This window comes from Mixophyes fleayi, chromosome 2 (assembly GCF_038048845.1).
Source record: "Mixophyes fleayi isolate aMixFle1 chromosome 2, aMixFle1.hap1, whole genome shotgun sequence".
NCBI lineage: Eukaryota > Metazoa > Chordata > Amphibia > Anura > Limnodynastidae > Mixophyes > Mixophyes fleayi.
In genome coordinates, this window is record NC_134403.1 from 372362884 (window position 1) to 372651241 (window position 288358).

Sequence of the window (288358 nt, forward strand, 5' to 3'; positions counted from 1 at the left end):
GATCGCCTTAATAAAGATGAGAGCCAACTGAGAGGCAGTAGAGAGACCAGCCAGAGGAAAAAAGTGTACCATTTTGGAAAATGTGTCGACAATGACTCAAATGGTATTAAAGCAACCGCTGAAAGGGAGATCCGTAATAAAATCCATCAATATACTAAGCCATGGAGCATCAGGAAAGGGAAGAGGATGGAAGAGTCCCAGAGGAGCATGTCAGGGATTCTTGTGCTGAACACACACCACACAAGCCGAGATGAACTTGCGAACATCAGAATAAAAAGTGGGCCACCAATATCTCCAGCATAGAATGGCATAGATCTTTTTAAATCTGGCGTGGCAGGCTAAATTAGACGAGTGCGACCATTGTAAGGCTTTGAGCAGTAAATGCGGGTTCCAAGAAAGTGCAACCATGGAGCGAAGTCTTAGCTGTAGTTTTGGTCAAGGCCACAATATTGGTGGGATCTACAATGGGTCGTGGCTCAGACAGAGAGAGGAGATCAGAATTATCGAAAGAAGGGGATAAGGCATCGGCCCGGAAATTCTTGGATTCAGGGCGGTAGGTAAGAATGAGATTAAAGCATGAGAAAAAGGATGCCCACCGAGCCAGGGATTTAGACACTGGGTGTCCCATAAGATGAGATTATTATGGTCGATATAAACAGTGACCGGGTGAAAGGCACCCTCAAGGAGAAGATGCCATTCTTCTAAAGCCAATTTAATGGCTAGGAGCTCCTTGTCTCCGATCTCATAATGTTTCTCTTTGGAAGGGAATCTTCTGGAGAAGAATCCACAAGGTTGCGGGATGCTGGAAGTGGACTTTTGCTGAGGAGAAGGCCCTTTTAAGGATATGAAGGCTGCCGCAGCCTCAGGCGACCAGTTCTTGGGGTTGGCTGATTTCCCGGGTGAGGGCAGTAATGGGGGCAATAATAGTGAAAAATACTTTAATGAACTGCCGATAATAATTGGCAAAGCCCACAAACCTTTGGATGGCTTTGATGCATTGGGGTTGCAACCAGCTGTAGATTGCTGCAACCATCTTGGGGTCCATTTGTAACCCGGAATCAGATACCATGAACCCCAGAAATGGAACTTGAGAAACCTCAAAGATTCATTTTTCCAACTTGCGATATAACCGATAGCTGCGGAGACAAGAAGGTACCTCCGTGACATGAACATGGTGGGAAGGAAGATCCTGAGAAAATATTAGAATGTCATCGAGGTAACCACCACCGCAACATACAAGAGGTCCCGAAAAAATCTTGTTGACAAACAATTGAAAAACTGCTGGGGCATTACAAAGACCAAAAGGCATTACAAGATACTCATAATGCCTAGCTCGGGTGTTAAACGCGGTTTTCCACTCATCCCCTTCTCGGATAGGGATTAGGTAGTAGGCCCCACAAAGATCAAATTTAGAGAAGATTTGAGCGCCACTAATCCTGTCAAATAGTTCAGAGATGAGGTAATGGATAGCGGTTTTTGATGGTAATCTTGTTCAGTTGGCGGTAATCTATACAAGGACTGACAGAACAGTCTTTCTTTACAAAGAATAATCTATCACCAGCAGGTGAGGAAGATGAACCCCACGCTGAAGGTCCTCAATAATGTACTGAGACATTGTTTGAGTCTCTGGGAGAGAAAGGGGATAGATTCTTAAACTGTTTACCAGGAATCAATTCAATCAGACAGTCCAAAGAGCGGTGAGGAGGAAGAACCTCAGACTCGGTCTAGCTGAAGACATCACTGAACACATTGTAGAGAGCGAGAGGAGAGGGCTCCGATGAAATGATGTGGCAGGTGGTCTGAGAATCTGTAAGATGGATCAAAGTGAGGCATCACTTGTGACACTGAAGACACCAAGAAATTACTTGAGCCCAACGTCGGTCAAACTGGGGGGTATGGATTCGTGGACCAGGATGGGTTAACTGACTGGGCCAAAGCCAAAAACTGGATCCACTCTTGATGCAAAGCTCCTACCGACAGCCACACAGGTGAGGTGACACTGGAGATAGTTGCTGACACAGTTGCCATCCACAGCGGTGAGAGAAAGCAGCGGTGGCAAGATCTGGATAGGCAGATGGAGCTGCGAGGCAAGAGTGGTCGAGATAAAGTTTCCAGCAGAGCCAGAATGCACAAAGGATGAAGTCAGGTAAGGTACGTTAGGAGAGTCCAGCAGAAATGACATCAGAAACTTTAGGAGTTAGGAGATGAACAGGGAGTGGCATTTCCGAGAACGGACTCCCTCTTACTGACTAGGAGGGAGTGTTTCCCGGTCTCTTAAGCCAGAATTCAGGAGGTGCCCATAATCACCAGAATAAAGGCACAGTCTATCTTTGAAACTTCTCTCGTTCCTCAGGAGATAAACAGGGGCGACCGGATTCTGGAAGTGAGGAGCCAGCAGAGGACCTTTCCTGAGTTCTCTCCCTGAAACAGAGGTCTATTCTGATGAACAGGGAGATGAGGGAGTCCAAATCAGCAGAAAGTTCCCTGGAGATGAGCTCAACCTTAATGCTGTCTGTTAGACCCTGCCAAAAGGTAGCAACTAATGCCTCATTATTCCATCTCAGTTCCAATCCCAGGGTTTGAAACTGCACCTCATTTTGGCCAACAGGTAAGGAACCATGGCAGAGATTCTAGAGGCTTGAAGTGCCAGAGGAGACACGCCCGGGCTCATCAAATCTTTTTCGAAAAGTCTCCATAAAGGAGGCAGCGTTTTCGAGGAGAGGATCATTACACTCCCAAAGTGGGGAGGCCCTGGCGAGGGCTTGACCACTGGGCAGGGAGACGATGAAGGCGACCTTGGTTCTCCCTGAGTCAAAGGCACCAGGATTACATTCAAATTGAATGGTGCACTGGTTCAAAAAACCCCTGCACTTCTTAGGATCGCCAACATACTTCTCGGGTGATGGAATGCGTAGCACGAAGCGAGAAGTGGAAGTAAAGGTGGTGGAGGCCCGGGTTGTCACAGCGGTGATGGTTGTAACAGACTGGGCAGCCTCCAAGGAACCCTGCAGAGAATTAAGACTGAAGACAACTCCATGAACACATTGCAGTTGCTGAGCCTGTTCCGCCTCCTTTTGCTCATGGTGCAGGAGGAGATCACAGGCAGAAATTTCACCTGTTCCATCCGTAGATATGGCCAAAGCATACTGTCACAGCCTGTATAAATAGGAGATTACTTGCTGATATTGACTCAACTCATCAGGGAGGTGCAGAGTCTAACATGCCTCCGGTCTTCACCAAGGACACCTGCAAGGGAGTTTTGACTCCGCTGCAGTAGATGTGCAGGTCTCGGCCCTCCAAGTGAGTTACCAGCAAAGCAACTAGATGGTATAGGATGGTCAGGCAATCTGGGTCTAACTGTGTAGACAGGTAAGTACACAGGAGAAATCCAAAGGAGTAGTCAGACAAGCCGAGTCAGACAAGCCGAGTCAGACAAGCAGAGTTGATAATGTGCGGACGAAGGAGTGCTGAAGGGTGATCCAGAAGTATGGTCAGGCAGCCAAATTCAGACACAGAAATTAAATAATGAAGCCAGCAGGGATATCCAGAAGCCAAGTCAGAGGGAAGCCAAGATTGAGCACAGGAGTCAGTCAGGAAGCTGGACAGCAACACTAGGGAACCATGGAACATGGAGGCCCAATACTCCATATACTTTGGCACCCTAATGGTGCCAGAGTTGACTATAAATAGAGTAGTGAGGGCCACGTAATTACCGGCAGCAGTAACGTAGGCAGCCGACGCCGGGCCCAGGAGTAGTATTTTCCTGTTGCCTAGCAATAGGACGTTTATGCATGGAGACCTCTCCCAGGAAGCTGGAGACAATGCATCTGATTGCAGCCGCATCATAGGAGGCAGACACCCGTCCCTGTGTAGTGTACTCTCTCTTAGTAAATTTTGCAGGTTGTGTGTTTATACCTGTATTGGTTACAGTAATTTTTTTCCCACAGTTTTTCCCTGCATGTTGATGCTTGAACAGAGAAACATTCTGTTGAACAGAAAAATACGATCAATCTTCTAGTGCAGAGTGTATGTGAGGAACACTATTTCAAGCAGGAATAAAGAAAGAAAAGCAAATGTTCATCAGCTCAGAGCTTAAACTAGCTGAGGCTAGACTGGATAATGCAATTGTCAACTGTGGAAATTTAAGTAGTATAGGTTTATGGTGCGTACAAAAATATTTTGGAGACTAAACACTGAGAAGTAAACAGTGTTTAATGTCTCAGTATCCTTGGGGTAAGAGAAATAACATAAAATGGCTCGTAAGGTCAGATGCAATCAAAAAATTGGGCCAGATATTCCAACAAAATGGTAGGAGTCACAAACCGAGCTCAGGGTGGACGGCAGACAAGGATAAACAGTAACAGACAGAGGTCGAAGCTGGTGGCAGGCAAGAGTAGTCAAATAAAAACAGGGTCAGTATCAAGCAGACTTCAAACAAACCCCTAATGCTATTACCAGCAGTTAGTGAATGATGCTGACAGCCTAATAAATCCACCAGTAACCATTCCAACAACGGATCAGTCACAGTGCTGTTCGGTCTAATACCTGTTTCGTATAAGTGTCAAGGCAACCAGTGTAAGCAGTTAAACAAGCTGAGACACAGTGGAACACCTAAGCCTGACATTCCTATTCCAGCCTCTGTCCATAATCCTGACATGAATGAACAAATCAGTGGAGTGGAAGTTTTAAAGCAGCAGAAGGTCACCTGGCCCTTAGTTGCATAGATTAGGGAGCGACAAGTAGAAATTTATTCACAGAACTTCACCACCATCACAAAGACAATCCATTTGCAGATAGAAGTAGTGTCACAGTTAAAGGAATTGGTCATGGTCTAATAATGTTCTTAGCTTGGGAGGCAAAGGCCTCGCCATCAAGTTACAAGGTGAAAGTTTATTATCATGGATGGTAGAGTGGTAGCCAGAGCCGAAGCAGGTGAATATCTGTATTTTCTTAACACCGACACTTAGTACCAGGTGTAACAAAGCACACATGGGCATGATAATTGTATCCGCATGTGGCACAAATGCTTTGGGCACAGACACCCAGAAAGCATACAAGAACTCCAAAAGTGGGACCTGACTTATAATTGCTGGACAAGCTGATAGAATGAGTTTTTAAGGTGCGATTGTTGTATAAAAGCTAAAGCCACAAGAGCAACAATTCCAAAAATAAGCAAACATAGCTCCACCAAACCACTCAATCATATACACAGTGACATGTGTGGTCCTATGAAATTACCTACACCAGGAGGCAACAGACATGACTTTTTAAGATATACAGTCTAATGAAGTATTGTGCAATTATTTAACAATGACAAGTGTGACAGGATGGACCACCTTCGCCACTCTGTCGTATTGCTGGGGGCCAGCTGGGCTTGCCTTGCCACCGCTCCCTTTCTTTATCTCAATTTCCCCCATCTAAATGCAGTAGGGTAGGAGGGGCTCTGCTGCCACCACTAGGCTCCTTCACCGGAGTCTAGAACTTCCTTTTGGGTATCTGTTACTGCTACTATTCTGCCTTCAGATCAGAGTTGCTGTGGATGGTTTTCCCTGGCCTATCACACTGACCAGTGCTGCAGGGTATCGGGCAGAGCATTGGTATTAGATGCTGGGTCAGAACCTCGGAACAGCTGGATAATGGATTAGATTGGTCTAATTTGTAGATCACAGGAATTACAGCAAGTAAGTAGGCGTCAAAGTAGGATCCTTAAGCAGTGTTGTTTGGTAGCTCAAGAAGTCCTTACAAGGACATTTACACATTAGTGTGAGGTACTAGCGATCTCTAGAAGTTGCAGATGGAACAATACAATACATGGTCAAACAGGGCTCTATTTATACAGTTTTGGAAACATAACCTGGCAGGTGGTAATCCAGCCCCTTTCCTACCTGGCGCCACAAGTCTGAGATTTTTATATCAGATATTTAGCATCAGGATGTAATATTCTCTAGACTTGAGATAACGCAATTTTAAACTTTAACAAAAATTACATCAATCTGTGACTTCAGAAATCACTTGCTGTTTACATTGTTCAGAGGTTTCCTAGCTCTCTAAGAAACAGGATGAAAAAGCTACACAGAATAGAAAGGTAACGACCCCCTGCTGTGCATTCAGACTAAAAGGATATGTTGGTCAATCTGAGATGAAAAGACTCAGTATGGGATTAGCATTTCTTGCGTTGGGTAGTTACAAAAACAAATTTCCTCCTACATGGCATACAGCCTCAGAAATCAATGCATTTCCAGAACATTGGCAATGATATACATTGGCGCACTGCACCATTAATTAAAATAAATGTATATTTTAAGTTATCTATAAGTGATCTAGTCACACTCCACCCCCCTTGTCCATGCAGGCCACCGGTTGGCCATAGCCCCATGATTTGGCTCCTGGTCCTGCAGTTTTCTTGGGGTTACCAGCGGTGACCTGGGGAATCCGGCTCTTCGTGTCGAGACATCTGCAATGCTGTGTTGTAGCCACTTTAAAGGGTTGTGGTCAGTCACCACTGATATGCCATCCATACAAGTAAGTTTGAATTTTTATACTGCCCAAAGAATGGACAAACATTCTTTTTCAATAGAGGCATACCCCACCTCCTGATCTAGCAGTTTCATGCTCAAATAGGCCACAGGGTGCTCCTACACACCTGGCTAAGTACTGCTCCCAGTCCATACTGTGAGGCGTCAGTTTGCACAATAAAGTCATAATTAAGCGACAACAGCACTGGAGCTTGCAACAGGGCTTCCCTTAATGACGGAAATGTCAGCTCAGAAGTAGGCATTTAGTCCACTTTGTTGGGGAGTTTTATCTTAGTGAGATCTGTCAGGGGCTTTGCTACAGTACTAAAGTCTGGGACAAAATGTCTTTAGTACCCTGTAGTCCCTAAAAGGCAAGTACTTGTTTCTGGGTTGTGGGCAGGGGCCAGTCATGTATTGCCTCTACCTTTGCTGGTTCAGGCATAACCCTACCTCCCTCCATACAAAGCCTCAGGTACTGAGCCTCTACATCCCCATTTAACATTTGTCTGCTCTGATGGTCAGAACTGCTCACTGAATCTTTTCCAACAACCGCCCTACATGGTTCAGATGGTCATACGAGGATTTACTGAAATAGCAATGTCATCCAAGTAAGTCTGAGCAAAGTATTTGCAACCTTCCAGCAGGTAATCACCCACATGGTGTAAGGTGGCTGGCCCGTTCTTCATCCTAATCGGAATGGGAACCACGTATCCCCACACAGCGTGTCTGCTACCATTTCCGCCATCATACCTTTTCCGCAGTGATAGCTTAATCCACCACTGTGAGGATGTACCTCTTCCTTGATCTACTTTGCACAGGTAGTGAACCTATAATGTCCCCAGCCACTCGCTGGAAAGGTTCCCTAATTATTGGCAAGGACCTGAGGGGAGCACAAGCACTGGGGCGCCCAAGCCGCTGACACACATCACAGGACATTCCAGGCCAGAAAAAGTTCTGTGTCAGGCAGGCGCTTCAGTGTTTGGTGTATAGCCATAGGGATTTTGTGGGAAACTGACATCAGCGAAAGCTGAGTGGGACAGCCAGTTGAATTTGTTCCTGGACTGGTCTATCCCTATCTACCTTCCTAACCACACGGTACAGCAACCCAGGTCACACTCGCTGCTTCCGTCCCTGAAAAGCCATTGCCAGCTTGGTGCCTCATGTCTTCCAGTGAGGAATCAGAGAGCTGAGCTGCCCTGAACTTTTTCCTGTAGCCCTTACTATTGTTTAAGTTGGGACATTCTGCAGGGGGGGTCTATGTTGGGGTTACTAGGGTCAGTCAAAGTGGGGTCAGCTAAACGGAAGTCACTGTGGTCAGTTATACGCATCACTGGAGGGCAGAAGAATCCCCGGGCACCCTCACAAGATCAGGTTGACTGAAGACAATATTCTCTGCACTGTAAGGGAATATAGTCTTTTGAGAGGCAAAGAGCTGTCTGGTTACTGAAGATCTAGCAGCTGGAGTCCTCTTTTCCTCTGGGCTAGCTGATGCTGTGGTTGCTTGTGGTGGCTTTTGTCTAGCAGCTGTTGTCTTTTCCTCTTGGTTGGGTTGTGCAGGTGTAGCTCCTAAAGACTGTAGTCTGTCAGTTTGACTCCAGGTAATGGAGTTGAGAAATGCGGTCACAATTCCACCCCCAACATCGCTGCCCAAAATTACATCCATTGGAAGGCCATCCATAACGACATTTCGCAACCCCTGGCCATCTCCCCAGTCCAGATACACCCTTGCAACAGGAACTTTTCTTTTCCAGTCCATCTGCCACAGTCCGTGCAACCCAGCAATACTGCAGCAGGATCAATAAGATGGGGGCTCACTCCAGTGGTCTCGGATAACTCCCAGGAACAGGGCGGAGCGGTCACTGGCTAAAAGTATCTGGATGGTTGGATTCTTGCTTTTGGGGTTGAGTAGAAGAGGGGTGTCCCCCTACCTGTACAGTCCTTGGAGGTTGGCTGTTAACCTGGCACTTCTGCCAGTGTGGCCTAACAATCACTTATTGATCTGTCATCTAGACGGCTTCTTCCAAGGTGGCTAGATTCCTGTCTTGGCACATTTAGTCTGTTACCTCCTCCATTATCTGGGCACCAGCCCTGTGCGCCCACTTCCTGGCAGACTCCTGTAGCAAGTTGGCAAAGTCCTCATGGATGATGTGGAGGTTCTTGGCAAGGTCCCGGAACTTTTGCTGATTGGTGTTCCATTTAGGAACGGCACTTTTTACTATATCATAGTCCGTACAGTCCTCTCAGGGAACTCCACAGTAAGCCTTGATTGCAAGTCCTTGCAGTGTGGACACCAAATGCTTCACCCATTTCACTCTGAATACAGTGTGTAGCCTGCAGGTCCTTTCAAATACTTGCTGGTGCTCATCAATATTCCAACACTGTCCTCAAATTTAGGGCAAGGTAGAGATGATAATCCAGATTCGCTCTGGGGCCACTTACCTCCTGGACTGCAGGGCTGGCGCCCTTCCCTCTCGGTGCCATGCCTCAATGACATGTGCCCGCTCTGCTGCAGTTGCCTTGTCCCTTAAGTACGCCAGCTGGGTCCTTAGCGCAGCTGCCCTGTGCTTATCATAGGACAGAGGGGCTGCTCTGTGTAATGCCATTACACAGAGTCTCAAGGTGCGCCTTGGACATATTGGTGTATGCAGACATCTTGTGCATTCTTCTGGCTGCAGTTATTCCTCCCCTGAATAACTCAGTTCTCCTAACTGGTGCAGAAAAAGTCGCCTGGGGTTATCCACCACTTGCCACCAGAAATCTGTGACAACATGGACCTCCTATGCCATCCTCTCATGTTGCTGGGTACTGGGTGGACTTGCCTTGCCACCGTCCACTTTCAACAAGTAACAGATTCCAGTTTTGTTTGGAATTCAAGTTACTATAAAATATAGAACAATGTTGGACCTCTGGAGCTATAGGGGGAGTTTGCTAGATAACAGGATCTCTGCATTAGAAGCTATGTCTAACTTTTCATTTTACTTGGCCACAGCTGAGGTTCATATACCTTTATTTCCATTTCTGAGCCCCCTTGCCTACAACACTGAACTGTGTTTTATATGATTTAAAGCACCTCTTTAATAAAGTGCTCCTCCACCAGTTGCCCCTGCACTCCCTGAACCAGCAGGCGTGCGTCACAAGGTACAGCTGCAGACAAGGCAATATGTCGCCAGGGGACATGGTTGAGTGGTGACATGCCTGTTTCGCCCTCCCCTGCTACATGAGAGACAGGCACACCTCCAGTGATGTCTGCCGAGGTCCGAAAGACTCGGGCTATTACCCAGAGGGTGTGACATGGGACTCGAGGTTGTAACAATCTTCAGTTTCCCGTGATTATTGTATGACATATAATTGAAAAAGAGTAGTAGAGTAGAGCACTGACACGGGTTCACAAAAGGGGACAAGGTAAGTGACCGCATGACTGCAAGAGAAACTAGAGTGAGGTCTTGTCTACAAAATAAGAGTCGGCTGAGGGACTGTTAGGACTGTAGGAACCAGGAGAGAGAGGTAGGTGCAAATGTGTAACTTACTTAAGAGGTGGGTGTGTTCTAAAGTGGACAACTTCTTTAATATGATATACATTTGTGTCAGTAAAATGGTGGTTGTATGATTACAATGAATGTCTCAAGAAGAGAAATCACGTCAAGAGAAATGACTTGGTGGACACACAAGAATACAATGCCAGATGGTGTTCACCACGCTTCCTACAAGGCAAAAATAGGACTTTTGAAGGTAAGAACTATGTTGCTTTACACTAATAATACGGGTTAATATACCATCTGACAGCCCAACTTTAAAGTTTTCTTAGTAACTTACCACTAAAACGTTTGTCCCTCCGAAAGATCATCAGTTAGAGCAGGCCTGTCCAACCTGCGGCCCTCCAGGTGTTGTGAAACTACAAGCCCCAGCATGCTTTGCCAGTAGACAACCTGTTGATAGCTGGAAGGGCATGCTGGGACTTGTAGTTTCACAACATCTGGAGGGCCGCAGGTTGGACAGGCCTGGGTTAGAGCTTGTGGTGCAGATGCCTCCTAACAGGTGTATTTATGTGTTTCTGCAGGTCTGTATAAGATGCATCTGCCTATATACAACTTCACTGTACTTGGACAACATTAGAAACCCCCCTCCGTCCCCCATCCCGGCTCTCGTAAGTGCCAGAATCGCTCAAGTCTGCAAAGGCGTATATGCATGAGTCCACTTTCTAGGCACGGTACAATTTCAGGAAAGATGTGCCACGTGAACTGACACTCATAAGGCTCTGTGTGTCCATCTGTGACCCAAAATCTACTCACCTGATTTTCAATAGATTTGCAGGATTAATATCTTAATGAAAAACAGCAAAGAGGTATAGAGAGGATACAGTGGATAATTACTGTAATTCCATAGCTTTACCACAATCAAATAATATTTACAGACTTTAAATCCTGAAAGTTAATCATTAAACGTTTTCTTATATATAGAACTTTCCCACAACGACAATTGATCCTGTTGGCTTACACGGTACATGTTTCTGTATCAGTGAATAGTTTTGACTCTTTTTACCTTGTAGTAGAAAATTCCAATGCTTCCAGTGACCAGAAGAAGGATTCCAAAACCCATGAAAATCCAGATATAATGTTCACGTGTCCATGGAAAGCCCTTTGCTGGGGAAATATAAAATAATATATAATAAATGCCAAAGAGATAAAATGAGCATCAGGCTGTAAGGGGGAGAGTCAGGGAGGGCGCAGATAATTCATGGAGAAGACAAAAGTAGAACTGGACTAAATCTGGGCACACACACCGCAATGTCATCGCTGACACCTGCAAGTGGCCCCTTTATCGCAATATGTGCAGCCCCAATATGAGTGCAAATCCTCATAATATTCTGATTGTTGTGAACATTACAGTGATCAGATTAGCTAATAACCTGGGTACATACAAACAAGCAGGAGATAAAGATTATTTCTGAGAACCTTATTTATTTAATCTGCTTGTCTGTTATGTACCCAGTTTATTAACCAATCAGAAAATTGATATGTACAGATCATTTCAGATCATGAGTGATGAATAATCTTATGGGAGGCAGTGATGTTCCAGGTTAGACGTGTGAGGGGAGATGTTCCAGGTTAGATATGTAAGAGTGATGATGTCCCAGGTTAGAGGTGTGAGGGGAGATGTTCCAGGTTAGACATGTGAGGGGAGATGTTCCAGGTTAGATATGTAAGAGAGACGATGTCCCAGGTTAGAGGTGTGAGGGGAGATGTTCCAGGTTAGACGTGTGAGGGGAGATGTTCCAGGTTAGATATGTAAGAGAGACGATGTCCCAGGTTAGATATGTAAGAGTGATGATGTCCCAGGTTAGAGGTGTGAGGGGAGATGTTCCAGGTTAGATATGTAAGAGAGACGATGTCCCAGGTTAGAGGTGTGAGGGGAGATGTTCCAGGTTAGACGTGTGAGGGGAGATGTTCCAGGTTAGATATGTAAGAGAGACGATGTCCCAGGTTAGAGGTGTGAGGGGAGATGTTCCAGGTTAGACATGTGAGGGGAGATGTTCCAGGTTAGATATGTAAGAGAGACGATGTCCCAGGTTAGAGGTGTGAGGGGAGATGTTCCAGGTTAGACGTGTGAGGGGAGATGTTCCAGGTTAGATATGTAAGAGAGACGATGTCCCAGGTTAGATATGTAAGAGTGATGATGTCCCAGGTTAGAGGTGTGAGGGGAGATGTTCCAGGTTAGATATGTAAGAGAGACGATGTCCCAGGTTAGAGGTGTGAGGGGAGATGTTCCAGGTTAGACGTGTGAGGGGAGATGTTCCAGGTTAGATATGTAAGAGAGACGATGTCCCAGGTTAGAGGTGTGAGGGGAGATGTTCCAGGTTAGACGTGTGAGGGGAGATGTTCCAGGTTAGATATGTAAGAGAGACGATGTTCCAGGTTAGAGGTGTGAAGGGGGATGTTGCTATAGGCAACATCTCCACTTTTTCAAACCCGCAGTTTAGTAAATATAGCCCTAGGTGTGAGAGGTAAGATGTTCCAGGTTAATGTCATGAGAAGGGAGACTCGCCAAACAGCACAGAATGTTTATTAGAGCCCAAGAGTTCTAAATAACACAGAGAGACAGTTTCCAATGAGAGCACATGAGCGGAAAACAAGTTCTTACCACGTGGCGATCGCCAGTACTGTCATCAGTAATAAATCTCTCCCTGCAGGCTCTTGGCCTCTTGAAAGATGGAGCTTGATAACCGAACAGAGAAACACCAAAAGTTGTAGCTGTTTTCAAAGAAGGAGTTAGAGGATTTGCTAATGAAATAGAGTCATAGAGTCAAGTTTATTATCTCTCGGGTACACGGACCATCCGGTCAATGTAGATCAGAAGGTATGGGTAATACACTAGCACATATACTTTATAGGCAATAAGCTTGGCATCCCTGCACAGAGGGGCGTTTAGATTAGAGATGCTCACTGACCCCCGTGTTTTGGTTTTGGTTTTGGATCTGGATTACCGTCGTGTTTTGATTTTGCCAAACCGTGATTGCATATTTTGGTTTTGGTTTTATTTGGTTTTGTTTTGCATTTTTGCAAAAAATAATTTTTTTCTGATCTAAAATAACCTAATTTAGTGCTCCACTAGTTTCTTGGATAAGTGAGGTAATTCTAAAGCTAATAAATTATGAAAAAAACTGTTTAATCCCTGGTAGGCCGTCCTTAATGCGAGCACTTGCCTGCAAATTATACAGACAAGCCTGGTTGTCTACCTCCTCCATCTTTGATTATTGGCAATGTAGCCATTGTCTTTGGGTGTACATTACACCCTCCACTTGTAGTTGAATAGAAAAAAAGCAGCCTGCATAAACTGTGGAATTAGAAAGTAAAAATAAATGGACCACGGTAGTTTGGTGGCTATCTATGTCCCCCCCGCCCTCCACTTGTAGTTGAATAGAAAAAAAGCAGCCTGCATAGACTATGGAATTAGAAAGTAAAAATAAATGGACCACGGTAGTTTGGTGGCTATCTATGTCCCCCCCGCCCTCCACTTGTAGTTGAATAGAAAAAAAGCAGCCTGCATAGACTGTAGAATTAGAAAGTAAAAATAAATGGACCAAGGTAGTTTGGTGTCTGTCTGCATCAGACCCCCTCTCCACTAGGAGTAAAATAGAAAACTATTCAGCCGTTATAGAGTCTAGAATATAAATAGAAATTGAGAAAGGCAATTTGGTATCTGTCTGCGTCATAATCATCAACATCATCATCATCATTAGTGCACTCGTCGCCTACACAAATCTCCCCCTTATCCTCTTCTAATTCCAAAGTGACATCCTCGTGCTGTTCAGGCACCCATCAGCAGAACTGCTGAAAGGACCCTTCTTTATGGGTACACTAACAGAATGCTCACGATTAGACATCCCACTGTTGGATGGACTCTCCACAGGGATTGGTGTCATTTCTGATTCAGAGCAAACATTATCCTCTAATGCTTTAATGTTATCTTGCAGCTCGGCTTTGACGTGTAACAATAGTTGTGCACCACTTGTAGGCTCGGTAACATTTTTGGATCTGCCACTAATAGAGAAAGGTGAAGGCCTCATTCTCTCTTTGCCACTGCGAGTATAGAATGGCATGTTGGCAATTTTTTTTTTATCAGCACTTAACTTTTCCTCAGTTACACTTCTTTTTCGCTTCAACAGGGTAAATTTTTTTTGGGGGTGTGTTTTTTAGACTGATTTCAAAAGACTGTGTAGCTTCACATCGCCTTGCCCAGATGACGTACTGGGAACACTACCATCAGGACTGGTGACCGAACCTGGTTGCTCATTCTGCTCATATGTGGACTGCTTTGAATCCATTCTGAGCCCAAAGCACTTGTAGTGCTACAAATTGTTTTAGATACTGCTGACAAATATGACTTTTGACAGCCAGAAATATTAATGCAAAAAAATAGGAGACACCCCAAAAGCACTTGGAATGCTAAATATTATATTTTTAGTCTGCTGACAAATAGGACTTTTGACAGGCAGAAATATTAATGCAAAAGAATGGGGGACACCCCAAAAGCACTTGTAGTGCCAAATATTGAAAAAAAAAAAAAGACTCCTCTATCCTCCTCTCTTCTCTATCAATTTTTATCAGAATTGTAATCAGAATGGTATTCTCTGTCCCTGCTCTAATCAGCCTGTGACTACACCCTGCTCTCTCCCTCTGTCAAATGGCGATGGATTGCTGTGGAGGCAGGTATTTATAATTTTCAAGTATCGCGAGAACCGAGCCCCGAGATCCGACGACGTCACAATGACGTTCGGCCTAGTTTTGGAATCCGAGCTGGCGGGAGAGTACCGAGCCTACTCGGCTCGGTACTCGGATAGGCAAAGTTCGGGTGTGTTCGGTTCTCGAGGAACCGAGCCCACCCATCTCTAGTTTAGATTGACATTTATAATGATTGAATAACTATTAGTTACGTGCGCCTCCACATTAGAGAATGTGCCTCCCTGACCACAAGTAGAGGCAAACTAATGTGGTGGTGCGCGTAATGAGGCTGTCGGATTGCTTGACTCCAGGAGTACTGGTCTTCTCTGCGCTATATTTGGTACCAGTATGGTGACAATGGGGGAGCCCCGGAGCCACCATTTTGTCCCAAGGGGTGAACTGGGCAAAAACAGAGGAAGGCCACTGTATGCTGTTGAGAAAGGACACAAGTTTTCTAAAGACAAATTGCAGTTGTGCCAGCATGTTACAGACACCTTATTACCAAAAGAATAGAAGCTGTACAAGTGGTACAACTTCCCAAAAACAAGAAGCAGGCGAGAATTTTCTTCGTTATTATTCGGTATTATCGTCAATGGATTCCAAATTTTTTACAGACAGCATCCCCACTGTTTGAGCTCACAAAGAGCACAGCACCACATCCAGTCATACACACTACAGAAACAAAGGAATGTTTTTCTGCACTGAAACAAGTACTATCCAGTTCACCTGCATTGGGTATCCCAACAAATGACAAACTATTTTCTTTTTTCACATATGAGCAGTTAGGACATGCATCAAGCATGCTTACACAGATACATGGTGACAAAGGCCTGTAGAATACTACAGGCCCCCCCTAGATCCGGTAGCTCCGGCTCTACCAGTATGTTTCAGAGCTGTAGCAGCAGCTGCACTGGTACATGACAAATCTTAAGACATTGTCCTTGGACATGCTAACATGTAAATTAACACAACACATTTCTACTGTTAGGCTTACAACATGGGAACTCAGTATACTGGTTCCTTCTAACATCATTTTGCAAAGATGTACAGTCCTTAATCCTGCTACACACCTGACTATCCCTGAGGATGTTGAGCTGTTGGTAGCTCTTGAGGACTGGGTTTGGGCACATCTGGAGTAGAGGGTTTGCACCATAAAATCCATGCACACCTAGGCCTGGATTGCTGCATCCACCAACTTCAGAGGCAGTGGAGCATTGTGAGCTGCAGGAGCATTAGAAGGAGGAATAGTATGTAGACCAGTGCTTCATTTCTGATGGTGCTTTCAATGGTAATTCACAAGTACATGTGACTGTGTGTGACTACTGAAACCTTTTTGCATGAGTACTGGTATCATTTCTGATTGGGAAAAAAAGCAGTGTGTAAGACATTATTTAATTAGTAATATGATATTTCAAGAACCCCAGATATTTGTAAAATCAAACATATAAAACTAAGGTAACTTGCTTGTGTCTAATAATGTCAGAATAATATGAATTGCTCATTTAAATTTTAGCATGAGAGGTGATAATCATTGTTCTCATTAATTGAAAAATATTGTTTAAAAAATTAGATTATTACAGGTTTAAGCAATTAACTCTAAAGAAATAAAAGACATATATATTGCTGTCATCATGGGACAGGATAATAGAATGTATGCTAATTTTCCAGACAAATTTAAGAAAATGACATATATGAGCATAAAATGCCTTAATTTGGTGTGTTATTATAAAGTAATTTTAATACATTAAAATAATAATGCAAACTGTTCAGGATGTGCTTTTCAAAAAAGGTTTTGATTTTAAGAAGACATTTTGCATAATGTATGCAAAAGATACACAGCTGCTGAATGGAGTATCACATTCAGACACCAAAGGCAAAATAAGCCACATTTGTGCATTTATCTCCAATAATCTTTAGGTTCTTAGTGCCCATTTTGAAGAAAATATAAATGCACATCTACTGGTAACAGCACTCAAATGCATAATTACACTAACGAGGAAAAAATTATTTGCAGGGGTAGATATCTATCTGAACATAGTCACCTTGTCACGTTTAATGACCCTACCTAGTTTATAGACTGTGCTCTTGCATTGTAAAAACTACTTCACCTATGATACAGAACATTTATATGTTCATGTATTACATGTATTATGTTTCACAGAACAGCTAGCCAGAGAACTTGCCAAAGTGGTGGAGCCAGGGGCGGACCTAGATTTTTTGGGAGGAGGGTTATTTAGAACCCTGCCCTCTTTTTCACTTCTAGCAGTAGTGTGCTTCCTGCAGCATTTGCCCCGATTGCCCCCTCTGAATCTGCCACTGGGTGGAGCTATCCTCCAACGTGGAAATGGAGGAGTAGGAGGCACCATCTGGCACAGTTCAAGAGGAGGAGGAGGTGGTGGAGTTGGTTGCTACATGGGGTTGATGGAGGTGGATAAGGAACCAGCTGTGGACCCCAGCAAGGTAATTATTGTACATTTACCATACATGCCAACTGTCCTGAGTCAAGGCCCATAAAAGGGGCATGACTTATGAAACTGGGCGGAGTTTTGTCTCAAATCCGGCATTTCTGGCCAGGAAGTGGGCGTTTCTGGAAGGGGCTTTTTGTGGATCTGCACAGGGATTATTTTACCCCGGTTATTTACTATAGTAGTCAGATGTGGTATGAAGGTAACTATGTACTTGAAGACAAATTAGGTAAATAATAAGAGTGTTTATGTTTCACTGCAGAGAAAATGTTGAATTTTATATTTATATTAAATTATATTTTCATGGTCTCAGGTCCTAAAAATAATCAACGCAGGTTCTGTTTTGTTTCCAAATCAAAGTCCAAATGCAAACGATTACTGAACCGCTTCTCAAACTATTTATAGATAGATATTATATACTAATATAGGTATAGACTCTGCTTATCAAACATTAGTAGGACACATGAGGAAGTGAAACCCCCCAAAATAGAACTGAAAATAATAATTATTATAAATGTAGAACCTAAAACACATCAATATCAGTAATTTGATATCAGTAATTTGTTTCTGCTGCACCGACACAAATTGTACCTTGTTTTTTTGAGAATTTGAATATTTAAAATTTGTAGAAAATACCACTAGCCTCCTGTCGCGGAAAAGTAAAAATACCCATTTTTTAAAAAAATTGCAAAAAAGTGAACCAAAAGCAAATGTGTCTATTTTTTTTTTTCTAAACACCACCAAGAAATACTTTGTGGTTTTTGACTTGGCACCAATCCACCTTTTTAAAACAGCAGAAAACAGGATTCTATACATTCGTTTTCATAATAAAACCTGCACTTGAAAATGATGATGCATTTTTTTTGCTAGTTTGCAATGGTCTTGAATGAAATGCATAAAAATTGTAGGAATAATAATAAAGATAGACAATGTACCCCATCAAATGAAGGTATCCCTGTGTTTATGGAAGCCAGGATGGGGGAGATTTGGGCATTATAAACCCTCATCTCTGCACTTCTTAACACTTTCTGTAGTACAAGGTGTTATTGTCTGGTGGTCACTAGACAGTAGCCAATAAGGAGGAACCATATTTGAAAGAGGGGACTCCCCTCCATTGTTGGCGCCCCTTAATGTATTGAAGCCAGGATGGGGGAGATCTACTATTTGTCGGGTTATACTCACACACAATCTAAAATGTGTGTCTTAAGTACAGGGCTCTATTTTTGTACAAACCTGTTGAATAAGTGATTTGATTTGAAGGCGGCATTATATAATTCCCTAGACAACTAAGGTTGAAAGATTATATTGACCAACATAAAGTACCTTGCACCAATATGAGATGCTCTTGAGGTAAAAATATTTCTGATCCACCCTCACAGAATTTAGTGATACCTTTTTATCAATGTAATAAAAGTATTGATACCTTTATAAGTTTAATAATACATTTTACAAACTGAGGATTAATTTCTGTTACCTTACACTCTGTGAAAAGGATGCATCATGTTAATTATTATATTGTAATTCATGCGGAAGAGTAGTTCCCCCAAAAACCAGGGGATTATTTAAGTAAGATTGATATTAGGAGACAACTTTCTGATACCAGCTGTTACAAATCTCTTAGATTTTACCCTAAAATGATTTATAAAAGAAAGATTCATAGGTATATAATAGGTGGATACAGGATGTGGCAGACCAATCATATCTGCCCGTGGATCTTTATGTCAACCTTTGTCTCATCACAATGATTTCTTCTTGCAGATTGTTCTCCAGCATTCTCCATCATTTGTGACACTACAGCTTTTGTTACTTGTTTGTCTTAATGTTTCTCTGTTTCTGAAATTTTTATAGTCACACTTGTTGTTTCTCGTTTGTACATTAGCACATTAGCATTCCCCATGTAGATGGTACTGACGCAGTTAGACAATCTGCCATCTCCAATCTACATTATTATGGTCCGCCTATTGACTATTTGATTTTATTAATTGATGTTATTCTTCACAAGAATATTTTTTAATTTGCAGTTACAGGGCACTGCAATGGGGTTAAACATGGCCCCATCATACCCTAATCTTTTCATGTATCAGTATGAGTAGGCCTACGTTGACTGAATCTCGTTCTTGTGGTTTATTTTTTTCTATGAACAATACATTGATGATGAACAGACACTGATTGCTTTAGTAGATAAACACAGTTCTTTGAACAAAAACATACAGTACACTTTATCATATTATTTATCTGCCATCAATTTTTTGGATGGCGGCATCACATGTTCTAATTTGGGTATCTCTATTACTATCAACTGAAAACAAACTAATAAGAACACATTGCTGATGACTAATAGATTTAATCCCAAAAAAAAGTTTTTCCCGTTTCACAACTCTTACGGATATAATCTCACCTACGGGCCTAATGATCGTAATCTGTCAAGTTTTTTATATCATTTTTTTAACTATTAAATATGGGATGAACTTTATTTATTTGCAGTATTCTCCATAGCAACCAATTTGAGTGGTCTACCTGTTATCGGCTGTTTCTTGGTAACGATGGATGTGTAGGTCTGCCCTATGATGTCATTCTGTATCATAATTTGCATATAAACTCTGTGTACTAGGTACTTTTTGTGGCAGCCCTTGATTAAGGTGAAAAGTGGTCAACAAAACAGCCGTCAGGCACTTTGTACTGCAGATTGGTTTACTTCCTTCTATGATGGAATAAGTTTTTTTTTATTTACTCCATAGATATATATGAGTGCAGGATTGGTTACCTAATATGTCAAGTAATGAACATGCTCTTATATCTGCTATTTGCTCCCATTGGAGCAGTGCTAGTGATGTGACAAATTTAGGAACTGATTCACTAAAGGGTGAAAATGGGTGTTTTTGCTGGAAAACTGGGCAAAGACTGGCGATAATCAGCCCCATGCTTTTGCACAGAGAATCCTACTTATTAAGTATCACAGCGGTGCTTGTTGTGATCTTAGAATAAAGCATTTATCTTGTTTACATTCTTTTTATTTCGAAAAAAATCAGTTTAGAAATGTAAAAAATATATACACATACCGTATACATTTTAATACTAGGGGCTAGATTTACTAAACTGCAGGTTTGAAAAAGTGGATATGTTGCCTATAGCAACCAATCAGATTCTAGTTGTCATTTATTTAGTATATTCTACAAAATGACAGCTAGAATCTGATTGGTTACTAAAGGCAACATCTCCACTTTTTCAAACTCGCAGTTTAGTAAATATATCCCCCAAATCTGTTTTTGCTATTGGAACTGAAAGCTCAAATCTGAAAAATGAGCGTATTTGCCTAGGTAAGGGGACTAATGATAAACAGGCCTCTATATTACTGTGACTGCAGATAGCCCCCATTCCCAGTGTCACTGCCAGTTGTGGTTGAGATTGGAGTGTGGGGGGGAAAGGACATGAATTATTTTAATCTTTAAGAGAGTGGGGGTGTTCTTGGGGCTAGTGAAAGATATGCGAGCACCCCCACCCCCACTCAGCATATGTCACTCATTCAGTATTTTAGGTGCCCCCAAACCATAGCCGTCTGCCTAGTTTCACCTAACGGTAGAACAGGATGAGGGTGATCTGCCCTGTGTAATAACTTGTAGTCTTCTGCCTTTATATGAGGATGGAACGCCATGATGACATCTAAGATCTTTATAAATTTCAGTAAGGGACATACTAAACTACTTATAAATATCTGCCGCGGGTTCAGCTGGACACCATTGGTGGACAACCATAAACATTCAGACTAGAAACGGATACTGACATCCAGGGGAAGAGAAGTGGCACTGTGCAGTTAGACAGTAATAAGAACATTTAGGACACATGTTCAAAACCCATGGAAATAAGTATCTATTTCCCTTCCCATGAACATTTCTTCTCTCCATACATTATACATTAAAGAGTAACGTAATAAAATTACATGTATATTTATACTGACCTAAAACCTGAAGATAGATTTTTCCAACATATTTTCCATGCGGGAAGGTGTTGTAGATACAGCAGTACAGTCCGGTGTCATTCCCGTTCACGTTTGATATTGTAATTCCGTAATCTTTGGCCAAGGACATCCGGTGTGAGAATTCCTTGACTACTTGTCCTTTAATTTTGTAGTTATTTACATGAAACCCAATATGCACCTCGTTGCAGAAGTTCCAATTCACCTGTGTGACCTTGGTGTCCTCAAGAAGGAGCTCACACCTCAGGGTGACGTCGTTTCCAGCCGTAGTTGTAATATCGTGAGTCCTAAGGGGTGCTCCAGTCAGGACTCCTACATAGTGGAACAAAGAACACTCGTAACTCTGTCAGTTAAAGACATACCCTCTGCTGGTTCCTGAGTATTCCAGGACACAACTTCATACACACAGTAAGTGTGTGTGTGTGTGTGTGTTCCCTGGTTAAATAGAAGCGTGAGGTGCTACCCTATTACTTAAGCAAAATATAGCGCATATTCTCTACCTATATTTCAAAACCAGCCAACCAAATGATATTAAATCATATTTAAATCAATAAAAACAATAAATATTGATTTACTTGATACATAAAAGTTATTGTATGTGTAGGGGGAGAATTTGGGCGTGTCCTAGCTCAGCTGTAAATCACAGTGTAAAGATAAAGCTGCTCAGTATTTGTGTGATACATGTAACAGCAGTCAGCACTCTTCCTGCATGTAAATAGAATAATAATTGCTTTTGCCCCCCTTGTATTGCAACATGCAGGACCGCCATCAAAGGGGCACGGCCGTTACGGCTGTGAGGAGCCTGGACAGACCCCCCTAGTCTGTCCGGGCCCCCTATCCTGGCCGCCTGTCTTCTGTCAGGTTTCTTGGCAGCTCCCAGACAGTGATAGGCTGGGAGTGTGCACCGCGGTGACATCATCACTGCGCGGTCTGTCCAAGTCTATCACTGTCTGGGAGCCGCAGCATCACAGAGGCAAGGTAAGTGAAGTAGAGTGATTATATGGGGAAGGGGTGGGGTGGAGTATGACAGAGCGTGTATTGTGATGGGGGAGGGGGACATGTACAGAGATGGGGGGTGGGGCACATGTACAACAATGGGGGAGGGGACATGTACGGTGATGGGGGAGGTGGGCATGTACAGAGATGGGGGGTGAGACATGTACGGAGATGGGGAAGAGGGACATGTACAACAATGGGGGAGGGGCATGTACAGCGATGGGGGAGTGGGACATGTACGGAGATGGGGGAGGGGGACATGTACGGTGATGGGGGAGGGGGACATGTACGGAGATGGGGGAGGGGGACATGTACGGTGATGGGGGAGGGGACATGTACGGAGATGGGGAAGAGGGACATGTACGGAGATGGGGGAGGGGGACATGTACGGTGATGGGGGAGGGGGACATGTACGGAGATGGGGAAGAGGGTCATGTACGGAGATGGGGAAGAGGGACATGTACGGACATGGGGGAGGGGGACATGTACGGACATGGGGAAGGGGGACATGTACGGAGATGGGGGAGGGGGACATGTACGGAGATGGGGGAGGGGGACATGTACGGAGATGGGGAGGGGGACATGTACGGTGATGGGGGAGGGGGACATGTACAGAGATGGGGAAGAGGGACATGTACGGTGATGGGGGAGGGGGACATGTACAGTGATGGGGAGGGGGACATGTACGGTGATGGGGGAGGGGGACATGTACGGAGATGGGGGAGGGGGACATGTACGGAGATGGGGGAGGAGGACATGTACGGAGATGGGGGAGGGGGACATGTACAGAGATGGGGAAGAGGGTCATGTACGGAGATGGGGAAGAGGGACATGTACGGAGATGGGGAAGAGGGACATGTACGGACATGGGGAAGGGGGACATGTACGGACATGGGGGAGGGGGACATGTACGGACATGGGGGAGGGGGACATGTACGGACATGGGGGAGGGGGACATGTACGGACATGGGGGAGGGGGACATGTACGGACATGGGGAAGAGGGACATGTACGGAGATGGGGAAGAGGGTCATGTACGGAGATGGGGAAGAGGGACATGTACGGTGATGGGGAAGAGGGACATGTACGGTGATGGGGAAGAGGGACATGTACGGTGAAGGGGAAGAGGGTCATGTACGGAGATGGGGAAGAGGGACATGTACGGTGATGGGGAAGAGGGACATGTACGGAGATGGGGAGAGGGACATGTACGGAGATGGGGAGAGGGACATGTACGGAGATGGGGAAGAGGGACATGTACAGTGATGGGGGAGGGGGACATGTACGGTGATGGGGAGGGGGACATGTACGGTGATGGGGGAGGGGGACATGTACGGAGAGGGGAAAGAGGGTCATGTACGGAGATGGGGAGAGGGACATGTAGGGAGATGGGGAGAGGGACATGTACAGAGATGGGGAGAGGGACATGTACGGAGATGGGGAAGAGGGACATGTACAGTGATGGGGAAGAGGGACATGTACGGACATGGGGAAGGGGGACATGTACGGACATGGGGGAGGGGGACATGTACGGACATGGGGGAGGGGGACATGTACGGACATGGGGGAGGGGGACATGTACGGACATGGGGAAGAGGGACATGTACGGAGATGGGGAAGAGGGTCATGTACGGAGATGGGGAAGAGGGACATGTACGGTGATGGGGAAGAGGGACATGTACGGTGATGGGGAAGAGGGACATGTACGGTGAAGGGGAAGAGGGTCATGTACGGAGATGGGGAAGAGGGACATGTACGGTGATGGGGAAGAGGGACATGTACGGAGATGGGGAGAGGGACATGTACGGAGATGGGGAGAGGGACATGTACGGAGATGGGGAAGAGGGACATGTACAGTGATGGGGGAGGGGGACATGTACGGTGATGGGGGAGGGGGACATATACGGAGAGGGGAAAGAGGGTCATGTACGGAGATGGGGAGAGGGACATGTAGGGAGATGGGGAGAGGGACATGTACAGAGATGGGGAGAGGGACATGTACGGAGATGGGGAGAGGGACATGTACGGAGATGGGGAGAGGGACATGTACAGAGATGGGGAAGAGGGACATGTACGGTGATGGGGGAGCGGGACATGTACGGAGATGGGAAAGAGGGTCATGTACGGAGATGGGGAGAGGGACATGTACGGAGATGGGGAGAGGGACATGTACGGAGATGGGGGAGGGGGACATGTACGGTGATGGGGGAGGGGGACATGTACGGTGATGGGGGAGGGGGACATGTACGGAGATGGGGAAGAGGGACATGTATGGAGATGGGGGAGGGGGACATGTATGGACATGGGGAAGAGGGACATGTACGGAGATGGGGAAGAGGGACATGTACGGAGATGGGGAAGAGACATGTACGGTGATGGGGGAGGGGGACATGTACGGTGATGGGGGAGGGGGACATGTACGGTGATGGGGGAGGGGGACATGTACGGAGATGGGGGAGGGGGACATGTATGGAGATGGGGAAGAGGGACATGTACGGAGATGGGGGAGGGGGACATGTACGGTGATGGGGGAGGGGGACATGTACGGAGATGGGGAAGAGGGTCATGTACGGAGATGGGGGAGGGGGACATGTACGGTGATGGGGGAGGGGGACATGTACGGAGATGGGGAAGAGGGTCATGTACGGAGATGGGGAAGAGGAACATGTACGGACATGGGGGTGGGGGACATGTACGGACATGGGGAAGAGGGACATGTACGGAGATGGGGAGGGGGACATGTACGGTAATGGGGGAGGGGGACATGTACGGAGATGGGGGAGGGGGACATGTACGGAGATGGGGAAGAGGGACATGTACGGAGATGGGGGAGGGGGACATGTATGGACATGGGGAAGGGGTACATGTACGGACATGGGGGAGGGGGACATGTACAGAGAGGGGAAAGAGGGTCATGTACGGAGATGGGGAGAGGGACATGTAGGGAGATGGAGAGAGGGACATGTACAGAGATGGGGAGAGGGACATGTACGAGATGGGGAGAGGGACATGTACGGAGATGGGGAGAGGGACATGTACAGAGATGGGGAAGAGGGACATGTACGTTGATGGGGGAGCGGGACATGTACGGAGATGGGAAAGAGGGTCATGTACGGAGATGGGGAGAGGGACATGTACGGAGATGGGGAGAGGGACATGTACAGAGATGGGGAGAGGGACATGTACGGAGATGGGGGAGGGGGACATGTACGGTGATGGGGAAGGGGGACATGTACGGAGATGGGGAAGAGGGACATGTACGGAGATGGGGGAGGGGGACATGTACGGACATGGGGAAGGGGGACATGTACGGAGATGGGGAAGAGGGACATGTACGGAGATGGGGAAGAGACATGTACGGTGATGGGGAAGAGACATGTACGGTGATGGGGAAGAGACATGTACTGTGATGGGGAAGAGACATGTACTGTGATGGGGGAGGGGGACATGTACGGTGATGGGGGAGGGGGACATGTACGGTGATGGGGGAGGGGGACATGTACGGTGATGGGGGAGGGGGACATGTACGGTGATGGGGGAGGGGGACATGTACGGAGATGGGGAAGAGGGACATATACGGAGATGGGGGAGGGGGACATGTACGGTGATGGGGGAGGGGGACATGTACGGAGATGGGGAAAAGGGTCATGTACGGAGATGGGGAAGAGGGACATGTACGGACATGGGGGAGGGGGACATGTACGGACATGGGGAAGAGGGACATGTACGGAGATGGGGGAGGGGGACATGTACGGTGATGGGGGAGGGGGACATGTACGGAGTTTGGGGAGGGGGACATGTACGGTGATGGGGGAGGGGGACATGTACGGAGATGGGGGAGGGGGACATGTACGGAGATGGGGGAGGGGGACATGTACGGAGATGGGGAAGAGGGACATGTACGGAGATGGGGGAGGGGGACATGTACGGAGATGGGGGAGGGGGACATGTACAGAGATGGGGAAGAGGGTCATGTACGGAGATGGGGAAGAGGGACATGTACGGAGATGGTGGAGGGGGACATGTACGGACATGGGGAAGGGGGACATGTACGGACATGGGGAGGGGGACATGTACGGACATGGGGGAGGGGGACATGTACGGACATGGGGGAGGGGGACATGTACGGACATGGGGAAGAGGGACATGTACGGAGATGGGGAAGAGGGTCATGTACGAAGATGGGGAGAGGGACATGTACGGAGATGGGGAAGAGGGACATGTACGGTGATGGGGAAGAGGGACATGTACGGTGATGGGGAAGAGGGACATGTACGGAGATGGGGAAGAGGGACATGTACGGTGAAGGGGAAGAGGGTCATGTACGGAGATGGGGAAGAGGGACATGTACGGTGATGGGGAAGAGGGACATGTACGGAGATGGGGAGAGGGACATGTACGGAGATGGGGAGAGGGACATGTACGGAGATGGGGAAGAGGGACATGTACGGTGATGGGGAAGGGGGACATGTACGGTGATGGGGGAGGGGGACATGTACGGTGATGGGGGAGGGTGACATGTACGGAGAGGAAAAGAGGGTCATGTACGGAGATGGGGAGAGGGACATGTAGGGAGATGGGGAGAGGGACATGTAGGGAGATGGGGAGAGGGACATGTACAGAGATGGGGAGAGGGACATGTACGGAGATGGGGAGAGGGACATGTACGGAGATGGGGGAGAGGGACATGTACAGAGATGGGGAAGAGGGACATGTACGGTGATGGGGGAGCGGGACATGTACGGAGATGGGAAAGAGGGTCATGTACGGAGATGGGGAGAGGGACATGTACGGAGATGGGGAGAGGGACATGTACGGAGATGGGGAGAGGGACATGTACGGAGATGGGGAGAGGGACATGTACGGAGATGGGGAAGAGGGACATGTATGGAGATGGGGAAGAGGGACATGTACGGTGATGGGGGAGGGGGACATGTACGGAGATTGGAAAGAGGGTCATGTACGGAGATGGGGAGAGGGACATGTATAGTGATGGGGAGAGGGACATGTGCGGAGATGGGGAGAGGGACACGTACGGAGATGGTGAGAGGGACATGTACGATGATGGGGGAGGGGGACATGTACGGAGATGGGGAAGAGGGTCATGTACGGAGATGGGGAAGAGGGTCATGTACGGAGATGGGGAAGAGGGACATGTACGGAGATGGGGAAGAGGGACATGTGCGGAGATGGGGAAGAGGGTCATGTACGGAGATGGGGAAGAGGGTCATGTACTGAGATGGGTAAGAGGGACATGTACGGAGATGGGGAGAGGGACATGTACGGAGATGGGGAAGAGGGACATGGACGGTGATGGAGGAGGGAGACATGTACTGAGATGGTGGAGGGGGACATGTACGGAGATGGGGAAGAGGGACATGTACTGAGATGGGGGGAGGGGGGACATGTATGGGGGGAGGGGGGGCATGTATGGTAATGGGGGGGCCCTGCCAGATTAATTAGTGCTGGGCCCCATAGTTTCTCATGGCAGCCCTGGCAACATGAATTGTCCAGGCGTAAATTTATATCGTAGCTGGATTTGTTCCTGATTCCCTATGTCCTGGCTGAAACATCCACTGCACATTGGTGCCTACCCCATTCTTACAGGAGATTACAGTGAACAGTATATTTTTCTACATGTTAGTTACAGTTTCTTGTTGGTAATTAGTACAGAAACTGTGAATAAGACATAATGAAAAATATTTAAATACCTACTTTATAACAACCTCAGCCTCCTCATCCTACAAGTTGTATTTTACATGCCCTGTACAGTGACTTCTATATAGACTGAAACATTTTATTATTGTTTTTTTTGTTTTAAAAAAAATCTGCAAATAGCGAGTAAAGTAAATGTCCAATCTATGGGCCTGAAACGGTGACTTTGTGCGTTCAAACCGCAAAATACTTGTTATTCAGATACTTCTTTTTCAGCCGTATCTATTGCTCCAACTACAGGTTGGGTGTAAGTGCTGATTACTAGAGATGACGGCTGTGTATACAGCTAGAACATGTGTTTGTATCAGGAGCAACTGTAAGAATGTATTTTATGTACAGTAGACATTAATAACATTCTAATGAATGTTTATAATGGGAAAAACTTGAAAAAAACAAAAACTTTTTAATGGTTTATCATTAATGACTATATTATTAACAGGTGACATTAATTGAATAGATTTATTTTCTGTGCGTTCTTGTGTGATTCTATATTCCACACAAAGCTGGACGTACCCTGCAGTGTCTCATGTAGCAGAGCAGACTTACACCCGTATACTTATCTTTACATCCACTCTTTGTTGAATTTGGGCGCAAATATACCTGATTTACGCAGAGTTTACAAGCAACGCTCATTGCGCTCAGTATGCCTTAATAAATTGGGCCCTATATCTACTGAAGCTGTATGAAATATATAATCCGGCATCGTGGAATATAATTTGGGTGAAGAGTAAGGTGCTTCCCTGCACCTCACCCACATGATCAGCTGTTGCCACCTTGTTCACTGAATGATGAACACATGGGCAATGGCAGAAGTCCAACAAGTTGCTCCTGATTACAAACACATGTTGTAGCTGCATACACAGCCGTCATCACTATCACTTACACCTGACCTATAGCTGGTGCCAATGATACGATGGAGGTTCTCGGCCTCAGCAGACCCTTACTGTCCTCCCCTTCCCCACCCCGTTCTGCCATTCAAATCGTAGGCAGTCTGTGGTGTCATTTATGTGCGAACATGAACTGCGTTATTTGGCGCAAGTTTCGGTTTTGCCTTGTGCAGTGCAAAAATATGCAAAATACGCCACATAAATGGATTTACGTCCCTTAATGAATCAGACCCATAATGTCACAAAGTCTTCCTGCCCCCGGAATCATTTACAAAGAGCCCAGAGAGACTAATCAGACGGGTGCTTCAAATATCAAGTAGGTGCTATGTAAATAAAAGGTTAATATTAACAGTGTTGAATCCACCTGTGAATCTTACCTGTGAGGTGTAGGAGACAAGAGAGCAGCAGACTGAGGTGGGCTTGGTGCATATTCATCGTGATGTACTATGGAGGACATCACCTCAGCATCAGGTACTCATTGAACAAGCTACAGACAGCAGCGATTGTGAAAGGAGAATTAACAGAAGCTCTGTCCAGTCCACAGAGTAAAGGAAACTATATAACCTCAAGCGCATCACTGTGGGGGCGAGGACGATGTACTGAGACTTAGTGTGAACTAGAAAACACCACGACCTGAATGTCTATAGAATCTGATAACTGCAGACGGTGTTATTCAAACCTACGTAAGAAAAACCTTCTGGGTCCTATAGATGAGAGAAGAGACAAAACTGGGTAAATCTGAGTCACAGGGCAGCAAATGCAGCAACTGAACTCTACACACACATTATAGAGACACAACATCTATAGTACAAAACACTGCACAGAACGTCACACACAAGATGTGTTTATTTCATATTATACAAGAACATGTGTGTGCGTTGTGAAGATTTATAAAAGATTATCAGAACTCTCCTGCAATAAGTTTAACATCACCTAACTTGTTTCACATTGCAAGAATGTTACCACCCTACGTTTTAGCAAAATAACCAAGTTAGACCAATATTTTCTCTCTGAAAATACTTACCCATGTTAAACTGTTGCAACATTATTAACTGCTCAGTATCACTTCTCTAATCCTCCAGGCTGGATTATATATTTAATTCCTCTTTTAATATTTAATTCCCTATTTTGGATGATCAACCCCACAAAAACATGTTTTCTAACCATGGTTACCAACTATTTATTCTTCACCTACGGGAGATTCCAGAGGGGAGATGAATTGGCTGTATGGGTGGGAGCAAAGCACCACAAATCTCATAATTTTAACACAGTGGCGAAATGGCGCCATTGCATCATTTTTCCGCGGGGGTGGGGCTAAAATGACACAAATTGCATCATAGGGGCCCCATTCCGCCCACTTCAGTGTGAGCGGCCTTCTTTCCCGGGAGTCCGGGGGACTTACCTGGAATTCGGGAGTGTCCCAGACATTCTGGAATAGTGTGCAAGTATATTTGTAACCCACCCATAAGTATACCCCAGCCCCTCTCTATATGATAAGTTGGGCTGGGGTTATACAACAACGCTGGGCTGACCATGCCGGAATGTCTGTCTCTTGTTCTGGCCTGGAGGATTTATGGTCTTTAAACTGCAGGAAACAACAAGACGAGTTGGTGTCACAGAGTTATTGAGTGTATGGGGCACAGAGCGTCTGATTTTATGATACTCTTTAGGATTTTTCAGTCCTGAGAGTATTCTTGAAATATCCAACACCAAAAATGTGGGGGTAGATTTATCAAACCTTCTAAACAAAGATGGGAGTGTTTCCCAGAGCAACCAATCAGATTCTAGCTATCTAGCTATCAAGTTCTAGAATGTAGTAGTCAACTGTTAGTATCTGATTAGTTACTATGGATACATCTCCACTTTTCCTTAAACAATGTGCTGCTGATCATGTCCTATGATCCAGTCCTGTGTGCTCACCCCCCTCCCCCAGGCTAGAATTTGCCATCCGCCTCTGTCATACAGTACTGTAAATTATATGTAATTAGCAGTCACTGAGGAGTTCTGGCCACTGACTTTTATACACAATTATAAGGTGACTTCTGTGATCATTTATACGGGAGGCATTATATCCTATAATACACAAGTTTTCTTCATCATCACTGAAGTGATGACATCAGAACACACTGATTATAAGTGATATTATTTACACATATTATCTACTGAAGTTTATACATATAACATTGCTTCTACATTATCTTTTATCACATCAAACAGTGTTACATTATAACAGATTCTACAGTATAATTGATATATGTTGGTCTGTGGTGTGAACAGCTTTTCCTGCACACTGTATTGTACTCATACAGTTTGTCAGAAGTGTCCTTAGCATCCTAACGGGGTGCAAAGTCCTGGCCACGACCTCTAGTTGTTTGTTATGTAGTAATAATAATAATAATAATAATAATATATTTGTGGGCGCACGTTTTACTATGAAACCAACTCGCTTCACCCCGATTTATAGTGGTGAAAAAATTCAATTACATTTCAAGAACGCTCCTGATATTTAATAGCCTTTGCATACACATAAACAACTGACCACTAGTTGGGGGAAAATCATGGCGGTGTTGGTGGTCCTCAAGATTCCCAGGTGGACAATTTGTTCCACCAGCAGCTTTTCTGAAAGTAACGCGCTGCTTCCGTAACAATGAAGTCAGCCGTCCCTTAGACACGCTATTTAAAATTTTTCTTAGACAAATAAAAGGTACCTAACGGTGCTTTATTACAAAAAAACGTGTCCTACACAGTTTGCTGCACTTTGATTCGGTGAAAATAACATCATCATCATCACCACTTATTTATATAGCGCCACTGATTCTGCAGCGCTGTACAGAGAACTCACTCACATCAGTCCCTGCCCCATTGGAGCTTACAGTCTAAATTCCCTAACATACACACACACAGAGAGACAGACGTAGAAGTAACATTCACTGAAATGTCAGGGAAATAGTTAAACATCCTTATCCCCCCTCCCCCACTCGCCAACGCCACATTCTCAGTTTCATTAGACAGAAAGTGGAATATGAGAAATGTTCTCTACCACAAATTTCTGTCACTCGCTCTATAGAGTCGGACAATACTCCAGGTATCGGTTTTACTTCCCCTTCAGTGTGTTCAGCGCTGATAAGATCAGCTCCAAACTCTCCTAATGAATCACAGAGTCAGCAGCACCAGTGTCATGTGGAAAGTTTATTCACTATATAAACAGGCAGCTTCTAGGTCAAATGGTATAACTACCATAGGGGCAGGGAGCTGCCCTGAGCCCACAGCCAAAGTCCCGTGGGTATATGTGAGTTTTTCATCATGGGGTGGGAACTGATGGCACCTACAAACTTTTGCTAAGCGACTCACAAATGTCTAGTTACGCCCCTATCTTGGTCCTAGCTGGACCTTTGTGGAGCCAGACAGTTACCCCAGAGGTACTGTTACTTTTTCTTCATTTTACTGGTCTTTAGCAGCTGGGACTAGTTGGTTAGGATACGAGTGACGATCACCACACATCCCGGTGCAAAGCTCTGCGGTGAGAACTCCCGCCTGCTGCAGTCACATGACCCAATGAGCCAGAGGAGGAACTAGCGAGCTGTGGGCCCCGGTGGAGGGAAGCGAGGAGGAGGGAACCAGGGCCCACAGCTCGCCAGTTTTCAGTGCAGCGGGCCCCATTATCTCCATGAGCCCTGGTCCACAGTACCTGCTGCACCAAAGGTAGTTCCGCCACTGTAGTGAGCGCTGAGTGCAACAGACTGCGCGCTCTTCCTCCTTCACTTGTTCGCTAATAAGCCTGACTCCATTCTACTGGTCACATCTGGGGTACAACTAACCTGGACCTAAGCCCCCAGCTGCTCAGACTTAGTACTGTCCCTGAACGGAAGCCTCAATGTCCACTTACTATAGAAAGATAAACTTGATAGTAGACAATACCAGTAAACCAGCAAATGCAGATGAGCTGCACCAGGTAAGTTTAGTCGGTAGTGTCACAACCACTTTGTTCCCGTACCCCAAGTTTTCATAAATCTCATCAGCAGCGCAGCTGAGCTCTGGTCGCTAATACCTCCTGCTCACAACAATACTAATATATCCCTGGACATGATCAAGTTACAACTGTACCAGACACTGGAAATTGCATAAGACAAGTCGTACTGTGCAATTCTCAGTACAACCACAGGAACTTTATCAATGACAGAGGAGCAAATGTTTTTACAGCCAGGACTGTCCCAGACATTGGTTATGGTTGGCTACTATAAAGCACTAATGTGTATTAAAGCTGATGCAGTGTAAAGTACACCTGTCACCTACACGCAGCGGTGGCCGCCATGTTTGTGGACTGAACCTATATTCCCAGGAATGTAGCTATCCACCAGGAAAGCTGTATTACGACCTACAGTGATGAACATATTTGTTTACCAGGTTAATATGGTTGTGGAAGGGGTGTGTAAGCTGGAGGACCAATCAGAAGCCGCAATGTCCTCCCTCTCACACACCTGGTCCAGTGAGATGAACCTTAAAGCCCTGGAGCAGCCCCCGAGGATCCAGGGAGGGGAGGAGCTAATGAGCTGCAGATGGTTAAAGATTTATTCACTAAATGTAACACTTTAAAGAATGTTTGGTCAATCATTTTGTTACACTGAGAAACGCGCTGTAGTATAAATGAAAAAATAATATATTTTCCGAAAAATGGAAAATACGACGATATGTAAACACTATTAAAAAACAATTGTCCGTTTTTGCAGAGATATTTTCACCACCAAACCAGTAGTGAAACCTGATTGGTTCTGCTGCTAGAGAAACGGACCAATCCAGACTCATTTTGCTAATTTATTTAGTCTTTACTGTAATATATAATTTTATTTATTTCACTGAATCCTTTATTCGTTTCATACTTTCTATCTACTTGTTCATTCATTTTCTTTATTTAATTTTCTTCATTTATCAATCCTTCCAATCCTGCAATTATAACATGAAAATCTATTTGTCATTTTATACATATATTACTATTTTCTTTACTTGTTTATTCATGCAATTATACATTAATTCATGCACACATGTAACATCTATTGTCATTTGATCTTAAGTGATTGTTAATTGTATCCCCCATCTATGCTCTGACACATATGGATTTCCTGTATATTATTAGCAAAGAACATCAGTTCTATCTAATTATCTGCAATATGTCTCTATTTATAGAGTCCCAACAGTTCTGACCCTCGTATACAAGTGTCATCGGCTCTTTTACACCCTCCCCACTCTCTGGTCTCGCATTTCCCTCTTCTCTACCACTTTATCCATCATTTCTCTTATCTCTCTAATTTCTCACTGATCTCCTCCCGTACTTCTCGCCTTGTTTCCCTTCTCTTCTTTCTCATCATCTTTTATTTCTTTCCCTTATCCTCCACTTACTAGTTATACCACTAATATGGGTGTAACTAACTTATAGTTAACGCTTTTTTTGTAAGAAAAAAGGTGCCGCAACTCACCTATTTCTGCTCCCCTCATTTTTTGTAGCCCTCTCTTTCTGTCCCCCTCCTTTTTCTGTAGTCCTCTCTTTCTGTCCCCCTCCTTTTTCTGTAGTCCTCTCTTTCTGTCCCCCTCCTTTTTCTGTAGTCCTCTCTTTCTGTCCCCCTCCTTTTTCTGTAGTCCTCTCTTTCTGCCCCCCTCGTTTTTCTGTAGTCCTCTCTTTCTGTCCCCCTCATTTTTCTGTAGTCCTCTCTTTCTGTCCCCCTCCTTTTTCTGTAGTCCTCTCTTTCTGTCCCCCTCCTTTTTCTGTAGTCCTCTCTTTCTGTCCCCCTCGTTTTTCTGTAGTCCTCTCTTTCTGTCCCCCTCGTTTTTCTGTAGTCCTCTCTTTCTGTCCCCCTCGTTTTTCTGTAGTCCTCTCTTTCTGTCCCCCTCGTTTTTCTGTAGTCCTCTCTTTCTGTCCCCCTCGTTTTTCTGTAGTCCTCTCTTTCTGTCCCCCTCGTTTTTCTGTAGTCCTCTCTTTCTGCCCCCCTCGTTTTTCTGTAGTCCTCTCTTTCTGTCCCCCTTGTTTTTCTGTAGTCCTCTCTTTCTGTCCCCCTTGTTTTTCTGTAGTCCTCTCTTTCTGTCCCCCTTGTTTTTCTGTAGTCCTCTCTTTCTGTCCCCCTTGTTTTTCTGTAGTCCTCTCTTTCTGTCCCCCTTGTTTTTCTGTAGTCCTCTCTTTCTGTCCCCCTCTCTTTCTGCGTCCCTTCCTCCATTTTCTGTACTTACCTTCTCTGCTTGTTTGATTGATCCCAGCTCCTCTCACTGGCAGCGTTGTGACGCCACGAGCCAGAAGCCAGCACAGGACACACACTAAGATGCGCTGCTGCACTGTAGCAGCACCGCAAAGAGAACAAAAATGATAGAAGTCGCAAACATCAAATGTTCAAAAGTTAATTTTAAAACTTGGAAAATCTGTCAAAAAAAGGAGCCGAAACTCGCTTTAGGTGCGTTCTATGACAACAAAAGCACTGATTATAGACATAGATTATAAGCTTGTGAGCAGCCTTCTCACCTCTTTGTCTGTTTTACCCAGTTTGTTTATTAGTTTATTATGTTTGTCCCCAATTGTAAAGCGCTACGGAATATGTTGGCGCTATATAAATAAATGATGATGATGATATTTCTCCAGATCTCAGAATTTTATTCTCATGTCTCCTGATAACCAACACAACCCATCTCCACAACCGCACTCACATTCCTTCAAAACAACTAATCAGACCCATCCCTCTACCTCAACGCTCTCCCCATAGAGCGGACCTGAAGAATTACACTTACAGTAATGTACGCCAGCCTGAGCTGTATGTATCTGTATGTATCTGAACTGGCGTACATTACCGCATGGGTAATTGCATTTTCTGAACTTGCTAAATTGCGGTACAGAGCAGTCCCCATACACATTTAAGGGGATTGCTCTGGATTCCAAAGCAAAATGCAAAGCAGCAGATAGCTATGATATCTATGATATGTGCATCTGTCCCCCCAATTTAATGGGGGGAATTGAATGTTAAAAAACAATAATAAATAGACCCCAATAAGTGGCAGACAACATGTTTGTAGCATGTACACTTATCTCCTCCAAATACACCAAAATGCATTAGTGGTTCTACCAGCTGATCCCACTGTGCCTTGTAAGGGGATGAGGGGCACTGTGCACCTGAAATCATGGTGCCAATGTCACCACTAAGAGAGGCCGAGGAGAATTATGGGCCGTGCCAGTACTGAAGGAGGAAGCTGCTAATAGTGTTCAAATAGAAAGTTACAACAACTTTATTTTGTTTATTGTGGAGTCATTTGTTTTAATTTTTTTAACATTTCATTTTGACCTTTGTCTGATTAAATTCTGTTGTTTTTTTTTTATAACTTCTCGACACTCTGCATTTATTTTTGGAAACTCACACACTACTTTTTCCATATTGCGCCCGTGTCAGAGATAACGACGTTCTGCTGCTTTACATTTAATGATGCGCTGAGAATGAGGATAATGACTCTAGATGTGGCTGTGTTCAGCCGATCTCCTCCTCACTGTCAGGAGGCCCCATAATACTGACAGCGCTTCGACTTGGTGTTGCGCCCCTGCTTCCTCAGCTCGTTTACGTTCATTGTCTGTGGAAAGTATCAGAGAATGAGACGGTGAGTAATTCGCTCCAGGCAGCTCTGTCACACTACAGTCACATTGTGTACAGATAGATGGTGTCGTGTTGGAAAATCTGCTTAAAATTGGTACTAGGTTTAATTTCAGCCATTTACATCAAGTAGGGTACAGCAGCCGCAAGAAACCTTCTGCACTGTCCCACAGTAACCAAATGTTTACATCATTCAGACAGTTCGCAAAATTCATGTATCTGTGTCTAATTATATTTGTAATTAATGCATGGACTGGACACATAAAAGATCACTTTAGCAGAGTTGGCCAATTAAACATATAATATGTGACTAAGGGGTCTATTTATGACCAAACTTAAATTGCTCACGTTCATTTTAATTTTTTATCACAATGATAAGAAATTATTTAATGTAGCAATTTATTAAAACTGATTAGCTGGGACAGTGAATGATTTATAGCACAGTGATCACAATCACTTTACTTACAAGGCGCTGTGGTCTGGTAAAATCTGCGATGGGGAGGAGCCCGACGCTGGAAAGATCTGAAGAACTATCTCCTGCGACACTCTACCCATAGGTTATAACGGCTAGCGCCATCGTCAGATCGCGTTACCTGCCAAGGTCAAGCTCCTTACTTCAGAGCTTGATAATTAGGGCAAAATTGCACATACAGGGACTGGATTTGTGATTGAAGATGCTGGAACCTCAGCAGATGTTGAAGATATCTGGTGCAGTCCTCCATTAATAAATAGCCTTGTTACTTGTTAAACTGCAGTTGTCAGGGAATTATAGGCTGATAAAAAGGCCCCTAAGAATCCCGGCTTAGACACAGGTGTCTGCATATTACAGTGTGTCACGTGTAAACATGCATCTTAATATGGCAGGGTGCTGAAGGTTGTACGTGTACCATGTGACCACATCCCTCACCCACTTCAAATGAATGCGATGTTTGTAGAACTCTATTAATAAACTATTAATGTGAATTGGGAAGACAGTTGGTTACATCAGATAAAATCTAGTATGGAATTTGGACAGATGGTTGATTTACATTTTATTTGGCACTGTGAGGATACCGGGTTTAACGGAACCCTCTGTGCCGCACTGCTGGCCTACCTGGTACCTATCCAAAGTTCAAAATCACCCAGGCAAATATCCGAAATATAATGAATAAGTTTATTTAACATAATGATAGCACCAAACAGCAATAAGCATATTAAATAATACCCTGCAACAAATAACATTACAGTCTGGCACAGACAACATACAGGGTATAATGAAAACACCTCCCCAGTTTCCTAGCCACTCTCAGGGGTACCGTCTATCCCAACTCCTCCTGGCCACCAGCAAGGCAGCGGTCCTGAGTCACTGTCACTCTGCTTTTGGCAGGCACACAGCTCCCCAAGACCTGGAAAGGCAGATCAGTACAAAGGCAGTACTCAGGGGAGGGCTGGCAAGTTTCATCCCAGAGGGCAAGACTCAGCAGCCTATATTAAAGGAAGTAAAATGCAGGTGGCCAAGTGACCCAGCCCAAGGTAGCCCACTATGGGACCTGCCCGGGGGACAGATGCCCCTCCCCCTCCAGCGCAGCCTGCCCCTGGCAGTACTCCACTGATCCATTGTCCCTTGCCTGCCAGGGCAGAGACTGAGGCCTCAGCGCCAGCCTGACTTCAGCTATCACTCGGTAGTGAATGCTCATCTGCTGTTTTCTGGAGCTCGTTGTAAAGGCAGAAATGACCTTCTCAGGAGTTTCAGGACCTGCCTGATTGGTCCTTTCCGGTGTTTACCTTTTCACAGATAGCAGATGATTTGCTCTTGATACAATTAGGGACAGGTATTGTTCTTTGGCTGCACAGTAGAGTTTGTTTAAACAGGAGAAATCACAATCCAGACACATTACATTTAAATACACAATGCAGTCCTCTGTAATTAAACATAGAGCTCTGTCTGTGGACCTTTTCCCCATCTTAACACATGAGACCTCCTGGTGTGATGTACATTTGTAAGCACCTGCGGGGAATAGGACAGACGCACACAGAAGAACTTACCTTACAAATGATGGTCGCCTCCTGTCCGCTTCCAATACACCCCAGCCGCAGTTCGATCCCAGCAGATCAGCAACCGAACCTCTGTTATCTCCAACCACTTCCCTCTACAGAAGAAACAGGAATTACGGCTCTGCCTACCAGGAAAGGGCTGTCCGAGATTACGACAATGAGCGTAGACACTCTAGTCAAGCTCGCTTGCCGCCACCTCGCTTTGCTCTTGCCAAGGAGCGGGGCTACAGGCACTTGAGACCAGGAACAGTCCCGCCTCAAGCACCTCGCACACCTCTCGTGAGGGCCTAACCGAAAGAGGGAATTGAGCGTTATACTCACTGGGGCACTCCCACTTCCGGTCCCTGCTTTCCTGCTCCTCCCGACACCTGCGGATGACAAGTAACACACAGCCTCCCTCTGCTCTATCAGTGAGGCTAAGATGTACACCCACAACACTAAACTTACTACAACAGGCGATCCGACACTAACAACTCTCTAATGGCCGGCAACGCAACTAGAATAAACAACTATAACACTAACTGGGTGTGGTGTACTAACGGGACCTACTCACTGTACTCTACGGGAAACACCAACCGGTGTTCACGATCTATTCCAGAGGGCTGTTCCTAACACCCTCATCCAGGTCGTACCAAGAAGACTGTCTTCTTGCTATGGGGTCACCCACAGAGTCCTAAGGACCGGCTGCACAAGGCCCGAAAGAGGCTCACTGGAACAGCACACCAACCTGAGAGACGACTGCCGCACGGAACAGGCGATCGTCTCCGCAATAAGCCGGCCGACTGCCTCCACTCAGGCGGAACACGTATCCCACTCCGGAACCGCCAGAGAACCTGCACGGAACATAGGACTGGGACACTCAACCAGAACCACGGGCCGCCCCTGGAACTCAATTGAGTTGTGCTGCACTGCCAGTGAGGTACTCGAATGCCACCTCTGGAAACCAGCGTAATCCCAGGGACCTACGGGACGGGAAAACTATGTGTGTTCTTTCCCTGGCTATGTGTAAGCTGGTAACTACACTTATCTCCACAGTACAGGAAAACAACAAGTACAAGAGCCTACCTTTAATGGGGGCCTGACGTCTTGCATCTGGAAAGGAATGCACAGCACACCAAAATACAATATACAAGCAATATTTGCCGCACAGACAGAATAATACAGTACTACAGTATATGGCAAGCTAATCACACAAGTACACAGCTGCTAGCTAACCAGACAGTTACTACAGCACCAACAGGAGCCTTCTGCTTTACTGTTACCTTCCTTCTCTCAGTGTACTCAACTCACACGCAGGACCGCACCTACTCTGCTGAGGGCTCTCACGCCACTGACTACACCACCAGGGCCTTATGCCCTACACCATGGGCCTCTCTGCCCAGCTGACGACAGAGCCTGTGCTTTGATTATGGGCCTTAGCCCCCTCTTTACCTTGGGCTCTGAGCCCACTGACTAGGGCCTTGTGCCCTTCTGCTTATGGCCTCTAGGCCTCTAACTAGGGCCTTGTGCCCTGCCTCCCAGAGGCACTAGCCCCTGCTTAATGAGGCCTGGTGGCCTTCCTCGCTATGGCCTCTAGACCACTATCTAACTACAAGGGCCTTGTGCCCTTAATACACTATGGGCTTATAGCCCCCTCTCTGACTAACTAGGGCCTTGTGCCCTTTTAACACTAGGGGCTATCAGCCCACTAACTGCAAGGGCCTATTGCCCAGCTCCCTGGGCCTTGTGCCCCTAACTTGTACCACGGGCCTAGCGCCCGACTGTGCCCACGGGCCTTGTGCCCGAATGAACGCTGATTATACTTACCTGCTCTGCGCAGGATACTCAACTTGCCCCGCAGTCTTCTTCCGCCGGGTCTTCCAGACCCTCCAGCCGGCGGCGCCTCTTCTCCGCTTTGGCGCAGATCCTCCAGCCGCTCTAAGAGCGGGGGCGCTCTCAGCCCTGACAAGGCACCCTGCCACTTCCGGTGTCTTCGGTTTCTTGATCCGCCGCTCTGGCGGTTTATATAAGTTATCTAAGAGCGGGGGCGCTCTCAGCCCTGACAAGGGCTCCCCGCTGACATCTCCGGCAGTGAGTGACAGTGGCAGGTGAGCTCCTTGCTCTGACAAGGGCACCCTGCCACTTCCGGTGTCTTCGGTTTCTTGATCCGCCGCTCTGGCGGTTTATATACTCGCCGGCGCAGCGTCATCACTGGGCGCTGGCCGCGAGCGCTGATTGGCTCGGCGCCAATCTTTCAAACGGCCGGAGGTGAGCCGCGATTGGCTCACCTATCCAGTCACTGATTAGCCAGTGGAAAAGGGTGAGCCCTGATTGGCTCATCCTTCTTCTGCCGACAGGACATGCGGAGAAGAAGATATACTGGATCGGTGAGTAGAATGCTGGATCGGTGAGTAGAATTTCTTCTTTTCTTTCTTCATGGGCACAGCAGCCAGGGCCATCTTCCGTCCCTCCAGGGACACGGCAGCAGCGGGCATCTTCGCCCTCTTCACGGGCACCTGATCCAGGGCTCCCGGGGACACCTCTACACATTCATACAGGACTGGTGGACAATAATCCTTTTGCCTAGACTGAAACAATGGACTAGTCTGCAAGATAACAAAAACATGTGAATGAGTTCTCTGTACAGCGCTGCGGAATCAGTGGCGCTATATAAATAAATGATGATGATGATAATGATGCTGCAGACATTTTAACTACTTACAAATAGAATATATACAAGTTTAAATATGACTAACAAATATAGGGAATTGGAGGACTAGAAAACATATATGTTTTTATAGTCCACAGTTTGTGAGAAGCGAGGTGCAGACTGGTTGAGGTGATATTAATACCTCATTTCATCACAGTCACATTATCGAGTACTTTGTGTCGATTAGTGGAAATACATTTCAAATAAATCCATTATGGTTCCATGTGGTAACACAGCAAAATGTGAGAAAATCAAACGGGATTGAAGACCTGCTATAGCCAGTGCAGCAAAATTAGACAGAAAAAAAGCAGATGCTTCTGTTGTTCTAATACATAACTATAAGGAGCCTAGAAATGTCCATCCAGTGTTGTCAGGAGGAAGAATCCCGGTATTAATGATACTTACCGGGGGAACTAGAGAATTCTTCTGTGCCAGCTGAGCGGTTGTAGAGACAGAGCAGTAGATACTGCATCAGGGAAGCCTGTAGTAATCCATACCCTGTGGGTACGGTGACAGAATCAGGGTATCAGGGGCTGGACTATGTACAGTGGGAATCTGTGAGCACAACCAAAGAGAGAGGTGACAATTGTGATTGATGGGATTAGCACAGAGGTACACTTGACGTCCTTCATTTGATTTTGCCATTCAGTGGATTAGGCATTCGGGGCAAGCGGCTTGACCCGTGAAAACAGGTTGATTCCCAGAACATCCTGAATGTTTTCACTTTTTGGAGTGAATGATTTCTGTTGACAAACGCTTGCCCTTAGTTTGTATAATATTGTGTGCCTATTTCAAAGCTTTTAACTGTTTTTAGAGTGAGTAGTAAGGGAGGAGATAGGGGTCAGTTTGGTCAATCTCTATCTCTATGATAGACATCTTGTTTAGGGGTCCAAGGAACTCTTTGGTATATGCGGTCTTGCTAAGCTTACTCAAGCACCTGCAGGGTCATTTTGGGCCATTAGTGCTGCTTAAGACAAAACATCCAATTTCACCTATAAAGTTCTTGGCCATAGTGTATGTACAACACATGGGGTCTTTCTACATCAGCTGCAATCTCTGCTAGGAATGCAACATTTTGCAAAAGGGATCATCCCCATGAAATGGATCTTAAGACTCTGGTAGGCTAATAGAACAGTTGGTGTGTGAGCCCCACATCACTTTATTATGGTAACAGAGGAAAGGAGGGAAGAATTAAAGATATGTGATGACTTTTTCTGCATTTACACTGGGGGAGGGGGTCAGTACGACAAGCCGAGGTTGTTGATAATGGCAGACTATACTTGTTCATAGAAGTACAGGAGCAGTAGGCTGACTGGTGGGACAGAGAGTTAGTAACAGTCACTGGCAGGCAGCACATGGAAGAGTATAATAAAAAAAAGCAAAGAAAAATAGGTTCTGGGCGCATGAAATGGATGTGTAACAATGCAAAATAGTTTATTCCGTATACAATATAAACAAACATACACATGTTCTGGCCAGAGCTAACAACAAATGTATAAATATATCTTCCAACTCGGAATAGCAATTCAAAAATAATGGAGTAAGCACAGTGGCTTATAATGATGTCAAAGAACTTGTGATTTCTGATAAATTAGATCGATCCAGTATGGTTTAAGGCAAAGTCATAATCTCTGTCATTTATATGATCAAGAGGACAATGGCTCACAGTATTACCAAGGAACTCATGATTTCAAATATAATAGATCAATCTTGAATGGTTTAAAACAAAGCCACATGCTAAAAACATAGATAGAGATAAAAAAAACAGTCAGGGGTGACTCATGATGGCAATCATGAGAGCAAATGGTAGAGAGCAATTGTAATGATGGAGATATGATAATTTGTGTTTCAAATGACTGATGCTGATCTGACATAGCATAAAGATCAAGTCCAACGGTGTAATGAATGTTCAATACTGTAATTTCACAGCATCAGTGACACAATGGTGGTACTTTTCAAACACATGGAGGTCCGAGCAGATAAATGCACATGATAGTCCAAGAAACAATAATAATGAAATGTTTTTGCGTTAACGCACGTTTTGGTGTGGCAGTAATACAAGCTATCTGCTCTCTTACTCCTACAATCCGGGTACTGTTTCCTCCCCAGATGGCGGGTGGTTGATATTCGTGGTCCCGTACTCAGAGTGTGGTTGGGTGATGGCGCATGCGCGCTCCATTCAGGTGATAGGTAAACAATAACTAAATGGAGAATTGAAAAGTACTCCTACAAAATAACATACTAAATGCACACTGAAGGAGATAGGTAAATGGTAACATATTGAATGAATGAGGGATGTACGAGTGGACAGTAACTGGGTGAAAGTATTGGACATATTATTAAACATAGACAGGATGAGTCTAAAGCTGATAAAGAAGATGTTTGAGCATAATACGTCTAAAGAAAATAAATGTGTGATAGTCCAAGAGACCCCGACATATTATAATGGGGGTAAAGGATGTTTTAAAAATGAAAAAAAAAAATATAAACATGGCGAGGGATGTGTAATAAAATGGACACAAGAGTTTTAGGAATTCTAGAAGTAGCCCAAATCAAAATCTACATTCAATCCCCCCTGTAGTTAGGGTTTTGAAGTTAAAAATCCACCTAGCCTCCTCTTTTGAGATAAGTGCAACAAAGTCCCCCCTCTCCATGGTTTATGGACCTTGTAGATCCCCAAGAATTTAAGAGTTGATAGGTCATGATTGTGGCACTTAAGGTAGTGGTCGGATACACTGTGACTTTCTGATTGGGTTTTAATGTTTTGTAGATGTTCTGAGATCCTCACATGCAATTTACAGATTGTACGTCCGACATATTGTTGACCACTTGAACATTCCAACAGGTATACGACCCCCATGGTGTTGCACTTTATTTTACCTCTGATTTTGTGGGTCTCGTCTGTGACATTAGAACTGAAGCTCTTGATGGATTTTGTTCCACTTTGATTGGTAAGTCTGCAGGCCTGGCATCTAGTGCAGAAGTAAAATCCCTCACTCTTCTCTTTTAACCAGGTTTCTTGCTGGCTCTTTCTAACTGTAGGAATACAGCATTTAACCAGCTTGGTATTAAGAGAGTCTGACTTTCTGTAAATCATCTTGGGACTTTTAGGAAGAATGCCCTTTAAGGAGCCATCCATCAGAAGTATGTGCCAGTGTTTCCGAATGATTTTCTCTAGTTCTTTGTGGTTAGAACTATATTTGGTGATGAAGGCAGATTGCAAATGCTCATTCGTGTCTTTCTTAATCTTTGCTATGAGTAGAGTTTCTCTATCGGTCTCTCTAACTTCCTCAAATGCTTTTTCTATTGTGTCTCTATCATAATTTCTTTCTAGAAATCTTTCTCTTAGGATTCTAGATTGTTCATCATAGAGAGCAAGATTGGAGCATTTACACCTAATCCGAGTAAACTGCCCCTTTGGGATGTTGGTAAGCCATCTCTTAAGGTGATTGTTTGAGGATGGAATAAAGGAATTTCAGTCTACTGGTTTGAGGAAGTTTTTTATTTGGATCTGGTTGACTACAATAGATATGTCTAGGTCCAGAAACTGGACCCTTACTTCACTGATCTGTGCAGTGAACTTAAGATTTAGATAATTAGTATTGAGGTAATTGAGGAATTCCAAAAGTGTATTCCTAGTCCCGGTCCATAGACAAAGCACATCATCTATGTTCTGGAACCATCCCAGAATGAATTGGGTGTATGGGTTGTTTTGCCAAATAGGGTGGTTTTCCCAATGGGCCATGAACAGGTTAGCGTAATTGGGGGCGCAAATTTGGCGCCCATCGCAGTCCCGCGAACCTATTCACAGTATTCCCTATTTAACCAAAAATATTTGTGATGTAGTATAAACTCAATTCCTTTCATTATAAATTGAATCTGTTCGGTGGTGGTGTCCGTCTCTGCAGTGAGGATGTTTTGTACATGGAATGATACTCTGCTCTATGTATTTATTCAAGGTGGTGGATTCCAACCAATATTTTATCTGTAGGGTCAACAGTGCTTACTTAGACACTTAATGCTGCAGAACCCATCATTCCTGTTCACTGGAGACCCCCATCTCCTCCGATTCTGCGGAAGTGGCTGACAAGGATTTACTTCTACACGTCTATGGATGATATCTCCATGTGAAGCCAGGATCGATATGCTGAATTTACAGCTACCTGTTTTCGATTGATGGAGTTATGGACTCTGCTTCAATGGCAAACTGATGTTCTCCTAGTAGTTGTTAGCCTGACTCATTCCTCTGTCCCAGTGGCTGACAGTATACCACTGGATAATGCTACAGGACTTGGAAACACTGCTGCAAAGGCACATTAAGACTAAGAAAGTGTGTGCTCCGTGGACCTTTCATGTCAACAGGTTAACTGCTGTCCTTTCCAGTGTCGGAAATTTGATCGCATCCGCTCTTGGGATGGTGGGGTAGTCCTCTCAAATAAGGATTGTCATTCAATTGGGAGGTATAGATGAAGCTCCTTTTGCTAATATTCCAGGGAATTATGGTCCCCAAAAGTGCTTTAAACTTGACATGTGTACAGGTCTAAGGCCTTGCTGGAAACCTCTGATCCCCACAAACACCAATGACCATAATCTAGGAGACAACAATCTGAAACCCTCAGGTCATACTTGAACTTTTTACTGGATGTAGTGATGAGGCCATTTTCAACCTTAACATCCAGCTCATGGGCATGATTTTACAAAAAAATTAAACCTGCTCAGCACTTAATGTATATGCCTGAGTGTCACCTATCTAGCCACTAAGAATGCCTGATCCAACATACTCCAACAACTTATTCTAAGGTAAACAGGACTCTATTTCCACCAAGGTGATATGTATTCCCAGGAATCCAAGGAAGCTCAAACACGTAGTGAACGCCATTGTTTTATTCAGAGTCAACAACACCCACTCTGATGTCCAGAGGAGGTGTCCATAGAAATAAAAAATGTCTGAGCAGACACAGAAAAAAATCATCCATGTAGTGAAGTATGAAACAAATTCTAGCAGAAGAGCATCACCAGGACCCCTCAATTCCGGACCTTAAGCCACTGCACCCCTGCAACCGCAGTAGTTCCGCCACTGGTCAGTTAATGTCCACTAGTTAAGGTGAAGTTTAAAGGCAACAAATACACTTCACCTGCACTAAACTGGCCACCAAAATTCAACCAAACATCCCTGCAATTCCTATTAATGAACACTCATGTCTAGACCCGGAATTAGCTACACTAGTCCCTGCCCTAGAGAGAGAAACTTCATGGGAGAACAAAGAAGAGGGGGTGGGGCAGGGGAGACATAGGACAGACAAGAATTGGGGGTGTGGCACAGAGTGTCAGACAATTGATAAGGGGTCAAGAAAGACAAAACAGACAAAAAGACAAAGAGCTGGTAGATGGAGACAAGGAAACAGGAAATACATGGAGGAAAACAAGAGAAACATAATGGAGGCATGAATCATACAATGAGAAGAGGTCCCACGCCTCTTAGAAAGGACGACAGTGTGGTTCAGCCGGATAAAGGCGATATAGGTGTGATGTATTTTTGTTTGTGTGGTCAATGCTTTGAGTGATGTGGTATAAGGTGTTGCTGCTGTGAATCTGAAAGCAGCCTCAGCTCAGATTGGCACGAGAGCATGTTGGTGGGACTATGGCCCTGGCTGGGGTACCTTTGTCTTATACATTCCTAATGACTTCAGCTATATAGATTAATAGAGGGAGTTTCAAGTCCACAGTTCAGCAGTTAGATGCTGGGCTCAGCTACACAAAACACCAAATGCAGAGTATTATTAGGACATACTTAACCAACAAAACTATGAGAAAGTAAAATAAAATTACATATTTATTCAGCCCCTCATCCCAAATGATCTGTGTGTAGGCGATGCTGAAATAGGTTTTCTAGAATCCCAAAAAGTCAACACATATTACCTTTTGAGATAATAGAAAATGAAAAATGAGTTAAAGCAGCATAGAGCCAGGGAAGAAACCATGTCTCCTGTTTAACAAACAGTACAGGGATAGCAGACATTGCAAACAAGACCAAACTAACTAAGTGACGTTGTCTGCCGCTCATTAAGAGGTAGGTGTATTTGCGCTCTAAATGTAACTAGGAAAAGGTGCACATAAAAAAAGCATATTTACGCGCATATGATCAGTCGAACGCATCTCAAGATTCATCCAGCTCTAAATCAGCATTGGCATCTGGCCTACGCCTGACGTACAAGTGTCTATACTTACACCCCACCATAGAATAGAGATAGCACAGCCGCTTGACAGTGTTAGTAGTAAATGCTCAAGTTGCATTTCACGATCTGTACACAATATATTAATATAATGATGTCATACACAGAAGACAGAATAGGCTCTGGACAGTAATTAATAAATGCAAAAGTCGCATCTTCAATGTAAAAATGTAATTAAATACAATCACAAAATACAAATGAAAGGAAATTGAAACATCTGGTTTTCCCCTTTAAAAATCAAATAAGAAACTTCTCTCCTGCAGTAGTTCAGCTGTGACTTCATATAATATATTGGTGGCGCTAATGATTTAAGTACTTGCAGCTGGAGGGGTCAATGCGCAATCTGCCAATCAGAAGAGTCTAGATAGAGCTGCTGAACGTCATCATTCTAATCACGTATTGTGGCATCAGCCGTCCAGCACCCGCAAGAAAAATGCCTTCAGTCAGGCGTATCTGCAGATGCGCGCTCATGCCGTTGGTGCGCATTACGCAGTACGGATGTGTGAATCTAACACACGTACCCCACACATAGGCCCATCCCTAAATTAGCTTCATAACGTCTACAAGTTGCATCAAACCACAAAGCTGATGAAACCACTTAATATACATTGGAGAAACGCGTAGGTTAAGTAAAATATTTGATGATTTTTATTGTTTGAACACTGCTCTCTCTTTTTTACGATTAAGGATTAAGAAATTGCCTTTGTAATGAAAACCGCATTGTCGTGTACTATGGGCACAGCATGACAGCCGTTATCACGGAGGGCTAATGATTCATAGGAGCCAGATTAACGCCGTCCTACACCAATAAGTGTTTGAAGAATTGCACCTATACTTTTCGTCTGCAGGCTGTCAGCGGTATACATGAGAACCTAACGATCTACATAACCAGTAAGTGGAGAACCTTGAGAGAATTTAACACTCATGTACTTTTCAGTCATTGTGAAAATGCCATATAGGTGTCTCTTTATATATATATATCTTTCTTCTGCCATGAGAAAATAGAGCATTGCTGCTGAAAGTTGGATTCCAAAAGGCTGGCGCTGTTCAGCTAAGAGCGACCCCGGAAGGCTCAGGCTGGCAAATTACGGGCGATGGAAGTGTAGTTAGAAGAAAAAATAACTGGCTGTAATATTTAGACTGAGTTTTTAACACAATTGGTTTTGTTTGAAAAGATAGAGGCACAAACAAGCTGTGACTGATTTACATATTGGATTTATTCTACATAGGCGGCTGAACTTTATTATTCATTATATATTATAATATTTATTACTTTGTTCAAGGAATACCCAGCTGCAGATGTTCTCATAGAGTATGTAATCTGAAGATATCAGGTCATGATAATGGTTACTATGGAAGTTGATGTGTGCACCATCAACGTGCTATTTTATATATATATTTGCTCACGAAATTCTTTGGTAGGAGCTGCAGTAGGATTTTATACCTTGTATAGCTATATAACCTGGTAGGGGTTTGATAACAATTGTAGAATCTAAAGCAACTGTTTTTAGCGCATGAATGTTATGTATATTTGAGATAAAGCTGTAGAATAGCCTGAGGAGAGCTGCACCCCCCCCCCCCCCCAACAAAAACACCTCATGCACAGGTCTGCAAATGTCCCCCAACCTCTGGAAGCCTCTCTCAGCCTATCTGCCTGCTCATGTTTACTCTTTACTTTCCTCAAGAGACAAAACTAGTGCTAGTAACAGTAAACATTAATTCTCTAAACCACACAATTTATACAATTTACTTTAAATTCATTAATTAATAGCGTATGTATAAAACATACGCTATATGTAAAAATGTGGATGATTTTAAAGAATGTGAAGTGAAAATGGCAGCATATGCGGGGTGTCAAAGGTATTTTTGGATGAAGCCAATATATTAGCATGAAATATATTTACATTGTTTTATCTTATTTTTTATTTTTTTTAGTTTTATTATTTTATTTGATGTGGTATTTTTGATGCTGCCAAATGCTGGAGAGAGATGTGAGCAGCAATTGAAAAGTTAATTCTAAAAACAGATGTTCCTAATCAGTATTGTGGACAAAGATATAACAAACTTCTGAAAACCCCATCATAGTCTTGGGAGCTCAAATGGACTATGAAACGACTATTTATTACTTCAACCAATTGTAATATAGCATTTGAATTGTAATGCAACCTACTGCTTTGTCTACAGAATACAGAATTTCAGATTGGAAATTTGAAGATAATAACACAGTGCAAGCTTTTATTTTGTTAATCTTTATACTTTTTATTAAAGTTCTTACGTACAGAAATTTATTTATTGCTTTTTCAGTGGGTACAAGTTTTTCATCATCTGATGGGATGAGCTTCATCTAGGTCTCCCCCACATAAAAATGAGATTTGGGTGTAAATTTATCAAGCTGCGGATTTGAAAAAGTGGCAATGTTGCCTATAGCAACCAATTATCATTTATTTAGTACATTCTACAAAATGACAAAGAGAATGATTGCTATAGGCAATGGTTCCTCTTTATCAAACCCGCAGCTTGTTAAATTTACCCCTTTGTGTGTCTCGTGTTAGGGATGCAGCAAGCTGTGGCATTCTCCTGAATGAAAGTGTGTGTACTGTGTTAGGAAAGCCAGAAACTACAAAGCTCTCCTGAATGAGAGTATATTTACATTGCTAGGGAAGTGGCAAGGTGTACCATCATCATCATCATCAGCAGCTATATAATTCCACAGCGCTGTACAGAGAACTCATTCACATCATTCACTGCCCCATTGGAGCTTACAGTCTAAATTCCCTAACACATACATACCGAGAGATACTAGAGTCAATTTAATAGCAGCCAATTAACCTACTAGTATGTTTTTGGATTGTTGGAGGAAAACGGAGCACCTGGAGGAAACCCACACAAACACGGGGAGAACATACAAACTCCTCACAGATCAGACCATGGTCGGGAATCAAACTCATGACCCCAGTGCTATAAGGCAGAAGTGCTAACCACTGAGCCACCATTCTGCACTCTTAAATGAGAGTGTCTGGTGTTAGGGAGGTGGCAAGCTATGTTTGTGAAGAAAGCAGACATTTGTTGTTATACTGTTGACGTCCGGCAATAGGTTTCAATATGTCTATGGTGGGATGGTTATATTGCCAAGACTGGCCTGTTGTATTGCTTCAATGAAGCCAGGTGAATAACGAGTGGCAAGATGGGGAAGGTCAGAAACATTCAGGTGGTATATCGGATAAAAGCTCACTTAAAGCATAGAAGGGGTTAATGTGATATGGATTACACATATTACCATGCTGGTGGCATTGTCCTGACCTTAGTTCTCTGTCATGCGGTCTTTTGTTGTGGCTATATTCAGGGACGCCAAGAGGAATTTAGGGCCCCAGTAAAGCAACTTTCTGGGTCCCCCCGCGCCGTCAAAGGGGGTGTGACCACATAATTATGGGGGGCGTAGCCAACATGGGCTGTGGCTGCCCCTCTTTACACATGACATTATGGGGGAATTCAATTATCCGCAAAGTGCCTTCGTAATGTCCGTGAGACATTTTGGGGGTGGATATTTCTACCATAATTGCCGGCAGTGTGCGTGGATGATGTCCATGCGCCACATCGCCGGCAATTAAATTCACCCCATTATGTTTTAAAATGGTGTTATTTTCACCTACCTGTTATTGCAGCTTTCACAACGCCATCCGTTAGATGGAAAAAAAAGTTTTTGAAGTACCAGAGGGGCTCCCCAGGCAGGCCCGGGCACTGGTAATTTGTACCCATCCCCCCCCCTCTCTGTGCCGCTGGATACATCCAGACCTAGCGGAACCAACCAAGTACGGGGGGGGGGGGGCATGCCACCCAGCCCATGTCACCTGGAGGAGGTAAGGATGGTTTGCTCAGTAAGGACACTATACCATTCCTAAGATGTCCACAGATAGGGGCTGTTAGTTCCCATGGGGTAATAGAGCCTGTCCTGAGAGACAGTGTTTATTGTGGGGAAACACTGAGACCAGAGCTAATACTCAGATCGGAATAATCTAACCATTGGATTATACCTGGCTCCACTGTTGGGACTTTATACCATATTGGACATTAACACCTGTACTGGACTTATTACCCGGCTATTGTTCCTGTTTTACTGCCTTACTCTAAAATAAAATAAAATAAAATAGAGAGAGAGAGAGAGAGAGAGAGATTAGGGCAGCTGAATAGCTCTCCTGAATGTGTGTGCGTGATGGGTGTTAGGGCAGCTAACTTGACAGGGGCTGCTGTATAGACCAAAAATAAACCCTTTTTTTTGACTGTACCACACGGGGCAGCTGCTTAATATCCAAAACGAGAAAACAAATAATTCAACTCAGCCCAATTACCATTCTCTGTAGCGAGCAGGGAATCTTCTTTCTGATATAGTCCTGTTTCATGCTCTGCAATTAGTAACCACTGCATCCTACTCATGAGAAGAGACCCTGCTAATAAAGACGCATTGCAGACAATTGTCCCAGGAGATAGAATGAGTGTGATAGATAGATGCCCCACACTGGTGTCAGGAGGGTCACATGTCGTGTCGGCCCTGTATGTGGATGTATATCCCCAATCAATGTCACACACAGTACCCTCCATAACACACTGCATAGAGGAATAATCATCTGAAATCAGCTTTAATACACTGTGGCTTTTCCAGCCTGATAAGTTGGCATGTGAGACATTTCATTTTGTGAGCCCGGCGTAGGCTGTCTGCACTTTGGCAACAATTCCAATTACAGAAATTATTGCAATTGCATATTGCACAATTCAATATACGTGAAAAATGCTGCCTCATAATTGCCGCTTTCAAATAGAATGTCCCCAGGGTCTGCGGAGTTACCTAAGCGTGCAATTGTCTCTGCCAGAGAGAAGGCTTCGCTGCATTATCATATTATGATCACAGCAGAGCCTCTATATTAATAACTCTGCAACGTGATAGCATCAATTACCAGAAAACTTGTTTTTATCCAATTTGTTAGAGCTCATTTAGTCTATAGCACAGAGACGTAACCAAACAGATGATGGAGGGACATTAGTCTGCTGAGATCTAGATTATACCAAGAACTTCTTATAAATGGGAAACTACAGCTAAAATCTAAACGTCTACTCACTGAAACGTCAATCTGCGCCTCCTAGCTTAATATGAGGAAGAATAAAACTTGTCATGTCCTGTACTATTAGAAATATCGGTTCCTTTATTAAACACAAAGGAGGTAGTGTAAATGTTTGTTGATTGTTTACCAGTAGACATAAAAAGGGAAGTTTACAAAGCTGGAGGAAAGCAGGCTCATATCACAATTATAATTAAATAAATAATTAAAATGACACATGCAGCATGTCCACATATATTGTGGTTAGTAATAAGGGATTTTTGTACTTTTCTCTAAGTTCATCTGGGGGACACTGCTGCCATGGGCTGTAGGATGGGATAAAGGAGCTAGCACTTAAATAGTTAACATTTAATCTCCTTGATGGAAGCCCCTCCCCTCCGAAACTCCTGGTATACTTCCAGTTCAACTTTAAAAGCACCAAGAAGGTTAACAGCAGACACCCAACAACAATACAGCAATCAAATCAGAACACTGAGCCTAAGGGGGGGAACACAGTGTTCTCCCCAGATGAACTCAGAGAGAAGGATTCAACGATAAGTCCAAAAATACCATTCTATCTACCATTCATCTGGTGAACACTGCTACCGTGGGAAATTTCAAAGCCGCCCCTAAGGGAGTTCAGCCAAACCTGAACGCAGAACTTTCTGCCTGAAACTCGCATCCCTTGATGCAAAAACCTGAAAACGATGAAAACTTTGCACATGAATGCACAGAGGACCAGCTAGCCGCCTTGCAAAGCTGTTCCGTTGATGCCCCATGCTAGAAGCACTCACCGACCTAGTGGAGTGTGTGGAGACAGGCACAGGAGCCGTTAGTCCAGATGTGGAATAGACCTACAAAACGGCAGATCTAATCCTTCTAGCAATAGTCAGCTTAGAAGCAGGCCAGACTCTTATTTGCTCATCATATTAAACCAGCAAAGAGTCCGAGTGATAAACACTGGACATTCTCTCCAAGTAGATACGAAGAGCTTGCACAACATCCAACAGAGATAGGCCCTTCTGGTCAGCAGAAGAGTTTGATGGCCAAAACACAGGAAGGACAATCTACTGGATCAGATGAAACTCAACACCACCTTTGGATGAAATGAAGGTACAGTGCATAAGACTGCCCAGTCCTCATCGATGATCAGGAAGGGGGGACTGGCAGGAAAGAGCTCCCAAGTCAGAGACCCATCTAGCTGAGGCAATGGCTAGAAGGAAAATTAGTTTCCAGGTCAATCACCTCAAATCAATGGACTCTAATGGCTCAAACAGACACGCAGAAGAGCAGACAGAAGCAGTTTGAGATCCCACTGCACAACGGGTCACATCAGGGGGCTGGATATGCAGCCTGCACAGGCAGAATGAATGCCAAACACCTCTGAAAATAAACAGCTATGAGACCTGCACTTTGAATGAACTCAACCTGAGTCCCACATCCAATCCACCCTGTAGGATGGATAGAAACCTAGAAAGATGGAATTCCAAAGTATGGAAACGCCCAACATTCACACCATATGAGTAGGTCTTCAGCACCATGTGGTAGTTCCTTCCTTTACAAAACTGGTTTCCAGGCTCTCACCATGGTGTGCACTTGGATGAGAAACCCCATGCCCTCAGGATCCTGGCTTCTATAGCCATGCCATTAAAGCCAGACGAGAAAAGTCTGGATGAAGAAAGGGACCATACTGCCAGAGGTCATCGCGTATGGGAAGACACCTACATGGACCTGCCGATATCTGTAACACGTTGGCTTACTTAGACCTGTGTGGCCAATTCAGAGCCACCAGGATGACCAGCAAACTCTCCCACTTGATTTTCTTCAGGATCCGGGGGAACATTTGTAGTGGAGGGAAGATGTACTCCAAGCTGAATCCCTACTGTAGAGTCATGGTGTCCACAGCGAAAGCCATTGGATCCCTGGTTCTTGCACAGAACCTGGGTACACTGAAATTATGGCGAGAGGCCATGAAGTCGATGTACGGCAGACCACACCCTCAGAAACAACATATCAAAGAATTCTGGGTAAAGCGACCATTCTCCCTGGAGGACTTGATGCCTCTCAATTCTCCACCCCAGTGAGGAGGTGAAATCGATGAGACAAGTCCTCAGAGATTTGATAGACCTGACCAATCCTCTCCCACTTCAAACTCTATTTTGTGTTGCCTTCTCTACAGACGTAATCTCTGCATGAGTCAATCACCAGCTGATGCATCTAGACTGCATGCAGATTGGTGATGATGTCACAGCTACAGATACTGCTTAGTGCTGCAATCAGATGCTTATTACCAGTGGACTATGGGAATTGTAGTTTACAGCGCTGTGTAGTGATTGTGACAGTAATGAGCCGCCCTTTCCCCGGTAGAATTACATTTAGAAAAGATACAAAGCCAGAAATCTGCTACTGGGCTCCAAAGCCGTATCTACTAAAAGGTAAGTCTGAGTCACACTAATAAAACAAAAACAGACTTTTCATGTGCAAACATTAAATAATATCTATATTCAAAGTAGATCTTAGTAAGGCGCTTCACTCGGGTGTGCAGCCGTGTAAATACCCCAGAGTCTCCACCAAAAATTCCACAATTATACACGATAATACACAAAATGGTTCATACAATGGCGCTTCCGTCTTAGAATCACAGAGAATCTCTGAATAAGAGAAATGTGCCCCTCAATCTTCTCATCATTTGCAGTACATGATATAAATAGAAAAAAGAAGAACAAACATGGCATAATAACATTAAACACCAAATAAAGTCCACCACCACTATGGGGCATATGTTGATCCTCAAAAGGTAGTGATGGTGAAAACTTCCAATATAGCACCCGTGATCCTTCCTTCAATCTTTCTCCCCCTTAATCCAGGAAATTCAATATGCGCATGTGTACAGTCAAACACTGCTGCAGCTCAGATCTATTGTAAACAGCATTGTCACCTGGGCACTCGGTAAACGGGACACCCGCCAACGCGTTTCAACCCACGACCCTGGGTCTTTCTCGGACACATGCGCTTTTATGAAGAACATTCTGGTACGGGGCTACACATATTTGACTCTGTTTTTAGTTTGTTCTTATCAGTAATAAATAATATTGTGGGATAATGCACCATTGCGGTTGCCTTGCCTTTTTTTCTTTGTATGTCCATGCATTGGAAGTGGAGTGAGGAATCTGATATACTGAAGTACTGTTAAGGGAACAGAGAAATACCCTACAGGCGCATATTGAATTTCCTGAATGTAAGCATATACCCTAAGGGGGAGAAAGATTGAAGGAAGGATCACGGGTGCTATATTGGAAGTTTTCACCATCACTACCTTTTGAGGATCAACATATGCCCCATAGTGTTGGTGGACTTTATTTGGTGTTTAATGTTATTATGCCATGTTCGTTCTTCTTTTTTCTATTTATATCATGTACTGCAAATGATGAGAAGATTGAGGGGCACATTTCTCTTATTCAAAGATTCTCTGTGACTCTAAGAGGGAAGCGCCAGTGTATGTACCATTTTGTGTATTATTAAATAATATCTGTAATAAAAAGGTAATTATAGGGTCACCCTCCAAAATGAGAAACTTATTTTTTTGAGAACTGTGCTAAGATAAAAGCAGCTTCATATTTGCAGATTGTAACCACTGCAACTACAAGTCTCAGCATACACCAAAAATTACACAGTTCGCTTATCTCTGATTCAAACTCTGAATCTTAAGACATGGAAACAGCACAATGTACGAGGACACTTTTACAATCGCCTATTTGTGGTTACCTGTTCTCTGTATCTGCTGCGTAGGTCTGACAGCCACAGATCCGTAATAACAGCACAACCTGTAGCAGAAAACCACACAACACTTTGTTATACAGACTAAACACTCAGTGGCCTCATTTTAAAACATTTCTGGTTTGCGAGTTACGTCTGATCCCAATTAATGAAATAAGCAGAGAGTTATTCAAAAAGCCAAATCAAACCTCCATAAATAATTAAAAGCATTGAAAAAGGTTAACTCTACTCAAAAATGAGGTTGGCCAATTAAAATCACTATGCTGGTTACCACATCTTACAGGGATAACTCCCAATACTTGAAAAAGGACTTCTGCCTGAAATCTACTGCCTAAACCACAGGAACATGTAGTTGCTAAGGGCTGACCGTACATAGCAACCTCTGTAACCATAGAAACAATCAGTGTTGCCCACAGTTTCCAGGGTTATAGATGCTGCTAAAGAGGGTCAATCATTAACAACCAAATGTCAAATGACAGCATCTTGTTTTAATTGGACAACATATATTTTTGGTGAGCAGCTAGTGAAAAATAAATAATAATTTAACAATGACTTCGCTTACACTTGCTGCAGTTTCCAATATTAGACATGATCTCTGTTTTCTGCAAAGATATGTCCAGTAATAGCCAAAATCAACAATGCAACTTTTTTGTTTTGTTTTTTAAAATAAACTAAGAGCTACAGGACCATTATATCTATGCTTAATAATCTGATCTGTTAATGACGAAATTTGGTGGTCGTATTGGTGTCTAAATTAATTGGACCTCAAATCCAAGAGGGTTCAGAACGTAGATATAGTTTATCACGTCTCCTGCTCTGTGGCTGATGGGCCCTATGCAGGGTACAGGATACACTCATACAGTGGGTGAAATATGTATTGAACACATCAGTCTTACCGGTGTTAGGGCCGGGGGGTGAGCCGTGCGGCCGCCCCCCGGATGCAATATATTCTAATTTCACATTTCACCGGCGGCCGCATCACAATATATACGTGATACGGCCGCCGCAGCGCACAGGTGGCCGCATCACGTGACACGCGATGCGGCCGCCTGTGCGCCCCCCGTGCTGACATCTGCCAGCCCGCGCCTGCATAGATGTCCGTAAATTAAGTTGGATGTAAAAATGTGAAATGACACAGAGAAAAAGTATTGAACACACTTCCTGAAATTTTTTTAATAATTTGTACAAAAGCCTTTGTTGGTAATGACAGCTTAAAGACGCCTCCTGTATGGAGATACTAGTCACATGCATTGCTCAGGTGTGATTTTGCTCCATTCTTCAGTGCAAATAATCTTTAAATCTTGAAGGTTCCGTGGGCGTCTTCTCTGAACTCAGATCTTTAGTTCTTTCCAAAGATTTTCAATTGGATTCAAGTCAGGAGATTGTCTGGGCCATTGTAGCAGCTTTATTTTCTTTCTCTGAAACCAATTGAGAGTGTCCTTGGCTGTGTGTTTGGGATCATTGTCTTGGTGAAATGTCCGCCCTCGTTTCGTCTTCAGCCTCCTGGTAGATGGCAGCAGATTTTTATCAAGGATGTCTCAGTACATTTATCCATTCATCCTTCCTTCAATCATATGCAGTATGCCAGTACCGTGTGCAGAATAACAGCCCCACATCATGATGTTCCCACCTCCAAACCTCACTGTTGGTATAGTGTTTTTGGGATGATGGGCAGCGCCATTTCTCCTACAAACATGGTGTGTATTATAATATCCAGAGTTCAATTTTGCTCTCATCTGACCACACTATATTCTCCCAGTATTTCACAGACTTGTCCAAATATTGTGCAGCAAACTTTAAACGAGCTTCAACATGTTTTTTTCTTCAGTAAAGGAGTCTTGCGTGGTGAGCGTACATAGAGGACATGGCGGTTGAGTACATTACTTATTGTTTTCTTTGAAACCATTGTACCTGCTAATTCCAGGTCTTTCTGAAGCTCTCCACAAGTGGTCCTTGGTTCTTGGACAACTCGTCTGATCATTTTTTTCACTCCTCTGTCAGAAATCTTGTGAGTTTCACCTGGTTGTGGCCGGTTTATGGTGAAATGATGTTCTTTCCACTTCCGGATTATGGCCCCAGCAGAGCTCAGTGGAACATTCAGCAGTTTAGAGATCCTTCTGTAACCAGTGCCATCAGTATGTTTTGCAACAATAAAGTAGCGAAGGTCTTGAGAGAGCTCTTTGCTTTTACCCATCATGAGATGTTTCTTGTGTGACACCTTAGTAATGAGACACCTTTTATAGGCCATCAGTTGTGTCTGAACCAGCTGGCAGGATTGCTTTCTAATTACTGATAGACTTCAGCTGGTGTCTTGGCTTTCCATGTCTTTATGCACCTCCCTTTCTTAATGTGCTCAATACTTTTTTCCTGTGTCATATCACATTATTACACAAAACTTAAATTATGGACATCTATGGTCTGATTTCTTTGCATGAGTGGATTGCACGGGTTGTTGCTGACATTTGGTGTAAATTTCATTACAATAGCCACATTAAATATATATTTACTGAGAAAAATGTTGGTGTGTTCAATACTTATTTCACCCACTGTATGGACTATTGCAAACTGCCCCGGCTTCCACATAGAATAACTAGAAATTTATAATATATCCAACACAAAATACCATAGTTTCCATGGCAAAATACGCAGAGACTGTGAGGGATTCACACAAATATTACTATGATATCCCAGAGCAAGACAAGCGTGTCCTGGTGACAGCGTTGTAGGCTCTAGAGACTGACAATGGTGCAAATGGCCGGAGACATCCAGGATTCCGGAACTAATACCTTGACTTACAGCACCAACATCAGCGCCCTTTATTTTATATCCCCAATTCAGGATCAAAATTCCCAACAGACTGAAAGCAAAAGAAATACAAAACAGAATGACCAAGACCAAGTTTTACGAAGTGTTGACTTTTAATGTATTTGTACAGCAATTAAAATGGTGAATAAAAGCTACAGACGGACGGTTTGTCATCAGCTCAGGACGTCTGTCTCCGGATCATCTGCTTCAGGACTTCGAGTTTCCCGTCTCTCAGAGCTTCCCGTACAGAGCGAAAGAAGCTGAAGTATTGCTGGAAGTTGTGTATCATGAGCAGAATGCCGGCTAGTAACTCTTTAGACGCCAGGAGGTGGTGGACGTAGGCGCGGGTGTGATTGCGGCAACAATAACAAGTACAGCCCGGGAGCAGCGGTCTGAAGTCTTCACGGAACCTGAGACAGTGTTAAATGTACACAAATCGGGACAAGATGAATATACAGACAAGAGAACAGCAAGGTCTTACTTTTCATAACTCTCTTTACTTAGAAAGTCAGGGAGCTGCGAGCAAAAAGCCAGCGTTGAAACTACCATAATAACGGTAATTAAGTGCATTATTACCATAATAAAGCGCAGGCCGTGTTACTTTTACCCGTAACGCGGCCAAATGAATTCCCCCCATACCTTCTATACAAATCATGTATGAAAGAGCTACGAATAACATGCATAAAATATGTATGTAAAAGTCTGAGGAACTTCTAAGCACTGAAAATATTTGAAGCAAAACATTCTGATTGTGGGGAAGACATTCCCCTACACACAGCATACTTCCTGTCAGTAACCTCAGTGAAGAACATTGCAGACAGCCTCTGCCAATATAATTGTTTAGCCTGTTCCTGTTTTGGCTAGGTTTAAATTACCTTTTTATCCCTTTAGCTTCATGGAAATAAAAGGGGAGAATGCATAAGGGGTGGATCAAAAGTCTGAAGTAGCCAATATCATCCTGCACCCAGCTGCATGCACATGTTAGTACAATGTGAAATATTACAGGATCTGCAAAGGTGTAATATATATATATATATATTTTTTTTTTTGTATTCTAGGTTTATTGGCCGCTTAACAAATACAGATTACAGGGCTGATTTGCCAACATTGCATTTAGGTTACAAATGTGCACTGAAACACAGCAACCAATCAGCAATAAGCTTTTATCAGTTTAGTGCATGTTATATTATGAAAGTGAGCATCTGATTGGTCATTATTGGCTCAGTGCAAATGTTGCATCTATATGTGATTTTAGTAAAGGAGCTTGAGAACAAAGCTTCTCCATCACTACATAATTGTTCTCAGTAATTGCCCCAATCTGAGACAGTATCACATGCTTACATTTAGTGACAGCCTCTGACGATTATAACTAATTTCTTTGATCTTGTTCCTTTCCCGGCCACATAACATTTTCCTCGGAGCTGGAGACACTGCGGGTGGGCGGGAGGGAACCCTGCGCCACATCTGTGCGAGTGCCCGTTGCTTCTGCCTATGTGGACCATGGTTCACCACCTCCTATTTAACGATAAAAACACACGTATCCCGACTCCCTCCTACTGCCTGACACCACAACTATTCCGAGACTTCCTTAGTGCACAATCTACGTCCTCAATGTTAGAAATAATATGGTACGTTCCCAGGATGGAGCACAATAGGAGCTGCATCATCCTTCTAACCCACCAGACATCCCACATAAGGACGTACAGACCTTTCCTCCTTCAGGCAGATCTCGTAGGAGGTTATTTTGGATCGATCGATCTCTGGATCCTCTTTCTTTATCTCTTCTTCCCCATTCCGGTCATCATTGTCGATTTCATCCTTGTCTAGAACTGGAGGAATTGGTCACATGTCACTCTTGTGCAGACAGCTAGCACTCAGTATATGGGTAAAGGGAAACACAGGTGGCCGAGCATGCTGGGACTTATAGTTACACAACAGCTGGGAGGCCGTAGCTTGTCCACATTTGATCTACAGAGTAATCATAGTTTTGGGCATTACTTCAAGAACTTTTCCAAGTATGGCAAATGTGTATTTGATACTGTACTATTATCATATTATAAATATGTATTAGGCACTGCAGTATTATTATACTGTAATTAGTAACTGCACAATTATAATATAGTACAATAGAATATATGATACATCTTTCCTGAGACATTTTACAAGGGAATTACGTTTTATGTTATAAACATATTTGAAGGAGACAAACGGCTTCATAAAACACTTTTTTGGTAAACTGGGCGACACGTAAGTGGCCCGAGGGCCGCGACTTAGACGGCCAAACACTGAAGAGCTTTATATATTTACACACGTCCAGTGATATGAAAAACATGTAGATCTTGTTGTCTAAATGGAGTCCCTCTTTTCCCTCACAAATACCATAAGACACTGGGGCACGGTCAGGACTCTGATGTCCACCTGCGGTCTCAGGATCTGGCTGGAAGTGGTGATCGAACGACAGAGCGCAACCTCGTTCCGTCACCTCGTACGGAAAACTGCTGTCAAACAGATCCACGCCACACTCTATGCAGTCTAGAACCTCGTCCGGCCGGCCCACGCCATGTATGAGTCTGCGGAACATGAGGGAGAGGGTCAGGAACGTGGATGTATAATGCCCCATCTGTAAATCTATACACCTAGAACCTCGTCCGGCCCACGCCATGTATGAGTCTGCGGAACATGAGGGAGAGGGTCAGGAACGTGGATGTATAACGCCGCATCTGTAAATCTATACACCTAGAACCTCGTCTGGCCCACTCCATGTATGAGTCTGTAGAACATGAGGGAGAGGGTCAGGAACGTGGATGTATAACGCCCCATCTGTAAATCTATACACCTAGAACCTCGTCCGGCCCACTCCATGTATGAGTCTGCAGAACATGAGGGAGAGGGTCAGGAACGTGGATGTATAATGCCCCATCTGTAAATCTATACACCTAGAACCTCGTCCGGCCCACGCCATGTATGAGTCTGCGGAACATGAGGGAGAGGGTCAGGAACGTGGATGTATAACGCCCCATCTGTAAATCTATACACCTAGAACCTCGTCCGGCCCACTCCATGTATGAGTCTGCAGAACATGAGGGAGAGGGTCAGGAACGTGGATGTATAACGCCCCGACACAACTCGGGCAGAAGAAACTGATTGTTTAAAAAGATGCAAAGGTTTTGTCTTCTTAATAATAAAAATATAAATCTTAGAGCTTTAAAATATGGTGTATGTAGCATATGTTATAAGAGCTTTATATGATTGAATGCGTGGGACAGAGGCGCCAAACCTCAGTCCTCCAGAGCCATCAAGAGGTCATGTTTTCAGGATTTCTTTAATTAAGCACAGGTGAGTTAATCTGTTTGGCTGGGTCAGTAATAATCCCACCTCTTTTCTACAGACAGGAATCATGAAAACATGGCCTGTTGGTCGCTCTTGAGGTCTGGGTTTGAGCACCTCTGGCGTAGGGTATGTTATTAGAGCTTTATAATATGGTGTGATTAGAGAATGAGTCTCTCTGTGTAATATGCATCCTGTCCGGAGACTTCATGTGGTTGCAGAGCCCCCATGAGCAACAGTGCACACAGGGTGAGGTAAGAACCGCTCACTGACCGGGGCTTGTCTTCCGGTAGCTCTGCAGTGACCGATGAGATGATCTGCAGCTTGGTCTCCCGGCTCATGCTAATCTCCTGAAATCCATCCAAGAGGAAACCACCCACAGGTCTCTTAGACGTCTCTCGTGCGGATCTCAGCCTCTCTTCCAGGAGGTCTCCTCCTTCAATGGCCCCAATCACAACCTTCTGCTTCAGGTCCTGTATGTGGAGATGGAACAAAGCCCAACAATACAAACATTGTAATGTCTAAGTAGTCACCTGACACTATGACCGTCATAGACTATTATTATATCTCTGGGAGGGGTTTATGTCACGTTATTTAGTAACCGGAGTGCATACAAACTCTGGACAGAGAGTTCAGACCAAAGGCCCCAGTACAAGACAGTAACACAACCACTGCACTCACCTCGTTCTCGGCGAGCAGCTGGAGACATTCGTCTAAATACCCCAGAGAGCGGTCTACGGACTTCTTGGCCCTCTTCCTGGTGAAGCCCTGGGGCATCACCTCCCCGTCAGACAGGCACTGGAACCAGTCCACCTTCAGAGCTTTCTGCAATGACATGAACTTCTGGGGCGTCACCTCCAGTCGGCCCCCTGAACCCCACATGGACACGGTCTGCAGATCCCACCATGGAACAAACAGAATATATGGAAGTGTAAATAAATGAACTATTGGCTAAATAATCACAATACGGGAACACACCACAAACCACTACATATCTATACAACCTATCACACGTTACTCAAGTAAAGGTTGGAAATTGTATTAAACAGATTATATATTTTACAGATGCTAAATCTCTATAAAGAAATTAAAAATCCCAAATCTGATGACAGAAAAACTGAGCATGAGCCAGAAATCAAGAAACTAAAAGGAGCCCCGGAATCTGGCCGGAGGGATGTGCAGCCCGATTACGGGGGTGCAAATTATTCAGCTGTCTAGTTCTGCGGAGTACGGTCATCTCCAAGGATTTCCCATCACCCAATGCTGTACGTGTTACTGATCAGCTGAACAAAGCCTCTGACCAGTATATACATTAAATAAATACACATCACCATCTCTGCCCAACACATCTCCCAGAAAGGTTTAGATCTGTTCAGATTTCTAAGCAGAGTTTCCCTATAACGTTGTCCTGGCCTTGAAGTTGTCCTCACCCCAGAGGGGGAGAACTCATTCATCTTACACAGTCATTCACACTCATCAGTCTGCCTTTATGTCCCTGATACCGTTCACCATGTGAGCTTCTAATATGGAAATGTGGCTTGTGGAGTTTCTATACATTTATCCAGGTCTTGTTCTCTGTTGAGTGATTGATGTTTAATGAAAGTCTCTGATAATTCGCAGGACTCTCATTTTTTAACTCCGAAGAGAGGTGTCTATGTTGTCCCCTTTACCCCATTTCTATTCTAACAAGGTTATCTCCTTATACACAGATTATTTATTTCATCTGACTTTTTAATCGAGCCTTTGCGGTATTTGGGAGAAGTCCTCTTCTGTTGGCCCTGCGGATTCAGGGACCTGTAGTGTAACAGATCCATCACCTACATGTGCGGCTCCGATATCCTGGTATTGTCTCTTCTTCTGACTGGTTCTATTTCTGAATCTTCCACCAGAGCCACAGGTTCAGCTACTAAGCCGCTCCTTGGTCCCCTTCTTCCTTTATCCCTCATGAGTAGGACAACATTAAGATAAATGTTCTCTGTAAATAAATACCCCAATGAAGATTTTCCAAACCTGGTTTAAACTACTTAGAAAGTTGACCCTACAAAACATCTAGGACTCTTCTGCATTAAAGTTTTACCCTCAACTTTCAGCTCATCATGGCGGACAAGTTGCCGGGTTTGCTCATTTATTTTCTCAGTGGTTTAATCATTCTATGACCATCATCCTTCCAGAAAGCCCAGTGTTAGGTGGCCGTGGTCAGGATCCCTCCTGGGAACATGGAAAAGCAGACAATATTTTCTCCACATACAAAAAATAATTTGTTCCCGACTCTACACGAGGGCGCACGTCTCTCCACGAGAGGGCGCACGTCTCTCCACGAGAGGGCGCACGTCTCTCCACGAGAGGGCGCACGTCTCTCCACGAGAGGGCGCACGTCTCTCCACGAGAGGGCGCACGTCTCCACAAGCCTCATTAATATCTTATCAGTCTGCCAAATATCACTTATGGTGCAGTCCAATCATTCTGAGATACATTGCGCGTCCGATGTTTATTATTAGGGCAATAAGGAGATTACCAGCATGATTCAAAGTAAAACACGGGCGTAACTTGTGACTGAATACGGTGTACATATGCACACACCCGCGTGCAACTTTTTCAGACTTGAAGATGTGTCCATTTAACACACAACTCATACCCTTCCGTCCAACCTACTAACATGTACATAAAGCTTTTATTTCGTGTGGTACAAATGTAATTGCTCTGAAGGTATCTTTACTACAACACGTTCAGCAAATCCTAATCTTTGGCCAAGTGACGAACCGTCTGCGAATCATTCAGTAACCCCTAATTACAAGCAGTTCGCTAATTTGGGAATTCATCGTCATCATCACCCGCTACCGACACCTGCCCCAGATCACCCACAAATAAAACTTATTTTCCAGCCGCATCGGTGACTACGTCCCAGTCCAAATCTGCACTCAAATGCTTGAACGCGCCTGTACTGTACGTTGCCTATGTCAGAGCAACTGGCCACTGCCCCGTCACATCTCTTCAGGCTTAAAGAGTTGTAAGTGCCAAAAAGTTGCAGGTCTGAGTAGCCGACAGTTTCATACATTCACTGTCTGAGCGGAGAAACTCAAAGATACGCTGTGCAAACGGGCGCACGTCTCTCTGTGACACCGATCCAATGTGCCTCTGTCCCCACAAACAGCTGTCCCTCTGCTTACTCATCGTGTCATATGGGGTTAGTGCTTCCTATATATTCCTCCTCTGTATTATCTTATCTTAATGTCTGCCCAATATTGTAATGACCGTAAAACAGAAATCAGATTTAGGGACAAGTTACATTTTCTGCTGCTTCCACTATACATCGTCCAGATGTTCCTGGATGGACCCGATGTCTCCAGACTCCGCGGTCATGATGTTCCCCATCACAGGACAGGACGGAGAGGTTATAAAGGTTGGAGCCCCTGGGTGGATCTCCTCCGGGTCAGGACTATTGGGAACTAATTTCTGTACATTGCTATTTATTTCTCCCACACTTAATCTGTTACTATTAAAGATGAATTAAAGTTTATTTTATGATCTCCATGTTCAGATGTTTCATTCAACCAACACAACGTAACTTCCAAGGCCGCAGACACACGGTTGGTCTGCAGTCACCAGGGTCGGATTTTACCTTGTTTGTGTTGTATCCGGATGGGCTCGGGGTGACTGGGTCATTCACTGAGCAATAAAGGACAGTGTCTGATAACCCTACATGAGACAAAGACAAACAGCAGCTGTTAACGGGGCCATTTCCTGTCACAAATGATCACAACAGTCAAACAGATGTCGTAAGTGTCACCAAACAGGACGAGAACCCACAAACCAGCCTCACACTTGTCTAGTTCATGGTTAACAGAAGAGAGCGGATGGAAAACACACAAACAAGTACAAATAGGCCAAAACACTCATATAATGAGATAAAAAGTGTTATTGTAAAGTATTTCCACAATTCCATCTAGAGAAAAAAAAAATGACGTTTTCCATCTTGAAAATGTTTCCTGTTCCCTTCAGAAAAGATGAACCGAGAGATCAATCTGTTACCCTGATGTGTGGGAATGTTAATGTAACTGGGTAAGTGAAGGTGTCACAGAGAAAGGTGGGACTGGATTGTGAAAGACAGGGACAATGGAATGTAAGAGGTGTGGCTGGTGGATGGGGATGTTGGGTTCATACAGACTCTTAGAAGGTAACTCTGGCCTATTACCCAGCGGCATCTTCCCATTCCCACACCCAAGGTACCTGCACACGACTCTATTACACTTTCTGCCTCCCACCCTCCAATTTCACATTAGGGGTTGATTTAAAACCACTGATTTGGATATTTTGTCTGATAGCGTTAGGTCTTAATAAGTGAAATGTTGCGAACCTCTCTCTCTGCATTAGTTACGCTGCCGACAGTCCTCTACTTTGCTGCATCATTCAAAGGAGCTGTATACGTCAGTTTAACACCCCCCTATACTATCATCATCATTATTTATATAGCGCCAACATATTCCGTAGCGCTTTACAATTGGGGACAAACACAGTAAACTAATAAACAAACTGGGTAAAACAGACAAAGAGGTGAGAAGGCTGCTCACAAGCTTACAATCTATGGGATACATATCACAATCGCGTTTTCTGCGAGTGCTTTAATCTCAGCGATTAGTACCCCAGACCAATACTGTTACATAGAAATAAACGTTTCCTTAGCTGGGTTTCCATATTGGCGATATTGTAGCGCAGATCAATGGTGAACGCGTTCTGCGGCATTTCCACGAAGGAAGAGAAATATGGAATTTTTCAAATACAAAAACCGCTGCAAGGAAACTCTCAGTATCTCACCGCGAGCAAAACAAAGTCAGATGTGGCTGCTGAGACTAGATGCTATCACCTCCTCTGGGTCCATTGCTGCTTATGTGACCGTGTAATACAACAATTGTAAGTTCTAGTGTTCTCACTGCCTCCTCCTCTTTCCCTTCATTAGTTTTGTTTGCTTTTTTTAAAAAAAATAATTTTCTTAACATTGTTTAATACTTTTTCCGCACTGTGCCAGTCACACCCCCTGACACAATAACCGCTCCAATATTATACTAGAGGCACTTTGTGCCTCATACCTCAGTGATGTCAGCAGTTTCTAGTGAATCGACTGTCGTGGATATTGGTCCAGCCCAGTCTATAGCTCCGCAGTCTGCAGACGGGTATAGTTACTTTCCTGTAACACCCAGTAGTATTACCTGTCTAGCAGCGTACACGCTGTACCTCCTCGCATGTTTACTCACCTGCAAACTTCCCAACTCCCTCTTTATATTCCTCCAGGACCTCCTGGTGTTCAGCTCTGTAACAAACACACAAGAGTCTCAGTGTAACAATCCAGCAGGGTTCAGTTACCCCCGTTCCCGACATTCAGCCCTGTAATGTGTTTTTAGAAATCCTGTCTGATTATTACAGAGATCTAATCACATAAAACACATGTAGCACACGGACAAAAAACAGGTCACCTCTCTTATTTACAACCAACGGACGTCTGTGATTTCACTATTACTTTATACAATGACTTCCTACCAGTTATATTTTCATAATTAAGATCTACATTCTCCTCTCCAAATCGCACAGCACTGAATTGTAACAAGTAGAACGTCGGATCTTTGCTTCAGACAGAGGAAATGTTTTGTGGCAATTACTATTATTATGTAGGACATTTGAGTGATATAGAAGTTAATTAAACACAGAATAGTTACTCTCAGCCTCACAGGGGGTATTGTAAAAGATTGGATGAACCTGAAAATGGCCATTTTATGTTGTATGCTACTAAAAGTCTTATTTAGGATGTAAATGTCTTCTTTTTAGTCCTTAAAAAAATTAAACGACCACATTATGTGTATTCTATAAAAACGGGATATTTAATTTTCGTGTTAAAAAAAAAAAAATCCATGCCCACGTTTTAGTCATTAGCACAAGAGACGGCAGAAAACCAGCGATATATCACTATACAAAAGGGAATAGGATGACACGATAAGGCCAAATTTCTACCCTCTCCTGTTATAAAATATCCCCCATAGACATTATTTATATAATGCACAGGGAGCAGGTACGGGGGCCTTTCAGAGCCGTCTACAATTCTGCCTGATACTCTTCAGCCATTCAATAGGTGGTTAAGGCTATTAATGCTCTGAGTGGCTTCAGGTTAGTTAAAGTTCTGTTCCTTCAATAGGAACTTAAACACAGACACGCGCAAGATAAATCTACAACAATAAGTACTGACAGATACACGGCTAATGCTGAGCACAAATTACATCAGATCATTATAAGTCTGATTAATTTGGTCAGAAGGTGACAAGGTGACCACAGATCACTGGGCAGCACGGTGGCCTCTACATTTCCAGTTTGGCCACTGCATATAGCTTTTCGTAGGCACAGATGTTATAGATATTGGCTACAGTGGCCTAGAACAGCACCAACTTTCCCATGGGCAGCACGGTGACTCAGTGGTTAGCACTTCTGCCTCACAGCACTGGGGTCATGAGTTCAATTCCCGACTATGGTCTTATCTGTGTGGAGTTTGTATGTTGTCCCTGTGTTTGCATGGGTTTCCTCCGGGTGCTCCGGTTTCCTCCCACACTCCAAAAACATACTAGTAGGTTAATTGGCTGCTATCAAAATTGACCCTAATCTCTCTGTTTGTGTCTGTGTGTGTGTATATTAGGGGATTTAGACTGTAAGCCCCAATGGGGCAGGGACTGAGGTGAGTGAGTTCTCTGTACAGCGCTGCGGAATCAGTGGCGCTATATAAATAAGTGGTGATGATGATGATGATCCACCTGTGTATTCGTCTTTACTCGTTCTGTGCTGGAAGTAATCAGGTGTAAGTGGTACAGACAGCAGATGGTTGGGTAACGTTAGGGACAATGCTTACAGGGTGGCGAGCGTGACATGAGCCACGGGTGGGACGCCTTCGATGGTCTGCAGGGTATCGTGGGTAAGATGTGGAGGTGATGCAGTCTTTGTGTACAGGAGGCATCCTGGAACCTCCAATTTCTTCTCCCCATTCTGACCCAAACTGGTAACGACCCCGAGGCGGGCTCGACTCGTCACTTTACTGATCGTCAGCTTCATCATCATAGAGTCACACGGACTACACCACAGTCTGGAAAATAAAAGAACAAAATCATGGTTTGAAACCTATTCAGCTACTGATTACTCCGGCAGCCCATACACATAGGGAGAACCCTAAAATAAAACATTTACTTTATAACTAAACATTAGAGGCATCAATTCATACATGTGACAGTGATATCATCATCATCATCAGTTATTTATATAGCGCCAACATATTCCGTAGCGCTTTACAATTGGGGACAAACGTAATAAACTAATAAACAAACTGGGTAAAACAGACAAAGAGGTGAGAAGGCCGCTGCTCGCAAGCTTACAATCTATGGGACAATGGGAGATTGACACATGAGGTTAAGTATACATTTTGCATCTTGGCCCAGCCAGACTGCAAAGGTAGGGTGACTCATAAGCTAAATGATCCTGTCACACAATAATGTTGGTCCGGGGGTAGTTGTCTTGTGTGAAATTGTGTAACAGGCTAAAGGTAGTGAGGTTAAGATGGTGGTTGAGGAATATTATACGCTTGTCTGAATAGGTAGGTTTTCAGAGAACGCTTGAAAGTTTGTAGAACAGAGGAGAGTCTTATTGTGCGAGGGAGAGAGTTCCATAGAGTGGGTGCAGCCCGAAAAAAGTCCTGTAACCGGGAATGGGAGGATGTAATGAGGGTGGATGAGAGACGAAGATCTTTTGCAGAACGGAGTTGCCGAGTTGGGAGATATTTTGAGACAAGAGAGGAGATGTATGTTGGTGCAGCCTTGTTGATGGCCTTGTAGGTTAGTAAAAGTATTTTATATTGGATTCGGTAGAAGACAGGCAGCCAGTGTAGAGACATACAGAGTGATTCAACAGAGGAATAGCTATTTGCAAGAAAAATCAGTCTTGCCGAAGCATGCAAAATAGATTTTAGGGGTTTGAGTCTGTTTTTGGGAAGACCAGTAAGGAGGGAATTGCAATAGTCAATGCGGGAGATGATTAGTGCATGAATTAAGGTTTTAGCAGTGTCTTGTGTGAGATATGTGCGGATTCTGGAAATGTTCTTTAGATGTATGTAACATGATTTAGATATAGAGTCAATGTGGGGAACAAAGGATAGGCGTGAATCAAGGATTACACCTAGGCAGCGAGCTTGTGGGGTGGGATTTATGGTCATGTTATCAACAGAGATAGAAATGTCAGGTATGCTCTTGTTGGCGGGTGGGAATATTATTAACTCTGTTTTAGAAAGATTAAGTTTGAGTTGACGAGAGGACATCCAAGATGAAATGGCAGAAAGACAGTCAATTACACGGGACAACACAGATGTCGAGATATCAGGAGAGGATAGATAGATTTGGGTATCATCCGCATAGAGATGATACTGAAAGCCAAAGGAACTTATTAGATTTCCAAGAGAAGCGGTATAGATAGAGAACAGCAGAGGACCTAGCACCGAGCCTTGTGGTACTCCAACTGATAGGGGAAGCGGAGCAGATGTGGCTCCAGAGAAATTAACAGTGAAAGAGCGATTAGAGAGGTAAGATGAGAACCAGGATAGAACTGTGTCTTGAAGACCTAGGGATTGCAGCGTTTGTATGAGAAGAGAGTGGTCAACTGTGTCAAATGCAGCCGAGAGATCAAGGAGAATTAGGAGAGAGTAATGGCGTTCAGTCTTAGCAGTGATCAGATCATTAACAACCTTGGTCAGCGCAGTCTCTGTGGCGTGTTGAGAACGAAAGCCTGACTGAAGAGGATCCAACAGGTTGTTTGCGGAAAGAAAGCGTGTGAGGCGAGTGTAGGCAAGTCTCTCTAGAAGCTTGGAGGGGCAAGGGAGCTGAGAGATGGGACGGTAATTTGAGAGAGAGTTTGGGTCGGAGTTTTGTTTTTTTAGAATAGGAGTAATCACTGCATGCTTGTATAGTGATGGAAAGATGCCAGTAGAGAGTGAGAGATTACAGATTTGAGTTAGAGGTGAAATGAGCACAGAAGACAGGGATCTACCAATTTGCGAGGGAATAGGATCAAGAGGACAGGAGGTAGAGTAGGAAGATAAGAAGAGCGTAGAAATTTCCTCTTCATTTGTGGGGTCAAATGAAGAGAGGGTGTCAGAGGGTAGTGGGAAGGAAATGAGCTGATGGCTTGTTGAGGAAGAGGATACCATTTCTAGTCTGATCTTATCAATCTTGTCCTTGAAGTAGGTAGCAAGATCCTGAGCACTGATAGTAGATGGAGGGTTCGGGGTGGGAGGATTGAGAAGATGATTAAATGTATTGAAAAGGCGTTTGGGGTTAGAAGCCTGAGCATAGATAAGAGATTGAAAGTATGTTTGTTTTGCAGTGTCCAGAGCATTTCGATAGGAGTGGTAGACAGAAGTATATGTGAAGAAGTCATTAGAGCTTCGAGATTTACGCCAGTGACGTTCTGCTTTACGGGACAGTTTTTGAAGATTTCGTGTTGCTTTGGTGTGCCACGGTTGACATCGAAGTCGACGTGTAGTATGAAGTGTCGCTGGAGCCACTTGATCAAGGGCCGTTGCTAAGGTTAGGTGAAAATGAGGTACTGCCATCTCAGGGGATGAGAATGTAGAGATAGGGGAGAGAAGGTGTTGGAGAGAGGTGGAAAACTGTTGAAGATTAATAGAATTCAGATTTCTACGAGTATGAGGAGGCTTGGTTGAGTTAGACAGTAGAGAGGTTAGAGCAGTGGGGGTGAGAGTGTAGCTGATAAGGTGATGATCCGAGAGGGGGAAGGGTGTATTAATAAAGTTAGAAACTGAGCATAGTCTAGAGAAAACAAGATCAAGGCAGTGGCCATCCTTATGAGTAGATGATTCAATCCACTGGGAGAGGTCAAGTGAGGATGTTAGAGAGAGTAGTTTGGAAGCAGCTTTGGAAGGTGGGTTATCAATGGGGATGTTGAAGTCACCCATGATGATGGTGGGGATGTCTGAAGATAAGAAGTGAGGGAGCCATGCAGAGAAATCCTCAATAAATTGTTGGTGTGCTCCAGGGGGACGATAGATCACCGCAACACGTAGGGAGAATGGATTAAAAATGCGAATAGCATGTACTTCAAAAGATGTGAACGTGAGTGATGGGACATTTGGTAGAACTGTGTATGTGCACTGTGGGGAGAGAAGTAGTCCAACCCCCCCCCCTCCTTGTCTGCCTTCAGGTCTGGAGGTGTGGGTGAGATGGAGGCCACCATGTGAAAGTGCTGCAGGTGAGGCAGTGTCTGATTGCATGAGCCATGTTTCTGTTATTGCCAGAAGGTTGAGGTTTTTTGAGAGGAAGAGATCATGAACGGAGGTAAGTTTGTTACAAACAGATCGTGCATTCCAAAGGGCACATTTAAAGGACTTTGGAAGAGAGGGGAGACAGGTGATGTGTTTGAGGTTTGCTATAGAACGGTAGTGTTCTGATGTATGTGTGTGTGAGGAGTGTGGGGGACCTGGATTAGGTGATATATCACCAGCTAATAGAAGCAGAGTGAGCGAAAGATAGGCAAGGGGATTGTAAGATGTGTGGCCTTTTATTTTCTGGCGACAGGTGGAGGCTGTACTTGTTAGAGATAATAAATAGGACAACAGTTCATGGGTGTTAAATAGAGGTGAGTGGAGTAATGCAGGTGCAATATGAACAAATTTGTGTGTTGGTGGAGGGGTGAAAGATGACACAGTCCTAAAGATCATGCCATGAAATGAGACTAAGAAAAGCAATTTGTGAAACATTGTGAAAAAAGGGGTAAAAGCAAAAAGCAAGGATATTTTAAGAATTACCTCTTAGCAGTATTCCATATAAATAGACAAGTAGTGCAGAAATAGGCTGTGGCAGATGTTGCTTATTGCTGGGAGTTAAATCAAGTCAAATGTAGTCCAATGTTTGTCTAACTGTGCATTTTCGTCCACTTTGTGAGAAAATCCCACTTAGTGCAGAAATCACACACGTCTAACCCCACATACGTCTCCCCATAGAATGAAGCTAAGATGTAGTCAGTCTAATTTAGGAATACACTACAGATGTGCTAATTGGTCAGCTAATCAAAGGAAAAGAAAACATTTGTGGGAAAGGATAGAGGAGGCCAGATACCTATCATAAATTAGGCAGCAATAAAAGACTGTGCCAACCTAAGTTTAAACAGATAACAGCTTCCTATAACATACTTAAACACAGATTGCAGGGATGAAATTCACAGAATAATGATCAGAGTAGTAGTAGCAGCATGGATGAACATACTTAAACACAGATTGCAGGGATGAAATTCACAGAATAATGATCAGAGTAGTAGTAGCAGCATGGATGAACATACTTAAACACAGATTGCAGGGATGAAATTCACAGAATAATGATCAGAGTAGTAGTAGCAGCATGGATGAACATACTTAAACACAGATTGCAGGGATGAAATTCACAGAATAATGATCAGAGTAGTAGTAGCAGCATGGATGAACATACTTAAACACAGATTGCAGGGATGAAATTCACAGAATAATGATCAGAGTAGTAGTAGCAGCATGGATGAACATACTTAAACACAGATTGCAGGGATGAAATTCACAGAATAATGATCAGAGTAGTAGTAGCAGCATGGATGAACATACTTAAACACAGATTGCAGGGATGAAATTCACAGAATAATGATCAGAGTAGTAGTAGCAGCATGGATGAACATATATATGCAGAGTTCTACTGATCTGACTGGGGGCTGCCATAATGACCTCCCTCAAAGTGGTCGTACGGTTGCTGTATACAGGGCAGAGGTACCTGTGATAATGTCTTTTAACAGTTTATTGGAAGGTTATATAACTACTGTGAACTTCTTAGGAATTGGTTGTTAGACAACCAGAGCGGATCATTGTTAGAGCTGGGAACTGTGCTGACTGCTGATTGCTCCCAGATCCCAAGAACATTTAGTTTACACTAATCTAATGCGCAGTCCTGGGTCATAACCATGAGAACAGTAGCTCAGACAAAGAGTAAAGCTGGGTACACACTACAGAAATTTTGACCCACTTTTTATGCCGAGCAATTTTACATGAGATCGATGGTCCGATCGCTCGGTCCATGGACTGCATACACACTTGTTTAGGACGATAAAGGGAAGAGCGGACGTACCGTTACCGACTTTTTACAGCCATGTTGTCGTGAGCAGTGATTTAAATTCCGTACACACTGCAGCGAAATTTGCGGGGAAATGTACGAGATACCGAAGACATTAGCATAAAGGGACAGAGCTTTAGCTATAGTTAACTCCCTTCATTTCTATAAAATAGAAGTTTAGCAGTTAAATGTTTTTCTAAATGTAATGTATATTACTAAAGTGGAATGCAATGAATATTCCCTAATAATAAATAAATAATAAAACCCCTTCGTATGTAATGGAATGCTCCATTCTCGACGTGCATCATCGCTGATTGGACCACAGCAGAAACAAACGCCTATGTCTGAGTGTATAAAATGACAGAGGAACCTGTTTGACGTCGAGGAGCGTCAGAAGATGGAGACAGAGAAAGTGACAGTGGGGGTTGCGGGTGAGGAGAAGATGTCAGTGGGGGTCGTGGGTGAGAAGGTGTCAGTGGGGGTTGCAGCTATGGAGACGGAGATAGAGTCAGAGATGGTGCTGGAAAGGCCAAAAAATGTTGGAAAAGTTAAGGTGGGGGATGGAGATACTCAAGAAGAGCAAAAAGCAAATCCAACGAGCCCAAGAGCGGTGGAGATGATGGTAAAAGTACTGGACCAGGACGACATTAAAAAAGGTCAGTAGCAGATGTAGTGTATCTGTATTGTAGATGTAGATGTAGTAGATGTATTGTCACATAAAGCAGTAGAAAATGCTAATTTATAACCTAATTTTTTATGTCAGAACGAAGATTTAACGGTGAGAAGGCCTGTTTATACCACTGATACCACTAATGTTAGCAAACAAGGAGAAATTGAACAAGAAAAATATACTAAAGAAGTTCTACACGAAGGTATTTCAGTGAACATGTGTAGACATGTAAATGCTTTGGGCACATACCTGTACAGTTATAATAACCAAAATGGTGTCTGTTTTCCAGAATGCTCGGAGGTTAAGCCCGTTACTATTGCGATTTCGCCACAGGGACCAAAATATAGATATAAACTGATCTCGAGCAGTGTGAAAGGTGAGAAAATGAGAGTATTTATGAGGTAGATTGTAAATTACATATATAGAATTTAAAAGATAAACATTTTTATTTCCTTGTTTCGTAGATAAAGAAATCAAAGGGAATGAAAACCACATCAAGACCTGTTCTGCCACAAACCAGTAGCACCTTTACAAATAATACTCTGCAGTATTCATCTCTCTGATTGGTATGGGCGCGCTCACTTCTCATGCGGATCTATCTGACAGCTGTCTGTGTTACAATTTTTGCACCTTTTTCTTGCAATAAAAATGTTGCTTGAACACTGTGTGGTTTATTCTTGGTAATTCACAATTATAGGTTACTAAAGGTTATTATAAATTTAATAGGTTATAAAGGTATAAGTGTATAAAGAGTAAATATGAATACATAGACGCAAAGGGTAATAACACACGTGCTTTACACAAGTGTAATGGTCTGCAGCCAGACAGGTGCAATATACATCGATACAAAACACAGTGATGTGCGGATTCCGCACCACGTGGGACTGGGATTGACATAAAAATTAACATACACACGCCCCCCAGGTCGAGGAAGTATTGGAGGATTGTCGTGGATCAGTCGGAAGTTCATACACACTGCACAGTGGTAACGAGATTGGAACGAAAATATTAAACGGTACGACCAACCAAATGAGGCAAGAATCGTCCATTTTGGCAGACTTTCGACCATCGTGTAACTGCACACATTGACCCGACTTTTGAACGGGCGGTCGTATGTCGGCTGTTTGAGCCGATTATTGGGCGAAAACAGTGTAGTGTGTACCCAGCTTTAGACAATGCCAAATCAGCAATCTCTTGTCAGACATCACTAATAGATCCATGTAAACTGGATTTATTAGTAGCTGGTGTGAGACAGAAAAGTCTGCTAGAGTCTACTCTAACTTTTCCATGGTTAAAAATAAAATAAAGTATAAGAATACATTTATTTTCTTATAAAGAATAAGAATAAAGTTGAAAAACTTAATAAAACAAAAATACTGAACACACCGGCGGCATCTGAACACCGACACCCATCACATACCTGCTCTGGGGCCCCATATATGTCACCCATCTCATTCCAGCTCAGGGGCCCCATAGATGTCACCCATCTCATTCCAGCTCAGGGGCCCCATAAATGACACCCATCACATACCTGCTCAGGGGCCCCATAGATGTCACCCATCTCATTCCAGCTCAGGGGCCCCATAGATGTCACCCATCTCATTCCAGCTCAGGGGCCCCATAAATGACACCCATCACATACCTGCTCAGGGGCCCCATAGATGTCACCCATCACATACCTGCTCAGGGGCCCCATAGATGTCACCCATCTCATTCCAGCTCAGGGGCCCCATAGATGACACCCATCTCATTCCAGCTCAGGGGCCCCATAGATGACACCCATCATATACCTGCTCAGGGGCCCCATAGATGTCACCCATCTCATTCCAGCTCAGGGGCCCCATAGATGACACCCATCTCATTCCAGCTCAGGGGCCCCATAGATGACACCCATCACATACCTGCTCAGGGGCCCCATAGATGTCACCCATCTCATTCCAGCTCAGGGGCCCCATAAATGACACCCATCACATACCTGCTCAGGGGCCCCATAGATGTCACCTATCACATATCTGCTCAGGGGCCCCATAGATGTCACCCATCACATACCTGCTCAGGGGCCCCATAGATGTCACCCATCACATACCTGCTCAGGGGTCCCATAGATGTCACCCATCACATACCTGCTCAGGGGCCCCTATAGATGACACCCATCACATACCAGCTCAGGGGCCCCATGGATGTCACCCATCACATACCTGCTCAGGGGCCCCATAAATGACACCCATCACATACCTGCTCAGGGGCCCCATAGATGTCACCCATCACATACCAGCTCAGGGGCCCCATAGATGTCACCCATCTCATTCCAGCTCAGGGCCCCATGGATTACTTACTGACTTACTTGCATACACCATTACTTACATGTGCACAGGTGATGTCAGTCGCTTACTTTTCCACGTCACCTATCTCTCCAATCAGCGCTGTTGACATCATCAGCCGTCGCCGGCCTTCCTTAATCACGTGACAACAACACAAGCTCTGCGGGCAGTAACCATGGGAACGGAGGACGCTTCCGTTGTTTTCCGGTGCATTGTGGGAGTTGTAGTCTTGTTCATGCGTCAGCCCCGTCCGTGGACGGAGAAATAAACCCTCTAGGACTACAGCTCCCGGCAGGCAGCGCGGCTCCGGCTCTCCGCTGTTACCTGAGCCGGGAGAGAGGATGCTGCCCAGAGCGGCCGAGACACACAGGCCGGACCTGTACCGCTGGCGGAGGGCGAGCAAGGGGCCGGCTACTAAGGTGGGGACTGGATATGTGTCCTTATAATGTAGGGACAGCTCAGCCACAGCCCCTCATGGTCCACACTGACCTGGTCTTACTGACATTTACTGACAGCTGTGACTTTCTGCCTGCTGGGGGTTATCCTAATAAGCAGAGAGTACTGCATGTGTCATAATTATTAGTGTCCCCTCAGCTCCCTGTGTCACATTTATTACTGTCCCCTCAGCTCTATGTGTGTCACATTCATTAGTGTCCCCTTAGCTCCCTTTGTCACATTTTTTAGTGTCCCCTCATCTCTCTGTATATCACATTTATTAGTGTCCCCTCATCTCCCTATGTGTCACATTCATTAGTGTCCCCTCATCTCCCTATGTGTCACATTCATTAGTGTCCCCTCATCTCCCTATGTGTCACATTCATTAGTGTCCCCTCAGCTCCCCGTGTGTCACATTCATTAGTGTCCCCTCAGCTCCCTGTGTGTCACATTCATTAGTGTCCCCTCAGCTCCCTGTGTCACATTCATTAGTGTCCCCTCAGCTCACCGTGTGTCACATTCATTAGTGTCCCCTCATCTCCCTATGTGTCACATTCATTAGTGTCCCCTCAGCTCCCCGTGTGTCACATTCATTAGTGTCCCCTCAGCTCCCTGTGTGTCACATTCATTAGTGTCCCCTCAGCTCCCTGTGTCACATTCATTAGTGTCCCCTCAGCTCCCTGTGTGTCACATTCATTAGTGTCCCCTCAGCTCCCTGTGTGTCACATTCATTAGTGTCCCCTCAGCTCCCTGTGTGTCACATTCATTAGTGTCCCCTCAGCTCCCTGTGTGTCACATTCATTAGTGTCCCCTCAGCTCCCTGTGTGTCACATTCATTAGTGTCCCCAATGCTCCCTATGTGTCACATTCATTAGTGTCCCCTCAGCTCCCTGTGTGTCACATTCATTAGTGTCCCCTCAACTCCCTGTGTCACATTCATTAGTGTCCCCTCAGCTCCCTGTGTCACATTCATTAGTGTCCCCCCAGCTCCCCATGTGTCACATTCATTAGTGTCCCCTCAGCTCCCCATGTGTCACATTCATTAGTGTCCCCTCAACTCCCCATGTGTCACATTTATTAGTGTCCCCTCAGCGCCCCATGTGTCACATTCATTAGTGTCCCCTCAACTCCCTGTGTCACATTCATTAGTGTCCCCTCAACTCCCCATGTGTCACATTTATTAGTGTTCCCTCAGCTCCCCATGTGTCACATTCATTAGTGTCCCCTCAACTCCCTGTGTTACATTCATTAGTGTCCCCTCAGCTCCCCATGTGTCACATTCATTAGTGTCCCCTCAGCTCCCCATGTGTCACATTCATTAGTGTCCCCTCAGCTCCCCATGTGTCACATTAATTAGTGTCCTCTCAGCTCCCTGTGTGTCACATTCATTAGTGTCCCCTCAGCTCCCTGTGTGTCACATTCATTAGTGTCCCCTCAGCTCCCTGTGTCACATTCATTAGTGTCCCCTCAGCTCACCGTGTGTCACATTCATTAGTGTCCCCTCATCTCCCTATGTGTCACATTCATTAGTGTCCCCTCAGCTCCCCGTGTGTCACATTCATTAGTGTCCCCTCAGCTCCCTGTGTGTCACATTCATTAGTGTCCCCTCAGCTCCCTGTGTCACATTCATTAGTGTCCCCTCAGCTCCCTGTGTGTCACATTCATTAGTGTCCCCTCAGCTCCCTGTGTGTCACATTCATTAGTGTCCCCTCAGCTCCCTGTGTGTCACATTCATTAGTGTCCCCTCAGCTCCCTGTGTGTCACATTCATTAGTGTCCCCAATGCTCCCTATGTGTCACATTCATTAGTGTCCCCTCAGCTCCCTGTGTGTCACATTCATTAGTGTCCCCTCAACTCCCTGTGTCACATTCATTAGTGTCCCCTCAGCTCCCTGTGTCACATTCATTAGTGTCCCCCCAGCTCCCCATGTGTCACATTCATTAGTGTCCCCTCAGCTCCCCATGTGTCACATTCATTAGTGTCCCCTCAACTCCCCATGTGTCACATTTATTAGTGTCCCCTCAGCGCCCCATGTGTCACATTCATTAGTGTCCCCTCAACTCCCTGTGTCACATTCATTAGTGTCCCCTCAACTCCCCATGTGTCACATTTATTAGTGTCCCCTCAGCTCCCCATGTGTCACATTCATTAGTGTCCCCTCAACTCCCTGTGTTACATTCATTAGTGTCCCCTCAGCTCCCCATGTGTCACATTCATTAGTGTCCCCTCAGCTCCCCATGTGTCACATTCATTAGTGTCCCCTCAGCTCCCCATGTGTCACATTAATTAGTGTCCTCTCAGCTCCCTGTGTGTCACATTCATTAGTGTCCCCTCAGCTCCCCATGTGTCACATTCATTAGTGTCCCCTCAGCTCCCTGTGTGTCACATTCATTAGTGTCCCCTATATCTAAAGGGTCACATAGATGCCCCATAAAGATGAGGAATGTTGGCTCAGTGGGTTCATCATTGGAGGGAGATCACGTCACAGGAGATAACTGTAGTGTCCATTATACGTGTAATGTACATATACTCGTCACATACGTGTGTGATACAATATTCATGATTAGAAGCTGTGTACATTCATGTCATGTCTTTATTTGCAGCCAGCGTTTGACTACGATAATGTGGAGCACTGGATTAAGGTCTGTCCCTAAACTCATAGTTTTCTTTCTTGTTAGTTTATATGACAGCGCTGATCAGTACCACAGTGTGCTCTGTGCTGCTCCTGGACCTGGTCTGTGTTATACTCGCAGCCTGTGATGTCGTTCTCTGCTTCCAAGTATTACCTTATATAATATTATTCCAACACAGCACAGCCCGATATATGTAACTAAAAAAATCGGTATAATGTTAGATAATACAGGGAACACATGTACTGGTCAAAGCTTCATGTCCTCTGTTTGTAGAGACGATGAGCAGACGTTGGGGGTTGTGTCTGTCACCCCGTCACCTGCCCTGCCCACATATGTCAGATCCAGCCATCACTTCTGTCCCCAAACTGTCGTTGTATCACAGATGATTAATACAAGCCTCACACATGCAGATTTGGTTTAGTGATCAGTATGCCTGAAAAAAAATCAGATTGGAATTGGTCATATTTAAAAATATATGTAATATATTGGGCAGCGCCGTGGCTCAGTGGTTAGTTGGTTCTTTATACTGAAGGCAACTGTACATATTCTCTATTACCCCACCACACATTGTAGAACCATTACTCTGTTCCATCCATATAAAGATCTGGGGGTAAATGTATCAAGCTGAGAGTTTTCCGGCGGGTTTGAAAAACCAATCAGATTCTAGCTATCATTTATTTAGTACATTCTACAAAATGACAGCTAGAATCTGATTGGTTGCTATAGGCAACATCTCCACTTTTCAAACTCACCGGCAAACTCTCAGCTTGATACATTTACCCCCTGGACTGGTTCCAGCCAATATATGAAGACGTTCACTAAATGCAGAACATGGGTAATAAATACATTGTTTATTTATTTACTTATAACTGCAGACTGCGAGGGGTGAGGGTTGGGCCACTCTGAGGGGGAAGACAATATCGGTGAAGCGTAAAGGTGATGTCATTTATTAACGTAATATTTATTTTATTTAAATCAAATATTTTTATTAAAATTTTAATAATAACAATACAAAAAAAAGAAATACATGACACAGTTCCATAGAGATTTGCAATCCACAATATTGTAAAACCATATTCACAACTCATACTAACCCTTCTAACAGTAACATCCAAATGCAGCACATTAATGATTGTATAAAGTGACTGGTTATTAGGTTACTTCTGGGTCTCCAGACTTCTTCCATACAGGGTATATAGCAATATTAGTTATAGCCACAAGGATACATATATGTGGGCAGTCGGCCAGTGTTGTCTGAAATACTTATAAAGATTTAGAAGGAGCAATCCCCAGAACCGACCAAGGATTAAGTGTTAGTCAGATAAATCCGCAGCCAATGAACGAACCATAAAACTAATATTTTACTTGTGTTTTATAAACCTAAAGACATGAGATAGGAAGTGACTGTTGTATTGTTCTGGGAGGACAGCGCCATCTGGTGGATACTCTGTGACAGGGCTTCAAAACTCTTGCTGTGGAACTGTGTCCAATCACTACATCTCCTGTGGTCTGTAAATGATAGAAAAGTATCCTAATAATATTATTATTGTTATATAGATGATATTGGGATGCCACGTATATTATTACCAGGTGCTTCAATGCGCTGGTGGCTCCTGGCCTTTATTGATGGTGTTTGACTCTATCGGCTCTTTTGTTGCCCCTCATCCCTTGCAATAGAGCTCAGTAGCCCCAACCTTCACTTCTTACCAGTATAAAATAAATATATTTGTCCTACAGTAACCAAAATGAATTGTTATATTTGAAGCATGGTAATATTACACCAATAGATAATATCTCCAATAATGGAGATCTATATCAGGGTAAGGAGTCTTGGTCAGGATTGAATACAATTAGAGATACCATTATCTTCATATAATATAGAGATAAAATAACTCTGTGGTAACATTATCTATTTTTGTCCTTTAATTTGCAGAGGGTGGAACAGGCCTCCGAGTTTGCTGTGTCTGAAGTGTTTTCCCCTAAGAAGCTGCCGCGCCGCGTGCAGAGAGCTCAGAATCCGGTGCTGGATCTGGAATCTACCGATCAGCTCCACGACCACGATGACGCTTATACTGAAGGTACGTCCGATCCGAGTACAATATCTCACCATATCTGTAATACCAGACCCTGGTAATTAGCTGTAGAACATTCGTCTGTGTCCATATACCAGTCAGAGTGACGGCTTTCCCTGTAAAAGGGAAACTCACCTGCACTTGTGGAATTGTAGGTACACAGGAAACATTACAAAAGTCCAACCTGCATCCACTTTCGAACCAGACCCTCCATCCATTCAAATGTTTACATTTTTTTTCTTTAAAATACTGTTCAGCTTTTCCTTATTTATGGCTTAATAAACCTGGAGCGTGAAACTGCTGGAGGCCTGGGCCTCCCAAACATATTAAAGTATTATCAAGCAACACATATGCCCAGTGTATTCTCTGACACTCACCCCCCTTCACAGAGTATGGATCGAGTCAGATTTACTACAATTATACTCTCTATATTTCTTGCTCTGGATACTACCCCAACACAGGACAAGACGCCTGGCTCAACTTCCCACTGCGCGTTTTTCTGTTTCCATTTGGGACCAAGTGACTAAGTCCTACAAATTACGATCTGAATACCCGCTACTAGTCCCACTCTGGAACAATAGAGCATAAAGCGTTTCACCACTGGACCTCTCACAACTTACTTTCTGAATGGGACCTGGCCCCAATGAGGTTTTTTCCTACATTTTCAGATTTACAAACCCTATTAGATCATCATCATCATTTATTTATATAGCGCCACTGATTCCGTAGCGCTGTACAGAGAACTCACTCACATCAGTCCCTGCCGCATTGGGGCTTACAGTCTAAATTCCCTAATATACACGCACACAGACACACACACAAACAGACACACAGACTGTATTTGTGGATAAGTAGGAGCTCGACAGCACAAAGCAGCATCTGCTCTGAGCTTTTATTACATGACCCTGTGTGCTCCGGCTGTATCACACCTAACACGCTCTGAAACTGTATAATATCTCTCCGTAGCCCAGGACCTGCTGAGCGAGTGGCTGAGTAATAAGCTGAAGCTGGAGCTGGCGAGTGAAGACGACGATGAGCCGGAAGAAGACGCCTCAAAGCCAACAACAGCGCCCCCTCCTGAGTTCATCAAGTACAACAGGTTTGATGGTAGGATCCCCGAGAGTATATCTCCAGCTATTTCCCGGGGAGGAGGGGTGTGTGTGTGGTTCTGAACAAATCTTCCCATCCCCTCCTTACAGATCCCCCTGGCTGGATGACACAGGTCGGTTGAGTTGACCACACATCACTGCTGATATTGCAGCATTAAGCCCAGTATCACTGCATTTGTGGCCCCAAACTGAGGTCAAGACCAAATAATAACCTCAGTGAATATTTTCAGGCTGAAGCCTCCTCTCATTTGTCCCCCATCCCACAGAGGTGCACAGAACAATGAGCGGAGATTTCTTACCCTAATAGGCGGCATTATGCCTATCTGAACATCATGGAGCCGTTCAGAGGCGCCTGGCGCTGACCTGAATCTTCCACATGTTGCAGATAATAACCCTGCAGTGCGACCTCTGTCATCTCACACTAGATCACGGCACAGTGGTGACATAGATTAGGTGCCACTCTGGTTTATCCTAGACTAGGACCACTGTTCTTCTCTTCCCAGACCTCTATCACTATCTGGAGCAGGAAACGGAGAACGCGAAGGCTCAGGATTTCATGCAGCAGCTTCTCCAGAAGGAAGTGGTGGATTCTGGGATATTGGAGAACCTCAGGAGCGAGCAGAGCAGCAGAACCGCGAAGCAGAGAGACCCCAGGGTCACCATGGAAGTGAGACACCAACAGGTGGGGTGAATAATCGCCCTGACAGGGGCAGTTCTGGCTGGTTCCTCATAGAGCGTAGTTATTACACGAATACAACGGATACAACGTGTGCTGGTAAATCCCGGCTCCGGCTGATACCACACACGCTGCAATATAGGCGCATTGTCTGATATCCGTTCAGCCACCGTAGGGTGAATTGTTACATGTTCACGTAATGAAGTCACGGTTGGAAATAATTTGCATAAATAAAAACAAATGCTTTAATTTATGGGTTTTTAAATACAAGAGATATTTCATAAAAGGGGAAATTTAACACATTTTGATTATCTATCTCGTATCTCTCTGTCTATCTGTCACCGACCCTGTTTAGATTGTAAGCTCTTCTGACCAGGGTCCATTCTCCTGTGTGGTCCACACACATTACTGTGACATTCTGTTTGTACATCTACATTTCTAGGATCAGCTCTGCACAGTATTGTGTAGTAATAATAATAATAATTCATATGAACGTTAAATGTATAAATATGGGGACTCTATAATATATATAATTTCTGTAGACTGTTTCAGCTATTTTCTATAAATGTAAAGAAGAATTATCTAGGACTGATGGAATTTTATTTTAATCTATATAAGAAATTAAGACAAGTTTGATGCAATTCGTTGGTAAAAATCAAGTCTCTAATTCTAACATTTTACAGATGAGATAGAAAACAATTTACTAACGAACCCTCTTCCTCTCCTGTGCTCTCTGTATCTGTATTGCAGATAGAATCTCTATAAACTGTCTATGTACATAGGTAGGTACTCTGATCCAAGGGCTTGCTGGAACCTGTAGTTCATCATTTGATATGTTGCTTTCCTCATACAAATGATCTCCCTTCTATCACTTCGCTCGGTCTCTGTAACTTCTTTTTTCTTTACTAGTATTCTCTTATTTAATATCTAGAGTAACTGAGACAAACTGCTATCTCCTATGTCCTTATTGTAACCACTGATGCGATCAATAGTAGATTGTTAAATATCCTTTATACAGAATTACGGATCTCGCCCAGAACAACTAAACAATCCATCATCCGTTCCACCGATCTAGAAACGTCTCTGGCCCAGCGTTAGCTCAAACCATACGATGACTTAAATGTCCCATTTGTCTACCACTCGGAAGGTCATTTTTGGATAGATTTATATTTACACACGGCAGAGGCAGCCAAGGTGTGGGGGAAACACACAGCAGGATTTGGTGCAGTGGTTCCTAGTGATTTGATTGGCTGAGCTGTGGTCCAGCCCACACAGCGGCTGCCTCCTATAACCGTTACACTGCCGTATAGGCTGTTATTAAGTTGTCTCTGCGTTGCCAGGTGAAGGAGAACCGGGCTCGGCGGCAGATGGAGATGGAGAAGCTGCGGCAACAGACGGCTCTGAAGAAGTCTGCGCTGTCTCAGGCCCAGAAGGTGGTGCAGGAGGAGAGCCGGCAGAAAGCCTTAAAGGCCAAGAAAGAAGACGAGGAAATCCAGAGAGAGGTGGTGAAACTCCGCAAAGAGATGAATGAGCGCAAGAGAACCATGGAGGAAGCCAGGAATATGTAAGTGAGAGGAGTGATAACCGTTCACCATACTGAATAGCTGGGGGTAAATGTATCATACTCCAGGTTCTTCAAGTCGCCGGAAATCGGCGAGATGACAGCTAAAATTTAAAGTGGCGCTGCCTTGTAAAGGCGAGTTTCCCTCTACCAGGCAGCGCCGCTTTAAATTTTAGCTGTCATCTCGCCGATTTCCGGTGACTTGAAGAAACCGGAGTATGATACATTTACCCCCTGGTGTGCGATGCGGTTATACAATTGTAAGTGTATAAACTGTGGCCGGAGGGATGTACAGGGGATGTTATTGTCAAACAAGTTCATTGTCTGAGATCAGATATACTCTGTGCTGCTGGCACCCTGCTCCTTCTACTATATAACTCTCAGTCTGTGGCTTCCTGCTGCCTCCATTCCCCTCCTCACATCATGTCACTGCCCCTGTCACATGCAGCCCTGTCCTCACTAACACATCACTCATCTCCTGATATACTCTGTGCTGCTGGAGACCCTGCTCCTTCCACTATATAACTCTCAGTCTGTGGCTTCCTGCTGCCTCCATTCCCCTCCTCACATCATGTCACTGCCCCTGTCACATGCAGCCCTGTCCTCACTAACACATCACTCATCTCCTGATATACTCTGTGCTGCTGGCACCCTGCTCCTTCCACTATATAACTCTGTCTGTGGCTTCCTGCTGTCTCCATTCCCCTCCTCACATCATGTCACTGCCCCTGTCACATACAGCCCTGTCCTCACTAATACATCACTCATCTCCTGATATACTCTGTGCTGCTGGGGGACCCTACTCCTTCTACTATATAACTCTCAGTCTGTGGCTTCCTGCTGCCTCCATTCCCCCCCTCACATCATGTCACTGCTCCTGTCACATGCAGCCCTGTCCTCGCTAACACATCACTCATCTCCTGATATACTCTGTGCTGCTGGGGACCATGCTCCTTCCACTATATAACTCTGTCTATGACTACAGCCCTTTATATAGTTGGTCTGATCATCATTTAGTCAGAGGAAATAGATCAGAAAGAAGCTGTCACAATGTGCATATTCCCTTCTCTTCATCTCCACTGTTTGTGTGTCCAGTTCTGGTTTGTCCTTTCCCCCTGAATCTCCTCATTTACTGCTTGTTCTTAGAGAGAGGAAGAGACAGGAGCTGGAGAATAAGAGGACACTGGAGAGAATCCAGACACAACGAGACTGCCAGGAACAGGACCTGGAGAGGAGAAGACTCGAGAAACGAGCCAAGATCCAGGAACTGCTCAGCCAGGTGTACGCCGAAAACCACAGGGTGAGATTGTGCTCGCGCTGGGTGTGTGCTCAGCATCCTGGGAATCTTCAATCTATACAGTTTGTTGTTTTGTTATTACAGTTTGGTAATATTCACTTTTATTTATTATTTTTTTGTTTCTTTACTTTTTTATAAATGAGATTAAAGAGAAGTGTTTGGCCATTATACACACATTATCTATTTCCATTTGAAATTATCATTTTCATCTAGAAATGTTATTTTATTTGGCATGCTGACGAATTGGGTTATCCACTGATCACATTGGCCGACCAAACTATTTGGGGACAATAGAACGCAGTGGTTCATCCTGATCGCTAAACAACTCCCTCTTGGCCATCTGGCCAAAACGTGGACTTCCTGAGTGTGGCCATGGTGGTAGATTAGACTACACATCGGCATCACACGTACGGCTACCTTGTCCTTCTCTCTATGGTACTTGGTTGTTTTCTACCTTCTGATCTTCCCATCGTAATGTCCCGACACTGATCTGAGCTTTTGATCTCCTCTGCATGTTCCTGGTCTCACAGTGCCTCCAAAACTACTTCTCTGTCTGGTATAAGCTGGTCTTAGAGCGCAGGGTGAAGATGGGCAAGGCCCGAGCTCTGGCGGACTGGAAGCATCAACAGAGAACATTCCGTGCGTGGAAGCACCATGTATGGACCAAAAAGTTGGACCGAGAGACCCAACAGATGGAGATGGACTTGAGGGATCAGAACAGGTAACGGTGGCAATAATGTACTTAGCACCCATGTAACTGGATAGCGTAAGACTGCACCGATCTCAGTAATGTAACCAGTGATTCCCTCTGTCTGACGTTTGCCCACCTTCGTCTTTACAACACTCATATGTCTAACATGACCTGTGTCCTTCTACCACCCGTCTCCTATATCCAGAAAACAGCAGGTCGCGGTAGAGTGTTACCAGAAGCGGCTCTTGCGGCACTGCCTGATAGAGTGGCAGCTCTTCTGTAGAGCAGAGAAGGAGAAGAGAGAACTGGGAGCCCGGAAAGAGGAGACTAAGAGGAAGATGGCGGCTCTGCTGGACGCGGCCTCAACTCTCGGGAGCCACAAACAGAGCGCTGAGAACCGGATGGAGCCGAGTGTTGGCGGCAGTGAAACCACAAAGAAAGAGGTATCTCCTCCTGTGTTATATTCAGCGTCTTCAGCCCCAGTGAGAGGGATTGTGTACAGCCGTCTTACATAGTATATAATATAATGTCTTCTATTGATGCAGGTGGATGAGAGCAGAAGTGTAGTCAGCAACTCTAGGACCCCCACCATCCTTCTCAAGAACACCCCGGAGAAGTTATCAGCGGTTCCCAATCAGCCATGGCAGGTGACACGACGACACGCGGCTCTCACATCCCATGACTTGGAGCAGCTCCTTCTGCAGACCTCCAATACCCCCCCCAGATCCGCCCACCAGAGGGAAGCTCCTGCCACTGGGGAGAACTTTGAGAACCGACATCTCTTCCAGAAGAAGATGATTGAAGAGCAGCGGAGGCAGCTGGAGGAGCAGAAACAGATGATCCTGGGCCTGATGGAGAACCAGAGACTGATGATCTCCAGGCAGGAGGCCAAGAGAGCCACCTGTGTGACGGCAGAACTGTCTGGCCAGGTCCTTCCTCCCAAGGTGACCCACAGGACAGGAGGTGACCCATCTCCGAAGGATCCCTCTCCCCGGAACCCCGAGACACCCCTTAGGTATGATTAATATACATCTTACCCTCTCTTATTACATGGTGATAATCACAGAATGTGACATGAACTGTAGGATGAGTGCGCGGCACGGTCACAGCTGTAACCATTTATAAGTGTCCACTAGAGAAGTAAAGATATTGTCATTATCGTTACAAGCTTACCTGTCACCCCCCCCCCCCCACATGCAGCCTGTCTCTACTATACTGTCACACTATGGCTGTCGACGCCCAACTCCGTGAGACAGGAAGGTAGACGTCGGCTCACTGTGAAACTATTCCAGTGATTTACGCAGAAACCAGCACAATTTACTAGGTTTATACATTATATACAAACTGTACAACCACCGAGCCCCCGGGATTCACAACGGGAACATCAGAAATTAATACAACAAGTTTCAAGTTTTTTGAGCTCTATTTTTCATTTATATTTTGATTTTTCAGTTCTCTCTTGTAAGAACGGCCTTATATAATAACACGGTGCGATGTGTAGGAATATTCTGTGATTAGTAGCATCTGCTTAGATGGTGGTTTTAACTTCCAGATTTGTTTTGCTGGAAGTTACTTAATGTTTCAGTCTACCCAGGCAAATTGTATTTGTTTATTAGGGGGCAGACACCCCATTGTCCTGACTGATTGGTCTCAGGCACACGGGATGTGATGGTAACTACAGGGGTTAGGATTAGATCCATGTCTGAATGATGTGATAGTAACGCCTTGTGTGAGACCTGATTCAGTTACATTAAACAAGGCCTTGGATCTGCCGCCCTGGAGGAGATCACTAGTGATCGTTCCCTCTTACACTGTGAGTGCACTCCTGGCCCCTTTGCTGCACTCATGGCGGTAACAGACAGCCAGGAGATGGCGAGTTTCCAGGAGCGCGGTCTCCACATCTCCATGATGATGTCCTAAACCACTCTCTGGTACGGCACCACCAGATGGGATGTTTCTAAACTATATTTTGACTTAACAAGTGATTTACACCGTAATGATCACAATAATACATTATATACGTTATAGGTCACTACACGTTCCTGCACCGTGTTATTAAATCGCCCCATTGTCTCTATACCGAATAAATATTCATGTTTCTTTACAAATGTGACTTCTTGATGAATAAATTAGAGGTACTCTCATGTCTGAGAGATGCTTTGTTTAAAAAGATAAAGGGTTGTAGTCTGGAAGTTCCTATCATAGCAGTGCGTGTTCCTGCCTCAAGGTGGCAGCACAAGACTGGATGTGAGTATCATGTGATTGCCTCACATCCAGTCATGTGACGCCCTCTGCTGTCAGGTACAGGAATATTATATGTCAGATAATGACGTTTATTAACGCAGAATAATTTATGGTCGGTTGTTTTTCATCCCTCCCCTCCGAGGCACTATCCCTATCTAACGCTGGTCAGTAGAGATGAGCAAATCTGTTCAGTGGAATATTCTCCTCCATCCGCATTTGGCCGTGAAACTCTTGTGCGTTTCACGGCCAAATGCGGATTTGGGCCATCGTCCCAGCTCTGTTTATAAAGATACAAATCACATCGTGGAATTCTATTCTATGGATCTGCAAAACATAAACTGGAAAATAGTCACAGATCTGCAGGGCGGATAAAGGTGCCGTCAGTGTACATATAGAGACTGTGCATTGTATGTACGAGGCCGGCTCTGGGACAGAGCACTGGATCAGTAATAGGCAGGAGATATATAGATATTACTGTACAGGTCTCTTACAGTCTTGTGCTCTTGTATTGTGTTTCCATAGTTTACCATTTCCTTCTGAACACCCGAACACGAGCCCTGCGCAGACCACAGTGTCCACTGCCAGGAGATCCAGCGGAGCCTCCACCCCTCATCCTGCAGTCAGAGGTACAGACCAGACCTGGAGAGGCAGTGACGCAGACATGTAGGGCGAGGGCGGCCGGTGGAGCAGACATGTAGGGCGAGGGTGGCCGGTGGAGCAGACATGTAGGGCGAGGGCGGCCGGTGACGCAGACATGTAGGGCGAGGGTGGCCGGTGGAGCAGACATGTAGGGCGAGGGCGGCCGGTGGAGCAGACATGTAGGGCGAGGGTGGCCGGTGGAGCAGACATGTAGGGCGAGGGTGGCCGGTGACGCAGACATGTAGGGCGAGGGCGGCCGGTGACGCAGACATGTAGGGCGAGGGCGGCCGGTGGAGCAGACATGTAGGGCGAGGGCGGCCGGTGACGCAGACATGTAGGGCGAGGGCGGCCGGTGACGCAGACATGTAGGGCGAGGGCGGCCGGTGACGCAGACATGTAGGGCGAGGGCGGCCGGTGGAGCAGACATGTAGGGCGAGGGTGGCCGGTGACGCAGACATGTAGGGCGAGGGCGGCCGGTGGAGCAGACATGTAGGGCGAGGGCGGCCGGTGGAGCAGACATGTAGGGCGAGGGCGGCCGGTGACGCAGACATGTAGGGCGAGGGCGGCCGGTGACGCAGACATGTAGGGCGAGGGCGGCCGGTGGAGCAGACATGTAGGGCGAGGGCGGCCGGTGACGCAGACATGTAGGGCGAGGGCGGCCGGTGACGCAGACATGTAGGGCGAGGGCGGCCGGTGACGCAGACATGTAGGGCGAGGGCGGCCGGTGGAGCAGACATGTAGGGCGAGGGTGGCCGGTGACGCAGACATGTAGGGCGAGGGCGGCCGGTGACGCAGACATGTAGGGCGAGGGCGGCAGGTGGAGCAGACATGTAGGGCGAGGGCGGCCGGTGACGCAGACATGTAGGGCGAGGGCGGCCGGTGGAGCAGACATGTAGGGCGAGGGCGGCCGGTGACGCAGACATGTAGGGCGAGGGCGGCCGGTGACGCAGACATGTAGGGCGAGGGTGGCCGGTGGAGCAGACATGTAGGGCGGCCGGTGGAGCAGACATGTAGGGCGGCCGGTGACGCAGACGTTTAGGGCGAGGGCGGCCGGTGGAGCAGACGTTTAGGGCGAGGGCGGCCGGTGGAGCAGACATGTAGGGCGAGGGCGGCCGGTGGAGCAGACATGTAGGGCGAGGGCGGCCGGTGACGCAGACATGTAGGGCGAGGGTGGCCGGTGACGCAGACATGTAGGGCGAGGGCGGCCGGTGGAGCAGACATGTAGGGCGAGGGCGGCCGGTGGAGCAGACATGTAGGGCGAGGGCGGCCGGTGACGCAGACATGTAGGGCAAGGGCGGCCGGTGACGCAGACATGTAGGGCGAGGGCGGCCGGTGACGCAGACATGTAGGGCGAGGGCGGCCGGTGGAGCAGACATGTAGGGCGAGGGCGGCCGGTGACGCAGACATGTAGGGCGAGGGCGGCCGGTGACGCAGACATGTAGGGCGAGGGCGGCCGGTGGAGCAGACATGTAGGGCGAGGGCGGCCGGTGACGCAGACATGTAGGGCGAGGGCGGCCGGTGGAGCAGACATGTAGGGCGAGGGCGGCCGGTGGAGCAGACATGTAGGGCGAGGGTGGCCGGTGGAGCAGACATGTAGGGCGAGGGCGGCCGGTGACGCAGACATGTAGGGCGAGGGCGGCCGGTGACGCAGACGTTTAGGGCGAGGGCGGCCGGTGACGCAGACGTTTAGGGCGAGGGCGGCCGGTGACGCAGACCTGTAGGGCGAGGGCGGCCGGTGGAGCAGACGTGTAGGGCGAGGGCGGCCGGTGACGCAGACGTTTAGGGCGAGGGCGGCCGGTGACGCAGACGTGTAGGGCGAGGGCGGCAGGTGACGCAGACGTGTAGGGCGAGGGCGGCCGGTGACGCAGACGTTTAGGGCGAGGGCGGCCGGTGGAGCAGACATGTAGGGCGAGGGCGGCCGGTGGAGCAGACGTTTAGGGCGAGGGCGGCCGGTGGAGCAGACGTGTAGGGCGAGGGCGGCCGGTGACGCAGACGTTTAGGGCGAGGGCGGCCGGTGGAGCAGACATGTAGGGCGAGGGCGGCCGGTGGAGCAGACATGTAGGGCGAGGGCGGCCGGTGACGCAGACATGTAGGGCGAGGGCGGCCGGTGACGCAGACATGTAGGGCGAGGGCGGCCGGTGACGCAGACATGTAGGGCGAGGGCGGCCGGTGACGCAGACATGTAGGGCGAGGGCGGCCGGTGGAGCAGACATGTAGGGCGAGGGCGGCCGGTGACGCAGACATGTAGGGCGAGGGCGGCCGGTGACGCAGACGTTTAGGGCGAGGGCGGCCGGTGACGCAGACGTTTAGGGCGAGGGCGGCCGGTGACGCAGACGTTTAGGGCGAGGGCGGCCGGTGACGCAGACGTTTAGGGCGAGGGCGGCAGGTGACGCAGACGTGTAGGGCGAGGGCGGCCGGTGACGCAGACGTTTAGGGCGAGGGCGGCCGGTGACGCAGACGTTTAGGGCGAGGGCGGCCGGTGACGCAGACGTTTAGGGCGAGGGCGGCCGGTGACGCAGACGTTTAGGGCGAGGGCGGCCGGTGACGCAGACGTTTAGGGCGAGGGCGGCCGGTGACGCAGACGTTTAGGGCGAGGGCGGCCGGTGACGCAGACGTGTAGGGCGAGGGCGGCCGGTGACGCAGACGTGTAGGGCGAGGGCGGCCGGTGACGCAGACGTTTAGGGCGAGGGCGGCCGGTGACGCAGACGTTTAGAGCGAGGGCGGCAGGTGACGCAGACGTTTAGGGCGAGGGCGGCAGGTGACGCAGACATGTAGGGCGAGGGCGGCCGGTGACGCAGACATGTAGGGCGAGGGCGGCCGGTGGAGCAGACATGTAGGGCGAGGGCGGCCGGTGACGCAGACATGTAGGGCGAGGGCGGCCGGTGACGCAGACGTTTAGGGCGAGGGCGGCCGGTGACGCAGACGTTTAGGGCGAGGGCGGCCGGTGACGCAGACGTTTAGGGCGAGGGCGGCCGGTGACGCAGACGTTTAGGGCGAGGGCGGCAGGTGACGCAGACGTGTAGGGCGAGGGCGGCCGGTGACGCAGACGTTTAGGGCGAGGGCGGCCGGTGACGCAGACGTTTAGGGCGAGGGCGGCCGGTGACGCAGACGTTTAGGGCGAGGGCGGCCGGTGACGCAGACGTTTAGGGCGAGGGCGGCCGGTGACGCAGACGTTTAGGGCGAGGGCGGCCGGTGACGCAGACCTGTAGGGCGAGGGCGGCCGGTGGAGCAGACGTGTAGGGCGAGGGCGGCCGGTGACGCAGACGTTTAGGGCGAGGGCGGCCGGTGACGCAGACGTGTAGGGCGAGGGCGGCAGGTGACGCAGACGTGTAGGGCGAGGGCGGCCGGTGACGCAGACGTGTAGGGCGAGGGCGGCCGGTGACGCAGACGTGTAGGGCGAGGGCGGCCGGTGACGCAGACGTGTAGGGCGAGGGCGGCCGGTGACGCAGACGTGTAGGGCGAGGGCGGCCGGTGACGCAGACGTGTAGGGCGAGGGCGGCCGGTGACGCAGACGTTTAGGGCGAGGGCGGCCGGTGACGCAGACGTTTAGGGCGAGGGCGGCAGGTGACGCAGACGTTTAGGGCGAGGGCGGCAGGTGACGCAGACGTTTAGGGCGAGGGCGGCAGGTGACGCAGACGTGTAGGGCGAGGGCGGCCGGTGACGCAGACGTTTAGGGCGAGGGCGGCCGGTGACGCAGACGTTTAGGGCGAGGGCGGCCGGTGACGCAGACGTGTAGGGCGAGGGCGGCAGGTGACGCAGACGTGTAGGGCGAGGGCGGCCGGTGGAGCAGACGTGTAGGGCGAGGGCGGCAGGTGACGCAGACGTGTAGGGCGAGGGCGGCCGGTGACGCAGACGTGTAGGGCGAGGGCGGCCGGTGGAGCAGACGTGTAGGGCGAGGGCGGCCGGTGACGCAGACGTTTAGGGCGAGGGCGGCCGGTGACGCAGACGTGTAGGGCGAGGGCGGCAGGTGACGCAGACGTGTAGGGCGAGGGCGGCCGGTGACGCAGACGTTTAGGGCGAGGGCGGCCGGTGACGCAGACGTGTAGGGCGAGGGCGGCAGGTGACGCAGACGTGTAGGGCGAGGGCGGCAGGTGACGCAGACGTGTAGGGCGAGGGCGGCCGGTGGAGCAGACATGTAGGGCGGCCGGTGACGCAGACGTTTAGGGCGAGGGCGGCCGGTGGAGCAGACGTTTAGGGCGAGGGCGGCCGGTGGAGCAGACATGTAGGGCGAGGGCGGCCGGTGGAGCAGACGTTTAGGGCGAGGGCGGCAGGTGACGCAGACGTGTAGGGCGAGGGCGGCCGGTGACGCAGACGTTTAGGGCGAGGGCGGCCGGTGACGCAGACGTTTAGGGCGAGGGCGGCCGGTGACGCAGACGTTTAGGGCGAGGGCGGCCGGTGACGCAGACGTTTAGGGCGAGGGCGGCCGGTGACGCAGACGTTTAGGGCGAGGGCGGCCGGTGACGCAGACCTGTAGGGCGAGGGCGGCCGGTGGAGCAGACGTGTAGGGCGAGGGCGGCCGGTGACGCAGACGTTTAGGGCGAGGGCGGCAGGTGACGCAGACGTGTAGGGCGAGGGCGGCAGGTGACGCAGACGTGTAGGGCGAGGGCGGCCGGTGACGCAGACGTGTAGGGCGAGGGCGGCCGGTGACGCAGACGTGTAGGGCGAGGGCGGCCGGTGACGCAGACGTGTAGGGCGAGGGCGGCCGGTGACGCAGACGTGTAGGGCGAGGGCGGCCGGTGACGCAGACGTTTAGGGCGAGGGCGGCCGGTGACGCAGACGTTTAGGGCGAGGGCGGCAGGTGACGCAGACGTTTAGGGCGAGGGCGGCAGGTGACGCAGACGTTTAGGGCGAGGGCGGCAGGTGACGCAGACGTGTAGGGCGAGGGCGGCAGGTGACGCAGACGTGTAGGGCGAGGGCGGCCGGTGACGCAGACGTTTAGGGCGAGGGCGGCCGGTGACGCAGACGTGTAGGGCGAGGGCGGCCGGTGGAGCAGACGTGTAGGGCGAGGGCGGCCGGTGACGCAGACATGTAGGGCGAGGGCGGCCGGTGGAGCAGACATGTAGGGCGAGGGCGGACGGTGACGCAGACATGTAGGGCGAGGGCGGCCGGTGGAGCAGACATGTAGGGCGAGGGCGGCCGGTGACGCAGACGTGTAGGGCGAGGGCGGCCGGTGGAGCAGACATGTAGGGCGAGGGCGGACGGTGACGCAGACGTGTAGGGCGAGGGCGGCCGGTGACGCAGACGTGTAGGGCGAGGGCGGCCGGTGGCGCAGACATGTAGGGCGAGGGCGGCCGGTGACGCAGACGTTTAGGGCAGTAGTCCCGCTGTGTTTGTGACATTTCTACACTGTGCAGTTTAAGGGCTCTGACACATTCATGTCTCCCATCGCAGCCATGGAGGAGAGGGCCGTGCAGCGTGCGGAACGGAAGCGATTACTGGAGGAGACGAGAAGGAGACGGGAGGAAGAGAGATTGGTGAGGCTGAGCCAGTTATATGCCGACTGTGTCATACAGCAATTTATAATCCAGACCTTGCTAAATACACCTCAGTGTCTGAGCTTTGCTAATAATGTGACTCCCGTGTTGTTCCCCACAGGCCCAGCTGAGGGCAGCAGAGAGCCAGAGGCTGGAGATGGAGGCGGCTGAGAAGGAGAATCAGCTGGAGAGGAAGAGAGAGGAGCGGAGGCTGCAGAGAGAGGTGCCAGGAGTCTAACATGTTACATACATGTCACTTAATGTGTTCACAGATTCTGGAAAATCAGGATAATTGTGTTATCTCGGGAATTGACAAAGGGCTCAGTATAATTGTAGAGTGAACTCAGAGCTTTAAAGGACATGACTGTAAAATATGCTGTTCAGGGTAACTCTGTTAATGTGAAGTAGTATTACCACTGACACATACCTGCCAGCATTCCGGACCGGAAAATCAGGAAAACATACAAGAAACATAATGCATTAAAACCGACCCGTTTACAAAAACCAACAATCTCATTCCCTTCCAATACGATGAGGTCCTTTCAGCATAACAAAAATTTGGACAGTCTTGCAAATTTTGGAACTGTTGGCTGGTATGCAGTATTACACTGCCGTGTGTGTGTGTGTATGATATTAGTAAAAAATCTTTAAAAATGCAGTAATTTAATAAGCTATGACATCACTGGCCCCGTCCTGTAGATGAATCCACCAATCCACACACTGCATTTCTACAAAGCAATTCTACAAAGCTCTGCTCCCCAATCATCAGCTGCTGCAGTAACAGAGCACAATGGGCTTATACCATAGTACAAAGACTTTGTTATTTCGTGTATATTATTCAGTTCAGTAATATTTAACTTTTGAAATATATCAATGTCAGATAGTGGCTCTATGTGTTCTGTACATAGACAATATCACCCGATACATCAATAAGATGAGGTGTCGCACACACAGTGTTCTGTACAGATGGTTCTGGCTCACAGAGACCGTTATTCCAGTCCAGGGTCCTCTTGTCATTATTATTGCTGGATAAATGTACGACTGACGTGTCGCAGACCTGTCTGAGCGATGTGACCCCTCTGGTTCCAGAAAGAAGAGGAGAAGCAGCTGAGGCTGGAGAGGGACAGAGACCTGAATGAACAGGCGATGCGGAACCGCGGGAAGAGGCTGCTGAGATTCTGGGGGCTCGGACCCTGGAAGAAGCTGGTGGCGCAGACCAGACATGATATGGAGGTAACTAGACGATGTGATTAGTTCGACACATTAATAAACACTCTCATTACTCCGCTAAATAAGATACTGTAACCACGGCAGCGTCACCCAGGACATCCGATTATAATGTATCTTATTGTAGAATAGAGGAAACACCCACTTACACTTCACTTGGTAGCAAAACTCCAGTTTACAGTCACATTATGTATTTTACCTTCATACATGAACATTTCCATCTCCCAATATCTGCAATGTAATAATCTTCAGTCACTGCAGGTTTAGGAGTCTCTGCGGCTGTTACTGAACTACAAGTCCCAGCAAGTTCTTCCACCCAGAGCATCAAATCCAGCGTTATATATAAATGTTTGTCACTGCAGTGACTGATAGTCCGTTACACGTGCTCAATATATAGAGACGCTAAATCCTCCTTCATGTTAGATATTGGAGGAACGGACATTAGGCAGAAAGTGTCAGATTAATACAGATATTACTGGTAACGTCACCCAGGCTGTTCTCTCCGTCTGTAGCGGGCAGCATCTCATCACCGCTGTGCCCTCCTGAGGGGCAGCCTGCTGGGCTGGTTACAGGCAGCGAGACAGACGGCAGCGGAGAGGAACCAGCGGGCAGAAGACCTGGCAGCCACTTTAGTCTTACGCAGGACCTTCCGCCAATGGATGAAGGTGAGTTTAGTGTCATTGAGAGAGAAACTCACAGTTCCTGCACATATAGAATTACACGCGTGTTCTTTATTCATCACGTCTCCCTTATTTTTTATTGCTGTGACCAGAAAGCGGCAGGAGATTCTTACTTCTTACTTCACTGACTGTCGATATCCTCACACAACAGAGACTAGTTCAGTAGATACCTGGATCCTGATACATAACATCCAGGGATAACGTATCTGCATATTGTCACATAACATCAGTATTATAAGACCTGTCTATTGCTCATACACACAGGGCTGCGGCCGTAGATCCCGGGACAGATAATAAATAATAAGGCATGTTAGTGTCAGTAGCTGATGGGGAGTACTGGCATTGGATTGCTGTTTGGAGGCTTTTGGGGTTCCTCCTGGTAAGTTAGCCTGCAATTTAAACCACATATATGTCGTACCTACCAACTTTAGAAAGTTGGTTTCCGGGAGCTTGCTGGGGGAGGTGGGCGTGATGGGGGACGGGGCTCCAAAATGCGCGTAATTTTGTACCCGCCCCCGTGACGTAATGACGCAAAGGCGTCATTTGACAGCGGGGGGGGGGGGGCAAACGCTGCGATTCACCGGGAATCGCGGCATTTGGGACCTAATTCTGCCCACTTTACTAAGAAGTGGGCAGATCCGGGAGATTGCCACACTCTCCCGGGAGTCCGTGAGACTCTCGCAAAATGCGGGAGTCTCACGGACATTCTGTGAGAGTTAGCAAGTATGATATATGTATGGCCCAAGTATATGGGACTGTTTAGAGTTAGGACCACCCTATTAGTAAAAGCGCCGTGGAGTGGCGGATGGCTTTAACATACATTTGCAAATGTGTGCAACTAAGACTTTTGCATTTTTATAGAAATGGCAGCTCCTTTGCTGGCTATAGCAGTGTGCTGGGGGATCTCTCTGTGTGCTTGTTACCAGCTTTCTCATAGGTGCTTCATTATAGTCAGTCGTGTTGTATAGTATTTTATATTTTGCTTTTCCAGTGTTATTCTGGATAATTGCTGACCCAGCAAAATCGATTAACTCACCTGTAAATGATTACAGAGATCCTGAAAACATGACCTGTCGGTGGTGCGTGAGGATTGCAGTTGAGAATCCTGGACTAGAGTATAGTTAGGTTGTTTCTTCAGCCTGTTCCGTCAGTGCTGTCCATTTATTCCCATTTGTTAACCCTTGATGACAGCTGTCAGTGTATTTGCTTTTTCACTGCATAATTAATTAATTCTTGGCCATAGACTTCCAATAGAACAGCGCCCCCAGTGGTCAATACTATTCCTGTAATTGTTATTTTTTTATTCTATAGATTTTTCAAGCAAAACAAAACACAGACGTCTGATTTCCCCGGTGTCAGAATATTGTTTGTCTTGATTACTGGAATGAATCCTTTCATAATATGAATATTAATAGGGGCTTGGAATTGGCAGCTATATACTATATATACCAAATGTCTTCCTGCCCAGTAAGATATGAATAGTACTATTCAGAGGTATATACTGTATGTGTCTATATCAGTGCCCATAGCTGCTAACTGTACTATTATATCCTGTTATTACAGTACAAGGACTACCTGTTCATCCAGGAGGAGAGGGCGGACCGCCGCTACAAGGCCAATCTTCAGAGAAAGACGTTCACCGCGTGGCTGGATCTGGTGCAGGAGGCAAAACTGGAAATGTGGGAAAAGCAGAGGACGGCGGCAGCGCATAACCAGAGGTCAGCACAGATGGGGTTAATTATGTCATCATCATGTACAGGTCTGGGGGTTCAGATCACCTAACATGTCACATTCATCCTCTAATATAATGTAATGTTCATGGCATTGTCAATGTTACCTTAAGGTTTATGACACTTCTGTGGAACTAAACGTTGTCCATTAAAAGGCTTTAAGGGAAATTTAGGGAAGTTCACTGGAAGCTCCTGTGTCTGGGACAGCTCTGTGTTTATTGGTGTAATTGTACCTTATAAATGAATTACTACATTACGTAGCAAGTTGTATATATGACCTTTGTTCCATACCACAATGTGGCCGCATTAGTGTGAAAGGAACCTCACGTGTCTACTCTGTGCTGCTGGAGGACCCTGCTGCTTCCACTATATAACTTTGTCTGTAGCCTCCTGCTGCCTCCATTCCCCTCCTCACATCATGTCACTGCCCCTGTCACATACAGCCCTGTCCTCACTAATACATCACTCATCTCCTGATATACTCTGTGCTGCTGGGGGATCCTGCTCCTTCCACTATATAACTCTGTCTGTGGCTTCCTGCTGTCTCCATTCCCCTCCTCACATCATGTCACTGCCCCTGTCACATACAGCCCTGTCCTCACTAATACATCACTCATCTCCTGATATACTCTGTGCTGCTGGGGGATCCTGCTCCTTCCACTATATAACTCTCAGTCTGTGGCTTCCTGCTGCCTCCATTCCCCTCCTCACATCATGTCACTGCCTCTGTCACATGCAGCCCTGTCCTCACTGACACATCACTCATCTCCTGATATACTCTGTGCTGCTGGAGGACCCTGCTCCTTCCACTATATAACTCTCAGTCTGTGGCTTCCTGCTGCCTCCATTCCCCTCCTCACATCATGTCACTGCCTCTGTCACATGCAGCCCTGTCCTCACTAACACATCACTCTTCTCCTGATATATTCTGTGTTGCTGGGGGACCCCGTTCCTTCTACTACATAACTCTCAGTCTGTTACTTCCTGCTGCCTCCATTCCCCTCCTCACATCATGTCATTGCCCCTGTCACATGCAGCCCTGTCCTCACTAATATTCAAGAGTAGACAGGTTATTGTCACCCAGGTCATTAAGCTCCTGAAATACTCTGGACTACTGTGCGCCCTCCAATGAATTGATTGGTTACAAAATTATACATCCCCAGCAACACACACACACACACGAACTTTGAATTCAATAAATTTAAATTAAATGTGTCCTCAGGCACAAGTCTGCTATTTAAAACAGTGAACAAGTTTTATTACAATGTAGTTCCTCATGCAGAATACACTACATGTAGATACTGACTGCGAATATATAGTACATATACAAACAGTAATATTCTCCTTTGTTATGAGTTGTATATTTATTATCTTCCAGGCGAATCCTCCTGACTGTGCTCAGAACGTGGAGACGGTTCCCAAAATATATGAGTGAATTGAGGTTAAAGGAGGAGAGACGTGAACTGCTCCGAAAGAGAGTGGCGGAAATTCTCCCCGACTTCAAGCTGAGCCTGGAGAGCTGACAGTCACGGATACGGGTTCCATAACGAGGGGCGATGACATCCGTCACTGCCTGACTCTGGGTACCGGGTGCACTGACGAGATGCCTTGATAACAGCTGAAGCAATCCGCCCGTTATAATGCACTAAATTAAGTTTTTCTCAAAATACGATTTTTTTTATTTGGTTTGTGAAATAATGTTCAGCTTTGCTCTTTATTTAATTAGTAAAACACTTGTTTGGATTATATTTACTGTTCTCTCTTATGTTGTTCCTCCAGTTCTGTATATTACACAGTTAGGAAGACAAATTTCCACCACATCCAGCCTTTCACAGTCCTATTATCCAGAGAACCAAGAACCAACCCCAATTTTTAATAAAACCATGCTGACACTGATCAAATTTTCTACAGTAGATTTCAGAATCACATCCCTCGCAGTGTATTACAGATTGGTGTAACATCTACTCTTTGACAACCGTGTAGCAGTGGCCCAGTTATTAATTACTTAACTTAGCTCCCTTAGCCCACATGGGTGGAAACCATCTGATTCAGTCAGAATCATTCTTATTCTTGTGTAGCAGTAACAGTACAGCCTCCTGTGTTGGGTAATACAGAGAGATGTGACTGTAGGTTGCAGGGATCATTGGTGATATTGCTGTTTATAGAGAGACTTAGTGACAGCAATAGGAAAAATTACATCTGCAGTCATGAATACAGGATCAAGTAAATAAAACATTGGCAGATCAGTGAATATGTAAATAATGCATCACCCAGATACAAGAGTAACCACATTTTATTCAGCTTGACAAAGGCACAAGGATAAGGGTCCTGATTGTAAATCAGTCACAGTTATAACATCATAACGGAACAGTTTTCTGTCTTATAGGATCCTATCTACAGCCATTTTCTGGGCTGAACCAATATAACATAACATATCAATAGAGTGGGAGCAGCCAGTTGTTCCTCAGGGATGTCCCTGGTAAATATTGATTCAGCCCAAAACATGACTGCGGTCACCCCGGATGGGGAACAGGAACTTTAAATGATATTTTCCTCTTAATATTGAAGAAGTGCTGACATTATAATTATAGTGCCCCTGACTGTATTCAAATGTACAGAGTAACTAAATATGGCTTAAATATACACATTACTACTACCTGAGAACTGGCATGTTACTTAAATAGTTATATATATAGTACAGGAAAATATATATAATCATTCACTGCCCCAAGCATGGTAAAGTTGTATCACCTACATAAACAGTAAGATATGCAGTTGGCTACAGTGTGTATCCGACAGCTGGTGTAACCGGAGCACATTGCTTCCGCACTCTTTATTTATAGAAAGGAATTCTGCTTCCAGGTCATAATATTAACATAGCAGCTGCTTCCTCTCCCAAGTCCAATAAATATTAAAGAGAATCTCTACCCATATTTTATGTTCTATTTATTCCACATCCATCCCCATCAGCAAAAACATAATTTGCTAGTAAGTGTCTGGGAAACAGCATACATCCAAATCGTCTTATATGAAATAGCTATTACATAATAACAGTCAGACATACAGGTAACTGGTCAGACGCTCATCAGAATGGTATTTATAAGGATAATGCAATGATCAGGGGGGAGGATTTTTCCCCAAGTTACACTGGATTTTCTGTTATAGGTCATGTAAGCGCTACTTCAGATTTAACTACACCTTAAAGCCTGTATTGTAAGCGGACAGTGGAATCCTTCTGGTTAGTTCCTGCTCCGGGCTCCCGCCTCCTCTCCGGGCTCCCCCCTCGCCCCCCCTCCCCGGGCCGCTCCGGGCTCCCCCCACGCCCCCCCTCCCCGGGCCGCTCCGGGCTCCCCCCCCACCCCCCCCCCCCTCCCTGGGCCGCTCCAGGCTCCCCCCACGCCCCCCCTCCCCGGGCCGCTCCGGGCTCCCCCCCCCTCCCCAGGCCGCTCCAGGCTCCCCCCACGCCCCCCTCCCCGGGCCGCTACGGGCTCCCGCCTCGCCCCCCTCCCCGGGCCGCTACGGGCTCCCGCCTCGCCCCCCTCCCCGGGCCGCTCCGGGCTCCCGCCTCGCCCCCCTCCCCGGGCCGCTCCGGGCTCCCACAGGACTTGTGAGCGTAATGGATCTGGCCACCACCACTATTATTTATTTATAAGGTGCCACAGATTCTGTAGCGCCAGATACAGAAGCAAGTCACAAATAGGTGAGGTTATACATATAAGTAGCACAGATGAGTGTCAGTAATGCTATAGGGACTCACACAGGGTGCAGCAAAAGACGTGAGAGTCAAAGGGAGTAAGAGGTAGACAGATGTGAGACAATAGGTAGAGAGGACCCTGCCCGTGAGAGCTTACATTCTAGAGGGAGGGGTGGTGAGAGCCAGTAGGATCCACTGGGATGAAACGGCGATGGCAGACGAGGAAGAGGAGGTGGAAGGATAGGAGAGCTTGAAAAGGCGAGATTAGAGTGAGCGTTTGAAGGTTGGGGAGAGTCAAGTGAGGTGGGGTAGAAGGTTCCAAAGCTTGGGGGCAGTACTGCAGAAGTCTTAGTAGAAGGTAATGAGAGGTGAATTGAGGCGACTGGACCAGGATTTTGGTTGCTTCCTGAGAGAGGAAGGGACATATTTTCGTGATGTTACGCAGGAGGAAGTGGCAGGATTTGGTGAGGGACTAGATATGAGGGGTAAAGCTGAGGGCTGAGTCAAGGGTGACTCCAAGGCAGCGGTCTTGGGTGACAGGAGAGAGAGTGATGTTGTCAACCAAGAGGGAGATACTGGGAGGGATAGTAACATTAGCAGAGGAAAGATGATGAGCTCAGATTTGGAGATGTTGTGTTTGAGGAAGCGCTGTGACATCCTGGTATTTACAGCAGAGAGAGAGCAAAGCGGGGGAGGTCAGAGAAGAAAAGATAGATTTGTGTGTCATCAGTGTAGAGGTAAAGGCCAAATGCTTGAATAAGTTTGCAGAGTAGTGTAGAGAGAAGAGCGGACACATAACTGACACGTTGCCAGTGTGAGATTGTCATTATAATATTATTATCATAATATCAATTATATCATTATAATAGTGAAGTGCAGCTGTTTTTCTAACTGTTGCTTTGTGTATTGTGTTTTGCATGTATTTGTATCCTTCTCTGTTTCTATACATCACCCTATATACGCAGAGGACACAGTACAGGCAACCTGGGGGACAGACACTGGGAGCCGGGGGTCACAGTACAGGCAACCTGGGGGGACAGACACTGGGAGCCGGGGGTCACAGTCCAGGCAACCTGGGGGGACAGACACTGGGAGCCGGGGGTCACAGTACAGGCAACCTGGGGGGGACAGACACTGGGAGCCGGGGGTCACAGTACAGGCAACCTGGGGGGACAGACACTGGGAGCCGGGGGTCACAGTACAGGCAACCTGGGGGGGACAGACACTGGGAGCCGGGGGTCACAGTACAGGCAACCTGGGGGGAGGTCACTGTACAGCAGGCCTGGGGCACTTTATGGGCACTGTAACATCTGTGAACATTACACGATGCCTCCTGTAATCATTAGATTAATGTATATATTAGATTACCAGGTTTAGCTTCTTCTAAAACGCATCAATTTGTTTCTAAAAAAGTGCAAAACGCTGCAGAACTCTGTTTAATACCGGCCAAAGACTATTAGGGTGAATAGGAAAGACAAGGTTACTAACTATTCAAACTCACTCGATACGGATCAGTTAAAGCCTCATAAGTAGATAGGTTATGGGGGGAAAGGGGGGGGGGGGGGGGCATCAAACAGAAAACTATGCACTTTATCAAGTAAAAGGCAGACTAAGGTGCTGATATTGCAAGAGCCGGCTCGAGGCTCCAGCTAACGGTGGATCTGGGGTGTAGGCGAGTGACCTCTATATTCCATGAGAAGGTGACTTATATTAAGGAAGGGGATGACCCAAAGTAGGTAACCCTTTATTATATGATTTATGTCATACTAGAAGATGTGTCAATGTTATACTCAGCATCATTTTCTGATAGTCTGAGTATTATGTGGGTATTGGAGATGATTGGACCATTTACAGATCTCTATTCCCGAGGTCCAGTAAAACGCTGCTCTGTGAAGTCTACAATTAAAAAGACAATTTCTAAGGTTTTACTCTACAACCTGTACAGTTCCCATAGAGGTAAAGTGGTGTCCAGTCTACCTGGCTAAGGGATGATGGTCTGTCGTGAAGAAGGCACTGAGGCGGTGGTGTGCGGCCATCACACAACGTCCGAGAGGTTTTCTTCTGCGCGGTCACCGTCCAGAGACAGGAAATGGAGCCAGTTCTGGAGAAGTCCTTTGTTAAAGGTCCCAGTGTCCACGGCCAGTCCGGCGAGTACCCAGCGGCCGGTCTTCTCCCGCAGGGCGATCCGAGCCTCCCGCTCTGTGACGTTATAGCTGATGTTAAGTAGTTGTACCAGCAGGACGTAGCCCATCCCGGCTGTGACGATGGCGCAGTACCACACGCAGGTGAAGGCAAACGAAGTGCTGAGTAATTGGACAGGGGAGCGTTAGACTTCTACCTGTACAGCGGAGCCAACATACTGATCACAGCGCTAAACATTAATTCTATGGATAACACAGTAACACTTTCTATCTAACGAACATTTAAGGTCACAAGATCACTGTGCTACAACTGGAGCTCTTAACCACTAAACCAGCTCATCCTTCAAGTGTTCACCTACTTACTATACACACTCATCATTGTCCTAACCTACGATCCATCACCGTACACCGAGTTACCTGTAGTTGGCGTAGACTCCTGGGCAGTAGAATAAGGCACTGAGGATATTTTGTCCAGAGCAGACAGCACTGAGTGTCAGTATTATCCCGTATATGGAGGTGAACTGGAAAACCAGAAGCAGCAGGATGAAGAATTTGTGGTTCTGAGCTCCGATGCAATTGTTAATCCTACAAAATCCAATGTAAAAATGTGTTTAATTATAGTAGTAAGAGATTGTCATGTAAGTTGTTATTATGTAACCTGTGTCTCCCATAGATCTTTTAGAGGCGCTAACTGTTCTATCTCCACCCTAGCGGAGGCTACTGCTGGCGCTTACCACACACAGTGATGGTCCAGTCGTTGTACACAGCTCCCGCAGATCCGGCAGTGTCCGCTCCGTGGAAGTCTCACTACGTGGCAAACTTTACACCAGTTTTTATCGGTGAGGAGATAATCATTTTCCCTCTGGACCCCGTGAAGACCTCTGGGGAAATCCTTGTCCGCAACCATCCACGAGTTATTTCCAAAATCCCTTTTACCCTCTGACTTCACCCTGGTGATATTTGTGCTTCTATTCAGGTAGCCGGGGTCCCTTTTCGCCTTCACCAAGAACAGAAGAGTCATCAGAAGCCCCCACGTGATGGTAAGTAAGTGCCCCCATCCTATGTGACCTTTTAGAAAGACTTCATGCACAAAGTTATAGTACATGTACCCCAAGGAGAAGAGGGCCAGGCTGAGGAAGAGCAGGGTCTTCCCTTTACGCCTGTGCGTCAGCCTATAATACCAGATCACCAGCAGCGGCAGAGAGCTCAGAGTAACCACTGTCAGGAACACATGATGAGCCGCAAGATAGAGAGAGACCGGCAGCAGAAACAGTGGCAGTAAAATGCTGACATCGAGCTTCCTGGCACCGCGAATCCATGGCACACGGCAGCGATCTGAAGCCGTCTCTATGACCCTCGCCAAGACCTCCGGCTGCAGCGATTTACAGGTGATCCACCTGGAAAACAGAACATGAGATCGGTCATAACACAAAGTCGCAGCACGGCGCTGGCAAAGCACCAGCTGAAGCTTCCATAAATCTCTGGTTCTGAGACCAACAGTTTTCTTGTCCGATTTGGACTCTTAGAAACTGTCCTGAAAGTAGATTTTATGAACTAGAGCACATAGCAGTTTACTGACCTCCTTCATGATAACATGCTAGTGACACGCATGTCCACTCACCCGTCACACGCCTCGTCCAGGTCCTCACAATCACACAGACAGGCAGCCAGGTGACTCTTCTCACCATTCTGGTTTATGTATTCACAGCAGCAGAGGCCGTCATCAATGTCACCCCCAGCCCTGGGAGTCCTCTTCTTCCTGACTCCGTTCATGTTCTCATCCTTCGCTATAGGAGACCGGCATCAATGAGCAACACTTCACCCGACACACACATCATAAGGGCGCTTGTTCCCAGGTGATAACTGCAGAGAGGACGACCAGGGTGAGAGATCAGGTCACCTGCACACAGCGGAGGCAGCCATCTTCATGAGGACGCGGCTTATTGGTTCTCTAGGAATCCATGACATTACTGAGGCCCTCAATGGCAGCGTGCTCATGAGGCGTGGGGTTCCTGGGGAACAGATAGGCTGCTTTCTCATAAACACAGGGTCAGATGACAAAATGGCTGCCTCCCATACTTACCACACATGTTGGTCCCAGCACCCACCACATTTTATATAACAACTTTATTCACAACTTACGCAGCATGACCGAGTCCCACATTGTAATGAGCTGAAAGCAATATGCAGAGGACACACTAAATATAGACAAGATATTTTTATGACTCCTCGGGTACAAATGTCCCTTGGGTGTAATGTTGGGTTGGGCGGAGAATGAAGTATTTTTATACTTTAATACATTCATTTTGTGCTATACAATTATTTGCTTCTACTGTAATTTTAGTCATTTTCTTATGTAAAGATGTGGGGGCTGGGTCATTAGGGGAAGTAAGGCAAAAAAAAGAAAACTTCTCCAGAACAAACCATGATACAATGCAAGGGGTGCAAATTAGTTTATTGTTTTGCACATTAGTTAATTATTGTCTGTTTTTTAATGTAGCACAAATACTTGATAGCTTTATTTTTACACTGAAATGTAAAGTTGATCTAGGACATGTCCTACCCCAACTATACATCTGTCCACACATTTTAAATTTACCTCCCCCCTCCAATGCAACATGGTTTTGCCCAGGTACAGTTATTCCTTTTTTATGCTTTACTCTCCTTAATGCATCAGTCACCTCACCCGGCAGGTGGTCTATCTGGCAGACAGTAGTGTATGGTGGAGGCATGAGGCACAGAGTGTCACATGGTACAGAGACATCATCAGTCACCTCACCCTGCAGGTGGTCTATCTGGCAGACAGTAGTGTATGGTGGAGGCATGAGGCACCAAGTGTCACATGGTACAGACAAGTCATCAGTCACCTCACCCGGCAGGTGGTCTATCTGGCAGACAGTAGTGTATGGTGGAGGCATGAGGCACCGAGTGTCACATGGTACAGAGACGTCATCAGTCACCTCACCCGGCAGGTGGTCTATCTGGCAGACAGTAGTGTATGGTGGAGGCATGAGGCACCGAGTGTCACATGGTACAGAGACGTCATCAGTCACCTCACCCGGCAGGTGGTCTATCTGGCAGACAGTAGTGTATGGTGGAGGCATGAGGCACCGAGTGTCACATGGTACAGACAAGTCATCAGTCACCTCACCCGGCAGGTGGTCTATCTGGCAGACAGTGTATGGTGGAGGTATGAGGCACCGAGTGTCACATGGTACAGAGAAGTCATCAGTTAAATGTTAATTGGGTGAAAACTGTAAAAACTATAATTATAAATATATGAGACTCAGCCTGTGGTGGGATCTATAGGGATGAATTATATGAATACGTTAAACAACAAAATGTATCAGACAAAGTAACAATATTACAGTAACAGGATCCAGTTATATTATATCACTGATAACACTGAGCCGGAGACTGGAGATAAAGAGCCTCATTGTGCCCCAGGGTCACCTAAACACCCCGCTCTCCCTGTCCTAGGGTCACCTGAACACCCCGCTCCCCCTGTCCTAGGGTCACCTAAACACCCCGCTCCCCCTGTCCTAGGGTCACCTAAACACCCCGCTCCCCCTGTCCTAGGGTCACCTAAACACCCCGCTCCCCCTGTCCTAGGGTCACCTGAACACCCCGCTCCCCCTGTCCTAGGGTCACCTAAACACCCCGCTCTCCCTGTCCTCCGGTCACCTGAACACCCCACTCCCCCTGTCCTCGGGTCACCTGAACACCCCACTCTCCCTGTCCTCGGGTCACCTGAACACCCCACTCCCCCTGTCCTCGGGTCACCTGAACACCCCACTCCCCCTGTCCCCGGGTCACCTGAACACCCCACTCCCCCTGTCCTCGGGTCACCTGAACACCCCACTCTCCCTGTCCTCCGGTCACCTGAACACCCCGCTCTCCCTGTCCTCGGGTCACCTGAACACCCCACTCCCCCTGTCCTCGGGTCACCTGAACACCCCACTCCCCCTGTCCCCGGGTCACCTGAACACCACACTCCACCTGTCCTCCGGTCACCCGCACACCCCCGCTCTCCCAATCCTCGGGTCACCCGCACACCCCGGTCTCCGGTACCTGCTCCGGTGCCTCCGGCGGTGTCTCTGTAACTGGCAGCAACTGGTGGGCGTGTCAGAACTTCCTTATTCAGCTCCGCCCCCTGGTCACGTGTGCGAGGTACATTAACCCTCTGCTGGCTGGAACTTTTCCTGTCTCATAACTAAATTATACTGTATCAGTCCCCTGATTATATTACTCTATAATAATACTCTATATATATATATACTGAGTATGTCCTGTATTATATTACTCTATAATAATACTCTATATTATAGTGTTCCCAGTACTGAGTATGTCCTGTATTATATTACTGCCAGTACTGAGTATTTCACCTATTACATTAGTCCCAGGAGAATGTTCCCCATTATATTACTCCCAGCAGAGTAACTCTTTCCATTATCTCTCTTTCTATTACTCTCTTGTTGTTTGAATTTCTGCAGATTATCTGTCCATCATCATCTTCCGCAGCATCAGACCACTGGATACAGATACATAAATACAGCATAACAAATACATCATAATAAGTTTATCAACAAGATAATAACAGTGTGGTACCAAACCCAAGTGTGAGTAATGCTCGAACAAACACAGACAGCACAAAAACATGTGTTAGTTCTTTCTGAGTATTGTGTGAGTGTACTGTGCGAGTACTGTGTTAGTTCTGTCTGAGCACGGTATGAGTATGGTGTGAGTACGGTATGAGTATGGTGTGAGTACGGTGTGAGTACGGTGTGAGTACTGTGTGAGTACGGTGCTAGTTCTGTGTGAGTATGGTGTGAGTACGGTATGAGTACGGTGTTAGTTCTGTGTGAGTACAGTGTGAGTACTGTGTGAGTACGGTGTTAGTTCTGTGTGAGTACGGTGTGAGTACGGTATGAGTACGGTATGAGTATGGTGTGAGTACGGTATGAGTACGGTGTTCATTCTGTGTGAGTACAGTGTGAGTACTGTGTGAGTACGGTGTTAGTTCTGTGTGAGTACGGTGTGAGTACGGTATGAGTACGGTGTTAGTTCTGTGTGAGTATGGTGTGAGTACTGTGTTAGTTCTGTGTGAGTACCGTGTTAGTACTGTTTGAGTCCTGTGTGAGTACGGTATGAGTATTGTGTGAGTACTGTGTGAGTAGACCAGAAGCGCATTGGTCACAGAGAGAGTTCCGCCTTGGACATCACAGGGTAATGGGGGTAGACATGAGACATGGGGTAGTGAGGACCCTGCCGGGAGAGCTTATATCAGTCTCTGCAGAATATTATGTTTACATCACTCCCCGCAAGGTACCATATTACTCATATCACCTTCTACGTCCTGTCCTCAGAATCAGTGTCCCACAATAAGTGGAGGTTCACAGTGGATTGGATATCACACACTATATAATGGCAAGGATACATTAGCGACACATTGTATTTGGGATCTCTGGATCCACAGACCTTAAACCTCCATCCTCACCTGCCTGGGAATGTGCCTATACCCATGTAAATATGTTATTATTTCCATACACTCTTCCTGTTAATCACCCGCATGATTTTCATACATTTCTTAGGAGCCGATTCTTCTCCAGTCCTGAATCCTTCACATACAACCCACCCCGAGGTCTCTGTACAAGGAGGTATAACATCCCCATCACAACACACATGTGCTGTATATATGGATGAACAGAGCCGTAACTTAGAATTCTAGTGCCTGGTGCGAGAAAGAGAAATGCCGCCCCCCTAGCCCTCAATTTTAACCAAATTAACCTAAAATATTCCTAAATTGCGCCCCCCTTCAGCGATCGCACCTGTAGCACAGCCCTAGTTATGGCCCTGTGTATGAATTATTACCTGTACCTATGTAATAATGTTACAACATATTTTCAATAACTGACACAACTTCAGAGTCAGGCAGAGCCTCAGGGTCTCCTCAGGTGGACACTGCCCCCAGGTGCAGAGTCTAAAGGAAAGAGAGGTGTTCACCAGGGTTCGCCTCAAGGGAATATGGACTTTGCGCCGGTCTAACCGCAGGTCGCGGTCCTGTAGGGGGCGATGAGCGAGACCAGACGGAGATCCTAGATGCTAAGAGCGAGGCTATGACTAGTGTCCGGCAGGGTGCACAGCTGGTGGGAGGGGGACTGACTGCCAGGACTACAGGTAAGGAGACCAGATGGTTCACTAAGAGGAGGAGTCTGCAGAGTGGGGTGCGCTGGGGTCCTGAGGAGCAGGATCAGAGAGGAGGCGCAATGGTCTGCAGGGAGTCAACGGAGTCCTGAATAAGAAGGAGGTGAGTCAGATATACACTGGAGAGCAAAGGTCTGTAGGTTAGTGAGACGCTGAGGTTCTGATGAGCCCTGGAGCCGGATCAGAGTGGAGGCGCAACAGTCTGCAGCGAAGATAAGGTAACAAACAGGAGCCAGAGGAGGAAACCCAACAGGTCTGCTCAGGTCGCTGCAGGTCTCCCAGGCAGAGTGTGTGGATGAAGGAGGGCACAGTGTGTGGAGATGAAGGAGGGCCCAGAGTGTGTGGAGATGAAGGAGGGCGCAGAGTGTGTGGAGATGAAGGAGGGCACAGAGTGTGTGGAGATGAAGGAGGGCACGGTGTGTGTGGAGATGAAGGAGGGCCCAGAGTGTGTGGAGATGAAGGAGGGCACGGTGTGTGTGTGGAGATAAAGGAGGGCCCAGAGTGTGTGGAGATAAAGGAGGGCCCAGAGTGTGTGGAGATGAAGGAGGGCCCAGAGTGTGTGTGGATGAAGGAGGGCGCAGAGTGTGTGTGGATGAAGGAGGGCGCAGAGTGTGTGGAGATGAAGGGGGCACAGAGTGTGTGGATGAAGGAGGGAGCACAGAGTGTGTGGAGATGAAGGGGGCACAGAGTGTGTGGATGAAGGAGGGAGCACAGAGTGTGTGGAGATGAAGGAGGGAGCACAGAGTGTGTGGAGATGAAGGAGGGCCCAGAGTGTGTGGAGATGAAGGAGGGCCCAGAGTGTGTGGATGAAGGAGGGCACAGAGTGTGTGGATGAAGGGGGCGCAGAGTGTGTGGATGAAGGAGGGCGCAGAGTGTGTGGATGAAGGAGGGCACAGTGTGTGGATGAAGGGGGGCGCAGAGTGTGTGGATGAAGGGGGGCACAGAGTGTGTGGATGAAGGAGGGCGCAGAGTGTGTGGAGATGAAGGAGGGCGCAGAGTGTGTGGAGATGAAGGAGGGCGCAGAGTGTGTGGATGAAGGAGGGCACAGAGTGTGTGGATGAAGGAGGGCACAGTGTGTGGATGAAGGGGGGCGCAGAGTGTGTGGATGAAGGGGGGCACAGAGTGTGTGGATGAAGGAGGGCGCAGAGTGTGTGGAGATGAAGGAGGGCGCAGAGTGTGTGGAGATGAAGGAGGGCGCAGAGTGTGTGGATGAAGGAGGGCGCAGAGTGTGTGGATGAAGGAGGGCGCAGAGTGTGTGGATGAAGGAAGGCGCAGAGTGTGTGGATGAAGGAGGGCCTAGAGTGTGTGGATGAAGGAAGGCACAGAGTGTGTGGAGATGAAGGGGGGCACAGAGTGTGTGGATGAAGGAGGGCACAGAGTGTGTGGAGATGAAGGAGGGCGCAGAGTGTGTGGATGAAGGAGGGCCCAGAGTGTGTGGATGAAGGAGGGCCTAGAGTGTGTGGATGAAGGAAGGCGCAGAGTGTGTGGATGAAGGAGGGCGCAGAGTGTGTGGATGAAGGAGGGCCTAGAGTGTGTGGATGAAGGAAGGCACAGAGTGTGTGGAGATGAAGGGGGGCACAGAGTGTGTGGATGAAGGAGGGCGCAGAGTGTGTGGATGAAGGAAGGCGCAGAGTGTGTGGATGAAGGAAGGCGCAGAGTGTGTGGAGATGAAGGAGGGCCTAGAGTGTGTGGATGAAGGAGGGCACAGAGTGTGTGGAGATGAAGGGGGGCACAGAGTGTGTGGATGAAGGAGGGCGCAGAGTGTGTGGATGAAGGAAGGCGCAGAGTGTGTGGATGAAGGAAGGCGCAGAGTGTGTGGAGATGAAGGAGGGCCTAGAGTGTGTGGATGAAGGAGGGCACAGAGTGTGTGGAGATGAAGGGGGGCACAGAGTGTGTGGATGAAGGAGGGCGCAGAGTGTGTGGAGATGAAGGAGGGCGCAGAGTGTGTGGATGAAGGAGGGCCCAGAGTGTGTGGATGAAGGAGGGCCCAGAGTGTGTGGATGAAGGAGAGCACAGAGTGTGTGGATGAAGGAGGGCACAGAGTGTGTGGATGAAGGAGGGCCCAGAGTGTGTGGAGATGAAGGAGGGCACAGAGTGTGTGGATGAAGGAAGGCGCAGAGTGTGTGGATGAAGGAGGGCCTAGAGTGTGTGGATGAAGGAAGGCACAGAGTGTGTGGAGATGAAGGGGGGCACAGAGTGTGTGGATGAAGGAGGGCGCAGAGTGTGTGGATGAAGGAAGGCGCAGAGTGTGTGGATGAAGGAAGGCGCAGAGTGTGTGGAGATGAAGGAGGGCCTAGAGTGTGTGGATGAAGGAGGGCACAGAGTGTGTGGAGATGAAGGGGGGCACAGAGTGTGTGGATGAAGGAGGGCGCAGAGTGTGTGGATGAAGGAAGGCGCAGAGTGTGTGGATGAAGGAGGGCCCAGAGTGTGTGGATGAAGGAAGGCGCAGAGTGTGTGGATGAAGGAGGGCCCAGAGTGTGTGGATGAAGGAAAGCCTAGAGTGTGTGGAGATGAAGGAGGGCGCAGAGTGTGTGGATGAAGGAGGGCACAGAGTGTGTGGAGATGAAGGAGGGCGCAGAGTGTGTGGATGAAGGAGGGCCCAGAGTGTGTGGATGAAGGAAAGCCTAGAGTGTGTGGAGATGAAGGAGGGCGCAGAGTGTGTGGATGAAGGAGGGCACAGAGTGTGTGGAGATGAAGGAGGGCGCAGAGTGTGTGGATGAAGGAGGGCCTAGAGTGTGTGGATGAAGGAGGGCACAGAGTGTGTGGAGATGAAGGAGGGCACAGTGTGTGTGGAGATGAAGGAGGGCACAGAGTGTGTGGAGATGAAGGAGGGCCTAGAGTGTGTGGAGATGAAGGAGGGCACAGAGTGTGTGGATGAAGGAGGGCGCAGAGTGTGTGGATGAAGGAGGGCCCAGAGTGTGTGGATGAAGGAAGGCGCAGAGTGTGTGGATGAAGGAGAGCACAGAGTGTGTGGATGAAGGAGGGCACAGAGTGTGTGGATGAAGGAGAGCACAGAGTGTGTGGATGAAGGAGGGCCCAGAGTGTGTGGAGATGAAGGAGGGCGCAGAGTGTGTGGATGAAGGAGGGCGCAGAGTGTGTGGATGAAGGAGGGCACAGAGTGTGTGGATGAAGGAAAGCCTAGAGTGTGTGGATGAAGGAAGGCGCAGAGTGTGTGGATGAAGGAGGGCCCAGAGTGTGTGGATGAAGGAGGGCCCAGAGTGTGTGGAGATGAAGGAGGGCACAGAGTGTGTGGATGAAGGAGGGCCCAGAGTGTTTGGAGATGAAGGAGGGCACAGAGTGTGTGGAGATGAAGGAGGGCACAGAGTGTGTGGATGAAGGAGGGCCCAGAGTGTTTGGAGATGAAGGAGGGCACAGAGTGTGTGGAGATGAAGGAGGGCACAGTGTGTGTGGAGATGAAGGAGGGCACAGAGTGTGTGGATGAAGGAGGGCCCAGAGTGTGTGGATGAAGGAGGGCGCAGAGTGTGTGGATGAAGGAGGGCCTAGAGTGTGTGGATGAAGGAAGGCGCAGAGTGTGTGGAGATGAAGGAGGCACAGAGTGTGTGGATGAAGGAGGGCCCAGAGTGTTTGGAGATGAAGGAGGGCACAGAGTGTGTGGAGATGAAGGAGGGCACAGAGTGTGTGGATGAAGGAGGGCCCAGAGTGTTTGGAGATGAAGGAGGGCACAGAGTGTGTGGAGATGAAGGAGGGCACAGTGTGTGTGGAGATGAAGGAGGGCACAGAGTGTGTGGATGAAGGAGGGCGCAGAGTGTGTGGAGATGAAGGAGGGCCCAGAGTGTGTGGAGATGAAGGAGGGCCTAGAGTGTGTGGAGATGAAGGAGGGCACAGAGTGTGTGGAGATGAAGGAGGGCGCAGAGTGTGTGGAGATGAAGGAGGACACAGAGTGTGTGGATGAAGGAGGGCGCAGAGTGTGTGGATGAAGGAAGGCGCAGAGTGTGTGGATGAAGGAGGGCCCAGAGTGTGTGGAGATGAAGGAGGGCGCAGAGTGTGTGGATGAAGGAGGGCGCAGAGTGTGTGGATGAAGGAAAGCCTAGAGTGTGTGGATGAAGGAAGGCGCAGAGTGTGTGGATGAAGGAGGGCACAGAGTGTGTGGAGATGAAGGAGGGCACAGAGTGTGTGGAGATGAAGGAGGGCCTAGAGTGTGTGGAGATGAAGGAGGGCACAGAGTGTGTGGAGATGAAGGAGGGCGCAGAGTGTGTGGATGAAGGAGGGCCCAGAGTGTGTGGATGAAGGAGGGCACAGAGTGTGTGGAGATGAAGGAGGGCGCAGAGTGTGTGGATGAAGGAGGGCGCAGAGTGTGTGGATGAAGGAAAGCCTAGAGTGTGTGGATGAAGGAAGGCGCAGAGTGTGTGGATGAAGGAGGGCCCAGAGTGTGTGGATGAAGGAGGGCCCAGAGTGTTTGGAGATGAAGGAGGGCACAGAGTGTGTGGAGATGAAGGAGGGCACAGAGTGTGTGGATGAAGGAGGGCCCAGAGTGTTTGGAGATGAAGGAGGGCACAGAGTGTGTGGAGATGAAGGAGGGCACAGTGTGTGTGGAGATGAAGGAGGGCACAGAGTGTGTGGATGAAGGAGGGCGCAGAGTGTGTGGAGATGAAGGAGGGCCCAGAGTGTGTGGAGATGAAGGAGGGCCTAGAGTGTGTGGAGATGAAGGAGGGCACAGAGTGTGTGGAGATGAAGGAGGGCGCAGAGTGTGTGGAGATGAAGGAGGACACAGAGTGTGTGGATGAAGGAGGGCCCAGAGTGTGTGGAGATGAAGGAGGGCACAGAGTGTGTGGAGATGAAGGAGGGCACAGAGTGTGTGGAGATGAAGGAGGGCGCAGAGTGTGTGGAGATGAAGGAGGGCACAGAGTGTGTGGAGATGAAGGAGGGCACAGAGTGCGTGGATGAAGGAGGGCACAGAGTGTGTGGATGAAGGAGGGCCTAGAGTGTGTGGATGAAGGAGGGCCTAGAGTGTGTGGATGAAGGAGGGCCCAGAGTGTGTGGATGAAGGAGGGCCCAGAGTGTTTGGAGATGAAGGAGGGCACAGAGTGTGTGGAGATGAAGGAGGGCACAGTGTGTGTGGAGATGAAGGAGGGCACAGAGTGTGTGGAGATGAAGGAGGGCACAGAGTGTGTGGATGAAGGAGGGTGCAGAGTGTGTGGAGATGAAGGAGGGCCCAGAGTGTGTGGAGATGAAGGAGGGCCTAGAGTGTGTGGAGATGAAGGAGGGAGCACAGAGTGTGTGGAGATGAAGGAGGGCACAGAGTGTGTGGAGATGAAGGAGGGCGCAGAGTGTGTGGAGATGAAGGGGGGCGCAGAGTGAGGATGAAGGAGGGCGCAGAGTGTGTGGATAAAGGAGGGCCCAGAGTGTGTGGAGATGAAGGAGGGCACAGAGTGTGTGGATGCAGGAGGGCCCAGAGTGTGTGGAGATGAAGGAGGGCGCAGAGTGTGTGGATGAAAGAGGGCGCAGAGTGTGTGGATGAAGGAGGGCACAGAGTGTGTGGAGATGAAGGAGGGCGCAGAGTGTGTGGAGATGAAGGATGGCCCAGAGTGTGTGGAGATGAAGGAGGGCGCAAAGTGTGTGGAGATGAAGGAGGGCGCAGAGTGTGTGGAGATGAAGGAGGGCGCAAAGTGTGTGGAGAAGAAGGGAGCACAGAGTGTGTGGAGAAGAAGGGAGCACAAAGTGTGTGGATGAAGGAGGGCGCAGAGTGTGTGGAGATGAAGGAGGGCGCAGAGTGTGTGGAGATGAAGGAGGGCGCAGAGTGTGTGGAGATGAAGGAGGGCCCAGAGTGTGTGGAGATGAAGGAGGGCGCAAAGTGTGTGGAGATGAAGGAGGGCGCAGAGTGTGTGGAGATGAAGGAGGGCGCAAAGTGTGTGGAGAAGAAGGGAGCACAGAGTGTGTGGAGAAGAAGGGAGCACAGAGTGTGTGGATGAAGGAGGGCGCAGAGTGTGTGGAGATGAAGGAGGGCGCAGAGTGTGTGGAGATGAAGGAGGGCGCAGAGTGTGTGGAGATGAAGGAGGGCGCAGAGTGTGTGGAGATGAAGGAGGGCGCAGAGGGTGAGGATTTTTGTACATGTTGTTTTATTTTGTTTCATCTTATTCCTCTTCGTATTAGCTGTAAATTATTCTTTGACAGAAATATAATTGAAAAAAAATATATAAAAATATTCTTTTCCCTTGGATTTATGGGTATTATTTTTGCAAACAACTTACCGAGTATTTCTGTCCTGACCTAAATACTTATTACATTATTTTGACCCAACTTCTTATAAAACGGGACTGCTCGGTAAGTATTTTGGAGGGGTGCCTTGAAAAAATTATGGAGACTCTAAGGGTGCCGCGTACTGGCTTAGGGTGTAAGCTTATCTGGCCAGGGCCATCTATACCTTCTGTTTCACGTCATTGTATACAAAGCATTTGTATCATGATCTCCTCAACATACATCGCTACGTACTATGTCAGCGCTTTATAAGTTAAAAAACTATCAGACAGAGCAAGGGCATTCTGAAGTTTGTAGTTCTACAACAGCCGAGATCCACAGGATGATTACCACTGACTTACTATTTTATTATAAAATTGCACAACCTCACTCCTCCGTTTCTCACTATTCTGCTAGCCACGATGGCACATCTCCCATCTAATACATTGCCCTGTTAACTCAGCTTTCTATAGATCAGAGCGCAGTGTAAATATCTGTTATTCACTGTGCGCAGTTTGTGGAAACCTACTTAGTATAACATCTTTCTCCGCTGAGGGATAGGATTCCCATACGGTTTCTGTATATTTATTTCTGTATTTAAGAATAACGGCAAAGAACCACTTCTGTATACCAGATATAACGCCATCCCCACATCTATATACTACTGAGTAGCACTCACTGCAGAAACCCTTAAAGTCGTTCCGTTAATGTATAATAGTTGTCCTCTGCTAGAGAACAACGATTTCTCCATCTACCACAATCCACCTACAATAATCTGTTCTCCCCTCATTCCCGAAACCACCCAACGAAGAGTTAAAATAAAAACAAAACAAGTCATCGATTTCACCTCATGAATTTATTGAACATTCCCTTCCACACTTGGAATCCATCAATGTTTCTAGAGACAGAAGAGTATAATATATATATATATATATATATATATATATATATATATATATATATATATATATATATATATTCTTAATGGAGGCAAAAGTCAATAGATGAAAGTTTTCCAACTGTTTTACTGTCCACCTCCATCATTTATATAGTTGTTGTACATTATCCACGAGGTGGGGATCATTGGTTATTGCATTAGTGCGTTCAGCGGTCAGACTCCAGATGTCCCTGAGGAACATTATGGGAAGGTCCCGTCTGTTGTGTAATGAGAAGTTACTGACGATAGCGCAGGTCCCAGTGCTGACCAGTGATCCCAGTCAGACTTTCCACTTAGTGTACGACGGCCCGTGAGACTGCAGCAAGAGATAATTAAGTGCAGGATAATAGCAGATTGGTCTATTATAGAGATTTAAATCAGAGACTCATTAAACATCACAGTTTTCTAGGGAAGTCAGTAAACACAATAGCAGCAATATTCAAAATTCCCATCCAAGTCCCAGCATGTATCACTCCATCACTGACCCAATCCTCACCCTGTCCGTCACCGCACCTGCTCCTACCTCTAATATTAGGAATAACAGTGGAGGGGGCAGAAGAGGGTGGAGAGACCCTCCCTAGTGACCAGGAGACCCAATCCTCAACAGCTACCAACAGTTCATGTTTTCAGGATTTCTTTACTCATGCACAGGGGAGTTGATCTATATTTTTCTGGGTCAGTAATTATCCCCCATGTTTCAACAGACAAAAATCCTGAAAACATGACCTGTTGGAAGCTCTTGAGGGTTGGAGTTGAGTAACATTGTTTCATATGTGTAGAACCAGAGGAAAAGAAAGTATGTCAAGAGGCACTCCGGGGTATTAAAATTGAAATAACATTTTATTGGTATGCATTAAAATAATATATCTAACAACTAGCGAAATATATTAAAAACATGTGCTGTGTGAAAATAAAAATGCAGATCTAGCTGCAAATCGCTGTGTTGTCACGCTATTGAAGTATAGTAAATACAAAAATTCTATATTATATATTATAGTATTAAATTATACTGCTGATTAGGTACAGTTGTTGTATAGTTATTGGTCAATTAAATTGTTCACTAGTGAACAAGGTTGCTTATCTTAACGAATTTATAGATACTATAATCTATCACCTTGTTTCATCATAATAAAAACATATATGTTATCAAATACCATTATATCTGATACTATTGACCAATAACTATACAACAACTGTACCTAATCAGCAGTATAATTTAATACTATAATATATAATATAGAATTTTTGTATTTACTATACTTCAATAGCGTGACAACACAGCGATTTGCAGCTAGATCTGCATTTTTATTTTCACACAGCACATGTTTTTAATATATTTCGCTAGTTGTTAGATATATTATTTTAATGCATACCAATAAAATGTTATTTCAATTTTAATATCCCGGAGTGCCTCTTGACATACTTTCTTTTCCTCTGGTTCTACACATTAATTACAAGTATAAGGGAGCACCCTCCAGCTATGATAGGAAAGTTACACTGGACTATATCATAAGTAAGATTGGGGGTTTAATACTATTTATCTATTAACCCACTTAGTGCGGTCATTCTACTTCTAGTACCTATTGTTTCATATGTAACAGGTTTCCTCCAATGTAATTGAGCAGGTTCACAGTGTGAGAAGCAGCTTTGCAAATGCAAAGAACCGGTTATTAAGTGTGAAGCGCGCTGCGCGTTCAGGAGATCGGCGCATACACCCCCTGCTGGGGACGGCTCCTGCTGACTTACAGCCAGGATCACAGGCGATCATGAATTATAGCTTATAGATTTCTCCTGAGCTAACTAGTCACACAGACGTAACGCAGCCATTACAAAGGGATCAACATGAACTGGTTTAATAGTGTCCTGGTTATGTTATTGGGAACGGTCACAGCAGGATGTGTTCTAGATAGATCATCAAGATGTACTTATTACAGTAACAAGATCTGGCCTGAGGGACACCATGTAGATGCCCTTGTATGATATCCACCATGTAACATACATGATACATTCATCTGGTGCAAAAGTTACCAACGAGAAATCTAGTAACAACATCCAAAACACACAACTAATAATATATATCAGATTGCTGGGTCTATGAATCCAGATGGATATTCTCCAGTATATCCTATTAACGGAGGATCCGTAAAGAAACAAACGACAATATACACAAGTGTAAAGTGATTTAGAGATGTTTTCACATTACTATTAGACAACTTCTGTACTTCAGGTAATAATATCTTGTGTTGTCCGTTTGCTGACACTGCGCTCCGAGCCGAGAGATTGGATTCACCGAGATAACGTCCGCTGGCAAGAAAACAGAAATGTTCATTTTGAACACGTTATTTCCTCAGTAGAAGTGAAGATGTTCAGCTGCAGAAATGTATGGAAACCTTTCTATTCCTACCAGGAGAGAGATTCCCAAACTGATCACAGACAACCTCCCCGTCTCACCTAAATATACACAGATCTGCTGAGCCCAAACTAATAGTACAAGTGGGATTAGGTTTTTTACCAGGGGCCATTATCGGAAGTACGGGAAGATTTCTATGACCTCAGCAACCTCCAGAAAACAAATAATGAGCGTCGCAAATTCAATGGCCATCATTGCCTCCGGATGTGTAATGTAAGAGGTATCTAACAGTATAATTATAGATGCCCCTTATATAATTAAATAAATATTCTTACTATATACATCCACAATATCAAACCCCATCAGTGAGGACCAGATGAACAGTACAGAAATGTGTAGTGACCGGAAATAACATTATGTATAACAGGAGTCTGCGGATATATATCAGAGGTGGTCACAGGATATATATCAGGTGTCTCATATGTGGCCCTTGAACATATTACAGTCTATCATCACTGTGTGATGCATCATTCAAATATCATCAACAAAGAGTCACATTTTGGTGATAGCAGCCATTCAGGCGCCTCCAGTCGTCAACAAATAGAAAACCTGACGCGTTTTGCTAAATCACCATGTTAAACCCTTATCACACATTCTCTGTAACTGAACCTACTGCGAGATGACTGGTGTTAAATACTCAGTGCAAACACAGCAAAACAAAACTACAATTAATAACCCAACTTCAGACACATTCCCTTCTATTATGACCAGGCTACTGCTGGGTTTCTGATAAGGGGAAAGGGCACATTGGAGCAGTTCATATTCACAAGGAAACGTCACAGTTTTACAAGTAAAAGATTTGGTGTATAGACTAGTACACAGCACACGGCTTAGACACATTTTCTATGAACTAGAATCATCATAAGAAACACAAGGAGGCAGCCTGAGTAATACAGCACAGGCTTTATAATGGAAGGTTAAAACATTGTACGGCTGGGAATAATCCTATAGGGCAGGAAATTCCTAGGAGTTGGACAGCTATGACTTCTGACGATTCATTAATGGCGCCGGATTTTCAGGCATTTGCTATACATCTCGATAGGTGTGGCTCACTCCCGTCTCCATAAAATGACTCTACACCTGTCTTACTGCATCCAACGTTCACACAACATAAAACATATCTGTTGGGTACAGATTAAACAGTGGGTAAAGATGGGATACTGCACCCCCTGCTGGGCAGTACGGATATTACAAGTTCTCGATTTGTATTAAACCACCCAAGTCTGTGGACTCCTGGGGAACTCAGTGACAGTAAATATCCTTCTAATTGTCCCATATTTCACCAAGCACAGGAAATATGGTTATACTATAGATTATGCGATGTATGATCTTGGCATTAAGGCTTTCACTCAGTATTGTTCCATAATGCGTGTGATTCCTATACACCTTAGTAAGAAGTACAACAGAATAAGTAACAATTACAGTACGGTAACAGTAGAAATAAATGTTATTTTTGTGAAGCCTCCTTAATTCAGAGTCGCTGTACAGAAGGAGAAGCTGACCTGGAAAATGTAGGTATCCTTATAAAATTGCTGTAAAAAAGTCTGCGAGATACTTTTACATTGTACAGAAAATGTGTCCTTTAATTTAAATAACAAATGCCTAGTAAACTTTGTCAAAACAAAATCCCATATATATATACATACACATTCAAGAGTCAGATTCCATGAGAATAAAAAGGTACATTATAACAATGTATCACCCCTGAGATTGCTCAGTAACCCCCCACCACACATATTCAGGTGAGGGGAACGTGTGCTACCATTTTATTAAAAATAAGGTCCGGCGTAAATCCTGAGCTTTTATGTGACAGAAATCTGAAAAATTTAAATAGATGAACATAGTATAAAGTGATTATACAAAACAAAAAGAAAAACATTAAAAATGTTAAATACGTTTAAGGCTGAAAATGAACAGACACAAATCTAGCAGCGTCGTAGAAAATCCAGCCGACAACTGCGCTGTAAACTCCAGAATGTTCTTTGCTGTGGTTATAAAAAGGCCTCTATACGACCAGGTAGGAGCGTCCACAGGTTGTGTTGTCAGACATCTGCGATCATTCCACGGGCAGCCGCTGGCCCCCGCCACGCTGGCTAACTCCCAGAAGCCCCTTCTTCTCCCCTTGACTTGTTTATGAGATCAAAACTCTTCTGGAGGATGAGGAGGGAGCTCTTCAGCTGGGGATAAAACACAAGGTGGAGCAAAGTTATATTACACTACAAAACATATTAAATATTAGAATTATTGTTATTTTACTGATTATTTAGTGAAGTGTAGATCTAACCAGTAATTCATAAAGACACACGGAGCTGCAGAGAGAAGTGAAAAGAGCAGGAGGACATCAGGACCAAGGTGGCAGCGTGTGATTGGAGGAGGGGCCACTGGTAGCTGCATCTCACATCCAATCACATGAAACCCTACTCCTTGGGAGCCAGAAGAAAACACCTCATGCCTCCATTTAAACCTCCCCTGCATCCAAAATGTTGTATCATCATCACCTGAATGCTTTGCACTCTGGTCACTGGGAAATAACAATGACTGGAGTCTTCCATAAAATGTGCAATTATTACAGCGTGTTCTGGTATCTGTCAGTTCCTAGTAGTGCAGATAGGTGGCGCTGTGTGCTCAGGATGATAACACCGCTGTAATGTAGTGTGTTCTGGTATCTAGTGTCTGTTCCTTGTAGTGCAGATAGGTGGCGCTGTGTGCTCAGGGAGATAACACCGCTGTAATGTAGTGTGTTCTGGTATCTAGTGTCAGTTCCTTGTAGTGCAGATAGGTGGCGCTGTGTGCTCAGGGAGATAACACCGCTGTAATGTAGTGTGTTCTGGTATCTAGTGTCAGTTCCTAGTAGCGCAGATAGGTGGCGCTGTGTGCTCAGGGAGATAACACCCCTGTAATGTAGTGTGTTCTGGTATCTAGTGTCTGTTCCTAGTAGTGCAGATAGGTGGCGCTGTGTGCTCAGGGAGATAACATCCCTGTAATGTAGTGTGTTCTGGTATCTAGTGTCAGTTCCTAGTAGCACAGTTAGGTGGCGCTGTGTGCTCAGGGAGATAACATCCCTGTAATGTAGTGTGTTCTGGTATCTAGTGTCTGTTCCTAGTAGTGCAGATAGGTGGCGCTGTGTGCACAGGGAGATAACATCCCTGTAATGTAGTGTGTTCTGGTATCTAGTGTCAGTTCCTAGTAGCGCAGATAGGTGGCGCTGTGTGCTCAGGATGATAACACCCCTGTAATGTAGTGTGTTCTGGTATCTAGTGTCAGTTCCTAGTAGCGCAGATAGGTGGCGCTGTGTGCTCAGGGAGATAACACTGTAATGCGGCTGTGAGAGTCTATGCAGCTGTGATGTGATGTGATATCTGTGGGCTGCTCTGTGGAAGAAACCATCTGTTCTGGGGGCAAGGGGAGGATGAAGTGTCCCATGTCTAATACTGAAAAATCAGACAATGTTAGAGAAACGATACGGGCTCTAGCACCTGGGGGCCACTATTCTAAGTCTGAAAACTCGGGGCCCTATTCATTAAGGACTGCAATTTTACTACAACAGCCTGAATGCACGTACAAGCAGATTTGAAGAAACGCTTCCATGTGAATACAGATCTACGCACACTCTGGCTATACAAACAACACACTGCAGGATACACACTAAGGATATGTACAATATAAAGTCACCTCATTGCGCAATATATCCGATACATTAACAACAGTTATACTATAATCATTAATAAAAATAAACATTTTTATCATTTTTTTTTTCCATGAAATACATTTATCAGGGTGTTATTAACCTACTGTACATAAAATGCATGTTTTAGTTTAATCGCTGCTCAGAGATGGGATCGGGCCAATGTGCATGTGCTGTACTTACTGTCAGTCTGCCCATTCCTGCCCTTCAAGTCACAGGCTGTCGGAGGTATCATTTGTGTATGACCATGAATTGCAGGTACCTGTGTCCACTAGCGTAAGGCTCGTTGTCGAGCATGTGCAGAGCGGTTTTATACAAATTATAGCACTTAAAGGGACTCATGTTCCTGAATGGATCACCCTTCTGTACGGTCCAGAATCATCTGTGCAGGCTGCACATTCCATGTAGTCAGTGAAGACTGTCATATTCCTGCTGTCCATACAAGTACAAAGTATTAGGATCAGACTTCCTGTAGCATTATACTGCCAGCGCATTCTATTCTAATATCTTCCTCACTCCGCAGCTGAACAGAGGGGATTATAAAGGACAATCGCCCCTGTACCCAGGACCCTGATTATGATCTGCCAGTGAGAGATGAGTGAGAGGCTGCTCTGCACACGCTCTAACCGTGTACAGGACACGTGTGTGCAGTGTAGTATGAAACGCTCCCACTTCCTCCTGCTAATTAGAGGGCTCCTGTGCGTCACCTGTTCCAGTGTAGTGATGGAGTCCCGCAGGACACCTTTCAATCGTGGTCCGGGACCCTTGTTACCCCGAGATTCACCTCCTCCGGCTGCATCGCTGGGATGTAACCTGGAGAATGGAAGATGAGACAATGAGAAAGAGATAAAGTGGGAGCAGTATTGTAGCACAGAACAGGGGGAGCACGATATATAAAGAGTCACAGAACACAAGTACGGGGCGGAAATCCTGATCTCACAAATGTGAGGTCACATAAGGACAAGAGGGGGGTGGAGGGATTTATATTGAACTGGAAGTAAATGTTTGAGGGCAGTGTCAGATGTTCGGGACGGACAAGAGAAGACGCTGCAAATTTGAGTCTCAAATTATTGGTTATTGGCGAGTTAATAAGTCAGAGAAGACACGCGAGATAAAACATCCGCACCTGTCAGACCGCTCGTGCTGGACGTGGTAGAAGGACTGAGCCGCATTCTCGATCTTCGACAACTTGACAAACAGAGTGATGTTCATCAGGACGAGCAGGACCAGCCTGAGGGGAGAAGACCAATGATTATCTGTTACTTATTATGTACACAAGAGCTGACACAATGTGTCATTACTTTATATTGGGGGGTGCATTGGAGATGGAGGTCATTTAATTTGTAACGTAGGGGAAGAGTGGGGGCTGCAAAATACCACAGGGCGGCATGAAATATAAATCCAGGGGCCACCTATAACCTAGATAACTGGACTCTTAGCTGCATTGTAACCATTTGTTGTTCACTTACATTATAGTTTAAAATTTTATAATATATCTATATATATCTATATCTACCGCCACTTCCAAATTTCCAGTTCGGCCACTGCATATAGATTTTCGTAGGCACAGATATTATAGATATTGGCTACAGTGGCCTAGAACAGCACCAACTTTCCCATGGGCAGATCATGGAACATAAAGCAGATCGCTGCCTCCTCAATGTTAGGCTGGTTACACACTGCAGGTTTTTCACCAGATTATCATGCTAATCACACGATAAACGACCAGTCGGTCCATTAGTGTGCACACTCCCACAATCATGTTTTATTGTACCAAGGTACATCGTATTTTTTATTTCATTTTATAAACAGACTAAAAATCTCTATAACCGATAAAACTAAGTGTTTCCAGTTCTGCAGTGTGTACGCCCTCAGGACCGGCAGTGTCCATAGATCTCTATGCAGTGTGTATGCACTCAGGACCGGCAGTGTCCATAGATCTCTATGCAGTGTGTACGCCCTCAGGACCGGCAGTGTCCATAGATCTCTATGCAGTGTGTATGCCCTCAGGACCGGCAGTGTCCATAGATCTCTATGCAGTGTGTATGCCCTCAGGACCGGCAGTGTCCATAGATCTCTATGCAGTGTGTATGCCCTCAGGACCGGCAGTGTCCATAGATCTCTATGCAGTGTGTACGTACTCAGGACCGGCAGTGTCCATAGATCTCTATGCAGTGTGTATGTACTCAGGACCAGCAGTGTCCATAGATCTCTATGCAGTGTGTACGCCCTCAGGACCGGCAGTGTCCATAGATCTCTATGCAGTGTGTCTGCACTCAGGACCGGCAGTGTCCATAGATCTCTATGCAGTGTGTATGCACTCAGGACCGGCAGTGTCCATAGATCTCTATGCAGTGTGTATGTACTCAGGACCAGCAGTGTCCATAGATCTCTATGCAGTGTGTATGCACTCAGGACCGGCAGTGTCCATAGATCTCTATGCAGTGTGTATGCACTCAGGACCGGCAGTGTCCATAGATCTCTATGCAGTGTGTATGTACTCAGGACCGGCAGTGTCCATAGATCTCTATGCAGTGTGTACGTACTCAGGACCGGCAGTGTCCATAGATCTCTATGCAGTGTGTACGCACTCAGGACCGGCAGTGTCCATAGATCTCTATGCAGTGTGTACGCTCTCAGGACCAGCAGTGTCCATAGATCTCTATACAGTGTGTACGCACTCAGGACCAGCAGTGTCCATAGATCTCTATGCAGTGTGTACGCACTCAGGACCGGCAGTGTCCATAGATCTCTATGCAGTGTGTATGCACTCAGGACCGGCAGTGTCCATAGATCTCTATGCAGTGTGTATGCACTCAGGACCGGCAGTGTCCATAGATCTCTATGCAGTGTGTATGCACTCAGGACCGGCAGTGTCCATAGATCTCTATGCAGTGTGTACGCCCTCAGGACCGGCAGTGTCCATAGATCTCTATGCAGTGTGTACGCCCTCAGGACCGGCAGTGTCCATAGATCTCTATGCAGTGTGTATGCCCTCAGGACCGGCAGTGTCCATAGATCTCTATGCAGTGTGTATGCCCTCAGGACCGGCAGTGTCCATAGATCTCTATGCAGTGTGTATGCCCTCAGGACCGGCAGTGTCCATAGATCTCTATGCAGTGTGTATGCCCTCAGGACCGGCAGTGTCCATAGATCTCTATGCAGTGTGTATGCCCTCAGGACCGGCAGTGTCCATAGATCTCTATGGAGTTTACAGAGTCAGGATCTTCTCAGCCGATGGTTATGACGGATGAAGATCACAGATCGGAAGGTAAATCGTGTAACACGTGTGTAGTGTGTACACAGGAATCGGCTGCTGATCGGGAGTCAGGAGTAAAATCGTTACTGATATCGGGAGAAGTTTCCGTAGTGTGCACCTCATCAGTATTCACTCTGGAATTATGTATTTGCGGAGCTCGGCGATGTCCCAGTGTTATTAGGGAAGCGTAGACACATTATGACTACAACTTCCCTCCCTTACCTAATGTAAACCACTAAAAAACAAATGGCACACAGCAAGACACATCGCTATACAGACAGCAATGTTGTTGTACAATGATAAAAACATTAATAATATGTTTCATATATAAAATAAAATGATACCATCCCTTTGAATACAAGGGTGAAGGAAGATTAGGATGAAGGCCCCAGCACAGGTTATAAAGCTACAGCGGTGATTTGATAACTAGGAAACAGTGTGATAAGATTGCTGACAGCAGCGATACGAGACAGTCACATGTCCTATCAGCCAATCACCATCGGTCTCGGAGGAAGGACCCAAATCTTATCTATATTCTCTCACTATTAGTACAAAGCCCATGTGCTCTATAATACAATTAGCTCCTGATAAGATGTCTAATCTACAGTCTGTGCACAGCGCGACTCCAAGCAACAGGGACACTTAAGGTCATTAAACATAACCAGCTCCCGATTATTACGGATCATTAGGCTATAAAAGGTTCTCCCTTCATTTCACTAACATATAACATACACTGTTCTATCTATGGTAAGAAATGGGCGGATGTGAGTTTGTCTTACAGCGGTTTTAGGACACCAAGTGAAACTACATTTACCAGCTGTTGCATTTGTAGTTCCACAAGGTGCCCTGTTCTCCGAGTACAAAGACACACAATACATTCTGGGTAAGAATATACTATAGTAGAACAGGAGGATTTCCATGAGAACAAACTTCATCCATAAAACACTCTGCTGGAAGGACAGACACGGGCAATACTCACAAAATACTCATTATGACAATAATAATTGCATTTCTCCTGCCAGCGTCTCTTCTTTTTCCTGAAAAACACAAACAAACGTGAAACCAATTTGTAACATTCACGTAATGATGTAATTATATATAGAGATCTGCAGCTTCCTCCGTTAATATATAGACATGGGAGATGATGATGATGATCATCATCATCATATTCCTGCGGCCTAACCTGCCCAGCACACAAGAAGGGCCTGATTTTGAGTTAGGAGCAAAGAAAGGAACAAATTTGCACCTGGGCAAAACCATGTTGCATTAGAGGGGGAGGTAAAACTAAAGCGTGGGGACAGATTTATAGTTGGGGTAGGGGCATGTCCTAGATCAACTTTCGTTTCAGTGTAAAAACAAAGCTATCAAGTATGTGTGTGCTACATGAACAAATAGCCAGTATCCTCCTTGCGTGCAAAAAAATAAGCCAATTTGTACCCGTTGCATTGTACCATGGTTTGTCCAGGTGCAAAGTTGCTCCTTTTCTATGTTCCTAACTCACAATCAGGCCCAAAGAGTCCACACAAATGGGACTAGATATAGTAAGTTGGTCCCACCTCTTTAACACACAAATTTGGACTATATATTTGTTATTTCAAGCAGGGCTGGGTGCACCAAGCTGTACAGTCATATGGGGTTGGTCAAGTAGTTTTAAATTCAGACGTTTCTAAGAATCATTAACCGAAAACCAGGAAAATGTTGTTGTAAAACAGCGACACAGTTCTATAAAACTATATAAACGTGTATTATGAGGAAACAGACAAGAGTTACAAATCCGCTTGTGAACGTTTGTATAAATGTTGCATGTACAGGTATTTTTATGCCGTACAATAAAGTTGTATTTCCTCCCGCGCGTTCAGCGACTGGGTCATAGGGGAGACTAGGAGCGGGGTCTACCTGTGTGTTCGTGCCTCATATCCAGCCCCGTGTCTCCAGAATCGCGCTGTGAGCCGCGCTTACTCAGGTGATCTCCGCCGCTGCGGCTGTGAGGCCGCCTCCTCCTCCTGAGGCCACCGGATTTGTTGTTATCCTGCAAGGCGCTACTTGTGGTTTCCTCCGCCAGAAGATCCGACTCTGCAACACCCAGGAAAATGTGACATTGGCCCTGTGACTACAGATAACTATACAGCATGCCTAGTGTGTAATAATGAGAGATTATAACATAGATAATACACAACAGATCTAATAATACTGCTGAAAAGTTGCCCTAAAACCAATGCAACCAATAAACTTAATGCAACAATAACTTAAATTAATGGCCTATTGCAAGAGAGACAATGAAAACAAGCGTCCGATTGGTTACTTTGGTTTTAGTGCAGAAATTGCAGCAATTAAAATAAATCTCACAGAAGCATTAATAAGACCTATGTATTTATATAATCATCCTTCATTAATCGAGGGTGACAATACATTATGCAGCTCGGTACAACAGCGGGATCATGTTACAGACGACACGCACAATGACGTATTAAAATGAATGTAGAGGTGGTCCTAACCCGAAGAGCTTACAATCTAAGACAGCCCTGGTCAACTTGTGACTCTCCAGGTGTTGTGAAACTACAAGTCTCAGCATGGTCTTCAGCTATTGGCTGGTTATCTACTGGCAAAGCATGCTGGGACTTGTAGTTTCATAACACCTGGAGAGCCACATGTTGGCCAACACTGATCTAGGAGGTAATGTTCGTATTATGTAAGTGATAGAACACGCTTTGCATGTGTTACCCACTAATCCACCTATGGAGTCTCATTATAAGGACCCACCTAACTGTTTAAAGTAGTCCTCCAGCCCACTACACGAGTTCTTCTCAATGAAGGTCTTGATCAGCCCCCACGGCTGCTTCTTGTACTTCAAATCAGAGGAAACGCTGAAAACATAAAGTGACACATTAACACATCAGTCACACTCGTGGGTACATGACGCTATAAAACTCTTATGTCTGTACCTCCTGCATAACATTCCATAGAGAGACACAAAGCGCTGCCGTCACCTAATCACAGCTGTGGCAGCCAATCAACGCCCTAGGAAGCAGTGACATCACTATGGCGTCTCTGAGAATGGCCTCATCCCCCTGTATAGGAGGGGCTCCCATTCTAAGACGTTATAAACTGATGAACGTTCATTTTATTACTGTTTATTTATATAGAGCCTCACTACGCAGCATTGTACAAAGAATATTTAATCATATACATTTTTCCATTCTTTTTCCAGCTGTAAGTGCAATAAGACAATCACAACATACAGGGCCAATGTTATTATATACAGAGGAGACAACATGGGACCCCAAAGAGGGACAAGTTAGGTGTGTAGAGGACTGGGAGGATTTGGAACCAAAAAGAGAGGTAGCTGGTGAGGACGACCCTTCTGTCATATAAGTTACAGTGACATTCTTAGACTTACAGTAACAGATATACAGCCCTCTGTCAGGATATAGGCTGGAAGTGTCACTGATGTAGAATGTTGGGCCCAACATACAACAGCTTCAGAGATTTCTGCTAAATGTTTCTGCAACTTATGAATAACGGTTGTATAGAGAGGATGTTTTCCTGTATATCCAGGATCTGTTCATGCCTCTTACCGCAGCCTACACTTGTGTCTGGATGTTCGGGAAATACAGTACTTGTTCAAGGTGTAGAAGTAATCGTGATACGGAACGTCATGCGTGAAGACCTCCGTGTCTACCGCGTATAACTGTCCTTCCTGGCTGTCCTTGTACAGTGTCTGCAATTATACACAACACAACTTGTGAGCTGGAAGATGCACAGTCACATGGATACTCTGTCCTTTATATGTGTAGCTAAAAAACAAACAAACTAGAATTTGTTTTTACCGGGCTAAGATACCATCTTGTAGGAAACCAGGGTATTTTAATCAGCCATAATATTATATTGAGTAAAAAACTCAGTTAAGTCTATAATGGTTATTCACCTGTCCTATTAGATTATTATAGAATTCTGCACTTCCAGGGACTGTGCCTTAATGAAGACAAATCACAACAACTCAATAACACACTGCAAACACAATATAGGCTGCACAACTTAATGTCAGCTTGTAATTGTACAGTTTGCGTCTAATGATAGAACATACTGTGTGATGTAAGAGACGAGACATTACAGAGGTGTACCTAGAGCTCACTGTAGACTCAATGACCTTGTATCTGTCCTCTAAGTGGACCATTACATGCTCAGAATCTTTCTAAGGCCTCTTACCCACAAGCATCAAATACCGGCGATAATCGTTTTCCCGAATTACAAAACCACGTCAACCAACCCTCAAATACACGCTGGTGTTCTTATAATGTCAGCGTACAAGGCTGCAGGGTACCTGGTTGTCTGTGGCAGATGTGAACTTTCCGATCAGCGGGTTATTGATGGTTATCGTGTAGGTCAGCATCCTGGTCTGATTGCCGCCGTCAGCTGGCTGCCACGGAGTGGACTCCAGATCTGAATGACAGAGAAGCGGTAATAAGGGAACAGTTCCGGGTACGGAGGGATTGCTACCGGCTGGGCTCTCCGGTGCCTGTACGATATCACTAGGCAATCTATGCTGTTGTGGAACTACAAGTCCCAACATGCCATTCTCAGCTCTAGGATTAAGAACCACTAAACGCTCACATGTTAGAGACTAGCCTAACACTATTACAGAGCTGGAACATTATACAATTCTGTAACTACTTTTATTTACGTAACATAATTGTTTTAATAAAAAGCAATAAACACATCAGAGCCTGGTATTATGCTACATACCAGCGGCGGTGTGGACATCAATGAGATGCGAATACCAAACAGGTATAAATGCCCCTAGTATTACACACAAAGTGAAATTCCAATTTCTGGGATATTTAACAATAATATAATTGTATGATGATGAAATGCCTGCAGTAATGACGTCATCAGGCGGGCTGCTCTTTGAGCACCCCTGCTGTACACTGTCGTACAGAACAAGGTGCATCAGACAGTGATCTACACTCACCAAACACCTTCCTGGAGGAGAGGAAATCCTGCATGAAACGAGAGGGGGTGAAAAGCAGTTGGAACATTTTCTCTGCGCTGATGTGAAAGATTCGGTTGATGTATAATCTCCCTTCCACCTTCTCGTGAGCCCTTTCATCTATTGGGGGGGGGGGGGGAAGAGGAAAAAAAAAATATATGTATACACACAGTATATAGAGTATGTATGAGTGTCAGACTAACCCCCCCCCCCCCTGTGTACATGGTATATCACAGAGTTCTTATGGTAATTTCTGCAGGTTACAGAACTTCGTATGGCCCAGTCATTGGCACATAAACCCACACAGATGTCTAGAAGTAGGGCAACGTCATCACCTGTGGAGCCACAAGTCCCAGCATACCCAGGCGGAGTCTGGCTGGAGAATCACTAGAATACTTCAAATCCTCAAATAAGGATTTTATAGAACTGCTGTAATTATCTTTTCACCAAAATCTACAAAGTAATTAAGCCACACTCCTTTTACACCACTAGATCTGGTGATCCTGTCCTCCACTAGATAGGATATGATTCTGCAGGATATCTATATACTCTACAGGTAACAGGCGTAGAATAATACATGTTCTCCACTGTAACCAAAACAGGTTACAAAACGAAATGTAATATCTGACTGCTACGGCAACTTTACATGATCTACACCGTTACCTGTACAAGAATTTTCAGAGACGCTCCCCAGCGTCTTTCCGATCTCTATATTGTGTCAGCCATGTGTTTAATAGAATTTAATAAAAAAATATTTAAAAAATAACCTCCTTTTGTATAACTACAAAGCAAATAAATGACAAATAAGTAATGATTTTTGTACACAGAAGGAGTAGATTTTGTTTCATCATTTAGCTGGTATTGTTATTGTATGTGATTGGCCAAGACAATCTGTGCAACGTGAGATGACAGAACCACCAAGAGTGTAATAAAGTCTATCTGTACTGGAGGAAGAACAGGGTACAGAGGGAGCAGACCTCAGCATGCAGCACACACAACAACAAATCTGTAATACTGACTGATCACATAACTCCACATTTACACTAAACACAAGAGGCTGAGGAGCTGGGCCGCCTCTCGGCACAGAGCATGGCACAACCACCGCCTCTCGGCACAGAGCATGGCACAACCACCGCCTCTCGGCACAGAGCATGGCACAACCACCGCCTCTCGGCACAACCACCGCCTCTCGGCACAGAGCATGGCACAACCACCGCCTCTCGGCACAACCACTGCCTCTCGGCACAGAGCATGGCACAACCACCGCCTCTCGGCACAACCACCGCCTCTCGGCACAGAGCACGGCACAACCACCGCCTCTCGGCACAGAGCATGGCACAACCACCGCCTCTCGGCACAGAGCATGGCACAACCACCGCCTCTCGGCACAACCACCGCCTCTCGGTACAGAGCACGGCACAACCACCACCTCTCGGCACAGAGCATGGCACAACCACCGCCTCTCGGCACAGAGCATGGCACAACCACCCGCCTCTCGGCACAGAGCATGGCACAACCACCGCCTCTCGGCACAACCACCGCCTCTCGGCACAGAGCACGGCACAACCACCGATGAGTCAGTAGAACTATTGGGTAGGACCCAGTCACGTACATTCGTCAGGAGTGTCGGAGGCGCTGCTGCGGTCAGCGTGTTGGTTCTCATTCCCATTCAGATCCAGAGCGAGGGTGGGGGTCCCGATCTGTGCACGGAGGCTGCTGTTCCTGGTTGAGCTGAGGAGGGGGCTTTTCTCATCAGCCTTTTCCCCCTGGGGCTTTTCTGGCAGGATCTGTCCTGATATCTAGGGGAGAGTGAGCAATGAATCACTGGCAGGCAAGTGTACTTCATATAGATATATACTGTGAAAACCCTTCCCCAACTACTAGCGATATACAGATATTAAAACTGAAGTAACATTTCTGTCTATCAGTATAAATACAGTTATCTATAAAAACATAATAGGTCTGCATCCTGACTCACAGCAGGCCCAGCGCCATCCCAACCTCCATATCACAGCAGGCCCAACACCATCCCAACCTCCATATCACAGCAGGACCGGCTTATCCCCTCATATTACAGCGCCCCTCCCCCCCCTCCGACTCACAGCAGGCCTGGGTTCCCCCCCCATATTACAGCAGGCCCAGTGCACCCCCCCCCCCCCCCCGACGACTCACAGCAGGCCCTGCGCCACCCCCCCCTCCGACTCACAGCAGGCCCAGCGCCATCCCAACCTCCATATCACAGCAGGCCCAACACCATCCCAACCTCCATATCACAGCAGGCCCGGCTTCCCCCCTCATATTACAGCAGGCCCAGTGCACCCCCCCCCCCCCGACGACTCACAGCAGGCCCTGCGCCACCCCCCCTCCGACTCACAGCAGGCCCAGCGCCATCCCCACCCCCTCCGACTCACAGCAGGGCCAGCGCCACCCCCCCCCCCCTCCGACTCACAGCAGGGCCAGCGCCACCCCCCCCCCTCCGACTCACAGCAGGGCCAGCGCCACACCACCCCCCCTCCGACTCACAGCAGGCCCAGCGCCACCCCCCCTACCCCTCCGACTCACAGCAGGGCCAGCGCCACCACCCCCCCCCCCCCCTCCGACTCACAGCAGGGCCAGCGCCATCCCCCCCCCCTCCGACTCACAGCAGGGCCAGCGCCACCCCCCCCCCCTCCGACTCACAGCAGGCCCAGCGCCACCCCACCCCCCCTCCGACTCACAGCAGGCCCAGCGCCACCCCCCCCCTACCCCTCCGACTCACAGCAGGCACATTACCCCCCCCCCTCTGACTAACAGGACGTCAAGCCCCCTTAGCTCTGTGCCATTGCACTCAAATTCCCACCATTTGTAGGAGATTCAGCGAATCTGTCTCTGTCTGGGAAACAACATCTCTGGTGAGGGAACTTCCCCTGGGGGTCTTCTCCCCCAATTCTTCACACCCCATCTTGCCGGGAGTCCTACATGACAGAACACTGTGTGAAGCAGACAATGATGGCATGATGTTAAAGAACTACAGAATCTGCTGGAGCTATATAAATAAATGTTGATGATGATGTAAGATAAGTGTAATTATAGCCGTGTGATACATATACACTGGCTGACACTGTATTGTCAGCCAGTGTAAGGTCAGCCAGCATACAGTGTATTATCAGCCAGTGTAATATCAGCCAGTGTAAGGTCAGCCAGTGTAAGGTCAGCCAGTGTAATATCAGCCAGTGTAAGGTCAGCCAGTGTAAGGTCAGCCAGTGTAAGGTCAGTCAGTGTAAGGTCAGCCAGTGTAATGTCAGCCAGTGTAATGTCAGCCAGTGTAATGTCAGCCAGTGTAAGGTCAGCCAGTGTAAGGTCAGCCAGTGTACAGTGTATTATCAGCCAGTGTAATATCAGCCAGTGTAAGGTCAGCCAGCGTACAGTGTATTATCAGCCAGTGTAATATCAGCCAGTGTAAGGTCAGCCAGCATACAGTGTATTATCAGCCAGTGTAAGGTCAGCCAGTGTAAGGTCAGCCAGTGTAAGGTCAGCCAGTGTACAGTGTATTATCAGCCAGTGTAATATCAGCCAGTGTACAGTGTATTATCAGCCAGTGTAATGTCAGCCAGTGTAAGGTCAGCCAGTGTACAGTGTATTATCAGCCAGTGTAAGGTCAGCCAGTGTAAGGTCAGCCAGCATACAGTGTAATATCAGCCAGTGTAAGGTCAGCCAGTGTAATGTCAGCCAGTGTACAGTGTATTATCAGCCAGTGTAATATCAGCCAGTGTACAGTGTATTATCAGCCAGTGTAATGTCAGCCAGTGTAAGGTCAGCCAGCATACAGTGTAATATCAGCCAGTGTAAGGTCAGCCAGTGTAAGGTCAGCCAGTGTACAGTGTATTATCAACCAGTGTAATATCAGCCAGTGTACAGTGTTCCATCACATCTCCCATGACATTTACTATAAATTGAAACATTTAATTTTAATTTCAATTTCATTAAAAAGAAGAATGGGTCACTCAAAACATCACATGCACATCCTCAATTATTAAATCAGCACTGATTCAAATTCCAGGGTATGAAAATGCCATTGATTAGCAACGTGGTGGCCCTCAAGTGCCTTCCACGTGGCCCATTGGACAATGAAGGCCCAGTAATGCAACAGCCAGTCATCCAATCACATATCACACTTCTGCAGGGCTCAGCTGAGCACAGAAGAACCTGAGTGGATGTAGTTTGTACTCATACGTCTGTGTGTCACTAGGACTGTACATTAATGTGCTGCCTGAACCTCATACCACCATACTCTGTCTCTGAGCGACACACGCAGGTACTGCGTAACTGACCATGTATGTGTGTCATATAACAGCGCGGCCCAGGAGCCTCTTACCTGGCGGGCACTATGTCCTCCGGTGGCATGGCTAGGCTTTCCATCTCCTCATTATTCAGGCCCAGCTCGGTGCCATAGCTCTGCTGTACCAGCTGCCAGAACTCCTTCTTGCTCAGTGTCTGCAGATAGAGGAACGTTCAGTTACATACAGGACACTACAGAAGACGCAACTAACAGCCACGAGGACCAATCAGCAGTTAAAGGACAAAAAAAAATAAAAAATAAAAATGATACAACCGCGCACAAACCACTAGAGAAAGTGTCCAACAAAGTACAAATATTAAATGACTCATAAAACACCATAAATATGAAGCATAGTATTTCCTCACAGACATCGTCCACGGTGTATAAAGAACCCCTATATGTGGAACCTTGAAGAACAAAAGTTTTGCAGCCTCCAACTTCCCAAATAACAAACAATGTCTGTGAGAACGTAGGTGACCCTCTTGGACGGCCTCTGTTATAGGTAATGAACTAGAACATGTCACCTTTGGGGAGAAAAGGTTCAAGCAACAGGTGATTGAGGAAGAACACTAGGAATTAACAGCTTTATTTACACAAACTTATTCAGAGGTTGTTCATTGGATGCTGCCATAATTCTGTGTTGTACTGGATCATGTGTTGACAGCAGAAGAATGGAGGAGGTAAAGTCCCTCTTGTTCTTAGTCTCTTACTTTGTGTTAGAGCTTGTGGTTCCCATAGCAAAACTCTAAGGAGGTACGTGAAGGGCTGGTGTCACACTCAGCAGGAGGGGACTATATAGGTATTATTCTGTACAGTATATTCATGCTGAATAACAGGTGCTTCATATATCAGGTGTCTGTTCCCAGAAGTACTGAACTGTTCCCATGTACACGATGGGCCTGTGGCCCCTCACCTATGTTACAGGGACCCATCCTGCCGCCATACACACCACACAAGTGGCATGTGGCCCCGGTTACCATGTACACGATGGGCGTGTGGCCCCTGACCTATGTTACTGGGACCCATCCTGTCACCATATACACACCACACAAGTGGCATGTGGCCCCGGTTACCATGTACACGATGGGCCTGTGGCCCCTCACCTATGTTACAGGGACCCATCCTGCCGCCATACACACCACACAAGTGGCATGTGGCCCCGGTTACCATGTACACGATGGGCGTGTGGCCCCTGACCTATGTTACTGGGACCCATCCTGTCACCATATACACACCACACAATGGGCCTGTGGCCCCTCACCTGTGTTACAGGGACCCATCCTGTCACCATATACACACCACACGATGGGCCTGTGGCCCCTCACCTGTGTTACAGGGACCCATCCTGTCACCATATACACACCACACGATGGGCCTGTGGCCCCTCACCTGTGTTACAGGGACCCCAACCTGCCGCCATACACACCACACAAGTGGCATGTGGCCCCGGTTACCATGTACACGATGGGCGTGTGGCCCCTGACCTGTGTTACTGGGACCCATCCTGCCGCCATACACACCACACAAGTGGCATGTGGCCCCGGTTACCATGTACACGATGGGCGTGTGGCCCCTCACCTGTGTTACTTGGACCCATCCTGCCGCCATACACACCACACAAGTGGCATGTGGCCCCGGTTACCATGTACACGATGGGCGTGTGGCCCCTGACCTGTGTTACTGGGACCCATCCTGCCGCCATACACACCACACGATGGACATGTGGCCCCGGTTACCATGTACACGATGGGCGTGTGGCCCCTGACCTATGTTACTGGGACCCATCCTGTCACCATACGCCACACGCGATGGGTGAATGCTGCTGCGCTGTGCACACAGTAACAGCGCTAGTTATAGAGAGATTTATGCTGAGTCCTAGCAGGGACTACGGACATACAGGAACCGGCCACAGGGAGACAATGTTCTATGTTCTTCCTTATTCACCTGAGGTCCTGTGATGTTCTCTCAATTACCCCGGGGTCTCTTGTGGGTTATTTTTGTTTTTTGGAAATTTCTGGATAACAGGTGTCAAGATAATAGATACCTGCAGCTTTATATGAAGTGAGGGTAACAATCTGCAAAACATTATTAATCAAACTTATATTACACCTCAAGTAAGTGGAACTGAAGGAAAATAAAGAAATATGCAGTGAAATATGAACCATGTAACTAAGGAATGAAGTTACTTCAAACTCTCATAACCTGTTCTACAGTCTTAGAATACATAGGAATCCTTAGAAAATGGTCACATATACCTCGGTATTATGAGTAGCAGCGATATCCTAAATGGATAAATTCTTCCAAAACCGACAATTCAAGTACAGACGCAAACGCTTACTTACCTGGGTTCTCACGTTCAGACTATCCGATGTGTACCCCAACGTCAGTGTGTCCCCCAAGAGGATAGTCTGAACCCCCAGGTGAGTAACCTTATTACCAGGTTTGTACTTACAATATTTCACCCCAAATAGGAATGATCAGTGCTGGGTTGAAGCTCCCCCTACACACACTGGAGATGGACCAATATCAGTGAAATTAGAGAGTTTACTAGTTCCCTGTGCGCTGACACAACTGGATGTCCCTTCTAGCCGTATGACCTCAGCATATGTGACCTTGTCATTACTATATATTTCTTATGTATTCTAAGACTGGAAAACAGGTTATGAGATCTTCGCTTGGATGGGAACATGCAGCAAACCTTCATTACATGGGTCCTATTTCCATATTATGGGACAAAATTCTCCATGTCCCAGATAGTCAAAACTATTGGAAAGTATGCGTTGGTCACCTGCTCTCTTCAATATTGGTTAAGTCCACAAAATGACTGTTTCTCATAATTTTTAGGGGTGTGCACCGGGCACTTTTAGTGTTTTGGGTTCTGATTAGCTTGAGGTTTTGGGTTCTGATTTGTTTTGCCAGAACACCTGACGAAAGGTTTTGGTTCTGATTTAGGGTTTTGGGTTCTGATTTATTTTTAAAAAAGCATAAAAAGCGCTAAAATACATTATTTTGGGTTTTTTACACTCCTACGCTATTATTAACCTCAATAACATTCAATAACAATCATTTCCACTAATTTCCAGTCTATTCTGAACACCTCACACCTCCCAATATTCTTTTTAGTCCAAAACGTTGCACCGAGGTAGCTTTCTGGACTGCGTAGTGGAGTGGCCCCGGTACCCAATTTGGTACCGTGGCCACAATACCTCCTCCAACTGGTCTCAATTCCACTGCACATATGGCTGCTCCTCCATCCTCTGCAGCATATAGAGGGTGGAGTTCTAGTGTGTCAATACCTCTTGTTTTCGATCATGACAGTGCATTTTAATTATTTTTGGATTTGCCCCCAACACTGAATGTAGTTTAATATCTGATACGCATCTATCTGGACTGCGTAGTGGAGTGGCCCCGGTACCCAATTTGGTACTAGGGCCACAATATATCACCCTCAACAGGTCTGAATTCCACTGCACAGATGGCGGACACCGGATGGACGTCTAAAACCAACATAGATGTTAAGACCGCAGTTCCTCTTTTTTGGGACTGCACAAACAATTAACGTAGTAATATAAATGGAAGTTACTATTTTTTTGAACTACAGAAAGAAAGAACGTAGTAATAAAAATGGAAGTTACTCTTTTTTTGAACTACAGAAAGAAAGAACGTAGTAATAAAAATGGCAGTTCCTCTTTTTTGGAACTTAACAAGAATTATATAATTTTGTTTATTCAGAAATGATGAGTCTCTCTATTAGAGTGTAATGCCCCTTAAAACTCCTTTAAATAAAATAGTACGTATTCTAGGAGACCCTGTTTATATATTTAACTTGGTTCTGCAAAAATATGCATGATGATCACTGGACAGAGATCTGTAATAGAGCAGTGATTAAAGTGGCCTGATTAAAGGTCATGTAAGATCTTAAAGCACTCACAATTATATAGAGACTGTATTCTCATTAAAGACGCTGCCTAACGTGTCTAAAAGTTGGCACTTATATAGCGCTTGCTTCACTGGGTGATGTGAGCAAGCGGAGTGTGTTATTATGGAGAGACCCTATCTAAACATTAATATGATAGAACAAATTGCAGCGCTGTATACGCTGTGTGTAGGTAAGGTAGGGATCTCAAATACCATGACACTCTGTTTAGCCTAATCCCTGACAATGTAATATCACGGAAAGCCTATTTGCTTATCAAGGGCAATGGCTAGCTTCTGCTAAATCAGACAGAGTATGCAGCGCACGTCTAACACCAACATAGCTGTGCCGGTGACATGGCCTGCAGGAATATCTCTGATGGAGATAGAACTAGGCCCCAAAGAGCACATAATGCCAAAAAAAGAGTTGCAAGATGGAATTGTCCTTGGGCCCTCCCACCCACCCTGATGTTGCTGAAATAGGACATGCACACTTTAACAAACCAATCATTTCAGCGACAGGGCCTACCAAACTACTGAGGCTGAAATGATTGGTTTGTTTGGGCCCCCACACAAAAAAAGCTATTCATCTCTCCCTGTACAAACTAAACTGGCTCTACTGAGGCAAGATGTCGTCCTCATCCTCATCCTCCGATTCCTGGCCCCCTTCAGTGTGTACTTCCTCATTCTCACACATTATCAATTCGTCCCCGCTGGACTCCACAACCACAGGTTCCTCTGTACTATCTTAAGGGCAGTGCTGTACTTGATTGAGGAATTGATAATTCATTTTTATGAACATCATTTTTTCAATGTTTTGAGGAAGCAACCTCCTTCGCCGCTCACTGACCAGGTTCCCCGCTGCACTAAAAACTCTTTCCGAGTACACACTGGAGGGGGGACAACTCAGGTAAAATAGTTTGTACAGGGGCTTCCAAACTGCCTTTTTTTCCTGCCAGTAACAATATGGACTGTCTGACATGTCTATTTGGATGGTGTCAGAAAAATAATCCTTCACCATTTTTTCTATTGTGACAGCATCCAATGCAGCGACAGTAGACATGTCTGCAATGGTTGGCAGGTCCTTCAGTCCGGACCAGATGTTGTCTGCATCCCCGCTAGTGGGTCTTTTAGGAAAACTGATCTTTTTCCTCGCAGCCTTAGGTGTGGAAGAAAATGAAGGAGGAGCTGTTGGCATGTCACGGTCCTCTTCAGAGGACAATCTCCTGACCAGCAGGTCTTTGCACCGCTGTAGACTTGTGTTCGCCGGAAACAGAGACACAACATACGCTTTAAACCGAGGATCGAGCACGGTGGCCAGAATGTATTCCTCTGACTTTAAAAGAGTGACCACCCTCGGATCCTGGCAAAGCGTACGAAGGGCTTCATTCACAAGAGCTACATGCTTGGTGGAATCGCAATGGTTTACCAGCTCCTCCCTCACTTTCTCTTGTAATATAGATTGCAGTACCTATTCTCTGGAACTGCTTAAAGAATGAACGTAGTAAATGTAATATAGATTGCAGTACCTATTCTCTTGCACTGCTTAAAAATTTAAAGTAATTAAAGGTAATATAGATTGCAGTACCTATTCTCTGGAACTGCTTAAAGAATTAACGTAGTCAATGTAATATAGATTGCAGTTCCTATTTTTTGGACTGCTGAAACAGTGAACGTAGTAATATAGATTGCAGATATAATTATTTTAGTGAATGTACTCTCCTTGCTGGTAATGTCAGGTTGGGGATAAAGACGGCGAGGCTATCTCAGTGGGCAATGTCAGGAGGAGGATGAAGACAGCGAGGCTATCCCGGTGGGCAATGTCAGGACGAGGATGAAGACAGCGAGGCGGCTATCCCGGTCAGTAATGTCAGGAGGAGGGTGAAGACAGCGAGGCTATCCCGGTGGGCAATGTCAGGACGAGGATGAAGACAGCGAGGCTATCCCGGTCAGTAATGTCAGGAGAGGATGAAGACAGCGAGGCTATCCCGGTGGGCAATGTCAGGACGAGGATGAAGACAGCGAGGCGGCTATCCCGATGGGCAATGTCAGGACGAGGATGAAGACAGCGAGGCGGTATCCCGGTGGGCAATGTCAGGACGAGGATGAAGACAGCGAGGCTGCTATCCCGGTGGGCAATGTCAGGACGAGGATGAAGACAGCGAGGCTATCCCGGTGGGCAATGTCAGGACGAGGATGAAGACAGCGAGGCTATCCCGGTGGGCAATGTCAGGACGAGGATGAAGACAGCGAGGCTATCCCGGTGGGCAATGTCAGGACGAGGATGAAGACAGCGAGGCGGCTATCCCGGTCAGTAATGTCAGGACGAGGATGAAGACAGCGAGGCTATCCCGGTCAGTAATGTCAGGACGAGGATGAAGACAGCGAGGCGGCTATCCCGGTGGGCAATGTCAGGACGAGGATGAAGACAGCGAGGCTATCCCGGTGGGCAATGTCAGGACGAGGATGAAGACAGCGAGGCTATCCCGGTGGGCAATGTCAGGACGAGGATGAAGACAGCGAGGCTATCCCGGTGGGCAATGTCAGGACGAGGATGAAGACAGCGAGGCGGCTATCCCGGTCAGTAATGTCAGGACGAGGATGAAGACAGCGAGGCTATCCCGGTCAGTAATGTCAGGACGAGGATGAAGACAGCGAGGCGGCTATCCCGGTGGGCAATGTCAGGACGAGGATGAAGACAGCGAGGCGGCTATCCCGGTGGGCAATGTCAGGACGAGGATGAAGACAGCGAGGCGGCTATCCCGGTGGGCAATGTCAGGACGAGGATGAAGACAGCGAGGCGGCTATCCCGGTGGGCAATGTCAGGACGAGGATGAAGACAGCGAGGCGGCTATCCCGGTGGGCAATGTCAGGACGAGGATGAAGACAGCGAGGCTATCCCGGTGGGCAATGTCAGGACGAGGATGAAGACAGCGAGGCTAGCCTGGTCGCACATTTTAGGAAATGTATTGGTCTAGTGAGGCTATATTGGCAGGTAATGTTAGGATTGGTCTATTGAGGGTTTAAGTCGCATTTTTGGGAAAGATCTGTGGCACCAACTCCATCCAACCAGTTAATTCAATTAGAGTTTAAAACTTAATAAACTGACACCTAATCTTTTCACTTGTAACATTAAAGTCCTGGCTCCATACAGAGATATTCCAAATGGGGCCAAGCCTCACATTAAAAATAACTCACAAGTGACCCCTGGCTTTTTATCATAGATACCCTCATGACTGCCCTGAGGCTCTGGCCGAGTCTGGTAGGTGAGCTATAATAGGTAATACAGAAGTATAACCAGGTATCAATGCCCTAACCTGGGTTCAAGTTAAAGCAGCAATCCCATGATAACAATCAGGTGTGTTTACATAAATCTGTGTCAGGCTATAAGAAGCACATTGGCATTTATCATTTTCCATTGTGTCTTTATTCTTCTGATTGCAATTAATGATTTATGATTCCAGACTACCATGGCAACCACAGTCATATGGCACATGGTGTAGTGCGCAGAGAGGCTTTGAAATGCCCCTCTGAGCTCTGTCTGCACTGACACCCCCCCTCCCCCATCTGCCATCACTTGACACGCTGAGAGTTCTGAGCGTGTGTCTGTTAGTCATTTTTGTTTGCCAACAAGAAAGCTTTTGAAAAGGAGATAATTGTTTGTAGGAGTATAGCCAAGAAAAATGATGTATTTTAAAAGATACATAACTTCATATTTAAAGAAAACAACTCTTCTTCTTTAAGTTCACATTATCTATCAAACCAATTGCAGCCAAATAATCCCTTTCTGAGCACTGAGCAATAAATAGATGGTTACTCTGTAATAATATATATATTAGATGAATCATATGTTCCCATAAGAGCTAATTGTCAGGTTGTGTCATATCTGGAATATTGTGGCTCATTCCATAGTTTAGCATCATCCTTTATAACCTACATTCAACCACGATGTCAGTGAGTTTCCAGGGACAGCTGGTCCATTAGATCAGGGTTTTGTACAGCTCTGAAAGTGTCTGATGGAGCAGCCGGAATGGATTATTATAATATACAATATATCAGTATATGCGGAAGAGTCCAACCATCACTAATGTAATCACCAGCATTTCTGCCTGACCACTTTCATAGTAACACACATATAAATGTTCAGAAACAGCTTCTAGTGTCCTTCCCGCTGTTCAGTGGCCATTGGGGATAATAAATGAATAGTAATCCCTACTTAAAGATCTTCCTTGGACATTTCTCTCTCAAGTTTAAGAGCCACCTACCAACTGGTTACATTTGTAAATAGCTCAACATGTTAAGACATTCAGACGTTTGGCTGGGTGAGACAGTGGAAGTGGGCTGACAGTCTGCACCACTGCTGGGCTCCGTAGGAGCTGGGATCCTCCACGGTGTATCACTAACATGTATGTGCACTAGGAGGCCATCTCTCCCAGGTCAACAAGACCACACATTCATCCATAAACCAGAAATTTGTCTGGGGGAATGGGCAAGTCACAAGCAGAAGGTGTCTTGAAACAAAAGTTGAAAAGAAGTTGTGACATATATATATATATATATATATATACACACATACACACACACACAAGTTAACCCGTGCATGATACTCATGCATTCTAGTCAAATCAAGCTACTTAAGGTGTTAAAAAGGTTCTTGTCATGCATTTGGGCCATAGCCCAGGCCTCAACCACCAACCACTCCCCACTGTCACCCCCGGCAACCACCAACCACTCCCAACTGTCACTTCTCCTTCAAGAAATATATATATATTTTTTTTAAATCTTTATAAACACTTGTAACAATTAACAAATTAAATTAACAAATTAAAAACATCTTAGTATACCAAACTTCAGCCCTTTCTGATTTTTTTTTTCCACACACACTAAGAATTTAGTAGGTCAGTGTATAACTCCGCCCAGCAGGTGGCGCTGCAGCTCGGTTTTATATTTTCCACACACACACAGACAGACTAACACACGCCACTAGTCATTTATATTATAGATATATACATATATATATATATATATATATATGTTAAATAACGACACAGAGAAATTTTCTCCAGATACCTCAGAGGTTGGTGTTGCCAAGAGCCACTTGGTCTACATGTTTATGAACGGTATATATAATTCCGTCAACGCCAGTTCCTGGATTGGGTCTTAGAATACGGCTGACAGGAGCAGACAGGTACTTACAATGTAATGTATTCAAGTCATTGTCAGAAACAAATATATTTGTAAAATTTTCCCTGACAGGTTATTATTATTATTATTATTATTATCCTTTATTTGTTAGGCGCCACAAAAGTTCCGCAGCTCCGTACAATGCACAAACAATAGACAGTACAGGGTAAAACATTACTGAGCAGTAAACAAATATACCAACACTTCAGAAGCTCCAAGCAGGCTAATGCAGAAAAGACGGAGCAGAAGATTAGGTAAGGAGACAGGAGGGAAGAGGGCCCTGCTCAGATGAGCTTACATCCTAAGGGAGGGTGAACAAGACTCAGGTACAAAGGGGGCCAGATGATGTAAAGGAGAGAAGAGGGGACGGGAGGAGGGAGGGGAGAGCGGGTTAGGAGGAAGGATGGTAGGCTTTGAGGAACAGGTGGGTTTTTAGTGCCCGTTTGAAGGAGCTTAGAGTGGGAGAGAGGCGGATGGAGCGAGGGAGGTCATTCCAGTGAAGGGGGGCTGCCCGGGAGAAGTCTTGAACTCTGGAGTGGGAGGAGGTAATCAGAGTGGAGGAGAGGCAACTGTCATTGGCCGAGCGCAGGGAGCAGGCAGGAGTGTGAATGAAGAGGAGGTTAGAGATGTAGGGGGCAGTAGACTGGGAGAGTGCCTTGTATATGGTGGTCAGGAGTTTGAAGATGATTCTGTAGGGGAAGGGGAGCCAGTGTAGGGCAAGGCAGAGAGGGGAAGCGGAGGAGGAGCGGCGAGAGAGGAAGATGAGTCTGGCAGCCGCGTTCAGAATAGAGCGGAGGGGGGCGAGGTGGGAGAGGGGGAGGCCGGTGAGAAGGTTGCAGTAGTCGAGGCGTGAGATAATGAGAGCGTGGATGATAGTTTTGGTGGCATCCTGAGAGAGGAAAGGCCGGATGCGGGCAATGTTGCGAAGTTGAAAGCGACAGGCTTGGGCAAGGGATTGAATGTGGGGGTAAAGGAGAGAGAGGAGTCGAAGGTAACGCCCAGGCAGCAAAGTTGGGTGACAGAGGAGATGGAGGTGTTGACAGTGATAGAGAGGTCATGGTGGAAGGAGAGCCTGGGGGGAGGAAAGACAATGATTTCAGTTTTAGAGATGTTAATTTTGAGAAAGCACGAGGACATCCAGGAGGAGATGGCCGAGAGGCAGTCGGATACACGAGAGAGAAGGGAGGGGCAGAGATCGGGCGAGGAGATGTAGAGTTGGATGTCGTCAGCGTAAAGATGATACTGAAGAACGAAGGAGGAGATGAGAGCACCAAGGGAGGAGGTATAGTGCGAATATAGAAGAGGGCCGAGAACAGAGCCCTGAGGGACTCCAACAGGGAGAGGGGAGGGGGTGGAGGAAGAGCCAGACGTGTATACAGAGAAGGAGCGGTTCGCAAGGTAAGAGGTGAACCAGGCGAGGACAGAACCAGATAGGCCAAGAGAGAGAGAAGAGTTTGTAGCAGAAGGGGGTGGTCAACGGTGTCGAAGGCCGCAGATATGGATTTGGCTAATAGGAGGTCGTTGGTAACTTTGGCCAGGGCAGTTTCAGTGGAGTGGATGGGGCGGAAGCCTGATTGGAGAGGGTCTAGGAGGTAGTAGTCCGAGAGGTGTTTGGTGAGGCGGCTGTAGACAATCCTCGCAAGTAATTTGGAGGCATAGGGGAGAAGTTAGATAGGGCGATAGTTAGCAGGAGAGGTGGGGTCAAGGTTAGGTTTTTTGAGGATGGGAGAGATAAGAGCATGTTTGAATGAAGAGGGGACTACTCCAGAGGAGAGTGAAAGGTTAAAGAGGTGAGCGAGGTAAGAGCAGGCAGTGGAAGAGAGAGAGCGAAGGAGGCGAGAGGGGATAGGGTCGAGAGGACAGGTGGAGGGTGGAGAGGATAGAATAAGTGAGCGAACTTCTTCACCTGAGGTGGGGCAGAAGGAGCACCAGAGTTGGATGTTGGGGGGAGGTGGAGGGAAAAGGGGGGGGAAGAGAGGGATGGGAGGAGGAGATGTTCAGTCTGATGGCCTCGATTTTAGAAGTGAAAAAGGTGGCGAGGTCAGAGGCGGAGAGGGAAGGCGGGATGGGAGGGGGGGTGGAGAGAGGAGGGAGTTGAAGGTGGCAAAGAGGCGGCGAGGAGTGAGAATAAAAGAGGGACTTAAAGAAGGATTGTTTAGCAAGGTAGAGGGCGGAGCAGAATGAGGTGAGGATAAATTTAAAATGAAGGAAGTCGGCCACGGATCGAGATTTCCTCCAGAGGCGTTCAGCAGTGCGAGAGCACTTTTGGAGGAAACGGGTAAGGTTGGAGTGCCAGGGTTGGGAAATGAGGCAGCGCTGGCGGATAGAGGAGGCTGGGGCAACAGCATCAAGGGCAGTAGTGAGGGAAAGGTTGTAGAGAGAGGACGCCTGGTCAGGACAGGTCAGGGAGGGAAGAGGTGAGAGGAGAGTTTCGAGAGAGGAGGAGAAAGCAGTAGGGTCAATAGCATCAAGGTTGCGCCTAGTGAAGGTAGATTTAGGGGAGGTGGGAGCTTGGCAGGAGGAGAGAGTGAAGGAGATGGTGGTCAGAGAGTGGGAAGGGAGAGTTAGAGAAGTCGGAGAGGTCACAGATGAGAGAAGACGAGGTCCAAGGCATGACCATGAGAGTGGGTGGGAGAAGAGGTCCATTGGGTGAGGCCTAGTGAGGTGGAGGTTATTTTATTGCTATATTTTATATATTTAATCTTTGATCTCAGATGCAAATATTCCTCATTGTCATCTAGTCTGACAGAACCAAACTATTTATTAACAATCCCTGAATCACCGACCCCATCACACTCATACAACACAGAGCTTCTTCAAAGCCTTAGTAAGCAGAATCGGCCTTAGATTAAGAATCTGACCCCAGACTCTCGGATGTGGCCCCTGCAGGCAGCATTGCCAGGGCCACCTGTAATGTACTTCTGTCTCCCAGCTCTCCCAAACTGTATTGGTACAATGCAAGTTCAACAGGGCAACAGCTCCTTACTGTGTACACAACATCTCTCAGATGCTTCAGTAAATATCATTACCGAAGGATGTATTATACTGAGAGACAATAAATGGCTGGAATAATTATTACTAAATCATATAAAACATAAGTGATAATAAACTATAAAATATCTATAAACATTGGTATCATTGCTTACATATGGTGAGCTCTGATGTCACTTCAGTACTCATTAGGAGAACATGTATATCAGTGTTTCCCAAACCCAGTCCTCCAGTTCCCCTAGTGCAGGATTTCCAGGTGACAAGAGACATAATTATACTACCTGTGGATCTGTTTCAATGGGACATATTCAATTAGGTCCTGATATCGCGGCTACGCACCGAAACGGCCCAGGAAGGAGATCCGCTGTACCGCAACACAGCAGAGTTCCGTTCGTAACCCTATGGGGGAAATCAGCGATGTTGCGGTTGACACACTTACAAGTGTAGCCGCGATGCCCAGACTTAACTGAATGTGCCCCAATGTGTCAGTCAGGAATGAAAACACCTGTGCTACAGCTAAGAGATATGGAAAACCTGCACTGTTAGGGGCCCTGAGGACTGGATTTGGGAATCAATGTGGTATATTATAAGAAATAAGACTGTAAGCAGAGATATTAGAAGTCAACGTGAATCCCTGTGACCTGTACAGAAGCACCCGGCCCGCAGCCTCACTGTTTTATATGGACAGAGACTCTTGGTGACTGCTAATATCCATATCATTTACATTATCCCATTTATTGTCTCTCCTAATCGGACTGTAACTAATAAGATTACAATGTCTAACTGCGGAGATAAGAGAAGTGAGCAGTGTTTCAGCTATCAGGTACAATGCTAATTACCACCTGACTAGAAGCACAACATGGCAGCTCATATGACCCTGCGCTTGCCACACGCATGTGTGATGCATGACATCTAAACTGCCCCAACACTGCATAACATGAGGCCCCACAATCTATCCATTCAGACAGCGTTTTAGGGGAGCAGATTGGAAAAGCCAGGTCATCCATGACCCCGGCTGACCTGGAAGTGGTAGATGTGGATTCAGACCAATGTCTGATCTGTAGCATGTGACCCATTCTCACAGGTCTGGTCATGAAGCAGTTGGACTGGACCATCAGCAGCATTGCTTAATCATTACAAACTTCCATCACACAACAGGCTGCTAAGATGCCCTCGGGAGACAGACCCTAGTTCCTAGAAAGTCTTCCAAGTCTATGGCTGCAGCTTCTGTCACTAAATAATACGTAATGGATTGCACTGAAAGCAGCACTTTAGACCTATAATTAGAGGATTTGAGGTGTGTGTACATGCGGGGGAGGGGTGTTGCACCTTATACAGTAATGTACAGTATAAAGCAGATATAGGCCACCTGTGAAAGTCCCAGTATGCCTAGAGATAAAACATGGCATGATGGGATTTGTAGTTCCACAGCTACTAGTTGTCTAATATAGAAAACATATTGCATGTAAGGAGACTGACAGTCGCTGCCATCCATGCAGGCAGGGCAGATTATATTAGATACACACAGTGATTACACATTACAATAAGATTGTTGCTACATAGTATCCAAGCAATGCAGACAAGTCTAACACTCATCTTACGGAGAGAACAGAGCTCTGTGTGCCAGGGCCGGATTAAGGGAATGGAGGCCCCTGGGCTAAGGGGGCTTCCATTCCCCCGTGAGGGCCCCCCCCCGTGATCCGAGCTGCCCGCCCCGCCCCCCCGGCACTTACCTCCTTCCCCGGCGCGCTGTATGCTCTTTACTGAGGAGATCTCGTGAGAGTGAGACTCACGAGATCTCCTCAGTAAGGAGACTACAGCGCGCCGGAGAAGGACTGCGTCGGGGGGCCCCCGCCCCTGATCGATCAATACTGCTGCTGAGCACGTTCAAGGGCCCCCTGGATGCCATAGGCCCCTGGGCTGTTGCCCAGTTAGCCCTATGGTTAATCCGGCCCTGCCTAGAATACATTACTAATAGAAACTGATCACGTACAGGGATATGTATACACATATACATCTAATAACGGACAATTCTCTTAGTCAGTCTGAAGCTCTCCAGCCAGGAGGCCATCCTGACGCTTGTAGTTCCACAATTTTCTACTCTGACACAAGACATAACCTTATTAAAAGGGATCTTACATCTTCAGAGGAGTTCAATCTATTGGCATCTTGTACAGATCTTTCTATAACTTTTACCAAATACATTTCTTTAGGTTTCTGGATTACCCTCTGTGCTTTTAACAATGTTTATATACTTAAGGCAGATTTGTTTATTCTACTTGCCCTTGGAGATGACACAAATGTGCTTTGCTATAAACATTGGACACAATTGTATCCAGAGATTAAGGGATATATTTACTAAACTGCGGGTTTGAAAAAGTGGAGATGTTGCCTATAGCAACCAATCAGATTTTAGCTGTCATTTATTTAGTACATTCTACAAAATGACAGCTAGAATCTGATTGGTTGCTATCGGCAACATCTCCACTTATTCAAACCCGCAGTTTAATAAATCTAGTCCTAACTCTGTTATATCCCAGAGTAACAAACTAAACAATTCTGACCATACAGCATACAAACCTTGCTGACACTTACATATATACATTCAGGAGTCATCTGAAGGTGGGCAACTACCCTAAATAATTATAGAGGTCAGCCTAAACCACATGTTACATGTCTCCCAAAGTGGATCTATTCCGTGATGTATATAGAGCTATGGGAAGTTATTATAATACATTAGAAATGTTTTGCTTTGATTGTTGAAGAAAATGAAAATGTTGTTTTGTATGACATGTTACATACAGGGCAATTTCATTATTGATCAATACCAGTGGAAAAGACTTAGCAATAAATATGGCATTGTGCTGTGATAAACGTTTGCGTAGACAGAGCTGTTCTAATATCAAAAGAATATACACCTTTCACTGCAACATATATATATATATATATATATATATATATATATATATATATATATTTCATTAAACTATAAACTGACTATGCAGCATTCAGAAACCCTCAGTTTCCTAATGGGAAGTGGAGCTCTGGTTCTTCGTTACTTGGAAATAAATGTTCAGAATCAAAGATCAAATTATTTAGAATTACAGGTGGGAATCTGTGTATTACACAACTGAGTACATGTACCAGGCCTGCAGTCAGGGCTTTTGCAATTATTTGCTATTTTGGCAACTTCCTTTAATAACAATCTGTAGCAAGTGTCTGCGAAACAGAGGGGCCGGCGTGAGGGCTACAGAGGGGCAGCGAGGGGATTACACAGACGGCGAGGGGCCCGGCACAGACAGCGCGGGGCCCGGCACAGACGGCAAGGGGGCCAGTGCGAGGCCCGGCACAGACGGCAAGGGGGCCAGTGCGAGGCCCGGCACAGACGGCAAGGGGGCCAGTGCGAGGCCCGGCACAGACGGCAAGGGGGCCAGTGCGGGGCCCGGCACAGACGGCAAGGGGGCCAGTGCGGGGCCCGGCACAGACGGCGAGGGGCTGGTGTGGGGGTTGCAGACAGCAAGAAAATAAAATCTGGATACTTCTTGTAGTCTCTGGTTAACAATACCCCAAACCAGTGGATTCCAAACCTTTTCAGTTCAAGGCACCCTTAGGGTCTGCAAAATTTTTTCAAGGCACCCCTAAGCCAAAATAATTACCAAGTAGTCTCCCGCCTTGCTTACCACTGGCCCTGGCCGAGGCACCCCTGTGAGATCGCTGAGGCACCCCAGGGAGCCTAGGCACAGAGTTTGGGAACCACTGACCAAAACAACAGCAACAATATTTAGAGGTAAATTGTACCACAGCTGCAGTATCACAGGAGCTCAGTCCACTTTACAGACCTTCATATGTAAGATATACAGAATAAGGCTGATATCTGGGGATACAATACCCTGTCACATACATTGCCATGTCAGGGGTGTCAGACACACGTATGTAGAGATGTCACACAACATACACAGAGCAGGAGAACCTCAATCTGCAGTGATAGGACCCAGCTGTAATCTCAGACTATGCACATCCTGGTAATAAATATAATGTACAATAAGACTTACACTGTACAGGCTGCAGGCTGGAAGCAGGATTCCCAGTTACAATCCCGGCACTGATCCCTGGGCTGGTTGCACTAACTATTCCCTTGGGAATGGGCAGGAAGATCTTGTGTTATGATTTGACTTCCTAGTACTGACTGCAAAACTAGAAAGTATGTTCCTGCAGCCAGTCTGTGATCACACCCACAGTGCACAGGTGAGTGCTTCTTAAAGAGACAGCAGCCCCACGTCAGCCAGCTACATCTCACACACATCCACAGCACTCTCCCACGCATGCATAGCACTCTCACACATCCACAGCACTCTCACACGCTTCCACAGCACTCTCACACACACATCTACAGCACTCTCACACGCTTCCACAGCACTCTCACACACACATCACTCTCACACACACATCCACAGCACTCTCACACGGATTCACAGCACTCTCCCACGCATCCACAGCACTCTCCCACGCATCCACAGCACTCTCACACGCTTCCACAGCACTCTCACACAGATTCACAGCACTCTCCCACGCATCCACAGCACTCTCACACGCATGCATAGTACTCTCACACACATCCACAGCACTCTCACACATCCACAGTACGCTCACACGCTTCCACAGCACTCTCACACGCTTCCACTCCACTCTCACACGGATTCACAGCACTCTCACACGCATGCATAGTACTCTCACACACATCCACAGCACTCTCACACATCCACAGTACTCTCACACGCTTCCACAGCACTCTCACACACACATCTACAGCACTCTCACACGCTTCCACAGCACTCTCACACACACATCCACAGCACTCTCACACGGATTCACAGCACTCTCACATGCATGCAAAGCGCTCTCACACGCTTCCACAGCGCTCTCACACGCTTCCACAGCGCTCTCACACGCTTCCACAGCACTCTCACACAGATTCACAGCACTCTCCCACGCATCCACAGCACTCTCCCACGCATCCACAGCACTCTCCCACGCATCCACAGCACTCTCACACGCATGCATAGTACTCTCACACACATCCACAGCACTCTCACACATCCACAGTACGCTCACACGCTTCCACAGCACTCTCACACGCTTCCACTCCACACTCACACGGATTCACAGCACTCTCACACGCATGCATAGTACTCTCACACACATCCACAGCACTCTCACACATCCACAGTACTCTCACACGCTTCCACAGCACTCTCACACACACATCCACAGCACTCTCACACGGATTCACAGCACTCTCACATGCATGCAAAGCGCTCTCACACGCTTCCACAGCGCTCTCACACGCTTCCACAGCGCTCTCACACGCTTCCACAGCGCTCTCACACGCTTCCACAGCGCTCTCACACGGATTCACAGCACTCTCACAGGCATGCAAAGCGCTCTCACACGCTTCCACAGCACTCTCACACGCTTCCACAGCGCTCTCACACGCTTCCACAGCGCTCTCACACGCATCCACAGCGCTCTCACACGCATCCACAGCGCTCTCACACGCTTCCACAGCGCTCTCACACGCTTCCACAGCGCTCTCACACGCTTCCACAGCGCTCTCACACGCTTCCACAGCGCTCTCACACGCATCCACAGTGCTCTCACACGCTTCCACAGCACTCTCACACGCATGCATAGTACTCTCACACACATCCACAGCACTCTCACACATCCACAGTACGCTCACACGCTTCCACAGCACTCTCACACGCTTCCACTCCACACTCACACGGATTCACAGCACTCTCACACGCATGCATAGTACTCTCACACACATCCACAGCACTCTCACACATCCACAGTACTCTCACACGCTTCCACAGCACTCTCACACACACATCTACAGCACTCTCACACGCTTCCACAGCACTCTCACACACACATCCACAGCACTCTCACACGGATTCACAGCACTCTCACATGCATGCAAAGCGCTCTCACACGCTTCCACAGCGCTCTCACACGCTTCCACAGCGCTCTCACACGCTTCCACAGCGCTCTCACACGGATTCACAGCACTCTCACAGGCATGCAAAGCACTCTCACACGCTTCCACAGCACTCTCACACGCTTCCACAGCGCTCTCACACGCTTCCACAGCGCTCTCACACGCATCCACAGCGCTCTCACACGCTTCCACAGCGCTCTCACACGCTTCCACAGCGCTCTCACACGCTTCCACAGCGCTCTCACACGCTTCCACAGCGCTCTCACACGCTTCCACAGCGCTCTCACACGCTTCCACAGCGCTCTCACACGCATCCACAGCGCTCTCACACGCTTCCACAGCGCTCTCACACGCTTCCACAGCGCTCTCACACGCTTCCACAGCGCTCTCACACGCTTCCACAGCGCTCTCACACGCATCCACAGCGCTCTCACACGCTTCCACAGCGCTCTCACACGCTTCCACAGCGCTCTCACACGCTTCCACAGCGCTCTCACACGCATCCACAGCGCTCTCACACGCTTCCACAGCGCTCTCACACGCTTCCACAGCGCTCTCACACGCATCCACAGCGCTCTCACACGCTTCCACAGCGCTCTCACACGCTTCCACAGCGCTCTCACACGCTTCCACAGCGCTCTCACACGCTTCCACAGCGCTCTCACACGCTTCCACAGCGCTCTCACACGCATCCACAGCGCTCTCACACGCTTCCACAGCGCTCTCACACGCTTCCACAGCGCTCTCACACGCTTCCACAGCGCTCTCACACGCTTCCACAGCGCTCTCACACGCATCCACAGCGCTCTCACACGCTTCCACAGCGCTCTCACACGCTTCCACAGCGCTCTCACACGCTTCCACAGCGCTCTCACACGCTTCCACAGCGCTCTCACACGCTTCCACAGCGCTCTCACACGCTTCCACAGCGCTCTCACACGCTTCCACAGCGCTCTCACACGCATCCACAGCGCTCTCACACGCTTCCACAGCGCTCTCACACGCTTCCACAGCGCTCTCACACGCTTCCACAGCGCTCTCACACGCATCCACAGCGCTCTCACACGCTTCCACAGCGCTCTCACACGCTTCCACAGCGCTCTCACACGCTTCCACAGCGCTCTCACACGCTTCCACAGCGCTCTCACACTCTTCCACAGCGCTCTCACACGCTTCCACAGCGCTCTCACACGCTTCCACAGCGCTCTCACACGCTTCCACAGCGCTCTCACACGCTTCCACAGCGCTCTCACACGCTTCCACAGCGCTCTCACACGCATCCACAGCGCTCTCACACGCTTCCACAGCGCTCTCACACGCTTCCACAGCGCTCTCACACGCTTCCACAGCGCTCTCACACGCATCCACATCGCTCTCACACGCTTCCACAGCGCTCTTACACGCTTCCACAGCGCTCTCACACACATCCACCACACTCTCACACACATCCACAGCACTCTCACACGCATCCACCACACTCTCACACACATCCACAGCACTCTCACACGCATCCACCACACTCTCACACACATCCACAGCACTCTCACACGCATCCACCACACTCTCACACACATCCACAGCACTCTCACACGCACCACTGCACACTCACACACATCCACAGCACTCTCACACGCACCACTGCACACTCACACGCACCACTGCACACTCACACACCTGCCAACACTGTTTGTATCACCCGAACCACTCTTCTAAATAATTTATTTGCTGTCATCAATGTATCATAACAAACTAATTCAATACGACCAAAGTGTATTACTCAGTGGCAGAGCGCTGGGTTACGCTGGATGCCCTGGGTTACGCTGGCAGGTATATATAATAAGACCCAGGGAATACATAGGGGGAAAACTTGGAAACGAGCTCCTCTACATATAACTAGTCAAATGGATCTATTGTGATTTTTGTTCAGGAACTATCAAAAGATTTATCAATCACTAAATAACAAATGTTGCATCTAGAAATTAGGGGTCCAAAAATAAAGCATTTTTTTTATTTTTTTTAAATAACGTTTATTGGGGATAGTTTTCTTATTCTAATTTTTTTTAAAAAAAAAAAATTAGATTTTTTTAATTTTGTTTTTTAACCAACTTTATTTTTTTGGGGTGAATCTGGAGCTGGAAGCCCAAGTCCGGGCTTTCAATTACAGCAGCCAAGCCAGCTCACACATACGCACATGTGCGACACTGGTCTGGCGACAATGTAAGACTCCGATTACCACTATCCTCTGGTGACCTTTTTATTCATAAATTCCGTCCAAAGACGATTTTCTATAAGACCCCTTAATCTCACTGTCTCAACCCAACTCACAGTGAAATGTTTCATGTAAATTGCAATACAACTGATAGGTGCAATATATTACATAGTTTTTATTTACAGATTTATTATTCCTCCTCTTAAGTATTATGGCTAAAACATTAAAAGAGTTACCCAAACAAATGGTGCAATGCCCCATCATATATCAGCCAATCAGATTATAGCTGTGATTTTTCTACAACAGAATAGAAAATGAGAAGTAATATCTGACAGGTCATTATGGCTTTCAGTAGATTTGTGACTATTGTCTTTAAATACTAAAGTGCACCTGTGGCGCTATCCACAGCCCGTCTCACTAGGGCAGCAATAACCTGCTGGCCACGTATCTGATATCTATCTCGCTGCGTAACGCTGGGGGTGCGGTAAATGGCTGCTTCATGTCTGGGGGAGCTCGTTTATCAATCTTTATTAAAAAAAAGTTATTTGAAAACAAGATAGCAAAGACAATCCCAGCCAGATATCTTAATCCCTCATTGCTCAATGAAGAAAGCGCTACGGTATTTGCTGGCGCTATATATATAAATGATGATGATGAAGAAACAGAAAACCAAATTGCATAAAGAAAAAAATAACTAAACATAAATATTGGGAAGCAGATGGATTTGCAGAGCAATATTATTAAAAGAAAAAGGAGGATAGGACGATATATAAGAGTATTCTCAAAACAACTTTAATTCTCTGGACCTTGGAAGTGTCGGAAATCAGGTCTGATCGAATAAGTTTAATAGGACGTATTTAGCACCTCCCAGAGCCCCTCTATGCACAATGTCCGTGGTGGAATAAGCTTGGACTTAGTAATGTTTCACTCTTTTAACAAATCACATTTTCAAGTATATTCACAGTAGTGGCAATGTACCCAGGCACACAAGACGCGGCATGTAGTACGTCCAAAATGACTCTTAATGTGCGTTAGTATACAGTCCCCATGTAGTATAGGAATCAGTAATGTACACTATTTGGTTTAGACACAGCTGTGCCTGTGGGTGTATCCCTTAAGGCCTCTGACACGTGGGTGATCTCAGCAATGGGACAGAGGTCTGCTGAATACAGAACAATAGTCGGTCATTAGACCATTGATCTCTATGGGTCCCTCAGTGACACATTACTGTCCACGTCTTCATACTGGAGCAGGATTCAATTACTAATTATTATTCATGGAGTTTATCAGGGACCAGGATTTTGACCTCTACTGATGTCAGAGTGACAGTATTCATACAGTGTGTTATGTTACCCAACTGGTTTTGTAGGCAGCGTTTATGGAAACGTGAGCAGCTGAGCACAGTCACAAAACTCGTTCTAGGTGGAGGGGTAACACATCGCGCTGACCTCTAACAAGTCACACAACATCACTCACAAAAATATCAGGACAGGAAATGGATGTGGCTGTGATAACAATAGATCAGAACTGTAAAGAACCAGTAATCCCTAACAAAATATCCCCCTCATATGAATCCATTGTGCAGACAGCCAGAGACCACCTCTTCTGTGTGGCCCCTTCCCACCTGAACCTTCCCACTGCAGCTCTCCACGTCCATTCAAAATACATGGAAATAAGGTGCCTCCAACTAAGCTCTGGGCTAAATATTCAAACAACATACAGAATACAAAGGGCAATTAGTAAACCTAGGCCAGAGGGCAGGGAACCAATCAGAAAACCTGCTGGGGTAACATTAAGGATCACAAGAGAAACGCGCTCAAGTCATCTCACTGAAATAATACCGTCCCTAAAATAAAATATTGTTCCACTTAAGTTCAAACCTAGGTGCAAACAACGCCCTGATTCACTGATCTCCTCCTATCGGACAATGCCATCTTTCTACTACTATCTCTGTCTTTTTGCACATTTGTAAATTACCATTATTATTGAAGATTTGTAAGGTGCCACAGTGCTCCGCAGCATTCTCATTATTATTATTATTATTATTATAGCTTATTCATTATTGTTATCCAATAGCAACAGGGAGTCAATCAGGGTAAAAAGCCCACCCCTCCCCCGGTCTTTATAGCAGGTGTGGAGCGAGTGTAACCACAACACACAGGACATCCCTGATGGTGTCCCGTACCTGCTAACAGTCCCAAATTATCGGAACTGTTTTCATTTCCATCAGTCTGCCAGAAAGGAACCATTCTTCATCTGAAATGGGCATGACATGGGTGATTAGGGCATAGATTGGCAAACTGAACATGGCTTAATTTGTACTGATTTTCCAATCAGGAATGTTGGGACATAGGAAGCCTTGTAACGTACAACGACAGTCACTTGCTGAGCTCACAGTATTTAGTGTGTGGCTGTCACTATATGCTGCCCACCTTCTGGTATAAAAGATGACTATGGGGAGAGTGGGTCTCCTGTTATGGGGTAACAATATATCCGCAGCCGGCTTTCTCACTAAGGGGGTCTATTTATGTGAATACGGCCATTACAATTATTTCTTATCGCCACTTATTGGGGGTGTAAAAAAACCTCTTATTGTCGCAATTTATTAATAAAATATTAGCGAGGCTGCAGAGTCGGTGATGCTGTCCTGAAGTGACACGGGTGACCTTCATGTTTCAGTGAGCTAGTCGCTGGCGGACATCGGGCAGACGCCAGCAGTAACTACTTGATGTATGAAGGAGCGGCGATAACAATGATATATTGAAAATGACTTGATTCATATTTGGATATAACTGCGTTTTGTGCCATATCTCGCAGGATATAGCTCTGCACATCCCTAGAAACTGACCTTACACCAATAAACGCAATTATATGCAACTCATGTCTGATCGCAAATGACACGACTGCCTAAGACTTGTAGGATGGATCGGTGAAGGAAGCGGTGGATGAACGTGGGCCGTGTACAGTAAGGGCGTCCTGACACAGATGTGGCCGAATCAAGGCCAGAGTTTCTCGTACGTACGTCTGGTTTCCGCTGTATCATTCCCCCAGCTACAGAGCAGGTGTAAGTGCCGACTGATAGTGATGACTGGTGCGGCATAGACTTTATATTAAAAACTACACTTATTGCTCATTTATTTTATCTTTTTTTTTGTGTTCTGATGTGACCTCATAGTGAACAGAGGCGTATACGGCAGTCTGTTGTGTGTATCTACATACAGCAAGTACCGTTTAGGCAGAGCGTACTTACATCCTGATTCCAGTGAAAATGTATCTTGAGATGTGTTTGGATTTCAATACAGTCAGAACTGGGCACAAGTTCTCTGATCTTTTTTTAAAATGCAAGTTGCATCCAAACATGACTCAGGCCCTAAATGTACACAGAGGCCTCATATGGGGTCTGTTACTGCCCAGTGCTTAGTGCTGTAGTACACGCAGGAATAGAGCCATAGGTACATTATATGTGTAGCTGACTGCAGGTGGGAAGCCCTGGAAAAGGCTCCACTCTGATTTATAAAAGAAATAAAATAAACTCCTGAGAATACAGATAATGACAATAACACACAGACTTCCTGACCCATATATGACTTTCTTGGATCAACAACTCCTGTAGTGTTAGTTACAATTACAGCCACTGGTAAGAAATACATCACATTAATGTATAAATCCACTTGGTGAACTTGCGATTGCCACCAGCCTGGCTGGAAATGTCACAATATGACCCTGGAGATCCTTTATTATGCCGATGATGAACCTGTCTTTCCTGCAGTGGCCGCTGTCTTGTCATTTACACGGAGGACATGTGGAACGGTCACATGATAACTAGGTCACCTATGTCAATGTTTATTTTCTTTGCCTCTGATTGATGGGAATCTGGTTTGTGCATTCACACTGTGTGTGGGCTTATCTGCTGGTCTGGAAATGATAACTGATAATGATCACCTCTGCTGCCGGACTGCTGACTGATCCAGGCCATTGGGTTGAACGATTGGACTGCTAGAAGGAAACTCCACCTAGGTGGAATTTTATTCCATGGTTAAATGTGCAAAATATTTAGCAAATAATAATAGTGTGCATGTTTTAAATTAATATCCCACATTTTGACATATGTTTTGAAATCAGTATGGGGTCTATTGGTGGCTAGTGGACGACAGTACCGCAGTAATACAAAATGTATTTCCGCTTGTATTTACCGTGCCAGGGCTCGTTGGCAAGCCCTGGCGAAACCCCCCTCCGAAACTAACTAAAAACTTCTTTGAGAATGGATGGTCGGACCACTGTGTGACTATGGTCGTGCAAGTGCAAAGCAACGGGACCCTGCGATGGATCTATGGCGTCTTCTCCAGCGATGATTGGTCTCCATTGAAAAGGTTTTAAAGGCGATTGGTGTGCAGCAAAGTTTATATGGACTGCAGTGTCCAGCGTAAGACTGGTTAAGGCACGAGATTAACCCCTTGACAAGTTAACAGACAAGCTGTGATAGCCATTCTTGTGATTTTGGCTCATCGCAACTTAGTAAATAGATCCCTATGTTACTATCTGTGGTATGCATGCAAATGAGGGGGTGGAGCACTACATCTCTGGGTCCCGTAGCAAAATTTGAAGAGGGGCCGTAGTGATGTAGTCCATCCTCCTGTGGCTCCTGCTCAGATGGGACAGGACCCGCACATTAGTGGTGAAGCCGTCTCCTAGCGCTGACATACATGCTGGGATGACATCACCAGGTGACAGGGATAATAGCAGTTTACACGCACTCAGCCCTGTCCAAGGAACACTACATCAGGAAGTCACTAAAGTGCTTTATATACACCTGGCTGTTACTACCCAAATATTACTGTGCCTGGAGCCTGTTCATCTAGAGGAGCGGGCGAGTGATCGGGTCTAGCCAGCAGAGGAAGGGGAATTTCTAGGTGACAAAGAGAAACAGGTTTAACGTAACTGGACTGATTTTGTTTTACTCAAAGTTTTATGTAGCTAAGAAACAGGTTTCATCAACTAGGTCCTTACACGAACTGTCAGCTGCGACAGGCAACGGCCTGACCCACAATACACATTTACATGAAATGGGCATTAGTGAGATACAGACAGGAATGTTTACGTTGTCAAAACACAGGATGTAACATGAATATAGAATGGACCAGATTATCTCTTATTTACTGTCCAATGCAATATATTATTCCTGGACGTCAGGATCTACTGAGGAGTAATAAATACACCGAGAATATAACTGAATATAACATTTTGTCACATCTCAGGGGCGTCACATTAACTTGCAAAACAAAGCAAACCCTGGGGAAGATTGGCTAAAACATCTATAAAGGAAACGTGGTGTTACCCATAGCAACCAATCAGATTCTATCAATCATTTATCTCGTACATTGTAGGAAATGATAGAATCTGATCGATTGTTATAGGCAACACCTCCACCTTTTGTTAGAAGTTTTAGTAAATCCGCTCCAGGAAACTCACTGATTATTGATATGTGAAACAATTCAACATATTTATTAAGGAAATTACAATATTTTTAGGTTTGGTTTTTACAAGAATTTCACTCAACACGTCAAGGGGTAAATGTATCAATATGCGGGTTCTTCAACATTCGCGTGTTCAGCCTCTTCCGCGATTAAATTTCAAGCGGCGCTGCATTGTAAAGGAAAGTTAACCCTTTACAATGCAGCGCCGCTTGAAATTTAATCGCGGAAGAGGCTGAACACGCGGGTGTTGAAGAATATTGATACATTTACCCCCAGATGTTTGTTTAAAAACAACTTGTTCATGAAAATTGGCATTTTTGGGGTTTAGTCTAATAAATATTAGGAGTCGTTGATGCTGAGAAGGTGGATGTAAGTTGTTCATTCTGGGCCTGATTCATTAAGGATCTTAACTTGAGAAACTTCTTATTTCAGTCTCCTGGACAAAACCATGTTACAATGCAAGGGGTGCAAATTAGTATTCTGTTTTGCATATAAGTTAAATACTGACTGTTTTTCCATGTAGCACAAAAATATCAACTTTAAATGTCAGTGTACAAATAAGCTACCAAGTATTTGTGTGCTACATGAAAAAACAGTCAGTATTTAACTTATGTGCAAAACAGAATTCTAATTTGCACCCCTTGCATTGTAACATGGTTTTGTCCAGGAGACTGAAATAAGAAGTTTCTTCAGTTAAGATCCTTAATGAATCAGGCCCTCTATGCGGATCTCAGAGTACTACATTCACCATCATCTTACCGTTACTTCATTATTAAGTCATTTTTAAGGGATGCAAGAAAAATGTAGTCTAATGAGGCGGAGTGGTCGTGGCTTCGATGAACACAGAAAACAGGTTTGTTTTTATACAATAGAACTAGTTTAAGTAATAAGATAATAAACAAAAACTACTGTATATGAAAGTGTCACCCAGATTGACCGCTAGACACATCCAACCCGTCCTGCTTATAGTGAAGGTCATGAAGAGGGTTAGGATGATGGCACGGAGCTGAGACCACGTCGCTGTCAGTACAGAGTAATGGTGGTGAGGTCATAATGCCAGATAAACCCAGTCTCAAACCATACGATTTATATGTCTGTCTTACTGAGTAAAACAAACATATTCCCTCATCAGAGATGTGATTAGTTCATAGGTTAGTGCCTGGCAATGCCAAACAAGACCCCAAACATTCCCCATGATGAGGGGCTGGAGGGCAGGGGGCACTCTCCCCTGGCCAATCCCACAGTGGGCTACCTTGGGCTGGATCACTGGGCTATCCATATTTTTTTCCCTTTAATATATTTCTAATAGGCTGTTGAACAGAGTCTCGCCCCACAGGCTAAAGTTTACCAGCTGACCCCTGACCCTGACCATGACATATCAGTGACTCCAGGACCTATGACACTGGGATCTATGGCTGGTATTACTCTTTACACCAATGAGTACTGCAGTATTATTCGTGCTGCTAAAAACAGACATGGAAAGAACTTGTGATTTCTGGTTACAAAACACCAATAAACAAACTCGTTGTTTAGTGGTAAAACAAGTGACTTAGAGCAGCTGCTCGGCCCTGTGTGAGCGACAACAGACTGATCTAGATCATATCATTATATCAAGCAGCAGACGTGAGGGGTAAGGTGCAGACACCTGCTCCCCGTATGTAACATGCACTGTACATCACGCGTGTACCTTTGTTAGTATGTAACCCTGCTGTGCTACAATCCATAACTCAGTTATGTTATATGCGGCTAATGCATAAATTAATATTTCAAACAACGAAAACAATACGTTTTTCTCTTCAATCCTCCACGGCAGCTGTTACAATCTCTCTCTAGTTTAGGTAGAGACAGGTTAATGCCCAGACAGTATATTAGGCAGCTCCTTCTCTTCCCTACGTCTTTACTTTTCTCTAGTATAGGTAGGTCAGGTAGTGTCTTACTCTATAGTGCAGGGGCTTACCTTCCTTGGGGACCCACCGATGCCCCATCGTATGGTGTAAGCCGAGGAGTGGGCTTTCTACCTGGGGAGCAACATTCTGCTATCTCTGGGAGCCAATCATCATCATCATCACTATTTATTTATTTAGCGCCACTATATCCATAGCGCTGTACAGAGAACTCACTCACATCAGTCCCTGCCCCATTGGAGCTTACAGTCTAAATTCCCTAACATACACACACACAGACAGACAGACAGACAGACAGACAGACAGAGAGACTAGGGTCAATTTTGATAGCAGCCAATTAACCTACTAGTATGTTTTTTTTTGGAGTGTGGGAGGACACTGAATCACCCGGAGGAAACCCAGGCAAACACGGGGAGAACCTACAAACTCCTCACAGATAAGGCCATGGTTGGGAATTGACCCCAGTGCTGTGAGGCAGAAGTGCTAACCACTGAGCCACCGTGCTGCCCATATCTGCTGATTCTCAGACCCCGGCGGTCTGTGCAAGCACGCGTGTGCTTCATAGGTCACAGGACGCCAAGACGGAGGACCAGGCTAAAGGTGGAGTCGGAACCACTCTGAGGCGGTTCCTGTCCTAAGAACGGATGACCACGTACACTGTGACTTCAGCAGGATGGACCATGAGTCAAACTACAAATATTTGAAGGGCACCCCGCTTGGTAAGCCCCATGGTGAGGGGTGCTTGTTCCTCATGTATTTCACTTAGTTATTTATTATTACACCGACCTTTTCAGGACTCTTGTAGAACCGGTGGAAGCAAAGACCAGCAAACTACAATAGCATAGTCTGTGGATCCTGTGATAAGCACTGAACAACTCAGTGTGAAGGGGTCTGTTGTACAGTGGACAGTTCTCAAGCCAAGAGAAACACTCACTCCCTGAGGAGTATAAGGAATTTAAAGCCTGAATGAAGGAGCACTGTGTGACCAAGGAGGATCTGTCAGATATGTAGAGGATAAAGAAAGCAAGGTCTCAAGTATGGATTTGGAGGATAGATGCTCTCAGTCAGAATGTGATACTCAAGGGCATTTAGACTCCTCTAGTAATTAATCAGATGACATTAACGAAACACCCATCATGTTTAATTTAATGCAAAGAGATTAGAATGTATGTATGCATTTGGTGATTAAAAGGCTCACACGTGGAGCTTGGTCCCATAAAATGTATGCACCTAGTATGTCCCTCCAGAACTACTGTCACTATTGAAGATGGGGGTCCCCTGAGGGATAGAAAGATGGAGAGTTGTTTAAACGGCTTCATATTCATCTGGAAGCACTATGAAACCAGCTGTAGCATTGACATCAATGGTCAGGGCACTTAGAAAAACAATTTATACAGATGACAAGGGAATGTGAGACGACCGTACAAGTTGGAAAGTACCAAACTTATAAGGAGTCATAGAGTTTTTGTGTGACGCATCTTTGGCTTTTTCAGCAAGGACAATGGTATCAGCAGCGGTGGCGAGGAGAACTCTATGGTCTATCTCACGTTGGAAGGTTCTTTGCTCTTCAGGGATAAATCAGACATCATGACTGAGAAGTCTTCTGGTGGTAAATCCTCCTGCCTGCCACAAGACAGAAGGTTACATACCTCTACCCTTCCTCTCAGCAGAACTTCAAAGAGGGGAGAAGTTATAGGCAAGGGAGACAATACACCAGGTACAATGTTCCTGCAGTACTCAAACAATCCCTTTGGGCATTCAGACAAATCGGAGAACTTCACAATGGCTATTTCCAGGATCAGTCCCCATTAACACCAGTAGAGGGCAGAATTGCACAGTACGCAGATATATGGACCCATTCTACCACAAACCAATGAGTGCTGGGCACTGTAAGAAATGGATACACAGTAGACTATCATTGGTACTGCCAAAGGGAATTTCTTTGTTCAATCCAGAACTCTGTCAATCATAATAGAGATAGTAGCCTGTAAACCTTAAGGCAGTCTGTAAACATTATGAAAGGCTCATGTAATCTCTATTTCCTGCAGGTCAGGAAGGTGCCTGTGTCTATTCCAGACTCTTCCTTGTCAGAAAATCATTAGCACGCGTCTGGATTTGAAAAGGCTCAACATGTTTGTCTCTGCCAAACACTTTGCATGTTATCTGTGTATTCTATCCTCATGGCCAACAGAAAAGAGGATTTCTTCACGTTCATAGACCTTCTTTAAGCTTATTTTCATATCCCTGTCACAGTTCAGCACAGGAAATTCCTCAGATTCTGGTTCATATGCCAACACTTTCAGTTCACCTGCCTGCCCTTCGACTAGTGACATCTCCGGATACGTTTACCAAGTTGCTAGTTACTCTGGTGGTGGAAATGAGGAAGCGAGTCATGGTTTGGTTCTATCTAGATGACATCCTTGTGGTGGGGAGCAAACTATCAACTACAGCACAGCTCAAGTGATTCAAGCCTTTCTGCAGGAGCATGGCTGGATTGTGAACAGGACAAAACGTTATTTCATCCCAACACAGGAAATAAAATTTCTAGGGGATCAGATAAACACCATACAGGACAAAGTATGTCTGTGAGATGAAATGTGTATCAAGATCCACTCCCTAGCAGGTCAACTGCAGTCTTATCATCAAATATCAAGTAGGAAGAGACTTATTGGTAATATTTTCTTCCACCATAGGGATCATCCCATAGGCAAGTTGGAATTCCTAACACAATGGAGATTTCTGTCAATCATACCAATACCCTGTCAAAAACCACCAATAAGTCTCTGAATTCGCATCGAAGTCCAAGCTCAAAGGCAACAAAAATGTCACTTTTAGAGCTGGAGTGGATATTACAACACTCCACTCTCGCAGGCTGAATACCCCACCTACACGGTAAGGAGCATAAGGGGCACGGTCACTTAAATGTCTTAGAAATCAGAGAAGTGTGTTTATTACTTTCATCTTCAACTGGAAATATCTCACAGTATTCTCAGACAACAAGGTGGTGGTAACCTTCATAAATCATCAGGGAAGTACCAAAAGCATAAACATGCTGGTGGAAGTGGCAAGAATCATGAAGTCTCTCTCAGCGCAGTGTGCAGCAAGCTGGAAGAACATAACAACCGAATTAGGAGTTGATTCAGCTACTAATGGGAATATTTGGGCTTCCTCAAATGGACATTATGACAACAAGCAAAAATACCAAAGTATTCAGGTTCTTCTCTCAGCACAAAGCTCCAGCAACAAAGTGAGATAGATGCTCTGACAGTTCCATGGACATTCCACCTGGGTTATGTCTTCCTTCCATCTCCACTCATTGCTCACATTCTAAGAAGGATCAGAAAAGAGAAGGTAGAACTAAAAGCACTCCTTCCATTTTATCCTTGCCGCCCATAGTTTCCTATAACCTGCTTAGTTGGACTCGGTAAGGGCAATTTCCATATATTTATCCAGAACAGAAGAATTTAGAGGTACGGAACAAGTCTTTGTGATCCCTACAGGGCTTTGGTAAAGGGTGTCCCTTCTAAACAAGCCAATTTCATATGGATCAGATAAGTAATTATACAAGCATACAAGAGGACTGGGCATAAGATGTCATAGATACTGAGAGCCTACTCAACACGAGCGGTAGCAAGATCTTGAGTTAGGCTCTGTCATTGCTATAACATATCTACTAGTTGGAGCAGCATCCAGTCACTGACGTTTTTGAAAGGCAATAAAAAAATAACCTAGTCTGTGATTGCACAGACCCCCTAGCTGTGACTAATCTTAAATTGATGGAACAATTAGTGGTTCTAGTAAATATACCCCTAAGAGTTTGATGTGATAGTTGTGACATTGTAAATTGTCATCCAGTAAATAAGCCCCTAAGTCTCCTTGTGAAGGTCTGCTGAAAATCAGGCAAGTGGGAGTTTGGATGTCATGTACTTATATATCAGTTATTACAATGTCATTCCTGCATTGTGCTTTGTGTACACTCCTTGTTTCTGTGACCTGTGTACTGTACACAAAACCCAATCCACAATACTAAACTATTAACTATTTCCTGTAATGAGCAATCCTCTTACACATCTATTGGCTCTAAGGATACTGTAAGACTACAAGTACCAGCATGCCCGACCAGCCAGCAGACCATGCTGCAATTTGTGGTTCTACAGCACCTGCAGCATAGTCTTTAGAATAATTTCCAGGGACAATATGCCGATTAATCCAAGTGCGGCACACAGTGCTTGGATTAATGCACTATAAACCCCAGCATGCCATGGTTACTGAATTTTTGTAACTCCGCACCTCCCTCTTGAGCAGTGTCAACACCAGCAGATAACTACCAGTGCCAAAGTCCTGTGACAGTATACTCTGGCCATGTCTTCCGATGGCACAGGGGAACCTTCTGCATGTGACCTGGTTCTCAATCTCACCCAGCGAGTATAACATCAGGAGTCAGACCAGGCGCGACTTCTACAATGTGTACAGGGAGTCGTAATCCATTTGGACGCTCTGCAGAATTCTCTGGCGGCCACTCCAGCTGCAACTGCTTCTTCCTCCGTGACCACCAGTGACCTCTCTGTTGCACCTTCTGCCGTCTATTCAGTACTCCGCATTCCTCCACCTGAGAAATTCGATGGTGATCCTAAAAAAAATGCAGGGGCTTCTTGAACCTGTGTGCCATTCAGTTCAAATGCAATCCGGCTGCCTTCCCTCAGAATGAACTAAAGTGGCCTTCATTGTCTCCCTACTCAGTGGCTAGGCTCTTGCTTGGGCCCTACCACTCTGGGAACAAAATGACTACCTCCTCGGGTACTCGGCTTCCTTCAATGAAGCATTCTGGAAAATTTTCGATGAACCTGGGTACCTCACCTCCGCTGCCACAAGTCTCTGCAACCTTCGTCAGGGTCCTCTTACTGTCGGCCAGTATGCCATCCAATTTTGTACACTGGCTTCAGAGCTGAAATGGAATAATGATGCACTAGTGGCAACCTTTTGGCAAGGTCTTACTGACCGCATCAAGGACGAGCTGGCCTCAAGGGAACTATCTTCCGATCTGGATACTCTAATCCACTTATGTGTCAGGCTTGATCTCTGCTTTCAAGAGAGGACACAGGAAAGGACTTCTGCCCGACGCTTTATTCTCCGCCTGGCTCCTCAGTTCCAGAACCCAGTCTCTCCTCCTCCGGAACTAATTGGTTGTTCTCGGTTATCTCCCGAAGAATGTGAAAGGCGTTTCAAGCAGAGACTCTGCCTCTACTGCGGTGACTCTGGTCACTTATTGAACACCTGTCTAAAGAGGCCAGAAAACTCTTCCTCCTAGTCGGTAAAAGGGAGACCGTTCTAGGAGATCCTGTACCTGCTCCCTACTCTGCCTCTGACTCTGAGTTTCTAATGTAGGTTGTACTGGATTCCCATAAAGGACCCCATATGATCCCATTTGGCTTACGTGAATTCTGTCTCGTCCGGAAACATTATCTCAGCCACACTCATTTCTCAGCTCCATCTATATCTATGAATTTTGCCTTGTTCACTTTCTCTCACCGAAGTGGAAGGGAATCGCATCAACAGCGGTTCCATCTCCAAAAGTTACTTCTCCTATTCAGCTGACGGTAGGAGTGTTACATTACTAATGGATCCAGTTTCTGGTTCTGCCTCAGTCTATTCACCCCCTTATCTTGGGGTTGCCCTGGCTTCATACCCATTCCCCCCAGTCTGACTGGGGTCGAGCACAAATCACTCTGTGGGGTCTCCAGTGCCATATGCAATGTCTTGTTCGGGTTGCTCCAACAGCTCCTCGAGTATCCTGCCATACGATCTCCACCGTGCCAATCCTTTCTGCTGTATACTCTTCCTTCCTGGATGTCTTCAGTAAAGCAGAGTCCAAGGTTTTGCCTCATTGTCCTTGGGACTGCCTGATTGATCTGATTCCTGGCAAACAAATTCCTAAAGGATGACTCCACCCTCTCTCCATACTCAAGACCCAGGTAATGTCCCAACACATTGCTAAAAACCTTCAGTGTGGCTTCATCAGGAAATTCTTCTCTCCAGGTGGGGCTCGTTTCTTCATCGTGAAGGACGGTTCACTCTGTCCCTGCATAGATTACCACCTGCTAAATCATATAACTATCAAGAATTGCTACCCATTTCATCTCATTTCTGATTTATTCAACAGAATTAGCTGTGCTCAGTTTTTTACCAAACTTGGTTTTCGTAAGGGCAGGCTTACAACTTAATATGAGTTTGTGAAGGAGACGAGTGAAAAGTCACTTTCAACTTTCACTTTCAACACACAAGATGGGCATTATGAGTAGCTCGCATTGCCTTTTGGCCTCTGTAATGCCCAATCATTTGTGAACAAAATCTTCCAGGACCGCTTGCATATCTCTCTGGTTGTCTACCTTGACGATATTTTGACTTTTTTCACAGAGTCTCTCCACTCATCGTGTCCATGTCAAGGAGGCACTTTCTCATCTCAGCAAACATCGACTATACTGCAAATCAGAAAAATGTATCTTGGAAGTACCAAAAGTCTCCTTTCTCAGTTTCCTCGTCTGTGGTGATGGGCTACAGATGGATCTAGCTAAGGTAACGGTCATTTCTAATTGGCCCCAACCCTGGGGGCTCAAAGTGATTCAGAGATTTGTCAGCTTTGCCAACTATGACCGGCAATTTATTAAAGGATTTTCTTCCATCATTGCACCCATTATGGCCCTCACCCGACGATCAGTCAATTCCAAAGCTTGGCCTCCCGAGGCTGTGGAAGCTTTCAGTACCTTGAAGAAGGCTTTCTCCTCTGCCCCCGTCCTGTCTCAACCAGATCAGCTATGCCCTTTTTCCTTAGAGATGGATGCATCATCTGCGGGTATTGGGGCAGTGCTCTTTCAAAAAATGTCTTTCGGCTCTCACACCCGATGCAGATTCTTTTCAAGAAGATTCTTTCCCTGTGAAAGTAATTAAGGAATAGGGGATAAAGAACTGTAAGCTGTTAAATCTGCTCTCGAAGAATGGCATTACCTCCTGGAAGGAGCTATTCATCCTGTAACAGTTATACTGATCATAGGAATCTTATCTTTATCCATGACGCTCCCTGTCTTAATGCCCGTCGGGCTCGCTAGGCATCTTTCTTTTTTAGGTTCAACCTGGTAGTTGCCTACAGGCCTGGGTCCAAGAAATAGCAGAGCAAATACCTTGTCGCGCTCTTTGGACAACCCTAATCTCCTCCTGTCTCCTGAGTCTCAAGCAATCATCAATCCTTCCAGTATTATAGCATTAACCAGGACCAGGACTCCTCCTCCAGGGTGTTCATTTTTGGAACCTCACCTAAGACCTAAGGCACTACTCTGGGCTCACTCTTCCCGATTTGCTGGTCATGCCAGGGTGAAGAAGAACCACACCCTGTTGTGTCGTCGTTTCTGGTGGCCCACCCTCCTCTCTGATGTTTGAAAGTTTGTTGCGGCTTGTATGGTCTGTGCCCAGCACAAAACTTCCAGAGGTGCACCTTCAGGCCTTCTCCATCCTCTGCATTCTGGATTCTCCATGGGTGATCATCTCTATGTATTTTGTCACTGATCTTCCTCTTAGTGTTTGTTGTAACACTATCTGGGTAGTTATCGACAGATTTTCAAAAATGGCCCATTTTGTTCCTTTGTGTGGCTTACCCTCTGCTGCCCAGCTAGCCCTCAACTTTATTAAGGAAATTTTCAGACTACATGGATGTCCTCGAGAGGTCATTTCTGATCAGGGTTTCAGTCTATATCTCGTTTTTGGAGAGCCTTTTGTAAAAAACTGGGCATGGATCTGAAGTTTTCTCCTGGTTATCACCCTCAAACGGACAGAGTGTGTAAATCAAGATCTTGAGACCTTCCTACGCTATTTCTCTTCTGAAAATCAATCAAATTGGTATAATCTACTCCCCTGAGCCGAATGTTCGCACAACTTCCATATTCATGAATCCATTGGGTTTTTATCCTTTCTATACAATTTTTGGTAGTCATCCTATAATTCCTGACCCAGCTACAGACTTCTTACTACAAGATTTCTCCCATATTTGGTCCTGTACCAAAGCTAAGCTCCTGGAATCCTCTCAGCGTTATAAACATCTTGCGGATCGTCATCGCAGGTTTATGCCCACTCTTCGATTCGGTGACAAGGATTGGCTGTCCACTCAGAACCTAAGGCTTAAAGTGCCCTCTATGCACTTGGCCCCGCGTTTCATTGGACCATTCAGCACTATATAGATCATTAACCCTGTCACATATATCATCCATCTGCCTCCTTCCCTTAAGATCCATAAAACTTTCCCTTTTGAAGGGAAAGACCATTGGTTCTCAATTAATTTTTCCAGCTCCCTCCTCGTCTGGCTTCTATCCAGTCCTCCTCTGGTGACGAGTACGAAATTAGCCAGATCTTGGATTCTCAAACCTTTCATGGCCGTCATCAATTCTTATCCATTTGAAGGATTTTGGTCCAGAAGAGAGATTGTGGGTGGATAAAGAAGACCTACATGCCCCTCGACTATTAAAGAATTTCTACAAACAACATTTGGGTGCCTGTCTGGACAGAAGAAGGGAAGGGAGTACTGTCAGGCACCGCCCCACTCCTGTACAGGGACGATCATCTTCTGTCTGCGTCTGGTTGCGTCTGATTGATTCCCATTGTTTGACCCTGCTGTCTATGACCATTTTCATTGGATTCCCTGGTGTACCTTCTCTATCTGCACATTACCAACCCAGCCTGTCTGACTACCCTCTACTCTCCTTTGCCTTACTGGTTGTGCAGTTGGAGGACCACGACCTGCGTGTCTTCCGCAGCAAAACCCAAACTCCCTTGCAGGGGTCCCTGGTGAAGACTGGAGTCGCATTAGACTCCGCATCTCCCTCTTCAACATTGTCAACACCAACAGGTAGCTATCAGTGCCTTAATCCTGTGACAATAGATCTGTGATGTACGCTCTATCCTGATGACATATAATAACACACAGTCTGGATAGGGTGATCAGTAAATAGATCTGTGATGTTCGCTCTATCCTGATGACATATAATAACACAGTCTGGATAGGGTGATCAGTACATAGGTCTATGATGTTCGCTCTATCCTGATGACCTATAATAACACAGTCTGGATAGGGTGATCAGTAAATAGATCTGTGATGTTTGCTCTATCCTGATGACATATAATAACACACTGTCTGGATAGGGTGATTAGTACATAGGTCTATGATGTTCGCTCTATCCTGATGACATATAATAACACAGTCTGTATAGGGTGATTAGTATATAGATCTGTGATGTTCGCTCTATCTTGATGACATATAATAACACACTGTCTGGATAGGGTGATCAGTATATAGATCTGTGATGTTCGCTCTATCTTGATGACATATAATAACACACAGTCTGTATAGGGTGATTAGTATATAGATCTGTGATGTATGCTCTATCCTGATAACATATAATAACACACATATAGAGTCCAGGTACATAGATCTGCTGTTTGCTCTGCCAGGTCACCTGTAATAACACAGTGTCTGGCCCTGGATTCTGGCCACAGTTAAACACTGAAGGACACAAACATCATTCTTCTTAACCCCTTGTGTACTCTGGGCCACCAAGACAGGAATGAAACAACTTTCCCAAAAGAGAACATGAGGAATAAAACAGGTGAACAGCTCCTCTCCCCGTGTGTTACTTGTTATCTGCACTGATTAATGGACTCACAGGTCCTGATTCACTGAGGAAAGGAAAGCAAGAAAAAACAAGTTTTCTCCTAGACAAAACCATGTTACAATGCAAGGGGTGCAAATTAGTTTATTATTTTGCACATAAGATAAATACTGGCTGTTTATACATGTAGGACACAAATACTTGATAGCTTTATTTTACACTGACATTTGAAGTAGATCTAGGACATGTCCCCACATTTTAAATTTTTCTTCCCCTCCAATGCAACATGGTTTTGCCCAGGTGAAAAGTTACTCATTTTGTTTGCTTTACTTTTCTTAATGAATCAGGCCCACAGTGTGAATCAGTAATAAGCTGCTCTTGTTATTAGGGTCTATAAATGTATGATAAATAAACTTCTAGTATTATTGGCTTATAAATGTGTGTTATTAACAAGCTGCTGTTATTAGTGAGAACGTGTTCCCACCGAAGTACCGCCCCAGTGTGTTGTTGTGGATTAGAGGAGAAACAAGTTTTCTTTTGAAGATTCCAACTTATTTTATTGGGATGCAGTACCTAGTAAAATCCTTTAGATGGGGCTATATGTTTTCATTTTCTCCCAGTTGTTGAAAACCAGACCAAAGTGGTGGTGTTACCCAGAGCAACCAATAAGGTTTTTAATTTAATTTTCTAGAAAAAAAACCCTGAATGTTTGCTATGGGCAGCACCACTTTTTTTGCACCAGGTTTCACATTTCCATAGGTGATAAGAAGATTCAGCACAACATGCAGGAATTTATAAAATGCTTCATATAGCCAAGATTAACCCCTTTCTGCATTTAGATATGAAGTTTGCAGAGATCGCACAGCAGTGACCTATATGTAATGTAATGATGGTGCACGCACTATCCTACATGTACTACTATCATTAAAGTAGAATGTATGTCTATATACAATATATCTATTTAGTATACAGTGTATCACATGATCATACACCTTGCAATATTTAATGTTGAATCAACCTCTTCCAGTCTGGCAACCAAGGGACCATATTATATCATATTGCTCCCTCTAGTGTTAATTATGTGAATAACTGTGTGCTGTTATCATTATCATCCAGAATCTGACACTACACACAGCACCAGGGGTAGGCTAGCAGATTTTAGCCCGGGAGGCAAGACTCAAAGGTGTAGATAAGTTATTGCTGGGAAGCTATGTGCATGCTGGCACTTGTAGTGCCACAAGTGTGCAGTATAACTGATGCCGCCATCATAAAATAATAATTGTTGACCTATCATAATTACTTATTGCAATTAAATAATAATGACCTCTTAATTTAATTGTAATATAATATTGCCCCTTAATTTTATTATAATGTAATATTGCACCCTTAATTTCAACATAAAATAATGTTATCACCTTAATTTCATGATAAATTAATGTTGCCCCCATAACTTAATTATAAATGAATTGCCCCTTAGTCATTAACTAATGTTTGCCCCATAATTCAGAAGTTAATAGTGCCCCCTCTGTTATTAATGGCAGCTAGCTCAGCATAGTGTCTGAGCACCTATCAGAGCCACCTGTATATTTCTGGTATATTTCTCCCCACGGTTTGCAAAACCACTGCTGGTACATCTCACACTTTGTAGTCTTATCATAGCTAAAGGGCGGGACAGAGATTTGTAATTTAGCGCTATTGAAAGTCACGTTTTTCCAGCGGGTTTCTATCAATTTGCCGTTTAACCGCCAAAAAATTGCTAAAAATCTGTGATTTTCACAAACCACAGCTTGATACATTTCCGTGTTTTATATTTATGTGACAGATGCAATTATGACAATATTTGTGTTTTATAATGTACACAGCAGTAACGAGAGGGACGACATGGCAGTAGACTGGTCAGACATAATCATGGTTACCTGCAAGTATTGTAGTACCTGGGCCTTACTGTACAATAGTCTGTGCTCATCTATTCATTCACCAGTGTCCACTAACAGAACATAGGGAAATCATACTAGAAGTCAGTATAAGCTGCTAGAATACTTTGTGTGGGGCAGAAGAACCAGGGCATGTTTATTCACAGAGACCCAGGACAGTACCACCCTGTCACATGGCTGAATAAGGGTTGAGAGGTTTGGGATAGAAATGGCTCTGGGGTCTGAACTCACCCTGTCCAGGAGAACATTCTGCCACATTCGAAACAAACTGAGGAAACTTCGGTCTCTTGCAGCAAATGATGTGAAGAACAACTGTGAGGAAGAGGAGACGGTGAGTGCCTGAGCCTAACATAACAACGCACCTTGTATAAATACACTCACATATCATCTTACATGAAAACTGTAACTAAAAGATGCTCATCTATTCACAGTGAAAACTGTATACACAGTAAATGCAGCATACCAGTGACATCACTGAGAGTGCAGCCTATCCAGTCACTAGGAACCAGTGACATCACTGAGAGTGCAGCCTATCCAGTCACTAGGAACCAGTGACATCACTGAGAATGCAGCCTATCCAGTCACTAGGAACCAGTGACATCACTGAGAATGCAGCCTATCCATTCACTAGGAACCAGTGACATCACTGAGAATGCAGCCTATCCATTAACTAGGAACCAGTGACATCACAGAATGCAGCCTATCCAATCACTAGGAACCAGTGACATCACTGAGAATGCAGCCTATCCAGTCACTAGGAACCAGTGACATCACTGAGAGTGCAGCCTATCCAGTCACTAGGAACCAGTGACATCACTGAGAGTGCAGCCTATCCAGTCACTAGGAACCAGTGACATCACTGAGAGTGCAGCCTATCCAGTCACTAGGAACCAGTGACATCACTGAGAGTGCAGCCTATCCAGTCACTAGGAACCAGTGACATCACTGAGAGTGCAGCCTATCCAGTCACTAGGAACCAGTGACATCACTGAGAGTGCAGCCTATCCAGTCACTAGGAACCAGTGACATCACTGAGAGTGCAGCCTATCCATTCACTAGGAACCAGTGACATCATCGAGAGTGCAGCCTATCCAGTCACTAGGAACCAGTGACATCACTGAGAATGCAGCCTATCCATTCACTAGGAACCAGTGACATCACTGAGAATGCAGCCTATCCATTAACTAGGAACCAGTGACATCACAGAATGCAGCCTATCCAATCACTAGGAACCAGTGACATCACTGAGAATGCAGCCTATCCAGTCACTAGGAACCAGTGACATCACTGAGAGTGCAGCCTATCCAGTCACTAGGAACCAGTGACATCACTGAGAGTGCAGCCTATCCAGTCACTAGGAACCAGTGACATCACTGAGAGTGCAGCCTATCCAGTCACTAGGAACCAGTGACATCACTGAGAGTGCAGCCTATCCAGTCACTAGGAACCAGTGACATCACTGAGAATGCAGCCTATCCAGTCACTAGGAACCAGTGACATCACTGAGAATGCAGCCTATCCATTCACTAGGAACCAGTGACATCACTGAGAATGCAGCCTATCCATTAACTAGGAACCAGTGACATCACAGAATGCAGCCTATCCAATCACTAGGAACCAGTGACATCACTGAGAATGCAGCCTATCCAGTCACTAGGAACCAGTGACATCACTGAGAGTGCAGCCTATCCAGTCACTAGGAACCAGTGACATCACTGAGAGTGCAGCCTATCCAGTCACTAGGAACCAGTGACATCACTGAGAGTGCAGCCTATCCAGTCACTAGGAACCAGTGACATCACTGAGAGTGCAGCCTATCCAGTCACTAGGAACCAGTGACATCACTGAGAGTGCAGCCTATCCAGTCACTAGGAACCAGTGACATCACTGAGAGTGCAGCCTATCCAGTCACTAGGAACCAGTGACATCACTGAGAGTGCAGCCTATCCATTCACTAGGAACCAGTGACATCATCGAGAGTGCAGCCTATCCAGTCACTAGGAACCAGTGACATCACTGAGAATGCAGCCTATCCATTCACTAGGAACCAGTGACATCACTGAGAATGCAGCCTATCCATTAACTAGGAACCAGTGACATCACAGAATGCAGCCTATCCAATCACTAGGAACCAGTGACATCACTGAGAATGCAGCCTATCCAGTCACTAGGAACCAGTGACATCACTGAGAGTGCAGCCTATCCAGTCACTAGGAACCAGTGACATCACTGAGAGTGCAGCCTATCCAGTCACTAGGAACCAGTGACATCACTGAGAGTGCAGCCTATCCAGTCACTAGGAACCAGTGACATCACTGAGAGTGCAGCCTATCCAGTCACTAGGAACCAGTGACATCACTGAGAGTGCAGCCTATCCAGTCACTAGGAACCAGTGACATCACTGAGAGTGCAGCCTATCCAGTCACTAGGAACCAGTGACATCACTGAGAATGAAGCCAATCAATTCACCAGGAAACAGTGACATCACTTATAATGTAGCCATTGAATACACCAGAAACCTGCGAGCTCACCAAGTGACGTGGGTGGATGAAAGTCTTTAGTCTAAGTCCTACTCACACAACTCTTTATCTCTAAGGTACATTTGGCTGAAATAAAGCCCAATAAATCCTTGAGATTTCTCTTGTACCATCCTGTGAGTTAATCTTCAGTCTCTGAGAAGACGACACTGTGCAGGAAATCTCTGGGATCAGTAATCTCATGGTCCCATCTTCCCACAATCCTGATAATAATAAAGGACTGTAGGATGCAAGATATTTACCTTCTCGTTCTCTGTGCTGATCTGGATGGCGTTGGGGATGAGTCGGGCAGTTTTCTCTTTGGTCATAGAGGTGACATCTCTGAGCTGCAGACATATCTACAAACATACAACACGTAACTGATTGTGTGATTTAGTTACCTGTATATTTAGCTACTTTAGCAGTACAAAATGTACATTACGTTATAATAGATACAGCTGTGGACACAATTATATAGAATTGAAGAGACAAATCTAGGGCCACAAACATAGGGGCCAGTTCATTTGTATGGGCTGTGTAAGAGTTTATACATATATATATATATATATGATGGGTATAAAGGGTTTGTTCTGTACTCTACACCTCTTCTGTTATTCTCTATCTACCCTACTATATGTAATGTGAATGTTAGGTAGGAAACCTATGGGTGCTTAGCTGATTCTACACTTTGCTTAGGAGACTCAGGGCTAGATTTACTAAGCTGCGGGTTTGAAAAAGTGGGGATGTTGCCTATAGCAACCAATCAGATTCTAGCTATCATTTTCTAGAATGCACTAGGTAGATTCTGATTGGTTGCTATAGGCAACATCCCCACTTTTTCAAATCCGCAGCTTAGTAAATCTAGCCCTCAGTGTTTCACAAACTTCCTGTCAAATGACAGCAACAACATGTTTCTGAGTCTTCAGCAGGCAATTTCAGACAGAGAAACCAATTTAAGTATCAAGAGTTATTAAATTAAATTGTGATGCCCAGCATAATATTTTGAATTGGGAAGCAACATTATTGAGTGGAGTTACCCTTAAATTACTAGTTGTAAACCTCCATTGATTACGATGTGACCTAAGTAAAATTATACTTAGACCTTGTGTAGGTAAGAGCAAGCAGCAGGACTTAGAACTCAGAAGCACAGAAGATGCACTGAGAATTGAACCCAGTCGTCTGCCCACAATCAGTAGGATCAGAGCATGTGCTGCCAACTTAAGTGAGACAGGTAATTAGACTTGTTGTCTATTCAAGGCATAATTTGAGTTATTATACAGAACTTCACCCAATAATTAATGAGGTAATATAATAGAAACAAGATTGTTATTACTGTGGATGCTCCGATCGCTGGAGCCACGTTGGTCTCTGATGTCTGTAATGATCTCACACCGCGCTCCGCTATCTTCTTACTGCTTGGTATATTTCTGCCACAATGAGCGGAGGGCGATGCCCTTCCACCGTGATCTTTCATTAGCACAATAATATGGTATGAATCCATTACAGCCATCAGGAACCCCAGTGGTTCCTGCCAACCTCACATTCACAGGACATACAATGACATGTTTCATACTGCCTCAGTAACCTGGTGTTATCTACAAGGTCTCCTAGGGGTCCACATATTAAAAATGCGGCAATAAGAATGAGTGACATCATGTACAGAAGGTATCTGCTCTCTATAGCTGGGATATATATATTGTAGAGATCTCAGAAAAGACAACGTGGAGCCCGTTTATAGTGCAATATCCATGCAGGATCCAGGTCTTACCGAAGTTTCCCATCGGAAGATGTTGCTGTGGAAGCAGATCCAGTTCTCGGAGAGGTACAGACGCCCTTGAAGTAGGATGTCCTTCTGTAAAGCGCAGGCGTAATCTGAGAGTAGATAAAGCCAGGTTATGTACATAGAGCTAAACGTTATCGATATAACATGAATATCTGAGAGTAGATAAAACCAGGTTATGTACATAGAGCTAAACGTTATCGATATAACATAAATATCTGAGAGTAGATAAAGCCAGGTTATGTACATAGAGCTAAACGTTATCGATATAACATAAATATCTGAGAGTAGATAAAACCAGGTTATGTACATAGAGCTAAACGTTATCGATATAACATAAATATCTGAGAGTAGATAAAACCAGGTTATGTACATAGAGCTAAACGTTATCGATATAACATGAATATCTGAGAGTAGATAAAACCAGGTTATGTACATAGAGCTAAACGTTATCGATTTAACATGAATACAAAATAGCTGAAGAAAACATGGCAAAAAATTCTCATTTCTGTTTCATTTATCATCTTGATTTATTACTCTTATAAGTAAACAGGAGCGTGCCTAATCATTCTGCTGCCCGAGATCAGGGGCATAATGAGAACGGGGCAAGTGTTGTTTGGGCGCTAGAAGCACTGTGGACGTAATGCCACTCCCGCTGCCCACAGGGGGGGGGGGCAGCATGTATGGGCGTAACACGTCGGTAATTCCTCTTATAGGAGGGGACACAGATCGAGGGGCCGGTGACATGGTCCCATGGCTAATATTGCACCGCACTCTTTTGGGGCCCAGAATGAAACATGCTGCCATTCAATAATGCTGCTCAGGAATGCCTGAAGACTAATGCGCCACAACCGTGCTACCATGGTGCCGGGTATGTGACGTGCAGACATGTGGCTGCCAGCGTGTCATGCAGCAATGTGAGAAGATCACTGAACCGCCCATCATCCATATACAGTTCCCCTGATGAAAGTCAGCACTTCTGAATGAAGGAGACGTTGGGCTGAGTCCCTGTACATATATATATATATATATATATATATATATATAATGCCATGTTCTTACCTGGATTGGACCCATGTGGATCTAGTCTATTCTGGACCAGAGTCCTCCCTGATACATTAGATATACACGTGGCTGCGGGTGAGTCTCACTTACCTACTATCAGTTTCTCACACTCCGGCAAGTTCTTGAATAATTTCCGAAACTCTTCGCTCCTCTGCTTGTAGGTAGAACTGGAGACCTGGAGGAGAAGGAAGGGGTCACAGAATGGCACATTCAGAGCACTTATAATGTCTACCCCAGAATACAGCCCCGGACACCAGCCTCCATCCTGCGCACACAGTGCACGGGACCAGCCTGACGGTGACTTATAGGGTGAGAAATGTACATTCGACACTGAAGAAGCCTATATCATACTGGACCTAAATAGCTTCCCGGGATCAGGAATTTACCTCTCTATAGTGTGGATTGTGTAGGCAGAGAAAGCACAATGCGACATAAAGAGCAAAACAGAGACATAAAAAGGCAGAATTCTCAGTTACACACATATACACAATAAGCCACCCGCCACGTCACGGCGTTCTGCTAATAGGGGGTCCTAGCTCTGATCAATGACAACCTCTATTTTTGGGTCATACATATATGTGTTTTTAAATTGAGCGCTAACTTACCAAGAGGTACCCCAAACTCCTCCAAATGGCTGTACAGCACCAGCACCCCCCATTAGCTGCTGATACCAGAGCATGCCTCTCAAAGGAGTTTAAGAAAGAGCTGAGACATCCAAGAATATCCGGCTGATAAACAACTGGTGACGCAAGAGAGGATGGAAGGGGAGAGGTTGTTTTTTTTTAACTATTATTACTACATGCTGTTTTCTATACTGAGAACCCACTGGAAGATTGAGGAAGCTGCAAATAAACTCAGGGAAAGCGCAGATCTCCATATAAAGATACATTATGTCAACTGGAACAAATGAAACTAAGAAACCTACAATACCCTGGTTGTGTATATATATATATATATATATATATATATATATATATATATATAATGTAAGAGACTGGAATGTGATAGCGTTACAATGAAGATGGTAGGAGAAGTGGCGGTATAACTCCCCCCCCCCCCTCACGTATATCCCCTCACTTCCACCAATGTGCTTTGATTTCTTTTACATTTAACTTCTTTGATTGAGGAAACTGTGTTCACATAAGGAAAACTCCTCAGGCCTCCATTCTAGCACCCTGCACCTGATCCCGCCTCTGCCCACATTCATGTACTTCATAAACGACCTCCCATATATCAGAACTAATCAGATGGTGGTAACCATCATGATATGATATGTATAGTCATTTATTTCTAAGGTCTAGAGGATCTGTGTACATGTTGTACAGAATATCAACTCGCATTTTCATAATCATCATCACCTCACTCTGGTCACTGGGAAATAACAATGACTGGAGTCTTCCATACAATGTGTAATTATTGCAGCGTGTTCTGGTATCTAGTGTCAGTTCCTAGTAGTGCAGATAGGTGGCGCTGTGTGCTCAGGGAGATAACACGGCTGTAATGTAGTGTGTTCTAGTATCTAGTGTTTGTTCCTAGTAGTCCAGTTAGGTGGCGCTGTGTGCTCAGGGACATAACACTGTAATGCTGCTGTGATGTGATGTGACATCTGTGGGTTGCTCTGTGGAAGAAACCATCTGTTCTGTAGGGAGAGGGGAGGATGAAGTGTCCCATGTCTAACACTGAGAAATCAGACAATGTTAGAGAAGGGAGACAGGGACTGATAGCTGCAGGTCGCCACTCTAATTCTGGACAACCTGAATTTCTCCACCCTTGCTTTACATACACTTATGGGGAGATTCATTGCAGGGGGACACACATACTTGCCTACTTTCGGCAAGTTGTGTCCAGGAGTGGGGCGTAACTGGAAGGCGGGAGGGGGCGAGGCCCAAACGCGGCATTTTGGCCCGCCACCCATGACGAAAATGCAGTTTTGTCATGGGGGGGGGGGCAAAATGACGCGATTCACCGCAAATCCCGTCAATTCGGGAAGGCAGATGCGGGATACTGGAGACTTGCCTGCTCTCCCGGGAGTCCGTTAGACTGACCCGAATTTTGTGAGTCTCCATGACATTCCGGGAGAGTTGGCAAGCATGAAGACACGTCGCCTCGATGTTCAGGCTGGAATCTCCGCTCATACCACAGAACAGGTCTGACCAACCTGTGGCTCTCCAGGTGTTGTGAAACTACAAGTCCCATCATGCCGTGCCAGCTATCGACTGGCTATCTACTGGCAAAGCATGCTGGGGGTTTGTAGTTTCACAAAATCTGGAAATCCACAGGCTGGCCAGGCCTGCTCTATGGTACGCAAGGAAAAATGAGCAGAGATTTCTTACCGTAATAGGCAGCATCCAAACACTGAGGCGATATTCAGGGGATACCCTACTATCCCCATTTTGGTGTAAAGGGTGGGACTTAACAAAACTCTGTTACAGACATCTGAAGCTCTTCCCACATTTTAGCACAGTGTCCTGGGGGGATCAGACACAAGTAAAATAAACTGAGACTGCAGTCATTTGGGCAACTATGACATCACTGTCCCCACCCATTTAGGAATCATTTCTGCAAAGCAAGTCTGTCATGCTGTCAGTCACTCCTTGTCTCGCCACAGAAGCCCATTCAGACAAAATAGGCCCAGCCCCCGATTCAATGCAGATCACGTCCATGATTCACCCAAAACCCAAATATGCCCAACTTCTCTGCTTGCCCTGCCCTTTCTGGGTCTGTGAATAGGTACTGTCCAGCTGAAATCAGGACATATGACTTCCTCCTACCACAGTCGAGTACTGTGAGGAGTGAGAGAGCAAGGGGCACTTATTTAGTGAAGAAAGAAACTCCACTTATTCCATGTATATTATTAACACGCAATCTGCACTATATATAAATCTGAAATAATGGGTTTGCTCTTTAATGCTGTGATAGACGACAAACTCTATTAATGAAAGATAATCACTGAAAGGTCATATTCCCTGTGAGCCGGAGTACACACAATACACTATTATCCTCAGTCACATGGCGATGTGGATCTTGTGATTATACAGCAATTATTTGTATTATCTTGCAAAACAAACTCATATATTTGATGATATGACATTAGTGGTTGAAATCAATGAGCCACTGTAATTAATAGAACTGTGCTAATATTTGTATTCAGTGCAATATAAAGGCACATTGTATTATACACAAGGAAGATGCATGTGCACCCGTGGTAGTGACCCTCTTAGAAGCTGAGGGCCCAAGTGTCAGTGTGCCATTGTTCTTGGACCTTAAGTGTCAGTGTGTCATTGTTCTGGGTCCCCAAGTGTCAGTGTGTCATTGTTCTGGGACCCCAAGTGTCAGTGTGTCATTGTTCTGGGACCCCAAGTGTCAGTGTGTCATTGTTCTGGGTCCCCAAGTGTCAGTGTGTCATTGTTCTGGGACCCCAAGTGTCAGTGTGTCATTGTTCTGAAACCCCAAGTGTCAGTGTGTCATTGTTCTGGAACCCCAAGTGTCAGTGTGTCATTGTTCTGGAACCCCAAGTGTCAGTGTTCCATTTTTCTGGAACCCAAAGTGTCAGTGTTCTGGGACCCCAAGTGTCAGTGAGTCATTGTTCTGGGACCCCAAGTGGCAGTGTGTCATTGTTCTGGAAGCCCAAGTGTCAGTGTGTCATTTTTCTGGAACCCCAAGTGTCAGTGTTCCATTGTTCTGGAACCCCAAGTGTCAGGATGCCATTGTTCTTGGACCTTAAGTGTAAGTGTGCCATTGTTCTTGCACCCCAAGTGTCAGTGTGCCATTGTTCTGGGACCCCAAGTGTCAGTGTGTCATTGTTCTGGAACCCTAAGTGTCAGTGTGTCATTGTTCTGGAACCCCAAGTGTCAGTGTACCATTGTTCTGGAACCCCAAGTGTCAGTGTGCCATTGTTCTGGAACCCCAAGTGTCAGGATACCATTGTTCTTGGACCTTAAATGTAAGTGTGCCACTGTTCTTGGACCCCAAGTGTCAGTGTGCCATTGTTCTTGGACCTTAAGTGTCAGTGTTCTGGGACCCCAAGTGTCAGTGAGTCATTGTTCTGGACACCCCAAATGTCAGTGTGTCATTGTTCTGGAACCCAAAGTGTCAGTGTGTCATTGTTCTGGAACCCCAAGTATCAGTGTTCTGGAACCCCAAGTATCAGTGTGTCATTGTTCTGGAACCCCAAGTGTCAGTGTTCCATTGTCCTGGAACCCCAAGTGTCAGTGTTCCATTGTTCTGGAACCCCAAGTGTCAGTGTTCTGGGACCCCAAGTGTCAGTGAGTCATTGTTCTGGGACCCCAAGTGGCAGTGTGTCATTGTTCTGGAAGCCCAAGTGTCAGTGTGTCATTGTTCTGGAACCCCAAGTGTCAGTGTTCCATTGTTCTGGAACCCCAAGTGTCAGGATGCCATTGTTCTTGGACCTTAAATGTAAGTGTGCCATTGTTCTTGGACCCCAAGTGTCAGTGTGCCATTGTTCTGGGACCCCAAGTGAGTGTGTCATTGTTCTGGGACCCCAAGTGTCAGTGTGCCATTGTTCTGGACACCCCAAGTGTCAGTGTGTCATTGTTCTGGAACCCCAAGTGTCAGTGTGTCATTGTTCTGGAACCCCAAGTGTCAGTGTGTCATTGATCTGAAACCCCAAGTGTCAGTGTGTAATTGTTCTGGAAGCCCAAGTGTCAGTGTTCCATTGTTCTGGAACCCCAAGTGTCAGGATACCATTGTTCTTGGAGCTTAAGTGTAAGTGTGCCATTGTTCTTGGACCCCAAGTGTCAGTGTGCCATTGTTCTGGGACCCCAAGTGAGTGTGTCATTGTTCTGGGACCCCAAGTGTCAGTGTGTAATTGTTCTGGTGTCACTCACCGGACTGTGAGTGCTTCTTCCCGGACTATTAGGAACCGTGGACGTCCTCTATCCTGAGGGACTGCGCATGCGCAGCCCTTTCCAAACCTTCAGTGTATGTTCCTTTAACTTAATTGGCAGATCAGGCAACCTCCCTATATTAAGCACCTGTGGTCAACACCACGTTGCCTGATCTTGGAGTCTCATTCCCCATGAGTCTCTGAAGGTGTTCCTGTGTTTCCTTGTTCATTCAGCCCTGCTGATTCCTGTGGTTTCCAAACCACTTCTACCTCTGTGGTTTCCAAACCACTTCTGCTACTGTGGTTCCCATACCACTTCTACCATCTACTATATCATCGTGACTGTGAGCTGATTCCTATCCGCTGCCTCCGTGCACTACAGTCTTCTATCACTTCAACTCTACCATGTATCATTGGGACTGTTAGCTGATGCCTATCCGCTGCCTCCGTGCATTACAGGCTTCAACCACATCCACTCACCTGTTCATGATTGTGACTGCCAGCTGATTCCTATCCGCTGCCTCCGTGCACTACAGGCTTCAACCTGCAACTCGTCTGTGTTTCATCATCGTGACTGCTAGCTGATTCCTATCCGCTGCCTCCGTGCACTACAGTCTTCAACCTGCAACCCGTCTGTGTTTCATCGTGACTGTTTAGCTGATTCCTATCCGCTGCCTCTGTGCGCTTCAGTCTTCAGTCCTTGTCTACTCTACCGTGTTTCCTTGAGTCTGCTGCCACTATTGCTACCCGCTACTCTCCGTGATCATCTGTTCCAGTTCAACTCTGCTCCGGTGTCCCATCGTTACTGCACCTGCTGGTTGCTATTGGTTACCTCCGTGTTCCCGCAGAGACCCGCTGCTGTTACTTCTCAGCGCTACTCATCCATCTACTGCTGATCCGCTCTCCACGCCTTCCTGTGTTCCCTGCTGGTCTACCTACCTGTGCGCTGCACCTGCTAGACTCCTGCTTCACCCATCCAGGGACTTGTATCCTGCTGGCCTCCTGCCCTTCAGGTATCTCTGCACTCCTGTCTGACTGCCTTCTCCTGAACCACGGTATGCATACTTCCCATTGACTGTGCTGTGTATTGCATACCTTGCTGGACTGTGTTGGTTCTCCTCTGGAGTGTACTATCCGCTGAGTCTATTGCCATCATTGACTGTGTTGGTTCTCCTCTGGAGTGTACTATCTGCTGACTCTACTGCCATCATTGACTGTGTTATCTCATGCCGGATTACTTCAAGAGACTTTCTATATTGGCAGTGTTGTTCAGTCATTTATACATTTATATTGTGCATATTACTGTGGATCAAAGTCAAGGTGCCCGTGTATATATTGTGTTGCAGTCTCTCCCCGTGCACCTCCTCACATATATATTCAGTAGTACAACTTGCTAGTGGCAGACCACTGACTCCTGTTTACAGTTTCACCTGTTCCAGTATCCTCTCACATAGCAGTGGTACAACTTGCTAACGCAGACCACTGACTCCCCGGATACCTCCACTTGGATTCCATTCCTTCACTCAGACAGCGGTACAACTTGCTATCCGCAGACCGCTGACTCTCATCACCTCCTCGTTTCTGTTGGACATTCCTCCTCACTATAGCAGTGGTACAACTTGCTACCGCAGACCACTGACTACCTTCACGTGTCCTTTGTCCATACCGTTCCTCGTGTATTACTACCTCCATATTGCCAGTGCTGCTAGTCATAGACTTTCCTGAGCATCTCATCATCTGCTATTTCCTGTTCCGTGATCACCCTGCTACCAGAGTACCATATTACCACCTATACTGCTCTGGTAAGCCTATCACCTGGTGATCCCTGGGTAAAGACTCCTAGTGCCCGTGACATCTGGAACCCCAAGTGTCAGTGTACCATTGTTCTGGAACCCCAAGTGTCAGGATACCATTGTTCTTGGACCTTAAATGTAAGTGTGCCATTGTTCTTGGACCCCAAGTGTCAGTGTGCCATTGTTCTTAGGCCTTAAATGTCAGTGTGTTATTGTTCTGGAACCCCAGGTATCAGCATACTATTGATCTGTGACCCCAAGTGTCAGCGTGCCATTGTTCTGGAACCCCAAGTGTCAGGATGCCATTGTTCTTGGACCTTAAATGTAAGTGTGCCATTGTTCTTGGACCCCAAGTGTCAGTGTGCCATTGTTCTGGAACCCCAAGTGTCAGGATACCATTGTTCTTGGACCTTAAATGTAAGTGTGCCATTGTGTTTGGACCCCAAGTGTCAGTGTGCCATTGTTCTGGAACCCCAAGTGTCAGTGTTCTCGGACCCTAAGTATCAGTGAGTCATTGTTCTGGACACCCCAAGTGTCAGTGTGTCATTGTTCTGGAACCCCAAGTGTCAGTGTGTCATTGATCTGGAACCCCAAGTGTCAGTGTGTAATTGTTCTGGAAACCCAAGTGTCAGTGTTCCATTGTTCTGGAACCCCAAGTGTCAGGATACCATTGTTCTTGGACCTTAAGTGTAAGTGTGCCATTGTTCTTGGACCCCAAGTGTCAGTGTGCCATTGTTCTGGGACCCCAAGTGAGTGTGTCATTGTTCTGGGACCCCAAGTGTCAGTGTGTCATTGTTCTGGAACCCCAAGTGTCAGTGTACCATTGTTCTGGAACCCCAAGTGTCAGGATACCATTGTTCTTGGACCTTAAATGTAAGTGTGCCATTGTTCTTGGACCCCAAGTGTCAGTGTGCCATTGTTCTTAGGCCTTAAATGTCAGTGTGTTATTGTTCTGGAACCCCAGGTATCAGCATACTATTGATCTGTGACCCCAAGTGTCAGCGTGCCATTGTTCTGGAACCCCCACCGTAGGATTCCGACCCATAGAATGCACAGCGCTAGTATACACTGCTCTTTACATTATAATAGATTTTATATTTTATATTTTTTTGCCAGAGTGGAATAAATTAGGAACATGCCAGGGTCAGGGCAGGCAGCAGTAATCGCAGATACAAATCACAATAATTAGGAAAGGAAAGAGGAAGCTGCGGGGTATAAATAGCCATGGGCTTCCTCTGATTGGCCATTGACTAAGAACAGGGGAAGCTTACTGAGTAATTAGAAATCCTCAGGAATAGAATTTCCCAGATGTACAAAGCAACAGACCACCCAGAGAATCCAGTCTTATAGGTTCCCACCTATGATTACACAACATTCAGAGTAAAAGCAAATACTGAGAATGGCATATAGAGTGAAGTGGTACTGATTGGCTGATCAGTATTATAGACCAGGAACATCGGGCACCTGGCTAAGCAGTAAGTAACGTGCAGCTTGTAACACCAGAGAAAGTTCAGTAATACCCACAGGACACATCACGTGTCAGCTGTGAAACGCAGGTGCTGACTCATCATGAAACATGCAATTAACACGTCTGCCATTAATGAGCCTGATCTCCATAACTACTATTGGGTAACGGACAGCAAGGGAACCCAGCCCTGCATGCCAGTCACATGACTGCGCAGTCATGTGATCTGTATGATGATACATATCTATCAGGATATACTAGTCCCATTGCTAGTTGTACTGCAGCCATTATTACTATTACAATGGATTTATATAGACTGGGACAAGGACAGTAATAATACGAGACTGGGAATTAACAAACAGACAAAGAGGTAAGCTGTTGCATTAATACAATGTTTTATTCTTGGAAAAAAGCCTTTTACATGATTTTACATTATCTTTAATTACTGATATAAAAATAAACTTTATTAAACAGTTTTTTAATGTCATATAATTGATATATTACATTATATATAAAACATTTTTTATTACTAGTAGAATTGAGTTTATCCAGAAATGTGTCTCCTTAGAAGTAAAGAGTGAGACCCGAAGGCTCTGAGCTGGGACAAAATGTATGTCCTACTTTGTAGAGAAAGTAGCCGCATGCTCCTCACAAGTGCCCACAAAGCCCCTACATCTGCCCCATCTCTCATTTCAGTAATCTCAGTCTGCAAACTGAAATCTCGGTTTTGCGCTGATCAGCAAAACTAAGCACACATCGTACCTGCAGTGGATGTTTCGCTCTTTATAAATGACTTCCACGGTATACAGCTAGGTCCGGAAATATTTGGACAGTGACACAATTTTCTTGTGGGTCTTTCTGCCTTTAGTTCTGTCTTCAGCAAGTGAAATGCATGCCCGGGAAGAGATCAGGTGATGGACTCGGTCATTGCAGAATATTCCACTTCTTTGCCTTAAAAAAACTCCTGATTTGCTTTCTCAGTAAGTTTTGGGTCATCGCCCATCTGTACTGTGAAGCGCCGTTAAATCAACTTTGCTGAATTTGGCTGTCTCTGAGCAGACAGTATATCTCTATACACTTCTTAATTCATCCTGCTGCTTCTGCGACATCATCAATAAACACTAGTGACCCAGTGCCACTGGAAGCCATGCCTACCCATGCCATAGCACAGCCTCCACCGTGGTTTACAGATGATGTGGTATCTTCAGACCATGAGCCATTCCAAGTCTTCTCCATACTTTTTTCTTCCCATCATTCTGGTACAGGTTGATCTTCGTTTCATCTGTCCACAGAATGCAGTTCCAGAACTGGGCTGGCTTTTTGGATTTTTTAGATGTGTTTTGGCAAAATCTAATCTGACCTTCCTATTTTTAAAGCTTATGAATGGTTTTCAAATTGTAGTGAACCCTCTGTATTAGCGTCTTGTGAAGTCTTCTCTTTAATGTAGACTTGTATGATGATAGGCCTACCTTCTGGAGAGTGTCCTTCACTTGGCTGGATGTTGTGAAGGGGTTTTTCTTTACGTTGGAAATATCCTGCGATCATCCACCACTGTTGTCTTCTGTGGATGTCCAGGCCTTTTTGTGTTGGCGAGCTCACCAGGAAGTTCTTTTTTTTTAAGAATGTATCAAGCTGTTGATTTGGCCGCTCCTAAGGTTCCCTCTATCTCTCTGATGGATATTTATGCTTATCCAGCCCAAGGATGGCCTGTTTCAATGAGAGCTCCGTTGATCATATGTTGTGGGTTCATAGCAATTAACCTCACACCTTCGGCCTACTTAATTTATAAAGAAGTAACGAAGGAATAGTCCACATCTGTCCAATAAACAGCTTTTGAGCCAATTGTCCAATTACTTCCTTGAAAAAGAGGGAGCTACATATTAAACAGCTGTAAATACCAAAATTGTCCTCCAATGTAGATGTGAATAAATTAAAGCCGATAATCTGTACTTTATACACATTATAAAGCTGTAACTTGAACATGTTTTGGTAAATAACTAAAATAAGAAAAATTGTTTCAGTGTCCAAATATATATGGACCTAACTGTATATTCCTGGTGAAACAATACATAACAGCAAAGGTCCTCCCCTCTGTCTCCTCCCATTGCTACAGGAAAATGGCTACCACCTCGCTCATTAACATTACTGGACACTGGGGCAGTGAGAGGGTTAACAGGAAGATGGATAAACGGTCTGCAGGCGGCAGTAACAACATTGGGAACGTTTGCCTCAGGGTGTTATGTACATTTTACAGGGCAGAACAGCCTATTACAGTGATATTAAAACACTGAGTTACAATATAGGAGCGAGCACAAAGAAAGCTTTGTCATATTAAATAACAGATGGTCCCAGGTGACTCACTGGCTCCATCCGCTCAGCAGCCATTATCTGGGACAGAGGCATTAGTTCTTGCTCTTACACGCAGACGGCTTTTATCTAATATTTGACACTGTTCCAGATGTTGCTCCTTACCGTTATTCTTTTTCTTCTCAGGAGTCACTTACATGTGACATGGTGATGTTAGGAACACGGACTGAACATTAACAGGACTACGTCTGTGCCTGAATGGACTGCGAGAGCCTCCACCAGAAAGTCTAACCTATATTCGTACGTGAGTCGGTTTTCTTTCCGCACAAAGTTGCATCCTCTGTAAAGATCTGCTCGGCTCTCATTAATGAGACAAACAGGCTTTTGGAAGTTCACTGATAAAGTGTCTTTACTAACTGACCATCCTTTGTCATACAGGTCTGGCACTTTTTAGCTGGAATTTGGCTAATGTGCCACCTGTTTGACCCTGGATTTAGTAAGCCCACAAACATAAACTGAATTCATATGACAAAGAAGCACTTTTATAGAAGTAAATTCTTACACACGTATGCGGCCATCACCCGACCACACTAATGGTTCTCTAGCGGATCCGGCTCTTCGTACACCTGTATGGCTAAAACCGGGAGATCTGGACAGTCGACTGATGATCAGCTCATGTAGAGTTGTAGGGTTATTTTCAAGTTGAAGAATACAATTTCCAGCACATGAAATTATGAAATGTATTATCTGTACACCGCACAGATTACACAAATCATGCAAAGAAATGAACATGGATCTCCCTTAAAGAAAGCCCCCCAATAACTCGCATCTTTCTTGCCATCTGGGATTATACCACATGGGCATATTAATTAGAGATGTGACCCTCGTGTTTCGGTTACAAAACCGGTATTGGTTCTAAACCGACTTCGTGTTTCGGCTTTGCTACCGGTTTTGGCAAATAAACGCAAAAGGTTTTGGGTTTGGAACTGGATTTAATTAAATATATTGAAACATAAATAAAATAAAGGGATTTTGAGCTCTTTTTGCTCCTATATTAAAATGTATAGCATTAACATTCATTTCCAGTTATTTCCAGTCTATTGTCTAATGATCCCTTCACAAGAAACAATTTTCACCAATTATGGCCAAAGTCTGCAGCGATCTGTCTTAATGAAGGATTTTGTCATCTTCCATCATTGTATTTGCTTTCTCTGATTCAATTCAAAAAATAATAAACTGCTTAGTGTTGATATCTCCCTTTCATTGCACCCAAACCTCCTTTGCATGCTCAGAGTTACTATTGCTGTAATTGAGTAAATAAATAACCACAGGATACCAATGTAAATTTGGTAAAAGGTCACAGTTTTTATTTAAACAAAAATTGTGGTGGAGAGAGCAATGCGAGTCAGCTAATAACTAATAGCAAAACCATCAGTGGAAGGTCAGATTGTTATTACACCACTGGTCCCAGGATATAATCCATTATGATGTTACAGCTTCCTAGTAACTGTCATAAGCTTCTAGAACTAGCAGGAGAGGCCTTCACCTATAGCAGCCGCCTTTCCCGTTGGGTTGGACTCACTCACAGGTACTGTGATGCACCCAGGATTTAACTCAATGTAGTAAAAGCTTATGAGCAGGAACTGGTAGCATGGAGATAGGAGCACAACCTCCAAAATCTACTCAGGAGGCAATAATTTAATTACAGCCACGCGCCCCGGCTCCCTGTCACTAGCCAGGACGAAACGACATTATGAGGCTTCCCGGATGACCTGGCGTCAGAGTGAGTACACCACTTCTTGGGGACCACCTCTGCTGTCTCGGGAAGTCCCCGTTACCCCGGTGTTGGACGAAGCTTTTCCCGGGGAAATGGTTTTTTCCTCCCTCCCTCCCACATAAATATTTACGAGTCCCCTGGTTTGATTTAGGAGGGCAGCATTATGGCACAGAGCATATAAGGAAAATAAGATAGGAAAGCCCTGCTCTTGGCTATTGATGAATGCTCTGGCAAAGTATTGTGTGCCTAATCTTTGAATTTTTGTAGTTTGGGTGCAGGCCACCTTCATTCATTTACTTTCCAAAATGTCTAACTCTATTCATTCATACCATTGTCCATCCAATGACCTTTGTCTGTTACTGTAGCTTCACTGTCTATGATGGAGGCTCTCTTACATTCAAAATGTATTGTGTGACTAATCTTTGAATTTTGTAGTATGGATGCAGGCCACCTTCATCTATTTATTTTCCAAAATGTCTAACTCTATTCATTCATACCACTGTCCATCCAATGACCTCTGCCTGTTAATATAATTACAGCCGCAAGCTCCGGCTGCCTGTCACTAGCTGGGACGCAGCGGCAGTGTGAAGCATCCCAGTTGCACTGACATCAGAGTGATTAAACCCCTTCGTGGCGACCGCCTCTGCTGCAAATCTCGGCCAGTCACCTTTACCCCGGGGTTGGACGAAGCTCACCCCAGGGCAATGATTTTACTGCCCTTCCTCCCACATAAATATATACGAGTCCCCTGGTTTGATTCAGAAGGGCAGCATTATGGCACAGATCTACCTCACTCCAAGGACAATGCCATCTTGAATTCCACCATTTAAAATTGTGCCCTCTCATTGTTGTTCAAATGTCTACTAATGCCGCTCTCCGTAAATGTCCATTGTTGACCTAATGAAGGATTTTGTAAATCTGCCATCGATGTATTTGCTTTCTCCGATTCAATTAAAAAAAAAAATAAGATTTGTGGTGTCCGCTGTCTGCTCCTTTGGACTTACCTGTGCTCACTGTGTTCCACCATCCAGATTTGCAGCTTGATCTGGCCTCTGCTTGTCGTGTGTTTTGCACTCCAGCACCATCTCCATACAGACCACTGCTAGTATTACACCAACATTGAATCTGTGTTGCTATAGACTAAACTATTTATCATTTCCTGCATCCCTGGCTCAAACCTGGTTGTCCTGCTACATGTACTGCAGTTAACCCTTCATATCTTGGAACTGTGGTGCTATAGATTAACTATGCTTTTTCATATGTTTGAAACACACCATTGCTTGTTCTAAGTTTGTGTTTTGAGGTTCTCTGCAACAATTGGTTTCCATGTGCATCTGCCTTAATTAACATACTTCATTTTATTCAAACACTTCCGTTTTCTTTGGTGTTCATACTAGGAATTATAACTGTTAATGAAAGCCATGCTCTTGGCAACTGATGAACACTCTGGCAATGTATTGTGTGCCTAATCTTTGAATTTTTATAGTATGGGTGCAGGCCACCTTCATCTCTCAGCATCTTCATTTATTTATATAGCAACAGCAAATTAGGTAACTCTTTACAGCTGGGTTTCTACCTGTCTAAATATCTTCAGAGGAACTGAAAGCCCAAATGCGCATGTGTGAGTGTGGATCATGGATCACCAGCATGTATGAGCCGATCACAGATAACCAGCATCTGTGAGACGATCTCGGATCACCAGCATGTGAGAGCCAATCACGGATCACTAGCATGTGAGAGTCGATCATGGATCACCAGCATGTATGAGCCAATCACAGATAACCAGCATGTGATAGCCGATCTTGGATCACCAGCATGTGAGAGTCGATCACGGATCACCACCATGTGAGAGATGATCACGGATCACCAGCATGTGAGAGATGATCATGGATCACCAGCATGTGAGAGATGATCACGGATCACCACCATGTGAGAGATGATCACGGATCACCACCATGTAAGAGATGATCACGGATAACCAGCATCTGTGAGAGATGATCACGGATCACCAGCATGTGAGAGCCGATCACAGATAACCAGCATCTGTGAGACGATCTCGGATCACCAGCATGTGAGAGCCAATCACGGATCACCAGCATGTGAGAGATGATCACGGATCACCAGCATGTGATACACGGTGCTGACATCTTACAGGAAGAACACAACCTTACACGTCTTTATATTCTGGGGCTGAACCTTTCCACTCCATTCTTATATCCTAATATTTACCCAGGTCTCACAGACTTCTGCTGACTTTGAGACACAATACTCTGCCCCTTGTATGACTTCTTGGTAAAACAGAAAGATAAATAGTTTTCAAGAAATACAAAGAACGTTCATAAGAGCATAACAGCAATGACATGATTACATCCGAGTGCGGAGAATGTGCGTCATCTGTACAGCAGAATGTAGGAGACGTGAGAGTAATGCAGTACGGCAAGATGTAAAATCTCAGCCTGGCGGCATACTCTGTGGTTTGTTACTCAGTTTATAGCGAAAAGAAGAAAACTATTGGAATTAGAAATAAAGAGGGAGCCATGAGGTGGAGATGATGGACATAGTAGGTGCAGAGATGAAGTTAGCACTGAAAGCAGCGGGGTGAGAGAAGTGGGGTGTTATGAGCAGTAAGTAGAAATGATAGATTGGGAAGACAGCAGTGGAAGAGGTCCGAGAGGTGGAGGGGAGAAAGGTTCTGGAGCAGGAAGCGGAGAGACGAGAAGTACTGAGGACAGGAACTGGAGAGACAAGAAGTACTGGGAGAAGGAAGTGGGCACTAGAGAGGTACTGGGAGCAGGACGTGGGCAGTAGAGAGGTACTTGGAACAGGAAGTGGGCAGAAGAGAGGTACTGGGAGCAGGAAGTGGCAATAGAGAGGTACTGGGAGCAGGAAGTGGAGAGATGAGAAGTACTAGGACAGGAAGTGGAGAGACAAGAAGTACTGGGAGCAGGAAGTAGCAGGCGAAGATGTACTAGAAGCAGGAAATGGACAAAACAGAGGTACTGGGAGAAGAAAGTGGGCAGAGGAGAGGTACTGGAAGCATGAAGTGGGCAGTAGAGAGGCAATGGGAGCAGGAAGTGGGCAGTAGAGAGGTACTGGGAGAAGAAAGTGGGCAGAAGAGAGGTACTGGGAGCAGGGAGTGGGCAGTAGAGCGGTAATGGGAGCAGGATGTGGGCAGTAGAGAGGTACTTGGCACAGGAAGTGGAGAGGAGAAGTGTTTTGGGAGAAGGAAGTGTGAAAAGAGAGGTTAGGGAGCAGGAAGTTAATTACTGGGAGAATAGGAGAAGATGGGGCACTGGGTAATGGAAATAAGACAATGAGGAGATTGTAAAACAGACAAAAGATACACAACTATTCTACTACCCAATCTGCCACAATCACTTACTACATTATTCCCAGGGTCACATTTATTTTACTATGTCCACTAATGCAAATATCTGACCAGTCCTAATTCCTGCCTCAGGAACACCAGGAACATCAACTGGATAAACAAAGGGAAACAATTTACTAATTAACCAATAAATATTTCCCTACAGTGCAGATGGGTCATTAACTCAGTGTAACTGAGGAACGGTCCCAGTGTAAGGACCAGTCACTGAGCAGAGAAGGAGGAGATCAGTAGTTCCACACTCACATTCTACTTACATTGGCCTTCTGCTCCTCTTCGTTCCCTCTGGGCTGTTCCAGAGAGGCTCTCCCGAGCAAGGGACTGTCCTCCGCTGGTCTGTTGGCTAATACTGGCCTAGGTACAACTGCCATTACACCCCAGTCTCTGGACAAGCCCCCCTCTTCTTATCCCAGTTATTTCACGAGACTGATGGGGAAAAATAGAAACTGGTTATAGAATCTAAACAGGAACTATATGAGTTGGCCTAACTTTCACCAGAGAGATAGAGGTTAATTATATCAACCACCCATGTATTCCACTGGCAGATACACAGAAGAAACACACCTTTAGAGATGAGGTAATACAAGTGAAAGGATTTGATAGAAAGAGCCATCACGTAAAACAGACAGACACCACAGGGAAAAATCACTTGTCTAAAGTAATTTTATATTCTTGAAGCATGAGCATACTTCTAATTTCCATAATCATAGAGAAGGAGCCTCGAAAACCTCTGGAAGATTTATTTTGATGGAGTGTAATACCTTGTTATAACCTCCAGGTGTCACTGCTGCTATGGCTGTGTATGGAGAGATATTAAGACATACAACACTGACATCTTCAGGAGCATGGTGGAATTGCACTCCATAAATAAACACTTAGGGCTAGATTTATTAAACTGCGGGTTTGAAAAAGTTGAGATGTTGCCTATAGCAACCAATCAGATTCTAGCTTTCATTTATTTAGTGCATTCTACAAAATTACAGCTAGAATCTGATTGGTTGCTATAGGCAGCATCTACACTTTTTCAAACCCGCAGTTTAGTACATATACCCCTTAATATCTGCTCACAATTCACAATAGTGAATATAGAAACAATTTAAGCAGAGTGGACAGATTCTAAAAACATATATTAAAAAAAGCTATATCAATGTTGTCAATAATTACACATTTACATAGAAAATTCCAACATATTTCTGGAGTGTATAAGTAGTAACACATTGAGCTTCAAAAACACATAAATATTACAGAACACAAACATATACAGTTGTCACATGTACAAATGTGACAGATAAAGATTATGTACATTTGCAATACACATGATTTACACAAAACTACACAATACACATTAATTACCTTTTTTATCCCAGCATGTGTGTCACATTATGATCTACAACAAATCAAAAACTAGCTCTTTTCAACCCCTCTCTACAGAGCTCTGACACACAACATGCATCTGTCCTGTGGATATGGTGGCTGGGGGAGTGTGGAATGGTGTATTTAACTGTACAAAAGTTAGCAGCACAAAAGACAAAATTTGAGGTTTGTGACATCATGGCTGTTGTGTACCAACACATGGGGTCTATACACACAATGATGGTGTCTTTTCAACTTCCAAAAAGAAGACTTGACCAAGGGCAATGTAAAGTTACATAATTAAATATAGATTCAAAACAGTTTCTTTAAAATAAAAACAGATATAGTAAAACTACACTTGTGTACTTTTCATGCCATTTGAAGCCTGTGGAAATGCTAGAGGGTCTGGATAAACTTCAGTAGTAGTCTGATCCCAAAAAACTGACAATCACTAAAATCATTTCAACACTTTTTAAAACGTATTCTTTTTTTGCCCAAGCCCCCATTCTGACGGCAAGAAGTGTGCTGGTATGCTAACCATTTTTACAACATTTGTACTGCTCTTTGTCTAAATAGGTTCCATAAATATTATAATTCTCTTCCGGAACATAGCAGAATTAAGGCATTAAGTCCACCAAACATGACAAGTTTTTCCGCACATATGCACATGAAACATGATTACGTTATATTGATTCCTTATGAAAATACATGACAACAGGCATCTCTGAAAGAACCATAACAACCCTGTCATATAAAACAAGCCTCTAAAGCATACTTCAAAACACATTAACCCCTTGTTGGCTTACACCCAGTGATTTGCTGGAAACCATATTACTTAAAGCAATTCCAGATTTTAGGATTGATCATGATTACATTAATGTATTATTTTGCAAATTTTCCTGATTAGGCAATGTCAGTTTAGTATATAATAGACATATTAAAGCATACCTGTCATATGGTGTTTAAAAACAGGTTCATTTTAACATTTTTCGGCAATCAGAAGGCAACAAAGAGTGAGATCTCACCAAGGATAATCTTTACTATGGGGAATCATTACTCTGGCGATCACTTGGTTGCTGTGCGCACTTGTCATTGGTGCGTGTGGAATTTCCGTTGAATATTTTAGTGATGGGCAGCCTAGCGCTTCTAAACTGCTAAGCACAGCCCTAGGGAACATAACAATTCTTACTTTACGTTACCCCGACTGTCCAAAACGAAATATTGGGACAGTATTAAAGAACCATCAACCAGAAACCGAGATTTCATCACAATAATCAACAAAATACCAGGGATTCCAGGTTCTGCACATATTTAATTCCGGCCAGGAGAAACCTCTCTAATCGGGGTGTAATGCTAAATACAGATTCATAGTCACAGCATTGGTTTATAAGAGTTTATAATGAGGTTCTGAGCATTATACTGTCACTCACACAAAGGTGCTTTCTGTGCTCATCATATTACTGCCCCAGGTACCCAGCGCATTATCTTCTCCTTAATCCTGTACATTGCTGGCAGCAGATGCTCCCACACAAGAACTAGGTGTTTACACTGTCTGAGTGGATAAATACCAGGATCATGTGGCAGTCATTTGCTGTGTGACACCGCTGTTGGGCACATGCCATGGCCGGTTGTAGGGGGCAGGGTGGGAGATGGTGATGTGCTTTGTATGAAATATATTGTGCCTCCATTATAATGGTTCACAGGTTACTTATCTCACGGTCGCATGGCTCTGGTTGTGTGCGGCTCTGCCTGGGATTGAACCCAGGACCTCAGTCCATTCTCTGCTCAACCTAATGAGTTCCCAGCACCCTCCAGGACTACATATGGACTATTAGTGCACTGGAGGTTGCTGGAGCATCGTGTGGATTATCCCTGTGTCTGCCCTGCTTTGGAATCTTTGATCTGTGCTTGTTGCATTTTTATTTTATTCTTAGTCCTTAGTCATATTATTTATTAAGAAATGGTGATAGGGCTGTTTTTGGATTGCCACTTATCACATTGATAGAAAACCACCAATCGCTATGATTTATCATTAAAATCTTGCAGGGGCAGCTGAACGATACTGCCATGTTGATATCGGGAGCAGTGAGGCTTAATTTACCGCTTCGCCCAACCAGTCACAGTTATTACCGCTTGTCCAGTCAGTCACAGTATTTACAGCTTCGCCCAGCCAGTCACAGGGGGTTTGCAAATGCATTACCCTGCTGGATATTCCACGGTCAACTGTAAGTGATATTATTAGAAAGTGGAAGCTTTTAGGAACAACAGCGACTCGAAGCCACGAAGCAGAAGACCACGTAAAATCACAGAGCAGGGTCAACGACTGCTAAGGCGCGTGGTGCACAAAAGTCACCAATGCTCTGCTGATTCCATAGCTAAAGAGTTCCGAACTTCCACTGGCATTAATGTAAGCACAAAAACTGTGCAGCAGGAGCTTAATGTAATGGGTTTTCATGGCCGAGCAGCTGCATGCAAGTCTCACATCACCAAGACCAATGCCCAGCCTCGGATGGAGTGGTGTAAAACACACCAACATTGGACTGTGGAGCAGTGGAAATGTGTTCTGTGGAGTGACGAATCCCACTTCTCTGTTTGGTGGATGCCGGGAGAACGTTACCTATCTGACTGCATTATGCCAACAGTGACGTTTGATTGAGGAGGGATAATGGGGCTGTTTTTCAGGGTTTGTGCTAGGCACCTTATCTCCAATGCAGGGCGATCTTAATGCTTCCAACATACCAAGTCATTTTGGACAATACTATGCTTCCAAATTTGTGGCAACAGTTTGGGGAAGGCTCTTTTCTATCCCAACATGACTGTGCCCCAGTGCACAAAGCAAGGACTACAAAGACATGGTTTGATGAGTTTGGTGTGGAAGAACTTGACTGGCCGCACAGAGCGCTGACCTCAACCCCCGCGAACACTTTTGGGATGAACTGGAACGGAGATTGCGAGCCAGGACTTCTCCTCCAACATCAGTGTCTGACCTCATAAATGCTCCACAGAATGAATGGGCGCTAATTCCCAGAGAAATACTCCAACATCTTGTGGAAAGTCTTCCAAGAAGAGTGGAAGCTGTTATCGCTGAAAAAGGGGGACCAACTCCATATTAAAGTATATGTATTTGAATACAATGTCGTTACAGTCCCTGTTGGTGTAATAGTCAAGCGTCTGAATACTTTTGTCCATATAATATATATATATATATATATATACGCGGAATTAGTGGCGCTATATAAATAAATGATGATGATGATGATGATGATATATATATATATATATATATATATATTTTATTTATTTTTTTATTTTATTTTTTTTAAATAATTCCCATTTGAAAAAAAATGCCTTGTGCATCCCGTTATACTGTCCAATTGCCTGTGTCTGCTGCTAACATTTCCTTATCTCTCTGTCCTGGTCTTGTCACCCACAACTTGCCCTGGTGTAGTTCTAAACTTCCTTGTGCTATCCAAGTCCATATACAGAAGAACCTGCTGAGATGGGGAACTCAGTTGGCTAATAGTGGTTTAGGTTTGTTCCCCATCTGTGTTAATCCTGCCTCAGTCTCTGATCTCCTGTGAGTGTGTGCACTGCTCTCTGAAATTGACCACACTTAAGTTTTGACCCTTCCAGCTGTAGACTCCTGACCGTGGCAGATGGCTATCCTTGCTGTGACTCTCTAACCCTTGATATATGTAATATAGCTATCAGTTCCTCTATGTATAACCTCCCCTCCTGCACATTTATATTAGCTTCTGCCCAGAGATTCTGTTCTCCCTCAGTTACTGATCAGCAATCCCCTGGTGAACTTTACCTCTTGTAGTAATAAGTGGCTACGGGATCAGTATTTCACAGGTCGGATATAGGCTGTAATACAAGACTGGTTTCCATTTACATAATTCAGTCTATGTATATTCTGCCGAAACACAGGTAATATCTGCAGAACATATCTATGTAGTGGACAGTTTGTGGCCCAACCTATACCAAATAACTGTATTAAATATCATCATGATAACACTCACTTGGTGCTGGTGCAATGTTCTAGTTCACATTATAGAAAAATGTTTAGAAACTGCTTCAAAAACGGTTACAATTTACATTTTAGTAATTTTCCCAACTGTATATTGTTCAACTGGAAAAATGTAAAGACTTTAAACATAAATCTAGCTCTAACTGAGCAGCGGTGTAAGATATTGTTTCCTGTGAAGCTCAATAACCTCTGTCTGCATTTTATATATATTTCCTGTTTGTACGTCTCAAAGCGTTCCTCTCATAGCCCCCATTACGTCATACTAAAGTAGGCAAGCTTTGGTTCTGGGGCCATTGTGAAACTACAAGTCCCAGCAATCCCTCCAAGCCAAAGATATGTTAACCCCCCCCCAGCGCTTCACTCAAAATGCTGCTTGATGAGTCTCAGGTAAACATTCACCAATTTACCAAAATACACAGTAAAAAATATAAAACTCCTTCAGTGCAATTATATCTCCTAAATAAGGTATTCTTATATTTTAGCGTGATGATTTCTTAGACATCTGAAGTCTATGCAGCTTTCATAGGGAAGTTTCTCATGAATTCATAAAAGAGAAGAAAAATACACAATAGTGTGATATTGTAGGGATCAAATTATATACAATATATGTATGCAATCTCAGGAAGAATTCATATAACTCCCAATGTATGGTGATCCCACATTGATTGGGCCCCAAAGTGAGGCTACTCACAAGACTGTGATAGAATATAGGCCTTGGGAATCTTTCTTTCAGGATTTCTTCCATAAACACCACGTTGTTAAATGGAACCAGAGGTGTAAGGATTCACAGTGGTATATATGGATGTATTCACATGGGCCCTGAGAAATGTCCAAATCGCTTGAGTCTCCTGACATCTGAGATGGTATGAAGGTGGGTGTTTCTTACAGATAAAATTGAACCAAATGGTGTTCTCCTGCTCCAACATGTTTCGACTCATCTGAGTCTTTGTCAAAGTGCAGAGAAAATCTAAGCCTAAATTTTACTCCTAAAGGTCACAATTATAGTTTGGAAGATGTCCTATCACAAAATCCAAGTCCAGTTTCTCACAATTCAGTAAAGTAAATAAAAATACTTACTCTGTAATCCATGAGTGAGGACTAATCACAGGGTTTAACAGTCCAAGTAGTACTCTACAATCAAGCCATTAGGAAGCACATGTCTGACGATCGATTAAACCCTCTACTGTCTCATCCACATGAAATATCCAACTGTTTAAACCTTTACGTGAAACTATAGTGCACAATGATTGGTGCCTGAACACAGAATACTTGTCACCTCCTGTCACCTGCATTTGGATACTAATGAGATATTAATGGAGCTTTGAGTCACTGGACATAACCAATGGATGCCGCAGGTTGCTGGTGGATTACTAATTGTTTGGCAATGTGGCCGTGCAAGTCCTGTGCTAATTACGCTGCACTAATGAATTATGTAATGTATATGTAATGAATTATGTAAGTCATAAAACAGACATGACACTGCAAGTCCCATTACGCAATCAAGGGAATGCAGAGAATGTAATAGAACAATGCCAGAAATCCCACATCACAAGTCATGTGCAGAAGTAAGTCAAGAACATATCACCACATGATCCGTATTAAAGCATCTACTCCAAGAAAACTTTCACCCTTCCCACTTCAAAAACTACAAGCTTAATTACTATCAGAGTACACGTGTGGTAAGTGGTAATTGGCCCAAAAAATGTTCATAAAGCCAGATAATTATTCTACTAAAATTGTGAGGATAATTATCGGTCATGACAATCAATGAGGACAGAAGGTGACTGCTATCGACCTGTTGGTGAGGTCAGAAGATGACTGCTGTTGGTCCATTGCTGCTCTCAAAAGATGATGGCTATTAGCCTAATGGTGTAGTTGGAAGATGACTGCCGTCAGCCTGTTGGTGTAGTTGGAAGATGACTGCCGTCAGCCTGTTGGTGTAGTTGGAAGATTACTGCCGTCAGCCTGTTGGTGTAGTAGGAAGATGACTGCTGTCAGCCTGTTGGTGTAGTTGGAAGATGACTGCCGTCAGCCTGTTGGTGTAGTAGGAAGATGACTGCTGTCAGCCTGTTGGTGTAGTTGGAAGATTACTGCCGTCAGCCTGTTGGTGTAGTAGGAAGATGACTGCTGTCAGCCTGTTGGTGTAGTTGGAAGATGACTGCCGTCAGCCTGTTGGTGTAGTAGGAAGATGACTGCTGTCAGCCTGTTGGTGTAGTTGGAAGATGACTGCCGTCAGCCTGTTGGTGTAGTAGGAAGATGACTGCCTCCAGTCTGTTGGTGTAGTTGGAAGATGACTGCTGTCAGCCTGTTGGTGTAGTTGGAAGATGACTGCCGTCAGCCTGTTGGTGTAGTTGGAAGATTACTGCCGTCAGCCTGTTGGTGTAGTTGGAAGATGACTGCCGTCAGCCTGTTGGTGTAGTAGGAAGATGACTGCTGTCAGCCTGTTGGTGTAGTTGGAAGATGACTGCCGTCAGCCTGTTGGTGTAGTAGGAAGATGACTGCCTCCAGTCTGTTGGTGTAGTTGGAAGATGACTGCTGTCAGCCTGTTGGTGTAGTTGGAAGATGACTGCCGTCAGCCTGTTGGTGTAGTTGGAAGATTACTGCCGTCAGCCTGTTGGTGTAGTTGGAAGATTACTGCCGTCAGCCTGTTGGTGTAGTAGGAAGATGACTGCCTCCAGTCTGTTGGTGTAGTTGGAAGATGACTGCTGTCAGCCTGTTGGTGTAGTTGGAAGATGACTGCCGTCAGCCTGTTGGTGTAGTTGGAAGATGACTGCCGTCAGTCTGTTGGTGTAGTTGGAGGATGACTGCCGTCAGCCTGTTGGTGTAGTTGGAAGATGACTGCCGTCGTCTGTTGGTGTAGTTGGAAGATGACTGCTGTCAGCCTGTTGGTGTAGTTGGAAGATGACTGCTGTCAGCCTGTTGGTGTAGTTGGAAGATGACTGCCGTCAGCCTGTTGGTGCATTCGGAAGATGACTGCCGTCAGCCTGTTGGTGTAGTTGGAAGATGACTGCCGTCAGACTGTTGGTGTAGTTGGAAGATGACTGCCGTCAGACTGTTGGTGTAGTTGGAAGATGACTGCCGTCAGACTGTTGGTGTAGTTGGAAGATGACTGCCGTCAGCCTGTTGGTGTAGTTGGAAGATGACTGCTGTCAGCCTGTTGGTGTAGTTGGAAGATGACTGCTGTCAGCCTGTTGGTGTAGTTGGAAGATGACTGCCGTCAGCCTGTTGGTGCATTCGGAAGATGACTGCCGTCAGCCTGTTGGTGTAGTTGGAAGATGACTGCCGTCAGACTGTTGGTGTAGTTGGAAGATGACTGCCGTCAGACTGTTGGTGTAGTTGGAAGATGACTGCCGTCAGACTGTTGGTGTAGTTGGAAGATGACTGCCGTCAGACTGTTGGTGTAGTTGGAAGATGACTGCCGTCAGCCTGTTGGTGTAGTTGGAAGATGACTGCTGTCAGTCTGTTGGTGTAGTTGGAAGATGACTGCCGTCAGTCTGTTGGTGTAGTTGGAAGATGACTGCTGTCAGCCTGTTGGTGTAGTTGGAAGATGACTGCCTTCATCCTGTTGGTGTAGTTGGAAGATGACTGCCTTCATCCTGTTGGTGTAAGTTGACTGCTGTTGGCCTTTTGGTGTGCTCAATTGGTGACGTATATAAGCCCTTTGGTGTGGGCAGGAGATGACTGCTATTGGACTGCACCAAGACATTAAAAGATAATCCCGTGGCTCAGTTGTTAGGCAAAGATGCAGGATCTGCCCATGAGCGGCAACGGTAACTAAAACAAGATTGATACAACCTAATTGCTGATTGGTTGCTCTGGGTTACTGAACACTTGTGATTACCGGTGGTCATTTAATTAGGTACTAAAATGTGTAGAAACTACACAACTACCATTTCTTAGTGTGAAACAATATGCCTATTTAATGAGCTAAAACACTTATTTCAACAGACACTCAAATAAATTAGAAAACAATATTGGACTTAATCTAGAAAATATTTTCCTATAGGTGCTGGGCAGATCTGGTCAAACTGCTACACATCTAATGTGTGCAAAAACAAGATTTTGATTTGCCGGAGTGGATATAATAATGTTGCAGACTGTGGAGAGAGTACATAGACACACCTGATGCTGTGGAAGCCTGAAAATCCCAAAAAGGCTGCATAGTTACCAACAGTTACATGTGGCTCTAACCGCTGCCTGGCTCACACTTTCGTGGGATGCCTTTTGCTCCCTCTAGGTGGGGAAGCACATGGATATGCACAGATCAACCAATATAAAAGGCAAATCTAAATGTAAAATTGTGCCGCTTGATCAAAAAGCCCCGATAGCCCCTTGTTGTCATGAGTGATTTCATACCTAAGAGAGGGTCATATGAGCAGTAGTTCAAGAAAATTAAAGGAAAAGTTATACATAATTTAGGGTGTGCTTGTAAGGTGATAGAGGGCAACTCTTGGAGGTGACATTTGGTTTTACCATATACATGAATCTCACTGAGTCTATATAGCCACAAACTGCAGTTCAAAGGGTCAGCTCAGAATGACAATTAAGAAGTGGGATGCAGGCATGCTACCATGCAAGACCCTTGTGGAATCATATTATTTCCAAACCTTGATGAAGTACCTATCCCACCTGGCAGATAATTTGGGTGCTTAGGAAACTTAGTTCAAATATAGCCAAGCATCTATGTACACATTTCAGAAGATGTTCAAAAATCATCTTACAATAGAAAATAGGTTCTGCGGCCACCTGCTAACTGAACCCCCCCCTTAAATGTGCAATCTACACACCTTGAAGCTCATTCAAATATCTTGTCTGGCGTCATACATTGTTATTTTTCCATGTGGGTGCAATACAAAGAGTGTTCCTATGCCCAGCCTGCAAAATCCTGTGGCTGTGGAATTCAACGGGTTTTGTAATGCTAATACATGTATAAAGTCTTGTAAGTAATATATGTATAAACGGTAAGTTTTGATGTCATTACTAACAATCAATGAGTTCTGATCAATCACTTCAGTATTTATTAAATAAACGCCTCTAGCTGTATATTATTACTGATATTAAATGTCACCTTGGATTTTTCAATACCTGTATAAAAGCACTTGGCCTGCAGCCTGTGCTGGTCACAAAGCTCCTCAGTGACTTGTAATATCCTAATATCTACTCTACAGTCAGGATACCGGCCAGTATGTGGATTACTTAGCTCCAAAGTAAAAGTTTCACATGCCCAGGGTACCCATATTGGAAACAGAAAAACAGGCTCATGTCTGTAAGTCTATGTCATGCTTTCATTTGAGTGCTAAAATGTTAATATTTTAAGACTTTTAATGAAGACATCTCAGAACCCACAGTCATCCTTATAGTGGTAAACGTCAGACTGTCATTGTGAAACTGAGATACATGTAAAGTTCATTTACTTTATTATTGTCAGCAATAACGACAAACTAGCCAACCATGTGCAGCCCCAAAATCTTTGTAATGCTTGAAAATGGTTCGCTAGCAATCGTCTGGAATAATTTGGGCATACCCTAAAATACACTCAGCAGAAGACTATTGTTCATACAACAACTGAAAAGCCACAGGACAATTATAATATGACAGTGTAATCACTCACACAAACTATGTAGGTAGATGTAGGTGTGTCTGTGGTGCTCACGCGTGTTGTTTCCCTGTTAGCACGGTACTTAGTCAGTGTAAACAGATAATGTGGGAGACTCCTAGTCAGGGAAGCCAGTTTTTCCAGACCAGCAACAAAAAATATCCCTTTACCATACTCATCACTCACGATGAGCAATTATCACACATTGACTTATAGAGTGGTTACTTATTTCCTAAAAATAAGCTCTAATAACCATTAAGGTGTTTTAATGAAGTGGTCACAGAATACCTGTTCATCCTATTACTTCACTATCTGCCCCCAACCATGGGCTGCCCAAGAAGGACAGCTGTTCTGGACTTGTGGACTTTATACCTGTGGGGGGTTAATAGCCTGCCTCACCTGCCTCTGTGCTTTATATTCCTGCCCCTTGCTCTGCTCTATGCTGGTAATCCATGTACTGCCTTATAAATCTGTTATTTCACTATCTTCCACATCCATGGACTGCCTTATCATTCTGTTACTTCACAATCTCCACCATCCATGGACTGCCTTATCATTCTGTTACTTCACAATCTCCACCATCCATGTACTGCCTTATCATTCTGTTACTTCACCATCCATGTACTGCCTTATCATTCTGTTACTTCACCATCCATGTACTGCCTTATCATTCTGTTACTTCACTATTTCCCCAATCCATGGATTCCTTTATCGTTCTGTTACTTCACCATCTCCCCTATCCATCTACTGCCTTATCGTTCTGTTACTCCACTATCTGCCCCATACATGGACTGCCTTATCATTATGTTATGTGATCAACTGCCCCATCCATGTACTGCCTTACCGGTCTGTTACTTCACCATCTCCCCCATCCATGGACTGCCTTATCATTCAGTTACTTCAAACCGGCTCTCATCCATGCACTGCCTTATTACTATGTCATTTTTATGTTTTGATCCTTAATCCACATTTCTGTCATACGAGGAAGCTGTGACCTATTTTGAGAATAAAGGACAGCAGCATCTTTAGGTAATCATCCTGTTTGGTCATTGGTCTAACAGTGACTGTAACTTGGATAAATGATCTGTAACTGAATAGAAGTAACACAAAAAGCTTTTTAGATTTGTATAGTAGATACAAGTAACGACTGGGAGAGGAAAACAATACATCTCTACAGATAGTCTCCAGGCCCTTAGATCCAGGTATCTTTTCTTCATATTCTCTGTTTATCTATTTTTCTTTAGTATCTTTTCATATATTTATGTGTGCTTTCAAAAATAGTTTCCTATCACTTCTACATTATTTAGTGTGTTCTTAATACATATAATTATATTCATTATCTATCACTAATGTGATATTATGAGTTAAAGATAAGATGCTTCATATCCTTTATGTCTTTCTTCTGTTGCATAAAATTATTACAATAACAGAATAATGTATTCATGTTATAAGTTTGTGCAGAAGTTATCCTAGAAAGGCCACATGGACAGCACAGTGGCGTAGTGGTTAGCACTTCTGCCTCCCAGCACTGGGGTCATGAGTTCAATTCCTAACCAGGCCCTATCTGTGTGGAGTTTGTATGTTCTCCCTGTGTTTGCGTGGGTTTCCTCCGGGTGCTCTGGTTTCCTCATACACTCCAAAAACATACTGGTAGGTTAATTGGCTGCTGACAAAAAATGAACACTAGTCTGAGTGTGTCAGGAGTTTTAGACTTGCCTCCCCAATGGGGCAGGGACTGATGTGCATGATAAAATACAGCGCTACGAAATATATAAATAAATAGTGATGATGATGTTTAAGAAACTCTCCTCATTTCCATGAAGGTGCCTTTACCATTGACCCACCAGGGTAGAGCACCTAGCATGAGACTTCATGGATCGGACGGGCTTTATAAATGCTATTGTCTCAGCCCTTTGGTGTCTTTCAAGTTGTTTGACCATGTTAATCCTGGGTCAGTCATAAACAATCCTAAATCTCTATTCACAGGCTTTAACCCTAAAGCTAACATTAGGGGAACACATAAACGAAAGCTAACTATAACTCCTAGAGCCACCAGGATTACTAATAAAGCTCTCATCTTGTTCCCTGCATTCTTAGAATGTTAGAGCCTCACACAACGTAATATGTATCATAATCATCAGCAGCAGCTATTTATATAGCGCCACTAATTCTGCAGCGCTGTACAGAGAACTCACTCACATCAGTCCCTGCCCCAGTGGAGCTTACAGTCTAGATTCCCCAACACACACACACACACACAGTCTAGGGTCAAATTGATAGCAACCAATTAACCGACAAGTATGTTTTTGGAGTGTATTAGGGCACCGAAGGAAACCCACGCAAACACTGGGAGAACATACAAACTCTTCACAGATAAGGCCATGGTCAGGAATCCAACTCATGACCCCAGTACTGTGAGGCAGAAGTGCTAACCACTGAGCCACCATGCTTTCCCAGACATGTCCTTATCTGTTTGGAGTTTGTATGTTCTCCCCGTGTTTGTGTGGGTTTCCTCCGGTGCCCTAATACACTACAAAAACATATTGGTAGGTTAATTGGCTGCTGACAAACAATGACGTGTGTCTCTATCGCCGGAGACTTAGTAAATCTAGCCCTAAGCTGCGGGTTTGAAAAAGTGGGGATGTTGCCTATATCAACCAATCAGATTCTAGCTATCATTTTGTAGAAGGTGCTAAATAAATGAAAGCTAGAATCTGATTGGTTGCTATAGGCAACATCCCCACTTTTTCAAACCCGCAGCTTAGTAAATCTAGCCCTTAGACTGTAAGGAGGACTGATGTGAATGTTGCCATATTCTCTGTACAGCACTGTGTAATAGGGTGGCACTATACAAGTAAATGATAATATTACTGCCACAGACAAGATGTACCATTTTCTGTTTTGGTGCCACATGATGCATTTGACAAGTGTTTCATGATACATGACTGCTAGTGAAGAGAAATCCCATCTATCAACTCCAAGAAAGAGTTGCGACTCACTCATTCACTATATACACAGTAGCTGCAACAGTGACCTCTATGTGTAACATTTGCACTGAGCACCAACAATACAACAAATAAAATGAATACAACAAATAGCATAAACATGACTGAAAGAGTGGTCAACTGGTGTTCATGAGAATGTCACCTATCACTTCACTGAGTCAAATCACTATGGCGTAAAAATGCAGCCAATCATTTTACTGGGAACCGGTGACATCACAGAGGAAACAATGGCTGCCTCACTGTCTATGTGTATCAGGTGCAAATTCATCTCTTAAAAATGGAATTTGATCAAATGATTACATTTAATTTGAGGAAGACTCTTGGCTTTGAGAGGCAGAAACAATAGATTAGAAGAGTGACAGAGGATAGTGAAACGCACCAGTTGCCTCTGTAGAATGTAACGACCTATGTACCGGCGATATCCATCACAGTGATGAAACCAATCTTCCTGACCTTTCCTTTCCACTGACCACTATGGTCCTGATTCACCAAGGGACGTATCTGCTGATTCTTACGGATCATGCGCAAAACCACACTGCGCATGCACAGAACTGGCATATAAGTAGGCAGAAGAGTGAGATAAAGTAAGAGCGTTTACGTACTCAAACACCACTTATGAAACCCTGCGTCCTTGGAAGTAACAAGGGCTGTGCGATGGGGGTAGACTGCTGTGACTTAATGAAAATAGGCGTCTACCGCACGCAGCGTTTTGATTAAATCCATGCACAACACTTACACAAGTTCGGGGTCATGTCTAAGTCCAAACAGCCAACAGCGGCAGTGCAGAAAAAGCCAACAGTGAAAATCTCCCCTTGGCCCCTAGTCACAAAAACAAGATCTGCATACACTTCTCATAGAACAAACCATTATGAAAACTTTTTTATTTATGTAATATATATATATATAAAATTTAAAAGAAAACATTGTGAAATGTTTGAAAATTACAGTGGTTGATGTATGATATTTATAGTTATCATTCTATATTTTTTTCATGTTTGTTATTCATGAAAGTTTTTCTCTGTCTTATGTTAAGTGCATGGAATCTTCTAGGAGCCATAATAATGCTTCTCTATTAGAAAATGTTGTTATCTGCCTGTTTAATAGTTTTTCACATGCTTCATTGCATGTAATTTGTGGGGTGGCTTCGCTGTGTATCTCTTATCTGTTTATATTTGTAACAATTGTTTTCATGACCTTTATTTTGCTAAGCTGCTTGTGTCAAGGTATGTTTCGTCTTATTTTTTCTTAGAGTATAATTCCTATTTCTAAGGTTTGATGAATGTACCTGAAAATGCACCTGCAATTAGATTGTTGAAGGAAACTGGAGCACCCAGAGGAAACCCCCGCAAACACGGGAGAACATATAAACTCCACACAGATAAGGCCATGTTTAAGATTCAAACTCATGATCCCTGTGCTGTGAGGCAGAAGTGCTAAACACTAAGGCAACATTCTGATCTTAACTCCCATATATTTTTTGTCATAACATCCTCCCCTATGACTGTAGACTGTAATGAATTAGATATCGTCTTTTCACACACATTCCCTATGGAGATGTAGGCATCAAACCCAATCCCCCCTAGGGATACCCACCCGTGTGATAAAAGTACTATAGCCCTTCCCTGACCGGTGTGTGTATGTGTGTGTGTGCGCAAATCATAATAGCAAGAATGCAGAATAAGTATGAGTACTAATAAAAGCACAAGTATACTCCATGGTGTGACCTGTAATGTCCCCAAAACACATTGAAATACAACACAGACACAAGTTTAAACATCATTTTTAAGGGCAAAAATGACACACACATTATTGGTCACCTATATGACAGCTTGATACAAACAGAACCAGAACCTAGGTAGATGATGAAAAATCATCTGGCCTGCAAAATAAACTCTTTTTAAATACATTATTTAAAGAAAAAATTGGATATTAATAAAAATATAAAAATAAATAAAAAAAATCAGTGCACTAGATTAATTAATTTGCATGAATTGTGTTCAGATTTATAATTAATAATAATAATAATAGTAAAAAATCAGACTAATAATAACCTATAAAATGTAAATCCTAATCATTATGTAACAACGGTTCTGCACAATACACTAGAGAATTTTTATTTTATTTATTATTTTAATTTAAAACAATGGCAACTCCACGGAACTGTTCTTATAATATACGGACATGTCTATGAGTATTTAAAAGTTCGTACTTTGTGTTGACCTCACTGCTTAATATCCGTAGTTGTGCGCATCTCAATGTTGCGCATTTTTTTGCGGTACGTAAACGTATTGCGAACCCATTCATCTTGGTACATATCCCGAGATCCATTGCTTGATGAATCGGTCATTACCTTTCTTACAATCATTTGCGTAAAATACGCTACATATGTTGCGCACAGTATGCGCCCGCTAATGAATCAGGCCCTATATCCTTTCATGTATATGTTGCAGGAGGTTGGACCCAATGTAATTAATGTTTCCACAATCCTTCCTAGGTATCCCAGTGGTGAGCTACCAGCAACAGCTACCCTGACAACGTGTCATCCTTCAGTGAATGAAGAGCAAAGCGCTGTACTTATAGTATAATGGTAGTGGTGTAACTACCATTGGTGCAGCAGCTGCGGTGCACCGGGGCCCATGGAAATAATGGGGCCCGCTGCACGGGGAAAAATTGAGCTGAGGGCCCCGGCCCCCTCCTCCCCAATTCCCTGCATCGGGGCCCACAGCTCACTAGTTCCGCCTCTGCATAATGGCATGGAGAGAATGTATTAAGAAGTAGGGACTAGTGATTGGAAGAAAGCTTCCCAACCTTCCAGGAACGCAGTCCTTGATAGAGTCTGGCACAACCTCAATGGAATACTTAACTAGTCTTCTCCCTGATAATACATTTCACAGCATCCGGGACCCCAGGTATCACTGTAACAACTGCAGCCCCCCGGGCACATTGCAGCTTCACCTGGTTTTCTCAGATGGTAAAACAGTTCATTGCTACGTACCACCCCCATCCATCCCCAAACTAATGTGTGAAAAATCCAGCAGTCATTTATTCTTAGTTTCACTATTGTGCTTACGTGTCATCTCCATTTTGTTGTGGTTGTGTTACGTAAGGCTATACTAAGTTGTTCTAGAGCTTCATTAGTCGGCCTTGGGGCTCGAGCCGTTTGCACGCTGCTATATATTCTGTTTATTCCTTGCTATTGTGTTTTCTGCACAATCTGGTCACTAGGTATTGACGCTGTCTTGTGACATGTTTTATTCCTCTGCTGTTACAAATAAAAAGTAAAAAAAAATGAAAAAAAATGACTCATGGCTGAGATGAAATAGAGGGAGGAGAAAAGGGTTTGTAATTAAAACGCTGAGATGGTTTGGTATGAAATGGAGCAGGCAGTGTGCAGGATAAACAGACACCTGACCTAGTCTGCAGGAATTCTACATGATCTGTGTTATGTCAGTTCCCTGAGTCAATCGACACTAGAGAAGTGTGTCCATTAGACTAAACACAGTTAAAATCATGCGGGTGAGTGACTTGCCAAAGAACCTATGATCTGTGGATTCCTGGAGTTTCAGCCAATAGGAGCAGGAAGGGGTTGGGACTTATACACAGTTATAAGTCAGTGCAGACAGGATATAGTTCTTCCTGCTTCCGGATTCCTCCCGCCCTCCCTGCAAGTTCATGGGCAACATTGGAGTTGTAGTTGGTTAGAGTAGGAGAGCAGTGCAGTCGGTAACTGTGCATATGGTGCTCGGGTGGTCTTGTCATAGGTCACTACCCCTCTGTGGTTATGGTGTCCTACTATGGTTGGTCCGTATGTTAGGAGGACCATTGGGCCAGTTTTGTATGGTTTATACTGGCGGAGTTAATAGGGGGCGTAGTCTTGCACCGGCCAATAGATAAGGTATGATCCTGGGTTGGTGGTACAATGGTCTGACCTTTCCACCTTTATTGGTTTTGCGTTCCTGACTGCCCTGCTCTCGTCCGCCTTACAGTCCTATTAGTTTAAAGATTAATAAATACCGTCATTCATTCCAACTTTAATTTGGTGTCCGTGTCTTTATTTGGTTTGGTAAAAGGTTATGTCACAGTGTGTGTTATTTGGGGAAAACTTCCCCGCTATGCATTTTAATAATATATATATATATATATATATATATATATGAAAAATCTTAACCACATAATAATCAAGTAACTGCTTCTTACTGCAGTATAGCTACAGAAATGCCCCCTATTCCTTAAACTGCAAGCCTGCGCCCCAGTTGTGGGCTCATGCTGTACTATCTCTAGGTCCACAATGAAAAAGAATTCTGTTTATCTCACGCTGTGTTCCCTGCCTCAACATGCCTATGGGCCGTCAAATAGGAATATAAGGAATATATAGGAATATAAGACATGCCTCCACCATCAGCTCCCGGCACAGTGACATCACCTGATTGCTGCCAAATACTTCCTGGCTTACCTGTCATCTGTGCTTACACCTCACCGGAGCAGCTGTGGCCCTAAATGGCCCCTGTAGTAGCTTTTTCCCAAGGCCAAGACCAAAAGTAGAGTTTAGCTAATAATCATTCCTCCTTGCCAGCCACAGCAGTGTATATATATGAAGAGATTAGTGGTATATGGTGTGATGTATAGAGTGGTCCAGATCATGATTACACTTTGTATATATGATTTACCAGTATCCAATAGACTGGTGTTTCAGTGTATTCACGATTTCAATCTCATAAACCAGAAACTTTCTCCATCAGACAAGCTGGGGGATTTGTGAAGTTTTGTTAAAGCTGAAACCTACGGGATCATTTACACAATAGCTGAAGTTTCTATATATCACACACATGACTTTGGGAGCAGTTGCAGATCTGTCGATCCCTTGCAATAATATATAACATAGATCCAATAGAAGGTGATAATGGATTGCTATGTGCGTGGTCACACTGATCACTGGTTGGGTTCTGTGATTTGGGTGACGTCTGCAGACAGCATTGGGGTGCACAGTACACAATGACCCCCCTGTGTTGTCCTTCTATCCATCATCGTCCAGCCTCATTTCATGTTGTGCTCCCTAGGAGGAGAGCATGGGACAAATACATGGACATTCAGGGCAACAGAGGGAAAATACAGGATGGAACATTGAAAACATAAGATGGGTCTGTGTTCTGTTCTGGATGTGTATCTTCCTTACACTACTCATATAAGTATCATTCTGTTCTGGATGTGTATCTTCCTTACACTACTCATATAAGTATCATTCTGTTCTGGATGTGTATCTTCCTTACACTACTCATATAAGTATCATTCTGTTCTGGATGTGTATCTTCCTTACACTACTCATATAAGTATCAATTTAGGTGCATTCTTGCTCCTGCCAGGTAAATTTAATGAAGTACAGATGGAGAGGGGCTCACGGGGTAAATGCCAGTGTGCATGCACCCTACATGGGCAATACCAGACCAGGGAGATGTAGCCCTACTGGAATAGGCTGTGTCTGTTTTTGGTAATAGCTGGTGCTATATGTGACATACGGTGTTATTCTGTCATCTTCTCAATAGACAGATAGATCTGTATGAATCCATTCAGCATGTTCTCACCTTCTACATAAAATCAGGCTCTGTCCCACCTCTGCCATACGGTTAATATATCCATGTACTGCTGGCATTTCTGTCACAGTCACACAGTGCTCAGACCTAGTATACAGGTAATATCCACGTCTATGTACCTGGTTCCTATAATGACGGGAGTATTCTCTGAGTGCATTAACTCCTTCACAGCCACGGACACAATGCTCCATCACTGACAAGTTACAGCGTCAGTTCCCCAAGCTCACTACACAAATACTGACTCGGAACAAGACACAACAACCAAAGCAATGATTTACAGCAAGTTACTGCAGTAAAAACCAAAGGAAACAACAAAGAATACAAAGCACTAATATGTACTAATACTGACAACAAGAAGCACATGACATAATATATCGCACCCACTTCAGGACGACATCAGGACAAATGACAAGTTACACAGTAGCAGAAATGAGACAGAGAGGGGATGTTGGTTCTTACCTGTACACTCAGCAATACTCAGTGACATGAAACGTACACATCTCCTATGACTTGTTTCCCCGACAGCTCACTGGATGAACAAGTCCTGCTGACAGGTAAATAGCTCACTCACCTGGAACAGACCATTGTGCAGAGGAAAGGGGGAGGGATTCTGTGTGTTTATGATGGACAAGTGGAAATGAATTAAGGACAGACACAGACAATCCTGTAGTGTGATAATAATGGGGGCTGTAAATCACTCAGAGATTAGGGGGAATATACCAGGGACATTATAAACATTACAGGACTCCTGTGTCACGATCATTCAGTCCATCGTGAGTCCCTTGTGTTGAACTAATTAGATATTAGGTACTAGGAAGTGTCTCAGTTCTGCCTCCAAATAATGACAAAGTAACAAAAGAGTAACACTCACAAATCCCTGCTTCCTCTTTTATTGCTGATGACTTCTAGTTGGGGGCTAATTTATACAAATATATGAGGATCATTTATTCCACTGACTCCTGTGTTAGGATCCTATATATATAGCGGCACTTACTCTACATATTATGACATGATTTAGTGTTTTGCTGCATTTATATAGGTTTATTGTAATATAAAAGTAATTATATTTATAAAGCATTGTGAGGGTCTTTCTTTAGCTTTTTGAAAAAGTGAAAATCCTACAGCACTCAATTATTTATAAATATATATTTTTTTTTTATTATATCACGAACATATTATGCAGCACTGTACAGAGAATGTTTAATCACTCACATCAGTCCCTGCCCCAGTGGAGCTTACAGTGTAAATTCCCTACTGCACAAATATACACACAATAATGTTGATTTCGTCAGAAGTCAATTAACCTACCAGTGTGTTTTTGCGCTGTGGGAGGAAGCAGGAGCACCCGGGGGAAACCCACACAAAGATGGAGAGAACATACAAAGCTGTAGCTTAACATACTAGGACACAGTCTTTTCAGTTATATGTTTTGCACAATAAAAAATTGTGAAATTAAGAAAACTGCATCTGTCAGCAACATGGAAAACGGATAACTGTCATTTCCAGGACATTCCCTGAATCTATAGATGTGTCCCAGTAATATATTGTGCTGCCACAATTATCTAATGCTTTATCTGCTGGCTTATAACATACTGCAGTATTTCTAATGCTGAGTATACATGTTGGGGCATGTGATGTTCTGGGGTGAACCTGCCTCACGGCAAAGTGTGCTGGAAAATATATTCAAATGTTGGCAACAATGAACGGCCTATTTTCCAGGTGTCCTATATTGAAGAGCCAGCTCAGCTTACTGCAGCAGATTGATCAATTATGTAGACTTGTTTCTCAGGTGGCAATAAGTGTCCTTCCTGAAGAATTCATTACATGCTAGTAAGCGTTCCCTCCATGACACTATAGCACCCGCAGTTACAGTACTCGCTCCCAGCGTTCCCTCCATGACACTATAGCACCCGCAGTTACAGTACTCGCTCCCAGCGTTCCCTCCATGACACTATGGTACCCGCTGTTACAGTACTCGCTCCCAGCGTTCCCTCCATGACACTATGGTACCCGCTGTTACAGTACTCGCTCCGAGCGTTCCCTCCATGACAATATGGTACCCTGCAGTTACAGTACTCACTACCAGCATTCCCTCCATGACACTATAGCACCCGCTGTTACAATACTCACTCCCAGCGTTACCTCCATGACACTATAGCACCCACTGTTACAGTACTCGCTCCCAGTGTTCCCTCCATGACACTATAGCACCCGCTGTTACAGTACTCACTACCAGCGTTACCTCCATGACACTATGGTACCCACTGTTACAGTACTCACTCCGAGCGTTCCCTCCATGACACTATGGTACCCTGCAGTTACAGTACTCGCTCCCAGCGTTTCCTCCATGACACTATGGTACCCACTGTTACAGTACTCACTCCGAGCGTTCCCTCCATGACAATATTGTACCCTGCAGTTACAGTACTCGGTCTCAGCGTTCCCTCCATGACACTATGGTACCCTGCAGTTACAGTACTCGGTCTCAGCGTTCCCTCCATGACACTATGGCACCCACTGTTACAGTACTCACTCCCAGCGTTCCCTCCATGACACTATGGTACCCACTGTTACAGTACTCACTCCGAGCGTTCCCTCCATGACACTATGGTACCCTGCAGTTACAGTACTCGCTCCCAGAGTTCCCTCCATGACACTATGGTACCCTGCAGTTACAGTACTCACTCCCAGCGTTACCTCCATGACACTATGGTACCCGCTGTTACAGTACTCACTCCCAGCGTTACCTCCATGACACTATGGTACCCTGCAGTTACAGTACTCGCTCCCAGAGTTCCCTCCATGACACTATGGCACCCTGCAGTTACAGTACTCGGTCTCGGCGTTCCCTCCATGACACTATGGTACCCGCTGTTACAGTACTCACTACCAGCGTTCCCTCCATGACACTATGGTACCCGCTGTTACAGTACTCGGTCCCAGCGTTCCCTCCATGACACTATGGTACCCGCTGTTACAGTACTCGCTCCCAGCGTTCCCTCCATGACACTATGGTACCCGCTGTTACAGTACTCGGTCCCAGCGTTCCCTCCATGACACCATGGTACCCTGCAGTTACAGTACTCACTCCCAGTGTTACCTCCATGACACTATGGTACCCTGCAGTTACAGTACTCGGTCCCAGCGTTCCCTCCATGACACTATGGTACCCTGCAGTTACAGTACTCACTCCCAGCGTTACCTCCATGACACTATGGTACCCGCTGTTACAGTACTCACTCCCAGCGTTACCTCCATGACACTATGGTACCCTGCAGTTACAGTACTCGCTCCCAGAGTTCCCTCCATGACACTATGGCACCCTGCAGTTACAGTACTCGGTCTCGGCGTTCCCTCCATGACACTATGGTACCCGCTGTTACAGTACTCACTACCAGCGTTCCCTCCATGACACTATGGTACCCGCTGTTACAGTACTCGGTCCCAGCGTTCCCTCCATGACACTATGGTACCCGCTGTTACAGTACTCGCTCCCAGCGTTCCCTCCATGACACTATGGTACCCGCTGTTACAGTACTCGGTCCCAGCGTTCCCTCCATGACACTATGGTACCCTGCAGTTACAGTACTCACTCCCAGTGTTACCTCCATGACACTATGGTACCCTGCAGTTACAGTACTCGGTCCCAGCGTTCCCTCCATGACACTATGGTACCCTGCAGTTACAGTACTCGCTCCCAGAGTTCCCTCCATGACACTATGGTACCCTGCAGTTACAGTACTCGCTCCCAGCGTTCCCTCCATGACACTATGGTACCCGCTGTTACAGTACTCACTCCCAGCGTTCCCTCCATGACACTATGGTACCCTGCAGTTACAGTACTCGGTCCCAGCGTTCCCTCCATGACACTATGGTACCCTGCAGTTACAGTACTCACTCCCAGCGTTCCCTCCATGACACTATGGCATCCTGCAGTTACAGTACTCGCTCCCAGCGTTCCCTCCATGACACTATGGCACCCTGCAGTTACAGTACTCGCTCCCAGCGTTCCCTCCATGACACTATGGTACCCGCTGTTACAGTACTCACTCCCAGCGTTCCCTCCATGACACTATGGTACCCGCTGTTACAGTACTCACTCCCAGCGTTACCTCCATGACACTATGGTACCCTGCAGTTACAGTACTTGCTCCCAGAGTTCCCTCCATGACACTATGGCACCCTGCAGTTACAGTACTCGCTCCCAGCGTTCCCTCCATGACACTATGGTACCCGCTGTTACAGTACTCACTCCCAGCGTTCCCTCCATGACACTATGGTACCCGCTGTTACAGTACTCACTCCCAGCGTTACCTCCATGACACTATGGTACCCTGCAGTTACAGTACTTGCTCCCAGAGTTCCCTCCATGACACTATGGCACCCTGCAGTTACAGTACTCGGTCTCGGCGTTCCCTCCATGACACTATGGTACCCGCTGTTACAGTACTCACTCCCAGCGTTCCCTCCATGACACTATGGTACCCTGCAGTTACAGTACTCGGTCCCAGCGTTCCCTCCATGACACTATGGTACCCTGCAGTTACAGTACTCACTCCCAGCGTTCCCTCCATGACACTATGGCATCCTGCAGTTACAGTACTCGCTCCCAGCGTTCCCTCCATGACACTATGGTACCCTGCAGTTACAGTACTCACTCCCAGCGTTCCCTCCATGACACTATGGCACCCTGCAGTTACAGTACTCGCTCCCAGCGTTCCCTCCATGACACTATGGTACCCGCTGTTACAGTTCTCGCTCCCAGCATTCCCTCCATGACACTATGGTACCCGCTGTTACACAGAACAGGTACTCACTCCCAGCCACTTCTATCCTAGTCTAAGGACTGTGCTTTCTATCAAATAAGACAGTTCTGCAATATATATCTATGTAGCTGCTGTGTCACCTATATATAACCTGAATCGGCTGGTACATCGCTGCCAGGACCCAGGACTCAGCTCCTGGGGGTATTACCGCTACGTATAGGTTCCCATAATCCCATAGAGTTTAGATGTTTGAAATTGAATGTAACACTCACTGTAATTTATTCTACTCTATTATTAACTATTTAGGCTAGGGATGAGCGCACTCGGATTTATGAAATCCGAGCCCACCCGAACGTTGCGGATCCGAGTCGGATCCGAGACAGATCCGGGTATTGGCGCCAAATTCAAATGTGAAACTGAGGCTCTGACTCATAATCCCGTTGTCGGATCTCGCGATACTCGGATCCTATAAATTCCCCGCTAGTCGCCGCCATCTTCACTCGGGCATTGATCAGGGTAGAGGGAGGGTGTGTTAGGTGGTCCTCTGTCCTGGTAGATCTCGTGCTGTGCTGTTTAGTTCTGTGCTGTGCTGTTTAGTTCTGTGCTGTGCTGTGCTGTGCTGTGCTGTGCTGTGCTGTGCTGTGTTCTGCAGTATCAGTCCAGTGGTGCTGTGTGCTGTGCTCTGTCCTTCTGAGGTCAGTGGTGCTGCTGGGTCCTGTGCTGTGTCCTGTTCAGTCCAGTGGTGCTGTGTCCTGTGCTCTGTGCTTCTAAGGGCATAGTTATTTCCCCAATATTCCCCTGTGTTTAAAAAAATAAAAAAAAGTTTTTTAAAAAAATACCAAAAACTACTTTAATTTTTTTTAATTACCACACAATTTGCACAACCAATCCTGCAGTATAAGCCCATTGGTACTGCAATATTACCAAGTTCACACATTCAGCAGTAAAAGTCCAGTGGTACTGCAATATTACAAAGTTTACACATTCTGCAGTATCAGTCCAGTGGTGCTGTGTCCTGTGCTCTGTCCTGCTGAGTTCCGTAGTGCTGCTGGGTCCTGTGCCGTGTCCTGTTCAGTCCAGTGGTGCTGTGTCCTGTGCTCTGTGCTTCTAAGGGCATAGTTATTTCCCCATTATTCCCAAGTTTTTAAAAAATAAAAAAAAAGTAAAAAAAAATAAAAAATTAAAAAAAAAAAATATAATAATTATAACCAAATTTGCAAAACCAATCCAGCAGTATAAGTCCATTGGTACTGCAATATTACAAAGTTCACACATTCTGCAGTATCAGTCCAGTGGTGCTGTGTCCTGTGCTCTGTCCTGCTGAGGTCCGTAGTGCTGCTGGGTCCTGTGCCGTGTCCTGTTCAGTCCAGTGGTGCTGTGTCCTGTGCTCTGTGCTTCTAAGGGCATAGTTATTTCCCCATTATTCCCAAGTTTTTAAAAAATAAAAAAAAGTAAAAAAAAATTACAAATTAAAAAAAAAAAAAATATATATAATAATTATAACCAAATTTGCAAAACCAATCCAGCAGTATAAGTCCATTGGTACTGCAATATTACAAAGTTCACACATTCTGCAGTATCAGTCCAGTGGTGCTGTGTCCTGTGCTCTGTCCTGCTGAGTTCCGTAGTGCTGCTGGGTCCTGTGCCGTGTCCTGTTCAGTCCAGTGGTGCTGTGTCCTGTGCTCTGTGCTTCTAAGGGCATAGTTATTTCCCCACTATTCCCAAGTTTTTTAAAAATAAAAAAAAAGTAAAAAAAAAAAAAAAATTAAAAAAAAAAAAAATATATAATAATTATAACCAAATCTGCAAAACCAATACAGCAGTATAAGTCCATTGGTACTGCAATATTACCAAGTTCACACATTCTGCAGTATCTTGTGCTACATATAATGGAGACCAAAAATTTGGAGGATAAAGTAGGGAAAGATCAAGACCCACTTCCTCCTAATGCTGAAGCTGCTGCCACTAGTCATGACATAGACGATGAAATGCCATCAACGTCGTCTTCCAAGCCCGATGCCCAATCTCGTAGTACCGGGCATGTAAAATCCAAAAAGCCCAAGTTAAGAAAAAGTAGCAAAAAGAGAAACTTAAAATCATCTGAGGAGAAACGTAAAGTTGCCAATATGCCATTTACGACACGGAGTGGCAAGGAACGGCTTAGGCCCTGGCCCGTGTTCATGACTAGTGGTTCAGCTTCACCCACGGATCTTAGCCCTCCTCCTCCTCCCCCCCCCTACAAAAAATTGAAGAGAGTTATGCTGTCAGCAACAAAACAGCAAACAACTCTGCCTTCTAAAGAGAAATTATCACAAATCCACAAGGCGAGTCCAAGGATGTTGGTGGTTGTCAAGCCTGACCTTCCCATCACTGTACGGGAAGAGGTGGCTCGGGAGGAGGCTATTGATGATGTAGCTGGCGCTGTGGAGGAACTTGATGATGAGGATGGTGATGTGGTTATTGTAAATGAGGCACCAGGGGGGGAAACAGCTGATGTCCATGGGATGAAAAAGCCCATCGTCATGCCTGGTCAGAAGACCAAAAAATGCACCTCTTCGGTCTGGAGTTATTTTTATCCAAATCCAGACAACCAATGTATGGCCATATGTAGCTTATGTAAAGCTCAAATAAGCAGGGGTAAGGATCTTGCCCACCTAGGAACATCCTCCCTTATACGTCACCTGAATAACCTTCATAGTTCAGTGGTTAGTTCAGGAACTGGGGCTAGGACCCTCATCGGTACAGGGACACCTAAATCCCGTGGTCCAGTTGGATACACACCAGCAACACCCTCCTCGTCAACTTCCTCCACAATCTCCATCAGATTCAGTCCTGCAGCCCAAGTCAGCAGCCAGACTGAGTCCTCCTCAATACGGGATTCATCCGAGGAATCCTGCAGCGGTACGCCTACTACTGCCACTGCTGCTGTTGCTGCTGTTAGTCGGTCATCTTCCCAGAGGGGAAGTCGTAAGACCGCTAAGTCTTTCACAAAACAATTGACCGTCCAACAGTCGTTTGCCATGACCACCAAATACGATAGTAGTCACCCTATTGCAAAGCGTATAACTGCGGCTGTAACTGCAATGTTGGTGTTAGACGTGCGCCCGGTGTCCGCCATCAGTGGAGTGGGATTTAGAGGGTTGATGGAGGTATTGTGTCCCCGGTACCAAATCCCCTCAAGATTCCACTTCACTAGGCAGGCGATACCAAAAATGTACAGAGAAGTACGATCAAGTGTCCTCAGTGCTCTTAAAAATGCGGTTGTACCCACTGTCCACTTAACCACGGACATGTGGACAAGTGGTTCTGGGCAAACGAAGGACTATATTACTGTGACAGCCCACTGGGTAGATGCATCCCCTTCCGCAGCAACAGCAACAGCTGCATCAGTAGCAGCATCTACAAAATGGCTGCTCATGCAAAGGCAGGCAACATTGTGTATTACAGGCTTTAATAAGAGGCACAACGCTGACAACATATTAGAGAAAATGAGGGAAATTATCTCCCAGTGGCTTACCCCACTTAGACTCTCATGGGGATTTGTGGTGTCAGACAATGCCAGTAACATTGTGCAGGCATTAAATATGGGCAATTTCCAGCACGTCCCATGTTTTGCCCACACCATTAATTTGGTGGTGCAGCATTACCTCAAGAGTGACAGGGGTGTGCAGGAGATGCTTGCGGTGGCGCGCAAAATTGCTGGACACTTTCGGCATTCAGCCAGTGCCTACCGCAGACTAGAGGCACATCAAAAAAGCATGAACCTGCCCTGCCATCACCTCAAACAAGAGGTTGTGACGCGCTGGAACTCCACCCTCTATATGCTGCAGAGGATGGAGGAGCAGCAAAAGGCCATTCAGGCCTACACAACCACCTACGACATAGGCAAAGGAGTGGGGATGCGCCTCAGTCAAGCGCAGTGGAGACTGATTTCCGTGTTGTGCAAGGTTCTGCAGCCATTTGAACTTGCCACACGAGAAGTCAGTTCCGACACTGCCAGCTTGAGTCAGGTCATTCCCCTGATCAGGCTGTTGCAGAAGCAGCTGGAGAAAGTGAGGGAGGAGCTGGTAAGCCATTGCGATTACACCAAGCATGTAGCTCTTGTGGATGTAGCTCTTCGTACGCTTTGCCAGGATCCGAGGGTGGTCACTCTTTTAAAGTCAGAGGAATACATTCTGGCCACCGTGCTCGATCCTCGGTTTAAAGCGTATGTTGTGTCTCTGTTTCCGGCGGACACAAGTCTACAGCGGTGCAAAGACCTGCTGGTCAGGAGATTGTCCTCTGAAGAGGACCGTGACATGCCAACAGCTCCACCCTCATTTTCTTCCACATCTATGGCTGCGAGGAAAAAGCTCAGTTTTCCCAAAAGAGGCACTGGCGGGGATGCTGATAACATCTGGTCCGGACTGAAGGACCTGCCAACCATTGCAGACATGTCTACTCTCGCTGCATTGGATGCTGTCACAATAGAAAAAATTGTGGATGATTACTTTGCTGACACCATCCAAGTAGACATGTCAGACAGTCCATATTGTTACTGGCAGGAAAAAAAGGCAGTTTGGAAGCCCCTGTACAAACTGGCTCTATTTTACCTGAGTTGTCCCCCCTCCAGTGTGTACTCGGAAAGAGTTTTTAGTGCAGCGGGGAACCTGGTCAGTGAGCGGTGAAGGAGGTTGCTTCCTCAGAACGTTGAAAAAATGATGTTTATAAAAATGAATAATCAATTCCTCAATGAAGTACAGCACTGCCCTCCAGATACTACAGAGGGACCTGTGGTTGTGGAGTCCAGCGGGGACGAATTGATAATGTGTGATGAGAAGGAAGTACACACTGTAGGGGGAGAGGAATCAGAGGTTGAGGATGAGGACGACATCTTGCCTCAGTAGAGCCTGTTTAGTCTGTACAGGGAGAGATGAATAGCTTTTTTGGTGTGGGGGCCCAAACAAACCAATCATTTCAGCCAAAGTTGTTTGGTAGGCCCTGTCGCTGAAATGATTGGTTTGTTAAAGTGTGCATGTCCTATTTCAACAACATAAGGGTGGGTGTGAGGGCCCAAGGACAATTCCATCTTGGACCTTTTTTTTTTGCATTATATGACCAATCAACAGTCGTTTGCCATGTTCAAAAAGTAAAACCAAATTTAAAAAAATTCAAGAAATTAAACCAAAAGTAAAATGCCCTGTCATAATTTAAAACAAGAGGTATTGACGTGCTCTAAAACTACTGTATTGTTGTTTATATTTTATAAACACTACACTTGAAAGCTTGAGTCTTTCAATAAAAAAGTAACTGTCCATTGCACGAATATTTGCAACAGGGACAATTTTAGGGTTAAGAAAGTCAACTAATAACACTTCGACGCTGTCTGTCTTTATAAACACTACACTTGGAAGTTGGAGGAGGTATTGTGGCCCCGGCACCAAATTTACTACCGGGGCCACTCCACTGTGCAGTCCATATTTAGGTGTATCAGATATTAAACAACGGTGACAGTTGATGCCCAATTTTTTAATTATATTGTGGCCTCGGTACCAAATTGTGTACCGGGGCCACCACACTACGCAGTCCAGATACTTGTTTGGTGGAATTCAGACCAGTTGAGGGTTTTATTATTATATTGTGGGGACCACTCTATCTATACCACACTACAACTCTATACCACTCTATTTCATACTTTAATTCTATTTAATACTTTAATTCTATTTCATACTTTAATTCTATTTAATACTTTAATTCTATTTCATACTTTAATTCTATTTAATACTTTAATTCTATTACTAATTACCATAAAGAGGAACTGCCGCTTCTATTTAATACTTTAATTCTATTAGTAGTTACCATAAAGAGGAACAAAATAAACCAATTTTACCAAAAGTATAATATGACTTAGACTTACAAACACTACACTTGAAAGATGGTGCCTTTAAATGAAAAAGTCAGTCTTCATTGCACGACTATGTGCAACAGGGACAGTTTTTTGGTTTACAAAGTCAACCAATAACACTTGGACCCTGTCTGTCTTTTACATACTTGATGGGATCTCAATGACGAATTGTCTGTACCATGTTTGGAGGAGGTATTGTGGCCCCGGTATCGGGGTACCGGGGCCACCCCACTACGCAGTCCAGATACTTGTTTGGTGGAATTCTGACACGTGGAGGGTGTATTTATTTTATTGTGGCCCCGGTATCAAATTGGGTACCAGGGCCACCCCACTACGCAGTCCAGATACTTGTTTGGTGGAATTCTGACACGTGGAGGGTTTTTTAATTATATTGTGGCCTCGGTACCAAATTGTGTACCGGGGCCACCACACTACGCAGTCAAGATAGATAGATGCGTATCATAGATAAAGTACATTCAGTGGTGTGGGGCAAATTGAAAAATATTCAAAATGCACTGACATTATCAAAAACAAGAGGTTGTCACACGCTAAAACTCCAACATGTATATGATGGAGAGGATGGAGGAGCAGCCGTATGTGTAGTGTAATGCAGACCTGTTGAAGGTTTTTTATATATTTTATTGTGGTGCCCAGTGTCCACTCCTCTAGGCAGTCCAGGTACATTTATTGGTGCGATTCATAAAAGTTCAGGGTTTTTAATATATTGTGGTGACCCACTCCTCTACGCAGTCCAGGTACATTTATTGGTGCGATTCATAAAAGTTGATGGTTTTCTTATTATATATATTGTGGTGACCCACTCCTCTACGCAGTCCAGGTACATTTATTGGTGCGATTCATAAAAGTTCAGGGTTTTTAATATATATTGTGGTGACCCACTCCTCTAGGCAGTCCAGGTACATTTATTGGTGCGAATCATAAAAGTTCAGGGTTTTTAATATATATTGTGGTGACCCACTCCTCTACGCAGTCCAGGTACATTTATTGGTGCGATTCATAAAAGTTCAGGGTTTTTAATATATTGTGGTGACCCACTCCTCTACGCAGTCCAGGTACATTTATTGGTGCGAATCAAACAAGTTGATGGTTTTCTTATTATATATATTGTGGTGACCCACTCCTCTACGCAGTCCAGGTACATTTATTGGTGCGAATCATAAAAGTTCAGGGTTTTTAATATATATTGTGGTGACCCACTCCTCTACGCAGTCCAGGTACATTTATTGGTGCGATTCATAAAAGTTCAGGGTTTTTAATATATATTGTGGTGACCCACTCCTCTACGCAGTCCAGGTACATTTATTGGTGCGAATCATAAAAGTTCAGGGTTTTTAATATATATTGTGGTGACTCACTCCTCTACGCAGTCCAGAAAGATACCTTGTTGCAACGTTTTGGACTAATAACTATATTGTGAGGTGTTCAGAATACACTGTAAATTAGTGGAAATGCTTGTTATTGAATGTTATTGAGGTTAATAATAGCCTAGGAGTGAAAATAAGCCCAAAAACTTGATTTTTAAACTTTTTATGTTTTTTTCAAAAAAAATCCGAATCCAAAACCTTAAATCCGAACCGAGACCTTTCGTCAAGTGTTTTGCGAGACAAATCCGAACCCCAAAAATAACGAAAATCCGGATCCAAAACACAAAACACGAGACCTCAAAAGTCGCCGGTGCACATCCCTAATTTAGGCATGGAAAATCTCCTGCAGGAATCATCCAGGAAGCTGAGAAAGTTTGGACTAAACCAAGTAACGTGAGATTTACTTTGATGAGCTAAAGAGTAGTTTAAAAAAATAATGTTTGGTTGGAGATTACCATTAACCCTGTACTTGTTGAAATGTAATGATTAGGAAATTAGGTACGTTTTCAATTAATGGAAACCCCTTCTTAATCCAAAATAACCACCACATACAGCAAACACGGGGCGCCCCTCCAGGACTCTCCTGTTACTCTTTACCTCAGTCCATCTATGCACTTATTTTCAAATTAGCTTATTTCAGTGCTAGTTGGCTCCGGGCCCCAGGTAACGGGGTGTTGTGAGGGAAGAACCCCTATATGCTCTATGTGGGCAGACATGTTTAGTTAAGTAAGTGCTGTTGATTCTGCTCACTTCATGTCATCAAACCATGTTCTGGGGGTAGAGTCACGCTCCCGCAGATGGGCCCCTACTTGTGGAACTGCCAAAGAGACAGGGGCCAAGGGGGGCAGAGAAGAACAACAGCAGCAACACCCTCTTTGCACATTAATCATAATGTATTATTTACATAATCTAAACTAACAGAAATATTAGGTGAAACACAGCCGGGGTAGGTGGAGCGCTGCAGTAGTGGTCATACTGTGAAGGACACAACTAAAGTGTCCAGAGGAGATGTAAATCTGGGGCAGTCCACGTATGTGACATCATGTCATTGCACATTGCGCTCTGGTGTATTGGGGAACAGTGTCCTGTATTCAGACTATCCATCTATGACCGAAGGTCAGCGCTTTGTTAGCATAAAAAAGTTAATGTTTTTAAATATTTTGTAACATTGCCATATAAATTCGTATGTATAAGGAAATTTAACATAATTTGCCTTTAATTTTGCTACAGACAGCAAAAGCTCCTCCCACAAGATCAGGAAACTCTCCTGGTGCGGTCAGATGCAGGTCAAAAAACTGACACTGCAGTCATTTTAGTAGATGTGATATCACTAGCTCCGCCCTGTGTGTATACATCCACCAATCCACACAATGCATTTCTACAAAGCAAGTGTGCCAAGTTGTCAGTCATTCTGTGACTGTTCAGCTATAGAAGCATCTCCTTTTAACATGGCAACCTGCTGCAGAGGGGATGATACAGAACATGGACATATTTTGTTAACTACAAAACCCTCTAGCTTTCCATATATATTATTCAGCTCAATAATACAGTTGTTTCTCTATATCTATGTGAACTATTGGATTCACTTTCCTTTTCATTTGTATGAAATAAATAGAAAGGCTTAAGTGGTTTCCCTCAGAGTGAGTGGATACAGTAACCACTATAGGACGAAACATAAACAAAGACATAAAGCATCAAAACTGGCATCTATGAGTATTAAATGAGTAATTTATATTACATCAATTCTGCAATCTCAGCCTTTGATGAGTGGGAGTTGTAATCTCTTTCAAAGTGGATGATACAGTGCTGTATATACTGAGTTACACAAAATACTATACATACTGAAATAACAAATTATATATAATGACAGAAAACGTATGCTCCTATTCTTTTTAAAAAATGTGTTATATGTAAACAGATAGAACAAGTTAAAACAAATCTACAGTTGCGTGCATTGCTGCTAATAGGGCAGTAACCCGGGATGTGAGACAGACTTTCAAAGAAATATGACAGCAGCAACCACAGAGCGACTTTAGTATGATTTTCTGAGTACCCAGAGCCGTTCAGACATTCAGGAAAGGTAAATGTTGGAGTTCATCCAATAGCATAATATGAATAATAATAATAACAATTTGCAGTAACGAGTCAGAAATATGTGCCCAGGTTTGCCTGCGACATGATCCTGGCCATGTGTCTAATCAAATAATTACCAACTTAATATAAACCACAACTTCCTGCTTCCTGATGCCATTTAGCCTGCAGATGTGTCATTTCCATATATTAGTATAACACATTGTCTCAATCCATGTGACTTCTTAGTAGTCCTGATTAGTACGGGACTGTTCCAAAAATTAAAGACGGTGCCTCTTTTCCTTTAGTATTATATATATATATATATATATATATATATATATATATATATATAATATATATATATATATATTGTGAGAAAGTACAGCATTCACATGAATCCGACACAAGTATGCTGAACCACTTAACTGTTTATTAGCAGTTGTCAAGATGGTAAACAGTTCTAGTGATGATACAGCAGTCATCCAGAAAAAGGAACACAAAATCCCCACCACCTTCACCTGGCTAAACATTACTTCCCTGTCTGCAAGCCGGCCACTTACTGGCATCGGTGGTCCCACCCACACATACAGAGAGTGTTTTTATCCTCCACCCCAAGCACTACAAACACATCACAGCAAAGCATAACCAACCACACCCATGTGGAACACCTGTGTGTGTGTGTATGTGCTAAAAGAGGAACCTATGGAAAACTTAACCATGATCCACGTCCAACAACTTCTTCTTTGTACTTTGGTTTTATTTTCAGGATGTAACGTATAATGCACATACTATCAAACTACATCTAATCAGAACACTACAATATTCACAAGGCTAGATCAACCTCCTGCCAATCAGAGCATTAGAACATTCACAGAGCTGGAACAACCTCTAGCCAATCAGAGCAGTACAACAATACAGTACTAGACAACCATTACAACACAAGAAACAAAATAAATGAGTGTAACACTGTCTCAAGCTCACATGTAAATTTCTGCTGACATTCCCAAAGGCAACGAATGGCAAAGACAGTCCACTAGTGTCCACAGTGTGTCCAGTCTCTCCTTCACTCCCACTTTCCTCTTCCCCAGTGGACCGAATAGATTCCTAATCTCAGAGCAATTATTTCTACACTTCTGAAACTTATATCATATGTTTAAAAATGAAAACAGCGGTCCTATGAGTTAGCATAGATTTACGCATATTGTTACCACTGGGGCAATTTATTTAACTAAACAGATAATTATTAAATGCAAGAAAATAACTCCCTCCCCTCTGATTGCCTGGGAGAGCATTTGGTAAAACACGTGACCTGTATGATGACTACTCAATGAGCTTTCCCACAGCCCCTCCCCTCAGCACTTGTCATTGGTCTAGAGAGCTCATATAGCCAATAAGCATGTTAGCCACTCCCCTGATCGCTGTTTCCCCTGGGCTGATGGACAAAGGGGGTATTCTGGGGTTGGGGTTTTATTTTTGCATGAGAGCAAGGTTAAACTGCATTTCAGAATATTGTGACAGTGAAATATCTATGGTGCTACCATTGATTTCCGAACTTAGCGTTTCATAGCTTTAGAAAGCAGCAGTTTCCTGGTCAGAAAATCACAAAAAAACACCTGTCTGACATTGAACTGAGCCTTTAACAGCATTACCATCTATTTATTAAGTATTAACATTTATTCTGATAGCACCAGCATACTCCACAGTAGTAGTAAAACAATACTGGGTATTACAGACTCACAAAGCAGTAAGAGGGTGAAAGGTCCTGCTCACAATCTATAGGACAATATCATCATCATCATCATTTATTTATATAGCGTCACTAATTCCGCAGTGCTGTACAGAGAACTCATTCACATCAGTCCCTGCCCCATTGGAGCTTATAGTCTAAATTCCCTAATATAGACACACACAGGGAGACAGACAGAGAGGAAGGGAGGGAGACAGAAAGAGAGAGACTAGGGTAAATTTGTTAGCAGCCAATTAACCTTCCAGTATGTTTTTGGAGTGTGGGAGGAAACCGGAGCACCTGGAGGAAACCCACGCAAACATGGGGAGAACATACAAACTCCACACAGATAAGGCCATGATCAGGAATCTAACTCATGACCCCAGTGCTGTGAGGCAGAAGTGCTAACCACTGAGCCACTGTGCTGCCAAATAGGAGTTTGATACATGAGATAAGAGGCACATATTGGTCCAGCCAAATTGCAATGGGAAAACATGCTTAGTGGACTGCATGATCCAGTCACACAGCAATGTTGGTTTGGGGGTCAGAGGATTATTGGAGTAAAAAAGAGAATAAATGTAAATTAGAATGGCCTGGGGAGGTTTAGAAGGCAGTTTGGGAGTTTGATAAGCTGCTTATAGAGAAGAGTTTTCAGGGAAAGTCTCATTGTACAAGGGAGAGAGTTCCACAGGATGGGTACAGCCCAAAAAAAAGTCCTAAAACCAGGATTTGGGAGGTTTCATTAATTGCCTTGTATGTTAGTAGAAGTATTATATATTGGATGTACAAGTAAATAATGTAGGGACCAGTAAAGAGCCTCTGTCCTAATTGTGACAGACCCTTTGCAGAAACTGACAGTGTGCATCTCTCTATTTGCAGATGGGGATGTAATGTTACCTAATGCAGCTATAATCATCTGCATCCTCCTGACCTGTATATCACCAATTACATGCACTTGGATTCCATCTGCCATGCCTACAATTACTGCAATTGGATACACAAGCCCATTCCTTGTGGAACTAAGTAAACATCTGCCTTTTAATTTAATTTCAAGCTGTGTAAAATAGACATTATAGGACACATAGAGATTAGAAGCGCCTGGTGATGTTTTGGTGTTATACACAATGGGTGACCTGAATTGTGACAGATCACAGGACACACAGATCATGTTTCCAAATTATAATAAGCTAAGAAATAGGTTCTGCAAATAAAATGTGTTGTGTAAAACGCATACACTTTACCTTCCTATATTTAATGGAAAAAACACTCTCCCCATACAGAACAGTTTGCTGGACAGAAGTTTTATGACAACTTTCCATTTGTGCTTAAACTTTACTGATTAACTCTTTACAGCCCTGAAGGAAATAGATAATATTGGCACCCTTGCAGTTTCTTTCTAATAATACACATATTTCATCAAGACAAGTGTTGAAATTAAAATATATTTTGGTATCCACATATGTATTTCTTTGGTTTGTAGTGGGAAAAAAACAAAAAGCAGAAACATTTACTAAGTCCTAGCTCATTCCACACAGGAATCCTTAAATGTGAGAGACGAAATGATTGTCTACTTTTAGAATTAGCTATAAATAACTAAAATTGAAACAGGTGATTCTCCTTCACTTTGGAACTGAACTCACCTGTGTTGAGCAGCAGGCGCCTGCAATATATAAAGCACTCATTAAATGAGCTTGAATAGACAAAAGGACTCATTATCCTGTTTCGTCCAATGAGCATGTAGAAAAGAAAGAAAGCCAGAGAATTATCTGAGGAGGTCAGTGAGAAGATTGTAGCCAAGCATCTCAAGGCTACAAATCTCCAGAGACCTTTATGTTTCCATTTACAACGTACTTACGTGATCTTATTAGGAAGTTTAAGGACCATGGCACACTGCAGCCAACTTTCCTAAACATGGCTACAGGAGAAAACGTAACTGAAGATTGTTGGACAGAATTGTCTGAATGGTTGAGAAAGCACCTTAGTCAATTGCCCAACAGATTAAAGTTGACCTCCAGAGACAAGGTACGACCGCTTCGGCTCGCACTATCCGTCACCAACTTAATACAATTGGTTATGCGGTAGGAAGATCATGCTTTTTGGTGAAACACATCATCCCGGTGTTTACAGTAAGCAAAATTAAGCTTTCAAAGAATATAACACCTTCCTTACGGTCAAACATGGAGGAGGTTCAGTGATGCTTTGGGGGTGCAGTGCTGAATCCTGTGCTGGATGTCTTGAACGTGTGCATGGCATCATAATATCTGGGGATTACCAGCCATTTTGGAGTTAGAGTGCAATGTTGAATCCTGAGTCAGAAAGTTGGGTCTCTGTGAATGCTTATATGGGTCGTGCAGTGTGAGAGTGACCCCCAAACACACTTCAAAAAGCACCCAGGAATGGTACAAGACAATTTACTGCTCTGATATGGCAGCAATGAGTCCAGATCTAAGTCCCATAGATCACCTGTAAAGAGATCTGAAAATAGCAATTAGGATACGGCACCTTCACATCTGGGGGAACTGGAGCAGTAGAGGTGCAAGAAGCTCATCCATCACTATGGGAAGCGATGGATTGCAGTTATTTTGACCGAAGGCCATGCTAACAAATATTAAGTCTAGGTTCTCTCTGCCATTTCTTTTAAAAAAAATATATTTTTGAATATTAAAAGAGAAGGAATTGTGGAGACCAAATACTGTTAATTTCAACCCATGTTGTGTGTTATTTGAAAAAATTGCAAATATTAATAATAGCCACAACGACAGACAGATAGAGAGGTAGATAGCTCAAGGCTTATTGCTATATTATGTGACATTACCCAGAAGCTCCAGTCCGATCCCCATCCACTTGGAGGTTTTTCTGGCCCGGAGCTGAGAGACTCCTCAGATGACATCTTGCTAATATTATCCAGATCATATTCATTCACAACCTAGAAACAGGGAATAATGCAATACATGCCAATCATGTCCCTCACTCATAAACATCATATATACATAGATATATACATATATACATAATTAGGACCCCCATGATATTGAGACAACACATCTGGACACCCATGTGATCTACAGTTTTTTTTGTAACAAGCCCATAGGCCTCAACAAAGTATAGTGCAGTGTTAGGAACCTGTCCCCACTCTTCCTGGATTATGGGACAATGAACATAACATAATACAGATAGCAGGAGTGATATAACATATTGTGGTATATGCCGACCATGACTATGAAGCTGAATGTTGGCCCGCGGGCCGTACTCTGGATAGCTCTGGGGTAAGGTCTCACCTCTGGGGGCTCCTCATCACCCGGCTCCGGCGCCCTCATCTCCCCCCCAGACTCCTCCATTCCTCGGGATGCTGAGGATGAGGATGAGGAGGATGCTGGTTGCTAGGCAACAAGACTCCATAACAGCTACTGGCGGCGGTTCCCATAACAACCAGTCTGGAGGCGGGCGTCTTCCTGGAAGCTCACGCATGCGCTCTGGGGAGGGCAGGGAGCGTGTGATCAGCGCCCCCTGCCGGGGAACACGCAGCTGCTCCCTGTAAATGGAGCGATCAGGCTTAGGAACCTGTGGCTCGCTAGCTGCTGTGGAACCACAAGCCCCAGCATGCCCTGAGGATGGACACAGCTTGCTGACCTCAATATCATACAAATAGAAATGAGCCTCTCGATCGGCCCTGGGCAGGGGTGGCTCCATCTCCCACCTGCTCGGATCCTGCCCCTGGCAATATGTCTGATATGGTCCTCCCCAATGTCAGTGCTGAGAGAGGGGGAGGAGGGCAACATACAGAGCTAGTAGGGTACTGTCTGTGTATCTAACCTCTCCTGCCTGTGTACCTAACCTGGCCTGTATGTGTATCTAACCTCTCCTGTCTGTGTATCTAACCTGTCCTGTCTGTGTATCTAACCTGTCCTGTCTGTATATCTAACCTCTCCGGTCTGTGTATCTAACCTGTCCTGTCTGTATATCTAACCTCTCCTGTCTATGTATCTAACCTGTCCTGTCTGTATATCTAACCTCTCCTGTCTGTGTATCTAACCTGTCCTGTCTGTGTATCTAACCTGTCCTGTCTGTATATCTAACCTCTCCTGTCTGTGTATCTAACCTGTCCTGTCTGTGTATCTAACCTGTCCTGTCTGTGTATCTAACCTCTCCTGTCTGTGTATCTAACCTGTCCTGTCTGTATATCTAACCTGTCCTGTCTGTATATCTAACCTCTCCTGTCTGTGTATCTAACCTCTCCTGTCTGTGTATCTAACCTGTCCTCTCTGTGTACCTAACTCGGACAGGACAGGCTAGGTACACAGACAGGACAGGTTGGATACACAGAAAGGACAGGTTGGATACACAGACAGGATAGGTTAGATACACAGACAGGACAGGCAATATTTAATTCACCAATATTTAATATTGCAGTATAATGTATGTGTTTATGAGTAATGCAGGACAGGCAGCTTGTATCGTTTTCTAACATGACGGACAATCTTTTGACTTGTCTCGGAATTTGTACATTATGATCTGGACATCTCCAATAAACATTTCTACTGTCCTGACCTTGATCCAGTGTACAAAGGAGTTATTTAAATTTGGCAGATTGGATGATCTTTACTTTCAAGTTATACGTTTTCTATTAATATACCAACTTAACTCTCTTGTTGGATGTAATTATTATGTAAGAAAACTTTGCCTCCGTACCTGCAAGGTTAATGTAAGTGTAGGTGAGACACCAGCTCTTGCAAATGGAAACAATAAACATATTTTAATTTCAATGCTCACAAATAATACTTTCCCATTCTGATATATTATACATTGAGCTCTGCTTATGCAGTTTTGTTTCTTGCTAAATTTAAAGTAGACCTGTCATCTGCACAGGATGGAGGCAGCCATGTTTTGGCAGATCCTATTAGTAAGAGAATGCTGCCTATTAATTTACTGGAACCAGCGATATCACAGACACACACCACACAGTAAAGGCAGCCATTTTGTGGGTGTGGCCAATATTCAGGAGACTGCAGCCTGTCCATCGACTTGGAATCAGTGATGTCTCTGCTAGGAAGCGTGTATGGTATATACCTTAACTAAGTGCTTGTAGGTCCCAGAAGAAAACTCGTGACAAGTGCATGGAAAAGCAGAAAATAAGAACATTAGTACAGGTGTCCACTGCAGGGGCAAACGCAGGATTTGTAGAGAGGGGTTTCCATGCCACACCGCCAGTGGGCGTGGTCAGCATGCTTCGGGGCGTAGCTATAATATTAGAAAGTGCTTGGCTGCTCTCCAACTCTTCCTATCCCCATCATATATATATGGGCAATGCTGCACTACTGTTAGGGGCACACGGCTCTGCTTTTCGAGCAGAGCCGTGTGAAGCGGGACCTACCTCACAACTGTCCCTGACTGAGTGTGTCAGAACAGTTGACAGACTGTCCTGCTCTCTCCTACCTGTTCTTGCTGCTTTCAATACTTGTTGGGGAGAGATGGCTGTGAACAGTGCAGACAGAAACAATCTGCACACAAGCTGCAAAGTGGCTGCTCCCGGGGCAGGGTCCAGCCACCTCAAGCAAACTGTACCCTAGGCTGGGATGGGGGGTTTCCAGGCACTAAGAATGCCCCCCCCCCCCCCGTTTGCTTATGCACTATTATATCTGTGTAAATTGTTACTGGGGTTTTTGTTGACTTGTGGCTGAAAAACGTACCATATTCCCTGCAGTACGAAGATTTAAAGAGATGCAACAATGTCTTAACAAAGTAAATAGAGGTAATTCTAGTTTCCTCTAAGTCCTACAGCAGTGAATAGGGAAGGCTGGTATATGTGAGTGATCAGACTACGGCAGAGGCGGAAGGAGCGAGCTATGAGCCCTGATGCAGGGAGGAGGGGCCCACAGCTCACTAGTTCCCCGTGCAGCGGGCCCCATGATCGCCTTGGACCCCAGTGCACCGTACCTGCAGCACCAACAGTATTGACGCCACTGGACTACGGTCTTATTACACTTGGCAGGTGAAATATCCAGCACACAAGCAACTTTAAAGATTTTCTGGCATTTTAATACAACATTACAATGTATCACTCTAATGCAAGGTCTTCTGAGTAAACCCAACACGATCTATCACTTGTACTTTTTATTACAACTTATAACTGGTGGTTGCAGTATACAGAGGAGTATATAAGTGCCTATAACCACCGCTGCATTATCCATGATATTGGGGGACATAATACACCAGCGCACGTTATTTGTGTCATCTGAATTTGGGGTAATTCAAGCTGCCAGATTCATACTAACTATTCAGCTTCTCTGATATTCAGGGTCATTCGTTGGTGGGAGGGGGTTCTAATATACCACAGCCAGCTACCTGTAGGCACCGGTAACTTCAGGATTATAGTTGTTAGTTACATGTTAGATTAGGGGGGTTGTCATGTTAAAGTTTTGGAAAGGGTGTAGTCTTTGTAACCATATATAATGCTATAGGCGGCAGCAGAGAAACCGATTCAGTGGATATGATCTTATCAATTGGGGAATCAATCACATGATCGTAAAAACAAATTTAATGTGTTGCTCTTTTAAATGGTTATTAATTCTATTGGTATGTTGGTTGTACACAGCCCGTCCCCAGCCAGAGGCAGCAACTGAAGTGTCCCTGTTCTCATCCCGTACACAAACAATAAATCTCTGCTTAGGAGTTTAAATACCATTTGTTAAGTTGCCTCCCCAACTTGCTGCTATATTATAATTCCAGCCCTGTATGTTCCATAATGCGTCCTTTTTCTCAGTTGCAATTTTAAGTCATTTTGTGCATTATAGACCCACAATTTCAGGAATTTCTGACAATTACACATCCGGAAAGAACACACAGAAATAAACATCATGACATCCTGTTATATATGGTGACAGTGTCTTCTCCAATGACATTGAAGATTGGGAGACTGTGAGCTTTTCAGATCAATCTCAGCTGACACGTGCGTCGCTCCGGTTGTTGCAAAGTTATAATCGGTTCCCTAACTACTGGGCGTGCTCTCCATAGCCTAGATAGCCGCAGGCCAGGATTTGTAGAAATTAGCTGAGTTTGGCAGACTGACGACAGAGCCCTTTTGTTTAAATTGATTTTCCAAGAAGCAAAGTTATTTTAAGGAAAGGAGGACATGGAGTTTTCCAAATTCCAAGACTGCGAGCATGTCAGTGGCCTTTATCCAGCACACACAATGCATTGTTCAGATTCATCGAGTCCGCCAAACCCAACCTCAGAAGGACTAGATCTGTGGCCAGTCTCCTTGTTTGGTGGTTTCGGTGTTTGTACAGTTCTTGGCAGGTTGGTCTTGCTTGTAAAATTTGTTCAAATTCGAAAGGGTTAGCTTCACAAGTAATATCAGAGCAACTTGGCTGCATATGACCAAATCGTCTGGCCTGATCGCTCCATGTATAAACTAAACACCAATCGTCCGATAGTCTTCCTCCAGCATCCTAATGGATAGTAATCTAATTACCATGGCGAGACAAAACCAACCGCTGTTACTAGCCTAGAGATCAAAGACGCTTCTACCTGTCTTGTTGCCTGAGACCACTGCCTCAACTTACCTCAATATAGGGAGAGACCCCCAGTCTATACCATCGAAGGACTCTCCAGCCATGGACCTGAGATCGTATCTAAAGCTCCCTTCTCACGCTAAGCCCAGAAGTTCTCAGTATATGTTAATGTATTCTGGAAAGCTCGATCCTGTGTTCCTTAGTATAATACAGCATTAGCTCGTTACACTATTACTGCTCTACTAACATAGTTATCTAGGGCCTGATTCATTAAGGATCTTAACTGAAGAGGTATCTTATTTCAGTCTCCTGGACTAAAACCATGTTACAGTGCAAGGGGTGCAAACTAGTTTTCTGTTTTGCACATAAGTTAAATACTGACTGTTTATTCATGTAGCACACAAATATCAACTTTACATTTCAGTGTACAAATGAGCTATCAAGTATATGTGTGCTACATGAATAAACAGTCAGTATTTAACTTATGTGCAAAACAGAAAACTAGTTTGCACCCCTTGCATTGTAACATGGTTTTAGTCCAGGAGACTGAAACAAGATACCTCTTCAGTTAAGATCCTTAATGAATCGGGCCCCTAGTTAATTACTAACGTCCTTAGTGCACTGTGGTCACAGTGTAGCTGTAAATTCCGATATACAGACCCAGAGTGCAAACTGCAGACAGTATTTTGGGACACTCCATACATCGAGCTTCTCTCCAACAAGCCAAAATATTCCTTCAGCTCCATCTTCAGCGCCAAGTATTTTACAGCAGTGCGAGACATTTCAAGAGTCAGAGTTTAACGTATTTGGATGAACTCAAACACAAGATTATATTTCCTCACGCCAATGCTATCCATTCCCAAGAAAGCAAGATTTTGTTTTTAGCATCAGTAAAATAGGTTGGTTAACTCAGGAACACCCTTACCAGTAATTATTGTAAAATAATATCAGAGAGCAAAGCGATCTTACTGCCTGAATGTAACTCTGTATGTAAATATACAAGTGATACATTCTTACCTTTGGTGGAAAACAATAAAGTGAAAAAAAAAAAAAAACAACAATATGCGTCAAAATGTGTGGGTGTAACTGTACTGCATTATAAATCATTTAATATTAGTTAATATACTGTAATCAGATTTATGGTAAAAAAAAATGTACTATGCTTGTTGCAATAACCATTAAGTCATTTGGAGCACAAACCAATAACAATGGATTGAACAAATCATTTTAAAACAGACAAAGGTTTAAAATTGTTCAAGCTGCAAGTCCATCTTCTTGGTGCTAGAGGTCACACTGACTGTATGTGTAAGCACACAATGAACAGCCCCAGACTCCAGTGAGGGAAACATGGGTAGATGATTTTTCATCCTACTATAGATATATTATAATGTACGTTTCACACACACACTTTTATACACAAACACCTTTTGGAGCACAAGAAAAACATTCTACATTTAAATTCATATTTTATTCTCAATTTTAACAACACAAATTTCAAGTCTTAAAATCAGAGTGCTTTTCTCTTTTTTTAAATCTCTTTCATAACTTTTACAGCTTGAAAAAAAAATTAAAAAAAATGATACAGTGAACAGAAGCTCAACACTTACAATAAAAAACACCAAAACGAATGGAAAGGAACCAGAAAGCTGCTTAAACCGGCGCCCCCTGCAGGAAGCCCGGCGACAGTACAATAAATACACAAGTTTGTCTTCTTTACACATCTGCTGAAGGTTCAGTAACCCTTGCAGGGTTTTACGGAACATCTCGCTTTAGGATAGAGGATATTACAAGACGAAGTGCAATGTAACAGATGACAAATGGTCAAACACAGGGGAAAATGTGTTTATACAGTGAATTCATTTGCATTTACGCAAAGACACTCGAAGAACTAGAAATGGAGGTGGGGAAGAGACCCTGGGCAAATCCACTGAGTTACAACTAGTTACCAAAGGTTGGTTGACTGCTCCTATAGACAAGTAATCTGCCCTCTGATCAGCACAGGTCCTAGTCCAGACGTCACGTATACATTTCAATGTAAGTTATAGATTATCTGATTATTTTCTCTTAATTTCTGTAACTCTCAAATCAGAACACAGACTTTGGTGCTCAAACAAGAACCTATGTGCACCACCGAGGGTTACGGACTGAGGCTGCAGGATTCAGAATCCGCATGGACCAGATTAGGGATCTGGTGATTACCCGGCCATCGGACGGGCTGGAAGGGGAACGACTGAGAGGTCTGATCTTTACACATGAACCAAACTTTAACAATGTCTTATTAAACTCCTTGGAAAGTGTTAACTAGGTCTTCACTAGATTGTAACATGTCTCTAATAACAAAGCTGATTATTACCAATAATAATAACTGGTACTGAAACAGCCAAACATGTTGCAGCAATCAACACAAAACTAATGACCGTGAGTTTTCAAGTAATATGGAATAAAGAAACAAGGGTTCCCGCAATGACTGTCCAGGAGAAAGACAAGAAATGCAGGGTGCTAGGTTACAGTGACTTGGTTGTAGATAGAATATTACACCAGCGTCCCGTCTATAAGTTTATAGGAGGTTACATGGTGCAAACAGTAGAAAATAAGCATTAATATTAGGTCGATAGGTTGGGAAGTCTGGCTCAGATTATTGTAAATCAAGGGGGGTACCTAGACAGAAAAGGTAGGCTGTGACTCTCCGAGTGAACTACAAGTCCCAGCATGCCTCCAGATCTGGAGAGCCACAGGTTGCTAACATCTAGTAATACATGGAGAACACAGACAGGACAATACACAGCATTGGAATGTGTGAAGGCAGCCTCCGTATAGACACAAGGACTATTAATATGGAAAATTAAGATGTTTTGTATTAATCAGGACTCCGAGCCCTTCATGATAAGTAAGTGTACTCGAGCCATCCAGGATATCAGTTATTTGAAGGAATAGACAACTACTCTTACTGGGAAACTAGTCGTTGGCCATCGTTAACGCACAGCATCTCTCTCCCACATCCGCCCCATAGATCACACATTCACCACACCAATGGGATAACAGCTACACACAGGCGGCCAACACACTGGAAGGTGGCCGAGACCTACTAAACGTGGAAGGGATGGACAGGTTTGTATAGCAGATGTACAGGGTCCCCAGTCGTGATGCCATAGCTGGAGGTCTGAGATGATGAGTTGCTGGAGAGAAGGTGGTGGGGGGCTCCTAGTCTTCTAGACTACGGAAAGAGTTCTGCATGTCTTCCAACAACTGGGCGTAATCTGCCTTAATCTTGGCTTCTCCTTCTTTCACCGGATCCTACAGAATCAACAAAGCAGCGTCAGGCATGAAGGTTACACAACGGAGAAGGATGAGAGCACAGAAAAGACTGGAAATATTAACCAAGCGTGAGGCCCTGCCCGGCTGAACACACAAAGACAATGTGAGGCTCTGTAGTCTATCACCATTCAGGGTTAGTCTCCTCTAATAACACATTATGTCTGACTAGTGTATCCATATACTAATACACAGCACAAACTATACTTTACACACTTCACATATTCTGGTCCAGCTCCTGCATTGGTGCTTTCTAGGTGGCAGATTTGCAATCATCTCAGCGAGCCCCCCCCCCCCCCCCCCCCCCCCCCGTGGCCCCTTGAGGTCCGTGTTCCGGCTTTCTCAATGTTAGAAGTTCTAAGGGGCATTTACATCTTTTTTTTATTGACTGCTAACAATCCATGCTAGGGTCCCACCCAGACCCCTTAAGATTTGCAGATCTGAAATATCTAGTGTCATGTCAAGCAGAAAGTACATCCTCTTTTAAATCTGTGTTTTAACATCATTGACAAATCACAGATTTTAGTCTATTACTATTTTACTCATATTGAATAAATAACGCTCCATCTGTAACGCACAGCTATTTCCAATGAACAAAATCAGAGAAATGCAGAGAACGTAGGACTATGTCTGGCTTATTATATATAATGCACATTGCACTGACCTTGAATTTCATGGAGGTCAGTCTGTACAGGATCTCCCCCATGTGCTCCTTGATTATGGACCATGTGATCTTGTTGTCACTCTGCGCAGTGGTCTCTACAGCACGACGAGCCATGTCATAGAACGCAATCATGTTGGACAGCATTCCCACTGTCTTGTAGAAAGGACAGAACCTGGCGGGATAGAGCAGAGGTCAGCGGATAAACAAAAAAAAGCAGAGAAGGATAATTAGGTGCACTGGAACTCACTGGGACAACCTGTGATGATTGGTGTGGAACCAGATTAAATTAAAATATAACTTTTATTAATCACTAAAAGCAGCGAGATATACTACAATATCCTCTATAAAAACAGTGTGTAATTAAAATTAGCTGGATGCACTCATCGCCATATAGAGGTATAATGAGGGTAATAGCATGGGTAGACGAGATGGCTCAAGATTACTAGTGTGAAGTAGGAGATCTCCTCAGATTCATCCAAAATGGTAACCTGTATAATAACTGCTATATGTCGGCAGCTAGTATAGAGCGGCGGAGTTTGGGCCATGCTAAACCGCTGCAAGCACAATGTAGCCCAAGGCTGAAAAAGATTATGGGAGGTGTATTGCTAACTACCTAAATAATGCTCCGCTAACTCTGCATATAATGGAACAAATCTACCCATACAAAAAGTAAACCCTTCTAATATAAGCAATGGGGCTGAAGCATCCAGTGAGACGCCGACGCGCTTTTCGCTGAGTGTGCTTCATCATCATCACCATTTATTTATATAGCGCCACTGATTCCGCAGCGCTGTACAGAGAACTCATCCACATTAGTCCCTGCCCCATTGGGGCTTACAGTCTAAATTCCCTAATATACACACACACAGACAGACAGAGAGACTAGGGTCAATTTTTGATAGCAGCCAATTAACCTACTAGTATGTTTTTGAAGTGTGGGAGGAAACCGGAGCACCCGGAGGAAACCCACGCAAACACGGGGAGAACATACAAACTCCACACAGATAAGGCCATTGTCGGGAATTGAACTCATGACCCCAGTGCTGTGGGACAGAAGTGCTAACCACTTCGCCACCGTGCTTAGCAGAGGTCAGTGGCCCCGAGAGCAGAGAGCCCTGAAGGAGTCTGGGAATCACAGAATTATGTTTTACAGAAACTACTTCTAGCGCTTCTATGGTGGGCTGCATGATAATTATGTCTGGTAGCGAATATATATGTGTAGTTATCTTATAGCTAAGTACAGCTCATGCCCAAAACCTTTTACCAGTGTTGTTCCCATCTTGGCAAGAACCTGATATTGGGTTTATATGGTCATTGGATACAAATAAAGGTTCCTCCGTGTTTGGACTTTTCAGTTAATAAATGTTGCAAGTTACAATGCCATAGTGGGTCTAGTCCTTATATCTGGATCATTTTTCCATAACACTAGCCATTTGGATTCAACATAATCTATTCTCCTAACTAAGGAAATCAATGTCCACCCCCCCCCCCAGTGCCACGCAGGCGAACAATCCCAGACGACCCCCAGCATTGCGCTAGCGAACAATCCCAGACGACCCCCAGTGCCACGCCAGTGAACCCTAATGAATCTCAGTCCCATGCCAGAGATCACTAATGAATATCATGTTGGGCAGCACTGGGGCACAGTGGTCAACATTGTTGCATCACAGCACCAACCAGGGCCCTGTCTACATGGATTTATATATTCTCTCCATGTTTGTGTGGATTTCTTCCAGGTGCTTCGGTTTACTGCCACTCCCCGAAAAGAACAAAACATACCGGTAGGTTAATTGGCTGCTGATAAGCAGGCACCCTAGTGTGTGTGTGTGTAGTAAACTCCACTGGGGCAGGGACTGATGTGGATTATTAAGTCTTCTCTGTACAGCGCTGCATAATATGGGGGCGCTATACACAATAATAAAATGAATCCTAACAGCACAGAAATCTGCCAGCGCATGACAGATACACGTCTCACCTGTCATAGGCGGTGTATCCGTTCTGCTGCAGAAAATCATCCTTAATCAGCTTGGCCACTTCCAGAGTGATCTTATCGGTCTCCGCCAAAGAAGCCTAGAACAAAATATTGAGCGTTGAACCGCAGAAGTACATGTATGACCAGGTTACACACGGCATGGCTTCACATGCTCTACACAATGTTCTAGTAGCCATACATAGGACAATGACCCGAGTGTAGGACAGTAATAGAATCTGGAGACACCCACTAGGAACAGTATTGCCTAGAATGAGCAAAACACAATGATTCTAGAAAGTGCGTTTCGCTCTCGTAATCTGGGATATATAATAAGTGAAGATGATTCTTATCATCAAGCTCTAGGTATTTTCTGCTTAAACTATGCTAAATATTTGACGATAACCTTTCCCAAGTTTAATACATATTTACCAAACCCCAGAATAATCCCTCGCTTGCCAACTCTCATGCTCCAATACCCACGTCTACAAACGCTCCTCAGTACAAGTATATATTAATGATGTCACTGGCCGCACGAGGCGTGGCCACAGGTCCGCGGTACCTAGAGTCGGCGGTCTCACCTTTCCCACCAGCTGCACAATCTCAGCCAGATCTTCCTCTTCCTGGAGGATCTCCTTCGATTTGGTCCTGAGTGGGACAAACTCCTGGAAGTGTTTGTCGTAGTACTCGTCCAGCGCCCGGGTGTACTTACTGTAGCTGATTAACCAGTTCACAGAGGGGAAGTGTTTCCTCTGAGCCAACTTTTTATCCAATCCCCAGAAAACCTGCAGAGAGAAAGGAGCGATGCTGCTCTGGATATATAGTCCATTTCTTTCAATGCTTTGTGTATTGGTTTTATATTGGGCTTTCATATTTACAAGTCTGTACGTAGCCAATGCCAGGCATGGTTTCCCTGCACTGCTGAGCTTACAATCTAATACTCAGCACCCAGTCACCAAAACCTGTCACTGCATTCACATTGGGAGTCTCCACTAACTCTGTTAGGATCAGTGCTAATTAGTCAGGGATTTACATCACTGAGCTACCCCCAAACAGATCATGTTCTGTCCACCGGGCCACAGATTGGTCACTAACCATTACTAACGGAGAATATTAGCAATTTGTCCTGTTAGAGACCACTTCCATGCATTGCTTCTGTAAAGACAGAAATAAAAGCTAAACACTAATTATTTTACCCCGTCAGGTAAAGAGCATCACAATAGGATGTATCACCATGATTCTGTGTTCCATCACGTTACATGAGGTTAGAGAGACTTAAATGTTAATGTGCAAAATCTCCCCAGCAGTTGCAACATTGCAGATTTCGTCAGATTGGCAATTCAGTCGATGACGGCATACAGAAGCCAACTGCATCACCAGCCCGTCAGCTCAAACCATATTTAGACTTTAATCAGACGTTGGATACAAATCCTGGCCAACTGGCAACACATTTACACAACAAACAAGGAGAGGATTAATTGAAGAAAGAATTCTACTTTACCTGAACAATGCCCAGCGTAGCAGATGTGACGGGATCTGAGAAATCTCCACCAGGCGGCGACACCCTGAGGGGGAAACACGTCAACCAGAATGCGGTTATATCAACTGTTCCCCGGTAGAACAGAGAAGAATGTCTATGGGCTTTATAAGTGTCACAATTGTGCTGTAACCCGTGGCAACCAGATATATGGTTCAAAGATTATGGTTACTAGGGGCTATTGCACATTTATCTTATTTGTATCATCTTATTATAGGGAAAAAAACAACAACAATCTTTTATTCAAAATAACTCTCTTCTCCACATCTATTAGAAGGTAAAGGTTCCATGTTACTCAGTACAAGCTTTATTTGCCGAAATAACGGGACCCCCTTGGATTTTGGGGTTGGGGGTTCATTGAACATTACAAAAATAAACCCTTTTGACTGGTTCCCCTTTAAAAAGCCTCATAATACCTTGCCAGAACCAGACACACCCAATCCCGCAAGAGGAAAGAGCCTCGATAAAACGGACCCACAAAGATGATCTGTTTTCACTATAGTAGACATTTTGTCAGCTGGAGCGGGTGGGATTTCACACCTCCGGTACTAGCGGCTCAAGCCCCCCCCTTACTCCAGTACAGTTGAGTTTCTCTTGGCAGCCCGAGAGAACATTGGCAGACCCTCAAATACATCATGTGCGATCTGGCACTTATTACCCAAATGACTGCATTTAACTCTTCAAATCCAGTCTGAGCAGACCAGGACTGTGTGTAGCGAGATGCAAAGTTACAGCAGACAGAATATAGTTCCCCGAGCTGTCTATATATCCCCGATAACAGTCACTTCCACACTTCCCAATGTACGATCCAATGACAGCACTCTGAGAAATATTGGATGTGCCCACAAAGCGGATGCCACTATTGTGTGTGGATATCGGGTGTCGTTATGTGTGGTAGATGTGTTTCTGTTGACGAGATCCCAGACACGGGGTCGCTCCTCTCCTCTGATTGTGGTAAGTGAGACACTCACATACAGTGTTACTAACACTTACGCTCCAACAATGCTGACGCTGCCTTCTCTCTCAGGGTTTCCCAGACACTTCACACGCCCGGCTCGCTCGTAGAAAGAGGCCAGTCTGGCTCCCAGGTAGGCGGGATAACCACTGTCTGTACAGAGAGAGAGGCCATCAAGCAGCTTGTATGACACCAGCGTAACCCACATGAGCACTGAAATTTCCCACTATTGCTTGTAGGTTACAAACTAGAAGTTAAGGGAATAGTTCATAACTTTTGAGAAATGTATTTTGTGACTTTAAGGGGTGTCTGAAAAAGTTACCTGCAACCAACTGACCCCAGGCCATTACTTTTATATTGTCAGGCAACGCTGGAGATATACTACCGAACACAGGAGAGCCAATCATCTAACTGGTAAAGAAAGACAAACTTTGTTGCTCGCCCCCTCTTGGTACTAGATGGCTACTCACCAGCGGGCATTTCAGCCAGACGTCCAGAGATTTCTCTGAGAGCCTCAGCCCATCGAGAGGTGGAGTCGGCCATCATACTGACGTGATACCCCATGTCTCTGAAATACTCGGAGAGTGTGATCCCTGCAGGGAGGAGAGTACAGAGATTAGTGTAACCCTGAGGGTGTGAACTAGACAGGGAAACCACTTCCCATTCTTACCCGTGTAGATAGAGGCCTCTCTGGCGGCCACAGGCATGTTGGAAGTATTTGCGACTAAAGAGGTTCTTTTCATAATACTCTCTGTTTTCCCATCTACTTCCATGGTCAGCTGCAACACAAACCGATATACAGTCATTCGTGCTACAATTCCTCTAGAGAAAGAGATTTTATTACAAAATGAAAAACAAGACATTATAGCCTCAGCGCTCCAGAAATTTCTGGCTAAAACCCGTGAAACATAAAACACATCGGACGCTGCCAAGAATGACAGCTGCTCTTGTACGGAAATCACGGCACGAGTGGTCTTAGGGGTAACAACTGGGGAGCAAATAGGTCTTTGTTCTGAAGCCTGAAATGTCAGACTCCAAAACTCTTCAACCTCTACTCCCTATTGTGTTCCCCACTCCTCCCGCTTCTAGGCAGTTTTCAGAATAATTTTTCTTCAGGTCGGTGCTGTTCAGGATTTGTATCCTGAGGGCCTTATGGGTATTGTAAATACACTGGCTCATTGGTCAAGCATTTTGGGAACATTTTATCTTACAGGATTACGTCTGATAACGCTACAGGCACTGTGATCACGGACACAGCTGCCGATCAGACGGGCAGCAGTGTAAGCAGCGGGTGAGAGCGAAACTCTGCAAAAGAACACTGGCTTTCCGGCATTTTGGACGGCACAACGGTTTATGAATTAATAGACGCAGGTGATAATGATCACTGGGCCTGTAAAGCGTTGTAGCAGTGTTGCATTCCATATGGAACATGGCGAGAGACGGCTCTTTAAAGTACTCGCCTGAATAAGCCCATTCAGTAAAATAATACTAGTGGTGTTTCACCACAAACACCACTAGTCTCCCAAAATGTCTTTGAAGCCAAAGTAACCCAGAAAATAGTCCCCTCCAGAATCTTGTTACAACCCAGTCAGACCCTCCCTGTACAAAATGACTGTCTCCCTTGTTTATATTCCATCAGGGAATTCTTCTACTGCTAATCTCTAAATTAGAGATACAGTCATTACTGGCTAGAGCATATTCCATACAGCCCTAGCATGTCTTGATATTAGTTTCATAAAACAGGATTTCGGACCTCAGGAAAGTCCCTCAGCACTTCAGACATCTCGTTCCCTCTCTCTCCGCATCCCACGTAGATGATGACGTCACTGTTCGAGTACTTAGACAAGGACTGTGAGATCACAGTTTTACCGCAACCGAAAGCTCCTGGAATAGCGGTGGTGCCGCCCTGTACACACCTGGTGAGACAAGTAAAGATAGCGGTTATTCAGGGCATAGAGGAAAGACCATGTCCTAGGAGACAAACATTTAACATAACGGATCCGTTATCATAACATATAGTGAGGAATTAATGCAAGTGCCTGGAACTGCGCAGAAACCATCACATCACAGACATAACGAGACCTATTGAGAACTCACGGGAAGAGCGCATCCAGCACTCTCTGGCCAGTCAGCAGCGGGTGGTTTGCTGGCAGCTTCTCCGTAACCGGTCGAACGGTTCTCACCGGCCACACTTGGACCATCGTGAACTTCTCCTTAACACCCTCAAACTCTAACTCCAGCACCACATCCTGACAGAGGGAAAATAGGGACACGACAATGGGTTACGAATCCTTTGTCCTTCTCTTTATACAAGCAGGTCACCCCGATGATCTCTCATTCAGCACTAAGCAGCGACAAACACCACGATTTCCAAACCTACTCTCAGGTTACGCAGATATGGACACGATCAACAGCTTATGGTTGAATATGGCGAGTTTTGAGTGCTGTTTTTCTATTCTAAATATAGTTATTACATATACTTTTAGATTATCCCACCACACTGTGCCATACACACACACACACACACAATGCATCCAGCGTCTGGCTCAGCGGCCAGCACACACCATTCTGTACACCACTATAATAAAGGTAATCCAAATCTCACAGATGTGTCGTAATGCCCGGGCGGTGCCAGGTAGGTGACTGTGCCCCGACTGCGTGGAGGAAGCATGATCTTGTGCTTGATGAGGGAATTCTCAAATACCGATCCATAGATGTCTCCCCCGGTGATGTGACTGCCGACCTGCAGGACAAACAGGGAACTGCATAATGACACCTCCTGAAGTGTACGATTTAATCATGACACTCAATTAACAATATGAGATCACGTGGCTTCTATTATAAATTATAGGAAATTACAAGTCACCAATGAATCTCATGAATACAGAAAGGCTTCCATACGTGTTATGGTGACTTGTAATATGTGTATGGTCCGGTATAAGAAGTCACCTGCTGTAGATAAGTGTAGAAATGAATAATGAAGACGACATCACCACTCTGTCTACACAAATGTGACCTGTAGAAGTGTACGTATATGTGTGTGTAATAATATATATATATATATATATATATATATATATATATATATATATATGCAAACACTAACGTCACTGGGTATAACTGTACTGTAATACTAGTGCAATAATACTCTAAACTGATCAGCTTCTGCAATCATGGACTGAGATCACACGTCTGTCTAGGATTCATGGCATCACAGATAGGATACACAGGAGCCGCACATGTACGTACCCTGAGACTTTTAAATGGGCTGAACTCCCACTTGATGTCTCTGCTGAGGGCGGTCACGTTTACACCCCTGGGAATATAGATACTCTGCGTAGAATCACTAATGTCCTTCAGAGGTCTCTGGATACCATCAAAAATGGACCCCATGATGCCCGGCCCCAGCTCCACGGAGAGGGGCTTCCCAGTGCGAAGTACAGGGTCACCGACCGACACACCAGCTGTATGAGAGAAGCTGAGGAACAGACACCTTACAGATGGCCCTATTCACATCTGATCACATAAAGAGTCATCCTCCAGGACTGCACTTCTCTCTGTACAATAGATTTAGGGCGCAGGAGATTGTGCTCCCCTTTAAAAAGAAAAACGCTCACTTTACATTTAAGTTTATATTTCATATCTTTTTATATAACAATGCCCCCTATATTACAAAAAGCATATTGGAAGTTATTATGCATTTTAAATATACCATCGGGTTATGCATTATCTATTTCCTTGTTTTCATTAATCCAATTGGAGACAATGTCCCACAGATGTAGGTTAAACTATATGTAATTCAGGGTGGAGATAATACTCTGCTAACCATAAATGTTTCCAAAGCTGAATATCTAACACAGTACTATGTATATTCCCGTGACTCTTCAATGTTAAAACAAATAACTGTCCTCCTGACCCACACAAAGGACCTGAGAGACTGATACAGAACATAACTGAAGTACATGACCATCATATCACACGGTCTTAGCTGCACCGACGCGACCATAGAGCTGACATGAATGAAGAACTAACTCAGGTAATTTAATGTACTACCGTATTTCCCCAAGTATAAGACGCACCTTCATTTTGGGGCCCAAAATGAAAAAAAAAATGTATTACATAAAGTTATTGAACTCAAGTTTTATTTATCATAAATGCAATGTGCAGCAGGAGGAATCAAAAGGCTCTTTCTAATTTTTGTCACAGAGCACACTATGGAGGAGCCTGCAATTTGTCACAGAGCACACTGTAGCTTGTAATTTGTGATTCACTAGAGCAGCTTACACATTCACACCAAAATGAGGCAATGAGGCAGTGAGGCAATAAGGCAATGAGACAATGAGCGCTACTGCACAGTCTTGCTGACAAGAGACAAGTCACGTAGACACGCCCCAAGCGTGTCTACGTGACTTGTCTAATGTCAACAAGACTGCAGCTTTTGTAGGGGAAACACAGAGGAATCTGCAGCGGCGATCATCGGAACTGTCAGTCATGTGACAGCGCCGACACTGTGGGAGGCGCCTGCAGGACCTGAAGGTCCTTTTGTAACGGCTGACACGCTGGAGCTGCTGGAGCTGTTGGAGCTGATTAGCGGGGACTCCTCACACCGGATGCCGACTTCTTCAATCAGGTAAGTGGAACTTGCATTGTATAAGATGCACCTTTTTTTTAGACCCAATATTTGGGGTAAAAAGGTGCGTCTTATACATGGGGAAATACGGTAATAGACTAGTACTGACTACATGTAACTTAATGGTCTGTATAGAATGCATCATACAGGGACTCTGCCACGATGGGAAGTCTAAAATAATGGAGAAGTCAGGTGACAGAAACACGCGCGCCAGTAGGTCCATCTCCGAGATGGACCTTGATAAAAGGATACAGGTCTCTTCGTAGACTTGGATGGTGGCCATATCGCCTTCTAGACGGATGATCTCTCCGACCAGCTCACAGTGTCCCACACGCACCAGCTCGTACATGGCAGCTCCCGCCATATTGGACGCGGTCACCACTGTGCGAGAAACCAATCAGAAGGTTAAGAGGAGGAAGAGAGGTGAGGATGACAGGATTATGGATTCTCTGTGTATAGGGCCATACTGTACTGATAATATACCGTATAGTTCATATATTATACTATGGACAACACCTATATCAATATAGCACAAATGTATGAAATGGTGAACGTTAGGTGTTACACTTGCACAATAGACACTAAGGATCCGTTACATCAATGTACAAAAGCAGCATTCTCAGGGGGCCAATAAGAGTTCACCTCCTTCCCTGCGACTCTCGCTTTTGTATTACACACCGCTAGCACTGTGGACTCACAATTTAGCCATGCAACAAACCCCTGTATATCCGCACGGCATAGTGCCCAGTCCTGGTAAGACATAGTGCCCAGTCCTGGTAAGACATAGTGCCCAGTCCTGGTAAGACATAGTGCCCAGTCCTGGTAAGACATAGTGCCCAGTCCTGGTAAGACATAGTGCCCAGTCCTGGTAAGACGGGACTGAAGAGGACAACAACGCTGGGAGATCACAGATGTGACTATACAGCTGGTTTGGGCAGTCTTTCACTCTTCAGCTGTTGTGGAAATACAAGCGTTGCTGGGACTTGTAGTCCCACAGTAGATAGAAAGCCACAGGATGCCCAACCTCTTGGTGCTGCAGATAGACTAGGTTCTGATTTACCAGCTCTCCGTACATTAAATGTGATTATATTGGTGTAACAGAAAGTGGTCTCTGACTTACCCTCTATAACAGGATCAAAAACTGCAGAGTACATACATGGAGAGCATCCAAAATAATGAGTGATAACACGCAAACTCTGCGGCCTTCATCTGACACACTAATAACACGATATAGAAGTGGTGATATAAATCACTGCACTATGAAAGTTTCCAGGAACCAACACTTTATACAGATATGTGCAGAAAATTCTATCAGGTGCTTAATGAGTGTTTGTCGGAGAGACTGGTCTTGTCTTCTCTGGGCCCATCTGTAGACATGCTAATTGGGAGACTTGAACTGAACCCAGAATATACACTGATGACTGGCTTTAAACATAATAAATATCAAAGTAATTTCATCTCCGGTGACCTCTGGCGGGAGATTAAACTGACCACGATGTCCGGCTGCACATGTTGCCAGCTATTACGGTAAGGAATCTCTGCTCATCCTTCCTCGCAGAGATTCCATCCTCAACATCGGCGCAATGTGTCTGTGAACTGTTCTGGAGACACATAGTGCTGAAGTGAATCATCCCCCCACTCTAAGCATAGAAGAGAAAAGGGTTCTTTACAGTAAGGGCATTAAAAACACGGTTTGTGCAAACATCTCAAGTGATGCTGACTCATTGTATATTTATTTATGATGGTAAATATAGGTTTAATCATGCTGCCAATGTAAACCTTGTCTTATAATTCACTCCCAAAACCTTCTATACATTAGTGTAATTGGTGCCTATATGGTACTAGATCAATACTCGCACCAAAGATAGATCCATGATCTGTGGATTATTAAACCTATCACGTCTGGTATTAGTGGTGTGCGATACAGATAAAGAGCGCCAGCCTACATGACAAGGAGCAGCCCCTGGGTAACACCGAGATTCACAGAGACCCCAGTACAGTTAGGCAAGAAAAAACTCTGAATAAAACTGCATTAAACACACACCCTCTATAAAAAGCAAAGAGCGCTGTGTGTTACTGCAGATACACACATTCACCACTCACCAGGTCCGGATACACCGTGGACGTAGCCGAACTTGCTTTCCTGCTCTTCATCGCGAATCTTTGGCAGTTTGGAGAAATCCATGTTTATTCCTTAGGTAGCTGAAAGAAAAGTGGATATAGTTTTATCACAGATCCAGGCCCATGTTTCCATCACATTCGTCCCTAGACCATTTAATTAGGCAGTCTCCCAGCCTCTCCTCCCATCACCTTATCGTCCCACATCATCTCTGTGAGCAGCCCCCCCCCCCCCCCCCCCCCAAAGCTCCAACAGTCTATTTGCAGTTCCTAAATGACCTTTCAATTGAATTGTAAAAATCCACACTAAAAACAGAAGGGTTAAATTTACAGGAGCAATTATGTGTCGGGACAGGCTGCAGGCAGTTTGTATTCTTGTTGGGTTACATTGCAAGCTCTACTGCATATTAATAAGAGCATTACAGGCTAAAAGGCCAAAAAAAAACCACTAAACATAAAACGCACACACGTGTGTAAGGCAGTCATCTGATTATAGAGTAATACCCATATCCTGCAGCCTCGTAAAAAGGAACATTAATCACAAATCAATAATTAGCTTTATTAATGCAAGTTAGATGTTAAAAGCAGTGGGTTTTCTGTACGTCTCTTTGGTAGGAAATAACTGTGGAAAGGTACAATCAAGTTTGGCCTCTCTACCTTCTATCTCATCATCCTGTTTGTAATGTTTCCTATGTTCTAGTTGTGTCTTCTATTGTTTCTCTTGCACTTTACTTGGCTGCATTTTGTTTGGTTTACTTTGTGTTAATTGTGCAGCGTTGCAGATTCTGTGGCGACATATCAAATGTTTTCATTCTCTCAGCTGTACTAGTAAAATAATTATTACAATCTGATTGGGTGCTAGAGGGCAACACCATCTTGTCTACGCAGTTTCATGGAGAACATTTTCCATAAATGCCCTCTGCCCACGTACTCTAGTTATGCATCAAGACTAAGTGGGCACCGGGTGTCTCCGTTCCACTAGTGTGGATGTGAGTGTTTAGCAATGAATAAGACCAAGGATAATAAACTTTGTAGGCATAGAGGAAGTACAGTGATTACATAGCTGTTATGAGGTATATATCACCATTGACCAGGAAAGTGTAAAATTTAGGGAGGAATTTGAGGACAGGACACGACACCAATACGTGGACATAAGAGTTTCCTATGGAAGTCGTATTTCTGGTCAGTTTATTCTCCCCAGAATGTGGAAAATGTGGAAATGAACAATAACAGGGCTTAGTGCTTCGTTATTTGAACAGCAATTATTCTAGAAAGCTTTGAGAACTCGTGGGGCCCCTCTCTCTTCCTCCTGTCATCACCGTTGTGTATGACAAGACGAAGAGAGAGGGGCTCTAGAAATAATGGTCTTGTAAAATGCTGCCCAAATAAATCAAACGCTAAATACTAATATTGCAGTTGGACTGGTACAGCTACAATTATTGAACCTGCTTCAAATATGAAGGACACTAATAACACAACCCCACAATAATTCTGTGCGATCAACATCAGACAAACAGAAATAACTCTTGGATTTACCTGAATTGCCAGCAGTGCTTTGCCTGGGACAGACGTTACAATGATGGGAATCTCCGAAATGTTACCTGGAAGAAGACAGAAAAGGAAATTAAAGGGCACTGGTTGCTATAAATGACCATTTAAGTTTACACCTGCTCAAATAACATTTTACGACGACATACCCCTAACTCCTATGTCAGGGACCCCACAAATCAGGAGACCTCACCTCTGCCAGTGACGTACCACAACTTGTCCCAGCACTGACAACCGGGAGTAAGAGACATTCCATCAGTGTAATATTAGTGTCTAACATGGGCTCTGTGTGAATTTGCACTAGTTCCCCTTGTAAACACCAAGACAAGGATTGCAATGCTGGCGGGACGAGTGTCTCCACCAGGGAAAGGACAACTGTTTGTAGAACTTTGTGACCATGGCCCCATCCAGATCAGCTGTAACTTATATCGTTTTACCAATATAAGGACACTAGCCCTGAATGCCAGCCCTGGAGATCTGCTCAATGGAAGCTAAAGCTTTCTCTGTCCAGGAGACGGGAATTGTTCTATTAGAATGCAGGAGACCAGGTGGAGTTTTGTAGGAAGCTTACACAAATGGTTTGCTTGATATAAACGTCAATTCATGTGCTCTCAGTCCCTTATTTCTTCCCTGGAAATTAGTAAGAGTGTTCTTGTCCTTTCCACAACCTCCAATGGCCGTTAGAGATATCAGAATTTACAGCATATACTCACATTATGACAATTAAACACTTTGTCCCGTTCGGTTTTGGGAGTTAGGACATAAGATTGGCAGAACTATGTCTTGTGATCTATATAAGGTCAAGACCACCTTGGACAAAATAGTGGAAACTGGTTTAAGCACCATCTCGATATCAAGGATAAATAAATATGGTTCTCAGGTTGTGGCTTGAATGTTCCTCACTCTTCTGGCTGTGGTGGTCACCAGAAAGGAGGACATTTCAGAAATGCTTTTTCTAATGGTTCAGAACCAAGAAGAACCATTCTGGACAGCTCCACATTTAGGCAGACTACCACAGTGGGAATAGGTTTTCAGGGCAAACAGCTCATCCTTGGGTTAAAGAATGTTCTGCTAATTTGTTATTGTAAAACCAGCTTTAAGCTGTACTTACACCCTTTAGAGTACAGGTTTTAGAATCACATCAAGACCCTCCTGGAGAAAATCTAGAATATTAGGCACGCTGACTGAACCTGGATCCAGCCTATAATCTCCATTCTATTGCAGAAATAGCTTCCAGCATTTTAGGTGAATTTTGCTTTAATTTATGTATTCATGACCCTTTTGGAATGGCTGTTCTGTCTCAGGATTCCTGGAACTAGGCCACGAGAAAGATTCTAAATTCCCGGGTGCAGTACCAGATCTTGGGTTACTGGCAACATACAAGGGACAGCACGGTGGCTCAGTGGTCAGCACTTCTCCCTCACAGCACCGGGGTCATGAGTTTGATTCCTGACCATGGTCTTATCTGTGTGTAATTGATGGCGCTATATAAATGAATGATGATGAGGATGATCATCACCGTTAATAAACAACATGTCACAATGTTACATCATCTGTATTCAGCACCTGCTACACTACATTAATTACGATTCCAGATAATTGTTTTAGAGCAGACCTGCACAACCTGTAGCTCTCCAGGTGTTGTGAAACTACAAGCCCCAGAATGCTTCGCTAGCTATTAACTGGCAGGGTATGCTGGGACTTGTAGTTTCACAACGACCGGAGAGCCACAGGTTGTCCAGCCCTCTTTTAGAGGAGGCTCTGACAGTGCACGTTTTACATACATGGTGGACTTTAATAGCATCAGAATAGAAACAGACTAACATATCTTGGTATAAACCCATACACAAGAAAAACACAATGTATGGAAAGATTAATATCCATTGACATATATAAATAACAGTTTTTAAAGAAATTTGGTACCCTTGGAACAAGAGTTACCATGGTAGTCAATTTAATAATAATTCCTCTGATTTAATAAGTCCACATAGTACAAATTGATCAGAACTCAATAATCTTATTACTTCTAACTTAACACTTTGTGTTTTTACTATGTATGACTTTTATATTTTCTCATATTTTCAAATATTTTCAGGACCTTTTAGCTTATTATATTTCTACAAGTTAACCCGTGCATGATACTCATGCATTCTAGTCAAATCAAGCTACTTAAGGTCTTAAAAAGGTTCTTGTCATGCATTTGGGCCTAGCCCAGGCCTCCTCAGGGGAAGATCGTTACTTCCCGACGCAAGCGCCCTTTTTAATGTGTGTTCATGAGGTAAAATTACCTCACGAAAATGAGTTTGACCCCTCAACTCGTAAATTTAGCCTTTACTACCCCTCCCACGGGGGGAAGGGGGGGATGATGGAAGTTAACTGACTTGACTATTCTAATTTTTTTGTCAAATAATGTCAGTATACCAAATTTCAGGTCAATTGGATGAGCCCTTTCTGAGAAAATTGTTTTTTCCACACACACACACACACACACACACACACACACACACGCCTCTACACATGTGTGTTCATGAGGTAAAATTACCTCACGAAAATGAGTTTGAGCCCTACCAAATTTCAGCCCTTTTTGAATTTTTTTTCCCACACACACTAAGAATTTAGTAGGTCAGTATATAACTCTGCCCAGCAGGTGGCGCTGCAACTTGTTGTTTTTTTTTTCCACACACAGACGCCACTAAGAATTTATATATTAGATATTCATTACACGCTATGTATAATATATAAATGATGTACAGGAGCTCTGCGTGTCATTTTTATCATGTTATCCCCTCAGATGCTGCAGGGGAAGAAGTGTCTTGTGTCCATCCTACAGAACAATATTTATCATTATACACAGAATTACAAGCATGGAGTATACAGCTGACCAGTAATATCCTTCTGCAATGCATGCTGGGATATGAAAGCTATAGCAATACTGACCGCTCCCGGCCAGACCATTCCAGAGAATCTCTCAGCTGAACGCTAATTAAATAATGAAAACCAAAGGCCGCGTGGGGCCAGTGACACCTCTGTGAGAAGAGCTGGTAAATCTACGCTGACATCCCTCCCTCAGCAGCACAGAGATGATCTCAGTCCATTCTATCACTGCCACAGTGAGCATCTGTTGTGTGTCCCCCTCTCGGCAGTGAGAAGTGATTAACCGTGTAACTGGGCTTAGACTTCTATTACCAGATGTAACATTTTAAAAAACTTTTACTGCGTGTTTGAGCACTGACAATACCACTCTGAGAACGCATTAAAGCTGGACACACATGCAGAGATTTGATTGTCTAGCATGGTGCACGCAAGTCTGTCAAAACTACACAATGACATCTGATCTGCCAAAATGCAACAATTTTATCTGTCATTACGAACATTTTGCAATTAGCTGATTGAAACTAAAAATTATTGTTAATCATATTGCTGCCGGATTCAAATTGTGCATAAAGTATTTCCAGGCAAACTTTCTTCTTATCTATGGAACATCATTATCTTTTAAATGTTGTTTGTTATAGGTCTTAGAGCTGGTCAGGGTTCTCTAATTGTTCAGCGATAAAATAATTTGTCCACAAATGAACAATTTGTTGTGTGTGTGCGATCTACACTGTAACATGACACAAATGCTGCTCACCGAAATTGTGCAATATGTGTTTTCCCTAATATACCGGCCACCGTGTGCACAGCTGTTGGCTGTGATTATACAGCCACATTTTATACACTTTTCAAAAACCACAAAAAAATATTCAATCACATGTAACCTACAAGGGAGATTTTAGAGGGAAAATACATGCACTTATGCTACAGATAACAGCTGGAATGTGCCCAGAGGAGATCACTGAGTGGGACTGGGGGACACGGTGATTACAACACATTGTGCATATACAGAAGCAGAACTTCCCGTTTCATACCAAGAACTGGAACTTGTTCCCTAGAGGAGGATGTGCCGGGAGCTCTTGTGTAACAATTGTAACAAAACTGCAACTAAACCCAGGTAGGAGAACTTTCATACATTATAGATAACTAAGTGACATGACAAGTCATGAGACACTACAAAAAAGTAACAACTACTGAACTAAAAAGCTCCAGCATGCAAATGGGAATTGCAAATAAACAAAAGCTTCAAAAAGGTATAAGATGCCCAACACAGCTTTACAACAAGGGGAGAAAAATGAGTACTGAAAACAAGTGGACTGATTACATTACAGGCCGAGAGAGCCCAGTGCTACAGGCAGAGAGAGCCCAGCCTCCACGGAGGAGCCCAGTGCTACAGGCCGAGAGAGCCCAGCCCCCCCTGGAGGAGCCTGGCACTGCAGGCTGAGAGAGCCCAGCCTCCACGGAGGAGCCCAGTGCTACAGGCCGAGAGAGCCCAGCCTCCACGGAGGAGCCCAGTGCTACAGGCCGAGAGAGCCCAGCCTCCACGGAGGACCCCAGTGCTACAGGCCGAGAGAGCCCAGCCTCCACGGAGGAGCCTGGCACTGCAGGCCGAGAGAGCCCAGCCTCCACGGAGGAGCCCAGTGCTACAGGCCGAGAGAGCCCAGCCTCCACGGAGGACCCCGGCACTGCAGGCTGAGAGAGCCCAGCCTCCACGGAGGAGCCTAGTGCTACAGACCGAGAGAGCCCAGCCTCCACGGAGGAGCCCAGTGCTACAGGCCGAGAGAGCCCAGCCCCCCCTGGAGGAGCCCGGCACTGCAGGCCGAGAGAGCCCAGCCCCCCTGGAGGAGCCTGGCACTGCAGGCTGAGAGAGCCCAGCCTCCACGGAGGAGCCCAGTGCTACAGGCCGAGAGAGCCCAGCCTCCACGGAGGAGCCCAGTGCTACAGGCCGAGAGAGCCCAGCCTCCACGGAGGACCCCGGCACTGCAGGCCGAGAGAGCCCAGCCTCCACGGAGGAGCCCAGTGCTACAGGCCGAGAGAGCCCAGCCTCCACGGAGGAGCCCAGTGCTACAGGCCGAGAGAGCCCAGCCTCCACGGAGGAGCCCAGTGCTACAGGCCGAGAGAGCCCAGCCTCCACGGAGGACCCCGGCACTGCAGGCCGAGAGAGCCCAGCCTCCACGGAGGACCCCGGCACTGCAGGCCGAGAGAGCCCAGCCTCCACGGAGGACCCCGGCACTGCAGGCCGAGAGAGCCCAGCCTCCACGGAGGAGCCCAGTGCTACAGGCCGAGAGAGCCCAGCCTCCACGGAGGAGCCCAGTGCTACAGGCCGAGAGAGCCCAGCCTCCACGGAGGAGCCCAGTGCTACAGGCCGAGAGAGCCCAGCCTCCACGGAGGAGCCCAGTGCTACAGGCCGAGAGAGCCCAGCCTCCACGGAGGAGCCCAGTGCTACAGGCCGAGAGAGCCCAGCCTCCACGGAGGAGCCCAGTGCTACAGGCCGAGAGAGCCCAGCCTCCACGGAGGAGCCCAGTGCTACAGGCCGAGAGAGCCCAGCCTCCACGGAGGAGCCCAGTGCTACAGGCCGAGAGAGCCCAGCCTCCACGGAGGAGCCCAGTGCTACAGGCCGAGAGAGCCCAGCCTCCACGGAGGAGCCCAGTGCTACAGGCCGAGAGAGCCTACCCTCCACGGAGGAGCCCAGTGCTACAGGCCGAGAGAGCCCAGCCTCCACGGAGGAGCCCAGTGCTACAGGCCGAGAGAGCCCAGCCTCCACGGAGGAGCCCGGCACTGCAGGCCTAGAGAGCCCAGTGCTACAGGCAGAGAGAGCCCAGCCTCCACGGAGGACCCCGGCACTGCAGGCCGAGAGAGCCCAGCCTCCCTGGAGGAGCCCGGTAGCTGCATCAGTATGTAGACACACATACATGTATCACATACATACACCAACCAATGCACACGGCGTACAGACCCTATGAGCAGTGTCTCCAGTCTCCTGATGGTGAGTCACTGAGTTTCCAGGCTGCCTCTCTGAAAAAGGAAGCTGGGTGATACTGCAGAATTTCCACACACTGCACCGTCAGTCCCTCCGTCCTGGGGGCACCATGTAACGCCCAGCAATGTGATCCTGGCATCCGTGACCTAGCAGTGTAACTGTACACAGGTTGTCAGATGGGTATAATACCAGCTGTGTGTTAACCAGGACAGTGCTGGGATCCATGATCACCCAATCCCCATCACCACCTGAGATTAGAGGGTAAAGGAGGATACCAATACTGACTCTTCTAAGGAATGCCCTACACAATGTACTGGATCACATCCAAAATGGCTGCCTCCACTGTGTGTACTTTAAGAATACATCATTAATATATGTGGTAAAATAAAGATACCAAGAGTTTTTGGGTTTCTGAATAGACAAACGTGTAAGACATGGAAACCACAGGGTAAGAAGCACCAAGCGTCCACACAATAATTGAAGTGCACCTCTTGGCTACACTTATATCCAGTCTAGATGAAGCCATAGCGGGAATCACTTGTTTATACAAGATACAGAATACCAGTAATGTGCCAGACCATCATCATCATCATTTATTTATATAGCGCCAAAAGTTCCGCAGCGCTGTACAGAGAACTCATTCACATCAGTCCCTGCTCTATTGGAGCTTACAGGAAAGGGTAAGGGAGAGACTAGGGTCAATTTGATAGCAGCCAGTTATCTACTAGTATGTTTTTGGAGTGTGGGAGGAAACCGGAGCACCCGGAGGAAACCCACGCAAACACGGGGAGAACATACAAACTCCTCACAGATAAGGCCATAGTCGGGAATTGAACTCATGACCCCCAGTGCTGTGAGGCAGAAGTGCTAACCACTGAGCCACCGTGCTGCCATACATCTGGTCTGGGAGCTGTGCAAACAGCCACCATAAATAACAACAATATATCCTAATAATCCGTGAATACTATACTTCAGTGTACTCCAAGTGTAAAAGCTGTGTCCTCTTGTATTCCTTGATCCATTTACTGCCCATGTAAATTCATTGTACGGGCTCCGTATCAACTTGCAAAATGCAAAACTAAAAGGTGACATCTGCCGGTTATCATTGCCAGATAAAACGGACTTAAATGTTTTAAATGTACTGGGCTATAGAAAAAGAAGACTAAAAATATTCAGCAGAAACAGAATGTACAGAAAGAAATCTCCATAGTTTCATACATTAAAGAACGATTGGCTGAGTTTTCTCCAAATAACATCACTGCAGTCAGTACATAGGGGACCTAGGAACGTGCACCAGTATACAGACGTCCACTGATATTCAATCAAAATATAATGCATCCTATCACACAGCATGAAACTCTGCACAGACTAACAATCTGACCAAAAGAAAACTGAAAAATAGAACTAAAAATAAATACTTATGTAGCATTAACAACATTGCAGATAAACTGCATTAGGAGGCAAATCTTCTAGTTGGTAACTTCCTTCCTCGGTTTAATTACTTTGCAGAATATAATAAAGGAGGAATCTGAGCTGGCTAATTCTGCACATGTAACGTTAGGTAAAATGGACTTACCCGATGAACAGTCATTACATGTATGAATGGAGGGAGCAGTGTAACATCCCCTCCCCCAGGTTGTCACAGTGTCACATGACAGACCTCACACTTCCCTGATCCTCTGCTCAGCTGACCGGTCACCTGACTGCTGTGCACTCAGCTCAATGAGGCTGGGAAATCAAAGGCACAATTACACAGCAGCCCTGGTGAATGAACAGACAGTGCACTCGTCTCTCCCAGGCCAAGCATTGCTGCAATACAGAGTATTCTATAATAATACACTCAGAAATGTTCCATGTATCACAACAGACACAGTCATTGTCTACCTAAGAAAGGTCTCTAATAATTACCCAGTACAGGGTACATTAATTAAAGAACGCTACATTTTAACATCCACCAACCAGTCACTGACAGGAGTGTCTACTATTCCTGATTGGCATGTGATTGATGCCGATCAGATGGGATCACACACGCACCATAGGGAAGATTTAGTAAAGTGCGGTTTTGCAATACTGCATGGTCTTTGCCATTTTTATGTATGCGAAACCGCACATCAAACTGCTTCGTTTCACAACACCATCCCGATTTTTACACATGGAAAAAATACAAAACCATGTAATGGATCAAGGTGCGGTTTTGAAAACCATAAATCAAACCACCAGAAAGGCGAGATAGCTCAAACATCATATGTTCCAGAACGAAACGTTACCTTATTAGGGGGGCAATAAGAATTTATTTTTAAAGGAGCCAATATCAATGTACTATTTTATTAAAGGGCCAATTTTAATTCATAATTGTATTATAACTAAGGCCAAATAGCTTACACTGCTTGAGTTACTTCATCAGAACCATGTTTAAAAAAATCTTCCTTTTTCCTGGTGGTTTTGCCTAAACCTCATGTGGCTTAGGGGTTTCCATTGGATGTGGTGCGAGATTTGACCCTTCAAACCGCAGATTGATAAATCATTCGGCTTCGATCTGAAAACTGCAGAGATGTGAAGCAGTTTGCAAACTGCACAAAAAAAATCAATAAAAATGCTGCTTAGTAAATTTACCCCCAAATTTTGTTTTAAACAATAAATGGGTTTCCAAACCTTTATCCCATTTCTAGTCTCCAGAGGGTTCACCGGTAACCCTAGAGGTTAAAATAGTTCCAAAAGCAGCAGTCTGACTTAAAACTAAACAGTTTCCAATAACTATTAAGTAATTTGGAGCACAAACCAATAGCAATGGATTGAACAAATCATTTTAAAACAGAGCTAGGTTTAAAATTGATGCAAGTCCATCTTATTGGTCCATAAGGTCACACCCCCATTGGTCGTACATCATCATCATTTATATAGCGCCAGTAAATTCGGTACATGAAAGTACACAATGAACAGATTCCAGCATGGGAAAAATGGGTAGATTATTTTCTACTCAGGAATGCAGCTTTGAATTGCTGCTAACAGTACAGATCATTCATTTAGAGAAGCCAGTGACTCCAGATGTAGTATGTGGTTGCACAAAGTTTGCACAAAGTGATTTTCTCGATCAAAAGCTGTTCTTTGCAAGAATACAATTCATCTATTAACACAGCATATCACAAAATATAAAATGATGTTGCGCTTTAGGAGCTATGTCACATGGGAGATATACATTACATGGCTGAAAGTGTATGGATACTGGAATGTCACATCCATATGTGCTTGTAGAACATCTCACATCACAAACATGAGCGTTAATATGGAGTTAGTCTCCCCTATGATGCTGTAACAGCGCCCACTCCTCTGGGAAGACTTTCCATTAGGTTTTGGAACAAGGCTGCAGGGATTTGCTTCCTTTCAGCCACAAAAGCATTAGTGAGGTACACCGACACCAGGGCACTGATGTTGGGCAATAACACCTGTCTTGCAGTTGGCATTCCAATTCATTCCAAAGCTGTTTGATCAGGTTGAGCTCAGTGGTCTGTGCTGAACATTCAAGCTCTACCGCACTAAACTTGAGGAAACCATTTTTTGATGGACCTCGCTTTGTGCAAGGGAGCGTTGTCATGCTGGAACAGGAAAGGACCTTCCCCAAATTGATTTTGGAATCACACAATTCTCTAGAAAGTCATTGTATGCTGTAGCATTAATATTTCCCTGCACTAGAACTAAGCAACCCAGACCCAAAACGTTATTCCTCTTTCACCAAACTTTACAGTTGGCAGTATAAATTTGGGTAGGAAGCATTCTCCTGGCATCCGCCAAACCCAGATTCATCCAAAAGCCTGCCAGATGGTGAAATGCGATTGGTCACTCCAGATTACACATATCCACTGTCCCATCACAAAGTGTTTTACAACACTCCAGTCGATGTTTGACATTGTGATCTGAGGCTTGTGTGTGGTTGCTCTGCCATGGAAACACACTACATTAAGCCCATGAGAAGTTTTTATGTGTAAAAGAAGCTGGCATCCTAGGACTGTGCCACGTTAAGTCACTGAGCTCTTCCACATGATCCATCCTACCACTAATGTTTGACTATGGAGGTTACATGGCTGTATGCTTGAATTTATGCAGCTGTTAGCAATGGGTGAATTGGCCAAACATACCGATTAGATGGGCAGTACACATACCTTTGGGCCATGTCGTGTGTGCTTGTATGTATACATATATTTATTTTTACATGCAAAACACTGCAAACATTATTTTAATGGGTGATAGCGTGTTACTCAGGAAAGTCCCTAACAATGGTTCTTGCTACTTATTTGCTCATAAAAGGAACCCAGCAAGCAGGAAACATTTGTATCCTGGGGAATCTATGGACAAAGTGACATATTTTGCTGATATAGCATAAGCTAGGTATGCATATCTACAACCGGGCCACACAATCATTTTCTATCTAATTGGTCACTTACTGGTACTTGCGCAGAAAAGACAATTTTGTTCTGCCCTACCAATATACATTCACCACATTTTCTGCCTGTAAATGTGTGCTCCAAAATGGGGAGATTATCAAATGATCACTAACTGCGTATACGTGAAATATTAAGAGTGGGAATGATGCCAGTGGAAGAACAAGTGGCATAAACTATTATCTGGCAGTGGTGGCTTTCAGAGTACACAGAAGTCACCGATCGGATCAACAATGGTCGCTAATCTTCTGCTCAACAATCAAATCATCAAATGTATATATTATCCTTACTGCTCCAAAATACTACTCCCAAACATATAACTGACACAATAATCCACAATTCCATTGTCTTACTTGTATATTAAAATAGTAATAAACAGGCCAGAGTGTAATACATGGTCTACACTACACCATACGAATATGAAAATTCACACTGATCGTAATATAAGGCAGGAAAGATCATTATATGGCAAATCATATAGAGTGTAACCCCCAAGAGGTGGGTAAAAAGATAAAGGATTATCAGTGTGTTTTAAAAGTTGATAAACAACCTATATCCACCACTGCGGTCTACGTACCACTCGCTCTCCCACCCTAAAACCTTCTACTGTCAGTACACACTGCAAGAACATGGAGGGGGGGTCAGCATCCTACATCTGTCCTATATAATTCCAGGGACTTGATGAGAATCTATACAAGCAACTGAATCAATTCCATCTATAGATGACCGCTCTGCCCTCTATTCATCCTGTCATGGATCAGCGGATATTCATGGGATGAGCGCCTCCTGGACAATGCAGTCACTTCACCTATTCATTTTACTATTTTAATCAAAGCAGCAAATCCAATGTTGTTGCAAAAAAATAATATCATAGAAAGATCCACTGACAGCAGGATGACAAGTAGGATTATCACTAAATCTATGTGGTTAGGGGGATGTATTGCACCTTGCATTGCTGGTGATACATACTGATCACTGCAGCTGCAGAATTATATAATATTCGATTATTATTGTTGTTCCCATTTAATGAGAAAGCAGCAGGGGGTGCTCGGTGTGTGACAAAAATGGCAGTATAGATATGAAGCCCTCTTATATATATATATTATGTTTCTGCAGAGTCCTCCTCCCATCAGCCACTGAGTGACAATGGAGGCCCAGCTCGCCGGGCAAAGCCTGGACTGGCAGTGCCATAATGGCCGCGAATCTCACCTACCTGCCGGAGGAAATCCCGGTGCTCCGTGTCACAGGCCCGGCTGGAATGATGCTTCACCCTCCTACTGCAGATCACCGTCCGTCACCGATCAGCTGACAGTCACACCCACCGCCACCCGGCCATCGTGAGAAGAGCCTCGGAGGCCGTCTCCGCCATCTTGAATATGGGAAAAAAAACAAGGTGTATATCTTCACTATGGAATACTGAACTCCACAACTTATTTTATGTCCTGACTGCTAAACTTCACATGTACATTTTCCAAGTGCCTTGCCCTCAATTTGTCTTTGTTTTGGGTGCAGATATGTAAATGTGGAAAGACTGTATATATATATATATATATATATATATATATATATATATATATATATATGTGTTATATCTGTGAATGAAGACTTTTCTGTGGGAGACTGTGGCAGTATACCAGCCAACATCCTTCATCACAGGAGGGGGCCACATCACGGTGTATAATACGTCCCTAGCAGGGGTCTGTCTGTCTGTACTGACCCCAGTCTATCCCCTAAATCCATGACACATGCACCTGCTGCTGGTACACATGACCTTGACGGGTTATCTGTTGGTAGATATGTCCCAACTGTACTGGAATCAGGAGAGTGGTCCTCAAGATGGGCAAAGCTTGCTTGGAAATGGGCAGAGATTCACCCCAAAGTGGGCATTTGGGGATGATCTGGGGTAGGGCTTATTTTGGCCTGGTTCTAAATATCTTAATGCTGGGAGTTAAGATGTTGGGGTGACTGTTGGACGGTATGATTTAAGGATGACTACAGCCCTTTACTGACTGACAGGCCCCTTTCTTTGAGTGGCCCGCTCCAAGTGCGCACTTAAAGTGGCTTTCGTGGTACCCAGAAACACTCTATCTGCATTAAATAATATGATCTGTTGATACTTCATTTACCCACTACAGTGTTGTAGCAGTAGACCTAACCTGGTGATGTCTGTCTATATGGAGAAAGAACGAGGGTGTAAAGTGATATACTATTGATTATGTTACTCATTTATTCTTACACCATTTACAGCCAATAGGTAGGCATTGCTGCACACATAAGTGAATAACCCCCAATAAGTAGCCCCCACTCTCTGCTCTGCTCCTCTCAGTCCCGGATAATACAGCATTATGATGTATATCTACCACAACAGGAAGGTACAGGGCAGAGCGCGGAGGCTCTATATTGGGGGCATTTCACCCAGCTATGCAGCGATGTCTGCCTATTGGAATCTAGGTAAGATATATTCATTATACTTTGGTTTTTATTATTTTACTGTGTTAAATATGATTTAGTTGGTAATTATGAAGTTTAGCATGGTAAATTCTGCAGGGGTGTTATGCTGTTTTTACGCTCTAAACTTTTTGATTAACCAATCGTCCTACCTCTCACTGCAATGTATTATGTATGTCTTTTGTACAGATGTGTTTGAGTCGTTGGTTTCCTCCCCAGTACATATACATACTGGTAAATTAATTGTCATCTGCCTAAACTGATCATGGTATGAGTATTCATGTGGGGGTTTGACTGCAAAAAAGTGTCTCTTGCAGGCTCGGTTGCAGAAAGTTTTTGTTTCCCAAATCAAGCATTTGGAGACTCCCCCATGTAGCAGATAAAAACAAAAGCCTCACCTGTCCTGAAAAAATCTTATATGCATTTACTTGTGTAGATTGGGTCTAAAAATTATTCCCTGTAAAACTGGGATACCAACAAGTAAAATGGTCATGACCTTTTGGATATGAAGGTTTTTTTCTTTTTTTTTGGGGGGGGGGGGGGGGGGGGGTGGTAATAGGTAAGATAACTTAAACAAGCAAACTATTAATTGTTGCTCTTTCAGGCCAGATTCAGCAGGCCCATGCCACCTCTGATGGTCCCAAGCATGAGGTCATCTCTCTTATACAGGCTTTTTTCAACCTACTACTAGTGGGAATGTCAAAATTCCAGACTAGGTAGATGACAGGCATGTTTTATTTACGAGCTATCTGTGTTTCTTGGTTTTCTTTAGAATTACAGGGTTTGAGGAATGAGCCAATGGAGACACTGGGGGATCATTGACAAAGCTACTGGTATGACTTGAGAACTGAACCACCATCCTAGAGGAGACAGAACAGCGACACTAGCACTGGGGCTCAGTTCCAGTTTGAAACTGCCCTGTGTATTATAACATTCATTCAAGGAAAAATTGTAATACAATCACAGTTCTTACTGCCTACCCCCACTCACAAATGATCCTCAGATTCCCACCATAAGGGAGTGAAAACTGTGGGCCTGATTAATTGAAGCACGTAAAACTAATGTATTGTGCATTTTTTTTGAAAAGTGTGTAATTCGGGCATACTCATGTCCTTATTTAACTGCAAGCGGATCTGAGGAAACACCGCTTGTTGACTACAGGTCTAGGTAAGTTCTGGTTTGACAGACACAATGCACTGTAGGATACATGGGATACATATGTGCAATATAAAGTCCCTGCAGAAAGCACAGAAAAATTAAATGTCAGTTGTTAATAATTTAGAGTTTATCCTTGTTCAGAGGTCAGTAACGAGTGTCAGGTAGTGTATTGTGATTGAGATGGAGGGTAACAGGACTCCCTGGAGAGTGATGGATTTTGCTGTGCTATAGCAATGATGTCAGGTAGAGTTTTCTCCTCCTGTGGAACTCCGGTACAACTCTGAACTATGCTATATTAATCCTAATGCACTCAGGGCCACCTTAACTACTTTATGGGCCCCCGGGCAATGCAGTGCATCGGGCCCCTACAAAAAAAAAATATTTATATTCATATATATATATATATATATATATATATATATATATATAGTGTATGTGTGTGTAAAAAAAAATATATATGTATGTAAAAAAAATTATAGTGATTATATATATATTATATATAAAAAATAATATATATATATTATATATATATTATATTACAAGTTAACCCGTGCATGATACTCATGCATTCTAGTCAAATCAAGCTACTTAAGGTGTTAAAAAGGTTCTTGTCATGCATTTGGGCCTAGCCCAGGCCTCCTCAGGGGAAGAGCGTTACTTCCCGACGCAAGCGCCCTTTTTTAACGTGGTTTTGTCCACATGTCACCACCTCATCATTTTTCTCCATCACCTCATCCTTCATCTTCATCGCCACATCCTTCATCAAGCTACTTAAGGTGTTAAAAACTCCCCACTGTCACCCCCGGCAACCACCAACCACTCCCAACTGTCACTTCTCCTTCAAGAAATATATAGGTCAGTGTATAACTCTGCCCAGCAGGTGGTGCTGCAGCTTGGTTTTGTTTTTTTACACATGTCACTAGGCATTTATATAGTAGATATATATAATCACTTTTTTTTTACATATATATATATATATAGGGGCCGCCTTTACTTACCTTAAGTCCGATCCCCTTCTCCTTTTGTCCGCGCCGTTGAGTCTCTTCTGCGCTCTTCCGTGCTGTGCTCGCAGTGAATGCTGGGCGTGACATCACGCCCAGCATTCACTGCAAGCACAGCACGGAAGAGGGGACCAGGGAGGGAGCCGGATCGCCGCTGATGTGACCGCAAGTTAAGTATTTTCATTTTTATTTATTTTTCAGGATTTTTTTTTACAGTGCTGCCTCGGACGGGCCCCCTTGCCCGCAGGGGCCCCCGGGCACCTGCCCATTGTGCCCAATGGAAGAGATGGCGCTGAATGCACTTGTAACTAACACATTTTGAACTTAACAAACTAGTTAAGCAACCACCATCAATTCCCTCTCCTTCACAGCTTTGCTGCCTTTGTCTATAGTCAGTGGGAGAACCAACGCCACGGAAGGGCTGAGTCACCTCCTCCAAGGCCATTGCTGTGCTCTTTGGAGAGGGCTCTTCTGAGCATGAATGGGTTGGAGCATGTGCAGGGAAGACCCGGTTGGGGTGCTGCTACTCATGCTCAGAAGGCCGCTTATTGTTCTGTTAACAGCAGGGCAGGGGCTGGGAGGCTAAAGCGGAATAGCCAGGCCCTTAGCCAAGTTCTGCTAGGTGGCCCGGTAATGCACTGTACCACCCTTGTCTGGAAGTATTTTGTTTTCTTTGTTTTGTCATTGAAGACAACACCCCCAGTCGCATAACTTACAGTATTACATGATCAATTTCAAACTAACTGTTCTCTCCTCTTATATAAAAATGTTACCCAAAACTGCACCCATATGTCATTAATGCATAAATGTCACCAGGTTTATGGTGTGGTCATACACTGTAAATTTATGATAGGAGTTTCTTCAAGGCTAACTCTATCCAAAAGTAACATTTTGCTCTGTTTGAATTAAGTGACCTACATAAAATACATCAATTTAGTTAACAGTGGACAGTGAGTCTGATAGTGTGGTGGTTCCCCCAATGCCTCTAAGTCCCAGCAGAAACCCCCCCCCCCCCCCCTGACTTGGGTTGACATGTTCAGGTTGTCAAAGCCCCACAAACTTCTCGTGTATGTAAATAAAAATGTAATGGGGAGGGGTATTAACAACCCCAAACAAGCTCTGTTCAATCATTGTATGATGAGGGGGTAATCATTTCACCACCCGTACCTGTCCCACCGCCATTATAGAAACAGCGCATCTGCTTCCTTTGTCATTGTCATTGTTAATCATGACGATATAAGTGGAGGGATCTCATGGAAATCCCAAAGGCTTCCCAAAACAGACTGGGGTCCAATCTAGGCCCTTCACCACTGCAATAAGTGATGATGAGGAAGCACTAAGCAGATGCGCCGTACATTGTTTAAAGTGCCAGGAAAGCGTTTGTAAATGACCTCAATGCTAAGAGAGGACTGATTAGCGTTTGCTATCAATCACCGAGCTCATTCATACAAAGGGGCCCCTCTCTATTGTATTGGAGGAGGGGGTAGTATATAAAAAAGTAAAAAACAAAACAAAAAATGTTTTTATTTAAATATCTATTCTAAAAATGAATCTCCTGGGGGATCCTGTTCCCTGATACACTCCCCTCTCTGCTGGCACTCACTCCTCTGGACACCCTTCTCTCCACTCTGTTTAAAATACAAAGTAAAAAACACATATGGGGTCTGATCCATCAAGACATGCAAACTGAGGGCAATGTGTGTTTGTTATAGAACACACGTCTGCACATGCCCTCATTCAACAAGGAACGTATCTGAAGACATGTCCGCTAATGAATACGGGTGTAGGACACGTCCAATACCTATGTGGATTATAAACGTGCAAAAGAGAACACAGAGAAATAAAAAATGATTAAATTAATATCACCTGATAATAATATAGACAGAAAATTAAAAACGAAATGCCCTGAAACACATTATGTTATGTACGTAATACCTGCTGTACATAAAATACATGTTTACAGCTGCTACCGATGGCACATACACCTGTTCTAGCTGCATACACAGTCGTCATCGTTAGTAAGCAGCACTTAGAGATACGTCTGAAAAACAGGTACCTGAGCGATGCCCAGAGCCTAAATCGGACGCTGCTGCGTGCACTTGTGTCTGCCACACCCTTACTGTATATTGACAACGGCCAAACACTCCTATTTCAAAAAGGAGCCATTGGGATCCGTAAATCAATACCGTTGTTCCTTATCACAAACTCATATGAGTGAATAATCTGGTACTTAGCACATGTTGATACATCCGTTGTGGGCAAAAAAAAAGTAAAAAAACACAGTCAATTCAGTTGCTGTAATACACAAACTCCAATGTGTCACTTGGTAAGGATATATACCAGTGATGGCTAACCTGTGACACTCCAGGTGTTGTGAAACTACAAGACCCAGCATGCTTTGCCAGTAGATAACTAGCTGATAGCTGGCAAAGCATGCTGGGGCTTGTAGTTTCACAACACCTGGAGTCTCACAGGTTAGTCATCACTGATATATACCATAAGTCGAACAATAAGCTATACAGATAAGTGTCTGGTACTCCCGATACCATGCAGGAGTGGAGTGGGAGTCCGTTATCTTATTGGTGTGGCCGTCGTCATTAGGGTTAATCACCCACTTCCTTTGTAGCGGCTTAACCCCACCGATCGACCCTCTCTTACGGTTCCAATTGTGGTAAGTAATCCTAGTTGTCAGACCGGATTTAGAACAGGGTTATGTTAACAGGGTATTCCAAGTAGATTCTATGCGCCGTTCTTAGGGTCAGCGACCCCTTTTCAATTAAGTGGCAATCGGATACCACACCTCCATTCTATTAGAAATCCAATCCAGCTATATGGATAAAAGTCCTAAGTGTATATTCACATATAATGAAACTAGATGTTGAAAGTACTCTTTTCTAACGCGTTTCATCACCCTAGGTGACTTCTTCAGAGGATATTAAAGCGATCAACGTATACAAGGGTACGACAGCACAGAGTAAAACGAGTATAGCCAAGACTTCAATATCTCCAAGTAGAGTGGTGTAGGAGTAGAAGAAATGGTAATGAGACAGAAGGGAAAAGGGCCCTGCTCATACGAACTTACATACTAAGGGGAGGGGAGACGGACTGCAGGCACAAGGGGAGTCAGTAGAGGGGTTGAAGTACAAGATGGGACAGGAAAGTGGGAGGTGATAAGAACGATAAGGTTATATGGATGGTTGGTAGGCTTTAAGGAACGGATGGGCTTTGAGAGCCCGTTTGAAGGAGCCAAGATTAGGGGACAGCTGGATGGAGGGAGGGAGTGTCACGGGCACTAGGAGTCTTTACCCAGGGATCACCAGATGGTAGGCTTACCAGAGCAATGTAGATGGTAATAGGGTACTCTGGTAGCTGGGTGATCACGGAACATGAAATGATGGCCGATGAGATGCTCAGGAAAGTCTATGACTAGCAACACTGGTAATAATGAGGTAATGATACACAAGGAACTGTATGGACAAGGACACGTGAAGGTAGTCAGTGGTCTGCGATAGCAAGTTGTACCACTGCTATAGTGAGGTGGAATGTCCAACAGAAACAAGGAGGTGATGAGAGTCAGCGGTCTGCGGGTAGCAAGTTGTACCGCTGTCTGAGTGAAGGAATGGAATCCAAGTGGAGGTATCCAGGTAGTCAGTGGTCTGCGGTAGCAAGTTGCACCACTGCTCTGTGAGAGGATAATGGAACAGGTGATACCGGAAACAGGGATCAGTGGTCTGACATCAGCAAGTTGTACCACTGCATATATATGTGAGGAGGTGCACGGGGGAAGACTGCAACACAGGATATACACAGGCACCTTATACACGATCCACAGTAATATGCACAATATAGGTATATATATATGTAAATGACTGATCAGGTCTGCAATCTAGAAAGTCTCTTGAAGTAGTCCAGCACAATGATAACACAGTCAATGATGGCAATAGACTCAGCGGATAGCAGACTCCAGAGAGAACCAAACACAGTCCAGCAAGATATGCAATACACAGCACAGTCAATGAGAAGTATGCATACCGTGGTTCAGCAGTAGCAGTCAGATGGGATTGCAGCGGTACCTGAGCGGCTGGAGGCCGACTGGATAGGAAGTCCCTGGATAGGAGAAGCAGCGGTCTAGCAGGTGCAGCGCACAGGTGAGTAGACCGACAGGGACACGAATCCACAGGAGTCAGCAACACGTGGAACTGGACTCATAGGAAACCCAGGAGAATGGAGATGATCCAGCAGAGGGTAGTAGAAGAGATACAAATCCAATGCTGACAGGAGGGTAGAGGCCAGTGGAACACGTGAAGGCGTGGAGAGTGGATCAGCAGGAGATGGACGATAGCGCTGACCACAGCGGCAGGACTCAGCGGCACACGGAGGTAACCAGTAGCAACCACAGGAACCAACAGCGATGGGAAACAGGAGTGCAGCGCAGGGCCGGAGCTGTAGATCACGAAGTGTAGCAGATGGTAATGAAAAGCGGCAGTCTCGAGGAAGTCACAGCAAAGATGAGATGAGAGTGTAGTGCACGGAGGCAGCGGATAGTAATCAGCTGGCAGTCACGATGTTGAACACAGGCGAGTTGCAAGCAGGAGACTGTAGTGCACAGAGGCAGCGGATAGTAGTCAGCTGGCAGTCACGATGTTAAACACAGGCGAGTTGCAAGCAGGAGACTGTAGTGCACAGAGGCAGCGGATAGAAATCAGCAAACAGACTTGATGAGAAGCAGGTGAGTGAGGTAAAAGCTGGAGTGCACGGAGGCAACGGATAGCAATGAGCAAACAGTCACATTGATATAAAATAACGTTGAAGTGGTGTAGAAGACTGTAGTGCACGGAGGCAGCGGATAGGAATCAGCAAACAGTCATGATGATAAAGTTGATGGTAGAAGTGGTATGGAACCACAGTAGTAGAAGTGGTTTGGAAACCACAGGAATCAGCAGCACTGAATACACAAGTAATACAGGAACACCTTCAGAGACTCATGAGGAATGAGACTCCAAGATCAGGCAACGTGGTAGTGACCACAGGTGCTTAATATAGGGAGGTTGCCTGATCTGCCAATTAAGTTAAAGGGGTATACACTGAAGTATAGAAAAGGGCTGCGCATGCGCAGACCCTCAGGATGGTGGACGGCCACGGTTCCTAAATGTCCGGGAAGAGGCACTCACGGTCCGGTGAGTGACAGTACCCCCCCTTTTAAAGGTGGGCACAGAACGCCTGGAACCGGGCTTGTCCGGATTTTTGGAGTAAAACCTCTTCAAAAGGGCAGGAGCATTAAGATCTTCAGCTTTGATCCAAGAGCGCTCCTCAGGACCAAAGCCCTTCCAATGAACGAGGAAGTGGAGGACTCCTCGCGAAATTTTTGCATCTAGTACCTCGGTAATCTCAAAATCCTCCTCCTGATGGACTTGAACTGGCTGCGGAGCTGAGGGAGGAGTTGAAAAACGGTTGATAATAAGAGGTTTGAGCAAAGATACATGGAAGGCATTAGAAATCCGAAGACTCTTAGGAAGAAGGAGTTTCACACATACTGGATTGATAACTTGAATGATCCTATATGGACCAATAAAACGAGGGGCGAATTTCATGGATGGAACCTTCAAACGAATATTTTTTGTGGATAACCAGACACGATCTCCAATTTTTAGTGGTGGAATAGCCCGCCTCTTCTTATCAGCGAAAGATTTATATTTGACAGATGTCTTCTTCAAACAGGTTCTAACCTGAGACCAGATATTTTTAAAGGTCTGACAAACAGTCTCCACCGCAGGAACTTGGGTGGGCGGGAGGGCAGGAAATTCCGGAAAAGACGGATGGTGACCGTAGACCACAAAGAATGGAGTTTTGGATGATGACTCATGGTACATGTTGTTATGGGCGAACTCAGCCCAAGGGAGTAACTCTACCCAGTTGTCTTGATTGGCTGATGAAAATATCCTTATAAAAGTCTCAAGATCTTGATTGACACGTTCGGTTTGTCCATTGGATTGTGGATGGTAAGAAGATGAGAGTGCTAATCGTATGCCCAAGGTTTTACAAAGGGCTCGCCAGAATCTGGACACGAATTGTACTCCTCTATCAGACACAATCTCAGATGGACATCCATGGATACGGAAGATCTCTTTAATGAAATGTTCAGCCAGGATAGACGAGGAAGGCAAACCAGACAGAGGGATGAAATGAGCCATCTTCGAAAATCTGTCCACTACGACCCAAATAGTGTTATGGTTCTTACTAGGTGGTAAGTCAGTAACGAAATCCATACTAATATGGGTCCATGGTTTGGACGGAATGGGTAGTGGTCGCAGCAACCCTGCTGGGGTTCTGCGGGAGGATTTGAATTGCGAACATAATTCACAGGAAGCAATGAACTCTTTGACGTCTCTCCTCATTGAAGGCCACCAGTAACTTCGAGAGAGGATCTCAAAAGTCTTGTGTTCACCGGCGTGTCCAGAAAAACGAGAGGCATGGAACCACGAAAGGATTTTCCTCCTTAGAGTAGGAGGCACGAGGGTCTTCCCAAATGGTAGCGTTTTGGTGGATGAAGCAGCCAGTGAGATACATTTGGGGTCTAGAATGGTATGGTTGGAAACCTCTTCTATATCAGAGGACGTAGCCAAGGCTCTAGATAAGGCATCAGCTTTTTTGTTCTTGGCAGCTGGTTTGAAGGTAATTATTAATTCAAAACGGGAAAAGAAAAGAGACCATCTTGCTTGACGAGGGTTCAAGCATTGGGCAGACTGGAGATATGACAAGTTCTTATGATCCGTGAAGATCGTCACCGGATGGCGAGCTCCCTCCAACAAGTATCTCCATTCCTCTAATGCGGCTTTGATAGCCAGTAATTCCTTGTCTCCGATGGTATAATTCTTCTCTGCGGGTAGGAGACCCCGAGAATAGAAGGCACAAGGGTGGAATTTTTGCTGTTCCGAGCGTTGGGAGAGAATAGCTCCTAAGCCCACATTAGAGGCATCTACTTCTAGGAAAAAAGGGAGTGTCACATCAGGCTGACGAAGGATTGGAGCCGAAGAGAAGGACTCTTTTAATGTTTGAAAGGCTTGAATAGCCTCAGTAGACCATTGCTTAGGATTAGCCCCTTTACGAGTCAGGGCCACAATAGGAGATGCAATGGAAGAAAAGTCTTGAATGAAGCGTCTATAGTAATTGGCAAAACCTAAAAAACGCTGGATGGCACGAAGAGTAGTTGGCTGGGGCCAATGTAGTACAGCATTTACTTTGTCAGGATCCATCTTCAGACCAACTCCGGAAACAATATACCCCAAGAATGGAATCTGGGGTAATTCGAATGAACATTTTTCTAATTTACAGAACAATGAATTTTTCCGTAGCCTGGAGAGGACTTCTGCCACATGTTGGTGGTGAGAAGGCAGGTCCTGTGAAAAAATCAATATGTCGTCCAGGTAGACGACGACACATACATATAATAAGTCCCGAAAAATCTCATTGATGAAGCCCTGAAAAACAGCGGGGGCATTACATAGCCCGAAAGGCATTACCAGATATTCGTAATGCCCGTCTCTGGTGTTAAACGCCGTCTTCCATTCGTCACCGGAACGGATTCTGATTAAATTGTAAGCACCACGAAGATCCAACTTAGTAAAAATACGGGCTCCCTTAATGCGGTCAAATAGCTCAGTGATCAACGGAATGGGATACCGGTTCTTGATAGTAATGGCATTGAGTCCACGAAAATCTATACAAGGGCGTAATGATCCATCCTTCTTTTTGACAAAGAAGAACCCAGCTCCAGCGGGCGAGGTGGAAGGTCGAATGAACCCACGCTGGAGGTTCTCCCGTATATATTCAGATGTAGCTTGAGTTTCAGGTAACGAGAGTGGATAGACCCGGCCTCTGGGAGGAGTCTTGCCAGGAAGAAGATCAATCGGACAATCCCAAGAACGATGAGGAGGAAGACGTTCAGACTGAGCTTTATCAAAAACATCGGTAAATGAAGCATATTGAGGAGGGAGTCCCGGTGAAATAGCTGAAATGGAAGCTTGCTGTACCTTGAGAGGAATGACTTGGGAAAGGCAATGATGGTGACATTCAGGCCCCCAAGACGTGACTTGAGGGGTGCGCCAGTCAATCTGGGGAGAATGACACTGAAGCCATGGAAGGCCTAGGACAATCGGACTTGTCGTAACAGGAAGAATTAAAAACGATATCTCTTCATGATGCAGAGCACCAATCTGAAGGGTTACTGGAGACGTACTCTGGGTGATGAGACCGTTGATGAGACGTGATCCATCGATAGCCGTCACAGTAATGGGAGGTTTTAAGGTAATCATTGGTAGAGACCATTGATTAACTAACGATTTGGAAATAAAATTTCCTGCTGCTCCGGAATCAATCAATGCCTGTGACTCAAAGGTCTTGGTAGCAAAGGAAATAGTCACATCAAAAGCGCAGACTTTAGATTTCATAGACGATGGAGAGGACTCCAGGGACCCTAACTTCACCTCTCCAGAACTAGTTAGGGCCTGGCATTTCCCGATCTCTTAGGGCAGGAGCTGAGGACATGAGTGGAATCAGCACAATAGATACAGAGTCTATTCTTGACTCTTCGTTTCCTCTCCTCAGAAGATAACTTGGAACGTCCAATCTCCATGGGAATCACAGCGGGTGACACTGGACGAAATTGAGGGTTAGAGCGAAAAGGTGCTTTAGCAGAAGTCGTTTTCTCAGCCTCTCTTTCACGAAATCTCATATCAACACGATGGCATAGAGAGATCAAATCTTCAAGTGACGAAGGAAGCTCTTGGGTAGTCAGTGCATCTTTAATTTTATCGGAAAGCCCCTGCCAGAAGGCGGCAACTAGGGCTTCAGTGTTCCACTGAAGTTCAGAGGCTAAGATCCTAAATTGAATGACGTACTGGCCTACAGTATGAGATCCTTGTCGCAGACGGAGGATGCTGGAAGCAGCGGAGGTCACACGACCTGGTTCATCGAACACACTTCGGAATGTAGAAATGAATTTGGCACTATCTTGTAATATTGGATCGTTCCTCTCCCACAGAGGGGAGGCCCAAGCCAGGGCTTGTCCTGAAAACAAAGAGATAAGATAGGCCACTCTGGAACGATGGGTAGAAAAATTTTGAGGTTGGAGCTCAAAATGGACTGAACATTGGTTAAGGAAACCCCTACAAGTTTTGGGGTCTCCATCGTACTTTGACGGAGTAGGCAGGTGAAGCGTGGAAGCTATAGACACCTGGGATGGCAATGGGGAAACGGAGGAAAGCACAGGAGCTTCAGTAGTAGCTGTCACAGTCTGTCCAGATGTACCTTGGGAGGTTAATGACTGATAACACTGAAGTAACAGCTGTTGGCGGGCATCCTGTTGCTCCACACGGCTAACCAGATGTTGCAGCATCTCTTTGGCGGTAGGTTCCACATCTGGGTCTGTCATGGCCTGATCTTACTGTCACGGGCACTAGGAGTCTTTACCCAGGGATCACCAGATGGTAGGCTTACCAGAGCAATGTAGATGGTAATAGGGTACTCTGGTAGCTGGGTGATCACGGAACATGAAATGATGGCCGATGAGATGCTCAGGAAAGTCTATGACTAGCAACACTGGTAATAATGAGGTAATGATACACAAGGAACTGTATGGACAAGGACACGTGAAGGTAGTCAGTGGTCTGCGATAGCAAGTTGTACCACTGCTATAGTGAGGTGGAATGTCCAACAGAAACAAGGAGGTGATGAGAGTCAGCGGTCTGCGGGTAGCAAGTTGTACCGCTGTCTGAGTGAAGGAATGGAATCCAAGTGGAGGTATCCAGGTAGTCAGTGGTCTGCGGTAGCAAGTTGCACCACTGCTCTGTGAGAGGATAATGGAACAGGTGATACCGGAAACAGGGATCAGTGGTCTGACATCAGCAAGTTGTACCACTGCATATATATGTGAGGAGGTGCACGGGGGAAGACTGCAACACAGGATATACACAGGCACCTTATACACGATCCACAGTAATATGCACAATATAGGTATATATATATGTAAATGACTGATCAGGTCTGCAATCTAGAAAGTCTCTTGAAGTAGTCCAGCACAATGATAACACAGTCAATGATGGCAATAGACTCAGCGGATAGCAGACTCCAGAGAGAACCAAACACAGTCCAGCAAGATATGCAATACACAGCACAGTCAATGAGAAGTATGCATACCGTGGTTCAGCAGTAGCAGTCAGATGGGATTGCAGCGGTACCTGAGCGGCTGGAGGCCGACTGGATAGGAAGTCCCTGGATAGGAGAAGCAGCGGTCTAGCAGGTGCAGCGCACAGGTGAGTAGACCGACAGGGACACGAATCCACAGGAGTCAGCAACACGTGGAACTGGACTCATAGGAAACCCAGGAGAATGGAGATGATCCAGCAGAGGGTAGTAGAAGAGATACAAATCCAATGCTGACAGGAGGGTAGAGGCCAGTGGAACACGTGAAGGCGTGGAGAGTGGATCAGCAGGAGATGGACGATAGCGCTGACCACAGCGGCAGGACTCAGCGGCACACGGAGGTAACCAGTAGCAACCACAGGAACCAACAGCGATGGGAAACAGGAGTGCAGCGCAGGGCCGGAGCTGTAGATCACGAAGTGTAGCAGATGGTAATGAAAAGCGGCAGTCTCGAGGAAGTCACAGCAAAGATGAGATGAGAGTGTAGTGCACGGAGGCAGCGGATAGTAATCAGCTGGCAGTCACGATGTTGAACACAGGCGAGTTGCAAGCAGGAGACTGTAGTGCACAGAGGCAGCGGATAGTAGTCAGCTGGCAGTCACGATGTTAAACACAGGCGAGTTGCAAGCAGGAGACTGTAGTGCACAGAGGCAGCGGATAGAAATCAGCAAACAGACTTGATGAGAAGCAGGTGAGTGAGGTAAAAGCTGGAGTGCACGGAGGCAACGGATAGCAATGAGCAAACAGTCACATTGATATAAAATAACGTTGAAGTGGTGTAGAAGACTGTAGTGCACGGAGGCAGCGGATAGGAATCAGCAAACAGTCATGATGATAAAGTTGATGGTAGAAGTGGTATGGAACCACAGTAGTAGAAGTGGTTTGGAAACCACAGGAATCAGCAGCACTGAATACACAAGTAATACAGGAACACCTTCAGAGACTCATGAGGAATGAGACTCCAAGATCAGGCAACGTGGTAGTGACCACAGGTGCTTAATATAGGGAGGTTGCCTGATCTGCCAATTAAGTTAAAGGGGTATACACTGAAGTATAGAAAAGGGCTGCGCATGCGCAGACCCTCAGGATGGTGGACGGCCACGGTTCCTAAATGTCCGGGAAGAGGCACTCACGGTCCGGTGAGTGACAGGGAGGTTGTTCCAGTGAAGGAGGGCAGCACGGGAGAAGTCTTGGATTTTGGCATGGGATCAAGTGATCAGTGTAGAGGAAAGGCGACGGTCATTGGCCGAATGCAGGGAACGGGCGGGAGTGTGGATGGAGAGGAGGTTAGAGATATAAGCGGCAGTGGAAAGGGAGAGGGCCTTGTAGGTGACAGTGAGGAGTTTAAAGAGGATTCTGAAGGGGAAAGGGAGGCAGTGAAGGGCAAGGCAGAAAGGGGAGGCAGAGGAAGAGCGGCGTGAGAGAAAGATAAGTCTCGCAGCCACGTTAAGAACAGAGCAAGAGGGGCGAGATGGGAGTGGGGGAGGCCGGTGAGGAGAAGGTTACAGTAATCGAGATGGGAAATAATGAGAACATGGATAATGGTTTTAGCAGCCTCCTGAGAGAGGAAGGGCCGGATGCGGGCAATATTCTGTATTTGGAAGCAACAGGATTGGGCAAGAGATTGAATGTGGGGGGCAAAAGAGAGGGAGGAGTCAAGAGTGACACCAGGCATCGGAGTTGGGGAACAGAAGAGATGGTAGTGTTATTAACGGTGATGGAAAGTTCACAGTGGGTAGAAGATTTAAAAGGAGGAAAAACAATTAGTTCAGTTTTTGCAATGTTGATTTTGAGAAAACGTGAAGACATCCAGGAGGAGATGGTGGGGAGGCAGTCGGAAACACGAGAGAGGAGGGGGGGGGGGAGCAGGAGGTCAGGAGAGGAAATGTAGAGTTTAATGTCATCAGCATAGAGGTGACACTGGAGACCAAAGGAAGAGATGAGATCACCCAGGGAGGTGGTGTACAGTGAGAAAAGAAGAGGGTCGAGAACAGAGCCCTGAGGGTCCTCAACGAGGAGGGTGGAGGGGGGGGTGAGCATGAGTGGAAACAGAGAAGGAGCGGTTGGCAGGGTAAGAGGTGAACCAAGTGAGGACAGTGCCAGAGAGGCCAAGAGAGAGAAGGGTCTGCAGAAGGAGGGGATGGTCCACGGTGTCAAAGGCCGTAGAGGGGTCCAAGAGAATGAGCAGGGAGAAGTCTCCCCTGGATTTGGCTGAGAGGAGGCCATTAGTAACTTTGGCCAGTGCGGTTTTAGTCGAGTGGAGGGGGCGGAAACCAGATTGGAGGGGGGTCAATATATATATATACAGAAGCAGGCTCCGTGAAAAAACAAAAACAAAAAACTCAACTGTCCACTGCGTCTGCACTCCTCCTCTCTGCTCCGCCCGCACTGAATGTTGGGCGTCACGTCACGCTGACAATTCAGTGAGCAGCGCAGAGGAGTCGGCGGCAAGCAAGAAAATAGAAGACAAGAAGAGAAGGATAGAGAAGAAAAGGTAAGTGAAGGAACAGAAGCAAAGGCAGCATGGCACAGTATGTTAGGAATTTAGACTGTAAGCTCCAATGGGGGCAGGGACTAATGTGGATGAGTTCTCTGTACAGCGCTGCGGAATCGGTGGCAGCATATAAATGGTGATGATGATGTATAAAATATATATATCTATATATAGATATCTATATAGATATCTAGATCTAGATATATATTTATATCACACTGCGCATGCGCATTCATGCTGCCGGCACTTAGTGAGAGGGCGGAGAACGAGAGTTTACACGCAGGCGCACCATCCCGTTCACTGCCACTGTCACATGATCTGCAACGCGCATGCGCATTGCAAATCTTCCTGTGAATAGTTTTCATTGGCGTCCGAAAAGCGCAGGCGCGATGTTGCTCGCTCGCTTCGAGCGCTGTGATTGGCGGATGTTCTGCGCATGCGTGCACCGTTCTCCCGGCTCGGGAGCCTTCGCGCCATTCGAAGGAGTGTGGGGTGGCGCGTGCACGCGTTTGGGTCACGTGCCTTAGGTCAGGGGGGGCGGTGGAGAGCGAGACCTCGACCCAAAATTACCTCACAGTGGGGGGTGCGATATCCCCACCGACACCCCGGGATCGAGCCTGCGGCCCCAGAGATATCGCCGTGACAGAGCCCGCGACTCCGAGCACCCGCTGACGTCATGAAGGGGTGAGCTGTCACATGGTGTAATGTGTCTGTGCTGACCCCCAATACTGGCCCTGTCATATGTACCCTGTATACCCCACTGACCCACTAATACCACCCTGACCCCTGTCATATGTACCCTGTATACCCCACTGCCCCCTATACCACCCTGTCCCCTGTCATATGTACCCTGTATACCCCACTGCCCCCTATACCACCCTGTCCCCTGTCATATGTACCATATATACCACCCTGACCCCTGTCATATGTACCCTGTATACCCCACTGCCCCCTATACCACCCTGACCCCTGTCATATGTACCATATATTCCCCACTGACCCACTTATACCACCCTGACCCCTGTCATATGTACTATATATACCCCACTGACCCCTATACCACCCTGACCCCTGTCATATGTACCATATATTCCCCACTGACCCACTTATACCACCCTGACCCCTGTCATATGTACTATATATACCCCACTGACCCCTGTCATATGTACCCTGTATACCCCACTGCCCCCCATACCACCCTGACCCCTGTCATATGTACCATATATACCCCACTGACCCACTAATACCACCCTGACCCCTGTCATATGTACCATATATACCCCACTGACCCCTATACCACCCTGTCCCCTGTCATATGTACCCTGTATACCCCACTGACCCACTAATACCACCCTGACCCCTGTCATATGTACCATATATACCCCACTGACCCACTAATACCACCCTGACCCCTGTCATATGTACCGAATATACTACACTGACACCCATATACAGAACTGATCCCTATATACTACCCTGACCCTGTCATATATACCCCACTGACCCACTAATACCACCCCTACCCCTGTCATATGTGCTACACTGCCCCCTATACCACCCTGACCCCTGTCATATGTACCGAATATACTACACTGACACCCATATACTGAACTGATCCCTATATACCACCCTGACCACTGTCATATGTGCTACACTGCCCCCTATACCACCCTGACCCCTGTCATATGTACCATGTATACCCCCACTGCCTCCTATACCACCCCTACCCCTGTCATATGTACCATGTATACCCCACTGACCCACTAATACCACCCCTACCCCTGTCATATGTACCGAATATACTACACTGACCCCCTAATACCACTCTGGCTCTGTCATATGTACTGCACTGACCCGCTTATACCACCCCTACCCATATGTACCAAGTTTACCTCACTGTCCCCTTTATACCTGCCCTAGCCTTGTTACATGTGCTCTGTATATACCGCCTTGATCCCTGTCATATGTACTTCACTGCCCCCTTGCTCTGACCCTACCTCTAGCATATTTGATGATGATATGCTCCGTATAGTGACCGACCCGTTATATGTATCCTTTTTACCACCCTTACCTCTGTCATATGTACCATATACACTACGCTAACACCCTGTATACCTCCCTGACCCCTGTCATATGTACCATATATACTAAGTTGATACACTCGCCACTGTTATATATACTACACTGACACCCATATACTGGACTGATCTCTATATACTTTCCTGACCCTGTCATATGTTCCATATACACTACACTGACACACTGTATATCACACTGACCCCTATGTACCTTCTTGACCCCAGTCATATGTACCATACAGATTACTCTGCTGTCCATATACCACACTGACCTCCTATCTTAACTTACACTTGGAGACGTAAACTGTCACACAGTAGAAAAATACAAGACATGTAGTAGTAGGCTGAATCCAGACTGTTACATGGTGACACATTATATTTTAGAACATACTCCACTGTATTACAGTGTAACACTGTACCACACAATCAGCAGTGAGCCGAAGTCAGGCTATCCGACTATAATGCATAGTGACACACAGTATACACTAGTACATACTATATTACATTATGCACAGGGACACATATAGTATGATGTACATCCAACATACTATTTTGTTATTTGTGGATGTTATTGTGAATGCTGAGTGTTATATATAATTTTTTTACAGGTATTTGGGAGACTTTTTGTGAAACATTTTAAAGACAGGATATCCCATATTAAGTATTAGGGCTGACGCCAGGAAGGTGTTACATTGACTAAACACATTTCTTTAGCTTGAATGCATACCAGGGGTTGCCCTTTGTGTGTGTCCTGTGGACATATCCCAATTGTAGTGAACCAAATGGTTCTTGTTAAATTGCAGATTGCTGTTTACATCCAATTTTAGATCATGTTGTACTTTCTGAGCTATTTACTGATATATTAATGTTATATACCAGTGCAGTCTTAATGGTGCCAGGGTTGGTTAAAAAGATAGAGGGCTAGATTACCCCCTGCTAACTTCTATAAATAAATAAATAAAAAAAACCTATGAAAAGGGTCAGCAGAACCCATTTAGAATGTGAACCATCTATACTTCTGTATGAATCACCAGTACTACAAAGTGATGTGTAATAGTCCTT

The 288358-nt window shown here is 45.2% G+C and overlaps 7 protein-coding genes across 19 annotated transcripts in view; 2 read left to right on the forward strand and 5 right to left on the reverse strand.

The window, feature by feature from the left end:
• TIGIT (T cell immunoreceptor with Ig and ITIM domains) overlaps positions 1-29824 on the reverse strand; it is a 36835-nt gene extending 7011 nt beyond the window's left edge. For 2 of the 3 annotated variants that reach the window (XM_075197400.1, XM_075197402.1), the window contains exons 1-3: positions 29147-29473; positions 21155-21484; positions 11055-11155 (exon numbers count right to left, since the gene is read on the reverse strand). In XM_075197400.1, the coding sequence (XP_075053501.1) occupies positions 11055-11155; positions 21155-21484; positions 29147-29204 (489 nt within the window). In that variant the 5' untranslated portion in view covers positions 29205-29473. Of the gene's footprint in view, positions 1-11054; positions 11156-21154; positions 21485-29146; positions 29474-29793 lie in introns of those variants that run through there. The other variant, XM_075197401.1, reaches the window with a different exon arrangement.
• A 29280-nt stretch (positions 29825-59104) lies between these two features.
• QTRT2 (queuine tRNA-ribosyltransferase accessory subunit 2) lies at positions 59105-77577 on the reverse strand. 4 transcript variants are annotated; one of them, XM_075197406.1, is made up of 9 exons: positions 77530-77577; positions 69221-69451; positions 67587-67642; positions 65957-66033; positions 63019-63228; positions 62611-62810; positions 61390-61580; positions 60719-60839; positions 59105-59420 (listed from the first exon to the last, which is right to left on the reverse strand). In XM_075197406.1, exons 2-9 carry the CDS (start codon positions 69424-69426, stop codon positions 59189-59191), a joined length of 1293 nt encoding a protein of 430 aa, XP_075053507.1. In that variant the 5' UTR covers positions 69427-69451; positions 77530-77577; the 3' UTR covers positions 59105-59188. The 4 variants fall into 4 exon arrangements, with proteins under 4 accessions (XP_075053507.1, XP_075053509.1, XP_075053508.1 ...); XM_075197408.1 differs by lacking the exon at positions 77530-77577 and having other exon boundaries at positions 63019-63162; positions 69221-69591; XM_075197407.1 differs by lacking the exon at positions 77530-77577 and having other exon boundaries at positions 61429-61580; positions 69221-69590.
• A 167-nt stretch (positions 77578-77744) lies between these two features.
• CCDC191 (coiled-coil domain containing 191) lies at positions 77745-101702 on the forward strand. Its single transcript, XM_075197404.1, has 17 exons — positions 77745-77905; positions 80525-80563; positions 82488-82632; positions 83593-83733; positions 84239-84417; positions 85752-85975; positions 87119-87272; positions 87800-87990; positions 88166-88403; positions 88506-88975; positions 90727-90830; positions 96235-96317; positions 96439-96540; positions 97407-97550; positions 98057-98209; positions 99788-99942; positions 101333-101702. The coding sequence occupies exons 1-17, from the start codon at positions 77828-77830 to the stop codon at positions 101475-101477; spliced, it is 2745 nt and encodes a 914-aa protein (XP_075053505.1). The 5' UTR covers positions 77745-77827; the 3' UTR covers positions 101478-101702.
• Positions 101703-103549: 1847 nt separating this feature from the next.
• On the reverse strand, positions 103550-109916 carry ZDHHC23 (zDHHC palmitoyltransferase 23). Its single transcript, XM_075197409.1, has 5 exons — positions 109861-109916; positions 107411-107652; positions 106524-107186; positions 106207-106374; positions 103550-105951 (listed from the first exon to the last, which is right to left on the reverse strand). Exons 2-5 carry the CDS (start codon positions 107560-107562, stop codon positions 105684-105686), a joined length of 1251 nt encoding a protein of 416 aa, XP_075053510.1. The 5' UTR covers positions 107563-107652; positions 109861-109916; the 3' UTR covers positions 103550-105683.
• A 10797-nt stretch (positions 109917-120713) lies between these two features.
• Positions 120714-236792, reverse strand: GRAMD1C (GRAM domain containing 1C). 6 transcript variants are annotated; one of them, XM_075197410.1, is made up of 18 exons: positions 236665-236792; positions 236202-236312; positions 182498-182582; positions 181331-181434; positions 179826-179921; positions 177278-177358; positions 137821-137939; positions 136306-136435; positions 135079-135265; positions 133449-133586; positions 132801-132919; positions 132055-132197; positions 131240-131343; positions 130376-130552; positions 129459-129516; positions 126347-126451; positions 125928-126033; positions 120714-123712 (listed from the first exon to the last, which is right to left on the reverse strand). In XM_075197410.1, exons 1-18 carry the CDS (start codon positions 236722-236724, stop codon positions 123629-123631), a joined length of 2007 nt encoding a protein of 668 aa, XP_075053511.1. In that variant the 5' UTR covers positions 236725-236792; the 3' UTR covers positions 120714-123628. The 6 variants fall into 6 exon arrangements, with proteins under 6 accessions (XP_075053511.1, XP_075053512.1, XP_075053514.1 ...); XM_075197411.1 differs by having other exon boundaries at positions 136306-136420; positions 236665-236790; XM_075197413.1 differs by lacking the exon at positions 236665-236792 and adding an exon at positions 198238-198406 and having other exon boundaries at positions 236202-236283.
• A 5558-nt stretch (positions 236793-242350) lies between these two features.
• Positions 242351-269236, reverse strand: ATP6V1A (ATPase H+ transporting V1 subunit A). Of its 2 annotated transcripts, none has more exons than XM_075197416.1 (16): positions 269131-269236; positions 257619-257683; positions 256068-256166; positions 254217-254345; positions 252584-252798; positions 251940-252077; positions 251432-251583; positions 251088-251250; positions 250005-250113; positions 249805-249927; positions 249373-249487; positions 248344-248407; positions 247424-247627; positions 246849-246943; positions 244874-245045; positions 242351-244191 (listed from the first exon to the last, which is right to left on the reverse strand). In XM_075197416.1, exons 3-16 carry the CDS (start codon positions 256147-256149, stop codon positions 244099-244101), a joined length of 1854 nt encoding a protein of 617 aa, XP_075053517.1. In that variant the 5' UTR covers positions 256150-256166; positions 257619-257683; positions 269131-269236; the 3' UTR covers positions 242351-244098. The 2 variants fall into 2 exon arrangements, with proteins under 2 accessions (XP_075053517.1, XP_075053518.1); XM_075197417.1 differs by lacking the exon at positions 269131-269236 and adding an exon at positions 265058-265076.
• Positions 269237-285627: 16391 nt separating this feature from the next.
• The window catches only part of NAA50 (N-alpha-acetyltransferase 50, NatE catalytic subunit), an 11004-nt gene continuing 8273 nt past the window's right edge, over positions 285628-288358 (forward strand). For both annotated transcript variants that reach the window (XM_075197418.1, XM_075197419.1), the window contains exon 1: positions 285628-285902. In XM_075197418.1, coding sequence (XP_075053519.1) covers positions 285895-285902 — 8 coding nt within the window. In that variant the 5' untranslated portion in view covers positions 285628-285894. The remainder of the gene's footprint in view (positions 285903-288358) is intronic.

What these genes read in the sequence shown, in the direction of transcription:
- GRAMD1C (XM_075197410.1), bottom strand. Translation starts at nt 236,724, where the DNA reads ATGGAGGAGTCTGGGGGGGAGATGAGGGCGCCGGAGCCGGGTGATGAG. An exon ending in ATTGTCATAATGAGTATTTT is followed by an intron (nt 126,452 to 129,458) that starts GTGAGTATTGCC and finishes TTCTCCCCTCAG; the next exon opens with GCTGGTCCTGCTCGTCCTGA. An exon ending in CAGCACGAGCGGTCTGACAG is followed by an intron (nt 126,034 to 126,346) that starts GTGCGGATGTTT and finishes TCCATTCTCCAG; the next exon opens with GTTACATCCCAGCGATGCAG.
- QTRT2 (XM_075197406.1), bottom strand. Translation starts at nt 69,426, where the DNA reads ATGATGATGAAGCTGACGATCAGTAAAGTGACGAGTCGAGCCCGCCTC. An exon ending in CCGGATACAACACAAACAAG is followed by an intron (nt 63,229 to 65,956) that starts GTAAAATCCGAC and finishes TGGGATCTGCAG; the next exon opens with ACCGTGTCCATGTGGGGTTC. An exon ending in ATCTGCCTGAAGGAGGAAAG is followed by an intron (nt 59,421 to 60,718) that starts GTCTGTACGTCC and finishes ACACTGTCTCAG; the next exon opens with GTTCCGTGAAGACTTCAGAC.
- ZDHHC23 (XM_075197409.1), bottom strand. Translation starts at nt 107,562, where the DNA reads ATGAACGGAGTCAGGAAGAAGAGGACTCCCAGGGCTGGGGGTGACATT. An exon ending in CTGGACGAGGCGTGTGACGG is followed by an intron (nt 107,187 to 107,410) that starts GTGAGTGGACAT and finishes TCTGTTTTCCAG; the next exon opens with GTGGATCACCTGTAAATCGC. An exon ending in GGAGTCTACGCCAACTACAG is followed by an intron (nt 105,952 to 106,206) that starts GTAACTCGGTGT and finishes CCAATTACTCAG; the next exon opens with CACTTCGTTTGCCTTCACCT.
- CCDC191 (XM_075197404.1), top strand. Translation starts at nt 77,828, where the DNA reads ATGCTGCCCAGAGCGGCCGAGACACACAGGCCGGACCTGTACCGCTGG. An exon ending in ATGTGGAGCACTGGATTAAG is followed by an intron (nt 80,564 to 82,487) that starts GTCTGTCCCTAA and finishes TTTAATTTGCAG; the next exon opens with AGGGTGGAACAGGCCTCCGA. An exon ending in CCCTCATCCTGCAGTCAGAG is followed by an intron (nt 90,831 to 96,234) that starts GTACAGACCAGA and finishes CTCCCATCGCAG; the next exon opens with CCATGGAGGAGAGGGCCGTG.
- ATP6V1A (XM_075197416.1), bottom strand. Translation starts at nt 256,149, where the DNA reads ATGGATTTCTCCAAACTGCCAAAGATTCGCGATGAAGAGCAGGAAAGC. An exon ending in CCACGGTGTATCCGGACCTG is followed by an intron (nt 254,346 to 256,067) that starts GTGAGTGGTGAA and finishes TTTCTCGCACAG; the next exon opens with TGGTGACCGCGTCCAATATG. An exon ending in TTGTGCAGCTGGTGGGAAAG is followed by an intron (nt 246,944 to 247,423) that starts GTGAGACCGCCG and finishes ATTTTGTTCTAG; the next exon opens with GCTTCTTTGGCGGAGACCGA.